Source organism: Pelecanus crispus, chromosome 3 (genome assembly GCF_030463565.1).
Source record: "Pelecanus crispus isolate bPelCri1 chromosome 3, bPelCri1.pri, whole genome shotgun sequence".
Taxonomy (NCBI): domain Eukaryota; kingdom Metazoa; phylum Chordata; class Aves; order Pelecaniformes; family Pelecanidae; genus Pelecanus; species Pelecanus crispus.
Window position 1 is genome coordinate 91,334,526 of NC_134645.1, and position 288,358 is coordinate 91,622,883.

The 288,358-nt window shown below is 42.9% G+C and overlaps 7 protein-coding genes and 1 long non-coding RNA gene across 15 annotated transcripts; 3 read left to right on the forward strand and 5 right to left on the reverse strand.

Annotated features, from left to right (window-relative positions):
- Positions 1–94,500: 94,500 nt before the first annotated feature.
- On the forward strand, positions 94,501–111,528 carry AKIRIN2 (akirin 2). Of its 3 annotated transcripts, none has more exons than XR_012830941.1 (5): positions 94,501–94,738; positions 105,790–105,933; positions 106,516–106,665; positions 109,391–109,584; positions 110,458–110,498. XR_012830941.1 is itself a non-coding variant. In XM_075707569.1 (5 exons), the coding sequence occupies exons 1-5, from the start codon at positions 94,534–94,536 to the stop codon at positions 110,853–110,855; spliced, it is 582 nt and encodes a 193-aa protein (XP_075563684.1). In that variant the 5' UTR covers positions 94,501–94,533; the 3' UTR covers positions 110,856–111,528. The 3 variants fall into 3 exon arrangements, 2 of the variants coding, with proteins under 2 accessions (XP_075563684.1, XP_075563683.1); XM_075707569.1 differs by lacking the exon at positions 109,391–109,584 and adding an exon at positions 110,845–111,528 and having other exon boundaries at positions 110,458–110,529; XM_075707568.1 differs by lacking the exon at positions 109,391–109,584 and having other exon boundaries at positions 110,458–110,814.
- Positions 111,529–117,195: 5,667 nt separating this feature from the next.
- ORC3 (origin recognition complex subunit 3) lies at positions 117,196–157,175 on the reverse strand. Of its 4 annotated transcripts, none has more exons than XM_075708223.1 (20): positions 157,131–157,175; positions 154,459–154,513; positions 151,138–151,235; positions 146,889–147,033; positions 145,499–145,603; positions 144,587–144,741; positions 143,488–143,639; positions 141,229–141,388; positions 140,301–140,414; positions 138,330–138,463; positions 137,758–137,821; positions 134,353–134,469; positions 133,365–133,444; positions 129,125–129,258; positions 127,301–127,383; positions 126,724–126,821; positions 125,682–125,823; positions 120,097–120,213; positions 118,957–119,036; positions 117,196–117,755 (listed from the first exon to the last, which is right to left on the reverse strand). In XM_075708223.1, the coding sequence occupies exons 1-20, from the start codon at positions 157,152–157,154 to the stop codon at positions 117,650–117,652; spliced, it is 2,163 nt and encodes a 720-aa protein (XP_075564338.1). In that variant the 5' UTR covers positions 157,155–157,175; the 3' UTR covers positions 117,196–117,649. The 4 variants fall into 4 exon arrangements, with proteins under 4 accessions (XP_075564338.1, XP_075564337.1, XP_009479900.1 ...); XM_075708222.1 differs by having other exon boundaries at positions 127,301–127,386; XM_009481625.2 differs by lacking the exon at positions 157,131–157,175 and adding an exon at positions 154,988–155,011 and having other exon boundaries at positions 127,301–127,380; positions 143,488–143,624.
- On the forward strand, positions 134,395–139,648 carry LOC142593323 (uncharacterized). The gene is made up of 3 exons (XR_012830957.1): positions 134,395–134,430; positions 135,004–135,113; positions 139,499–139,648. It is a non-coding gene; the product is annotated as an uncharacterized LOC142593323 (long non-coding RNA).
- Positions 157,176–157,537: 362 nt separating the features above from the next.
- RARS2 (arginyl-tRNA synthetase 2, mitochondrial) lies at positions 157,538–200,863 on the forward strand. The gene is made up of 20 exons (XM_075707496.1): positions 157,538–157,591; positions 158,493–158,566; positions 159,184–159,289; positions 162,633–162,716; positions 167,210–167,307; positions 168,398–168,453; positions 169,985–170,068; positions 173,753–173,829; positions 177,699–177,854; positions 179,766–179,872; positions 180,500–180,595; positions 183,026–183,086; positions 185,923–185,999; positions 187,269–187,393; positions 191,592–191,659; positions 191,759–191,868; positions 192,921–193,016; positions 198,356–198,430; positions 199,348–199,411; positions 200,777–200,863. Exons 1-20 carry the CDS (start codon positions 157,553–157,555, stop codon positions 200,861–200,863), a joined length of 1,740 nt encoding a protein of 579 aa, XP_075563611.1. The 5' UTR covers positions 157,538–157,552.
- Positions 200,864–202,434: 1,571 nt separating this feature from the next.
- On the reverse strand, positions 202,435–218,849 carry SLC35A1 (solute carrier family 35 member A1). 2 transcript variants are annotated; one of them, XM_075707863.1, is made up of 8 exons: positions 218,819–218,849; positions 215,655–215,832; positions 209,382–209,541; positions 208,847–208,999; positions 207,974–208,040; positions 204,623–204,799; positions 204,092–204,226; positions 202,435–202,658 (listed from the first exon to the last, which is right to left on the reverse strand). In XM_075707863.1, the coding sequence occupies exons 1-8, from the start codon at positions 218,832–218,834 to the stop codon at positions 202,528–202,530; spliced, it is 1,017 nt and encodes a 338-aa protein (XP_075563978.1). In that variant the 5' UTR covers positions 218,835–218,849; the 3' UTR covers positions 202,435–202,527. The 2 variants fall into 2 exon arrangements, with proteins under 2 accessions (XP_075563978.1, XP_075563977.1); XM_075707862.1 differs by lacking the exon at positions 204,623–204,799 and having other exon boundaries at positions 218,819–218,834.
- Positions 218,850–222,393: 3,544 nt separating this feature from the next.
- On the reverse strand, positions 222,394–238,357 carry CFAP206 (cilia and flagella associated protein 206). 2 transcript variants are annotated; one of them, XM_075708301.1, is made up of 13 exons: positions 238,263–238,357; positions 237,954–238,078; positions 236,191–236,274; positions 235,769–235,859; positions 234,391–234,579; positions 233,968–234,126; positions 232,828–233,036; positions 231,877–231,996; positions 229,167–229,365; positions 228,318–228,455; positions 226,626–226,819; positions 225,426–225,569; positions 222,394–222,624 (listed from the first exon to the last, which is right to left on the reverse strand). In XM_075708301.1, the coding sequence occupies exons 2-13, from the start codon at positions 238,059–238,061 to the stop codon at positions 222,394–222,396; spliced, it is 1,866 nt and encodes a 621-aa protein (XP_075564416.1). In that variant the 5' UTR covers positions 238,062–238,078; positions 238,263–238,357. The 2 variants fall into 2 exon arrangements, with proteins under 2 accessions (XP_075564416.1, XP_075564415.1); XM_075708300.1 differs by lacking the exon at positions 238,263–238,357 and having other exon boundaries at positions 237,954–238,061.
- Positions 238,358–262,516: 24,159 nt separating this feature from the next.
- On the reverse strand, positions 262,517–269,814 carry C3H6orf163 (chromosome 3 C6orf163 homolog). Its single transcript, XM_009487497.2, has 5 exons — positions 269,667–269,814; positions 267,415–267,509; positions 266,755–266,862; positions 264,317–264,519; positions 262,517–263,015 (listed from the first exon to the last, which is right to left on the reverse strand). The coding sequence occupies exons 1-5, from the start codon at positions 269,812–269,814 to the stop codon at positions 262,517–262,519; spliced, it is 1,053 nt and encodes a 350-aa protein (XP_009485772.2).
- Positions 269,815–273,167: 3,353 nt separating this feature from the next.
- SMIM8 (small integral membrane protein 8) lies at positions 273,168–274,430 on the reverse strand. Its single transcript, XM_009485688.2, has 2 exons — positions 274,303–274,430; positions 273,168–273,361 (listed from the first exon to the last, which is right to left on the reverse strand). The coding sequence occupies exons 1-2, from the start codon at positions 274,420–274,422 to the stop codon at positions 273,203–273,205; spliced, it is 279 nt and encodes a 92-aa protein (XP_009483963.2). The 5' UTR covers positions 274,423–274,430; the 3' UTR covers positions 273,168–273,202.
- Between the last annotated feature and the right edge of the window lie 13,928 nt (positions 274,431–288,358).

The following is a 288,358-nucleotide window of genomic DNA, read 5'->3' on the forward strand; positions in this document are numbered from 1 at the left end:
CAGCCAGAAGAGTTGATCCAAACTGACCAAAGGGCTATTCCATACCATATGACGTCATGCTCAGTATATAAACTGGGGGGGATTGGCTGGGGACCAGCGATCGCTGCTCGGGAACTGTCTGGGTATCGGTCGGCGGGTGGTGAGCAATTGCATTGTGCATCACTTGCTTTGTATATTATTATTGTTATTATCATTATTATATTGTTATTATTATCATTACTATTTTATTTTATTTCAATTATTAAACTGTTCTTATCTCAACCCAGGAGTGTTTCTCACTCTTACTCCTCTGATTCTCTCCCCCATGCCATCGGGGTAGGGGGAGTGAGCGAGCGGCTGCGTGGTGTTTAGTTGCTGGCTGGGGCTAAACCACGACACCCATCCAGGTTCAAACCTGCAGTGGGACTGAGCTTTTGCAGGCAAAGGCTGCCCCAGGTACAGCTCCTCCAGGAGAGGTCCAGCGCTGCACCCCGGGCTGCAACAGGACAGATGCTGCACCCTGGGCTGCGGTGATGCAGGACTGGGATGGATGTCATCACACAGGTGAGGTGGCAACTGAAAAGCCCTGCACAAGCAGCTTCCTCACTGAGCTCAGCACATGGACCACATGGCCCCCCAGCAAGAAAACTCTGGGATATCCACAAGGCAAATGAATTCCCAAGGTGAGCTGTGTGATGGGTTAGGGGAGGTTTTCAGCTTGGTTTTAACTTTTCAAGTGCTCCATCTTCCTGTATTTAGGCTTGAGGACAGATAAATAACAGCTCTCCTGTGTCTCCTCTCTCTCTTTTTTTCTCTCATTGTTATCTCCACTCTGAGCCACGTGGTTTTGATGTTTTCAGTCTCTTTGGCAATCTGTCCATGCTCCTTCCTTTCCACCAGCCTTCTTGAACTCTCTTCTGCTTGCTGCTACATCATCTCCAAAGTATGATGACCACATACATATGCAGCATCTAAAGGCTGATCGCACCATTTATGTACATCATCATATCAGCATTACCCAGTAACACTTTCCATCTACAGTTTAGCATCTCTCCAACTAGTTTTTGGGCCACCAGTGACCAGCCACTTTCATTTTGCTTCCCTTGATGATACTGATATTCTTTCCTCGGAGTGACTACAGTCAATTATTTCTTCTATTCTGCATTGCCTCCTAGAGTTTTTACACTCCATTTCATTTGCCATAATGTTGCCCAGTTGTCTTGCTGTGTCAAGACCCTTCTGATGTTCCTTGCAATTCTCTCTATTTTTGACATGCTGCGGTAAATGTATTTTAAAGTATGGCATTTTCCACTATTCTCTTACACTTCATCTACACTGTGTCAGAACATGATCAGGCCTGGATGCAAGGGAGGACCTAAAAAGGGGAGGAAACACCTGCTGCACAGAGCTGTGAGCCCCTTTGATACGAGCTCCCAGGCTTTTTATTTTTGGAAAAAAACTAGGAAATGATATTCCGAGGTCCGTGCGGTAGTGCCTCACGTTATCAGTGCTGAGTTCCTTCTTCCTCAGTGGGTGTCCTTTCACATCACTTCTGATCTAATCACCAGAGGTTTTGTCTGAGAGCCATTTTGGCTTTTATATCATTGCTATAATTAAATTGCTTATCTTTTACAGGGGCTGCTGGTTTAGAGCATCCTGTTTTAGGAAAAAAATGTATACCACTCTACAGGATCCGAAACAGGAGCTTACTCAGCGTAGCTTGTGGGCATCTTTTAATCTGTACAGCTTTGGTCTGTCCCAGTAATGCAGGGCAAACACAGAGGAAACCATGAGTAAGACTTGTGCGACTCATTTTCACACTCCTCTCAGTCATCCTCTAGAAAGAAGCAGCCTGGTCCTAGAGGATTAAAAAAAAAACAGGAGAGGGGTGAAAGAAATTTGGAGGAGATACTGGGTAAAGGAAAAAGGAAAATTGCAGGCAAAACAGCAGAGAAGATAGGGTAATGGTGTTCTGCAATAAATTGCTGAAAAAATTACAATCCCAACTTAATGTTATTAGGATGTGGGGTATCTTTTGACACACCTCTCACTGAAAACAGCCAAAACATGTTTAGCTGGATACCTAAATAAATAAAATCTTCCCATTCTTCCTTAATCTCAGGTTGTCTTATTAAGAGCTCAGATTCACAAAGAAGAAAATCCTATTAAGCTACATGTACACCCTAGCAGTAATGTTTGCTTTTAAAGATCTCTCTTTCTCTCCTACGCACTCCCAAATCATTAAGAGGCTTTTATTAAATTTCAGAGTTAGATAGCTTTCCTTTGCAGACAGCCCAGTAGTAGGAAATGCTGGCTAGTTAAGACTAGGCAGGCAGTATTGAATCAGGAAATAAAATGAAAAGAAAAAAACTGTAAGAAAATCATGGTAGAGTTCTCCCTCCTGAACCAGCTGACAATATATTTCAAAATTATACCAGGTGTCTGTTTCATATGACCCTGTTACAAGACAGCAGCACGTGAAAGAGCAGAAGACACCACAAAACCAGACGGCACTGTACGAAATTAGCTGGCTTTAATCACCCAGTGATTTACGGTGACGCAGCCAAGAGGACCGAGCCGTGAGAATGGCCATGCCGCTCCAATGACATGTATTTACTAAGCGGAGATGGGCAGGTTTTGCTGCTCTTATACTAAGGCTATAAGGACTAATCCTTGATGATCAGAATTTTTTTTTTCCTGGGGGACATATAGGAAAGGATTCGGCTTTGCTACATTGGGGTAAACCCCCAGTAACTCCATCGACCTTTTTAATTCATGGGTGGGCTCAATTAATTTGTTACATTATTTTCCTCATTAACAGCTTATTAAGGCAGGCTGCAAGAGCAAATGGCAGCATATGGATTTCTCACAGGTGGGCATGGCCTCCCAGACAGCGAGGCTGAAGCGGTGGCCACCGTGCTGCCCAGGCTGCGCTCCAGCCACACCTCGGGGCTTTGCATAGCATCCTTGTTTCCTTACTGATACAGACGGAGCGCGGCTGGAAAACAAGTCCCGGAGGAACCCGCTCCAACATATCTCGTGGCGTATGAGGCATTGCAGCGAGGCAGATGATGTAATATCGATAGTCTCTTAGTGAGAGAGGAGGGGAATGTCAGCCAAAGAAATTACGCCTGTGAATAGCAGATGAGGAGGAAATAATGAGAGAATTGGTGGAGTAAATGAAGACATAAAAGCATGTAATACAAAGAAAGAAGCATTTGCTCTGACCCCCGTGACCTGCTGTGGTATTAGTGTACAGTTTTAGTAGTGTAATGATCATTAAAGGCTCTGATCTCCATTACTAGGAGCACGGAGATTTCTCTCCCTCGTACAAGACTGTGCGTTTCAGTCTGGTATTAATAAAAATTGGTTTCACATATCATTACACTTCCCCGGCTTAATCATCTTTGAGCGTATTGTGTGTTCAAATGTTGCCATTTCGGGCAGAGCAGTGAGCCAGTCATCTTAACAGGTTGTTTTTTCCAGCATCTCGGTACAATCCCTGTCAGCGTATGCAAGTGCTGTCGCCGTGGCCTCTTCTGGCAGATGAGGAGTGAGGTGCGGGGCTTCAGCACAACCATGTGATAGTTTGCGTTGATGGGGTTTTTTTCCTCCCATCAGATAAATAATACTATTTTTTTAAAGTAGCAAACCTGGGAGTGACTGTGTAACATGCAAATGTATCAAGAAAGGCTCGTGAGGAATCTTCCAGCAAGACAAACTTTTGCCCAAAAACTGAGAGGGAGATAAAATTGAAACTGGGCTGCAGAAGCAGGTCTGTTGTGGCAGGGCTGGTTCCCTGCCGGCTCAAGGTGATGCTGCCGTAAGGACGGCATCTCCAGCGCCAGCTGGGCTCAGCTCTGCCGCAGGAAGCCCAAAGCCACGGGAGCTCCGGCGCAGGCAGCAGCTCACTGGGATTTGAGGCTGCTCGGCTCGTGGCTGGGGGATCCTCAGGAGACAGAGGCAGCTGTTCCTCTGTTCTGCATCAGAGGAAAAAAATAAAGAATAGGAATGGTTTGATTTTTCCAAGCAATTCTTTTTCCCATTTCTTCCCTCCCCACAGATTTTCTTTTTCGGGGGGAAAATGACTCATTTTTCTGCCGAACCAAACTTTAGCAAATGTCAGGATTTCTTGCGGAATAGAAGTCCTGCGTTTCAACCAGGTCTCAGCAGAGACATTTCAAACCAAGGCATCTGCAGCGTGTTTAGTTTCCTTAGTTACGTGCCAATGCATCCAGGTAAAAAGGGCAAGGGTCTGACATGGCTAATACAGCTTTTTAAAGTATCTGAGTCTTTCCTTGGGTTTTAGAGAAGTGAGGAGTGTATGTCTACAGCCAGGAAGACAGCAACAAGAGTACATCTGATCTTGCCTCTCCTCCACCCCCCTTGTCGTATCAGCATGTTTCCAGTTTCTGCTTTCCATTGTTTGGAGAAAAACAGTGCTGCAAGGAAGGGGAAGATTTACAGTGTACTTACTCCACTAATTCAGGCTGTACACAACACAAAGGTAAGAGCATATATCCTTTTTCCCAGATATGAATAGGGGCTGCCTAACTTCGATTTCCTCACTCTGAACAGTCAGTCTGACCTCCTTAAAGTTAGAAGGCTGTCCCCCTGACTTCCAGGTCAACAAAGCCCTGGACGATAGCCCAAACGCAATGAGGAGTCTCCTTCCTCAGATATCGCCTTTTTTCGAGGTGGTTCTTCTCTGCCTTGTGACGTTTAGGATTAGGTCACTGAAGACTGAGTTGCCCTCTCTGGAGAGTGGCTGCACATTCCCCTCAAAAAAAAGTTGTTTTCAGCAACCTCGTCCTTTTCTGTGGCACATGGACAAAGTTTCATTTTGGTGCAGATAGACGCTGTCTGAAGCAGGTGATGGAGCTTTTGCAATGTATTTGTCTGCACTTGACTGTGCATGTTATGCTCTATGCTGAAAGGGGCGGCTGGGTGGCAGAGCAGAAGGCTGCTTGGTTTGTTCTTCTGGTGGTTGTAGTTGGAGTCGGGAGGGGAAAAAGATGGACTTTTCTGAGAGCAGCCCAGCTGGGAGAATGCCTGGAGTGAAAGGTGAGGCAAGGCATATGGCAGAGGGCTGGCAGCAGGGGCTGGCAGTGACACCAGGGACCGAGTCCTGTGGAGGATGGAGAGCACAGGTGGGCTCCAGAGGTGATGGAGGTAGGTAGACAGAGACTTCACCTGTAGATGAGAGACACAGGAGGCTCCTGAAAGTTACTGGCCTTACAGCAGGCCTGCAGGGAAGGACTGGTTGGCCAGGAAGTGTGGGGTGGTGGCAGTGATTTCCACTGCTTTTCTTTTTATTTTGCCCCCCTAGGACTCTGAGATTCCCTAGTTTGGGAGTTGCCATATTCTTGTTTGGATTCCCTCAAAACCCCGCTTCAGAGATCCAGCCTCTGCTGCTGGGGTGCTTGGTGATTGCTTCAGGAAAAGGGGAAGGAGATGACCCCAAAGCTCATGTGCCTGTCACCCCAGTAAGATTTCTCTCCCTGGTATCAGGTGGGATGCCGGATGTCAGTGGACAGGACCAGGCTGGCTGCCCAGCAGCATGTCCCAGAGCTCAGCCCACCAAGCCACCCTTTCCCCGGATCCTGGGAAAAAGATATCCTTTATCCGAGCAGAAAGCAGCCCCTCTCCCTGGAGAGGGAATCCCTGCACAAATCCCTGTTTGCAAAGGCACCCTGGCCCTTCCTTGCCCCTTCAGGCTGCAGCCCCTTGGCCACCTCTGTCCTTCTGCACAGAGAAGGAAGGGGGTCCACAGAACCCCCCTCCCTTCCTCCACAGGCACAGCTTTGTACTCTGAACCCTCAAAAGCCAGCCACCAAAATGTCTCTATTTAGGAAAGAGAAACAACAACAGGAGTGCTGAAGCTGGGACATGGAGGGTGTCCTTAAAGGACTGACAGGCTTTATTTATGTCTGCAGGTACAGACGATCCCTCACTGGAAAGAGAGAGACAATGGATGAAACAAATAGTGGAGAAAAACAAAGAGAAATAATTATGTACACAGTATGCCTGTGGAGTGCATCTTAAAAAGAGTTATTTGGGACAGGCTGTACTGATGCTGGATTATAAAAAGGACTGGATAATTTTATAAGCAATATAATGCTTCTGTAATGTGTGAATGTATCTCAGGCTTCAGAAAATAAGGTACTCGGCTTACAAAAATAAAATCTCCCACTTGTATCATATGATTATACAACTTGCTGGATCAATTACAGTCCATATTTTTTTAATTTTGCATTTCCTCAGGCCTTGGGTACCACCCAGCACTGGCAGTTGAATGTGAACTATATAATGGAGCAGTGGTGAGCATCCTAATGGAAAAGATCACATTACAAAAAAAAAAAACCAACCCAACAGCATTGATTTGTTGTGTGTTCATCGATTTAGCCCCTTCCCTGGCAGAAGTGAGGCATGCTGTGATCCCACTGCTTGTCCTTCAGCCGTCCATCAGTCCTTCCCCCAGTCCCCTGGCTGCCACACACACTTCAGACCGCAGCAGCCATGAGAGCTGCAAGGGGCCACCTGCTCCATGAGGGCTGGTGTTTGGGCTGATGGAAAAGGCCATTAGCTGGCCACACCAGCCTCTGCTTCTCTCCTACTGGCAACCAAGGACCTTGGGGGCCACTGGTGGCATTTGGGAGGCTGCAAAGGAGTGAGGGGTCCTGTGGCAGAAGCAAAGAAAAGATGGAGAAGGGCTGTGTGTACTATGACAGGTTTAGAAGACATGAGCAGAAAGGGACATTTGTTTGGGGGAGGCTTGGAGGAAGCTAAAATTGGGGTATAGAAGCACACAGGATAAATTGCAGGAAAGAAGGGAAAGACAAACCTCTCAGGTATCCAACCATCCCAAAAAACAGATGTATTCTTTCATGAATTTGCCTCTTGGCTGCAATGATTGCTGATGTGTTCAGACGACCATATCCCATTTCTTCCCATAACCCTGTGGAAGGAGCATATTGCTGCTGCCCTGCTGAAGCTGGCAGCCCCTCTTTTGGGCAGCAGAACTGCAACTACCCTCACTTCAAACCCTGAAAAAGGGAAAGATGGGGGAAGATCCTTAGCGAGGAAGAGAAACCTGGGGAGGTCTTAACAAAGAGCACAGAGCCAGCATACCAACTTCCTTCAAGCCCCTTGCAAATGGGACTGTGTTGGGCCAAGGAGAAGAAAATAGGGCCAAAACATTGCTGCTCTCCCACCTCTCTCTCCAGATCCCTGGATCATGATGAGGAGCTGCAAAGTCACCCAAAGTCTTGTTCTTCCACTCAGACAAAGCCACTGCAGAGTGCCAGGAGCATGCCTGCAGAGGAGGGAAAGCTGCCTCCTGGGTCTTCAGCACTAATTTGGTATGGATTTTGGTGCTTGATGCGGAGCCATTATTGACTGAAGCTGGCAGTACTGCTGGAGCACTGGCAGCTGGGCACGTTTGTTAGCAGTCGCAATCACTACACAAGTGTTGTCATTTGGGTGACCGCAAAGGGCTTCAGCATGAGTGGCACCGTTTGGGTATTTCTGCAAATAAAGTGAGGATGCTTGCAAAGCTGCTGGAGAGGGATGGGAGGACGATGGGGGGTGAGAGAAATGCAGAGGTTTTCACCTGTAGAAGGGTGACTTGCCCAGCTTGTCTTCCTCACACACCTAAACCCACTTTTTGACTAGCTCTGATTGGACTTGCAGTTTTCCTCGGTTGTATTAAATTTGGGCATATCTTACTGCAACGTCAAAGCAGGACACAGCCCCCTGTGGCTGCTTATTTCCCAAGGTAAGTGGTATTGAGGGCTCCCCACGAACAGTGGGGCTGGGTAGCACAAACAGAAAAAAGAAACACTGCTTGCACAAAAGGTTTTTAATCAAGGAAAGCAAAGAGCATAACAGCGAAATGTGTTCAAATTACGGTCAGTCTTAAACATGTATCAGGAGTCTGGTCCGAAGCCCTGTGAAGTCAGAGTTTTTCTGTCAAATACAGCAAGTTTTTGGATCAGGCTCTAAGTGCAGTTTGTCTTCTTTTTTCCCTTGGTTGTTGTTGGTTTTTTTTTCTTTTTTCTTTTTTCTTTTTTTCTTTTTTCTTTTTTCTTTTTTCTTTTTTCTTTTTTCTTTTTTCTTTTTTCTTTTTTCTTTTTTCTTTTTTTTGTTTATTTTAAATAATGTGTAATGCCACATCAGCTATAATGGATTGTTTCTCCTCTCTCTGCTCTCAGGAGCCAGGAAGAGAATCATTGAGCCATATTCTCCTGCTCCTCTGCAGAAAGCAAATGGCTATCCTTGGATATCAATCACTGGGGTAAAAGCTAAGAAATGTTACCAAGGAAACGTTGTCAGGCCCATTGGCAGTCTCCTTTGTTTAGTAAGTTTACCCATGAGCAGCATTTTATTGTTCTGAAATCAAGAAATGTTAAAATAAAATAAATACAACATCTTTGATGGACTGACCTGCTAGGCACCCTCCCTAGTGTAACCAACATCCAAAGTATATGGCTCTACTTTGATCCATCAAGTAGTTAATTAATTCATCAGCTTTGGATTCATAATCTAAGCTGGCCTTCTGAATAAATATAAAGTACATTTATCACTAGGTAAAATGCATTATTTCTCCAAGCAGGTAAATAGTAAAAATACTTGTAATCCAAAGCAAGAAAAATGAAGGACTGCAATGTGTCACACGTTGATCCAGCTGTGAAGCATGAATAATAGCAAAGTGGATGCAAAAGAGACAGAGCTGACTTTGATCGGTGAGATGCTACTTTTACATTGTGTGGGTGCGTTTGGTACTCATGAAAGCAGGGGACTAATAGCATCGATTTCAGCCAGACCTCGTGAAACAGGTGCTATGCCACACTTCCATCATCCAGCACTTACAACGTCCTCCAGCATCGACCAGCTCCGCCTCTGCTGCCCCAGCCTGGTTTTCCTGATGCCGTGCTACCCACCGCTCAGCACCTCCCGGGAGGTGGCAAGTGCCCTCTGCTGCGAGTCACTTCAGTGCAAGCTGAGGGCACCCTGAGCCTCGTAGGAGGCATTCGTGCTTTGGCAAAATTTGCTATTTAAATAGGAGGCTGTGCTGCGTGTTTCGTGATACACGCAAATAGAAACTCTGGTGTCACCGTCATCTCCTTCTACAGTCCTAGAGCTGTAGATCTCAGTCTTCAAAGGTGGAGGGCTAGTGCTACGTGGCAGCGTAGACATATAGGTAAACGGGGATGCTGCCCAGCTCAGATGAGCCATTAAAGGTGCACACAAAGCCCCTCAGATTTCCCACCAGTTCACCTAAAATGATGCCCATTCCTGGGCCCTAGGACCTTTGGAGAGCACCTTTTCCTGAGGCCACATTCAGCATCCCTGCGTTCCCCCCAGAATGGGAGCAGGGAGACATTCAAATGTGCAGGAAAAGCAAGGCCATGTGCTCACGGTGCAAGTGAAGAGAGGACCTGGTTTATGTAGGCACCGCAGCCAGGCCAGCCCTGCTCTCCCACAAACCCAGCCGCGAGGTGCCGGGAGCCCGGGGCTGGCACTGGGTGGGAATGCATCCTCTGGGGGCACTGGGACCGTAACCAATGTTGTGCCAAAGTATGATCTGAAAAGACACCAATAAAACCCATTTTTCTGACCCAGGTGCTTCCAAGCATTATAAACTTTCCCTCAGACAGAAAAGGCATAGTCGATGCCATAATTATTGCAAAATAAAAAGATTAAAATTGACTAATGTATTCAGGCACCAGCATCAAGTCACATATCTATCTGGTTTTATCGGCACTTTCTTGGGCAGTGCAGAGGGAGGTGAAGCAGGCAGTCCTCCTCATTAGCTGTAATATTCTCTGACTTATATCATTATTTCTGCTTATTTTTTTCATTTTGTCTTTAAGGACGGAGTGTCCTGGACTCCATGGTCTTGTGTGAATAACAAAATTGGGGAGGGGAGGACTCTATTATGCTGGAAGGAATAAAGGAGAAAAAAAAAAAAAAAGCAAGAAGTAATGATCTTTTCTCCTCCTGCTGACTCAAGATCATACAGCGTGTTCAACCCTGCAGCCATGGGCAGGCTGCGGGGAAGCAGTCAATCGGCGGGGATGCTCAGCTAAACAGTGACACCCTAACGCTGGAGCAACCCTTGGAAATCACTCTGCCCTCTGCTAGCCCGGGAGGAATCAGCAGCTCACGATCCTACTTGAGACTGGAGCGACTGTCACTTTTGGGATGCTGTGCCTGGGCTTTCATTAGACTTCGCTCGTGTGCCTCCTGCAGTCTGCCGGAGCCAGCTGGCGTTTTGGGTGCCGTTCAGAGGAGAGCGTTTACACCCATGCTAAATGCTGAGGAAACCTTTACAGATAAAGACGTGCGTAAATGTCTGTCTGCTGAGGGGCCAGGCTTCGCTTTCTTCTTTCTTACTTTGCCACCATTTGTTAGTCGAAGTCTGTCGTGATGCTTCCTGATCTCTATCCAGATGAAGTGACTTTTTGCAAAACCACAGGGGTCTTCATGAGAGCCTGCAGTGAAGAGGAGACACTGAGGGCATGAACTTGAAACGCAGGCCCTGGTCTCTGTTCCACCAAGGACTTCCTCTGCAGTGGGTGAAAATCAATCCAGGTTTGTTCTTTGCCTCAGCTTCCCATCTGCAGGACAGGGAAGATGGCACCTTTGTGCCTCTGAAGGAAGGGACTACAGTGCAGATGCCCTCCTAGCCCTTTTCCCAGGGATGTACGATTTTCCCCTCACAGCAGGAGCGTTGTTCTTCCATCAGGGCTTGCATATTAGGCCATTGCTCTGGAGAGGCAGCCATCTCCCAGTAACCTGGCCCCTTCCCAAGCATCACTTTGAAAAGCAGCCACAGTATCAACCTATGGCTCCATGGAGACTCCCAAAAGTCACAGAGCACTGTCCCTTCATGGAGCTCAAACCAGTCACAGGCAGTGAGGACTTCAGCTCCTTGTGGAAACGATCTTCCTCTCGCAAAGGGGACACTGGGTCATGGAGGCAGGAAGGAAACCTCCCACGGCTGGGCAGGACACCCTTGCCATGGCTTGCTGGGGGGTGGACAAGCTGCAGAGGAGTCTTCACCTCTACTTTCCTTCTTTCCTTCAGGCTGGATGAAAAATGGTTCCCTCAGCTGGCAGAGGAGAGCCAGTGTGCTTCCAGGCAATCACAGCCCTGCACTGCTTACCCATTTCTCTCTTCCCCTGCATGCCCCTTCTTGCCCCTGCAATGGCCACAGGCAGGAGACAGCCACAGCCTGCCAGCAACTTGGTGGTGGGTACTGAGTGATGAACAACAGGTAGCTGAGAGCAGATACACCTCACGTGATGGAGGGAAGGTGGAAGACTGAGCGTGGCTAATACACAAGCAAACGCAGCCCCAGCCTGGCTGATAACTCCACTTTCCTGCCTTTTGCCACTTGTGAGATGCTTGTGCTGATGCCTGAACGCCATGAAAGCAAGCATGGTGGTGGCTCTCATATATCAAATATGGGGGCTCTCAGAGATGCTAAAGAGCGTTCATAGCGATGCTGCTGCATTCAGAACAAATGCTTTCCTGAATTAGTCAAAAGTAGTATCATTTATCTCAGTGCTTTCCTGTTCCCCCCTTTCCTGTCCCAACCCCCGTATCGTATAAATGAAACATCCTCAAAGTGAGCTTCTTGTTCATTTGTATTGACAGTTGGTAAGAGGAGATAAAACATGTCTCAGGACGCTCATCACAGCTAGGTAGTCTCTCCAATTCTCTGTTGCTCTGGGGCCTTACCCTGCCAGGGAAGAAGTAACTTCTCTGAGTGGCTCTCCATTGCAATATACAGAGGCCCAGCTGCACAAGGTTGCGAGAGCTTGCTTTCCTACAGGGGGAGGGGGAATTGTGGGCAACAAGCAAAACTGAGATGATAGAAACATTACAAATATTTTCTTAATCACATTAAAGATTCAGAGGGAAAGGAGCCCATAAAATGCAACAAGGGTTATAGATCGGGCAGGGACGAAGCAGGCAGGGGAAGGGAAATGTAAGGAGTCTGGAGGGTGCTGAGATAAAGTATTTCTGGCTCCTGACCCCTGCTGAAATCCCCTCCTGGCTTTAGCCAGCTTGCGGAGCCAACTGCTGGCGAGCCAGCTGTCCTCAGCCCCCATGGGCGAAGGCGACTGCCCAGGAGAGGCTGTCCCCGTAGGAAAGGAAAACATTGAGCAGCGGAGCTGAGCGGGGCTGTGCCCAGGGACCTGCAGCCCTTCTGCCACATCGGCACCTGGGGGGACTGCACAACCGCAATAACTGCAGCCATGGCACGACCAGTGCTCAGCTGAGTAAGGTGCAAACAAGAGAAACTCCTGACTGTTGCCAGCGTGGTATTTAAGCACCAGGAATGATTTTGTCTGCTGAGGGGCTTTGCAGCCACCGTCGCCCCTGTAGTTCCCTGTGCGTGCCCTGCATGGCGAAGGCGAGGCTGAGTTGTGATTTTTCATTAGCTGATTGCTTTCGGAGCCCCTGAACTTTACTCCGTGATACTTGATCATCTGGACTTTTATTTGTTAAAGGAGGCATGACGTATAACCACTTTCCTAATGCACGCCGAGCTGGTTTCACCTGCTCTCGCCCCAGTCCAAAGAGAGGCCACGTAATTATCTACATATATTTCTGCCTTGTTTTTTTCCACGGATCCTGCTCTTTTATGTATGTAAGGGTTCATACGCCACCCAGTGGTTCCCGAGGCGTTGGGTACTGGTCTCACCAGTGACAGTCCCTCCAGGTACCCAATCCCTCGCAGAGCATCTCCCCGGTGGCAAGGACACGCCAGCCTGGAGCCATGCTCCCTGGGGGTCGCAGGCAGCAAGGTCATTTGAAGCTCTTTCCAGACCTTGATGCACGCAACCACATCCCTCGCTCACTCACGTAACCACACCGCTCGATGCATTCTTCAGTCTCGGGGTGCTGGGTTGCGCTGTCAAGTTAGCACAAGCCGACGAGGCGCTGCATGTACACCACTTCCAGTTGCTCGCGTCCATCATGCACATGCGAATCCTTTCTGCCAGCTTGCCTGGGCATGTGGTCATGTTCTTAGTTTTCAGCCGGCCTTTAATCAAATTAAAATAAATAAAGAAAATCCCTTGGGCCAAGCTCAGGAACGTCCTTTCCCAATCATATCTAGCTGGGAGTCCTTCGGTCAAGCATAAAAATACTCTGTGCTATGGCCCCAGCTCCTTACCGGGTCTCCCTGTCCACACTGCCTCACACTGCTGCTCCTGGGCTGATCAGGCAGCTAAGGGGGGAAGCTGAGGGAAGAAAAAGAAATGCCAAAGTAGAGTTGTAGCCAGCTTCATCCCCTCTTCCAGTCCATCTCCCCCTCCTTCTCCATTAGAAACCTCCCCTTTCCTCAGCTCCAGCCCTCAGAGCTGAGGTCTGGACCACAAAGAGACCTGGGAGAACTTCAGTTTTGCCTGAGCTGCCATTCTGCCTCTCTGTTGATTTTCCTCCTTCATTATTTTCCTATAAAACAGTGTCTTACACTCATTGCCTACCCTTCCAAAAGCTAACAGCAACTACAAAGAGCTCTCCAGCAAGATTTACATACCATGCCATCCTGTGCAACAATAAATTTCCCAGCTGACCCTCTGCTTCTTGCATTCACCAGCCCCTGCTAACTTCATGCTTCAAGAGTACGCTCTTTGATTTGACACGTAGTTATTGGACATTACACATTCATCTCATTCATTTCGCCATTCCCCAAGGGCATGTTCTTCACCATTTGTTGCCATAATGCTCGAGGGCAAGAAGTAATTTTTCTTATTTAGCCTCTGCTCTATTATTTTGCCCTGCCGCTTGCTGTCAGATGCCAGAGATGAGATGCCCCTTTGGGCAGCACAGGCACACCCGACCACATTTGCAAAGCAAACTGTTTTCTTAATCACCCTGAGTGAGGCAGCAGCAGCGGCTGAATTGGGAGGGAAAACCTGACCCTTGTAAAGCGATGCCCTAATGATAGGCCAGGGACTGATCCTTACATGCACAGATCCCCTCCTCTGGAGGGAAGGATCATGAAAGCCCAAAACGTGGAGTTTCAATGGAGTCAGTTGCTTAAACTATGCCCCAGCTGTATCCCACCCTGTATGCAGGGCCAGGCAAGAGAGCCCCTTGTCTTTGCAAGCACAGAGGGATCAGGGTTTTGTCCTAGGACAGCTTTTTGCTGGTTAGCACAGCCGAGCTGGGGCTCAAACGAGTGCAGGGAGCTGGGCAGCAGCTCCTCCCTCCAGCTACTTGGTGTGCCTTTGCCCCCGTGGTGTCCTTCAGGGGAGAGGTGGAGATAATGCGATGGAGAACAACTTTCTGGCCACTGGAAGAGAGCACGTGGGAGCGGGCAGCTCCCTTCCAGGATGCCCTTTGTCAGAGATCAGACTAGCCAAGCATACTGCTTCGCTTTTATTATCCAAAACTGGGTGACGTCGCTGCTCCGTAACACTTGACCAATGGTGACCCCAGGCAGATTAGACACAGATGAGTGTCTCATGCTCTGGTGGGGCTTATGCCGCTGCGACAGCTTCCACGCTTCCTGGGGCTGGCCTCATCATGGGACTGAAACACGGAATCATGGATTTTAGCCTTGCAGCACCAGCTTCTGCAACCCCGTGCACCACACCTGAGGTGCAAGGTGGGTGAAAGGATGGCGCCCATCTAGAGAGAAGCATGTGGCAGGGCTTCATGTGAAACCCGGGCCAATTTCAGCCAAAGTCCACCCTTCTGCATAGGTACTGCATTCTCTTCCCAAGCGTTTCTGAATCACCATGTCCGTCTGCAAACACTAAACACAATAAAAGGCCATTGCAGGCTCCATCCAAGCCTGGCTATAATTAAATATATTGACTGATAAATTGAGTATAGTTATACCTCTCCATCTGGTCTCAGCAGAGGACCACTGACATTTTGTTCATATACACTCATTTTTTCATCTCTTTCAGAACGAGATTTGCATCATAGCTTTTTAATGAGCTAATAGTTAAAATAGCCCCCTATAATTACGCTAGAATAATCCAGCATTATTTCAGCTTAATTATAGGGGGATATCTTAACTATACATCATTTGCAGTTCTCAGTCACTCTAATGCACAGATGTCTGAAGAAATGACATAAAACACTAGCAAGTTATAAAATATCTAGAGTGGTGCTCATTGCGTCTGTGGAAAATGATCACATCTATTTTCCATACCTCTGCTATGCAGTCTCTCTGTTCAGATTATTTCCTGCCAACCAAGAGATAATATTGAAAGCAATGGAAATAAAATACTTCACTATCTCATGTCATGCTCTGATATTGTTGACTCTTTCATTTTCATATCTTCTTGATCCTCTCATAAATCTTCACATCAACATACTATAGTTAATTTCTCCAAACCTTTAGCAGCTCTGGAAGCAAACCAATTGCTAAACCTACTGCCTTTATAGCTGTGGCCAGACTACGGGGCTGCCTTTAACTTTGCTGTGCGTTTTGTTTATCTGCATTAAATGACCTGGAAGAATTGCCCCAGGAGCCCATGGCACTGCTATTCACGGTTAATCGCTTCTCCCCCCTTGGAGTCCGCCACATCCCAACAAGGCGGCATTGTTGGAAACATCAGCTCACTGCCCTGGGTAGACATGTCTCTGCTCTTCTGTCTGGGGTACCTCCCGCTGTGGGATGCGGGATGCCTGTGAGAAGCCAGGTGAGGACTTACTGGGAAGTAGCTGTTCTCTGGGGAGATGTAGCTGTCACCTCTGTCCCCCACGCTCAGCACCCACTATGTATTGCCACCCTTGGGCTCATCTGATGCTGTTATCAGTAGCTTGGCTGCATCTCCTCTGTCCAAGCACAGGTGCAGGGATCTCAGCCCCCAGGACTCCTTGAAGCCATCACTCCTCTCGCCTAGCTCATCCCTTCTCATCTTACAAGTCAATTCAATCTGCAAAAAACTCTTAGAGGGCACAAGGAAAATACAGGCAGCTGCCCTGGTCTTCATGGTCAGTGCTACCAATAGGCAGAGTAAATATTTCCATTCACAGCTTGAGAGGATGTGGCAGAGGGTGAATGTGGCAGAGGGGTCTGAAAACAGGCAGCGACGTGGGCAGGAGGTTGCCGCGCAGTCCTTCAGCTGTCCCTGTAGTGGTTGGCCAGCCAGCACTGACCATGGGGACAGGAGAATGCAGCAACAGCTCCTGGGTGCCCAGCAGAGGAGAAAGATCACTGCCTGAGAGGTCTGTGCAGCACTGGCCCCAAGCTGTGGGGCTGTCAGGGTGTGGAGATTCATCCCTGTCCCCACCAGCAGCTCACCGCAGGCTGCTGGCCGCACTGGGCAAGTTCTTGTAGAGATGAGTGTGCTGCCCTGGGTCAGAAAGCAGGGGGATGATGAGGTGATGCCTGAGGAACCCGCACAGCTGGGTGACAACCCCAGACACTGAGCCAGAAAGACCAACGAGGTAAAATCCTGCTGGACCCTTGAAGGCCAGGCTGTCTTTCTGCAACGAGAAGGGAAACTTTTGGCCTAAGACCGCTTTGGGCACTGGCAGCCCTTCCTCCACTCCTTCTGAGTAACTAGCTTACTCTTTGCTTCTCCCACTTCCAGGACTTTGGACTAGATGCTTACACAGAAGACAACCCCTTTTCCACCATTTCCTGAGTAGGTGTAGAGTAAAGACAGGGTATTGAGATGCAGGTAGGGATTTTATGTGTCTTAACATATTTTGAAACAACATGGCATATTTGATGCACTTTCAATTAAAAAAAAAAAAAAGGAATAAGTTAAAATTTCAGAGTACTGAATATTTTTCTAGGAGAAAACATAGCATGCTCTACAATTAGAAACCTATGCAAGGAATGCAGGGGAGAATGATATGTGTCCTCAAATACATACTTTCACGTTCACAGGTTTGCATACTCCAGAGAAGGAAAGATTCATAGGAACATTCCCCTAGGTCTGAGGACCATGGAGAGGGCCATCAGAGACAGGCTGCAACCACATGGGAACATCTGCAAGGCTGCTCTGACTTTGGAGGATGTTACTGTGAAACGGGTCCCCATAAGGCAGTGAGGAATAGTTCACATTATTAAGCAGTCTGGGGAGATGGACAGCATTGCTGCTGCCAGCGGGGTGTTAAGCACAACGGGATAGCATCAGGAGAGGACTGCTAATTCCAAAGGAGGTGCAGGCAGAGCTGCATTTCTGTACAGTCTGTGAACCAAGTACTATTTTTAGCTTCATGTCTCTTTTAACACCTGTGGATCAGCCTAACAGGCAGAGAGATAGCATATAATAAATGCCATAACCTCCCTGGAAAACACCTCACGGCTTTTAAACTAATCCCTTGGTACTTTGAGAGGACTGCTGCGTGACGGTGATTAAACCTCAGGGGCTGGTCATGCTGGGGTAACTCTTAGTGCTTGTAGAATGCTGTTCCCTTGCCAAGCTGGTCTCTGCCTCTGCTCCTCCATGCAGTAGGGGCTCCAGAGCCCCTCAAGACCATGATCCTGAGGTTGGTCCTCTGAGCTCGCACCAGAGATGTCCCTCCTTGAGGCACTAACTCATCTTCCCTTCAAAGTGGTAGTGGATGTTACAGAAGCCTTGTCCTTATCCCACCAGTCTTACAACCCCACCAGCATTCCCCTTCCTCTACAGAGGTCCTGGTCTCTGGGGGTGCCACCTCTCCTTAATTTGTTGTCCCTGTTAATTTGCTGACAGACCTGCTCACTACTGTGACTCCTTTTCAAATACACTTGGACGCTTTCTTCTGCTCGGTGGTTGACAAAGTCAAGGACCTTCACTTGGGACCATGCAGAAATATGAGACAAGTTTGCTTTACATTTGGTTTCAGGCTTTTTGATGATCTGTTTGGTATTTTTACTTTTGATAAAAATGTTTTTAAAAATTTACTTTTTAATCTCACCAGGTAGAGAACTGCACTGAAGTGCAGGCAGATGCTTACCAGGAAGATGATGCCTGGCCAAGATAAGCCCAAAGCAATAGAAGTTGTACAGGCAAATGAGCAGGTTGACCTACATAACAAGCAAAATACTGTGAGGCACCACAAAGAGGACCAACCATGAATGCGTAGTTTTAGGATAGGGAATGTATGCACTCATCCCACATCTTAGCAGATCCTTTTCCAGTATATGGCAATAGCCTCAAATAAAACACCAGAGGATTCACAGCTGGAATGTGTGTGTGTGTGTGTAGACATGCCTGCAAAAAATCTCAGCTCGTTCTCCATGGCTTGCAGGCATGAACAAGCCCTGAGTCTCTCTGACCCTGACTGTACTGTGAGATGGAGAGTGGCCTTAAGGGTGGCTTGAGCACATAGAGCACCGTGACCTGTGCCCTTTCACTCCCATCACAGAAACTCTGACTGAAGAGGAAGGAAGGATTGTCCTTTGAGCATCTCACACCCACCCAAAGGCTCCACAGTGGCCTTGGGAGAGTCACAAGCAGGATACTGACGGTGGAGGGGGCTGCAGCAGTTGGTCTTGTCCATGACCCATGCCCATAGGAGCCCTTGACAGGCAGGTGACCCAATGCTGATACACTGCATGTGGAGAGAGTTGGTGTTCCTCTCACCTGTCAGCCCTGCAGCTTGGTCTAAGAAAGGCTCTTTGCATGACTGTGTTTGCAATGTAAGGGTGGGGTTGGGCTTGCCTGAGCTGTCAGCAGAGATATCCCCCTTGTAGACAGAGTCTCCTTTAGATACAGATACTGAAGAAATATATACTCTGGAAACTTCTAGGCTTCCTATGCTTCTTTTTTGATATTGTGTAGCTATAATGATATATACCCCTACTTTTGTATATTAGGGAAAAGAAGTAGAGGGAATTGGAGTGCTTGTTCATTGTCATCTTGTAAAAATGATAGAGAGCAATCTCATTAAAGCCCTGAGTATTAGGAATCACTTTAGTATGCATTTTTTACTTATCCAGGGTTTTGGAAATATTGCCAGGGAGCACAGGATGAAGACCTAAAAGAAATCACCTTTTATGACCTATCAAACCTATTAGAATCAATAATATTGAGTAACATCAAGCTGAAAGCTGGCCCCATCACCCACTTGTGAAAATGGTAAGGATTAAATTCTCAAGAGTTACACAAGCCTCTCGTACATGGAGGTCTGTTTGCTCTGCTCACTTATTTACATATGCAGGCCTTCCTGCTACAGTTCCTCATTAACATCCTTCATCTTATATATGAATCAAAAGTATCTTTGTCATCTCCCTTGATGATGCTGAAAAGGCCTTCATACAGGTGAGCTGGAAATGTCTGTCTTTCACTAACAGCACTCAACTCCTGGAGATGTCTGTAAAACCAGTTAATGAATCATATCAGGGCAACTGACTCCTGTTCCCAGAGCCCTGTCACTTGCCTAGAGCTCAGCCAGTTCCCTCCAGACTCCTCCGAGGACTGTCCTCTACCATGTCTATAAAGACTCCTACATCGTGCATCCATAGTGGCCATCCTGGGCTGTGGGTGACCAGGATTTTCACTCCTTCACCCTGCCTTCAAAGTGCACTTCAAATAGTGACAATGCAGCTGATAATGTTTGTTTTGACCCAGATTCTTCTCAGCTAATTGCTGGCACAGGACAGGGGCTCCCAAGTGAGGAGACTGGTTATCAGGGTTCTCTACAGCAGCACAGGAGAGATTTTTCTCTCTTTTTAGAGGGCATCTCTAGTAGCAGGGAAAAGCTAGGTGTCTTCTCTGCCTCAGGGCTTAGCCAGACCGTGCTCCTAACTGAAGGCCTTCAGCTGGGTCCATTAAACTGCATGCAGTGAGTCTTTAGGTCTGTGTTATGTTGCCAAAGTTCATCTAACTGTTAAATAGTGATAAAACAAATCATCGTCACCTCCCGTCTAGTGGCTGCACTGAAAGGATTAACAAGTTTGAGAGCTAGATGAGCTCTGCCAGAATGTTCCCAGACACAGTCACTCACAGATTTTAATGAATTTGGCCAGCAACATCCCTTGGTTCTTATTTTCTTGCATATTCATATGATGGGCTTTTATCAGCACAAAGCCTTGTAAAGGTAGCCTCTCTGGGCTGCATGCATGAGCATTCCCAGGAAGCAGAGTTTGAAACCGGGCCGTGAAGGTGGTAGAGGTCAAAGTCCGTGTGTGCCCAGCTGTGCGGTGGGCACCCACAGTCTGGTCACCTCCCAACTGGGCAGTGATGCTGGGGTGAGGAGCAGCAAGTCCTCCTGCAGGGCTCTTTGAGAGGAAGCCACCAGCTTGGGAAAAAAACAAAACAGACCCGGAAATGGGTGTGCTGAACCATTCTGGGTAACTGGGAGTTGCTGCTGACAGCACTCGCTGAGGATGCAGGGGTTTGCTCCTATATTGCTTACATCTCAGTGTGTGAAGTCAGAGTGTTTTGGGGTCATCTCTGGCACATAGGCTCATGCTGGTGACTACAAGGCTGTAAAAGTTTGAATTATTTAATCCTTTAGGGGTATGTGAGGAAAGAACTAAAGGTCAGGTCGTGGTATGTGGTATGTCACAGCAAGCAAAGAGAGGGAGATTTTGATTGTCTAATGAAGGCTCCCTGATGGACTTTCACTGGATTGTGTGTTTGTTCATTAAGCCACTTTACTCCACATAACTGGTCCAAACACTAACCCAACAGAGCAAATTACCTCAGCCCTGTGACTTGCCTGGTAATGCATAATTGTGCTAATTAGATCTTTACTTAATTTAAATCCTTAAGTAAATCCTTAATTTAAGGTGAGCCTTTGAAGGTGCACTGAACAAATAAAAGTACCGAGTCTATTGAAGAAGAGTCAGGCTTCCCATGTTCAATCAATTGACCTTAGAAGCTCATAATATCCAAAGGCCATAATATCCAGGGCTCCTGCAGACTTTATGAAGCACCGTGCGCTCTCTGTAGAGCACGGTGCCGGCTGGGACCGACTGCTGCAACCCCCAGGTCCAGGTGGGACACACAAAACAGGGTCTGCTAGGGAAGAAGGACCAGCTGGCCTTGCGCAGGAGGGAAGGAAAAGATATTGGGTCTATTAATTTTCTCAGTGCCGACTGAGAAGTCAAATGTTGTTAAAATTAGTGTTTAGTTTAAAATCCCGGCAAGGCCAGATGCTCACTAAGTGGATACACTTCAGCAAGTGCCTGCATGTTAAAATACAAACTAAAAGGGAAAAAGCTAGTGCAACTGAAGCATTAAACAAATGCTGGCAGGACGTGTGTGAGCACACACAAATCGCCATGTTTACAGCACAGGACGCACAGAGCTCCCATTTGCATCCAGAGACATCTAATTGTTCAGAAGCTGCAAACCCATGGCCCCTTTCGCCTGCCTAGTCATGGTCTGATCCTGCCTTCCCTTGCTGGACAAGTAGGTACATAAATGGCCTGTTGACCTGGCTGCAGATGCCCGCATCTGGGAGTGCAGCAGCTCCCTGTCTGCCCCAGCCATGGGAGGTCACCTCCCGGGAGCATCCAGCTGGTTGTCTGAGCCGTCTGCCCATGCCGTGTCCTGGCTGCAGTGCCTGGATATTCCCAAGAGCTACAGCATCCCCTGAGCGCTGCCTGTGAAATGCCAGCACTGTTGGTGCCCCGGTGCCTGTGGATGCATTTCTCTGGCTGACACCTCCTGCCCTCCTGCAAACAGGGAGGATAAACCACAAGCAGTTCTTTTAAACCCAATAATTCAGTGTTTATGCTGCAGCTATCAGACCACAAAACTGCAGCAGATGTTACAGCAGGACTCCAAATCTGCTGGTCCAAAAAGCAATGCAGTATCTGGTCAGCTCTCACTCTGACCGCATGCAAAAGCAGATGCTAATGCCTATGTCTCCTGCTAGCTTATTAGGCAGAAATTCCATCATGATTCTGAGCAAGTCAGCAAGATGGTCCGTGAGGTCCCATAATGGTTAATGCTCCCTTACCCCGGAGAGTTTTTTAGTAGACTCGGTCCGTACAATGTGTCGTTACCCCCTCGGTTTTGATCATCGATCTGAAGAGCATATCGCCTTGGAGATTAGCAAAGAAATTCTGGCTGCAAAGCTGCTGAAAAGGCCACTTTGGTTGATTCTTTTTTTCATATTGCTTTGTGTTTCTGCTTCACAGAACAGAAGGGCAATAAAAATTAATTTCATGATGTAATAAAATGTTTGCCTCGGAGGTTTCTGGAAGCTGAAGCACTGGTATTTTATTTGCATGCAGAAATTCATTATGGATATAAAAGTGTGAAGATATGGTGTGGCTGTTAAACCTTAGGATATCGCAGGCTTAGAACAATGTAATAGACGAAATAAAATAGCGTTTTAAACCAAACCATGTTATGGACATTATCATTAAAAATGGTAGTAAATAAATGCACGATTTCCAATCCGTAATTGTTTTAATCTTCATGGAGTGGGAGTACAAAAGCATCGTTAACTGGCCCCAAATGCCTCAGGATTTGGTTCTTAATTTGGAAGGTCTGCCTTTCCTGAGGTTACCAGATGTTCAGAAATAGTTTTGTGTCATTATAGGTTATCTTTGTTTCCCAAGGTTTTGTTTCTTCTTCTCCCAAATTACTTATGCTCAGTCAAAAAACTCATCTTGTTCCCTCTCTTGCTGCCTGGCTTTACAACAAGATGGAACAGCAACTCCAGAAATAAGAAAAGTAGCACAGCCGGATGACCCTTCTCTGAGGGTCAGAGCACTTAGCTGGAGGACGGAAAGGGAAAATAGAGAGAGTGATTATTTAGTGTTGCTTGTCTTTTTCTTCATTTCCCCAGATGCCGCGTTCCTGTGTTTAGGTCAGGCTTCGGGTGTGCCATGCGAGGCTGTGACACAAGCCACTTTGTGTTCTTAGTAAGTTAGAAAGATGCTAACAAAGTGATTTTTCTGAAAGGTTGCTTTCACTGGCAATGGGGGATGCTAGGGTACAAAGCATTAAATTGCTGGCTGACACTATGCACTGTTTACTGAAGAAACTGCAGAAGATAAACAACCCATTGCAAGCGCTCTGAAGTGTGGGGAGCCATCACCCCGTAGCCTCCCTTGGAGCTTAATCAAATACACACAACTAAGGGTTATATTTGTTATCAGGAAGGCAGTAAAAATGAACTGCAAAGCAAAGATACTGTTTTGCCAGCGGCTGGGTGCAGCCCCGCTAAGCTGGTGGATGTAAGAGTTGCGCTTTGTCTGGGTGGATTGCAGAGGCTGAAAAGCTCCCATGTGAGCTGAAATAGCTGAAACTGTGGGAGTCGCTGCTAGAAACACCTGGCACGGCAAAGCGGGGACCCCAGCAGTGCAGGCAGGAGGGTTTCCGTGCAGCCAAATGCAAGCCACCAGGGTCTCCGTTCAGGTGAAGGGAGTAGGTCCAGGAGCCTGTTTCTGCACCAAGGCAGGGAAAGTGGATGGAGGAGACCGGAGAAACCTGAGCAGACACAGAGGATGGTTTGCAGCGCAGTCCCTGGGCACCTTACAAAGGCAGAGGCCGTTCTGCCCATCATCGCCAAGCAAACCCAGTCCCACCAGCCCAGAAGAGGACACGAGAAGGTCAGGAAATGTCACTGAAGCAGTCAGAGAAAGGCAAGGACCCACCAGAGAAGGGTTTAGAGAGTGGTCATGACCAAGATGTTTTTCGGATGGGGAGGGGATAAAGACCGGGAGCTGTCAGCAAAGAAACACTCTTCCACCTTCACCCCTACCAGCGGTGTTCAGAGTAATGGGGCTTTGTGCACATTTTGTAAACAATCATCCCAGGTCCAAAGCAGTGACAACATTTTGTGTTTAGCCTTCCCACCAGCCAAGCTAAAAACTTGGGGGAGCTCTCAGCCCAAAGCCGAGGTCTAATTTTACCTATATTAAACTTGTTCCTGCATCCTAGACCCATCTGCACAGGGAAGACTCATCAAGTCTGAAATGCGTTAGTATTTTGTAATAAGCATGCTTTTTATACCACAGCTAGTCAAGAGCATTTTTTAAGCGTGACTCTAAGTAGTGATTTTATAGCAATACCACTTATTTTCCCAGTGTTAGCTTTCCTTATTTGCTGAAGACAGCAGCAAGGCCACAGCATGAGTACCAGAAAAGCCATTTGCAAGCCACAGTGAGCCTATGGTATGTTGAGACCACCTGACCCCGTGTCCTGGAGGACCTCCAGCGACCTGTTGGTACCGCTGCACGTTTTGTGAAGGATTAATCAAGTTGGTTTTTTCTTCCTTTTCTAAATGCCTGCCAGAGTCAGGATGGATCTACAGGCTGGTATGACCAGCAGTCACCAAAAAATATCCCTACTTTCCTGTTTAACCATAAGCAGTCTGTACAGCCCCTTGTTTTGAGCATTCAGTCCATGAACCCCCCATGAGCTTTTAGGCTTACCATTTTGGAGAGCAGCATAGTTGTCCAGCACTGCTTTTGCCATAGCATCCAACAGTGCATTTTTTATAGCCAGGCCTCAATCACACTAACAGTTGTGGGTCTTTGGGGTTAAACATTCCTTTTCCAGGGAGCTGGAGGGTGTTTGGGAGTCATGTATGGTAAGGCACAAGCTCCTGTTCTGGAACCATTCGGCACTCTACTTCTACAGCACAATTGCCTGAAACTGCTAAGGATTGCACTCAGTGACCCACACAGTCCTTCTCAGTCCACATTCTTCACTAATCAAGAGGAACAGAGTCACAGGCAGAATGCAATTACTCAGGGAGGCTCAGTTATGCAAAATAAAAACATCCCACCAGACGGAGCAGTCCATGAAGTGGCAGCACTACCAAGAGACCAAGTAGTGACAATGCTCAGGGGATATTAACCTACAATAAAGTTTAGAGACAAATAAAGATTAGCACCATTTTGGGCTTCTTCAGCAGGGATGTTATGTTGGGAGACAAGATATTTCCTCTCTTTCACAGTAATGGGCTCACTCTCTCTCATACAACCTCTCCACACTGAAAATTACCATGTGTAATTGCTCCAGCAGAGTGATACTCTTAATGCAACCACTCTTTAGCTAAGACCACGCCTTCTCTGAAAAAAAAAAGATTTTGATAAATAGTCAGGAGTTCAAAGAAGAGCTATGAAACCAGTGAGAAATCCAATAAAACCAGGCCAATTTTATTACTTCACAAGCTTAGGTATGGTTATGACAGTCTATGCATAGCATGTACTGACTCCTCTGGGAAGGTTAGTGAAGATATATAGGCAGTTGCTAGATGACAAAGACTAAAGAGGAATAAAGTATGCAATAGATATTACCTAGGAAGGAGACATCATAACTGTCAACTACTCTACGCAGAGAAAGAGCAGACCACCACAGCCTGTGGAGTAATTTTCCTCCCAGAGGAATGTGTTGGAAACATCATCATGAAAAACTATTGAATTGACCCTGGAGAAAATACTAATGAATAGATAGTCCTGTAGCAGCAGAAAGATGGACAAAATTACTTTAAAAGGTCTGTTTTTTAATAATCCTGAGAAGCAGGAGTGATGCTAGGTATTTTTGCTTTCATTTGAAAGGCTTGCCTAAGTAAGATTTTTCAAAGGAATTTCTCCTGACAGTGTGCTGCAAATGAAGACTTTTCTTTGATAGCAGCAAAGTGCATAAATGATTCACTGGAGAGAGAGAGAAAAAAAAAATCAGAGCCAGGGTGACAAAGACACTAAGTGCATGTCAATGTGAAGAGGTATTTCAGAGAGCTGGTAAACAAGCTTCCATCCCTGGTACATGCCAGCCTGTGGATTAGGACCTCAGGGCCTGACTTTCAAGTGAGGTTTAATCAGTTCTCCATTTCTGCAAGTGCTGATGAGAAAACGTGCCTGCATTATTGCACCGCAAGTTTTGAGTTAAATGTCAGTAGCAAGATACCTGAGCATCCAGTCTGTGGGGAGGATCAGAAAGATGATTAAGTAAAGGTACAAAATGATCACTGAGTAGCTAGAGACTTTCTCTTCTAATTAAACGGGTTCTGGATTCTGGAACAGATGGCAAAGAAAACCTGTCTGATTTCAGGGTGGAGTCTGCCATCACTTAAAGGAATGTAGTTGCTTGTGATTGCAGATGACTGGATTTGGTAGTCTATGAAGCCACTTTCTGTACTGTGATTGTACGTCTCTAATTCTACTCCCTCTGAAGACAGTTATAAACGGTTCATTGAATTCCATGATGGCATAAGGATGTGAAGCCTCTAGGGAAGATATGGCATCTGCCTCCATGGTCTGTACCTCTTAGGGCACAACGGCAGCACTCAGGAAACACTAGTATTGACAGAATGGGTAAAATTCAGCGTGTCCACTATTGAGCTCTTTCCATAAGTATGCAGAAGTGAGAGCTGGCTGTACAATGGTGACTCAGCTCAACGCAGCTACACCATCACCACCACTCGCTGGAGCAGGTGCTCCTTCTGCCTTTCCCTGGAGTGACAGCAGTGAGAGGCTTCCCATTGCACAGCTGGGAGCTACATCAAGTCCTTAAGTGTCACTCCTATTGTCTGGGCTCAGCAAGGTACTCCACCAAAGTTTTGTCTGGGCTCTTTTCGAGATGTATGGATGTTTCAGGGGTGCAGCTGAAGAAGGATCCCAGGGCATGTAAAAGATGAATGACTCGCCTGGACCCTGTAGATAGGAGATACCAGTCATGTCTGCACTGGGCTTGAAAACACTTTGATGTTTCATTATTCTCTTCAGGCTTGTGCCCATTGCTGTCTGGTTCCACTAATGTTCTGGCTGTGGCCTGATTTTAACTTGGTTGCCACCCCTGATTCAAACAAGCCCCAGCTGTCCACTATGGTTGGAAGTGAAGGCCTGGCCCCCATCATTGTACCCTCCCCTTAGCCCTCTACCACTGTGCAAAATGAGTTAAAGATGCTGACAGTTCAGGATGGCTGTGTCAGCTGTCAATGGTTCTGCACAACGAGGGAATCAAGGAATCATGCCTTTGGGCATAGCTGCAACAACCTGTAAGCGTTTCAAGTTCAACCCAACCGCTCCATCCCAACTTGGCTGCACTCCCACATTTCTTCTGGAGTAGTTATTTGCAAACCTACAGAGAAGGAGAATAGTGCTCTGCTCTTTTGTTTTGGCTTTTTTTAGCCAGATCCATTTCTCTGTGTGTTCCACACATGGTCCTGCAGGCAGATGAAGGAGCAGACCTCAGGAGGCAATGAGCTCTCATGAACCCCTGGCTAGGAGTAAAGTAGGCAGGAGCTGCTAACACCAGTCCAGCCATTGGAAAACATATATCAGTTTGTATCTGTCCCATTTCCCATTACATTCATGCCAAAAGGCATTTCCTTTATCTTTTGAACTTTCAGAGAGGGGAAGAGGAGCTGAGCTCACAGCAGTTCTCCTTTCATGGACAGGATACAACTGGCTGGTTTTAGAGGCAGCAAATGAAGATGATTAATTATCACTCACTTTTTCACTCCATCAGATTAACAAGGGACATGCCTGTCATGCCGACAGTCTCCCTGCTCAACCCCATGTACACACAGCTTGAATGGTGTGATTCAGTCTCACACACCACCTTCTGAAGGGAAGAGACAGAACCATGAGTCAGTAGGACATGGCTCCAAGTATTCTTAGTGCAGTAGTGTCAGCCTTATCGAGCAGTGCTGAAATATTTATTAAACACAAACACAGGAGCAATTGTGCCTTCCTGATTTGGCAATGCTATCTGAAGAGTTAGAAGACACAGCACAGATCAGCTTAATTAAAACGTTTCATTTCAGAAGCTAATGATCCTCATCTGGCTACAAGGAACTCAATGAAGAAAACAAAAAAAAATGAATGAACTATGACATTATAATGAACTGTGGGACATATTAATAAGTGTGAATTTCCTTTTGTGATGCCCAGTTCCCCTCTGTGTATGTACCAGCCAGGAACCACATATCAGATAAAACAGATGATAGCTACACCAAGGAAATCTGGGACCCTTAGCTGGGCTAATGGCCCAGCAAGTGTTAAAGCCCCATTAGGAACTACAATGGAAATGAATAATGACTGCAATAAATAATGAACACTTGGCCCTTAGATAAGATGTATTATATTTCCCATTGTATATGCCAGTATTTAAGAGTATTTATAAGCTACAGTCACAAATGACTGGCTTGTGCTAAATGTAGCTTGGAGTAGGCAGACAAAATTTTCTTGGAAATCTCTGGGCCAAATTCAGCAGCAACGTCAGCGGTACTTTCAGCAGTACCATTTGTCCCCCATCTGCAGAAGCAATATATAATTCAGTGCTTAGAGTATTTGAAGAAAATAGCTACAAATGTGGTCATAAAGTTTTGCTTGGTGTCCCTGCTTTTGGAACACCAGGGTGCCTTGGGGCAGTCTGTAGTAAACCAGGAGGGGAACCAGGAGAGGTCCTGGGGAGGAAGCCCTTCCCAAAATCTGAACGGCCAAAGCTTCCTGGGGTGACAAAGGGTCAGGCAACCAGGGCAGGAATCAGAGGATGCAGATGCTCTTTTCCCTTGGACAGCCTAAATGTGAAGGTGTCCTCCCAGCCTCCATGCAGTGCTCCTCCTGCCTGCCCTCCCCAGGGAATGTGTGACCACCGCTGTTGTGTGGGAGAAGCCACCCTATGGAGGACTGCTGTGGGCAATGTTGGGCAGGAGTTATGGTCATTTACTCCCCCAGGTGCTCGAGGGTTTGAGCAGACCAACTCTGGAGTCACACTTAAATCACTGGTCATTCAGTGGCACTTCAGGACTTGTAAATTCAGAATAAATCAGAGTAACAGGTTCCTTAAACCAGCCAGTCAGCGACATCCCATCCTGCAAAGACAGTAAGTCGGGCAGCACTGCCAGCCCTTGGAAAGTGCCTAGCTCTTCTGTTTCCACTTGTCAGAGACCAAAATGACTCGGTGGATTTCATTTTCCCTGCTCCCAGGGTTCACTTTACACCCATACAAGGGGAAAAATATGAAAAACATGTTACTAATATACCAGAAAGCTGGAAGCATCAAAAAAAAAAAAAAAAAGGGGGGGCTGTGGAATTGCTGCCAGTTAGCTGCAGGGGAGTGGGTTTCAACCTGTGGTTTTATTAATCGCAGACCCCTATATGATTTCCAGGAAGGTGCGTAAGCCCAGAAGATAGATGTAAGCCAACCGCTAATGGTAGTTCTCTTCATTAGTTTTAATATACTCCTAGAAGTCCTCCACAGCTCCTCAGGGATCTCTGATCACGGGCTAAAAATTACTGCTCTAGCACCGTAGCTATAAGAAGGGAGATGACCTCACTTGGGTGGCGACTTTCACAGCCACTGAGGCCATGGGGAGCTGCTTCAGAGGCACGGGGCGGGGGCAGCAATGATCTGGTTTTCATTAGTATGGGACAGCGAGGCTGTCCGGTACCCTTGTGCTACACTGCTGAAGAGCTGGATGCTCGGTTAGTACAAATCAGTGCGTATTGTCGAGAGAATTTGGACCTTACAATGCATTTTTTTAGCCATTAAAGGTACTGCTGGTGCTTTCAGCAAGCAGAATGTTTTCACAAAAAAATTGGAGGCTTTCAGCAGACAGCACTGCAGCTCCTGTGAGGACTACACCTATGAAGAAACAATCTTGGTAAACAGGAAAAAGGAGAAGACCTTGTCTGATGAGTGGCTGCTACAACATCCAGTTCTAGCAAAGCCTAGATGAGGGGCTACTTCATCTCAGGCAACACTTGCTCTGTTGGCACAACCTGTTGTAAACTTGGTACAGTGAACAAAGCGTGAACAGAGACCTATTAAAATGTCAAGCTGCAAAACCCACAAGCAACGGGGGGTGTAATTACCTGGAGAAGAAGTGCCAGGCTTTCTTGAAAGCAAATTTCTTCTCTTTGTACCGCTGTTTTCCTTGCAGTTATTTGCGCTCTATCTACCAAAAATACACGGCCATCACGCTCAGCAGGGGAGACAGAGAAGTGGATGAGTTATAAGCAAAGCTGGACAAAATATGAAGATAAACAGAAGCAAGAACTTCTTAAAGCTCAATAATTTTTTTAAATGCCAACAAAGAGTTATGAAGGAAGGCAGGCATATTTCTTATGAGCAACTGTTACAGGGAGAAGAGGCAGCTGAGATGGGATATGAAAGAGTCTGAAGATGACAATGCCTAAAGGAAACAGCGTTGTGACATTTCTTCAGGCTCCCAAAGTCATTCAAAAGGTTAAACTGAATTTCTTTCATCAGACATTATACTAAGTGGAATCTCTACAAGTAAAATCACATCACTGTATGACTGACCTTTCTTCTGATAAGGATTTAAAATATGTATTTTAATCAGTCAGAAGGCATTATGTTTATGAAAGAAAAATCAGCTTTTGAGAGAAAATTATTTACATGAGCAATATGGTTTGTGGCAGGCCAGAGTCACTAGAAAGTGTACTTTCCATGACAAATTCAGCAAATACACAAGCACAGCTTTTGTTTTCCAGAACAATTCTGTTTTCTAAAGGAAAAGAAGGACAATTAAAATATAATCTATTTATCTTTGTATTCTCATTAATGCCTTTGGTTCTTTCCCTAATAAAAGAAGATATACATCAATGATCCATTTCTTCAAAAGAACTAATTTTCCAAGACAAAATAGTTGTGAGTGTATAAAGGCATCCCCCAAGAAATCCAAACCTGCCAAGCTCTGTTTTATTTTGTATTTCTCTAAGTCAAAAATGTCTGCAGTGAATATTATCAAATTCAGTCTCTGTGAGAGATCTTGTGAGTCAGGTTTCAGCTCAGAAGAAATTGTTTTTCCTCTGAGGAGAGTGAGGGAGCATGATAATGGCCCGGTCTCCTAAAGTTTAGGTATAATATTTCCAGTAGGCACCACTGTAATGCACTTTATTGAGGGATTCAGTGGACTCATTGGTAACCATGAGAACAAAGCTCAGGGGTTTTGTGTGGAAACTTGAGGTGTAGCAAGCCTAACATGAAATATACATTAGCCTTGAAATCGGGTCATTATACAGAATATCTCTGAAGGCTTTTCATGAAAATTTGTGGCCATTTTGGAGCAAGCCTGGATTTCAGAAGGACAGAGCTGCCATACATGAGCAATCCCAGCTGGAAATTCAATGACAGAGAGGCAGAATGCTAGGTGTTGTGTTTCCTCACGGACTGTCCTGGCCTCAAGGAGGACAGGGATGGAGAGTGGTCCCTCCCACTGGGGCTGCAGATGTTAGGGAGAAGCCCCAGGCAGGGCAGGCAGGTGGGCAACACTTCTCCAGCCTCCAGCTGCTGCTCACCTGCCCTGTCCCAAGGGGACATGGGATGGGCGTAGGACAGGAGATGGTAGTGGAAAAATGTTGCTGCAACAAACCTGATCACAAGGGGAAGCCTGGAGGCTGGCCGGGCCCCCCGGCATGCCACTAAGCATTATAAAAGAAAGTGTGAGATGCACAGGGCCTTACCTTTGAAAATTAAACTGCAATAGAGGTCACACCCCCTCTTGTTCTCAGTCCCTTGACTGAAGGATTTCTCCCCCAGACTAATTTTGCTCAAAGTAAAGCATGGGTGAGACTCTGTTTCAAGCAAGCAGGTGTTTTTTCTGTGAGTGCTTTGTACAAATTACTCTGTCAAGAAAATGTTCCAATGCAAGACTGAAACTCTCAATATCTGGTAGTGCCAAAATTGTAGCTAATGCACCAGCACCTGCTGAAGATGATGCAACTTTTAAGGGGGTGAGGAAAGCTAAGTTATTGCTGCTAATAATGTATTTGCATTTCTTGGACCCCTTTCATCTGCCTACAAAAATGCACTCCCCACCAGGGTAATACAATCAGCCTTTGGGTCTAAGAAGTAGGCGAGGGACCACAGGGAGAATAAAACACAGGCTCAAAATTCAGACCAGTTTGGGTCTGATTTATCTCACCTGACATCACCCATCTACAAGTCAGTGTCTCCCCCTTGGCAATGAAGAGAGGCACTTCCAATTGTCCCCTCCTAAAAGAGGTGAGTGAACCAGCTGTCAGTTGATGGGCAAGAGGTGCCCATCCCTGCTTGGCTAGAGGGAAGGCTTAGACATTTACCTCAGATGAAGTGTTTTGGTTTACATGAGAGGAAACCAGGAGATGGTGGCCTTGGAGAGCTGTCAAGGCTGTGATTTTTAAATGTCTTGTTCAAAACACTCCAGTGAAGAGTATGGGACTTAGAGTTCTTGGAGAAAATAGACTATAAACAGTCTCAGCTGGGCTCAGCCCTGTGTCACAAAGTAGCTGGTGTGGCCAAAATCTGCAAAGGTATTATGCAAGAAGTCTCTGCCCTCCAAAAGCACACAGCTAAATGAGGGACCGGAGAGATGCAAGCAACCAGCAAATATTCTCTCTGCCTCATTTAATCAAGACAGCAAGATTTTCTCTGGGCTGAAATGAAATCAGTTTTCTGATGAAAAACCATTAGAATTAAATTTCTATTAAATATTTCACCAGTGTCTGATTTCCACAGAGATTTTAATTTAGTGTTGCAAAATCTTACGAACAAGTACACTATTCTTTCAGATGATGACTAAAATATTTTGATTCAGAAATGCCGTTACGGTGTTGTACACAGCCCGGTTTCTTCATGTTCCTGTGCTTCAGTATCAGCGAAGCCACCAGCCAGAAAACCTCTTCCATGAGGTGTTGTAGCCGGGTGAGCCCCATGACACCCCTATGGAGACACGATGACCCATCCCAGCAGACCTGGTCACACCACAGAGCCAAAGCAGGAGTGCAACATGTCTAAACTACCTTGTTCACTAGCTAACACCTCAGATCTGAAGTATTTCAAGTTTTTTCTCAAAAACACAAGCGTTTTCTACTGAACAGTTTTGCCCACCTCCCCTTCACCTTCTTTGAAAAGAGTCATAGGAAAATACCTATTTGCTAGCAAGGTCTAATCTGTACCCAGGGCAGGTCTCAGTCTCATGACAAATGTGAAGTTGGGAACCTGGCCCGGTTTTTCACTGGACCCAGCCTCCAGAGCGCTTTACGCCTCCAGTTTCAATTAACGTCAGCGGGAACTGGGAATGCACCACACTAACAGAGCCCAGGTCCCTCTAGGCTGGCAAAGGTCTAGTTAATTGCATGGTTAACTAAGGATGGAGTACTGGTGGAGATGAGGAGAGCTGGAAGTTCATCCATCACACTGCCGGCGCTCTAGGAGAGCTCGATTACAAGCAAATTCACCCACAATCACCCAAAAACAGAGCTCCGTGCCTAGCATTTGTAGGCCTATCAGTTTCATCCTCGCTTTGCTAGAGCTAAAATGCAGTTTCCATTATGCAGTTGTTAGGGGATTATGGAGAAATCACATGGTTCTAGGTAAGGTGCTAAAAATACCATCCTGCAAACTCTTCATAGCAGTTTTAACGCTGTGGCTAGCAAAAGTCTATAAATATACTCCTGTGAGATCTTCTAACAAAGAAATTTTCTTTTGGACCACAGCTGGGAGAGTGAACCACTCATGAATTTTATGTCCTTTTAGTTTTCTTTCTTCCGAGAACTTAAGTTTTCTGCCCAGATAGCGTGAGCTGTTCAGCATCAAAACCAGAAATAATTTTTTGAAGAAAAACAGTTTCTTTAAAAAAACATGGACTAAAGGTACTGTTGAGGTTTAAAAACAATTTGAAGACAGAGGTAAAGATGCAAAAAAAAAAAAAAAAATCTAGTGTTCTCCATAATGCATCTGTTCCTGGCTCTGGAGTGGCATCACAGAATCATAGAATCATAGAATAACAGGTTGGAAGGGACCTCAAGGATCATCCGGTCCAACCTTTCTTGGCAAAAGTACAGTCTAGACAAGATGGTGCAGCACCCTGTCCAGCTGAATCTTAGAAGTGTCCAATGCTGGGGAATCCACCACTTCCCTGGAAAAGCTATTCACTTGCAACCTAAATAAAAGTGGGCATGAAGTTTTGAAAAGTGAAAGGAAGAAAAAAGAACAAAGAGTGTTTATGTAGTGTGAATATTATCTGTAGCCTGAAGGTAAAACTTGGAAAAATCCCCATGTCTCCATTTTAAGATCTGCAACAAGAGTGGTCATTTTCCAGCCTGTATGCACCACTTTTTCTGGCATGGGGACAAGCCCTGAGAACTCTGTGGGATAGATCAGAGCAGATGGGATGGACCTTTTCTGGTCGATGGGTGGCCTTGCAGGTCACGCAGCTCCCTGGTCCCACAGGTTTCCTGTGCCGGGGGTGACCAAGGTCATTTCATCACAGCGCTGAAACAGCAATCCGATTCCTAAAGCCTCCGAACAGCTCACATAATTTTTTTGATCCAGAACACCTTCCAAAGCCCAAACAGACACTTGGATACCTTGGAACGTATCAAGATACCTACCTCAAGGAGCTGGTGGTTTTCAAAGGCTCATGGTTCTTAACTGCTATTGACAAACAAATGGATTAAGCACATAGCTTCCATTTGCAATGATTTGCCCAACATTTGAAAACTTTGGCCCTGATCTTCTGAGCTGAACTTCCCCAGCAGCGAAAGGAGCTAACTGTACATCCATCCCAGGGGTGCTGGTAAATCTACCCATATTCAAAGAGTATACGGGGTGTGTTGAAGAACGGTTGCCCTCCAGGGGAAGGCACAGCTAAAATCTACGATCATGGGGTAACCAAACCATGCCTCGTTCGCCAGCTCTCGGGGCTGTCTCTGGATGATGCAGGTCTCAGGGTTGCTGTCTGGACACAGGAGAAGCTTGATCCAGACAGCAGCAGGAACTGAAACAGCATGAGGAGTGGTGCAAGCCCAGAGCTCTGCGCAGGCAGGGAGGCAAGTGAGGCATGTTGTGCTGAGACCATGGCCAAGCAAGCAGGACCAGTGGACTTGGAGGTAAGCCACAGAGAGCCAGAGAGGTGGTGGTGGGTATTTGGGCTCTTGTCTGCGGGTCTGTTGTATCTGCATGGAGGAGAGAGAGGTTGGGGTGAAAAGATTAGCTTTGCCAGGGCTGCTGTGGTGGAGGTACGGTGGTGAGCCCAGTCAGGGCTGTGAGGTGAGGCTGGTTAGGGTCAAGATGCTTGGCCGTGCACAGCAGGCTTGCAAACAGCAGGATGAGTGCATGCATGAGTCTGCATGCATGTCCCATGTGCACAGACATAGTGCTGTTGTCACTCAGCCCACGGCATGACTAGCAGAGCCTTTAAAAAGAAACCACACACGCACAAATATTTTATGTGCATGCCTTATACATAAAGCATGGGCCAAACGACTTGCCCACACAGTTCTGAAATGTACCCTTTTAATGCCTTTGGTGCCAAGGAAATGTTATTGACTGCAAATGGTGACAGGGAGAATTGCACAATCCAGTCCATACGTATAAAATCCATCAGGCTGAGTATAAATGTCTATTTGAAGGAATACAGATGAATCAGTAATGATATTAGAGTGATTAGCCAACTGCCTTAATTGATATGTACAAAACCATATGTGCTTATAAGCTTACAAATGCTAACTCACGCTTATCACCATCTGCACAGAAAAGCCACAGTAAATTTCCTTTTCCTAAATGCAGGTTTGTAATTTTAAAAGAGATGGGCTGGGGAGGGTAGTGAAAGGCTGTGCCATGAAATGTCCATCGCTACTGGCACGTGGGTCTCTCTCAGACCAGATTTGTTTAGTGACTACAATAGAGGTTGGTTGTTGTCCAGGTCAGTGCAAAGACATGAGAGAAATTTAATAACCAGCTTTTCAAGCAGAAAAATAAAAGCAAGTTCTTGTGACAAATTATGAGGAAGGCCAGTTGTACATTGGCTCCCCTTCCTCTGCTGCTTTCTCCTGGCTCTTTCCTAGAGTTGTATATGAACCTACAGGAGAAGGCTAAAGAAGAGTAATCCAGAAGTACCTAAATGAATTACAAGTCCACAGGCAGGTCACTGGTCACCAAAACTTCTGCTGGAAAAGCAATGATGGCAGGAAATGGTCAACTGTACTTTTTTCCCAAAGTTATTGTGAGAGCCTTTGGCTGTAGGTACAAGTCTTTACCACCACAGCCAGGTGGAGTGCTGGGTCCTGCTGTATTACTGCAGAACAGTTCGTGACCATGGCCCCTCACCAACTCCAGGCAAAATCAGCTAGCTCTGTTTAAAATCAGGTGTGACGGTAGCTAAGCAAACTGCAAGAAGTAGCCTTGAATAACAGTCCCATTGCCAGGGCAATGATTTGGCCTGACTGGAGTGCTCTTGTGTCTGTAAGCCTGCTCTGCTGTGGGACTGTCATGCCAGGAGAAGAGCAGCAAACAAGTTTAAGAAATGACCTCTTCAATCATCAGCAGTTTTTGCTAGATGAGTCCAGGGCTAAGGAGAAGCAAAGGTGCATCTCACTGAACTTCAATAGCAGCAGCGTAGTTGCAACTATGTGAGCTTTGTTCCTTCCTAGTTGCTGGAGAGCAGGCTCTTCTAAACTCTAAATCCTGTGCTCTGTTTTAGTTTTTACTTTAGGGTGAGGTGAGTCACAGTGGAGACTCCATCAGCTACATCAACCAGATCTTGTCCAGCTACAGAGGGACCCCAAAGGGACTGCGTCTGGTGCATTTAATGTGTCACACATGGTATGCTTTCACTACTAGAAGTTGTTAGGCTCTCTGAAGCAGCTTAAGCAACACTAGCAAAAGAAAAACTTTTTGCTGGCTGTCCTGGTTTCGGCTGGGATAGAGTTAATTTTCTTCCTAGCAGCAGGCATAGTGCTGTGTTTTGGATTTAGTAGGAGAAGAATGTTGATAACATGCTGATGTTTTTAGTTGTTGCTGAGTACTGCTTATGCTAGTCAAGGACTTTTTCAGCTTCCCATGCTCTGCCAGGCGCACAAGAAACTGGAAGGGGGCACAGCCAGAAGAGTTGATCCAAACTGACCAAAGGGCTATTCCATACCATATGACGTCATGCTCAGTATATAAACTGGGGGGGGGGTGGCCAGGGAGCAGCAATCGCTGCTTGGGAACTGTCTGGGTATCGGTCGGCGGGTGGTGAGCAATTGCATTGTGCATCACTTGCTTCGTGTATCATTATTGTTATTATCATTATTATACTGTTACTATTATCATTACTATTTTACTTTATTTCAATTATTAAACTGTTCTTGTCTCAACCCAGGAGTGTTTCTCACTCTTACTCCTCCGATTCTCTCCCCCATGCCATCGGGGTAGGGGGAGTGAGCGAGCGGCTGCGTGGTGCTTAGTTGCTGGCTGGGGCTAAACCATGACACTGGCTTATCTTCACTGGCCATAGGAGAAACTTGCACATGTTTATAACGGTAAAGAGTTTTATGTGTTAGCAAGGTCTATGTCCTATTTAAAAAGTGGTGGGAGCTTAAATTTGAGGTGCTATATTCATTCATGTCAAATGTGTGTGTTTTCCCATCCCTTGGCAGTACAAATATGCTCCAGATCACTCACGGTCAAGGGCAATCAGTCATATTTCCTCTCATGTAGCCAGAGCACACAGTTGCGGTGTTGATGCCAGCTCCATGACTGGCCCTGGGGAGACAGCTGACATCCAACCTGGCATAAAGCTCTCAACATCATTTGGTCCCTCTGATTCATCAGAGTGAGTTTTGCATCATGTATTGGTTTTGTCAAGTATCAGGTGCCCTGTAACGTTATGGGACAAATCTATGAAGATATTTAGGGGCTTAAATTCTGCTTAAAATCAGGAGATAAAGGAAAAAAGTGCTTATGCATCCCTGTGGCCTGAAGGCTAAGTCACTTGTTTAAGCAGCACAGCTGAAAGGTTTATGCTGGCTGTCTCTACAGAAAGATCTGTCAGGCTATCCTGTGCTGGAGCCTGCCATTTTTGACTTGGGCTTCATGGCAGAAGACTATTAAGAGAGAAAAATTGATAAGGATTCTCCTGACACTTCTGAAACACGGAGGACATGAATGTGTGACAGGGACAGGTGAGTTACTCTCGTTTTAAAAATCCTGACAGCGCTGTGCATTAATAGTGCCATAAATATTGTATCTGTGCTGCAAAGGAAGCTGAGAAGTTGTTATAATTCAGTTGTCACTATTGTGCTGGCACTGTGTTGTGTCTGAGTGACCTGCAGGCTCAGAATAATAATGAGGGCGATTCATCAGACCCCACCAGTGACAAAGTGGAGGAGGAGTATGTGATGGGTAAAGGCTTTGATCACATTAGACAACACCAGCTGAAGGAAGGATTGGATGGGAAGGTGCATGTGAAAAGTACGATTTTTAGACAGGTCCCAGTGGTTCTCAAATGACAGGGAATCCCTGGGAGCCGGCAATAAGTGTCAGTCACTGCCAATTTAACAGGCACGCCTGAAACAACTCACTCCTGAGGATCTGGCAAACATGGCAGGGGAGCAAATTAGTAAGAAACTGACCCAGGGCCCCCCAAAATGCTGCAATCCCACCTGATGCTTTGTTATTGCACCTCAGGAACAACAATGGCTGGTCAAGCACAGCTGGTACAGGAGCAAACTCTGCACCACAGTCCAGCTTGGATGTGGGCAAACTATGTCGTAGGAACAGAGATACCAGGTCATGTTTGGTGGGCATCAGCAACTTGTGCACAGGGCCAAAGCAATACAGCTTCAGTGCTTCCTGAACCAGGCATTTGCAGAGCAAATGAGGCCCTTGGGAACCAGCTGCTCTAGAAAGCCCAAGAAGCCATCTCAGGTCTGAAACTCTGTGGGCGTTTTCTTCAGCTGAGGTATCCCACTTTCCCTATCTCCCTGTGCCTGGCTGCCTCCAGTTAGGGAAATCTGTACTCAGGATTTTATAAGCCCCAGCATAACGCAGCCGGAACAAGTCAGATGCAATTGCTAGTTTGAGAAAGAAGCACACTCACAGGTGCCAAAGAGAAGTGAACTTGGCCTCTGTCCCATGAAATCCACATATCAGGGAGTTTTCCCTGACAATATACCAAATTAAGTGAAGTTAAAAAAAAAAACCAAACCCAAACCTAATACAAAGTAATTCAGGAAGTACTGGGTTTACTCAAGGTGTTTAGAGGTACAGGCATACATTAGCACCTTGCTCAGTAGAACCTTAGGGTCAATGCTAGAGCATGAGAAAAATGAAATGTATAAATCTAAAGTGTGCTGGCAGAGCTCCAAGACAGTGGTATCAAAACCAAAGGAACTTAGTGTATTTTCGCCCAACCATGGCATTCGATGTAGAGTCAAGACATATGTAAGTCAGTGTAGCACACATTAAATGTACTGATGGATTTGAAAATCAGTAGTAAATATAAAGCCAGAATCCAATGGCAATTTCTAAAGGCATTTAGCAAAGCTTGTCTGTGATTCCAAAACTCAGTTTTATAGCAAATATAGCAAATATAGCAAAATAGATCAACAATAGAACTGTATGTCAGTAGTTGCACTATAGCAAAAGAGGACCAGAAGGAACTTGAGAGGTCATCCAAATCACCCTCATCCCAAGGAAGAGTCAACAATACATTCACCAGCCCCGCAAGTGTTTGTTTAGCCTGTATTTAAAAACCTCCAGTAGCTGCAGTTTAAGCTGTGTACTTCTTGTCCTACAGACACGGCAAAGAGGTTGTCTCTTTCTCTTTAGAGATACTTTTAACAAATTTGAAGGTTGTTATCAGTCCTTCATTCTTTACACTCTGCTAACCCAGTTAGTTTAGTCCTTCCGTGGAGCCCATGTTGTTGAGATCTGTCAGTGGTGGTGTTCTCTTCTGCATTCCCTCCAGCTGATTCACATTTTCTTTGAAGTGCAGCATCCAAACCCGAGCTTAGAGCTGCAGCAGAGGCCCTTTCAGCACTGACCAGAGCAGGAGGAATATATAATTTATGTTGCAGGCTAAACAGCTGTCTGTATGCCCCACTGGAACATTCACCTCTTTTTTTTTTCATCATATAGACAGAGTTGACGCATGTTGAACCTGCAATCCATTGAAAACACCAGTCTTTTCTGCAGATTTGCTGAAAACAAAGTATTCACCATTAGATATTTCTGTAGATAGGTATTTCTACCCAAGTGTGCTACCTTGCACTTTTCCTTCTTGAAACTGACCCTCTTTATTTTCAGACCATGTGATCCATTTGGGAAAACTGTTTTGAATTTCCAGTCCTTTCTTTCAGCATGTTAGCAGTTCCTCACAGGTTCATATCAGCTACACAAGCATACATATTCTAGTCCATCATCCAAGTCATCAATGGGAACACAGAACAGAGTTATGGCATCATTATAGCATCTCTTTATAGCATAGAATAGTAGTTAATATTTTAATCTAGAAGAAAATCTAAAGCCATGACCATAACATTTACAGGTGGTACAAACAGTGACAATGAATGACAATGACAAGTCAACTATACAAAGAGATCTAGATCATTTTGTAAACTGGATTAATCTGAAGCATGAATTTTAATATGCCAAAATACAAATTACAAGGATCTTTGGAAATGAAGAATGCAGGTCACACCTGTGGGATGAGGAAGTGTGTTTTGGAAATTGTGACACTCAGACTTAACCCACTGAAGAGGGATCTTGAAGCAAAACAGCAGCAGGGCATAACAACAACCCTTGTATAAGTAAGCAGTGAATCATGGAGCAGAAAAAACATCCAAGGAAGGGATCTTTTAAAGAGTCAGAATGTCTCCTACATAAATATTCCCCAAGTTAAAATTAAATTGACAATTCATTTAAGAGGCCAGCAATGCACTTCTTTCAGATACCTTTCCACCTGCAAGATATCATATGATATCATATGCATATCAGTGCCTAAGATCTGCAGTGTCAGCATGATTGCTTACTCAATGAAAGGAGTGGAGATGTTTGTGCTGCTGTCAAACATGAGGGCAGAATTCAGATTTGTGTATTCAAGGCACCAGACGGATGTGTGGGACAAGGAACAAAATGCTGCGGTCCCCAGAGGAGTGTGCAATAATCCATTTCAAACTTTCAAAGTCAGCCTGTAGCACAGAAACTGCACAAGCCAGTGATTTCCATTTCTGAAAGTTTTAAACAAGGAAGTCTTTTTATATATTCCAGCTTGCCAGTATATCTGATCACAAATAACGCTTATGAATTAAGGACTAGTATGGCTTTACAGCTGCAGAGCTGAGGCTGAGAGCTCTGTTCTGCAATCATTAATATTGCACAGCTGAGTAGAGACCACTGAGATGGAGGCACTTGCCCAGAGACAGGTAAAAACTGAAGAACTGAATTAAGTTCTTCAGTGCCTGAACCAAGAAGATTCGGGGCAATCCTATTGCTGAAGCTTTAACACAGGCTTTATTTGTTCTGCTGTTGGAGCAGCAAGAAAAACCACTAACAGAACGTATCTTCTAAGGGTTCATCAAAGAGCAGAACTCTGTTTTTTTTAATTCCTTGCCAACAGCTTTCCACAAACAGGAAGAAAGATTGCAGGGAAGAGGTGCAATGTCAGACCCCATATGGCAGCATTCGCAACCAAAAAATGAAAGCGCAGCAGGAGTCTGGTTTCTAGCATAGCCTCACAGATAGGCAATGTCAGACCCTCACTGGATATGAAGCACCACCCATCTCATCCAGCCCGTTAGCTCCAAGGATGGCTGTCTCAGATACTTCAGAGGCTGGTGTGAGACCCTTCCTGTACCGATGGCCACGATTATGCAGGGTTATGCAAGGCTGCACTTGAAAAAACTCTTGTCTATTTTGAAGACAGCATCGCAGAGAAGGCCATCTATCTAAAGCTTGCAAGCAGTTTCATCCAAGCAGACTTCAGGATCCAGTGCCCTGGAGCACCTTGGAGAATTTCAAAAAGCTGGGAGAAGACTTCTTTTTGCTCCTCTGTGATATGGAGAAAGAACTGCTGAGCGAGTTTTCTCTAGCTGAGGAGCAGCTCTGAAATCTCCTTTATTTCCACATTTTTAATGTCTAACTGCCTGAAGTGGTCCCATACAGTACAATACAGCTCTAACTACTTTCTAATGTATTTAAATGTATGCAATAAAAGTGTGGCTACAGTGCAATTAAGGCGCCATTTCTGTTCATTTTAAATGTCAGTGTAATTAACGTGCATGGATAATAATGTTCATAAATCTGTAGAATTTCCTATGGATTTTTTCAGGCTCCCATTTAATATTTCTGGAGATTTCCATATGTGAAAACTTCAGCTTCTGTTATCATTAGTGCTTGGTTAGTTGCAGCGCTTCTCTACTATTTTTGACCTAAGGCTTGCCTACGCTGAATATCTGTTGCAGGCTGATATGTGGTCTATCATGTTAGACTTGTACTTCTTCATCATTTTTTATCAAAAATCACCTGCCATTTTACAGTTCTTTAATCTGCAAACAAATTTATTGAGATACAGGGGTAGTGCATCCCCATGCATACTGGAAACAGATGAATGTCCTTGAGAAATAGCTGCTGCACCTGCAGCAGTCTCCTTCTGCTTTCATATAGGGCTATGCCTGTGACAGGCATCATACAGCCTGATTTTCAGTGTGCTGTCCTGTTCTGGGGGGGTTTCTGGCTGCCTTCTATGCTGCCTCTGCCACAGCTAGAGCAGAGCCAGCCCCTCGCCATGGCTCCTGTCTGAGAAACCCTAGGAACCCTTGTCTTCTTGCTTGCTTCCCTGCTTCCCATCTGGAGACAGCAAAATTTCTTACATTTTTAGGATTGTTCAGGATTCGTCTGAATCCTAGCCAGGGTACAAGTGGGCCTCTTGGAAAGGGAAAGACAAAGTTCACATTTGCATGGATGAGCAAGCCACTGAAGCAGTAAGATGTTCTGGTTGGGTTGTAAGGAGATTATCACAGCTTTCTCGTGACCATCCTATGACCTACAAGTGAACGTCCCTGCCTCTGGTACTGCTGTAGCTTTGGACATATTGTTCATAAAGAAAATCCAAAGCAAGTGTTCTTGCAGACTGTGCATACCATTGGAGAATAAACATCCCCCAAAACAGAGGAAACCACATTAACTCAGCCAACAGCATACATCAGGCAAGTGCAGAGCCACTCCTGTCCCCAGAGCGAGATCTTGAAGAAGACAAGCACAGTAGGCTTTCCGTGCAAGCACAAACTTCTCTACATCACCTTAAACAGCTTTTTTAGCTTTGCCCAGCTCTGGGTTTGTCCAATATTTTTACTTCTCACATATCTTAACTTTGTGTATTTAGTTCTACAAACCAAAAAGTAACTGACGTTGTCCTTATGGTTCTGCTCATCAAACAATTAAGGATGATTAATTAAACCTACCACAATCTCCCACAAAGTATGAAGTGAGCTTCATGCTATTGCAGTTCTACACTAGTTTATGGGAATTTATGATGATTCATATCTAATATAAAACCAGCCGAGCACCTAGCTGACATATGGCTTCTGACTAGGGACACAGTGCTCTTAAACCTGGAACTGTTTCCTGGAGACATTTTTTCCACCATATGCCTTCTCCATGCTTTGGCAAAGGACCCTCACTCCTTGCTTTTAGATTGTAAAACATGCAGGAAGCTGCTGTGTTAGGCTGACAACCGTCATCAGCCTCCATCCACCTTTCCTTCTTCTGGTCATTCTCCAGCTACTCAGAGTACGGTGAAAGAGATCTGTATTCCCTCCAAATGGACACTAAAAAGCTTCAGTTAACTAGAAGAGTAACTGGGTTCCCCAAAATGAACAGAGCAATGGGAAAGCACTGAAGTCCATGAATACAGAAGTCGCATCACCCATTTCAGAAAGTAGCTGATATCCTATTGCCTGTGATTTTTCAGTAATATTCACATTAGCTAATTCACCCCAACAATCATGCAGATCACCTTGCAGCACCATTGGGAAATACTTTTTTCTTTTGAGAAAGTCCAAATCCTCCCAGGGGGCTCAAAGAAGGGGCACCCAGTTCTCCCCAGTAAGGGAGTACAACCCAACTGCACAAACCAAAGCTTTTCACAATGGTGCCTTCTGCATATTTTTTTTTAGCTTGTCCCAGCTCTGCTGGGACACAGTAATTGGGTATTACAGTATTGGGTCTCACATGTCAGGACTCAAAACCAGGCCCTAGATGGACTGCTGCAGAAACAAGTCTGGGAGAAGTGTCTGCTTGTTGTAGTCTCACCCTCCTCAGGAGTGTGGCTCTGAAGTCACTGCGTGAATATCAATGTGTTTGCAGCAGGCTGATGAGGTTCAGCATTCATGTACTTCCTCACTGAAAGCACTTGGGAAATGGCTGTCACTGACTTGCAGAAAAACAGAGGGAAATGGGATAAAACAAAGAGAAGGATGCAGATTATTTAACTGGACCACAAACCACTTAATTCTGTTGCTTCCAAGGGCATAAAAAAAAGTCCCAGAAATCTGAAGGTTTTATTCCAAAATAGCAGCGTGGTTTGCATGAAAGTAGTTTCATCACCATGGTAGGATTCATTTACCCCAAGTCTGGCTGTCTAAAAGTGGGGTGTCTCACTGTCTCTGGCCCCTCTGCAAACAGCAGACAGCTAGGTACTTCAACACAGTTGTGACAGCGGGTGATGCTCGTGAGCCTGGTGGTTTGGATCCTCCTCTGTAGATACCTGCCTCCCTCCACTGACAACCAGATAGCCCATTTTTGGGTGGCAAAAGTGAGTTATGTGGTGTAAACCCCACCCAGCTTGAATGCACTGCCACACGTTTTCCATGTTGCCCTGACATCAGTTCTCAGGCAGGAACGTGCCAGAGCCAAAAAACCTTGAGTGCGACCTTCTCCTGTCCATGCATCAACGCTCCCACCGCGATGCTGGTGGGTTGTTGCCATGCAAGGGTTATGTCGGGCGGGCAGGCAGGTGGCTCCGCTGCCTGCTCTGGGACAATGCCCTGCTCCATCCCCTGCCATCCCCCCAGGACCCCAGTACCTGCTGCAGACCAATCACGTTGCAATAGCATCTCTCTGAGCTGCAGTGTCTAGAAAACACAGCAGAGATCGGAAAAAAAATTTAGGAAGCTGGGCCAACACCACAAGGAAGGAAATGCTAGGTTTTATGGACTAAAGAGAAATCCTTCAGGGAGACAGCCCTTTGCATCATAAATAATGAATATACATCCTGCTACCAAAGCAGACACCTATGGAACAGCTTATACAGCCTTATAAAACAAAATATTTTTGTTAGCCTGCTTTGCCTTATAGTAATGCCAAAGGGAAAGGACACTTGTAGACAGACAAAATGACTTGAACACATTTTCCCTGAAGTCTGCTGGATCCCAAGAGAATTTTTCTTTCTAATTCAGTAAAGTGAATACATAACCAGCTCCTTGAACTGAAATTCCTCCTTTGCTGAACTTGCATTCAGCCTTGCTACCTATGTCTCTGATCTTGGCTTAGGATGACAGTTAATTCAGATCTGTCCAAAAAGAGATAGCTCTGTAATTGCTTATGCAAAGAAAACCTTATCTGTATCAAGCATGAAGTCTGATGGAAGAGAAAACTTACAGTTACAGAGGGCAAAATATATTTTGTCCTTATTTGGGCTGGTTTAAGCTTGGGGGAGTGAAACACAGGGGGGCTGTTTGTTTGTTTGTTTTGCTCTGGGAATGCAGTTCTTAAAACAATTAGTCATCTCAAAGAAATTAAACAGAAGAAGCAAATATGACTGTGAAAAAGGTATTATTCATGCCCACATTAACCAAAACACTCTTCTTCTTCTAAAAGTAAAAAAGGAGCTGTTATTTCATTTGAAAGCTTATTGGGGCTATGCAATGCAAACAACTCAGGGATTTTCAGCACTCATGTGCCCTTCATGGATAGGGAAGGACAGTGCACATGCCCGGTCAGGAAAGCTGCCCACTCCATGTGGAAGTAATGCAGCCAGGAAATGGAATATTTGCAGTAGAAAATGTCTCTGCCATGGCACTGAAATAGCGCTGCTTTTCAGTGTATTCATCACAAATTACAAGCAGCACACTTGCACAGCCAACAATATTCATCTTCTGACCTTAACACTCACATTAATATTCTAATATTCTAAAGCGACCCAGCCAGAATGAGTTTATAGCTTAGGTTAACCTTCCCTCTTAAACCCCCAGCCCTCTTACAACACAAAATGAGAATACTGCCAACACAGACCAAGGCAGGGATCCCCCAGCGACAACCAGGCAGGGTGGAAGAAGGAAATCGTGCTGGGATCTCCTCTGGGAAGGGTTGTGCCCCTTTCAGGCACACTTCTTGCTTTCTTTGGGATGGAGCCACAGGGGCACAGGCTGGTTCTGCAGCAGGACCAGGAGAAGCACAAGCATGCAACATACGCAACATGGAGAGCTTTGCTGGCTCAGAGCTCCAAATGCACCCTGAAATGTATCTGTGCCTCACACACAGCATTTGGTGTGGATTAGTACCAGCTTGGGCTACCAGGAAGTTGGCTGGGCTACCAGGGTCACTGAGGTTGTAAAATCCATCTCTGACATCACACTCACCCAAGCACGAGCCTGAGGTCACTCCCCTGTACACCTTGCAAATCTGTTCCTCGGACAACGAAGCAGAAAAACGTGTCTGGAGATGCGAGAGAGGGAGACGACTTTGCTGTTTCCAACACATCAGGAGCATGAAGAAGGGATAAGAGCTGGGGGTGGCCAAGCGCTGTCTCCCCTCCCCGTGTACATATGGGGCCAGTGACAGAGCCAAGGCCTGGTGGAGTCTGCCAGGGAGGACAAGTCCTCCTGTTCATCAAAAGGGGACCCCTCAGTTCCTGTCCAACGAGGAAAGGGCAGACTTTGGGACTGACCAAACAGCCTCCCTTTGCCCCTTGTGAAGCCAGCAGGAGAACTCCCATCAAACTCCACCCAAGGAGAATACCAGGCACTGCTGAAAATCTCCATGCACAGATGGAAACCACAGGAAAGGCCCCTTTTTTCTTAGATGTTTACATTTTCCAGGGTTATTTAGGGGTAGTATTGAAAAAGTACCAGTCAGAAACTAGGAAAAGTGTGACAGAGAGGAACAAGACCCTGTTGTGTTAGGGGCTGTACAAAGCCAAAGAAGAGACAGCCACTATGCTAAGAGCAGGGATTATAAAACATTAATGGCCAACTTTGGATTCCTGGGCGGTGATCTTTTGGTCTGTGGTGGCCCGTGAATCCTCATTAAATGCTGTGTGTGTCACGCAGAGCTCTTATTCAAAATGATGGTACTAAATCACACACAGGTGCTAGCCACTGCTGTGGAAAACACCACTTGTTCCCCCTCCACATCATCTTATGCTCCAGGCATGCTTGGGGAAGCCCTGGCCTGCCTGGCATACAGCAGCTTCTCTCCTTTTCTAAGTTCAATATTACAGAACTTTTCCCTGAAAAGAAATGTCTGGCTACTTTTGGTAATTTTTAACTTCAGCAATTCAGCTCTGTGTTTTTCTTAAAGTCCTGTTAAAACCTTTACAATTCTTGCTTTGGATGGCAAAGAGAAAACGTCTGTCTTTAAGACAGGTAACAAGTTCAACCTTTTCCTGCTGCATTTGAAGCTTCCAGGTGAAGAAAGGAAAGCTCTCACCCCATGACAAGGGACTCTTCAGTAGATGGCAACTTGCCTCATCTGATCCTGGCAATCCTTTGGCAATGCTGTTTGTGTCTGAGCTGCAACAGCACGGAAATATCCAAGATCCTGTTAAAGAAAGCAGCTGGGGACAGACAATGCAATGCAATTCGTTTTTATAACAGCCCTCTTCACATGCAGCTGTCCCTGGTGTCCAGCAGCAGAGCATCACACACTAGTTTGAGGCTATTGGAGCACCAACCTTGAAGATGTGGGGTTACATTTTCCTGCAAGCATGCTACAGGGAATGCTGCCTCCTTCCCCATCTGCATAGCTGCTTGGGGTAAGCAGCGAGCACAAGCTCATGCCTTGGATCACAAGGGCAAATTAAGACCAGTTGTGATCTGTCATTAGAGATCTGTTCAACAATGGCAGTGGACAATCTGAATGAGTAATGGTCAGTAAAAAAAAACGGCTTCAAAATCTGTCCCCTGCTAATGAATGGAAATAAATGTTGTAAGGTGTGATCCAGAGAGTTTAACTGGTCCTGTGGCTTCAGGAAAGGGGTGTTAGGGTCAAAAGAGTTAAAAATTGAGATGCTAGACGAGACTGGGCATAGCTGCAGACTAGACCCAAGCAGAGGCTGGGCCAATGTCTCTCCCAAATCTCCAGTGTATCCCTGCCAAATCCAACGGAGCAGCAGTGTCTAGAGGCACAGCAAGAGGATGGCAGGGCTATTGATGAAAAACAGTTAATTTCTCCAGAAACTAAATATATGGCATGCCCTGTACAGTAGTTTGCTGTATGGCGTGCTGTACGGCATGCCCTGCTGCTGTTTATGATCGAGTGCCAAGTTGAAAAGAAGAGGACTAAGAGCCCAGAAAATGTGAGGTGGGTCTGGGGTGCTGCTGACCCTCAGGGCCCACGAAGGGAGCCCAGCCCAGGGACAAGTTTGGGAGCTCTGTCCTGCAAAAGAAGCAAACCTACCGGAAAGTCTGCTGCATGCAAAGCTCAACCTAGCAACTCCCATGTGTCGTGCCTGTCCCTGCTAGCAGCCTGTGTTTCACATACAGATAAACACACCTGTGGTTGGTCCTGGAGGGAAGAGTCTTTCTTGGCCCCCTGTGGTGACGATTTTAGAAGGAAAAACCCAAGATCTGAATGCCTTATTTTAGCAAGTGAGACCGGGAGTATGTGACGGCCCACTGCAGCAGCCCCTTTTCCAATCCAGCCTGATTTGGTGTCATTTCATTGGTTTGATGTCAATCTGTGCCTCCGCTGCCTTGAGGAGGGCTGTCGTTTGCATTAGCGAGAGATTAGAGTCAGGTCTTCGGTAGTCACTGGCAAACATCGGGACTGGAGAGATAATTTTCATGCTTAATCAAGGCTACAGAATAGCAGGCAAGCGGTTACAAGATGGTCTCATCTGGGGTCAAAAGGCACTTGAATTGCAAATGGTGTTTGTTCTGCTCTCCTTTGGCAGCCCTTCCATGTGCGTGCACATCCGCACCTGGGAGCAGAAGAAGGAACCACATGCTTTATCAAAGATGAGTGAATTCAACATTCATTTTAAAACATTAAAACTTCAGATGGCTTCCCAGGGGTGGCCTTTATGTGACACAATTACAGTGTTACTGAATCTTCCTTCTTTATTCTTGCATGACTTTCACTGGGGAAAATCACGCTGAAAAGCAACAGCTATTTTACAAATATTATAATCCTGGCTCTGACTGTTTGCCAAGACTTTCCATTAAGTGCAGGCTACATTGAGCAAAAATACTGTGTCAAGGCCATTATACACCAGTTAGAGTTTCATTAAACATCTTGGCTTTTATTGCCCTGTTTGGCTAAAACCAAATAACATTACCTCTCCTTATCAGAAGATTTAACTTGCATGCAAGCCTGTTTTGATTTTTATTGCTGGTCCTTTTAGGAATCTCTGAGTAAATTTTCAAGCTATTTGTAGGCGTACACACCAACAGAAGGACCAGCAAGGTGTGCAGGCTGCCTCGCACACTGCCAGCCTGATGGGAGAAGCAGCAGAGAGAAAGCAGTTCAGCTGCGGTTGAACCCAGGACATCCACGTGCATGGATTGAAAGGTGTTAAGATTCTGGGACAGTTACAGCGGTCTTTTTTTTTTTTTTTTTTTTCCCCTACCTTTCCTCCTAGTTCTCTTTCTTTTGATTCTAACTCTTGTTTTTTGGTGAAATCCTTCAACGATGATCCCCTCATCTTGTGCACATCATGTTCTACAGGGACAGAAGTGCCACCCCTGTATGCCTTACTGTTAATGCATGGGGTCCAGGTCAGACAGTAAGGAAAGGATGTCTTGCCAGGGCTACCAGGGCATTTTTAATGGTCACATTTGGATGTGAGAACCATGGGGCACTCTGCCAAACCACTTTTCCCATTCCCATGTGGCTGAAAAATAGGCACAAGGCACCTGTGAGGGTGAGGGAGGAGGGGGGGAGGAAGGCTTGGCCTGAGACATCATTGTGCCTGGTCTTCTGCTATCACAGCAATGGCACCCCCATGTCCCTTTCAGAAATGTCACCGTCTCCTGACTGGTGCTCCACCTTACCTTACTCAGCTGCACCTAGGGGCCAGCACTGTGTTTCTATGTTATAGGAAAGTTACGTCAGCTTGAATGGGCAGGTACCACTTCTGCAAATGTCGGCCAGTGAGTGTTGTAGCCTCTTTTGGGCAGCCACAAGAGGGCAATAGGACCAAACCTAGCTTCTCCTGGCTGAGATGTCCCTTTCAGCAGAAAGTAGGTACACATGGAGCTCATCCCTGCAGGATGCTGGGAGCTCTGAGGACACGTGCACAGAGATGCCTGGCGTCAGGGAGATGCAACCCTGGACCACGAGCATCAATCTGGTCCTGCAGCCCCCAGCCAGGTCAGCCTCGCTCATGAGCCATGAGCAGGTCACAGGCAGAGAGCCTGTGCTGATCTGCTCCCCTGGCCCTGTATGGGGCCCAGCGAGGAGGGGACACCACCAGTTCTGGCACACATGGCTCGGTGGGAACTGCTCACCCACCTTGCTCCATGATAAGCAATCAGTTTCACCATGACTTTCAGGAGACAACATCTTCCAGCTCTGCAACCTACAGCCGGCAGGCATGTGGAATGATAAATGCTGTCAACATATTAAAATGATTGTGTCCTTTGCCTATATTAAAAGCTGAAGTGGTGTATTCTCACCATAGCAAACCCTAGTGGGAACCTGATAAACGTTCCTGTTGTGAAAGTACACACTGTAGCAGGGTTCAGCAATTAGCTGCGTCAGAATAACGAAGAAACCTGCTATTTGCATAGAACATCACTGGATTTTACTTCTGTGCTTTCCATTTAGCAACCTTCAAACAATTTTTAAAGAGACAAGTAGAGGCAAGAACAAGAGAGAAAGCTGTGCGTTTACATGCTAAACACAGTGTGCCTTGAAAATAGCAAAAAAAAATATATGACTGTCGAATCCAGGTTAGCTCTGTGTGAACAATCCTTCTAATAGGCCTCATTACCAAAGGGAAAATTAGTTCTTGCTGTTGGAATTGTTATAAATGAGGGTTGTTAAAAGCTGTGTTTATTACTGTGAAGCTGGACTGTATTTTAAAATGTTATTGAAGATTTTCTAGTCACCTAATAATTTTATTAGGAACCACTTAAAAGATCAGCTGAAAACGTGGTAATTTCTGCATAATACAAACAAGACTTATTCTCCAGCATGCAAAGCTACTGTGGTTTTATATTTAAGGTTTATGTAAAGCAGTCATGGAGGTTAGAGATGGTGGTGACCTCCACGCGAGAACTGACTAACTAACAGAGCTCAGCCCCACCAATATGCCAAGTTTTGAAAAGCCCCCTCTGCAAAAAGCCTGTGGGGTGAACATTAACATCCAACAGGTTAAAAAGGGACTACTAGACACTGGGGACTGGCAATTCAGCTCCAGATGACTGGCTCAAATCCAGACCTAGTCACCAGTAAATAAAAGTTGCTAGCTCCAAGTGGCCTACCTGCCAGGGCGTGATGGTCTGAGTTTCTCACAGACATGAGCCCTTACCAGCCATCTCAGCAGAAGCTGGAGGTAAAGAGCACACCTTGGCTGACCTGGCTTGAGCTCCCCATGGAGCAAATCCTGCTGATCTGATGGTCCCAGATGTTGCGTCGACAGAGGACAGTGTCCAGCTTCCCAGCTCAGAAGTTGATGCCCACTGGGCATATTTAATTCACGTTTTAAAGTCAAATCACAGGGCAAAAGGCATATTGATGCTGCAAGGTTAACTGGACTTGCCCCAGCTCGGAGACGTACCCCTCCTTGCAAAACCCTTTCCTCTGAGGTGGTCTGTGAAGAAGCACAGACTGGAGCTCACACAAGAAGCACAGACCAGAGCTCAGACTGGCACAGCATTTTGGCTGTGGTGTCTTGGGAGAGGGGATGGAGATGATCATCACACCATGGCTGCTCATTCCCCAGAAAGCCCCTCCAGAGCCAGGAGGAGTGCAATACAATTTTTTTCCACTCTGTAATGCGGGAATTCAGGACAACCTTCTCATTGCAAAAACTGGGAGCCACAGGATACGCTTCACACCGTCAAGAGCCACGTCAGCATGGGCACAGCACCGGGGTTCCTGCGTAGGGTGGACACCAGTCCCACGGACACCAGTCCAGCAGCTGGGGAGGCACTTGGCACCTGCGGCTTGGGTAAATCCGCAGCAGCGACGCACCCTGCTGTAAGGGATACGGCAGGGACAGCTGAGGAGGATTTCATTCCTTCAGCTGGATGAAGGGAGGTCAAGACAAGCCACCACCAACCTCATCAGCTGATCTCACGGGGGACAGCCCCCATGGCGCAGCCTGGCAGATACTGAGCTCCCCCTTCCATCCGCGTCCACGATTTCCTGGAGCCCAGAGTTATGCAAAAGGTTTTGCTCCATTTCCCTCCACAGCTACCACATCAGCTCATGGGTAAATTGCCGTGACAATTAGGGAGAATAATGGGAAGATGTGACATATGTTTCTTTTACTTCAGCACTGTCTGCGGAAAACTGGAACTAAAAGGTACCAGGCAGCTTTTTCCCTGCCTCTGGAATTTCATAGAGGGTGCCTCCGAAGCATTAAACAGGCAGAAATAATTACACTTGCACAGACTAAATTAAAAACAATGAAAGAAAGTGCATGATTTTCTTTGTAGCAACACTTGCTTGCAGCAGTTCTGTATGTTTCAGATGAATAGAGTAGACGCTGTGAAACCTTTTGGAGGCCAATCAAAACCTCTAACACAACAATAAAATCTTCTCACAGCTGGAGCCAGAGAGCAGCATTAATATTTACTAGCCAATGAGTGTATTTACATGAAAGACAGGATTCTAAGAGTATCTTCAATATGCAATTAAAGGCATACACATGGGCTGGCAGGAAAATAAAATAATCTTTTTATTATGTCTGTGCTAACATCTCCGGTAATGGGCTAATAATTACAAATGTACATGCAAGGTTCTTGCAATAGGGAAGGTTTTGCTGCAAACTTTATTCTCGTTTAAGCACATCTTGAAGTCAATTGTGGCTTCTAAATTGTAGGACACAGAGGAACAAAAACCAAAGGTTTAATATGGGATCAACTACTCCAACACACAGCTTGTCAACTAAGATTTAGTGTGAGAACTATGGTTATATTTCACAAATGCCCATGTAACAATAGCACTCGGTTGGTGTTCACGGCTAGAGAAAAATGGTTTGGAGAGCAAAATAGATCCCTTTTAACTAGAAAATATGAGGTTATATTCCTTTAGGTCTACCCTTGTCTTTGGTGGGGTAGCCTTGCCCAGGCTGGGATCTGCAGTGATGATGACCAAGAGCTGTGAGCGCGTATGTCTCGCAGTCCATAAGAACAATGGGGCTTGTGAGGTCCACCTGGGTTTGCAACACAGGGCACTGGGGCACACCAGTTACACCCTTGCCCTCCACAGGTGGCTTCTTTCCCCTGTGCTGTCTTTTACTGGCACAGAATGACAACTCTGTGTGAAACCAGAAGAATTAAAAGCCTTTAATACATTAATCAGGTGGTTTAACAAACAGTGGACGAAAGCATTTACGGAGGAGGAGGGAGGCCCTGTACATCTCTCCATCACAGCTCTCTCCACATCTTCTGCACCGTTGTAAGGGTTTTCCCAAGGAATGCTACATGTCAGCAGAGTCGCCCTAGGGAGCCAGTTACATTTGTATTGCATTTTTATCACCTGGTCTAACATATGTTAATAGGCTTGTTTGTACACACAGACCCTACTGATTTACCTGAAGGTGCAAGGTTGCACCAAACTGGGGATATTTTGCACACGGACATTTCTCCATAAATGTGAAATCCTAGCTTATAGATCTTGTAATTCAACCAATGACAGATCAATCCGTAAACATGTTTCCATACCAAACGGTTTAATTATAACAGTGCAGTAGTGCATGTGGCTTAGGTACAGTATCTTACAGTGAAATGCTCTGGACAATAACTCCCATATGTGCCAAGAAGCACCTAACTCTAGGGCTGTTCTGCTGAGAGCTGAGTAAGGCTTCGCTGCATTAGGACCTCAGTTTAATCCTGACATTCTAGGCATGTTGTTTTTCATTATTATGTATTTGTTATTCACTTGAATTTCTGCTACAGGAATATCAATAGAACATCCTGTATATTTCAGACCAAAACATCTGAAAGATGGGAAAAGGAAATACTGTTGGTGTTCAAAGAATGAATGATTGCCTACATCATCTTGCCTTGAAATGTTTGAGCCATAAAAAAATTGAGCATCAATCTTAACAAAAATTACTGGTTTGGGTCTATCAGTCATTAGTGGTTCCTTCTGCATCTTTCAAGGCTCTGTTATCAAAATGTTACCAAAAACATATTGCTAGTGAAGGGTTTGGGCTTTATCCCTTGGAAAGAGGTTATTAAAAGGGAAAAGGGAAAGAAATTTAAACATCAGATTTATTTACCTTTTTTTGATTGTTTCTCTCAGCTTGGCTAATGGAAAGTCACTAGCATCAGTTTCATGTTACTGGAATGAGTTTCACTTTCAGGTTGTCAGAGCTGCCATATTACGGCTACCAACGCTGCAGGAGGATATTTATTGCTTGAAAAACAACTGTTCCCACTGGATTTAGAAAACAACATAATTGCAGTATTTTATAGGGCATAAGTTTCATAAATGCCAGAGGTGATTGGCCTCTCTCCCCCACCCTCAGCGTCCGTTTCCTTCTCCCTCCTCCACTCCCCCCAGGCTAGGTCTGGGACCACTCCAAGCCAGCAATGTTCTCTGCATGACAAGCACGCTGACGCACTGAAAGGAGAACAGCATTAATTGCCAGCTTAAGCCTAAAACCGCACAAGGGAATTGCTAAGCAAGGCTTGGGGTCTGGTACAACCAGCCTTACCCCTCTGAAGCTGGAAATGACACCAAATGTCATCAGACTACCCACACGCAGAGCACCATGCTGCAGACCCCAGACTGACGTGAGCGCATCAGAAGGCAGCGTCATGTTGGATTTCGTCTCCCCAAATCAGAGATGCTAATTCTCATTCAGGGGTAAGAAACAAAGGTAAGACCTTGGAAGAGATTCCCAGGTTTGGCTGAAGGACAAATAACTGAGCGTTCCTGTTATGTGCAGAGTGAAGAAAGCAAGGCTGAGTCCAGTTTTTATTTTGTCCTATCTTTCTTCCCAGCATTAGTAAACATTCACTGCAAGCCACATTTTCCAGAAAGAAATCACAGAGAAAAAAAAAAAAAAAAGGTAAGAAATGGAAAAGGATAGAAAGGATAGCACCATAGAGCTGGTTAGAGATAAGGAAAGCAGCTGTCTAATTTTAGGCAGAGAGACAGAGAGAAAAGTTAAGAAAATCAATACATTTCTTGGGTGAAAAGAAGGAAGGAAAAAGAATTCTTTAGAGTGAACAGAAGCCAGGACTGAAATCCTGGTCCCTGAGCACAACCCAGTGCTTGGCAGAATATTTTCAACAGGATTTAGGAAGAAATTTCCTTAATTTTTCCATACAAAATGTTCCATACAAAGAATTTCCAAGCCAAAAAAGACAAGAGAAATACATAGAAGTGCTTTAGCTCTGTGCCTGGAGTAAGGAAGCCATAGTTTAAAGTCACCCAGAGAGTCCACAGGAAGATGCACTCCCTGACACAGCTTAGCAGCGTGGTCCTTCCCCTATGGTGCCAGCCAAGCATCTCCTTCCCATCCCTGCACACAGGTTCTCGCACATGGGATGCACAAAATACAGGTGCCACGGTGGTTCAGCACCAACTCGTGCTGCAGATGGGGACCTCAGCAACTGCAGCATGGTAACAGCAATGAAGTCTGTCCCAAAGGAGATAGAGAAAATACAAGCAGATACTCAAAAGCAGAGAGCATTTTTTAAAACAGGCACTTATGAGGGGCATTTAGAAAAGTTGCCAGGGGAAAGTGTGCAAGGCATCCCATTCAGAGTTCATGGGATCTAATTTCAGAAGCATGAATGTTTGCAGAAAATAGGTTTTCAGTCACAAAATAAAAATCATCAAGACTGTATTTTTTAAAAAGAGACAGAGATCCTTGGCCCTATATGGAAGGTGCACAAAGCACCCTTAAATGTACCCTAATGAACCTCCTGATGTACCTACTAATGAAGTAGGTGCTGATTGCCTAAACAGTCCCTATCCAGAAGCCTCTTCTGGAGAAAGTTCAAGGTGCTGTTTTTGCTCCTGCTTGTGGCCAATGTTTACAGCCAAAGAGGAGAGACAGCACTACTTAAGCAGATGATCAGCTTTTGCCTATGACACAGTTTTAACAGCTAGCTGGGCAGGTAAGAGCGTATGAGAGGTTTGAACGTGCCCAGGGCTGACTTTATGCTGACACTAGACTGGGCTGTCATGCACAGAGCAAAGACATGAGCTAGGCAGCTGCTGCCAGTGAGCCCTAGGAGCTGTTTATTTTGCCCAGTGGCTGTTTTTTATCTAAGCACACACCAGCTAAGAGCTTCTCCAGTGAAGTGAGCTTGCCTAAAGCCACACTTCACAAAGGGTTATCAGTCATTCTCAGAGGAGACCAAAGCAGGCATTAGTAGAGGGTCAGAGATGTCACACCCACTCTGACCACTGCTCAGCCAGGTCAATACCCAACCCTTTGTGGTGGTCTGGATGGCTGGTGGAGTGGGACACGCCAATCCTCTTTATGTCCTCACTTCTCAGGGTTTGTACTTCTGCGATCTCTGTGACCTTACAGTGAAGTCGTTCATATCCAAGCCCCTAAAGGCATGGCTCTTTGAGGTCATATCCATAGCTAAGTTGCATCAAAAAGGGAGATGGTGGGACCCCATTTTCCAAACTGACTCATCAACTCCCCAACACCTTGATGTTCCCAAGACAGAAGAAAAAAGATTTTATTACCTGCTGCCTGCATTTGTACAGCACTTGCCCAAGCAGTATTTGGCCTCAAGATCAGTGGCCTCACAGCAAAATATAAAAACTTACATTGCAACAGATTAACGTGGTGAGATTTGCCAATCGTGACTTTCATAGCTGCTCTGAGTCCCAAATCCTAAGGTCCCTCTTTGCTGGCAAAACATCTGGCTTGCAGAGTCTGTCACAGCATGCTGTAGGGGTGCAACTAATTCATTTCATAGCCACTTCATCATGCCTAATGCAGCACAAAGATAATAAAGCAGTTTCACTCTAAAACACTAGCTCCCAGGTTGGTACAACAGATTAAACTGATTAAATCTGGGCCATATCACCCATGGGACAACTTATAATGTCAATGGGACATTAAATGATAGGACTTGTCCTCTTAGCAGTCAAATCACATACCACCCCCAGGCCATTGGGGTGCCCTTCTGTAAAGGTCCATGTCAAGCCATGGGCCCTAATATCATGCCTGTGAGTCACCACAAAAGACCAGCTTATTGAACATTAGGCAACACACGTGTATCTACAGCTGGTCCTTTGGCCAATTCACAAAAAAAGGCAGTGAGATAACCCACTGTGTACACAACACTGACAGCACTAAGTATTTCACAAAATCCCTTTTCATTTTCCTGGGAAGAGCTGCTTTTGATCAGGTGCTGATGGGGGTTTCCAGATCTTGACTGACCCAGCATTTGCTTCACTTGTGCTCTGGGCCATCTGGAGGTAGTTTCCAGGAAGGTCAGTCCCCTGTTGCTGCTGCTACCTGGGCTGGCAAGCCCAGAACATGCAGCACAGTCCCAGCCCATACCTGGGACTTGTCTCCTGTTAAACCACAGTTCTCCCTGCCTGTCCCCACCACCTCTGAACTGTCTCTGCCACCACTATCATGTTAGGAAGCCTCTTTGTGCACTTCAGCACCTCTGCAGGGTTTATTGTTATTAGAATTGGCTTAAAGGAAGATTGCAGGCAGCCATGACAGGAGCCATTACCTCATCAAGGACATATGGTTGTAGCACAGCAATTACAGGACTCTGCAGAGCCTGGGCCCACAGTCCCTTGTAGCCCAGAAGCACCTTGCATGGCTTTTTCTGAAGCAATGAAGTAAGTTAGTAAAATGCCATTGCCCTTTTATTATTGCTTTTAGATTCTTCACAATTATTCCTATCCACTCATACAACCTTTGCTCACCAAAAGTACAGGTGAGAAGAGCTCTTCTTCCCAACCTATAACATTGAAAGGGTCTCCTCCCCCCACCTCTGACCCTGCTCCCCCAGCACAGCTGCATGGGAACCGTCAGAGCAGGGCACCTCCGAGCTGTGGGGCAAAGAGGGGCAAAGAGGGGCAAAGGAAAGCCCATGGCTGAAGGCTGCTCTCTGGAAAGATCTGACTTCTCCAACCTGTTTGTGTTAAAATCTCCAGGGCATTTAAACCACGTGGTCTAAGGATCCCAGCTGCTGCAGTGCTACTCCAGAAAGAGGCACTCTCCAATACTAATGGGTATAATCCTGCTGGTTTGCAGATCTCCTCCTCTCTAACTCTTGCACAATCACATGCACAGCGGTTTAGTGCCTATTGCTATCCAAGGCCTCCTTTTGAGATGCTCCTCACTCAGCCTGCCAAATGTCAGGATGGACAATTACCTCTGGTGATTGACATGAAGGAAGAGAGCTTCAGCAGTCATTAGCAGAGGCCTTCACTACAACAAAACACACTCATCTATTCTTCTCCCTTCCTAAAACACAGCTTGTGAAGAGAGAATGAGAGAAAGAAGGGGGGGGGGGGGGGGGAGGGAGGGACGGAGGCAGAAAGAAAGAAATAAAGAAAGAAAGAAAGAAAGAAAGAAAGAAAGAAAGAGAAAGAAAGAAAGAAAGAAAGAGAGAGAAAGAAAGAAAGAAAGAAAGAAAGAAAGAAAGAAAGAAAGAAAGAAAGAAAGAAAGAAAGAAAGAAAGAAAGAAAGAAAGAAAGAAAGAAGAAGAAAGAGAAAGAAAGAAAGAAAGAAAGAAAGAAAGAAGGAAAGAAAGAAAGAAAGAAAGAAAGAAAGAAAGAAAGAAAGAAAGAAAGAAAGAAAGAAAGAAAGAAGAAAGAAAGAAGAAGAAAGAAAGAAAGAAAGGAAGGAAGAAAGGAAGAAAGGAAGAAAGGAGGAAAGGAGGAAAGGAGGAAAGAAGGAAAGAAGGAAAGAAGGAAAGAAAGAAAGAAAGAAAGAAAGAAAGAAAGAAAGAAAGAAAGAAAGAAAGAAAGGAAGAAAGAAAGAAAGAAAGAAAGAAATAAAAAGAGAGCAAGCAAGCAAGCTTCTTTTCCCTTCTGTAAACTAAAAGTTCTGTTTTCAATTTTTATGGATTTTAGCCTGAAGAACTGTACAATTCTTTTTTAAAGAAATATATAAACTGCCATTTGATAAAAAGAAGAAGTTTGCTCTCTAGTGGCTGAATTTAAATAGCTCAAAAAAACACAGGCTGCTGAAGAGAGTTTCATCCAAAACATGCTCAATTCCTAATCTTTGAGCCATTAAATATTTGCTCTTTGCCAATATTTACTATTGAACAACTACCTATGACGGGTGTGATTGTACCAAAGTGAAATGAAAACCGAAGTGCATGGTATTAAGATCTAATCCCATGGAGTTTCTAGTTGGAAAAGGAAATTACTTCTGTCTCTACATGCTTCCTGATGTGGGAAGGGGCTAGGATGGGGTCTGAAGGGTCAGCTGGCATGGGAGAGCACAACCCAGATGTCACTGGCCATAGAAAGCTTACGGGGAGATGGCTGTGGCAGTGGGTGACTCCTGCTGATGGCATGTGGCCTTTGACCACACCAGGCCAACCCTGAGTTACGGCACTTCCATCCATCACGGTATTTTTGAGCTGGGACTGGCTTGTGCCACCAGCCAGAATGTCATGGGATGGGGGAGCGCAGGACTGGGGCAGCTGAGGTCAGGAGGGGGCAGCAGCTTCCCCCAGGCCAGGAGGAGGACCACAGATGGTGCCCAGGCTCCTACACTCATCCCCGACCCCAGGGCACCTTGCAAAGCTGTGCAGTCCATGTCAGGGTATAGAAGACACTTCCACATTTCTGCACGTTTGCATTTCTGTCCCTGGTCTTTAGCCTCAGGGATTTCAGAGTAAAAAGATCCAGTCTGCTCCCTGCACCCAGTCCCTGCACCCCTGTTTGCCATTGCAGAGACCTCCATCGCAACCCCTCAGACCCAGTGTCTGGGATCAGGTGTGTGTTTCTGAGAAGTGCTTTTCCCAGGGTAGTCCCACTGCCTTTAGGAGAAGAAGGTCAGCGGCAGGTTGTCTGTGTGCCACCACTATCTCATTTCTCTGCTTACAGCATGTCTGGCAGGAGAAGCCGGGTGCCACAGTGTGATGGGATTAACCCAGCAACGGTAATGAATCAGACGTTTCCTATTAACACCTAAGAGGAAAAGGGAAAAAACAAAGAAACAAACCAAAGCTACAGCTTCAGTGAAGGCCAGCCCCATCCACTTCTTAATTTTTTTGGTGCTATTATTTCATGGAAAAGCCTGCAAGACCTTATGCTTCGTCAGCCAGATGGAGAAGGGGATGAGGCAGATGAAAGCGACAGACAGGTCTCGAAGACCCACTTGCTTGCAAGACCCATTTCCAGGCAGAGTAATTGCCAATCAGAAGCAAACTACTTCATAATTAAAACATTGTATGAGCAAGGGGATGTCTGGGGCTTTTGCTTAATTGCTAGATGTGGCACGGAAGCACAGAAGCATGGAGATAGGGGCTCAGGCAATACTTGCTGAAATCAGGGAAGGTTTTGCCATGGAGCTAATCCAGGGCAGGAGCAGAGCTAGGGGAGGCATGGAGGCACTAGCGATCCTCCAGCCAGACCATGCTCTATGTTAGCCCAGGAGAGCATCTACGCCACCTCCTCCTTCAACACAGCTGGGGCAGGCAGGGGCACAGCCAGGCCCTTAGGGATCTCATTCCCAAAAGAGGAACCCCACGCATTTTGTCCCTATGGATCATGCAAGTTCGGGCCATGCCCCATCGCTTCTGCTGCTTTTGCTCCTGGCTCGCTGCCCAGCTCTCACGCTGCATTGAGGAGCCCTTTGCGCAACACAGGCCCTGCAAAGTCCTCCACTGGGGAGTCCTTCTCTTTTCTTCCCATTGTTCCTTCCCAGAAGATGGATTGAGGTGTTTGGCCATGATGCCGGACTACCTCTCTTAGCTGCCCTGCTCCTTGTGCTCATAAAATCCTCTTTTGCAGCTTAAAACCAGAAAGAGAGTGCTGTGGTTATCCAATCTGGTCTCCATAACCTGGTTCATTGGACCTCCCCGGATGGAGCCCTGCTTGAACAAACGTATATCTTTGAGAAATGGGTTTTGTGTGAGAAGAAGAGTAGGGTGATAAGGAAAGCCCATCCCTGAGACTGAGCGCTGTGTGTGGGAGAATCTCACCCCACAGAGCAGAAATTCTGTTATTGGATACGATTGTTGAATTTTGATCTTGAAACAAATAATGCATACTCATTTACAGAACAAAACCATCAGTCATATTTCATCATTACGGAATTGCAGCATTTTGGAAATTTTTTTTTTTTTAAGTTTGAGGTTAGCAATACTGTAGAGGGAAAATGCAGAACCAGCTTGAGAAACCATTTCTGAGTTTAATCAGACCCCTGGAGATAAGGAAGTGACTACGTTTGTTTCTAGGGCTGTCTTTGGCTACAGCATCATTTCCTATTATGAGCTAGTCCAGAGTGACACAACATCAGACCCAGGTTTTGGGGCTCTTTGCAAATCCCTAACCTCCCCAGTAACCACCATCCTCTTCCAAGTTCCTCCAGCACCAGATGCCATGGTGTGCTCTCTGCACACCCTCAGCTGGACCACACAGAGCTACTTCAGAGAAAGACACTATTAATCTGTCCCAGAAGGGACCATCAACCCATTCCTCTGATACAAGGCAGCAATAATATTACTGAGCATGGAGTTAGGTTGATGTTAAGACCAAATAAACCAGAGCTATGCCAGTGGGACTGGTAAAATAAGACATTCTCCTTCTTGGGGGTCTTCACTTCAAACGGGCCTGAGGAAAAAGAAAATGTGTATCAGCACTCTCCTGCAAATATCAGAGCCCTTCCAGGATGTGGAAGCACCATATATTCCCCTTTCTTCCCATCAGTCCTTCCAAGAGGCTAAACCTACTAGCTTGGCCATGATATTGGCCTACCTTCTCCAGCTGCTCTGCTCCTCATGCAATAGAGTCTAACCCCAGAAGGGTACCACTGTGACTATCTTTTCTGATCTCCTACATAACCTGGCTCAGTGGATCTCCTGCAAGTGATCAAAGGTCCACTTTTAAGAAAAACACCATTAATGTTAAGTTTCCTGTGAGGGAGAAACCACTTCAACTGTGGCTGAAGTCATTGCAGTCCAATGACTATTACACTCACAATAAGAAAATGCATCTTATTTTTGCCTGAGTTTGCTTACTTTCAGCTTCCACCCACTGTTTTTTCTGTTCATCTGCTAGAATGAAGAACGTGCTGCAATCAAGTATCTGTCCTCATCCAGGCAATGGTAAGCAGTGACCGGCCCTCTTCTCAGCCTGCTTTCCAATAAGTGAGACAGTGAGGCCCTGGAGACTTTCTAATATACTGCCACTTCTGTTCCCAGATCCGTGACTTCACATTAGACATGTGTTTAAGCACACATTGTTTGTTTGCATCCAGCTGAACAGCCGATCCTCCTATGACGTTACCTTAAACATTCTCTGTTATCATCTGCAGATGTCATCAGCAATGGGTCCTCCTTCCACAGCATCAATAACATGTTCAGTAGAAACACAGCTTTTGGATAATGATTTGTATCTGTGCTTATGGATTGATCCCCAGCAGTCGCTGAAGACAAATCTAACGCTGTTTAGGCAGATCAAAACCAAGAAAGTAGGTCTTACATACAGGACAGAGGATCTTGTCTGGGAAGCAGTGACCCTAGAAAGGACATGAGAAAAGGAAGCAGGTTGAACACCAGGTCCTTGGGATGCCATGACCTTTGCTGACCAAGCTGATCCCCTCTTTAATGAGGAGAAAGGGCAGATCTTGCCTGCCCTGGAGGTAGAAATCTGGCAGGGCTAAGCCTGAAACCCTGCTTCCCAAATGGCTTCCCCGCAGGAACAACCCTTCCTGCCTACAGACCGTAGACCAACCTGGGTGAGGAGGATGTGCCCAGTAAGGTCTCCCCTGGCTTTGAGGCTGGACACACTGCTCCAGATGGAAGGTGAAGTCATCCAAGTTGTTGAAATGTCTCTCCTGCACATTACAGCATGTGGGGAGGCTGGCAGGAATGGCAAGCAGATCGGGAAGTGGGGGGATGTGTTAGTGCAACGTGACAGGAGTAGAAATCACATCGCACCAAGCTTTGATGTCTCCCCTAATAACCTCTCAGAAACAGGGTTTTTTTAATTTCCTTTCTGGCACTGTCACACAACTAGATTAGATTTTGCTTATGGACAATCCGACCCAGGCTTCACCAAAACCTAAGGGTCTCTGAACAGGACAGGCTGGAAGTTCGTTAGTGTAAGTCACACTTCAGCAAAGCTGAATGTTGCATAAAGCGGCTTTTTTTTGACCAGCGTTGAATCTGAATGAACTCCTTTTTTGACTCAGCTTTCATTCCCTGGAATCTAAGACTTTACGTCCCTGTTTTTTAAAGGGACTTGGTTCCCATCTCACTGAAAGTGAAATCAGGGCTGATTAATTCTGTTGACTCGGGTGCTGTGCTGTGAACAGGAGATGTCTTTTAATGTAGCTCAAACTTCTTTTAAAAGTGTATCTAAGGAATAAAAGTGAATGATGAGGTTGTTCTTATGTATTCTTAGTGTTGCCAGGGAAACCATTTCCTGCCTGTATTTATCCCAATTAATCTCTGCTTTTTCAGGGAGGGGAGGTAAACCTTCCAAAATAAACAGACAATACTCTGAAATGAAGGTACTTATTAATGAGACGGGGTACCCCCAAGATGCACAGCATGGGATCTGGTACTTTTCCAGTCAAGGTCACTAGTTGAAATACATCCCAAATTAATAGCTTCTGAAAAAAAAATTGATATAACGAATGGACAGTCTGTATTGCTGGTGGTCTGTGTCCAGTTCATCTTGGACGGGGCTGTATCTGGGGGAAAAAAAAAAGGTATTAATCAGTATTGTTGTGTGCAGCTGGCCCTTGAAGTGTATTCCCACCTAGAGCTGGTTCTTCCAGACCAAACTTGACACACATCTGGAAAGCATCGCAGGGACTTGGCAATCCTGTGAGTAAGGAGGGGCACTTGTGGTGGGCCCACAGAAGCACTTGTGGAGCTCACAGAGCACCTTGCAGAGGATCTGAACCCCATACAGGACCCACAACACAACTGCCTGCCATGGACTGGCATAATGTGGCCAGGATCCTTGTTCCTCAGGAGTGAACTGAGTCTATCCTTAGAAAAACAAGAGGGGAAAGAAACACGTGCAGCTGCCACTGGCTTGGTGGGATTGACTGCACTTGAGAAAGGGTGCCCATCTCCTTCCCTCTTCCCAAGAAGGAGTTCAGTACTGCAGGGGGATGGTCAGACCCATGTTTATGCCATTAACCTAGAGCTCAGTTTCTCACTTTTCAATTGCTCTACGACCTCACCCCATGAGAAGTGGGCAACAGCACTTCTCTATCGCACACAGGGGTAAATACATAAAAGACTGAGACATGGAAATACCACCTTCTTGAGGACTAAAACCATACTTTCAGTGGCATATTGCCCTGTGCTACCAAAAATGACAGCACTGTAATTATCCTCCTGCCTTCTGTCCCCAACAGACAACACATCAGTCCCCTTGCACTTTGTAAGTCCCTGGCAGCAAGCAGCTCTCTCAAATGGGATTCCTCTTTCTGGAGATCTGGAGATCCACCTTGTCCTGGAGAAAAAATACAGCCCTGGGGTCCCCAGCCATGGATTTTGCACACAAGTTCCGTGTAGACCTGATGGGCTGGTGTCTGACATGTGGCACATCACAATGTACAACAAGAAAGCACAAGCATGAGGACCAGGATGCTGCCACACACTTACCACAGGTGTTCACTTTGGGACCACAGTGGAGTAACTCTGGAAGCCAAAACCCATGGTGATGGGGCCCACAGGAGGGAAAGCAGGGTGAAGAAAAAGGTAACCATGCTTGTCCTCCTCGTCTCTGTTCAGGTGTTCATATCTCCCTGCCATGTTCTCCATTTTGCTGTCTTAAACATTTCTCATCATGTCAAAGCAAGAGTTTAGTGGGAAAACCCTCACTGAGAAGATTGTATGCAAATACATTAAAATCAGAGCATATTGCTGGAGACCTATGTTGTGGATCCCGTGGGTGTGTTTGGCCTGTAGCTTTTCAACTACAGAGCTCTGGGTAGGCTGAAACCCTAACCCTGTGAAAGCCAAGGGTGTTCTTCCAGTGACTCCAGTGGGTTGGGGATGCAGCTCCTCACGTTCGGTGGCTGAGTGTTTCCGCTGACATGTGAAGGAGCTGACTGGCCTGGCCGGCACTGTGCCTGGCCATCTGGCTTTGTAGGACCCCAGGATGGGAAATAATGAGGGGGAGTGATGGAAGTTTGGGGAGGAACAGGGCCCTCACATGAGCACCCAGAACATCCTGCCATTTCTTCTCCTTTCCTGAAAGCGTGACGCAGTGTGCAACCAGATCCCTCCTGGGAAGACAACTGAAGTGGTGTTTTGAAAGCCAGGCTCTCAAAACGGTGCAAACTTCTGCAGGGGCTTTTTCTGTTTCTGAGACGGTTTACTTCCCTTAGTCTTAACTGCCAGAAAACTTAGACTACATCTCATTAAGTCAAAAGAAGAGTGGCGACAAAGGATTTAAATGATCAGCTTTTAAACCAACCTAAATGAAAAAGATAAAACAGCTTTATGGAAACAGGCCATCCGTCTGCAGATGTCACAGGCTGGGTTAAATTAGGCAGTCTCACCACACCCCTGCATTTGAGATAGCTCTGAGAGATAGCTAAGCGCATATTTAAACCCAAAACAAAAGGAAACACACGAAGCTGCTCTAAATTCTGGGCAAAGAAGATGGGCCGAGGGTGGAGCTGCCTACGCATTTTCTGGGAGGGTGAGACTCCCTTCCCATGCCTTCGGCTGTTGATGGTCATCCCTGGGGCATCGGCCCGGGGCTCCGTGCGGGGAATGAGCTGCCAGGGGTAGGGGTGGCAGCGGAATTTCTGGTCCTGGCTTCCTGTGAAAAGGAACACGCAGGGCACTGTACCCGGCACATTGCCTTGAGCACAGGGCGTGCGTAAGGGGAAGGAGCAGGGAGGCAACACATGGAAGCAGACCTGTTGGATTCAGATCAGAAAATGTAACTGCCTGTATAGCTGTGCTGGCTCAGGGTTAGAAAAAACATTGTGCTTTCCAGCCCATGGAGCTGTCCCGGGCAAACTGGGGTGTGCACACAGCAACTCCATCAGCAGAGACCTTTTGTCAGCTTATTTTTAAGGAGACCATAGTTGATAGCTGCACCACAGACACCGCTTTTGGAGCCCTCAGCTGCACTGCCACCATGCCAGGCTTGCTTAATGCTGGTACTCGAGGGCAGACCAGGTGTACTCGGCTCCTGGGATGTGGGTTACATCTCGGTCTTACATCCTGAGATATAAGGGGGGAGCGAGGCACAGAGCTCTGCCAGACCTGTGCTGCCCCTGCGCAGAACCAGGCTGGGCTGCCTCAGCACCGCCTTGCTGGAGCCTGGGGAGCACCTCCACGGATGCCCAAGGGCTTAGGGACAGGCTGGGCTCCTGAGCCTGGCCCAGCATCAAGCCAGCATGGGGACATACACCGGGAGAGAGCAGCAAGGATCCTGGGGCAGCAAAAAGGAGGCAGGAGGAGGGCTGGGGATGGGGCAAGGAGCTGGACCCAGGCACGTACCAAGCATTGCCAGACAGAAAAAAGCTGAGAATCATCATGTGGGCAATCCCTGGAGAGGAAGCCTGACACATCCTGAACCCTCACTGAAAAAACAGGTATGTTCTTGTAAGTAAACATGATTGACCTAACGTTATCATACTTTGCACCTCCTACCTATAACAACCTGCATGACGCTCAAGGCTCGTAGCTATCTGGATCCAAAAAATTGTTCGGAAAGCTATGTTTGACCCAGCTATAGCACTGATTTTGGTCCCAACTGTTTATAACTAAGGAACTCTTACACATACAGCATAAGTATTTTGAGTATATAATATTGAACTATTAAAAAGGCTTTTGTTTTGTGGTATTTAGAGTAGTTCTTAAATCAAGACCTAGTCTGTCTCTTGACAGTATTATCCCTGCAACTTACTGCTGTTCGGTCGATGGAAGGATGAAGTATCATTACAGCTTCTTGCCAACATGCAGTATGATGCAGTTAATTAAAGAAACATAAAGTTCATGTGTGATGCTAAAGATCACCTCTGTGCCTCTGAATGCACACTGGCATTAAATCAGCTGGGTAATGATGGGATAATTTTGTTTGCCATTTTAAGCTGAGGTTTATACAGTCCATTATAGGAAGGAAATGTCATCTTATGATTTAGCTGAAGGTGATGTCAGACTGTATGGTCTATAATTTAGGCCAGATTTCCAATAATATTTTGATTTGATGACTCTGAAGTATGAACTTGAATGGTCAGACTTCTGAGCACCCTTAAGCATAGGGTGATTAAATAGCTGGAGATGCCAGAGGAGAGGGCTCACAGCCCCACTGCCCCTCTGCTGCCCCGTGCACCTCCTCTAGCTGGCAAAACAGCTCTCTGGGGTGGCATTCACTGTATTTGCACGGGTAACGGCTGTGTACACGTGACGGCCTCACCTGGGCAAGAACTGAGCAATAGATGATAGGAAGCCTGAGAATAGGTGTGTCTCCTTCTTGCACCCGCATTGATGAGGAAAAGCCACCAGGAAAACTGTGGCTTTGAAATGAGCAGAAGGCAGTATGCAGAGAGACAGGAGACTATATCCAGAGCATCAGTGGTTTAACACAAAATGCTGTAAGAAACAAAACGTTTGCTTTGCTTCAATACTGCAAATTTAAAGTTCTCTTTGAATAAAAAAAGACAACAAAACTCTTTAGATTTCACATTCCCCAGGCTGTGCATAATATTAGCACACAGCAGAGGCAATAATTATTTTTTAAAGAATAAAGATACATAAACTATGTGCCAGCCACAAAATCTCAGGGGACAGTATGTCACTTGCCCTCGGTCTTCACAGCCTCTGCTTGGAAGCCCAGTTTACCAGTGTCCAGAACTCAACTGGCCCACGCTGCAAGTCAGGCAGAGCATTTCTAGGCTCATACTCCAGCCCCGTCATCCTCGGGGAAACACATGCCTTAGGACTTTGCCAGGTCGAGAGCCCAGCTCTCAGCAGGGTTAATGATTTCAGGCTTCAGTTCCCATTTACTGTTCCCATTTATCTGCCCCACCAGCCTTGTACATTCCAAGTCGCCCGTCTCAGGCTGTGAAGCCCGAAGTGTTAGCAAAACTCTGAAGCGATGACGTGCTTGCACAAGGTTGAGGGAACGGCAAAGACAAAAACCGGGGCAAGCCGAGCTGTGACTGGCTGCTGCATTGGAGCAAGAATCACCGAAAATGGGAGTGTTTCCAGAAAGGGCACCAGCCACATCATTCATTCCTGACACAGTTATGCAGCTGTTACTTAAGCCAGTCCTTGTCATGCCACAGTTCCCTGACAGTATCAGGAACTACAGGGACATTTGTCAAAACAGGATGACATCTAAAGATAGCATTGAACCTAAGGGAAAGGAATTTAAAAGAAAACAAATCACCATGGTTACAGTGTAGGGTGAGAAAAGTGTTCCCTGTGTGTGGAAAGCTGACTTGGGTGACCTTTGCTGAGACAGACTCCTGAGGCGGCACTAAGCCGCCCAGAGCCTGCAAAATGAAAACAAGGGAGTCTGAGCAAGAAGCAAGGACATTTTAATGTTCAAGGTTGCACAGCACAGCTGCTGCAAGTCAGACACCCCTGCGGAGCCCAAGGGCTCAGCCCGGGGAGCTTGGTGACTTGTAGCCACAGCAGCAGGAGCCCACATGCTGCTGCAGCATTGGCAGAGAACATGAACATGCCAAAACATCCACCGCACAGCCAAGCACCTCTACCAACCCGTCCAAACACACTGGCCAAGCCATAGCTCAGAGCTGTGATCCAGCAACGCACTGAAGCCAGCATTAGTGTGCCTAGCACCAAGCCAAACGCCACACGGTGCAAAGCTAAAATAAATTAGCTCTGGCAACTCACACTTGTTTAAAATCGTTGTTGGGTTTACCTTGTACAAGTGTGCTGGGTGCTGGATGAGGCGTCACTCGCCTGTGCCACTCTGCGTCTCTGCTGCATCACGTCCTCCCACGGGCAGCATAAAGTCAGCGGCTAATCTCATAGCAGTGTGGTCGTGCGCCTGCTCTTGCCCAGCACCTGCAGAGTTGCAGCATGGGTTTATAAAAGTGCTCACTGCTTCCCGTGGCTTGGTATGAGAAGCTGGCAAAGGCCAGAGCTTGCTTACCTGTGCACCTGGCCAGTGTATGAGGAAACACTTGGTAAATTGCCACCCCCCCATGCCGCCTGAAGCAGCAGCTGGGGTACCATCTCGACTCTTGTCAAACCCCATGCATTAGCTGGTCTCTACGCACGAGTGCCAAGGCTTCTGCTACAGCTCCGCAGCAGCTTCTCACTCAGCCCCTGCCCCCGGCCGGGAGAGGGGACAAAGGCAGAAGTGGATCACACCTTTCACAGTCGCTCCGTTTCCTCCTGCTGCCCCCAGCACCACAGCACTGCTCTGGTTCCTGGCTTCCCTGGCCTTTTGGTGATCCCAGGTCTGACCTGGAGGAGGGTTCCCGCTCTGATGCTCAGCTTGAGAAGAGATGTTACATCTCGCTACGACCCTTTGACCATCACAGCTACCGCTAGGCAAACAGCCCACGCATAAGGCTTCTGGCACAGATGCAAACTAGCTGTGCTATCAGAGTAGTAAGAACATAATAGAAACATTTGTCTACCCAGGCAAATCCAAAGGAAATTCTTGGTCTTCTCTTCCCTGCCTCCTGCATACCTGTATTTCAAACCTCACAAGCACTCAGGTACCTAGGTATCCATCTTTCACCACCATGTGAAATGATGAGACCCGAATCAGAAGGATGTTGATGTGGGAACTACTGGTACTATATGTTCCTGAAACTCTTCTGAGCAACATGGCCAAGAAAGTCCTGCTTGGTGACTTCAAAGAGAAAGTCCGCACAAATCCTCTAGCTCCTGAATTTTTCATTTGATATTTTTGGGTGGTGTGGCCTCTCCCAAGACACCTTGTGGTAAGCTATGGCTGGATGGAGTTTCTGACAGTGTTTGCAATATTCTGGAGGGGACAAATTTGCATAAAAGCATCGCTTCCATGCTGAGCTCAAAATAGTGTCACATAACCAAACTGTGATGAACTGATGAAAGTTTGTTCTGATGATGTAATCTCAACCACGTTAGGTAACATTGAAGGGTGGCATTGCCATGGACACAAATTTTGCAATCCTCCCTTTTCTAGCTTACTCACACACTTTAAGTTAAATGCGGCTGAACTGGTTCTTTTATTTTCAGTAAAGCCCATCTTTGTGTTTCTGACTGGTCTCTATCCTCTTACTACCAAGCAACACTGTGTCTGTAAAATCTTATTTTTACTGTATGCGGGTAACAGACACAAGCAACAGGATCAACATACAGCAGCAGTGATAAAATTACTACGCAGAATAGCACATTTACAATTGCACCTTGCACTCCAGCCAGTGGTGGGTTTCTCTGTGGTGTGAAGGACAATAGTAAAGGTGCTTTAGCCCTCTAAAAAGTATCTCCGTTAACAACAGCCAATGCTGTGACTGCTCTGGTGTCCCACATCCTTTCTCCCAAATGCTAAATCAGCATTTCAGCTATGTAGACATTAACCAATTTTTTTTTTAAAAATCAACAGTTCAAAGCATCTGACTAAAATTCCCTTCAGCTTTCACTCCACTCTTCTGACATCATCCTTCCAGCATCTCTCCAACCATCACAGAGTCCAGCCAGAGAGGATGACTGAACAAATACAGAAGCAGACAACGAACTGTCCCAGAATTTCTTATCTGTTGCAAATAAGTCAGCCAGTAAAATGCAGTGGGAAAGGACAAACTCTTTGCTATGTGTTCAATTTGCTACATACCTTCAAGACATGAGTTAAAACTACAAATGGTTATACTGTATAGCAGAACCAAATGCATGACTAAGGTTACAAACAGATTTTATTGTTTCCATGTGGCCACTGTGTAACCTAAACCACCCGACCATTTATTTCCCCAAACCAGTTATATCAATACATCAGAAGCACTGGGTATTTTGCAGTTGGCTTTCATTTTGTTTTTCAGAACTATGTTGCAATGTATTTTTTAGCACGGAAATTTATCAAAAGTATTTACAGTTGGTTGAAAGTTCAAAGGGGCAAGATAGGAATTCAGATTAACTGGAAATCTAAACACATGTAAAGGAAAATGAGGATCAGATTCCAAAAACCTTCTAGTTTACATCGCAAGCCTAACAAATGTTCTTGATTTGTGTCGGTTATTAAAGAAGTGTAAATTCCATGATAAATTGATGTAGCTCCTGGGATGAATAAAATCAATAATATAATAACATTGAGTTAATACCAAACTGAAGTTGATCGAGAATGAGTGCATAGAATTTGAGGTCTCCTTCCATGCACAAGGAGATATTAGTACATCAGAGCCAGGTTGGCAATTAAACCTTGTTATTTCAGGGCAGATGAATAAAATAATGTGCGATGAAGAGAGCAGGCTGAGAGTAAAGCTATTCACGTGGAAACTGAGCGTTCAGGGAGTCTACGATTCCTGAATGGGGGTATGTGAAGAAGTCAGTAATGCCCTCAGAAGGCTTGCAGAACCTGATTGTTTGTGATACCTTTTCCCATACTTATTTCTATACAGGCAAAGCCAGTGGGGATAGTTTCAAAGCAAAAGACCTTTATCCCAAGGAATGGGGCCCCAGCTCACAAATTAGTCTTTGCAATTTGTCTCCAATTTAGATGTATATTATTGCATTCCCTTAGCATACAGTGAAACTGGTTGATGAATGGACCTGCTCCAGCTCATAGCAGACCTGTTCCCTGGGCATGTTCAGTATCCTTGCTGCTTATACTCTACCCCTGCCAGGTGAGCTCTAGTCCTCTCTGGATGCCCTGCTGAGAGCAACCAAGGGCTAATGGTAGGAATTTTTGATTGCTAGTATACTAACTTAAACTTCAAATCCGAAGTAAAGTTTAGATAACTAGGAGTTAAAAGAAAACAAACAGAAAACCCAAAATAAAATGAGTGTGTGCAACAGAATGAGCAAATGAAGCCTCATTTCTTATGTCTTTCTCTCTGTCCCTCTTTCCCCTTCCCCAGTGGGATCCTCTGACATCTGGCAAGACTTCTCTCTCAGCAGAGGTGATATTTTAATTATTCACTCTCCCAGTTTTATGGAAATTTAATGTAACTTCAATATCGCTGAGGCCTCTACACTTAGTTTGAGCTGGGCATCAGTGTAGAAGTCACTAAGAGGGATGAAGAGGCAGATACACATACACAGGGCATGAACTGTAATCTAGGTTTAAAAAAATGTTCCCTTTATTATGATAAATTAAGTGGATTTGTTTTGAAGCAGGGAAGGAAGAATGGCTGTGAAAGCTCGGGGCGCTGCCAGGTCTCAGCAATTGCCTTTCAGAGCAGACGTGGGGAGACTGCAGGGGCAGCACGATGGCAGGAGTGACTTGCCCGCAGGTATGCAGAAGGCCATCACAGAGTCAGACCTTGGGTTTCTCACTTCCAGCCCTCTGCCTTGAGAACACAAATAAAAGTCTCTCTTTTCCTACCACTCTGAGACTTACACATCAGCTGGATGACTCCTCTGATAAAATATTTAGACATCTGTTCAGACCCATCACAATCTCACTGTCTAAAGAAAACCTCTCCCAGACAAAGACCCTATCGCTGCCACAATGAGCGATTCTTTCATGCCTGGGGTTTGCGGCAGCCTCGGATCCTCCATGATGGCTGTGCTGGGATCCGTGCTGCATGCACCACTGGTGATGAATAATCACTTGACCAGTTACCAAACTCTTCAGACTGACTCCTATGCGTGTACACCCTCCCCAGACATATTGGACCGGAGGATTTCACAGGATGACCACCTGACCTTGCTTCCACTTGATCCCCTGCAAGTTTGGTCACCAGCTTCAGTGGAAAGGGGAGATGAACCTACATGCTCCCCAGGGTTTCCTGACAGATACCAGTGCTTTCTAATTGCAAGTCACTGCTGAGTATAACTATAGAGGCTGATAAGTAACGAGGAAGGGAAGATGTCAGACACGAATGCCCTTGAAATAAGCTATTCTAATGATATCATGTCAGGATCAAGAGAAGCACATTATCCTCAAATTTGTGTGAATGAACTGGGGCTATTTGGCAGCTCTGTAACTCATTCAGCTTTTTTTCCTCTGAGTAAAACACCAAAGTCATTCATTATAGTTGGCTTCAGGGCTCTTGGGAGCCACCCTGAAAGCTCTCCATCTTCAACATGGACAGCTAATCTGGACAAATAATTTCAAACAGTTTAAGAAACAGTTTGACCCCCTAGGTAAAATAACCAAAGGTTAAAGGGACATCTTGGTGTGTATCTGTGGAGAATATAAATTGAGCTGTTTATTCCTTCTCTCTGGAGCCTGTGCAAGGTTCAAATTCAGTTTATAAGCTTATCACCAAAATTCATTTTATAGAGTACCTTAAACATAAACTCCCACTCAGTCCGATCAAAGCTTTTCCAGCATGAAGCAGCTGAGCTACAATCGGTTCCCTTGTTCAGTCAGCCAAGTCAATGTTCTTAATCAGTATAAAAACATTAGAAGTCAAATGGTGTTTTTTAATAAAACAGATTTGATCAGCTTCCAAGGAGGTGCCAGAGGTCTATGGAAGGAAATATTCCTGCCTGCTCCTAGAAAATGCATGTGAGCCCTGTAAAGTGCTGGGCTCCGAGAGAACCCTGTGGCTCACTGATGACTGACCTCGTTATCCTGGAAGGAGGGCACACACCCCCACCCTTCACTCTCATCCACCTCGAGCCTGAACTCTTTGAATTCCCTACTCCTGAAAACTCATTTATCTCAGCTCCTTCCACTGGATAATAATCAAGCCCCTGGGCTTTGCCAGAGATCAAAGTATGATTGCTCCAGTTGTCTCAAAATCTATTGCTTCTTTAGATGCCGTTGTTGCTTATTCAGACAAAGCGACCTTATGCTGAAAGGAAAGTCCACAGCAGCTGTGGATTAGAGACAGGGCAATGTTTAGGAATTGATGTACACAGTACAGCATCCGTCTGTCCTTCTGGGTGCTCGCTCAGTTGCTTAAGAGAGAGTGGACATACACCCAAGAGCACCGCATGGACATGGCTGTCCCCAACAGCTGCTTGTTGGTAGCACTCCTACAACTCTTTTCCAAACACAGGCCCATAGATGACAGCCTCTGCCCAGTGGTCATGCCACATACACCCAGACGTGCCCCACAGATCAGCACATCTGGCTGGAAGCTAAGGTCCTCTTTCGAACTTATTGAACATAAAGTCAATTCTTCCAGCAGTACAGAAGGAGTTCCCTGAAGCCCACACCCCTACAAACTGCAGACAGGGAGAAAAGCCACATCCTGGGCTGTCTGGTCCAGGGCACTGATCACCCTGAGCACACTGGGAAATCAGTTATATTGCCCAAGGCTTCACTGTGATTTGGGGTTGTCAAACAGCTGAACCTCCTTACATTACAGAATGGAAGAATCATAGAATCATAGAATCGTTAAGGTTGGAAAAGACCTTTAAGATTATCCAGTCCAACCATTAGCCTAACATTACCAAGTCCACCACTAAAGCAATTAAGGGGAGAGTAGCAATTTCATGTTTCCTGGCTTGGGGGCTGGATTATTTTTAATGAAAGTAAAAACTAGGAATCATTAAGATTGGAAAGGATCTCTAAGATCATCAGTCCAGTCATCAACCCAGCACCACCATGCCTACTAAACCATGTCCCAAAGTGCCACATCTACCCATTTTTTGAACACTTCCAGGGATGGTGACTCCACCACCTCTCTGGGCAGCCTGTTCCAATGCTTGACTACCCTTTCCGTGAAGAAATTTTTCCTAATATCCTGATCAGGACAACACTGTCTTGCAATCAGGTCCCCAATGGGCTCCCAACCTTCTTGATGTTTCTGTGCTAGAAATGATCTTATTCCAAAAGTCTGCAAGCACCAACTGCCAGAAACCATTTTACTACCCTAAGAATAGCTCAGATATGTGCCTCTACATGGCTGAAATAGAGATGATCAAGAAACATTCGTGGTACTAAGAGTAAGGCTGTAATGAAATAAAATTATTCTCTGGAATAGCTCTATACTTCAAACATTTAGGGCCAGAAAATTAATGTGAATTAAATTCTGATCCATGCAATTAAGTTACAGCAACAAGGCAGCAGGGCCATTTTAGATTCATGTGCTGGGAAAAAGAAAAAGACCTAACTCATGAAGATGCACTTCTGCATTCATGATGTCCTCTCCTCCCTCCAAAAGGCTGTCAACAGAAGTGGGCAATAAGACCAATGTAACTGAGATCGTTTGAGGAAGATAGCTTACCGACAAGACCTATTTACACAGGCAAGTCATCAACAAACATTTCAACTGGGAAAACTAACCAAATTTGGCAGGAGGAGCCTTTTTTGCCCTTGAAATTATGCTTGAAACTAAGCATTACTTGCAGTCATCAGCTTTGTTGGACACATCACTACCCCAAGGAGTTTAATCAGTGAAGCCGTAATCTCTCTTTAGGATAATTTGGGCAGATTCTTCTCTACCCAAGGAGCCATTGGGAGGCAGGAGGGATGTGTCCACACACTGGTTGGTGCAAGGAGCTGACTGATACGAAGGAACCTTCAACCAGGAGGCTGGAGTGGGGATGAAGGAGGCATTTAACAAAATTTTCATTTCCATTTATTTATATTTTGATGGCTTATGCATCTGCAGAGATTTTATCATTTTAAAGAACTTCAAATAAAAGACAGAAAAAGTAGCTGACCCATCCTACCAGTTTGTTATGCATACTACCAATTCAGGCAAGTAGAACAACTCCCACAAAGCCTGAACGACTGAGCCTTACTCCATTCACAAAATAAGAGCAGAAAGAGGAGAGCAGCTGAAGTTGTCAGTGATTCCACACTTTTGAAAATAGGAGCAGTTCCTTGGGTTCCTAAAGACAGACTTGTGATGAAATTTTTACACCCACTTGTTAAAATCTTTATCTGATGCCCTAGCAATATCCTGTGAGTAATCCCTAGCTTCAGGAACTATGCAGATCATGCATTTTTGTCCTGATGTCACTATTGCTTTCACAAATAGAGCACAGTCCTGTTTTTTTTTCCAAATCGCCAGCAGACCAGGTGGAGTTGAGGAGATGCACATGGAAGCACACAAATCTCAAGAACGTCTCCCCAGGCTGTTGACTACCTGCTGATAATCGATCTTCTCTCCAAACATGTCACACAACATCTGTAAATCTACAGAAGTCTACACCCTATGTCTAAGTGCTGCAGCCAGTGCTTTCTTATACAAAGTATTCAATCTAAAGGACAAGGTAAGCAAATTACTAGTTAAAGAAATAGAATGAAGTACTGTTATCTCTCATTTTTGCCTTGTTAAGTGCCCATCAAGCTTATCAGCTTTGCCTTGTTAAATGCCCATCAAGCTTCTCCTCCTCCTTTCTTATCACCACACAGTGACAGGCAACTCAGATTTTCCCTCTGCAAGCCTGACCACCATATCACCCATATCACCGACCTCACAGCCCTGACCAGGTGTGACCACGCACCTTGGCACCCACACAGCCCATTTCCATCTTGGTGTTTCTGCCCAGCTTCTTCCTGTTTGCTAACAGAAATACATTTGTGCTCAATTATAACTGCTGTGCTATTGAATCACTGACAGATACAGGACAGGAGTTGAGTCACAGATTTCTAGGAATAGTACATCTTTCTTGAACTGCTGAACTGTCTTTCTCTGATATGCTTGTGAATTAGGGATCTGAAGAACCCATTTGCTATTGTATTCACCAAGCAAGATGCATCCCGATTCTGGGTAATGGGACCTCCTCATTCAAATTCCTAAAAGTGAAAAATAAATGCCTTGCTCTTGCAGTTCTTTGTAATGCAATCAGTTACATATCTGTGTGTGTAAAATATTGTTCACCTGCATTTTTCACGTGTAATATACAGTGACAGAAAATGATTATACAGAGTAGTTGCTGCATTGTCATTGAAGAAGGCAGCTGACAACCTGGGTCACTTCACATAAAGCCTGCCAACAAGACTTAGAGATGATCATTTTTGATGCACTATTAACTCTTAGCCACGATATTTATTGCACTCTGTATGAGATAATGACAGGTTTGATCCTGCACCTTTGATAACAATACAGGGTTTGTCATATATTTCAGAAGGAACAGGATGAGGAGGATATCGCTCTTTCTTCATTTTTGTTTCAGCCAAGTGAGAGGAATCATGTAGGACATCAGCTGGGATAGTTCAGTGTAAAGCTTTCATCCTTCCCACCTCGTGCTGGTCACTAGTTGTTGACATGGTTAACTAGTGATCTAGATATCAGTAGGATGATGAGAAATGTCCACGTTGAGTGATTTTATCTTTGTTTTACTACAGCATTTCTTGCATCTCCTCTAGCAGCCAGTGTTCATCGTTGTCTGAAGCAGGATACCAGACTTAATCAGTTTGGCCTAGCATAGCAACCTCCATCTTCCTATAAATAAGGAGGGTCCATTTCTTCTTCTGCCTAGCAGACCGGATGCAGTGTCTGTGCAAATACTCACCAGACTGCTCCCTTCTTGAAGCCTCCACAAAACTAAGTCCATGCTTCCCAAACTTGCAGCACAGTGCCACAGTCTGTCTCCCGCTCTATGACCCCAGGCTTCTGGCAGAGCTGACCGGGCAGTCTTCAGCTGGTAAAGCAAGTGGATCTAGGAAGACAGAGTGACAGAAAGGCAAAAAGGAATCAAGGAGGTGTAGGGGTTGTCTCACCCACCCACAGGCACAGCTTCAGGATTGCTGCCTATTCATGCTCTGTCATCTGCAGGGCTGAGTGCGGTGTCCCTCCCACCCTGCATGAAGAATGAGTTCTCTAATGCATCACAGCCAAAGAAACTTCGGGTGCCTGCATTTAACATGAACAAAGAGCGACAGTGTCATTTCTGATTGCAGGCTGAGGAATTTGAACACAGCAGCTTTCACGCAAGCCCAAATAATTATGCAAGGAGTAAGGGTCACAAGACCTCTGATGAAAAAAGGAAAAGGAAACATAGTCTGAGAATATATAAGGCTCAGATCCTAAGAGGAGGATCAGGTTGTGTTTATGTAGCTAGGTAGGTAATGTGAAACGTGATTCAGATTGTTTTATGAGCCAGATCCATCTAACTACAAACTGGATAAAGCTGCCAGATTTCTGTGTGATTCCGTTGTGCTTTAGGGAATTGTCACACCCCTGATGCTGTGCTGGAGAGGAAGAAGGTGACTTCCCCCCCAGGGGAAGCCTAGCTTGTCATGCAACAGCACCCATATTTTCCCAACCAAAGGCTGCAACAGCCACTTTGCCAGGAATGGGAGAGCCACACCCCATCTGCAGAAAATAGAGGGGATTGCAACAAACATCCCTTAAAAAAATGTGCAGCTCATAATGGCTGCAGGCCACAGCAGGCCATTTTCTATCCTTCAATTAGTGATCTTCCAAATGACTCACCAGTGAGCATTGCATCAAGGGACCTGCAATCTGCAAGGGCCATATCTAAGTATTCATTGACAGGACTGGTAGCACCACTTTTTTGAAGATTGCCCAACTTCTCTTTATAAGGTCCCATTTTCAGTTTGCTTACAGTTCTGCCAACCCTCTATCAGTTCCAGCTCACATGTTTCAAGCTTAGTGCCTGCCTGCAGCTCATTGCCTGTTTGTTAGGCTGGAGACTTTGGTTTGGTTGAGTTTGGGACAGCTATCTTCCTTTCTGTTTAACAAGTTCAGCTGTTTCCAAGAGAGATTTGTCAAGACAACAACAAAAAAAAGTTGTGGCTTTCTTTCTGTAATTGCTCCCTGTGGCAGAGAACTGAAATTTGTCAGGCTGATGGTCCTCAGGTCATGAATCTGCCATGAAAGTCCATGCCAAATGGGCTTCTGGTGGTAATCAGATTGCAAACGAGCAACTCGTGTTTCAGCCCACACAGTAGGTAAAGCTGGTCCTTCCTTACAACAGTTACTCCCAGCTGCACTGACAGCATGGAAGCAGTGTCATCTGCCTACAATTCAGAAAGCCCAGCAACTACAATGGCCAAAAAGAGCCTAATGAGAGAAAGCTGAGGAATCTGAGCCAAGTGCTAGAGCAGAAGAGAAGGGCTCAGATGCTTGGGGTTTCATGTAGAGACAAAGCAGGCTGGGGACCAACAGGGACTGCTTAGTCTCAGCCCCTCTAAACTGATCCCTGTTACCGCATGGCACCTACTGCCTGCTTGTGCAGCACTACAACAACATCATCATGACCAGCGTTTGACCCTCTCAGGAAGGAAACGCTAAACTGAACAGGGCACAGGCATCAGGTGTGGGGAAGCAGGCTCACAGGCAAGAACCTACCATCAGTGTGCAATCTGTGGTCACCGAGTGATCCACTCATTCCCTGTGAGGGTGAAATCTACCTGGAGCAAAACCACGAGAACAACCTGTGAGCCTGTCATTGCTACCTGCCTCTGTCATCAGTTTTCTTTTAGTCCAGAGAAATGATCCCTGCCAATTTGTACAAACTAATTTAGAAGAGGCTCTAACTAATTTCTGGAGGTTAATACGTTCCGTATGCTCCAGGTAGATACATGAGAATGATAGGCATGTGGCTGCTTCTCAGACTTGGGAGATTGTTGTGCCAGAGAGCCACCATCAATCAATCAATTAGCATTGATTAATTAGAGGGGAGATGAAGGACCGCGAAGATACTGTAATCCTGTTTTCTGAACAATGGATCTGAACACGTGTAAGCTCCAAGCGTTCCTGAGCCATGAGCCCTGCAATATAAGGTGTCTGGAGTGGGATCAGAGACTGTGTGTTGTGGGAATAGTGTCCTAGGGGAAGAGGAGCTGTATCTTGGAGGAGAAAGAAAGGCTTTCTGCAGTGAGACCAGGCAACTGTGTGAAGGTAACAGTAATAAAAGAGTACAGATGATAGAAGTTAGGGGGCTAAAGCTGGAGAAGGGGAGGGAGTAAAGCAAGGGAGATATACTTGGAGGGAGGACCAGTGAGAGCCTGTCTGCTTCTCACTCTCCCCCTTTAAGGACTGAAACAGGGCTAGAGAAGCTAGGACTAGCTCTTCCTACCTCCCAGGCCAGTCCCACCTGCTCCACGGTGTATCAGAGGGCCCTTGCCACAGCCAGGGTGCAACAGGGAAAAAGCAGATACCAGTTCATGAGTCCCCCATTGGGGTACAAGCTGGTTCCCACAACAGCATTAAGGGTGTGATGTGATGTAGCCCGCACAGGTATTTGCAGCACCAGAGGGCACCAGACAGCAAGAAGCAGGTGTTAACTGGGTCCTTGGGCCTACAGAGCTAAGGGGGTAGGAACAGGGGGCTGAGCTGGAAGAGTAGACAGGAAGAGCTATATATCATGAGGGTCCGGGTGCCGATGTCAAGAAGCATACCTATTTTTTTCATTTGCTCTTTGTAACTGACTTGGAATAAATCTCAAGATACATGGCTTCTGGGATTTCTCTCTTTGCCCTGTCAAATCAAGAAAATGAGGCTACAATGTAAATTTAACCTACCTTCTCTACTACTTCTACCTCCTCTGAACTGGGCATGCCCATTCCACACATACCCCAAACGTGGCTTTGCAGAAAGTGTAAAACACTTTGAAGAAAAGGGAACCACCAGAACTATTTCACTTTGCAAGTGTAGTGAAACTTGTGGTGTTGGTCTGTATGTTCAGCACTCATTTACAGCCCTAGAAGCAATGAGACGCTGTGGAAACCTTTCAGCCCTTGCACTGTCTCTTGCAGCCCCCTCAGGCTAATGCCAAAGATACCATCTGTACTCCCCAGGTGTCTGTCACTGAAGCCATTGGCCTCAGCCATTTTCCTGCCCTCTGTTAACAAACCCAGTAGCAAGAAGGCCCAGAGGTGCTCCATATGACACAAATCTCTGCACTGATATGATCATTTGAACACTGGAAAAATCAGGCTTCCTTTTTCCCTCTGTGTCCTTGTGCTCTGAAATTAGATTTCCTTAAATGTAGGGTAATTAATATGAGTCCTCTCCTCAAAAAAGGCACATCAGTCAGGCTACAGACCTAACTCTTCAGCTGCATGACAGAGACAAGTATTACATCTTTCCTCCACAGCCTGCTCAAAACCCAGTCTCGGGGGTCTAATGGACTCTTGAAGGGAAGCAGCTGTGGCCAAAGCAGACTCCTAGCCTGGGAAACACTTGGAGGAAGAGAAAATACCCTACCTGGCATGATGATTTATGGATGTGTTCAGAGCAAGACTTTCAACTGTTCCCTAGCTACACACCCATCTTCCCCTTTCTCCCCTACAAACTAGATCCTCTAAATCCCCCATTTAGCCTCTTTCCCACTAAACTCTTTAGTCAGGTCACTTCATTTTTAGCCTTGAGTTTTGTCACAATAACTGCTCAGAGCAATGGAGGCCGCCTTTGCAGAGGTCATTGCAGGGCCTTTCAGCTAAATTAGCTGCTTTAGCTCTGACAGCCCCTCATTTAAAATCACTTTCTTATTGCTCTGCTTGAGTTTCACAGCAAGCTGGGCCACCAAGAGTGAAAGGATGTGGTCTACCAATCACATTGGAGATTAGAAACACCTTGCTTTGGAATGAAAACTAAGAAAAATATGAGGATGCAGCTGAATAGGAATAAGTATTCAAAAAACCTTGATGTGTCATCTTAATCATCTTCCTATTCATGAACGCACTTGAAACCTCTCACAAGGTTATGATAAGGAGTCGCTCACCAGTGTTACAAGAAGACAAAGCGTTCTGGTTTTTTCCGAGCAGCAAGTTACAACACGCAAGCAAACGCTGCGTGCAGAACACTTTCCACCTCCATGTTCCCATCCAGAACTGTATTTACCCTTGATAAATGATGAACTATGTCCTACAGCTGTGCTACATATTTCAGACTAACAAGGGCAGGAGTAAGGTCATACCGATTCTAGAGCACTGTCTATCGAGACTCACGCTGTGTCATGTGCTCTGTATTTCATGCAGCCTAGCCTTACACTATTTCCTGAATCCCTTGTTCTCTTGGGGACATGGCAACAGTTTATGCACACTGCTCTGAAGTTAAAGACCTGGCCAGCTTATGTGTTTTTCCCTTCCTCTGCCAAAAATTATCTTGTTCCTTTAAACCCTGCTTAACCTTACTTTGGTTCCTGTTTCTCTGCAGGGCCCATACACCAAGAGAAGTGAAAGCAGCTATTTCTGTTTCTTTCCACTGCTCTGAACAGTGCCTGAATGCCTGAAAGTGAGTAAGGGCTAGAGACGTGTCCAAGAGGCTGAGTGAACCTCCAGTTCCAGCTCAGAACAAAAGGGATCCTTGAACTTACCCTCTGGTGCAAAATTTCTAGCCCTCATCTCATAATTGGAGTTTGCTCTGCTGCCAGCAACACATGGTCAGGCTGCACAGGAGCTGAACACTAAGATTGGGATTCCTCTCACTGAACATTAGCTGTCTAAAAAATTCAGATGATCATCTAGGCCTCCACAGCTCACAACACAGACAGACAGAAAAAGAGGGGTTCATCACACCCATTTCATACCTATTTTGGGCTGGAACAAATTGTTCCTGGAAGGTGCCTCTTTGTCTACATAGGGAGTAAAGACTGGTGTGGGCTAGATGCTGAGCTATCAGATGGCTGGGGTAAGGTGAGAGGCACCGAAACCATCTTAAACAACTGTGTTTATCCAGGTCTTTTGCCAGTCTGTGCATTTGTATCTAGGTTCTCCCAATGCTTTTACTTCCAAGGCATCCAGAAGACTGTTAGGCGGTGCCTCCAGTGACCCCATGTCTCTGTTGCTTTCTGGCTGGTTTTGTTTTCAGGAAGTTACTTCCCTTCAACTAGGAACACAATTCTAGAAGTCCAAAGATGACGGGCTATATGAAGGAAAAAAAGGGGAGGTTACATCTCCCCCGCTCTTAATGGTGTCTGAAAACTGCCCAAAAGCTGCCCTTAAAGAAGTAGTTCTGTGAGCAGTGTAACTGGTGACTCCTGATTTCCTATGGATTTCTGTTCACAGTTAAATTCTCTGATGCTTAATAATGTACAATTGCCAATTACAGCTTCTCCTGCACTTGGGGAGGTCATAATGATCCACTCCCACGTAAAGTGTGTGGTGTCAGCCATGAATTCTGCCTGGGCCTTTCCTCCAGTGAAGGCATATACAGGGTATGTATATTCTAGAGACCTAGCTACTTTCCTGATTGGAATTGGCCTACGAGTTCAAAGATCTGGGTGGGATGGCAGAAATACATAGTTAGTCTTCCAGCAAATACAGCAAGCCTCTTAAAAACACAAAAAGAACCTATTTATACTGTGAAGAAGTAAACTAAGAATGGAAATACTTTTTCCTCTGCACAACTTTCAATGAAAAGTTTTCTTCACCTCTGCCTTTTTTCCCCCATTACAACACACCTTTGAAGGCACAGGCCTGGCAGATCATAGGAAGACAGCAGTTGTTTTTGTTATTATTTAGATATAGAACACCTTAAAGTATGCTAGGAAATGCTGAGTCGTGTGGAGAAGGCTTCCTGATGGAAAATTGTGCCTCCCTTTTTAAAAAAAAAAAAAAAAAAAAAAAAAAAGGAGGTACTTGGAAAGATAAAGGGCAATTCTGTCCTTTGAATGCTCATATCATAAAACTGAATATGAAATAATTACCATAATGAGGCAACTAGTTCCTACACCCTCTGCAACCTGGATGACATCCTTCTGTGTCATCAAAATAAAAGTTACTTGCAGAAAACATTTCTTACTACATTATCTCAGTCACCTGAGCTCACACATACAAAAGAAGACCAAAGTGTTCTAAATCATCTCTCTCTGCAAAGAAATGAACTAAAAAGATTTTAACTCCATTTCCTTCTCCAAAACTACTGGCACTAGGACAGGCATGTGATTTTATCCCTAAACAGGGTGTTCCTTAGGCTCTTGGCCAATTTAATTGGCTTATTCATATCCTTCCCTTCCAGATTACCTCAGGGTGATTTACATGTTGGAGGCCTATAAACACTGATGATTCAGTGCATGAAAACCAAAAACATTGTTCAGTGTCTGACAGGGTCCTCACTGGCTTTTGCCCCCAAATTAATTGTTCTTATTGGAACAACCTAACATATAAACAACCTCTGACATCATCCTAATGTTATACAGACAAAAGAACTTCTAAAATACAATGGGACTAATTCCATTTGTTTTTTACCGGTGTTTCCAAGTACTTTGCAGGAGCAAGGCGAAGTTTTCAAATGGGAAGATACAGATGCTCCCAGCCCAGCTTCTTCAGTCTACTGGCCATTTTGAAGACTGTTGTCTTCTGATTTTCCATGAATAAACCATTCAGACTGAGCCCTAAAGAAATGCAAATACAAAGACAATTTCATTTCCTGTCTCTGCAAAATACAACTTTTCTTACAGCAGTTCAACAGCTACTTAATATGGTGTTATTTAGAATGAGGAGGTGGACTTCCAGTGAATTCAGAAAAAATTTCCTTCACTTGTTGAATCTGAACTCTCTAGCTAGGAAATATTTTGCAGGCCAATTAAGGACAGCTTCACCTCCACCAAATACAGAAACAAGCAAAGATTTGTATTCATGAGTAATGAAAAGGCTGAAAGAGGTTCATTTTGCATTTTTGTTGATTAAAGTCTTGGACTTGCATGTATCTCTTTTTGTGACATGAACAGTTTTGATAAAATGCACCAGAAAACTTTACAGAACACACTTCTTCTGTACATCTTTGTTAACAATTTAATATATTCTTGTCTCAGTAATCTCACAAAAAGCAGTCACTCTGTCTCCCTTCAGGGGAAGATTACTGCATTCCGTATTCAAACAGATTCTGTGTTCTCCTTGCGTTGTATGCCCCTGCAGTGTCTTTCCTAAGGAAGCTCCCTGCTTCTAGACCAAACCTATGACACTGATGCAAATCCAGCACCCTCCTGGTACATTCCCATCTTGTCTTCCAAAAAAATTCTCCATGCTTAACATCCATCTCCCTGAGACCATCAGCCAGCGCTTTTTAATCCATTTCACAGTAAGATTTCCATAATGTCTTTAAAAGCCACAGGTTGCTTCGTAAGGCAGTCCTCACCATTCTGGCACTTGTTTTCATATGGACTTGGGCATATCAGCTGCTAATTAAGTTTGTATTCTTTAATAACAGAGTATATGTACTTAAATACCTGCCGGAGGATGAACACATCTCCACCATTACAGCTGAAGTATTTCAAAGTCCAGCACTTTTAAATCAGCGCAAATGCCTTAAAACTAGTTTCCCTGTTTGCACTGACAGTTGTGGTTACAGGTGTTAACGCACTTATAAGCTCTGCTTAGATATTAAAACTTGCACACAGATTCACTCATATTTGCATTCACTGTGTTTATCTACAAAAAATCTGCAATACATTTGTCATGCCCACATTGACTCTATATAACATGTTCATACAGAAGTTCCAAGCAACATCACAGCATTGCTACAGTCCACATATGTAAATGCAAGTGAGCCACTGCATGAAGCTTTTAATATATAATACAGGAGAGCAAACATGTAATGAAATGGTGGAAAGAATGAGGGGTGAACTCCCTAGAATTAAAGCATATATGTACATAATTTTTATAAATGGCAAGAATGTTTCACTCCTACTGAATACTTCAAAAATATTTATACCACACACAAACCAGTAAATAAGATTCAGATCTCACAAGAAGTGCATTATAGGACCTGATCATTTAGAGTATTAGAGAGGCATTGCCTAACCAAGAGAAATAAACCCAGCCCACACTCCAGACTCACTGCAGGAAAGTGGAGAGCTGGCAGCCCCAAGAATTCCTCCTCTTTGATCCACAATGAAAAAGGATAATAAGGGTGTGCGTACTCACCCTTGTCTAGTTTTCACTTTCTTCAAGGAAAAGAGTTATGCTGATTCAGGGCTCTGGTCGTGGCCCGGGAGAATTTTGTTCTTATACTCCCCACACATCAAATCTCTACTTTTTAAAAAGTTCTCAAGATTTTCTCTCCCTTTCCTTAATTGAATCAATTCTAGTAACAGACACTTCTTTGTTGCTTGTCACCAAAGTATTTTAAGCATTTTGAATCCTGTCTCATTTTACACTTGTTTCTAAAGGAGTCAGTTCTGGCCTTCAGCTCTTTGTTTTCTTTCAAAACCTTATTGAACGAGTTGTGCTCCTCTGCATTCACTTCAAGGACACCACGTTTCCTTTTGTCATGATAACTCTCACTCTGAAATGTCTCAAACTTACAATCAAATGCAAAACTAAAACTCTCTCTTCCATTTATTCTTCTTAATAGCATCCTGATGGCTGCGCGTTTCAGATAACCACTCAAAAGGACATGCTGGGGGTAACAATGCAGAAAATGATGCTGAATCCTTGCTCGGCATAGCTCAGGCAAGAAAAGCAGTTAGTGCATTTTATTTGGGAATGTCCAGGTTATGACTCTATATTTACAGTTTATGTTGCAACAGGGATTGACAGCTGCGGTATGTCTGGCCCTCTCACCCGCTCTGGGCCCATGTTAGCAGTGCCTTTCCTACAACATTAAAGGTAAGCATGCATTGTGCAAGTGTTGGTATTGTATAGAAAACCTGCTCCTGCTTCCACCCAAGTCAACAGGAAAACAAAAGTCTAGGAGTCAGAGCTTTCCTTTCTTTACTCTTATTTAAATGTCAACCAGTGTTTTATGTGGTTGTTTATTAAATAATAATAATACAATAATGCCCAGAGGCTCCAATTAGGACTGGGAAGTCACTGCAGTGGGATTGTGCAGAGGCGGAGGAAGGGACAGCGGGCTGGGAATTGGACGGCTCCCCAGCAGCGGGGAGCACGGGCTGGAAGCCGGCTCCTCTCCGCAGGCGGGAAGGGCTGCTCCCAGCACTCCCCGCCACCGGCAGCAGCTAAGCCTTTTGTTTGCGTGGGAGTTGGATGTTCCTTTGGTTTTTGGTTTTTATTCGTTTGGGGTTTTTTAATGTCAAGATATAGAATAACCAGGAAGACATACAAAGAGGTTTTCTTCAAAGTAGCTGAGCCCGCAAAGGGAAAAAAAGAGTGTATGTAGATGTATATGCTAATTCTTATTAATTAAAACCAGAGTGCTGTGCTGGAACTGTGCACAGGCTTTATTAGCTAATATTAAAACAAAGGGCTGATTCGCCTTCCACAGAAATTTCCAAAAGCCTTGGCAAAGCTCTGTTCGCTGCAGCAGAGTTACTTCTTGATTCACACCAATGTGAGCACAGGATCAGGGCAGGAGCCCTCAGGAAGGTCTTGAAAGCCGATAACAAAACAAAAGGACAAACAGGAGGCACATGGGGAGGACAATCCTAAGGAGCGGGATAAGAACAAGCATGTTGCTCTTGGCAGAAAGCAACTGGCAAAAATTAATTGCGTAGTCAGTCTCTTGCTCAGTTCTTTTTGTTTTGTTATGAAACAGGATTTGTTTTTATTATAGAGGAATGGGATATATTTCAACAGAGGAATCCGAGCTGGATAGGCTTTATGGCAGAAGTATGTTTTATGGGGAGATCTGAATGAAGACAGAGTGGATTTGGTTCACGAGATGGGCGCAGTTGTTCTAGGCTTAAACAAAAAGGGCAGCATGAATGAAAGCCCTCGGAGGAAAGCGGGAGGAGGGAAGGAAGGAAGCGATTAGAGGAAAGCTAGGCTGGACCAGAACGTGTGGTAGCAAAGACACAAATCCCAAATTAAGGCAGCAGCAGAACAATGCTGGGCCCTGAAGGTGAGGCCTGAAACCGAAGGGATGAACAACCCAAGAAGGGGCACAACAGTGGCAAGATGCTGCCGCTCAGTGAGGAAAAAGGGGGAGGAGGGTAGTGAAAACTTTAGCTGCCGGAATGGGGAACAGAGAGACCCTGAACTGAGTGGAAAGAGGCTAAAGATTGCGTGGGAGAAAATTCTAGAAAGCTGGCAATTTAGATGAGCATCTTCAGGCTAGAGGTAACCCAAGCCTGGGAAGAATTGCGGAAACAAGGTCTGAGGTAGGGAAATGGGTCATTGCAAACATTTAACAGGAGAACAAGTACAGCCTAAAACCAGCATTCATATTGGGGAGAAAAGGGAGCAAATGAGCTTGGAGGATGACAGAATTACCCATGGTGGTGGAGAAAGGACAAGGAAGGAATCTGCCAGCAGAAGATGGTCATTGTCTCGTGTTTTATGAACAGAAAAGGTACGCTAAGTGAGAGGTACTGCATGGGATTGGCAGAGAGGGGCAGAGATGGGGGGGCAGAGAGGGGGAGGCAGAGGGGTGGATCGATCAGAAGTGGAGAAGCAGGTTAAGCAGTAGGTATAGATGGTACAGTGCACATACATACCACCTGTGAAACTGGGGAGCATCCCAGAGGTCAGCTGCAGAGGGAGGGAGGAGGTTTTTGAGAACAAAATGTAGCCAGATACTATCTGAAAAAAAGAGAAGGATGGAAAAGACAGGTAAGACAGTGACAGAGAGGTTGAACCCTTAGTAAATGATCTGGGAAAACAAGAGTTTTAATTCAAGTCCTCAGTTCTTCGTTGTTCTTTGTAGAAAACTGAGTTTAATAAAAGCAAAATTTTCAGCTGGCTTCCACTGAGTTTCCATGCAAAATTTCCAAAGAAGCAACAGGTCTGCAATGAAAAGTACGTGCCCATTTCTTCAATGTGCGTACCAAACTACAGGGCTAGGTCTTGCGAGTAAACAGAATGGACGGTGTCTCAAGCCTCCTTCTAGACCTGAGGAAATTAGTAGGAAATAGTTACTATGTCTCAGTTGTCACTGTGTCCTATGCTGGTTTGTTCACTAACATACTGGCACAGAAGAAAGCCTGACCTTCAATACACCTCAGCCTGACACAGTTGTGTAAGCTCGTGGAGGATTCAGGCTCCAGTCCATCGCAACAGTGGAGAGACGTTCACAACTCTAAGCGTGGTTGACTTCAACGGCTCTTAATTCACACGTTCAATATTACTCACATGATTAATATTTGGCCTGTAATATTTTTCACCATTCCAGTTCAATGTATTTTTAGTTGACTTGATTCTACTCTCCAGTTAATGTGTAATACCATGCTGCTCCTTTACCTGTATAATCACTTAGGAAAAATTAATTGTCCTACAAAGATATAAGAGAACATTTTGGAAAAAAAATCTTTGTATAAGAAGTGTAGTTCTCCTTTCTGCTAAAGCACTGTGGCAGTTTTTTAAGATCAAGTGCAAAGCAGAGTTTAGTTTGGTGCAGCGTTTCTCCAAAACTCAGGCAGGGAACGTTATACATGAAGTTCAAAAATGTGAATTCTTTACAATAGAAAAAGGAAGGAAGGTAACAGACACAATGGAGATGTTTGTGTATTAAAATGTTTGACAGTGGAGGGTAAGGGTGTGCAGGACATGGGGATGTAAGGCATTCTTTCTTTAGGTTGCAGTAACATTTCCAGTACCTCACGACACTGCCCTCCCTATACCCCATTACTTTTTTTGGTGAACCTACACAAGATTGCAATTGACAACGGATGGAAAAGTGCACTGATCCGCACTTCACTAGTGCTGATGCTCTCCTGAAATTGTCAAGGTAATTGCAGTAGCCCGATCTGCAAAATTTTACTCACTGCTTCCTAATTATTCTATATCCAGGTCCGTTAGCACAATTCATGCGTATACACCAGTGAGTTTTGTAATTTTCCTCTTATAGCCTTGATGTATTATTCTGAATATAGGTGAGCTGACTCAAATGGGTTATTACTGCTTCACCTCCTTGCAAGTAAAAAGTTTAGTTCCACTGTGACTTCATTGTTGCCACCTTATATTACAAAATGACTGCAAGGACTTCCTGGGTCATTCACAATAGTCTCATGCCACTGAAAACAACCACAGCATACAATCCCTTTCCTTAAAATATTAAGCCTTATCTAAAGACCACCTAAGCCTCATCCAAAGATTTGGGGTTGATTTTGTTTATTTTCACCCACACTACTGCTACTGGAAGAGTGCTCTGGAAACTCATTCCTCTGGCAGTTATAAATCTTCCTGTTATTTCCAGTTTGGGTGAGGTAACTGACAGTTCTTGTATGAACAGTCTGCATCACTAAAATAGATCTTAAAAATCTGCTGAACTTATCTCCATCTTGTGCTTTGAGAGAAAAATCATAAACTTCAACAGTTATTTGGTTGGGCCAATAACCTTTAACTAACGATCCTTTGACTTCTTTCAATAAATTCTATTTTCCTAATCAGCTCAGTCACCTTTGTCTTGACAAGTTCTGGTTTTAATTAATCTTTCCTGAATACATATGAGTGGAAGTACATACAGTATTTTAGAGGAAATAAGTGTTTTGAATATCTCTTATATTGGCAAATATAATTCTGTACTTCTGCTGGAAATATGTTAGTACCTTAGGCATAAGAAACATATTTGTCCTATTGAAGGTCACTGCATGTTGCAGGTTCAGATCACAATTTTTGGTACAGTTTACCAGCATAAGTCAGCACCTAGAGAAGCAGAGCTGACCTTCACTGACCTCTGGCTTTCATTCCTGTTCCTGTGTATCCTTTCCCTTTTGCCAGCACTATCTGTGTGACTGTATAGCAAAGCAGACTGTAAAATTTATTCCACTTTTCTTTTGTCTATTTTTCGCACCTTACAATTCCTGCATTAATCCCCATTTTTTCATCTTAACTAATCCTTTTTCACTCGGCACCACGCAAACACTTCACTGAACTCCTGACAGATAACCTCCACTGTATTTTCTCTACAAAATCTGCAGCCACAGTGTGTGCCTGATGCATCAGTAAGAAACCTTCAGTATGCATGGCTGAATTCAAATGGAATGACAGTGCTTGAAGTGACTTTTGCTCACTCGGGGTGAGATGGAACAAGCCCTAGAAAACAGCTCAGCTAACTGGGGGTCACCGCGTTTGCGAGCATGACCAGTTGATGAGAAACGAGCCACTGTGTGAAGTGGGAGGAATACGGTTAGAGGGCATAAAAGAAAAGATAAGGACTGTGATGTGGACCCTGCATCAAATGAATAGGATGTCTCAAGGAAAAGGAAAAGGAAGCAGAGTCAACATAGTATACAGAGAGAATGAGAGGAAGACAGCAAAAAAGGAAAATTAAAAACAATGGGGGAATGGAGCAATAGCAGAGGAAGGGGAAGAAAAGAGAATGCATGAAGACTAACATTTGGTCAGCTACGACATTTCCATCACAGTCCCAAAGCAATACACTGAAAGGGTTATTTTCCCACCCTATTCAGAGCTGTACAAAGGTCAAAATGTTGTCCTGTGCCTGGACTTGTCTTTTTAACAGGTGTCATGCTTGAAGTGCAGATCCAATAAAATCTAGCACACCACCAGCTATAAGCCCTCCCATTCCCAGTATTAATAAAATTTGTGGGTACTATTTATTTTAAAAATATGCTTATAATGTATAATTTTAAAGGCACCCCATGTAGCACATAATGGGACACTGCAAATTGGTTATATAATAAGTAAGTAGAAGAAAGAACAATATAAACAGTGGTTTGCAGCCTTGACCCTATGGTGTTTCCTGCCACAATGAAAGTAAAAACACATGTTCCCTGACAACTATCAAGAACTTTGTCACTGCTGTTGGACATTTTGCTGCCTTAGGGCTTGTCTACATGCAAAGCTACATTGGTTTAGCTGGGTTTAATTTGCTGCAAAGGGCTGTGTGAATTCTTATTTTGACTTAAATCAGACTTACTTCAGCTTAGCTCAACAAATTAAAGGTCAGATAAAGCCTGAGTAACTCTGTTGATTAGGACAATCACAGTTCTAATCAATTGCTTGCAATTACAGTGCTGCCTGCACTGGCAAAAGCTTGGTTTCTAGTAGTTTATCATGATGAAGTTTTGCCTGATTCCTCAGACTGTTTTAATTAACTTAAATTGTGCCTGAATGGTCCTTAGGATCTGGTGTCACATGAGTTAATGTAACCAAATCTTTTCTGCTGCTGAATGCAGTATATATATATGCAATATTAAGTTCAGTGTGAAAGTGCTGGTTATTCTAAAATTTAATTTTTTTTTCAATATTGCACCCAAACATGGGCACATCTCAGCATACAGATGAAAGCAGAATTGGCTGTCTCAGTCCTGCATGGGCACAGGGCATTCCAAACTAAACAAGCACATGATGCACATGCTGAAAAACATGCAAGGTTTCCTTAATTCAAAGCCTGCAAGAACAACTCTGCCTCAGTCTTCCTGGGTGAAGCACTTGGTGAGAATACTTGACTGTTGCACAAACACAGGGAAACTTATCCGCTTAGGGAAATGTAATGGAAATGAAGAACTAAATGAATGGAAAGCCAGCCATCATTATTCCAAAGAACAGTGTCCACAGAAGGAGTTACACCAGTATAGTAACAGTAGGACAATTATAACACTGTAATAACATCACTACATTTCCTGAGCCTTGTTATGGACAACCAGAACTTGTCTCTGTTTTCGAAAGGCTTGTCAGCATCCTCCTTACCAAGGAAATACTCTAAGTACTTCCTCTGCAGAGGGAAAGGTAACAGCAGAGGAATCATTTTGCTATTTTCTGTAAGTAGTTTTAGGCCAAGGCAAGTCAGGTAAACCTAGGGAGAATTTCACCTAATTGTTCCAACATCATCATGAGCTATCTGTTACAGAAAGCAAATTATTAATTACTATTTCTATTTTTGCTGGGCAGAAAAGCTCTGCCAGGTCACCCCATCACTTGAAACGCTAGTTACACAACTGCACAACCACATCGCCAGCACAGACATTAGATTTGTGTTTAGGCTGACTGAGTGCTGTTATGGCTTAATTAACAATATATGCCACACATGGAGCACATAAAGCAAAAACTTGCTTCAAACTGATGGTAAGGTTTGTTTTGTTTTTTTAAATGCCATTAAAGAAAGTCTAGCTCATAGTTCATAAGACAATAAAAAAAACCCAAAGTGTTAAAATTTTATGAAGGCATACTCCTTTTTATCTTCCAAAGACAACCTGTCTTTATGTTCATAGCTAAGTTATCAGGATTAGACACAGGAAAGCTAAAGGTTACATACATTTTGGGGCCTATCAACCCCTGTTAGCTTTTCCACCGGGATGAACTGCGACACAGTTTATTTCAATTAGGAAGCTGGACAGGAAAGCGCTCTGCTCTTCCCACAAGCAGCTATAGCTCTTTGAACCTCGTGTCTCACCACCCTCCTTAAGCAAGAAAGCCCTTTATGCAACTGCAAGGAAATCAGTTGGTTATGCCGAGATGCAACTCTGGGTATCGCGGGGCCTTTTCTGGCGTGCCCTTAGCTGTCACCTCTGCCCGCTTCCTACCTCCGACTCCTGCATGCTCCCTGCTCTCGTACCTTTTGACCCCTGCATGCTCCCTGCTCTGCCCTCACCGTGGGGGCCACTAAACGCGCCTCGCCCTTACTTCACGTACAGACAAGCGGCCTGCGGACACACAGCCGCCGGCGGACGCAGCAGGCCGGCGGACGCAGCAGGCCCCCGGCCGCAGGGCTCTCGCCCCCTTTGTGTCTCCGGGACCTGACGGGAGACACCCCCCTCCCCTTCCCCAGAGCCGCGCCGCTGCTCGGGGCCCTGAAGGCGCCCGGCAGCCGCCCCCGAGGCCGAGGCCTGAGCCCCGCTGCCCGCGGGGGCCGGCGCCGCCCCATCCCCGCAGCCTCGTCCTTTAACCCGCACCCCACACGGCGGCCTCTGAGGGGGGATTTAAATCAGAACCCGGAAGCCGGGGCTGCCGGCGCGGTGCACGGCGGGATTTGTAGTCCCGCCGCCCCCGCGGGCGCCCCGCCGCCGAGCCGCGGGGCCGGGGCGGGGAAACCACAAGTCCCCTGAGCCTTTGCGGCCGCCACCGCCCCAGGAACGCAGGCGCAGTGCGGGGGGCTGGTTTTTGAATCCGCGGCGTTGTTATTGACGCCATATTGCTGGTGTGGGAGTCACAGAGGGAAGCGCCGCCGCCGTCGCCGCCCGGGCCCCGCCGCCATCGCTCGTCATCGGCGGCCCCGGACCGGGTAGCCGGGCCCGGCCCCGCGCCCCTCGGCCCAGCTCCCGCCCCGCCACCGGCCGCGGGCGGAATTGGCCCGGCCAGGGCAGGGCGGGCGGCGAGAGCGGGGATCCAGCCGGCCGAGCCGGAGCCGCTGGGGGGGCCGGGGCCGCTCCCCAGAGAGAGGCCGACGGGGAGGCGGCGGAGGCCCTGACGCAGCTGCCCCCTCCTTTCCCTGCCGCCCTCCCTTCCCTCCCCACCAGCCCGCCCCAGACAGCGGGGAAGGCGCTTCTAGGCAGGGCCGGCTGCTGCTACCACCACCGCCGCCGCCGCCTCCCCTGCCCCTCGCTCCGAGCCCGCTTCCTCCGCCCCGCCGCCGCCCCGCGCCATGGCTTGCGGCGCCACTTTGAAAAGGACTCTGGATTTCGACCCGCTGCTGAGCCCGGCGTCCCCGAAGCGGAGGCGATGTGCGCCATTGTCAGCCCCGGCCTCGGCCGCCGCCTCCTCCTCCTCCTTCGCCGCCGCCTCCCCGCAGAAATACCTGCGCATGGAGCCCTCGCCCTTCGGAGAGGTGTCGTCCCGGCTCACCACAGGTGAGGGAGGCGGCCCCGCCGTGCCCGGCAGCCCCCCGGGGCGGGTGGGGGTGCGGGGCGGCGGCGGGGGGGGGGACCTCGGAGGGGAGGGGGGCGGCGGCGGGTGCGCAGGGCAGGGGGCCGGGAAGGCGACCGGGGAGGAGGATGAGGAGGGGAGGGTGGGGTGCGTCTCGCGTCCCCCTCCAGCCATTTTCTGTCGGGCTGTGCGGCTGGCAGCGGCGGGGGCCGGGGCGATCCCCGCTCGGCTTGGCACCGCCGCGGCGGAGACACAATAGAAATGGCCGTTTGCAGCAGGAGAGGGGGAGGAGGGACGGGGAGGAAGGGGGGGGCGGGTTGAGCCGATGCGGGCGGGTGGCCATAGGAAAGGGACGGGAGAAAGAGACCCGAGCGGGGGAAGGGGGGGGGGGGGGGGCGTTGGTGGGGGAGGCTTGATCCGGTGCCGAGGAAAGGGGGGAGGCCGGCTTTCCCCGCGTCGGGGACGAGCACGGAGGATTCCGCCCCCACCCCCCCCCCACCCCCGCTTCCACGGGTGCCTGGATGTGGCAAGGAGAGCCGCAGGGGCGAGTCAAGCTGCGGAAACGCTGGGGGCGGCGGGGGGTGACCGCGGGGCCGGGGATGGGGCCGGGGCCCGCTCGCAGCCCGCGCCCGGCGCCCCTCTCGCTGGGGCCCCCATCGATCCCTTGCAGCCATTATCGGTGGGTCGAGTGTTGCCCGAGCCGAGGCGGCGGCACCTCCTCCCGTTGCTCAGACATCGGGGGGGCGGGAGGGAGGGAGGGAGGGAAGGAGGGAGGGAGGGCGGGGAGCGCGGCCTGTCATCAATCACCCGCAAAACGCCAGTGGGAAAAGGCAAAAGCAGATAAAACAAAGAGGTAATTCCGCTTCCAGGCCCTCAATGCGTGCCGCCGTCCCGGATGACCCATCCTGTGGCATCCTTAAAGTTTCGTAGGAAAACCGAGCGATGAAAGCGATTGTGTGCGAGGGTGAGAGTTGCCTTTAGGGCAGATAAAATGGAATCGGGCAGTCTTCTCGCCTCGGAGACGTTGGGCGAGAACGAAACCATTTCCCATTCCTAACGTGTGAGAGAGGAGTCTGCCGGTGGCCCTAAAAGCTCCACGTCTGCTTGTGTGATTGTTGTCAATGAAAAATCAACCGAGTTCGTTTTACCAGCGAGCAGGGAGAGAAGAAAGGAATGAATCTTGGCTGGGCACGCAGGATTGATTGGCCCTTGCTACGGTTAGTCTAGTGGGTAGCTTCCAGTAATGCACTTAAGAACGGTTAAGCTCGCAGCCATGAGTGGCTGTGGCGCTGAGGTATGGATCTGTGTCCTTTGTGTGCGGGGGAAAAAAAGCCCTCTGCCGTTGTTGCAGCTGAATTCCTTCTGCTGTTGCGTTCGGTACTCACTTCTACGCAAAAGTTGGCCCCGGATTACTGCTAGCGTTACCGAGCAGTAAGTTAGAATGTGTTTTCAAATTGCCATCTCCTCCCTGTAGGACAGTGCCTTGTTTCAATATTCTTAGTTCTGAAAACTGTACAGTAGAATATATATTTTTTCACAGGTTTGAATCAAATAAAAAAAACCTGCTGTGAAGGAAATATATAGACGGCATACGAAGTACTTACACTTGGCATCAGTGCCTTGATTTTTTTTGCACCTCTAGGAAAAGATCTTGAATGAGTCAGCGGTCTGCGATGAGAGTTGTGATGGATGGCACTCCCTGGTACAGTGAGGCATTACATATGCTTTGAGATAGATGTTTAAAATCAGAATTCATCTGATTCTTTTTAGAAGATAAGTGTTGCTTCATTGCAAGGGTTTCTTTTGGCTTGTTTCTTTGGGATTTGGAGAGCTTAGGTTATGAATATTTAATATAAATATTGTCTGGCCAGTAAATGTGTGTTGCTGAAAGGAGGCAAATCAATAAAATTTTCAGCAGAGATAACCTACAGCAGTATTTGAGGTAATACCTGAACTGTCTTAATGATTCTGAAGCTCTTAAAAACTAAAATGTTACTGAACTTGAGCAAATACAGGCCTTGTCGTCTCTTGAGAAAATCAGAAGTGCAGGTAGTAATCCATGTGAAAAGGTGATTCCGTACTGACAATTCTGTAAGTCATTTGTATACTATAATGAAAAGTGAAGGACAGTAAATGAAAATGTCTCTTGCAGCACTTGAATGCTCTTGAGCAATACTTGAAGCATTTATAATTGTGCACATTTACATGGGTTTTGCTTAAAAGCTCCCTCTATGGTTTCTGATACAAGAAAAAAAAAAATCTTTGCACGGTGCTAGTGCAAATGTGACTGTTAAGCAGCTTGCTTAGTTTTTACTTTCAGTGGAATTTAGGGGTATTATGACGTTGTGTATATTTCATTTCAACCATCAGCAAACAAAATGGAGCTTATCATTTTAAGGGGGCCACTTGAAAGGTTGTGTGGGATTCATCTCATCTAATTTTGTCAATGTACATCTGACCTAATAATTTGCGGTTTTCTTGATAGTCAGTTGGAAGAAACAGATGGTTTATTCTAGAGCTCTGACTTGGGATGAGGCAAAGTGTGCTGTAGAAATATGTATTGCTTTCTGTTGACTGTAAAATGAATTTATGTGACCATTTCTGATGTAGATGTCTACATTTGGGTCAGATAAATCTTGCTCTGTGTGTGAAAAGAATTCCAGTCTGATTTTAAAAGTGTTCCCAACTGAGTCACTGTTTTGTTCGGTTTTCGTATTGGGAAATTTAGTAACAATAGCCAGAATCCAGTTGACTTCACTTACGGTTTTCACAGCGTGTTACTGTAATGCTTAGGTTCCCAGCACTTAAAAAGTGTCTGTCTGAATTTTGTTTAATGAAAATTAATGGTTGTACAAAATCAGAGCTCTGGATATAAAATCTGATGCTGATACTTTATTTTAAGTTCACGCTTAAGCGTTTTTCTTTTGTCTGATACTCTGGTCCTGGTAGCGTTTAACTTCACCCACTGGAGGACTATATCAGCACCAGAACTTCTTACCACATGGTTAATCATTTCAATAATGAGTGATCTGGAAGCAGAATACGGATTGATAGAGGGGGGTGCTGAGAACTAAGAATACAGTGTGGTAGTCAGATGAGAAAACAGCTGTCTATAAGAGTGGTCGTAGACAAATAAACGATATGTCTGTCAGAGAGGGTAGGCTTATTCAAGATGAAATTTATCTCTCACAAGAGTGTTTTAATATTTTGTGGTTATTTGAACAGCTGTTAGGTCACTTCCAGTTTCTCAATGAATTTGGCAGCCAAACTGTAATTGTGGCTTTACCGTCTAGTTTCTGTGGAATTGTGCTTACTGGCTTGAGCATACTGTGAATATGTTTGCTGATTTTTGGATACCATTGTTTGCATCTAGAATTATGTTTTAAAACTGTGTTTACTGTAAGTGGTGCAGAATATACCTGCCTGGCGTAAGATGGGTTCAGTTTTGAAAGAGTGGCTCCTCTAAGAAGTTCTCTACTGCTTGAATAGTACAGATAAATTTTACTTTCATGTAAGTTCTAGCTATAAATGAGACACTTCTGTATGACCAGAATAACTGCGCTTGGGTCTGGATGCCTGTGTGTAATGCATTGTACGTGTTTGGTTTCCTCTGAAGTCCTAAGGGTGCTGTCCTGTTTCGAAGCTGTTAAATGAATTCTAGAGGGTGAAAGGAGAAAGCAGTGGCAGTATTTTTTTTCTGTTCTCTGCTGGATGTTTTAGAAGCATTATTTGCAGTTTACCCTGATGAAAGATTATGTTGGGGGTGGGGAAGAATAAACTAAAGTTTTTTTTTTTAAATTCAAAGGCAGGTCGGCCTTAGAAAGCCTGCATGTCTGGATATTTCTCAGACTGAAGCTACAGTGGGAAATACAGTCCGAAGAAATGGAGGAGGGAGGAAGGAGAGATAATGTTGACCTTAGGGATTTAAATTGCCTTGTTCATGATACATAGTAACTGAAAAGACAAACCGAGATAGCTTTCTTCCATACTTCTCACCCAAAATCAGAGCTTAACTTGCAATTAGAACTTTGTAGAATAAAAAAGAATGCTGTATTTAAAAAACAATTTGTAAAATCGCTTAAATCCACAAACTTTTGCATCTGCACATGCAGTTTTTCCTCCATCTGAAACATTCATCTGCCTCAACACTTCCCCAGCAACTAACTGATGTTGCAAACCAAAAATTGGAGTGGGTGGGGTTATTGAGAACAGTCCTTCAACTCAGGTCACTGGTTGAAATCCAAGCAGAGATAATGTCAGGCATTTGACGGAATATGGAAACTATTGAATTTATGCAGTATTTAGTAATGCATATGCATAATTGGTATTGGCTGCTCTAATGGCAGTTGTATGGCAGATGTCTCTAGTTAAAGATGGCAAATGGAGTTGGTTGTACGAGTCCCTCTCATGAAGGACTCTTGACAAACAGAAGCTAGATAAATTTATTTTTAATGTATACCTTTTTCTTTCACAGAATAATCTGGAAAAAAAATGGATCTAATACAGATTTTGGAAGTTAATGCAAGGAAATGACTTTGACCTTTTTGAATAGGAAGAACTGTTAGTCTTCCCTGTAGGCTGTCCTCCTGTGACCTTTCAGTTGCCCTCTTGAGCAAACTGAACTACTTCTGTCTGAAACTTGGTCAGACAGTGGCCAGATACAGGTTTGGCTTTTAAATGAGCAGATCTAATGGCTTTGGAATGTGACATACTAGTAATGCTGCATCTCTCTCTGCTTAATTTCGTGTTTGTTAACATTTATCTGCATGTGTACTATTGCTAAATTATCTTGGCGAGATGCCAGGTTTCTCATTGTGCTCCAGTATTGCAGAAATCATTAGGATTTTAAAACCCAAAACATTCCCACCTCTTAAAAAAAAGAAAGAAAAAGCACATAATGGCTGCATCTGGATTTGATAATTTAATTTATATGAGAAATTTCTATATAGATGCCTGTGGTGACTATAAATGTTAAATACCCTTGGTCGTAGATGTCATAAACCGTTGAAGCAGTTTTTTGTTTCAGTGGCAAGTCTGATAAATGCAATGTGACATTTTTTTATGTGAAGAGAAAGATCTAATTGCTGTGTCTAATACATTTTGCATTGCTTGATTTATTTTTCATTCCTCAACCCCTTGATCAGGAGAACTGGGATTTCACGAAATAACACATTTGCAGAATGAGCTAATGCATATGTGAGCATCTGACTTTTTGTGGGAGAAACAGAACCTTCGTCAGCCTGAGACCTTGAGTAATTGGATCTCATGAGGTGGCCAGCTCTGTGCTACAGAGTCCATTGCAAGCTGTTTCTGTCTGTTCTGTAGCTATAGACACTGGCTGTGAAGTGTCAGCGTGTACCCGTTATCAGTGTTCTGTCTGGTGCTTAGAGCATGCTCCTCTGAGGTGAGCATGATTTCCAAAAGTATATGTTCTATTACTGAAGTCTCGCAGACCATGCCTAATTAAGAAACGTAACTGGAGTGATTGATGTCTATGACCAAAGCAAGAGAGTAAGAGGAATATCTGGATGGCTTGAATTTCTGTCTGTGCCTGTGGATTCCCTGGTTAAGTAGATACAAAAAGTGAAGAATACTGTTACCCATTGCTCTGCTGCAGTGCTCCCCTTAGAGGAAGCTAGCTTCTTAAAATTAATGTTGTGTGTCAGTAGTCTGGTGGGAACACCAAAAGTAGGAATGTGGTAGCATCAACTAAATGCTGAATAAGGGTGATGGCCTAATGGAAATGGTATAAATTCGAACTAGGACAGTGAAGCAGTTTTGCTCTAACAGGAGCTGAAATCCCTGAAGATGTGTGCTGTTGACATCAGGATAGCATTTGATTGATTCACTTAGAAGAAATCTCAGGCATGGTTCAGGTTTGAATGCATATGTTGAATGGTGACATTGCAAACTGAAACCTGAGCTTTAGGCTCCATTTCGGGCCAGGAAAACTGCTACTCTGATTTCAGCCTATTGAGTCACCTTCCTACATGTTTTGCCAAAGTTTCCTTCAGCTAAATGTGAGAAGCCAGGAACTGAGATGAGAGATTGCTAGTTTAAAAATCAACCCCCACCCCCCCCCAAAAAAAAAGAAGGAAAAAAAAATCCTTCTGGGGAAACAACCATCACCTTCACAGTTGATAAGTGGTTATTAAAATGGAGAAAATAATTGTTTGCCTTGTTACATTTTCAAATTGAACTGCTGTTTCCCTTGTACATAATTTCTAGGTAATTACAGGTCAGGATGATGTAATTAGATGACAGAACTTCGAAAAATAATAACTTGCCTTTTTATCACAAACTAAAGGAAGTAAGAAGACGACATCACTCCTTGGAAATGAATATTTGACTTTGTAATCCATTAGTGCGACATATCATATTTCGGATGTCAGACTTGAATTCTGAATTTGCCCCCTTCATGTTTCATCCACTGGTCACTGGGTGTGAAAGCAGCTGAAGTGTGAAATTTTGGTTCCCCAAATCATATCTCAAATTGCGAAAGATGACTAGTGCGCATGCTGTCCTTCATCTTAATGCAATATTTCATGAACATATGTACTCAACTTTATGCTCTTAGTACACAGAACTCTAGATTAAAAAAAAGAGTATCTGTGCATTTCATTATGTTCAGGTATATTTAACTGAATCTCCTATGCCTTTAGTGGTTGTGGTGAGACAGTAGCAATCTTCGTTTGTCATTCTTTATCTTAGCCTTGAACCTGAAGGAGGAGAAAGGGGCATATAATACAGTCTTGCGTAACTGGCCAGGATTCGTAGTCATCTTGAATTTGAAATGTCATTTATGAAGTACTAATTCATTTCAGTGTGTTAGCAGTGTGGCTTTTTCTTGCTACTACCCTAGATTCAGCAGGCCTAATTTCCACTTTCAGCACCTCTGCCTGATGTTTCCTGTTAGCTAGCTCTGTGCTTTCAGTGGTACCATTAACCAGTAGGAAACACTGGGCACAGGGGTTAAAGTGAAATGAAAAAGAAACTGAGGGTAGGCCACAGTGATGTATGTTTGATCATATTAAATGTATTCCTTTTGTCATCTCATAAATTAAATTGTTGCCTGACATACAATGTCTGAGTTGAACTTCAGCACTTACAAGATGGATGCAGGTCTTTATTTAAGATATCTAATGTGTTCTAATATATGTGATTCAAGACCTCACTTCAGTTTTATAGTCTCAGAGAAGCTCACTTAGATTAGCTTTTCTTTAATGAGTGCACTTTCAGATTCTAAATTTTTATATATAAAATGATTTGTTAATTAAAATGCATGTCATTGTTGAAAAAGGCAATTTAGGCCTCCATATTGAGGAACACATAAAAAAACCTGTCCTGTGTTTGACACCAGTTAAACACACATTTTAATTCCCGTGTCAACTGCAGAGAGACTAGTCAGAGCTAATTGGAAGTAAAGGAAGTTAAGAAACTGAACTTGAAAAGGCAGGAAGGTTTTCTGGAATCAAAATTAGGTTGGAGAACAAGATCTGCTAACTCTAAGCTTTGTTTAACTGGGCCAGAGTTTTAAAGGGCTTTACAGTTAGATGTCTGCAGTATAGGTGTTGTTCAAAAATTGTCTGGTTTGCACTGCCTTAGTATTTCATGGCTTCTTTCAAGTGCTGAGATGCTATAAAAACTGTTTTGAACAGAATATGCTTGTTCATCAGACATATTTTTGTGGATTTATTAAGTAAAACTGTAAATGCCAGAAGTAACTTGGTGCATTTAAACAACTTTTCTTACTCTCTTAGATTGTTTAAAAAAACCCCAAAATAATTCAATTTGGCATTCCGATTCTGATGTAAAATCAGTCATAAATATTTGCAAGCTTACATTTCACTTCACGGTGAAGTAGTTTAGTTTAAAAGGCATAGATTTTATGCCACTGTGTGTTAGTAAAAATGTCTACTCAGTCCTTGCTGCTGCAAATATGTGCCTGCTTAATTTAAGCATTGCTAATCTGGTCATTCATGTGAGAAGTCATTGAACAGTTTGATGCTATGTTAAACTTGTGTTTCTTGACTATTAATCTCCATTTTATAAAAGGTGGAGATTGGGAAGTATGACATGAGTCATTCTAAGTTATCTTTTCTGCTAGCAGCACGGTACTGAGTAGAGCTTGTGGTCCAGTTCTGTGTGCTGAGCAGTAGTGCCTTAAATCTGGTAAGTTAGACTAAATAGAGGAATACTGTTTACCAAACCAGGTTATGTACATGCTCAGCAAGCATTCAGTCAGGACTTCAGATTTCAGGCTTTTTTCTCCTGGTGGCTGTAGACAGTGTATTCTCATGTTCAAATAGTCCCCTCCTCCATCCCACTTTGCTTAGTTTTATACCTTTACTTGGAGTTACAGTAATGCAAACTGTCAAAGTGGTTTTGTCAGGATGGGGATCTCCCAATGTATCCATCAGTGGCATTTCTTGAGATTTTTGATTTTCAGAGTAAGATTTGAAGATGGCAAGTTAAAAAGTGTTGCCAGATTAGAAGTAGGTGAAATTAGTATCGAGACTTCCGTGTCTACAATTCAATATAATTTGGAATAGAATTATGTGTTCTTGGTGCACAGATCTTGATTTTCTATCCCAGTTGTTACTCTTTTCCCAAAGTCAGTACCTGATTTGTCTGCCTCCCCCTGCCCCCCATGTTGCTTTTGCTCCTTCTATTCTGGCTGGTATTTTAACATTTTCTCTGAATTATTCTCTATTTAATTTGCAGGTGTTGGTAGGGCTGGAAGAAACCTGGCTGATGATTGTTGTTGTGACTCTTGGGAGTTTTATCTATTGACCGGAGTCTGTTTAGGTTTTTTTTGTCTTAATGATTTTGGTGGTTAATGTGGTTTGAGAATGTTTCTGCAAAAGGATAATATAAAGGAGAGCTGTAGAGAAGATTTTTATCAAAGTTGTTACAACCGAAATTTAGCTGGTGTTTTTGCAGCTCATATGGAATTTGGAAAGTATGCCCAAGACAAAGCAGTTGTAGTGAAGGATGCGCGTGATCTGTTAACATTCTTTAGTTAATGTAAATACAGTGTGAATGTTTGCAGTCACGTTTCTCATAGTGTAGATATGCTTTAGGACAGATGTTATCTTATGAGCTAATTTGGTTCCCACTCAAAATTACGCAGTATTGCTTTAGCTAGAACAGCATTTGATTCTGAGAAAAAGTACTGGTTTACCACTATAGTGCTGTTGAGTGAAAATGTTGCAGGGCCATTCTCTGACTGATGCAGTGTGTATGCACATGACAAATTCTACATGGGATTCTGTTTAATTTTGGAAGCCTGACTGCATCTTGGTTTAACCTGATTTATGTATTTCTGTACCATGCTGGAGTGTAGTATGTATCTTGTCCTACAAAAAGTATGAATTCTCCAGCCATCCTTGAGTACTTTTCCCCACTTTCTCATAGTTTCCTTCTCTTCATTTCCCTGCTGTGCTTCCTCATTATGTCTTCTGCATTTGCTGCTTCTTTGAACCAAGTTATTGATCTCCCTTTAGGAAGCTGAAAATTGTACAAGCACTGTAGGCATGGGACTGAAAAGGTATAAACTGCAAGGCCTTCATCAATGGACAAAATCTAAACAAGGAGCTCCTTTGCTGAAAATGCTGGTATTCCTGTTGACTGGAAAGAGTTTCCTCTCTTTTTATGAGTTGGAAGCCCCCAGACTAACTTATGGAATTGAAGAACCACTGCAATAGTTCTGAACCTCTGAACTAGGAGTTGGCAAGTGCTTGCTTCTGCTTGATCTAGCGTAGACTTCAGCCACTGACTGAATAAGCTGGTAGCTGATGTTACTTGCTTCAAATGGTTGCTTACTGGAAAATGTTCAAATAAGGAACCTCAAGAGCATACTGTTTACAAACCTGAAAATTAGTTGAGAAGTTTTCATGGTATTGTATTGGCAAAATGCCGAACAGAAGTAGGAACGTACTGAGTGGAGTCCTTTGCAACTGATATGATCACATTGATTTGTATGTATCTGAGTTTTGGAAAGCTCTTTGCCAAAAGTCTAGAAGTCTGTGGCAGATGATACTGTAGGGAAATTTTTTAAAATGCATTTGAAAGTAAGAATTCTCATAAAGAGGGAGTCTTTGGAAGTCTCTTTCGGTGAAAGTCTCCTGTAAAAAATAGAAAATGCCTTTTTTTTTAATAGTGTACATTGCCAGAGGGTATGCAGTTAGGGCACTGATGTACCTGAGAGCCTTTCGGTACATGGAATTTCAGAGAGAAGGATTGATAGTTTTATTGCAAGGGTTACTTTTTTCCTTGTAGTTCTACAGTGGGGATGAGCTTATTAGAAGCACTTGCTGTATTTTATTCAGCGCAATCAAATTTTGAACTACATATTGCCATACTCCTCTTTAAAAGAGACTACTGATCCATCCATTGTGTTTATTTGGCTAAATCTGAGGCTGTCAAAAATGTTATGGAAGGCTTTTGTATTTTGTCTGTCGGTTTCCAATTCTTTGAGATTTTAAGCAGTAGTTGCTTTATGCATATTCTGTGTTTTCCTCTCTGCTTTGCTGCCTCCTATGACAGTAACTGTACAGAGAGGAATGGTATTTCATGTACACGTTTTATTCTGGAGTCTTTTGTTACCCTTAACTGTATGAATGATAAATGCTGTCTGGGGGAGAAAGATGATTGCAAATTAAATGTATGAAGGGAAGATGACGAATACCAGTAGAAGTTCTGTAGGCTAATTTTTATACATGTATAGTTGATAGTTCCTAAATTTTAACCTTGCTCTGTTTACTTTTGTTAGCAGTACTCTGGCAGCAATACGTGACCTTACCAATATTTTTGCTAGTGTTCTCCTGGTGAAAACAGTCTGGAGTTAGCTTTCTTTTAGTTTCATTGTATGTGTCTTAGGTAAAACTACTGGTTTTTGCAGGCCATGTTTTAAGAGTCTAGCTTTTACCATCTGTTAATTATCTACAGCGTTTGGTGTTTGTTTGGAAATAAAGTTAAGTGAAATACTGAAATGTAATTATTTAGGCTTAATTTTCTTACTGTTTTCTTTTAGAACAAATTCTGTACAACATAAAACAGGAGTACAAACGCATGCAGAAGAGGAGACACTTAGAAAATAGCTTCCAGCAGACAGATCCTTGTTGTTCTACTGATGCACAGCCACATGCATTTCTCCTTACTGGACCAGCTTTGCCAGGTACCCAGAAAATTCTGTGTGATTCTGCTATGTGTTCTTAGACTCTGTTTGCGTAAATAATTTTCCCTAGTTATCTGGTGGTTTGTGGCACCTTCTCACCAGTTACTGTTGCTTTTTTTGGCAATACTAGCATTGATCTGGAAGATTGTAGCTTCTCATTTTAAGAATCAGTAGGACACAAAGCTTGCATTGTTTTCAAGAGACCATCCTGTATACCCTGCTGCTGATACTGTAATAGGCTTTTGCAAAGCAGCTGTCTGAAAAAGTACACTGTACTGTAATTTCTACATAAATAGAAACTTAAATTTGTAAATGGGAACTGCAGTGTAAATGGTGTTTGCAGTGTTTGTGTAACGCCTCTGGTGTTTTGATACCCATGCGTGTTGTCCATTGTAGATGTCTTCCTTTTGAGTGTCCAGTTTTACTTTAGTAGTAATTAGGAATGTTCAAATGGCAGAGAAAGACTTCTCCAAATGTTCTGTAAAGTTCCTTTAATGTAAAAGACTTGAAGAAAACTGATTATAAAAATGGTTCCGAACTACTTCTAAGTGTAAATTGATATGTCCAAATATTTAATCTTAGGTACTTCATCTGCAGCATCATCACCATTGAAAAAAGAACAGCCCCTGTTTACTCTCAGACAAGTTGGAATGATCTGTGAACGTTTGCTGAAAGAACGTGAAGAGAAAATCCGTGAAGAGTATGAAGAAATTTTGACCACAAAACTTGCAGGTATATTATAGTTCAAAATCATGCGTTAGGATGAGTTTGAAAGCTTAAAACCTTTTCTCATTTTCGTGTTACGCTGTTTTTTCTGACCTAATCTGATTAAGGAACGAGATTGCGTACAGGACAGACAAAAACCATGTGTAGTCTCTGATGTTTTTTTTTCTTCTATGCTGCCTTGGATAGAAACTATGACTCCTGGGTATTACTAATCAATGGAAACAGTGGTTTTATTTCAGATAGAACTTTCTCTTGCTATCATGTTTGAATTGATCATTTCCTCCTCATTTTTTTGCCAGAAAGACTTTCTATTCTACTGGCTTAAGAGCTCTTTGTGAAGGACTTTTTATTTTTTCCTGCTTGGGAACTGACTTCCTTTTTTTGGAATTTGGCAAGAAGACAGTACCTAAGATTTTCCTTTCTCTTCCCAGTACTTATTACCATTATACTGCTGCCAGCGGTGTTTGGTATCTGCCTGAGCATCAGTAGTGTAGCTGTGTTTCTGATGCTGTGTTGAATTGTTGTATTTCACATCATTCAGCTGATATTTTTGGTGCCTGATGCCAACTTACCTTTTCATAAGGATCATGTTAATGTCAGCATTGTAAATATGTCCTTTCTTTAGTTGTTGAAGTTCTCTACTAAGCATCTTGCTAGCATTTGAGCACCTAAATTCTTTTGCATTCAGAGGTAGGTGCCTTCACAGCATGATTCAGTGTCTAATTTAATATTTAGTGTGATGATAAAGAACATCCGAGTACACTCTCTGGCGGCAAACCTGCTTTTGAATACCGATGGCTGTTCTGCTTCCCACCTGAAAACACATCAGACTTAAAGTTTGCAAATCTCTTCAGGTGCAGGAATAAAACCTTCTACAGGCATGCCCATGCCGAAAGTCACCAGACTTGTGTCAGGCTTGCGGGTCGCCTGTGACAGTATTGTCTCTGCCCCTGAGCCTCTCTGTTCATGTTCTGTGCTTGCTGATCTGCCATTGCTATGTAAGAAATGACTGTAGTTCTGAGTCCCTCTTAAATCTACATCTATTTACAACTATAACTAGAGCCCTAAATACTTCTGCTGCTTTGGGCCTAATGTTCCATTTCTGCATTTTTCTTTTTAACCTGCTTCAGACTGGTGAATTAGGACTCTCTAGAGTTTTTTTCTTCTAATTTATGTATGTTAGGAATTGGGTCATTTCTTGCATTCTCTTAAATGCATTTCAGTTAGCAGTGACCATAATAACCATTTGAAGACCAGATATATTTACATTTGTTCCAGACAGTTTCTGAGTACAAACTTGTAGTTCTTTACAGCAGGAACCCCTCTGTCAAGTTCCTTACATGTCCTCCATTTGTCAGTCCCAAAGGAAACGTTTTTGGGAAGGGAGGGGGGGGTGGTTTGTGTTTGGAGGGTTGTGGTTTACAGTGAGATGAGTTAGGTTTACTGGTTCTTATGATGATGGTCACCAAAAGACCTATTAGATCATGTTAGTGCCTCCCATGTATCAAGCCAAAAATAAATTTTCAGCATTATATGGGAATTTAGAAAGAGAGACTGCCAAAAGAATTTAGAAATTCCTTACACAGAAGTTAATGTTTTTCTGCTGGCAGAATGATTACATCTTTTTTCTAAATTTTGTACAGTAAGGTGATATTCTTAGAAACTAGTGAAGTCAATGAAAATGTAACTGGAAATTCTGTAATAAATCTCAATTGAATAGCTTGTTTCAATTGACTTAACTGAATGTTTGGATCTCAGATATTTTCCTCCTTCCTTTCTGAATCACAGTTTTCTTGTAGGTAGTTAGTCAGATACTGCCTTTTTTGTCCTCTTCCGTGTTCTTTGTGAGCAGAGTTGCCTTTCATGCAGAGCGAGTCTTTGATAAATGGAAAACTTAGATCACGGTAATGCCCTGATTTCCCTTCCTGCCCCTGTTACCTGAAACCTCTGTGTTAGCATAAACATGGCTTTGCAAGATCCTTTGCAGATTTTAAAACCAGAGGACGAGTGTAAGGGGCTAAGGGAAACTTTAGCTTGAAAGGTTTTCTAGAATCTGTCTGTGAAAAACAGCTTTTTATACTAAAGGTCAAGTCATAGAGTACAGTAGTCATATTTGTATTTGTGGCATTTAGCCGCCTTTTGACTTAAAATAGATACTTAGAACACATATGATATGGGATGCCAGCGGTATAAGTATCTTTACAAGCATTTACTTAAATTTTCAAACAGTTCACTGTAGGTTGCTCTTACCTTTGTATTGCTTAACTTTCCCAATCTGAATACCACAAGAAAGGGGATTTTTAGTAACCGTGGATTCTCTAAATTTCCGAAGCCATAATTTTAACAAAGACGATGCTACAAAGCAGCTGTGTATGTTGACTTAAACCTTTAAAGAAGAAAGCTTGCAAGTTGGTTTCTGGCCTTTAATACATACTTTTAGGAAAAGTTCTGCTTGCTGTTATTTTTGGAAATGGTTTCTGGGCAACAGATCCTTCAATCTGCTCTTTGTGTTATTTTGTTGTTTGGCTGAGATCCTCGCATGGCTGCTGAAAAGCCATCAGTCAGAACTGCAGTGAAACAGAGGTCCTGCTTGTGGGCAGAGGGGAACTGGCTGCCGTGACCCTGGGCCCCATCAGTCAGGGATGAATGTCCTTAGATCATTGGGTCAGGTCCGTACTTTGGGCTGCTGCTGCACTACTTACTGATTACTGATACCCTGTTTACTTCAAAGGTGAAGCTCATCCCTGCAAGAGGATGGGGACTTTAATGGGGCAAACCTGTGGGACTAGGAACCACTACAAATCTAACTGCATTTTTGGTTGAAGATTGCCTTCTTTGACCTTGCCCTTTTCTCAGAACACCCCACATTGCTGCACATGTATTTTTCCACAAGGGAGGAAGGGGAATGGAGAGGAGCGGCATCTGGTAGATATTACTCTCCTTGTTCAATTTCCTAATTCTGAAAGGTGATATCCTGCTGATGAGTGCAATATTAAAACTGAATAAAATATTGCGAATGTATTTGTATGTATGTGTGTATAGAAAGAATAATCTTTCTGGGAAACAACAGTGCTTAGTTCAAAGCCAAATTAATACAATTGATCTAAATTTCATTTCAGATTACACAGTAGCTGTTTTCATGAAGTCCCCAGTCAAGTATATGTCTCCTATTGTGGCTACTTTTGTGATTGGAATTAGTCAAGTGTTAGTCACTCAGCATTTCACCCTTTCAGTTTGTCATTTGCTTTTGATTTTCTGGTGGTCACCAAAAAGAATTTCTAACTCTGTAGCAAGTCCCTTTCCTGTACTTCTGTGTTTCCATTTCATTAAATTAATTTTCTTACATCTGGTAGTGATAGGAGCAGAGAGAAGTTATGTTTCTAACTGTAGTGCTGACCTTAATGCCATGTTTGCTTAACTATTCTGCCCCCATTATGGATCTGTGAAATGGGCACCCTTGATGACTTCAAAATACAGTGTCTGATGCTTAGCCAGGTGTTAGGTATGTTGAGGTCTTCGTGTATGTGCAGCATAATTCTCTTTGAGCATACTACTGTCTTTCCCATTATGGAAGTTTGTAAGGGAAAGTCTTTTAATTAAGGGAACATGTGCTGCATTGTTGTTCTTGGGGATGAAAAGGAAATGGCAGCTATGAACTGTGTAAAGTCACTTAAAACTACTGTTAGTGGATGCGTGTTTAATAGATATGATTTGTATGTATAAAAAAAGTAACCTTGAATATTTTTCAGCTCAAGTTAAACTTAATATACTCACACTTCTAATGCTTCATCCTTGCAGAACAATACGACGCATTTGTGAAGTTCACGCATGATCAAATCATGCGACGATATGGAGAACAGCCTGCCAGTTGTGAGTATCTGTATCTTCTGGTTCCTACAGCAGCATTAAATTACTGAACGTTCAATAATTTAAGCGGCCATTGTTTGTTGTTAAGTTTCGTCTAGGCCCTAAGTTAAAATACTTAAATTGGTAATACGGAAGACCGAGGTTGAAAGGAAGATGTGAGATAAAATGCAGCTTTTGTTTAAAACATCTAGAAGTGAGTCCTGTAACACGCTGCTTTTTTTTTTTTGAGGCAGGTTTTGATATTGCCATAACAGGTTTGTGATAGAGCTGGCATTTGTTAACTCCATCTTTAACTCTTGGTTTTTTTTCTCTTTCCAGACGTTTCATGAATCACACTTTCTGCATATGTGGGCTGCCCTATACACCCTGTTTTATTGTTGCAAGCTGTCCCAGTAAAGACTTGCAGCAATGCCATATTTTTTCCCCCCCGTGAACACAGGTTATTTCAAGCTTTTGTCAGTGGCAACCACTCTTATGCAGCAACTGGTTTTGGAGTGCTCCCTGATGTCAGTACCACCTGGATGTGGACCTTTGCTACCTGTAATAATACCAGTGGCCTCATTTGCTGTATCATTACAATTTGGCTTCTTATGTTAATAAGTTTGAAAAAGTAAAGGATTAAAGCTGGTGTTCTAGAAGTTGCCCTTCACTGGTTGTGTAAATAAAAATGTAGAATGACACTTCTGACTGAAGTTAGTGTGGTTTTCATAACTGTGCACTACAACAAAGCTGTAATCACAGTTAAGTTAGAATGTAATCCCAGGACAATTTTAAGCAAATAGCCCACAGTACTGCCTGTGAAATAGTGAAGGAGGGCATTTCTGTATTCCATACCTTTTTTGGGGGTTAAGAATGGGTTTATATGATTTCTCATTTTTGTAGTTTTTATTTATTCTATCAGTCTTTAACAAATGTTTATTGCTGCAATTTTTCAGTGTATCATTGTTTTACTGCCCTTGTAGTACTGGAATTTAGTTGAAAGAATAAAACATTTACTTCTAATCTGTTTGTTTTTAATATGCAGGTGGAACTTTTGCTGTGTATGAATAAACTTAAATCTGAGTGTTTAAATGAAAACGTTATTTACTAGCAACAGTGGATGGGTCAGAATTTTAGATGAGGAAAAGGAGGTGGATGAAAATCTGAGGTAGTTCTTCGGAGGCAAAGAAATCTTTCTTAGATCGGGTGTATTTCCTGTTGTGGAAGTGCGTTTGTTACAGAACTGACAAGAAGCTGTTGATTCAACTTGCTGCAGCTGACTCAAACAGCTGTGCTCGCCTTCCTTCAGATTTAAATGACACATCAAAGGAAATTTGTTCATAAGATAGAGCAGGCGCTTGCACCACAAGCTGGAACTACGTAGGTGTTGGAAGAGCTAAAGGTGTGTAATCTTTGCGTTCAGGGTCGAGGAGTTTGTTGTCGGATGCATTCAGCTGTTTCCAGACTGCTGTATCGGTGCTGGCTGCTGCTGGCTGTGCAACTCGGAGTCTCAGTGTGGATTACTGAGAAGTTACTACATGGCAAGTCCAGATCTGTGTGCTGTGGGGTAGAAGTATTGCTTACCAAATGACTTGGGTTATCTGCTTTGGGGACTTTAAAGGAGTTTCAAAGTAATCCTTTGATTATAAATTGTTGTCTTCTCTCACCTTACTGTCAGCTTCTGGTTAAGTAGAAGTCTATTGTGTAATAGATCTTCATACCATTTCAAATTAAGGAAAAGAGCATTAGTTGTAATGGAATTGAAACCTCAGCAGGTAGATACACGCATTAATTGGCTCATGCTTGATGCTTATGATTTCAGAGAAGCCATGTGAAGAGCTCTAGTTCTTTGTGAACTTTATTCACTTAGTAGTGAGATTACAGGTTCAGAATTAGGCACATCACCAGTGTCAGAGTATTTTCTGCTCACTTTCCTGAAACCTGTCTTACCCAAATATTTTGATCTTTTTACTTTATTTTCAGAATCTCAGAAATGGGAAATCTCTGCTAGACCCCCTCTCGGGTCTTCTGTTACTGAAGATAGAAACAAAACTAACAAGGGCTGCAATTTCTGTTGTCTACCTCAGGGTCCTCAGTCCCTTTCCTTCCTGCTCCTCATTTTTTGACCTCCTTTTATTGTTAACTTGCCCAGGGTAGGAAAACCACTGCTTCTAGGTGGACCACTACCCAGATTTCAGTATCCTGATAACATTTCCTGCATCTCCCGTGTTCTAGAAGATCCTTGTTCTGACCTGATAGAAATGTGTGTATGCCTAACTGGTAATTTGAGATAGGAGTAGAATTAAGATACCAGCCATTGTGATCGTCTCTGCGCCTCAGCTTATCTTCTCTTTTGGGATATTAAGAGTTGTTGCAAAAAGTGATGTCATGTTAGCACCCAACCACTCCTGCGCTGCTCCAAATTAATGCATAATAAGCAGTCTTCTTGCAGATTAAATATAATGCCACCATGGGTGCTTATGCATCACAGCTGTGGTATGCTGAAATTTGTGCCCGTTTTGAAAACAGGGTTGCATTCTGCAAAATTTTTCATTTTTTAACCTGCTGCTTGTGCTGTCTTAGACTTCAGACAGGCTCCTTTTCCTAATCTTAGTGCCAATATCTGATGTGATGAAGTTCACATGAAAGGCTTGTTCCAACAGGTAATGTATTCTTTAGCAGGAAGATCATTGGCTGCTTGATTACTGTTGAAAAAAATGAGGAAAACTGGGGTGCTCTGAGGAGCAGGCTGGTGCTTAAAAACAAACCTGCTTTGGAGAGCCTTTTCCAAGGCTTTCAAATCAAGTACAAAATGGGTAAGATTCAATAATTACTGAATTCTTGGCAGTGCATTTTATGGTGGCCACATTTAGAATACTTTTGCAGTTTGTATGTAACTGCAGTCTATGCAAAATCAAAGCATGCTGAGGACAGTTAATTGCAACTTAACAGAGTGAAACCAAAGACCTTGGTTAACCTGTTTTTAAGGTAGTGATGTGTAAATTTTTTCCAAGCAGATCTCAGTTACTGTATACTTAAAAAGCAGCATGTACACATCCTGACTGTGTGTTGATTTTTGTGTCTAGATGTGAAAGCATATAACCAGAAGATTATTAAGCATTTTTCAAGGTTGGAAAGGAAGGAGATTCAAGCAATCTTGTGTGCTGATGCTTGAGATCTGCCTGTGTACTCTTGAACAGCAAGACCATTAGCTGGTTCTGGTTAGAAACTGTTTTGTAGGTTCTGGTTAGAAACTGTTTTGTGAAAGCTCTCGTCATTCCCGAGTTGGGAATTGCGAAGGATTTAGCTGTTATGATTCCACAGTGGGGAGGAAAAAAACAAGGCTGGTAAAGTATTAAGAGTTTATGCTCTTGTTGTGAACCAGTGCTCGTGACCTTTGTATTGGAAGCAGTTCTCTGAGATGAAAAACGTGAGGATGAATGTTTGGCTTTTACAGGCACCTGGCATATTCTTACATTCTTACTACTGTTGTAGGCTCCGAGATAAAAGAAAAATTACCAAGTTTGTGTTTGGAACCAGTAGTGCAGTAGCGTAAAGAGGTGTCAAAGAACAGCATCTGTAACAGTAGAGAAAAATGGTAAACTAGTCAAACAAGAGTTAACTTACTTTCAGGTCTGATTTTTGGCAATAGTTTTGTTGAAAGCTGTGGCTACTAAAGAATACAATACAGTTACCAGTTCAGAGATGAGGCTTTACATTGTTATGGTTTCAGAGCTAGTACCACAATACAAACACTGGCGCTTTTTTTGTTTGTTTGTTTGTTTTTTTTGTCCTGTTTGCTTTCAATGAACATTGTGGACAGAGAAGGCTTCCTGGAGTATCTGCAGAATGTGTTATTACTATGCAGACAGTTGTAGAAACTAACATTTTAAAATTACATATGTATTTGCAGTTGAAATCTCCTGTGTATGTACTTCAGCCAAAGTGTGTGAGGGCAAGTTTGGAATATTTACAACAGAAAGTAGTAAAATAAATGATATGAGAGAGGAGTCAAATGTCAAATTCACACTATATAGCCAGGTTATCTGCAAACAGAAAGCCTGGTGTTATTAGACCCCTAGCACCAGAATTTCATTAAGGGAGGAAAAGCACAAGGTGCTTTTTCATAGCCGTACTGTCTCTACTGCTACTGCTGTTGGTTCGGAATTTAGCAGTGTTAAGCTCTTTCCAGGCAGCTAGGACTCTGACTACAAGGTCCAGCTGCTGAAGAAAGGCAAACTAAATTCAATTGATGACCAGTTTTGTTCAGTTTGTGTTTTTGACTGTCCAACCTTCTTACCCTCCTTGCTGAAGAAAATTAAATTACACAGTACTTCCTACATAATTTTAGTCAAGTATTTCCCCTTGATACACCTAACAGTCTGAAGTGCCAAGTCCTGAGTTAAAGATTTGATCCTGAGAAACTGTATACAGCATAGCAAACATGTGACTTCAAGGTTCAAAATTTATGTTATTGGTTAAAGGGAAGAAACGGCCATTAACTATTAATTTTTCTGTTTTAATGTCAATGTTGCCTGCACATTTGGGGATTAAAAGCCACACGCTATTGAGGCTTGCTTCTCTTTATTTCCAAATATTTTACCCTCAAAAGGTGTGGAAGTGAGATGGTGCGGGCATATCTTGCACTGGGTGAGGTTAGGGGAGGGGAGGCTGCGGGCAGGTGGCAGAGGACAGCTGGGCAGAGCACTTGGCTCCCTGTCCTCTGGCAGATCAGGGAGACATTTGGCTGTTCTGCTGCTCCCCTCCACTTGTCAAGTGTATTTGCAAGATGAATAGGTGAGGTTTAGGACAGAGGAGGGCTATTCAGCACCCCCCTCCTGCTGGCATGTCTCACTTCCCTCTCTGCTGCTTGAAAGCCTTGCGTATAAAGACTGCTGTGATACAGGTTGCCCTGGCTTGGTCTCTGGAGTAAAGAACAGCGGAATTTGTTTACCCCCGTGTCTTAGTGGAAGAGAGGAACTTTTGCAACGGCTCCACTGAGATTGTAAAAATTCTTGCTCCCAGTTTTCATCATTACATTTCCCAAATCGTATGTTTAGGCGGTATAAAGGCCAATAAACTACTTGTCCTCCTCACCCTGTTGATTTGCCTGGCAACATTTAGAACCGGGCCCTCCCTTAAGTAGAGCAGGAAGCGTTACTGTGTCTCTGCAATTAAAGCAGTTGGGAAATAGATGACTCCTACCCTCTCTGAGGGTATTTAAAACAAGCCTAACCTATCTTACATACATTCCTGAGTAAACAGCCTGGTAAGTTATAGGTTCTGGTAACAGGACTTCCCCCCTCCTAGTACAGATCTGGTTTATGCAAGTGATTCAATCTTCAGTGCTCCAGGCTATCGTTTTCAGTTGTTTTGAGTAGGCTGAAGTGCTGGTGCAGCTCAGTGGGAGCATCTGGATTCTAGTGACAGCAGAACACATGCACCAAGAGCAGCACTTAAATGCCTCAAATAGAAGGAAAGGGAAGTCTGTAGTCCTCTCACACTCAGCTGAGGAAGTCGGGGGCGGGGGGCGTTTGGAGGTAGTAATCACCATTCAATTTTTAAGTAGGCTGGGAGGGACAAAGTCTAAACACTTCAGCTGTACAGCCCTTTCCTAGGTGATAAGTCTGACCTGAAGTCTCCACCCATGCTGCTGAAATGCACGTGTCGCAGCCCTGGGGCCGGTTTATCGGTGTATGGCAGGCATGCACGCTGTTCGGGAGGGAAACACAGCTCTGGTTTCTAAGGCTGCTTCCCTGGTTGGAAAACATGGGATGCTGACATCAGCATAAACACATTTGCTCCCCAGACTGTCTGAAGGAAGTTGAAGCTTAATGCAGCAAGATCTGCAGTGTAGCTTTCGAGTGCCAAAGAAAAAAGATGGGGCAGGTTAGGACATACCCACGTTGCTCTGATACCTGGAAGCAGGTGTAGGTTTTTCTTAACAACCTCAGCTCCCTTGGGGACCAGAACCCCAGCAATGACCGTGTTTTTCCCAGCTTTTTGGCATAGTATCGTATTTGTGGCTTCTTTTGTTACGGTATCGGGCACTGATCTGTGACTGACTCTAGGCAGAGAGTAGCAGCTCTTTGGTGTGTCCTGACCAAATGAGCAGCAGCTGTGAGCCATTCCAGTCCTGTTCCCACAAACAGCACAGCGCTGGTAACCTGTACTTAGGTGTAGGCCCTGCTCCGTGCTGGCAGAAGCTCGGAGAGCGCATCCTGGGCTTGCCTACTGTGCAGGGCCAAGTGGCCGAGAAGGTTCGTAGAAGATCTGTCAGAGAAGCGGTGGTTTAACACTCTCGGCCAACAGTTGTTATTTTCACACAGCTGTTTCCTTTGCTTGTGTACAGTACAAATCCTCAGCAAAGACAAAAGTTACAGTGTGTACTTCAGCTGTGGATTTTACTACCTTCCTTCAGGGTGCATGAGTGCCATGTTCTCATTTAGTCTACGCTGACGCAAGTTCTCCTGACAGCAAAAGTCAGCTAGTACTAACCAACTTCACTAGAAAAAGGGAATGAATGATTCAAACAGTTGGCTTTTGCTTTTCCCAAAGAGAAAAAATTTGTATCTTCAAAGTTATTCTGTCCCTTTCCCCTCCTCATGAAGGAGTTTTTGGGGAGTTATGACCAGTTTTGGTTTGAAGAACATGCAGCAGAGGCTGAACATGGAAGCTTACTGTCTTTTTTAGCATACTGGTTTTATTTATTTTTAAATCTGTAGTTCAAGGATCTGGAAGGCATTTTATAATGATGACTCAAATCCTATCATCTTCTAAGCAAGTTAATAATGCTGTTTCACCACTTCTGTGGCTTACACAGCCAGTGTTGTCCTTTTGGCTTGCTAGCCTGAACTGTATCAGTATAGTGTTAAATATCACACATCAAAGAAGATTAAAACTGGCACAACAATACAGTATTTGGAACATGAGCATTAATAGAGCAGTACGTTACACAGGGAGGCCGAGTATTAAAAAACAACACTGCTATTCAAGTCTATCCAGGCGCTCAGAATGTATCTCACAGCCTTCAGTCAGTGTTGACTTTGACTCAGTATGCAAAGTTAGCGAGGCCTAGTTCGGTGGGAACACAGCCATGGCAAAACATTAGAAAGAACAGGTTTATTAAGATCTCAGTGGCACATTAACAGCCTCCCCATGTCAGCCTTGCCACGTGGTCAGTTTTCTGCTTGCTAGGCTTTATGAAGCCTAGGAGTTCCAGTTCAGAAACAGCTCGAATAAAACGAGCACTGGACATTTCAGTAAAGGAAATTGAGTACACTTTTTATGACAGATATTGATGGGAGACACCATTCTCTCTAGGAGGGGAAGATTTCTAAGTCATGGTAAGCACAGATTACAGAAAATATGCTGCACACTAATACTGTTGGAAATAAAGGCAGAGTATGATTTGCCTACAGAAGCACAAATTTTCAATCCAATCAGTATTTCTTTTGCTACATGCATACAGTGTGGCAACGAAAGAAGAGTTCCTTTCCCACTGCTAAGAAGAGCTTAAAGCCTACAAAGATACTAATTTTGTAGTCTCTCAGAAGAAGAAAGAATTTATGTCCCTTGACCAAAAAATGGGAAGATACACAGATTTTTTTTGAGTTTTCATAAAATAGCATCACCTTTTCTTTACTCGCTGTTCACTATACCTTTCTTGCTGCATTCCTGACACACGGCTATATATCCTTGAGCTAAACAGAGAATTTAGTGTTGTGTTAATTACCAGCGGAGCTTGTAAAAAAGGAAAGACCTTATACTAAAGGAAAGCTAGGTGTAGTATCAGAGCATATAAGTATTCTTCCTCCTTTTGTACAACTACTCATCTCTTCTCTGTGGCACTAGTGGTGTAGCCATGGGTTTTGGTTCTAATGCTCATCCTTTAAATATTTTGCAGACCTCAGTTAATAATCAGGACGAAGTGAGAAGCAGAATTGATGTTTTATGGGAACTAAAATTCTCAATTCTAAGGTACTAGAACTCATGGCTTTTACAGAGACACTACTTTTGTAAGCATTTCCTCTGCTAATGCTTCCGTCTTCCTCATAATAAACCATCTCTGTTTCTCCATCTGCTCTCGGTCACAGCTATCCTATCATCTGCTCCCCAGTAATGCTCTCCCGCTATAGAGCAGCTGTACCAATTCTCAGATGATTTAACAGAGTAGAATAGTTCAATTTGTTTTAAGGACTGTTGGATCTGTTTCAGACCCAAACAGCTCCTATGGACAAAAGCCGCTCTCCTACCTTGCCACCCCCAGCCCAACTATTTCAGCTGATCTATTTCTGTGACATTTTCAGTATATGAAGGCTGTTTAAATGAGTCGTCTTGTTTTTGTGGAATTAGTTATCAGTGCACGTGAAGCTGTATATTTAAAAATCCTGGTTCATTAATCCTCTTAAGCATTTGAATATCAAACTTGAGAGAAATGAGAAAGGATACTGGATAGTATCATCCACCTGGTCTGAGGAAGCTGCATCTGCTTTTGATCCCTCAGCTGCCATCACCACAGTTGAGAAAGCCTAGAAAGGGAAGAGCAGCACAGATTTAACACATTTCATAGACAGACAGAGCTGCATATAAAATAATGAGCTCTGAGCTGATGACTGTCGCTCAGGAGGAATGAGATCTTGGAATGGTAACTCCATGAAAATGTCAGTTCAGCAGCAACCAAATTAAATCCCAAAACAGTTCTTGTCCCCGACCCATTCTCAGAAAAAAACAGAACTGAAAAATGTTCTCAAAGTAAGACTGCTTAAACCTTCTGGAAAAGTGAAGGAGATAAGTTGGCTGTGAAGAAATCTATAAAACTGACAGACAGCAAGAGGCTGGGTAGGAATCTTCTGTCCACTTCTATTTCCAATGCACACACAAGGCAGCAGCAAACACAACATGCTCGGAACAAGTGAAAGGAGTGTCCTCTGCACTGCATGTAGTTAAGCTACAGAATTTCTTGCCAGAGGATGCTGTGGTTGCTAAGAAGTTATATCGGTAATATTACCCAGGTAGGCTTTCAAAATGCAGAGAAGCCATTCCAGTTTAGGAAATTTTAGAGCTAAACCATAATTGTTAGCTAGGGAGTATTTGGATAATGTATCATATTAATGTATGTTCTCTTGTTCTACTCTCTCTGCTTGTGGTCGCAGTATGAGACAGGATATCAGGCAAGAAGGACCTCTGCTCATCCCTAGCACGAGCATTCTCTTCAAGAGCCCCACACTTGCCAAGCAGCAGCACTTGCCTGTTTCCATAAAAGTGTCACAGAATACTTAAGAACAAAGGTGTGTGTGGGGGGGGGAGGTAGCTTTGTGAAGCATAAAATCTGATCTGTGCTGACCGTAAAATAGAAGCAGAAGCAAAATATTTTCACCACAGAGTAACACTGCAAATAAATGATTCACAGTAGCCAGAGGAAGACTGTGGGCTGGTGATTGGAGTTACTGTGTGTTCTTGCACAGGAGGGACTGAGGTATGCAATGATTTAAGCTGTCAAAAGGGGCACTAAATAAAAGAAGGCATGCAGAAAAAAGATAAATCAGAATACTAAAAGCAGGTAAAGGCACTGTTTGCATTGTTGCATACCTCTAACCAGTCGACGAGATTAATCAATCTGCCACACTCCAAATGAAGCTTATACACTATGCATATGTCAGGGGCTTTATTAGAAATGCTTCCTCCATCACTTTTCAAAGCTTGATTCTGATGAAAAAAAAAAGAAGGCAGTAATAACTTTGATCAGTTTTTGATGTTGAACAATTTTAAGGGCTAGATACAATGCTATTTCAGGAAATTCACATGGTAGGTATTTTAATCAAATGTTTACTGTTTGTGTGTTTAATGGCAAGTTGATGGTACAAAGAAAAAAAACAAAAACCCAAACCACAGGAAAATAAGAAAACATACTATTAAAAAAACCCCAACAAAACCCCACCCAGCTACTTCAGTCCTGGTGTTCCTTCCACAATTTTGTACACTTACGCAAGTCTCATCTCTAATAAGTGATTATCTGGTTAGGCTTTTCCCCAATTCTTTTGCTAGTTCTATTTATATACAGAGAGAAATACTCTGTTCTGTGGATTCAGGAAAAGAAACTAGTCATGATTTACCTCAGACTGTACTATGTAGAAAATAGAAATGTGTCCCTTCCCCCCTGAAAGCAAAGAGGAAGTCTTAGTATAGATCTATCAGATGTACTAAAAAGCAAAATTGCTTCTCTCATCTCAGAGTTTTATCTTTGAAATGTAACAATCATTTCTCTCTGGCTTGAAACTCAGCACCTATAAAGGCCAAAGTCTGATTTCTCACAAACTATTCTATACATCAGGAAATTCAGGTCATCAGCACTGAACCATTTACTTGAGAAGTAAAAAAGCCACTTTAGCCAGAAGCAAAAGTCTCTGTAGAGCTGCAGAAATTTACAACATTTCATACCAGTTCATGATTTTTTTTTCCAGTTTCATGCACTATAAGAAGCCAGCTCTCTTAACATGAAAACAACCACTGATCATTCCTTTCAGTTCATAGAAATTTTTGCTAAAATGCTTTTGTATGCTAGTAAAATATGCAAGTTACTTTTGGGAAGTCTATAAAGCACTAGCAAGGATACCTTCATAAATAAATGCTTTTCAAGATAGGAAAGAAGGTTAGGCAAAGAATGTAACTTTGCCTAAGAATCTCTAGCTTACCTTTCACAGATCTCAGTCCCTGCAATTTGTGATACTCAGATTCAGTTTGGACTCTAGCACTTACGAGACATTTCACAATTTCCAGAAAGCCTAACAATTTTCAAGTTTATTCACTCTGTACAAGGAACACAAAAGCTGCAGACATTAGGTTAATGTCTGTCAGTTCAGTCCAGATGGTCTCCAGATAAATTCAGAGTAACATGGTTAAACCCTCGAAATGTTACAATCCAGACATCAGTTTACCAGACTATAATTCAGGAGCGTACCATAATAGTTTCAAATACTACTGTGTTACTAACCGGCACAGGTGAAGTTATACCTTCTGGCTGATCTAGTGGCTCACCACTACCCAGAGCGATAACCCTATGCCTTTCTCTTTTCCCATCTGCTACTTCTCCTAACTCTGCGGCTTCCTACGCTTTGCATTGATTTTCTAATCTTAAAGCCAGAACCATTATCACAACCAAGAGAGGATGCAACTCCTACAGCAACTGCACTCTCCTGGAGCAGGTTCATCTGTAGAAATTAGTATCTAGCTGGACCACACGCAAATGCCAAGCATGATTCAGGGAAGATATTACTGATTGGCCCTGCAGGGTCTCTGCCAGCACCTGAAAAAATTCAGCCTCGCTTGTGATAAGTAGGCCAAGTCTTTATAGCATAGCAGGAGGGAGCTGCAGCTGCGTGCAGGGAAACCTCAGCTTCCTGAGGTGACAGCACACGTGTTCTCCCTGAGAGGAAATAACTAGACTGAGAAGCAGGAAGCTGCCCTAGAGCAAGCAGCCAGTTGTGAAACCACCTGTACAGCAGAGAGGTGCTGCTTCAGAAAGAGTATGGGAGTGGGAACAACCCAGAACACTGTTGAGGGCTTTACTCTTGCTTAATCCTGCCCTGAGAGGCTAGACAGAGGACAGACTCCTACCTTGCCCTGGAATCAATGTTACTATCTTTCCCAATGACCAAATGCTAGTATCCCCTTTCCCTGATACAGGAGCTTAACTGCAACTCATAGAATCACAGAATGCTTTGGGTTGGAAGGGACCTTTAGAGATCATCTAGCCCAACCCCCCTGCAGTGAGCAGGGACAGCTTTAACCAGATCAGGTTGCTCAGAGCCCCGTCCAACCTGACCTTGAATGTTGCCAGGGATGGGGCCTCCACTACCTCTCTGGGCAACCTGTTCCAGTGCTTCACCACCCTCATTGTAAAAAATTTCTTCCTTATATCCAGTCTAAATCTACCCTCCTTTATTTTAAAACCATTACCCCTTGTCCTGTCACAACGGGCCTTGCTAAAAAGATTGTCTGCACCCTTCCTATAGGCCCCCTTTAAGTACTGAAAGGCAGCAATAAGGTCTCCTCGCAGCCTTGCCTTCTCCAGGCTGAACAACCCCAACTCTCTCAGCCTGGCCTCATAGGAGAGGTGCTCCAGCCCTCAGATCATTTTTGTGGCCCTCCTCTGGACCTGCTCCAACAGGTCCATGTCCTTCTTGTGCTGAGGGCTCCAGAGCTGGACGCAGTACTCCAGGTGAGGTCTCACCAGAGCAGAGCAGGAAGACAGAATCCCCTCCCCTGGTTGGCTTTCTGGGTTGCAAGCGCACATAGGTTAATGGTTGGACTGGATGATCTTAAAGGTCTTTTCCAACCTAAACGATTCTATGATTGTTGGCTCATGTCCAGGTGTTCATCCACCAGTACCCCAAGTCCTTCTCTGCAGGGCTGCTCTCAATCCCTTCATCCCCCAGCCTGTACTGATACCGGGGGTTGCCCTGACCCGGGTGCAGGACCTTGCACTTGGCCTTGTTGAACCTCATGAGGTTCACACAGGCCCACCTCTCCAGCTTGTCCAGGTCCCTTTGGATGACATCTCGTCCTTCTGGCATGTCAACCACACCACTCAGCTTGGTGTCATCTGCAAACTTGCTGAGGGGTGCACTCAATCCCACTGTCTATGTCATTGATGAAGGCATTACTACTGGTCCCGGTACGGACCCCTGAGGGACACTTGTCACTGGTCTCCGTGTGGACATCGAGCCATTGACCACGACCCTCTGGATGCGACCATCCAGCCAATTCCTTATCCACCGAACAGTCCACCCATCAAATCCATATCTTCCCAATTTAGAGAGAAGGATGTTGTGGGGGACTGGGTTGAAGGCTTTACAGAATTCCAGATAGATGACGTCTGTTGCTTTTCCCTTGTCCACTGATGCAGTCACTCCATCACAGAAAGCCACTAGGTTGGTCAGGCAGGACTTGCCCTTGGTGAAGCTGTGCTGGCTGTCTCGAATCACCTCCCTGTCCTCCATGTGCTTTAGCATAGCTTCTAGTAGGATCTGTTCCATGATCTTCCCGGGCACAGAGATGAGGTTGACAGGTCGGTAGTTCCCAGGGTCCTCCTTTCTACCCTTTTTAAAAATGGGCACAATGTTTCCCTTTTTCCAGTCATCAGGGACTTCACCTGACTGCCATGACTTTTCAAGTATCATGCAGAGTGGTTTGGCAACTACATCAGCCAATTCCCTCAGGACTCTGGGACGCATCTCATCAGGTCCCATAGACTTGTGTACATTCAGGTTCCTCAGATGGTCTTGAACGTGATCTTCCCTTACAGTGGGAGGGGCTTCACCCCCCTGGTCCCCATCTTGCAGTCCATTGACTCGGGAGGGGTGAGGAGAGAGGCTGCCAGTGAAGACTGAGGCAAAGTATCTTCATAGGTAACGGGGCTCATTCCTCGAGATCAATGTGAAAAATCGCCCTTCTTACCCAAGGTCAAGAACAAAACTTGCATGACCATCTAAACGCCAAGAAGATCCAAGATCAGATTTCCTTGTGCTGACAGAATATTAAGCAGTGCCTTGCTGGTATTCCAAGTTACAACTTGTTGAATTTTCAAGGGATCGGTGAAAACAGAATTACACTTTTTTGTGGGTTTTTTTTTTTTTTTCAGGGTAAGTATGATCCTTGGATCACATTTTGCTAAATAAATAAGTGGACTGAATTCTTGTAAGAAATCCATCACATATTAATCATTTGCTGGTACTCCAGTGAAGCAGATCCTTTTCTGTTCTAGCCTTCTGGAAGGAACAGCTCTAGAGAACTTTGCTCTGGTCATGGCCCAGGAAAAGTACAAGGCATGCAGAAGTCATGGATACAATTAAGAAAAAATATTTGACTCACACGGATTAAAATGCTAAGCAAGGTACTCAGCCAATACTGCTGCTGTTAGAAACTATGCCAAACCTTCACAATCTACTCAGAAAACATCAGAAATATGTTAACTATGTTGAAAAACAAAGTGTAGGATGACAGAGGGCTTTAAATCCTGTCATCAAAGAGAATACATATTAAACACATCAGTAGCTAGATTTTGCTTGCTCTCCTAATCTATATTTTTACAGGTTTTCTCAAAATATAAATTACTGAGGTTCATATTAGGTCTTTTTAATGGTAGCCCACTTGCTAACTACTGTTTTCACAAATAAGCTCTTTAAGTGGTTTTAGAAATAACTCCTGCACACAGCAAAACCGACAAACCTAATTCAAATAGAGGCACAGTGCCAACAAACCCACTACAAATCAGGTTGTAGATTTCAAAGACTGATTTTTATCAAGTCTGGTTCCTGATAAGTGTTGGCTTTGACTCAAGTAACATATAGTCACTCAGATAAAGCTACAACCAATGTTTTCTTCAAAACTGCAATCCAATTTTTTAAGGAAAATGTTAGGGCACGAGGATAACTCCAAGTAGCATCTATAATGAAGGACAAAACAAAGAAATGCATGTTCACTCCTTTTCCAAATCCTGCTCTATTCCTTTCTTTCGGTCATCCTGTGAATTGGATTTATGAAAGAAGTGGAAAAGGGGCTGCTTTTCTTCTCTACAAAAGAGCAGCGCTAACAAATAGAATCAATGGCAATCCTTTTCGTGGACTCGGAAAAGATAGGATGTCAATACACAACAGATATTAAAATAAATGTAAAAAGAGAAACAAAGGACTCCTTTAAATATGCTGTATTTAAGCTATTGTTAATGTCATCACTCCACCTGAACAGAGCCTTCACCTTACAGCAAGTCTACACAGTGAGGACTAAGCATCAACCCTGCAAAGAAAATCCCTGGAAAGAGCCATAGACACTGTATTTTTCCCCATGGACAGTCATCCCATTCGTAATGGAGGACGAAATTACTTTCCTGCTACATCTGCAGGAGAAAGAAAAGATCATGACTAGAACAGGCTCTGGAAAATGGATTCCCCATATAAAACTCTTTCTATAATTAGCTGCTTTATTTCAGCCAGACAGATTCCCTAGCTCTTTGCAAAGTCCCCAGTTGCTTATCAACACTAACTTGCAGGTTCTCTGCAAAACAGATGAATGTGTGCCAAGCTTCATGAAACAGCAAAACTAAGCCTCACACATCATCCTCACGTGCAGTCTTCAGAAACTACTCTAGCACCACAAACAACTCACATGTTTCTTACCTTTAGGTAGCAGTATGGGTTATTTAAAGCTGTATGAAGTGCAATCCTCGGGGCAGCATTCAAGTGCGCACGGAGAATACTGGCTGAGTTGAAATATACTATCTCATGCAGAGTCTTATGGTCTGCAGGAACAAGGTAATTTCTGAAAAAGCAACATGAGGTATGGGGGAAGGAGGGGAGATAGAAGCTTTAGCTTAAGGGAAACAACAGAAGTCTACTGCAGTCAGAGCCTGTAAGAATATATGTTTCCCAACCAGTACTGACAAATCTCTGAAAAAATGAGATGAACAGCGCTGAAATCGACTTTTAAACAGGGAAGTCCATTATTATCAACTCTACATCTAATGGATTTAGCACAGAACTCTAGCTGGGCCACTGACAAATTCAAAAATAAGGGCAGCAGCTGAAATGCAAACACGAGTCGTACTCCACAGATCTTGCTCATCTGTCTCGAGGCCTCCCGATGAGTCTCTGCTCATCTTTGTCTTCATATTTGAAGTTTTTTCTTGGCACAGTCATACTGTTAGCTCCTCTGCCTCCCCCCCCCCCCCAAAGACTCTATAATTAACAAGTGCCTTCATCTCTCACCCCACCCCAAGCCTTTCACATTTTCTGCTACAGAGCTGCCTCCAAAGTTCTATCTGCTATGCCTTGCTCACCAAAACAGTTCCCAAAATGGGTATCACACCTGACATCTATACAGTTTCATAAGTAGAACAGATCAGCAAAGATTAGAGTAAAAGCTCTTGACTTTATTTTGCCACATATACCCAGTCCTCCCTCAACTTTTTTCTGTAGCCAAAATAAGTTGGTCAATTCATGTGCCAATTACTTCTACTAATCTAATGGAAAAGAGATTTTTTTTTTTTTCTAGTTATTATTTTTACAGCCCTCATCAAAGAAAGAACAGGAAGGAAAAAAAAAAGTGTGCTTCACACCGCAGGGACCAAGACACAATCTTGACAAGATTAACATGTTAGCAAAATTTCTGTTGCAACTTATGGTGCAAAATAATGCAGGAATATAAAGTGGGAAAGCTCACCTTACAAGACTGTCTATATAGTCAACAACTTCAAAACGAAGCATTTCAAACTTTGTCAGTTTCTTAGACCGCCTTGATTCCTTCAACTCCAACAAAGTCTTTAAAAAAAAAGTGGTGCATAAAACTACATGGGAGGTAGTTATTCTCTGGAGAACACAATCTATACGTTTAATGTGTAATTAATTTTTGCTGGCATGTCTTCACTGATGATGTCTGAAAATGTGATCGTGCAGTTATTTTTATTTAGGTCAATGTATTCAGTTCTCAAACTGGTAGGAGTTTGGGAAATTCAAAGAAATATGTGTTAGGCAGAATGTGTAATTTGCAAGTTAAATAAGAAGAAAACCCCTAATTTGCATTTTAAAATCCTCGTTTATGACAGATATTTTCTATAATTTTCTGTGTGTCAGGTGGGCCTGACATACATAGTTGGTATTTATTCATTCATTTTAAGGAGAGTTACTTATACACAACCTTTACTCAGAGCTCCAGCAAGCTGGGAAGAACTAACCATGGACAATTACATCTTAAAAGATTCAGTTAAGGAACTAGTCAGTAAAGCCTATGCAGGCCTAACCTTCTGAAGATGATAAAGGTCTGTCGTCTTCTGGAGCTCCTTTTGTGACGATACGGACACATCTCGTTCTTGGAAAGCTTCTGCTACTAGAACAAAACTAATGTTTGATATGTGGGGTAAACTCTTCCTGACTACCTATATAAAGCCCCTAACCCAAGCAATCTGAGAAGTGTTTGGTTACTTGTTCACATAGACCCAAACACAGGCAGCTTGGAGTCTTGCACCTTGTAAAAGATTGTTAAAAAAAGGAGTCTGCAGTGCAGCTTAACCAACAGTAATTAAGTAACCGAAACAATTCACCCCTGAGCAAAGATCCAGCACAAGCCTTGCACATCACTTGAATTGCACTTACGTCATCCTAGGTCATACTCTTAACATTTGTCAGTTGGACAGATTAGTACTAGATACTACTGATGTTTTAGGAGTGTTCAAAAAGCCACATACTGCATATTTTTTTCCTTCTCGGGTGCAAAAAAAACCACTAAGAAAGAAATGAGTTCTCCCTACTTAACCCAGAAACTGCAACCAGAGCAGCAAACCAGAAGTGTGCTAAGGTATTTCATTGTCCAGTTTTAGTCTCATCTTAATTTATAACAAAATTTTGTTTTCATAGCCATATAGTTTGTTGATCAATTGCACCAATAATTAGTAATTTTTAGGTAAAAACAAAGAAGCAAAAACTCCCAAAGCACAACCAATGCCAGGATGAGCGATAATCCAAATAAAAACAAAAGGTAACTAGATTTCTTGCCTTACTTATGAAGATTGTAATAAGACAGAGATTACACCTACAGATCACAGGTAAAAGCTCCAATCAGCAGTGACAATCATGATATGGAAAACCTTTTTGGTGACCTACATAAAATGAGTTGGTATTTTCCAGTGCCCTGTCATTTGTATTTGTGTTGAAGACTTCAAAACAGAGAACTTCCTCTCTACACTGGCAGGAGCCAATTCTTCTAAACAAGCCTCAGTTAACCCTAGAGCGTTACTTGACTACTTTAATTAATATTAGACTGCATTTGGTGGCTCATTGCCTACTTGTCCAAATACTGGGTAGCAACCACGCTGAAAATGAACTTAATTTAATATGCATAAAACAGACCAGATGATAACCACTTCATCTGCAAAAGGGAATTACAGGGGAGCACTTATCCATAGTTCAGGGTAAGCAATGAAATTCTTATTCCAGAAGAATGCTGGAATATGTCATATTCCTATTTTAGAAGGAATATAGCAATTTCTGTTAACTGCCTCTGAAAGACAGAAGGCTGCTACTTATTTGCCTTTCTAAACTTTCAAATATGTCCTCTACCATGAAGAATCAAATATATGGGCCTGACAAGTTACAGTGCATCACCAGAGCCCTGACAACTGATGCCAGTGTCCTAGCTCTTATATTAATTTAATTGAAGGTGCAGGTGAAAGAACTTTATATACATTTGCATTAAATACCATGTCATACAGAAGTCTGCTCCTGTTTATCTTTCAATATCTGCTTTTATTTATTAAATGTTTTTTTAATGATTGCAACATCTGGTAAAATGCTCAAAATACACGTATAACAGATTTAGTGAGTAATGTTTGCTGATCCGTCCGATTTCTTATCTTACATCACTCTTCCGTATTATAAAAAGCATGAACCACATTCCAATAAAGAATACAAACACTTCCTAATTTTGTGCATGTATTTAAAACAATCTTGAAAAATCTGATGGTTTGATACAATGACAGGATATTACCAGGGAAAATGATACCCATTGGTCAGATTATAAAACAACTTTAATGTAATCTGCAATGGTATGTATGATGGTACACACCCACCTTCTAGTGTCTGAAACTGCGTCAAGAACTCCTTCAACTTCTCTACTGTCTTACCAAACTCCTTTCCAGAAGATGACACAAAAATTTCCACACATTGTTGAAGCAGGGTTACCAAATCAGACTTATTCAACATCCTAAAAGACACAATTCTTGGCTGAAGTTGAAATGGAGAATGATGAAACAGCTCTCAATGTTCATAATTGAAAAAAAGTTAAAAAATAAATTGAAAGACTCCTTTTAAAAGAGGAAACTCCAAGATTTCAAGCATTCAGTCTTGCAGTAAATTTTTTCCTTGCTGTCATTAACAGAAAGAAACAAATCAACTTGGATAGATGTCCTTCACATTTTCCTGCAGAACTGACAATGAAAGCTTTTCTGATATTCTACCTAAAAACACTTGCTGGATACAGAGTTATAATTTTTGAAACTGTGAGTCAGAATTAAAAAAAAAAAAAAAAAAGGTATGGTAAAGTTCATAACTCATTCCCAAGAATGGTAAATGACATGCTAAAGAAAAAAAATCAGATTAGTATGTATTCACACATCCACAAAATCCATTACTCTCTGTGATTCAGAATGATTCTCAAACAAAATCCAAATTGCTGTTTTCTGTATTTAATTGCTATAAACCTAATCACCACTAGAATCCCAGAATCATTTAAGTTGGAAGGAACCTCTTGAGATCATCTAGCCCGATCTCCAGCCTAGCATTTACTTACTTTTAATTATGTATTAGGGCATTTTTTAAAATGTCATCAAGCACTGCTCAGTCTCAGAATCTTCATTTAAAAGATATCAAAGCAAGTCCTTGCAAATATCCATAAATGAAATCCAGAATTACAGTCATTGCATCAAGCCAGTACCATTACACATGCATACAACTTTTTTTCATGCAGTGCAAGAAGTTCCCATTGCTAAACACTCTGGTTCTGAACAATCATGCATTTGTAATAACCGCTGCTACTAGGAGCCCTTCCCAGCCTATTCTTGTGTTTTATACAAAACAAAGGTACTAATAGTTTAAGGATTTTAGAAGACACAAAAAACACAGCAACACAAAAAAGGGAGCATGAAAAAAGAATGAAGTTATGGTGATCAGTGTGTCAGGCAGTGGGTCTCCATACCAGCTACCTAAACATTCACTAAGACAGATTTAAGGAAGAATTTAGAAGAGGCTGGGGAAACTTTATGGATGTCTGAAGGGGCAATTGCAATTTGAGCTCTAGTTCCTAACTGCCAGTTGACGCTAAATGCTTGTAAAGGCTAGAATTTGAAACTTCAGTTTATCTGATTCAGGGTTATGGATTTTTGCAAGTCAGGCGTTGCCTTCAGATACACTTGTTTTGTATAGAAAAGCATCAGGAGTTAACAACAGAGAGGGTGACCTTGACCACACAAAAGGCTAGAAAACATTTTGAAACTGTCTGGTAGAATATAATGGGTAAACAAGATAGCCTTCTTCCAGGCCAGAGAAAACACTGCAATAATTAAACACCTAAGATGGAGAGAGGATAACCAGATTTGGAGGTCTGTGAATGGGAAAGAACACATTTATTTTAGTAATATTATTCAAAAAGAAGCTGCAAGTTCTAGAAAACCTTATTTATGATAACAATGGGATTACAGGGCCCAAAGAACAGGCAAGAGGATGCTTATCACAGATCGGGGAACAGTAAAGGATCCTCTTCAACCTTTTGGGCTTGAGGTTTACTGCAAGGTAGGCCAGGTATCAGACAGCGGGGTTAAGATTTTAATTTGGTTAGGAGACAGGCTTAAAGCAGAAAGGAAGATCTCAAATCATCCAAAGACAGTAAATAAATCTGTCTCAGATTATTCAGAGACAAGTTATGAAAAAGAAGAAAGGAAGCTAGGATGAAGTCCATAGAAACTCCTTCTGAATGCTGAAGTGGGGAATCATCTGAAGAAGTGATATCAGAGATTGGTCAACAACAAAATGACAAGAGTCATGGAAGGGCAGGACTGTGATAAGCAGTATGTGACAAATGACATCAATGATTAGTAGACAAAAGAGAGTACAGTGTCTGGACAGAAGACAATAGGTCAGACAGTCCTCAAAGTTTTGCCACCTAAAATCTTGACCAGGTGTCCCAGCCAGTTAGCTCCCCATAACCAATCGAGACACTCTCCAACACCTCTTCATTTTATCTCTCTTCTGACTGGATTAAACCAATGTGAACTAAAGCTCTCACACTCTCCCTGTCTCCTCATGGTATTTTTAGACTCTATACAACTAGCTTAAAGCAGAGTAACTATTGTCTAGATTGCTGAAGTTAGATCACCTGAAACACCGTCTTTGGGGAGAGCACTTCTAGCAGAAGGGATAAAAGCCAGTCCAAGGAAAGGCTGAAGTAGAGAACCAACCACCCACCCACCCACCCACAAAAGGAACTCAATGCAACAACTGAAAACCCACATTCAAACATAATTCATGAAGGGCAAAAGAGAGACTTGTTACAAATCAAGAAATAAGCTAATCAAAAGCTTCTCTATTTTTTACTTTCTAAATAGAAGGAAAAAAGATGGACTCCAGAAAAACACTGAAAAGAAGAATAAGGAATGGGAAAGGGTGAACATAAGGATATCAACAGGTGATGTGGCCCCTGGGAAGGCAGATATTAAGGAACAGTGAATAACTTCCATATGTGAGCATAAGGGGAAAAAAAAAAAGATTGTGAGTAGAAGGGGAAAGATCATGTTTTATCATTTTCTTCTAAAAGATAGCAGCAAGATTCTACGCAGAAAAAGCAGAGACAAGAGGAAGTATGTGTAAAATGGAAAAGGGAGTTAAAGAAAAAGTCAAAAGCTGAAAAATAATAATCACAGCTAGAATCCCAAGTATTTGAAGGAATCGTGTTGAAGGAGTTTTGTTAGAAAAAAGACAGAATTCCTGGATTTAAAAAAAAAAAGAAGAACCATTTATGAAAGGAATGACCGTGATCACCGTATTCCTATTGGAAGTTCCCACAGTGGGAGCCAGGACCAGAGGAAAAACAGGACAGAGATGAACAGATAAGAATAAAGAGGGAGCAAGCCAGAATCTGATGGCAGCATCAACTCTGACAGAGGAGAAGAGGAAGATTAATTCAGAGCAGAAGAAAGCAAATTAAACATAGGAGGAGAAAAAGGAGAGGAAAAAATGGCCAAGAGTTATTAGAGATTACAGAACAGGCAGTACAGGAAAGCAAAATGACACATTTGTGGGCAAGGGTTGATAGGTGATCGAGTGCTGTCAGGATTCAGGAGAGTCAGAGAAGGATTAAGAAGGAAAGACTGTGGAAATGACAAATCATGCATGTAATCCTTTCAAAGGGATAAGGGTAAAGCATAGCGCGGTGGCAGTGCATAAGAACCACTGGAGTATGGCAAAGGTACAGTTTGAAGAGTATGTTTCCTTGTGTATATGAGCCCAGAAAGTTATCCTCCTCCCACCAATTGCATGATTTTTCTATTCAATTTTACTGTCAGACACATCAAACCTCATAAACTCAGAGACTCCTGAAGAGGCAGTTATGGTAACGGTGTTGCATCAGCTCCTTGTCCAACAGAACCGATGTATTATTTGAATGAATGCAGCTATCAGGAAACAGCCACTTGCCATGATAAAACATGTTTTAAAAGTCTGTAGCTGCAACATTGCAATTGAAGGGTTTTCTATTAAGCAAATCGGCTTAGATGACTTTTCCATTTTAACCACCGACAGACAACACCAGTGTAGGCTCTCCTGAAGTCCTAAGCTCACAGTAACACAAAACATTAACTCAGTCCCTGTACAAACTGTTAGACAAAGGAGGCAGGGGGAAAGCAGTAAAATAAAAAAATAAAAAATGCCTCAGCTACTCATTTGGAACAGATTCTAATTTTCAAAACAGATTAAAATTTAGGCCAACTAAAACTAATAATTTGGTTGATAATATCTAACACAATCATACTTGAAAAGACAAAGCCCAACTGATGTTCTCATTCACACACAGTAATCTTGGTGGTTTCAGCATAATTGCTCAGGGCATAAGAGATATTAGAACCTGGTTCAGTTTCATGGAAACCAGTAGAAAGACAAAATGAGAACAGCAGTCAATTATACTTGCAAACAATTCTACAACTAGCTGCAAACAGGTAATATCCTCAGCTTTAAGTTCCAGAATAACAGATGACTGCTATTCTCCCATGTGTACAGTGGTATTAAAACAAAATGAAGGGGGGGGGGGGGGGGGGGAATCACCTTGCTAGCTGTAGAGATGACTCATACTCCTCTGTCTCCCACACTCGATTTTCCAAACATGCACAGTGCAGCTCCCTGATCTGTTATGCAGAAAGTGAAGAAAGGATAGATAGAGTGTTTTACAAACAAAGCAATGCAGAATTCTTACAACAAGCTTTTCAAAGTAATATGCAATTCCTTTGGAGCTTGCTTCCCAGAGATGCAGAATGATTGCAAAAGAAATGAGAGCATTTAGTATCTTACAGAACTAAGCTCCTAGCGTTGCTGGAGTCTATGTGTTGCTCTGCATCAGATTTCAAACAACTAGCATTCAGATGAAGGTAACTGCAGAGAACAGAAAAGAACTCCAATCGAACGCCCCAGCTAAAACATCTTTTTATTCTCAAATACTGACACAGTTTATGATGATTTTGTAGTTAGGGACAGATTCTAATAACAGTGTGGAATACACTGAGAACCAACAGACAAGTGTACATGCACAGAATATATTGCTAGAAGAAATTGCTTAGGATGAAAAGGTGGATATAATGGCGGATTTAATGGCATTAGAGCAATATGGCAATTAAAAGCAATTATCACTGTTCCCTTACTATCATTTTATTCTGTATAGAAGGTTGCTACAACTCAGTCTCTTCATCCAAATTTGACTAGTGAGCTAATAGGTGGTAGAACAGCATACATTGTCTGCAATGCATACAGACAACCACAGATGTAGGAAAGTCAATGTGCGGATTCTTTTGCAGACCTGGGCATCTGCCTCCTCCTGGAAACTCTTTCCTGTTGACTGACAAGGTATCATCCCTGCCACTAAAGAAACCACATGCTCTTGCCCTCTACCCACAGCAAGAAAGCAGCTGCCTCCATTTTAAGAAGTAGGGGGCAAAGCAGCCGTATAGTAAACAAAGAGAAAGAATAAATACTTACTCAGATGTCATACTTTGAAACAACCCCCCCCATCTTTCACTAAAATGGAATAACAGTACATCACCTGCTTGCCCAAAGGATACTTTGGAAGAGAAGATGTGAAAACATGAAGACATCTCAGAACTGAAACATAATTTTCATGGTAAACATGCAAGTCTTCCAGCAACTTCTGTATTGTTTCCTACAGTGACAGAGTAATTGTTTTATAAGTCATTTTGACATCCATTTATTTAAAACTCTCATGAAGTACCTAAAATGACTCTGAAGTTTTCACATTGTGGTGTGCTATGATTTAAATTACCAGTGTTAAATTAAGACCACTATGCAAAAAAGCTGTATTTCAACAGTTCACTGCAATCACATTCCATGTTGTTAACTTTACTTTGTTCCTCCATCTCACTGGAGAATTGTTATTGGTTAGCATTATTATTTTACCATATTCAGCTGTACTTATCCTTTAGATGTGGCATGTCATCTTGCAAAAACGAGACTATACACTATACCTTTAATAGGCAATGAGGAATTATATAGCTACTTTTACTCATATCCTTAGCATTTGCATTTTTGTATTACAAATGGATTTAAAAATTTATTTCTTGTATTGTGGGTGGCTGCTGTTTTTATTAGTTAGGCATATGTAAAAAGATCAGTTCACAGAAGAAATATGTAGTTGCTGCTCCTATGTGCTCTTAATTTGACTTCTGTTTATTCATAGATTGAGAACTGCAGAAAAAAAATAATCATGTATTAGGAAAAAGAAATTATTAACTGCTGCCACTGAGTTTACTGGATGGCATCTCATTATCACTGGCCTCCCATGGAAGGGTATGTAACACTTCTGGAAAACCACACTCAAAATTTCTGGTAGCTGTATTAAAAGCATTTTGGGCTCATTACATTCAAGTTTGTGTATCAGAAAATCTTCTTTCACCTGTCTTCAGTCAAAGATAAAGAGGAAAAAACCACAGGATTCTCTACATATTTTATTGCCATTCTGCTCAACTCTGAGCAAACTATTCCAAATGGAAAAAGAAAAATAAAACAAGCCACTGAAGTTCTCTAAAGTTAAACTGAAACAGAGTATCAAAGATTAAAAATAAAGCAAAACCTTATCTGCAGGCAATATAAGGAAGTACTGACATATGGAAAGATTAAGTATCATACTGCAGAGACTGAAAGTAACAAAGCAACTTAGTGCTGCAGAGAGCTTTCTGATGACAAAAAAAGTTCAAGATGATTAAAAACATTAAAGACATTTCTCCCCATTGACTTTTTATCTATTAAAATTTAAGGGTCACTGATATAACAATTGTTTCAATGACTTCCGAGACCTTAGGGTAACAAACACCCACAAGTTTGTATTTTAGTTCTAAGCAGGATCATTAAAAAAGAATATCCCCACCACAGAAAAAGCTGAAAAGAAAACAAGTTCTCTTTAATGCTGCTACATCAATCTTATTCCCTCAAACTCAGAGCATTAGAGCATCTATATTTCCCTCATCTTGTTTCCCAGCTCAAGACTGGTGTAGTTAATATCATGAATCGCAATGCAGTAGTACTATGTATTTTGCCAAATAATGGAGTGAAAAGGCATATTCTGTTTTAGAAGAGTTTGAATACATTATTAGAAGACTATGCAATGTTATGTCCATAAATATAGGTCACCACATTTATATAGTTTCGCATGAAATTTGTCATGAAAACTCTCGGACAGAGTTGTAAGTAATTAGGATGTAAAATTGCTTTTAAAACTGATTATTCTAAATAGGTGGAACTCCTCCCATAGTTATTAAAAAAAGTGGTAACAACATGGAATATAAATTGCAGCTGACAAAGGGTATTTCAGGTTTAGGTGCTAAGCCTGAACAGCAAGTTTACCTGGTCCTGAACATGAACAGTAAGTTTATATGAAGTAGTACCAATGACTTTGAAAATGTTTCCAAAGTTCAGAGTGATATTGTAGATTAGCACAACACGCAGAATAAAAAGCACCTTATTAATGCAGCAGTAGGGCCTCTTTTCCCCAAGCAGACTACACTGCCAGCTTGGCAATGCAATAATAGTCCTACCCGTATTGTAGAGGTTAGAACAAGTGTCTTCAATTAAAATTTGTCGGAAGCATGATATGCACATAAGCACAAGAATTCTGGCTTCTTTCCCAAACTTACAGGGTGAGGCTTGTGAAATAAGGGGCATATTATTAAACATAAAATTTAAAACATATAAAGTTTAAAGTCAATGAGTATTCAACTTTCAACTATTCAACTTCCAAGTAGCAGCCCATTACATAGTCTTTAAACAAAGAAATAGAGTCTCAGCTGCTCATTCCCACTTCTTCCCTCCTCCTGTTGTTTCAACAGAAGCATTTATGCACCTGCAGAGTGAACTGCGTTGGGGAAATCATTCTGCAGAAACAACCCAGGAAAAAAAGTCCCATGTCTTGTCTTTTTTTTTGGTCAGGTTACTTTAATTGGATTGTTTCTCTAACTACATTCATTGCACAGCCACACAAGCAGTTGTGCTGGCACATCTGCTGAGGTGTGTATAAAGAACAGCAGTAGCTTAAGCTATTTTGCCACTGAAGGCTATGGATCATAAAATCATTTATAAATCATGTCTCGCCTTGACTATTGTAATTGCACTGCACTTGCAAACTTGCCTGCTACCAACCTCTCTTCCAGCCATTACTATTGTTCTTCACACTTGCAAAGTCTTTCCAGACCAGGAAGCTCTGCTAGGATAAATTGCTTTATCTCTAGTAGTACCATTTGCCTGACAGGTTAGCTATATTTGAGATATATATTTGAGATGAAGAATTAGGAGAAACCCTTTACCCTGAGCAATGCTTCTACTGGGAGTGGTTCAGCTGGTGAAAATAACCAACACATCTTTGTTGGTGAATTCCTAAAGGGCTCACAATAGTAGTAGCCTGACTTTAATAACTTAAATCTTCAGATAAACATGTAACATAAATTAAAGTTTTAATCCTGTACGACATCAGGTGTGAATATGTGCCTCGGGACCCAGACTGCCCTACTGAGTTCAATCAGAAACTACACAGAGGGTATGGAGGATTAAGAGCTTATGAAATAACCTCCAAGATTACTTACTCATTCTTCAAAGACTTCACTGACTTTCCAAGAAAATCAGTCCCAGTAAGCATTAAAAGACCAGGCCATAAATAAACCTTGTAACCTTCTGTTTAAGCGGTTATATTTCTAGACATAGCTAAAAGTTGATGTAAGAAAACTTGTGCAGCTTTGTATAAAGGTATACCTGGCAACCCTAGAGATTTGGAATTTTGACCTGCCGATCCTAATTCTCCATTACTGGACATGAAGCACAGTATGCACTGTATGAAAGATGTCATACAGAACTATACATCTTAGTCTTGTATTTTATTATGCTCCACAAATTAATATATTGGGAAAGTTATTTTTGCTCTCCAAAGACATTCTTAAAATTTTACCTTTAAGAAGTTGTCTGCTGTCAGCAGCGCAATCTGTTTCTCTGATGCTTGACTTTCAACATACCTGATGGCAAGAAAAATCAAGAACATAAAAATTATAATGTAAAGTATGATTAAAGATTATAGGGTTAAAAAATTCAAAAAGTTTATGCTGCTATAAGATTTCTTTGGAAAGAATCAAAAAGGGACAGTCAAATCCAGCAAGTTAAAAGGCCACTCCAAAACCCTAGAGATTATGCTCCAAGTCAGCTTAACAAGTTCAAAAGTGATTTATGGTTATTTGTCATAATAGCTTGTTACTGTATTAAGAACAAGACAAAAAAAAAAGTTCAGGTGATTACGCAGCACAGTACACAGTGATTACACAGTACACAGCTGTACTCTCTAGACCAGAAGATTAAGGCTTCCTGAAATCATTTAGAACTGTCCTCCTTTTGATCGATTTACCTTTGCTACAGAAACACACGCACAAGCGATCTACAGTTTTCACAGACCTACATTTACAGGTGCCTTTTACCTTTTTTAAAGCTGACTAAATACAAGACTGTCCAAAAATTTATTTCCCCTTTTACCTTCTAAAAGAGGGCAGTCTTCGAATGTTTTCACACTGATCATGTGATAAAGAATCTACTCTCTTCTTGGCATCTACCAGTTGGCAACAGAGTACACTAAGAGGCTGGGAATAGAAGTGCTCCACAACAGAGAGCTGAAAAACAAAGTAAGAACCAGTGATGTTAATAAAATTCATCCTCCCTGCTAGATCTACCTTTTAATGCTTTCTTATTACCACAGTGCATATACTACAATGGCAGTAATGGTATTCCTTTTAAAAACAAAATTAATTAAATTTCATAAATATTCCATAAGTCACTACAGGACACTGATTATTCAGTTTTAAACAGAGTCACATAATTACCTTTCTTGCTGTATGCACTATTCATTTTCAGTACCTCATCTTTCCCCTCTCTTACATAATGATAACTATAGCTTGTCGAATATTTTCTATTCACGTACGTGAATTACTGCATTCTTTAGGTTACATATTCAGCTCCAATGCTCACTAATAACAGAGTATATTTAAAGATATGAAAAGCAACTGCTGTACACAAGCAAACTTATCACATGTCCTAATTTCAATTTCTGTTTCATGTACACGAAAATACACTGCTAAGCTCCTACTATGCATATGCACAAACACGCTTTATCACTGATTTCAGCTGCACTAAATGTTTGTAGCATCAGGACCTTGCAGAACAGTACCATATACTCATCTTTTCTTAAAAACAAAACAAAAACCCAATCAGACTAAAGTCTGAAAAAAGTGCTAAAAACTTTTAAAACATAAAAAGTGTCAAAGAGGAAAGACACTTCCTGTCAGAAAAGTTAACATCACTCCTAGACATAATGAGATGGTGATGATCCCTTGTATCTATTACTTAGGAAATCTGATCTGAAATTGCTTCATCCTCGAATACTTTTAACGCACAAGGACACAGCCATATGCTGTCAGGGCTGGGACTAGTATTTTCATATCAGGCCAATGGGGAATCATTAAATCCTGGTGACTCTTTCAAGTAACAGGAGTTGAAACCTATGAAAGCCAGCACAGGTCTGCCTGCAGGAAGAAGTACTACAGCCAGGATATTTCTCCTGATCATGTGTAATCATTGAATCTTAGATATCAAAGAATCTGAGACACTCTAAAGGTAAATGACCCTAAAAGATCATGTTTTACTAACAGGTTCACGCATGGAACCAGGCAAGAAAGAAACAATTTCACAGTCCTGCATTAAAACAAATTACAGGGAGAACTCTTGTCCGCAATGCACATAAGCTACAAGGAGGCTCAGACACAGAAATACATCTAGATATGAGGATCTATATAAGCCAATAAAAGTATAATTATCATGCTCTGTGTAGACTACTTTTGGAAACCTTGAAGTCTTCCACTTTGCCTCCTGAGAGGGTAAATGTAACTCCCGCATTGCTGCACAGTTGCTTGGAGCACAAGCACCCTGTACTCTGAGGCACAAAGTGAGTGAACCTACAGCTCGTATTTCCCTGAAAAGGTAAGAAGTTGCATCCAGAAACTGCCAGAAGAGTTCAAGTGGGGAAGAGACACTGCTGTAGCCTACTCACACCATAACAAACCAAAGTACAAGGACCTGATACAGATGATCAGAGACGGAGAATTCTGCCAGGGGTGTTAGAAGCTACAAGTTAATCTGTAGCAAAACATAGGTCTTTCTACCCACTAAGGCAGGTTACCCTTTTAAATATAACTTTTCAATATAGGTTTTTTGTGGCAGTGTAAGCTTTTACATGCTTCTTCATACCTGTCCTACAAGCTTTCCCTTAAAATCTCAGCAGTTAAGGTTTTAACTTTAGAACACCCACCTGTTCACAGATCCAAACTGTTTCCAAAGGAGATTTTTTCATCCAGTTCAGTGACAGCAAGATTAGGACCTAGTAAATCTTTCAGTGCCTAGTAATTACCATTTGTTTTCAAAACCGTAATTTGAGTTCTTGTTAGCATTGCCTACCTGAAATCCTTTGATAAAATTCTGGACAGAAAAATCATGGTACAAGAATATGTTGATGAGAACCTGCAGAACTTTCTCACCCAGTTTAAAAGGAAACTGGGTTGTCAGAAGCAGCTAAGGGAGACAAAAAGGAAAAGTAGCAGAAACTCTTTCCTGTATTCAACTCAGCAAAATTTATACACACCATTTGATACAACTCTCAGTATGTGTTAGCATTCAACTAAATAAGATACTAAATACACTCCCAGCTTCTAAAAACAATATTTCTACTAAAATATCCATGCAAAGATTGATTTTCAGTTTATTATTTCACCATGTTTTTGTAAGTACCTTTCACTAATATGCAACATTTGAAGTTAGTTTTGTTTAACACTATTGTTGTATTTATTTTTAAAATGACAAACAACAGAACAGAGATTGCTGTAATAACCAGGGAGACCACTACTTTCAACATGTGTAACAGTGCTTTTGGAAACTCTACACAAAGTGATGCACGAAGAATCGCACAGGCACAGCATCTACATGGCCTGATCATTTGGATAACTCTGCTAATTTTTGACAGGTAGCAAAATTCAGGCTGAACTGACTTTTTCTACGTTTAAAGCTATCTTTTTCTGGAACAAAGTAAAACTCAAATCAAAGCACTGCTTTAATGAAGAGGTGGGAATGTCAAAGTGTAATTGCCCAAGTATCTATGCACAGAGATCAGTGAAAATGAAGGATGAAAGCAGATGTGTGTGTGTGTCAATGTGACAAGGAAGCTCTCTGTGTTAAGCTACTCTGCAGCTATGAGTAGATATACTCAAAAGCCACAGCTCTCAGGAACAGATTGCATTTCAAAAGCTTCAGACAAACCCACTTTTAAAGGCCACACATGTACACTGTGCTTGAATACACACACACTCCTCCTATTTAGAAAGGGAATTACCTTGTCAATTATAGTAGACAGGTGCTCCTTACAGGAAAGGGACTGGAAAAGCTCTATGCACAGCAGAGAGGAAACAGAGTGAGGAAGTAAGCTGTGGATAATCATTGGAGATGTAGCGATTCCAAAAATCAGTACTAGAGGTAATTCACGGATATGCTGACTAGATCATGGGGGAAGGGAGAAAATAAACATAATAGTTACATTATAGAAAATCATGAAACAAATGCATTATGTTCCTGCTACAGCACTGAGCTTAGATGCAGAAAGGGGTAAATTAAAAGACTCGTTGCCAGCAAACCAAAAGAGTTTTGATGTGGAGTAAAATGAAAAAGAAAAGAAGCTATTTAAAACCCTAAAGTAGAAAAGCAAATTAAAGTGGTTTAGGATTCAAATTTCAGGAAGTGGCATAAAAAGCATTTTTTCAGTTAGAGTATTGTACTGGTCCTATCTTCCCCAAAAGTTATATTCAGAGAATTGAATCTTATGATTTTTTTTTCCCCAAAGAAATAGAGAAAAAATAAGAAGAGACATTAAACAGCTAACAGTCTCAAGAAAATTTACAAGTTTTACACCACTTAATAAATTTTAAATAAATATGAAACTCCTCTAACATTCTATGTTCCCATTATACTTAAAAAAAGAATTCCAACTTCTCTAGATTCAATCTTCCTCTTCAGATAATTTTTTAGTATATGCTTTGAGAACTGATAACCAGGACTGAATGCTGTATTCCTTGTGAACAACATACACATTATACAAAATACAGTGTTTTCAGTATTATTTCATCATTATTTTCCACTTTTATTAGTTTCAAGGAGATGCAAATTCTGCTATCTTAAATATCTTCTAGGTTAAAATTGACAATTTATTCCTTTCCTCTGTTTTCACCATAGCAACTTTTTGACCTTTGTGTTTTAACTGTTATCCCACAATTATTTCAGTTCTCTAACTCCTCAAAAAGTCATTGCTAGAGACTTAAACATGAAAACCATAAACTTCATATATTACTGTCCACTGTTGATTACCTAAAGGAATATCAGAGAGAAATTGAATCTTGTGATTAACAAATCAGAAGAACCTCTCACATTTACTCACTTCACCCTTATTATTAATAAACCCAATCTCTACAATTAACCCAAAGATCTTTTTCACAGTATTATGCAACTCCGCCAAGCTTCTATTTTACCCATCTTCTACTTGACTTTAATCAAGACAATCTTTAGTTGTAAGATCATCTGAATCCTCTAAACCTTTTTTCTAAAGAGACACACAGTCTATGAAAAAAAGTGTATTTGCAAATAGTAGACTGACAGACCTGAACTGCACTTCATCTACATTCCACATGCTCATAATTAGGTATTTATCCTTGCCACAAAAAGCAAAATAAAACACAATACTTAAAAAACAATTAAAACCTCATCTTCCCCTGCCTTACACCCTAATTATTTCCAGATAATTGTGGATTTCTTATTTTACTTCTTAAAATGTTCCCCAGAGAACCCATCTGCCAGATCTGAAGTAGAAAAATATTTTTATAGTGGGGGTCTCAGCAAGTAAAATTGCCTAGCCTTGTTTAGAGGTAACATCAGGTGTGCATGCTGCAGCTGAATTAATTGTACAACTGCAGTCCCAATTCTGCTGCAACTGTAGTTTCAACCTGGGGATTCAAAGTGTAAGATGCTCTTTTTGGAGAACAGCATGGGGTTTTGATTAAAATGCATGAGATGATATTAAGGAAGACAGTTTAAGGAAGGACAGAAGCACAGCAGTATGTGAAGTAGTCAGCTACTCATTACAGATGCTGGCCAACACTGAGAAATTCTCTGGATAAGTTTTATATACCCCTATTAGTAAGCTAGCGACCTTTAAGCAGCATTTCATCAGTAGTCATACCAAAAATATGCTCTGAAAACAATTTTAAAAGTCTACAGAAGAAAGATCTAGGCATCTTAAAAAATTAGTTTCACAACCACAAATTCTGTAACAACTAGCACCAATAAATCCTCTTATGTAAAGAATTGAGTTGGCCACCCAATATCTCAACCCAGCCCTTAGGCACTCTGGTTCAGAGTCCCAGGTTAGCTTTAGGATAATTTATCCCCAAAACCTAGCAAACAGGTTTTTGCTCAATCACTCCTGCAAAGAAGCAGCATCAATATTTGATTCCAACTCTCCACTGGCCTCATTGTTACGCTTCAAAACAGCTGCAAACAGAAAATGGGTAAAGGAGTGGAAGAACTAAACTTCAGGTCACATTACCTGCTGATGACTATGAAGTCTTGAAGTACTTTTGTGGTGAAACTTTCCATGTCTTTGAATATAACGACAACTGGAGGAGATTGCCAGTGTCTAGAAGAGGAGGTTCTTTTTTTGCTCAGAGTTTCAGAATCTGTTTTCTTTAAAGCCACTCGCTATGCATTAATAAACAGAAGACAGGAAAATAAAAAGATTGAATCACATCTACAATATTATAATGCTCCAAAGTGACATGACTGACTTTTTGCTAGAGTTGTATTTATTATTAGCATCTAGAATTGCAATTTTTCTTCCTTCTGTTTGGCACAGCAGGAAGTACAAAGAATAAACAAATTTTATAAACCTGCATTCCAACAAAGACAAGAATAGCTCTGTGGGACAGAACTGGTGACATTCTGCTGGGATTGAGGGCAAAGATTTGAGCTGTGTACATGGACGTTGCCCATTTCCTCTATCTTTACCCAGTAATAAGAAAAGTTTAATGAGCACACGCTCTTATTTAACACACTGCTCTGATGAAGTCATCATAAAATCAGTTCTAACTTTTATTCACGACACAAACAAAACTTAAAACTCCATTAGCTTTATTAAATACAAAGATACAAAAACATTTTGAAAGTTATTTTCTCACTGCTTGTCAATGTAGTGTGGGCTGCAGATGACATAATGGCACATCAGCACTAATACAGCGCCTCTCCCCTGGATGGCTGTTCTTTCTTAAAGTTTTGTTTTAATAAACGAAACATCTCAGCACTCCTGGGAGAAAAGCATCTGGCATGAAGTTGATAGTGCATTTTAAGCTTCTAGTTCCCAAGTAAACATATAATAAACTAGTACTTTTCGCTTGTATTTCAGGATTCTGACATTCATACCTCATCAGAAGCTAACTCCGCATTTGTTATATATGTTACAGATTTATATTCAAATCACCTCAATCTCAGTTATTTCTTAGTATTAAATGAAAAACTAACCTTTGGCATTTTTTCACTATGGCATAGAAATTCAAATCATCCAATTTCTTTTTTAAAAGCATCTAAAGGTCAGGCATTTTTATAAACTGGTGATTAAAAAAAAAAAAACAAACCAAAAATTCCACACATACCTTTGTTACACTCTCATACCAGTTGATAAGAGAAGTCATTGAGCAACGTATTCTATTCTGGGAAACCTGCACATAGTCCTCATCTTCCAATGACTCCACATCTATATAGCAGTTCATCAGCTGCCCCATCAGCTTCTGCATCAGATTTTTTATGCCTTTACAACACATTTTTAGACACACAGTAAAGACATTTGGTTATTCCAACTCACACTCCAAAAAATTACCCCAAGTTATCACTTATTATTTTTCACTTTTCTAATTATTCTCCTTCTCTCTCCCAAATGCACATCTCATGCTCCGGAAAGCTTGGAAGTATTAATGATATGCATGTTGTTAATGCAATAAAAATTATCCTATTAATTTGCCTAGATAGCAACAATTCAGGTGAAGATGTTGGCCCTCCACCTTTCCTGATCTCCAGCCACATGCTATTAGAGTGACCTAAAAATAAATAAGGCAGCCAATCCATAGATCTGGGGATGCTGCCGTAAATTATTTTAATCTTTTTACTTAAAAAATAAAAAAGGAGCAAGGAGAGTGGGACAAAATTTTATTCTACCCATTCCCTCACTGTAATAATGTGACTGTAAGCATTTAAAAAGTAGAATGCATACATACACTGTACAAGAGGAAAGCCAACCTACAATATCAACATGCAATACACTAAGCAGCATGCTCTTGACATTTATGCTACAACTAAATAGTATTTCAATCTTCATTGTTTTAAAAAGAACTGTATACCTCTTAAAATACAGTACGCATTACTGCTACGTTAACATGGGATTGAACAAATCTTTAGAAAGTCTTCAAGATCCCTCCATCCATTATTCTTAAATTTAGGGGCAAAAGCTAGAATTTCTAGTTAATTGACAGCTTATTCAGATGAAGAAGCAAAGCTATTGCACTATTTACCTGGGCAATCTTTGGCTTCCAGCAAGGCTATATAAGGAGTAACGTTATTCTGAAGGACTTCTGAGAGACTTCTAAAAGTCAAGTCATGATCTGTAACATTTACACCTAGAAGAAAGACAAATTTTTAAGCGTATTTTTCCTGTGATTTGTGACCACAATGAATAAATAATAAACTGAACAGCAGACAAAAAACAGATAATACCTCAAAAATTCAAGGAGGGAATGAAAAGCATCACATCACCTATGAAGAAAGATGAAAAACTAGTACAAGATTAGACGTACACGTTAATACTAGCTAATTAAAGGAACGGGGAATCACTGCAAAGACCCCTTATATAGTTCGGGCTGTTTTTTTTACAGAAAGATTTCTCAAGGGTGCAAACCTGCAAGGAGTAGGATTGGTTTTCTAACTTCCCTGCTCCTCATACCCTCGGAAGCCATCCACAGTAATCTAAGGCCTGCAGACAAGAAGATGAATTCACCTTCTCTACAAGAAGAGCAGTGCATACACCTGAGACCTGGATCCTCACATGGCTTAGATAAGGAGGAAAATTACTATGAGTTAGTATGAACTACAGTCTGAATTTACTATGAACTATCAATATTTACTGCCTTTGTTAACATCCTTAGTCAACCAAAAAAAGAACAAGCCCCTCTAGAAAGCAATTCACAGCTTCTTCCACAGAAATATTCAGAGCAGGAACTTCTTATTTTCTACTACCTACAAAAGCAGACTACCTTCTAGGCTTTGTTAGTGCTCACGTGGTAAATTTGAAGCACAGGCCTGATTTTAGGTTCCCAAAAATGATCCACTGAAAATGCAATCAGTTTGCCTTGAACTAGGTTTAGGTTTACAGTTACAACCCTTTGAAAGAAAGGAGGGGGAAAATCAAAAAAAAGAAAGAAAGACTTCAGAATGTCACTAACTTCAGTAATAAGATCTTCAGCTATTTTCTTCACCCTCTGCTCCTTTTCCAAGATAAAGACAATGCTTTCCTACATGTAAAGATGCACTGCAAGAACATATATCAGAAATACAGAAGCTGTGTAATTCCATGGTTAGTAATAGAAACCACCAAGCATATTGGTGGCAGAAACAGGGACAGAATCAAAGCACCTCCAGTGCATCAGGAAAAAAAAACCCAGATCACTACCAGCTGCCTAAGACAGACCTTTAGAGAAGGTGTTACCTTACTGCACTATTATGTGTACAGATGAAGGGGAAGGAGTTCTTATCCTGCTTCCTTCTCCCAGACCAATCTCTTCTGTTAACATTTCTGAAGCTGATATTGCTCACAGTAATTGCTAGAAGTCAGCAATATATTTTTCATTGATCTCTGTGTCAGTTTTAAGCAGATGTACATAACAAAATAGATCTTTAAAAAATTACCTAAGACAAGAGCTGCAGTAGGGATTTCTCTGGACTTCATCTGACAAGTCCATTTTGTTGTCTTCTCTTGGAACTCCGAGTGAGACCGCCTCAAAAAACTTACTAGGTTATCAAATAACTGCTTATTCAAGTCTTCCTGTATTTGCTGTAAACAAACAGAGAGATTTTATTTATAAAAATGTGGAAACACCAGAATATCTTCCTTTTCCTACCCCTTTCCTGCATGATTTTTAATCCTTAAAACTCCAGGGTAACATTTTAAGTAACACTAAGCTTTCCTGTGAACTATAAACATGATAATTTATTCACTGTCTGGCAAACACAGACATTTCCCATCTTGGAACTTCTAGTTAAATGCCTCAGCAATAACTTGGAAAGCAAATGAGCTTAACTGTGTTCTAACACCACAGGCTTTAAAGAAGAAGACGAAAAAGAAAAAAAAAACCATTCTGACAAAGTGTAATTGACATAGAAGGAATAAAACAATAGAATTAGTTCATGGAAGAATGTTCATGAAAATTCCTATTATTTCCTCTTGGATTACAAAGCACCTGTAAACATTTTTCTGAGAAATCTATATGAGAGCCAACATTCAGCTCCTCCAGATCTAATTCAGGATAAAAGGAAAAAAAAAAAAATAAAGGAAAGCATTAATTACGTTTTATAGGAAAAAATACTAAACCACGTGACTTCCACATTTGCTACACTGTCTTTTGCCCTTCAGGATGATTTTCATACAAGAATATGTTTATGCAGGAACATATGGAAAGGTAAGAGAAAGCAGGAGGAGATAAAACTTTTAAAGGCAGATATACATAGTGGCAACATTTTGTATCTCTTTTATTATGTATGTGCCTTTGAAAATCTGTCTCTAATCTAAGATATGCCTTCTGCTAGAACAGACAAAAAAACCCTGTACTCTGAAGTTCAGGATATCAATATATATTCTAGAACATAGACGTTAGAAACAAGATTAAACCCCTGCCCCCAATAAAATCATCATCAAGATTTATTAGCAACAAGAAGTGACACACACAGCAGTGAACTTGATTTTAAACGAAGTGGCAAAGGCCGCCTTTGGCAGCATTGATGAGGCAGCTATCAAAGGAGTTAGGGTCACATCTCCAGGAGACTGCACATGATACCTGCTCAAAAACCTGAGCTCCGCTTTTATTATACAGAAGAGTTCCTGTTGCTTTCCTAAACAACTGATAAAACTGTACATAAAGTAATCTCTTTTCATCCTCTACTTATTAAAAAATAGCCTTCTGGCCTTTCTGATGTTGGTTGTGCACCTCTAAGCTCCCACCTGATAAATTCTATGGCAACTCAGAAGAAACTGTAACATGGCATATTAAAAAGAAGAGTTTACACCATTGGCTTTATAACAGCACTGTAACAGCTCCTGTATTACCATACGTCCTGTAACAATCCTCCGAGCTTCTGCTTCAGAATCCATCAGACCCTGAGCTTCTTCTGATCGTTATTGTACATGTTTTCACTGAGCTGCCCTAACAAGAACCTAAATCCTTACTTTGCATGGTTATAGTATATATTATTTCTTCCAATGCACACTTGTGAAGATGGAATTCAGTCTGCCATAGCACTACACATTTACTTAGCTTTCTTAAAATCCATCAGTCTTTTCTTGTCAGAACAACTTTGTTACTGGTACTATTTTGGTAGTGTTTCAGAAAGTACACTAGGCTGCTCTGCATGTCAAGTGACCAGCTTGTTTACTTCCATGACACTGCTTACTCTGGAAAAGTCACATGAACTGGAAGTTCAGTCCCTGCTATGCTATTAGGTTTGGTCATGATTATCTGTTGTGTGGTCTGAAAACCGTTATCTGCACATTAGAGCTAAAATTACCATATTACAGACCTACGCTTAGGCTTTTTGTTTCTAAGCTGGATGCTGGTAGTGCAGCTGGAATTCCTCACCTTATAAGAAGGGAATGTTTCTGAAAGCCCTTGATGAGATGTATCATAATAAGAACATGTGCAAGGCCACTGCTGACAGCAGGGGTCAAAACTGGAATACCTTGCAATACTGAAACAAAACAGGTCCAAAATTCACCTTCCAAAAATGAAGGACAGTTCCTGCAGTACTTTTGCCAGCTTTTCATGTTGTGAGAAGCCTGAAAGGATGTCATCACCAGATGACAGATGGTGCTGCCACAATCACAGCACAGTTTATGACGGACATACCAAGGCCAAGAGTGCTCTGCAACAAAGTATTCGGAGGTCAAATTCTCTTCACTCTTCCAATACCTCAGGTAGATACCAGAGAACTGGGAAAACACCAGCACAAGCATATGGCCTGCCAACAAATTGTCAGGTAGCAGTGCCCCGGAAAAAACTTTGGAGAACATCCTGCTAGGCTCCCTTAGGACACTACCAGAACCTCTGGAATAAAAGTCCAAACAAGCAAGCCATGCACTTCCCAGGTATTCTGCCATGGATCAGGTTTACTGTACCAGGGTTTGAAAGTATATAAGAAATAAAATCCTGACTGGATAAAGCCCGCATCTACCTGGTCTGACATCACAGATGATGCCGCTTTGAGCAGGAGTCCGGACTAGAGACTTTCTAAGGTCCCTTCCAACCTAAATTATCACACAATTTTATATGTAAGAACAATTCTCAGGTCCGAGTTTGCCAACAGTGGGATAAAAGGATGGTAATTCAAAAGTCAGTAGAAGAGATACCCCAGAAGCTGGATAAAGAAAATCCTATATATAGCAGCAAAAGTAACTGCAGGTAATCTGCCCTTCATCAAATCAAACTCTAAGGCAAGGCCCATATCAATTTGTCAATGTAGCATTAACTGTCTTCCATCAGGAGGAGGAAGAACAGAAGAAAGTATTGGGCAAGCTCCTAGCAGCCTCAAAGAACACAAGGCTAGGAGATTTAGAACAGGAAAGAATGATGATTTTGCAAATGGCAATGGCTCTGTGCTTCTGAGCAGTTAAGGGAGGCTTTCACTATGATGGGTTGTGCCTGCTGCTCTGGGAGAAATCCTTGCAGAGCACTAGGGAAAAGAAAAAAAAACCCACCACGTCTTCAACCTGAAGATCCTGCAGCCACTGTTGGCGATGTAGAAGCATTGTCTCAAAAGCCTTGACAACACTGTGCCAAAGAAAGAAGATCCAACAAAAGGTCTTCCAGAAGTAGGTACAGAATGTTATCTTCCCAATGTAGCTGACAAGGCAGTTTCTGATGCAGCTGCCAACATTACTACCAGTGCTGGTAGCTAACCTGTCAAACCGAAGCAGTTGGCAGAAAGATACCAAATATACCTCCACGAACTTGTACGTGTTCTCTATAATCAGCACTGCTGATGTAGTGCACTGCTTTGCTCAGCCTGGCTAGTTATGGTTTGAAAAGGGTGCTGACTAGTCAAAGTGAGCTGGATCATGGAACAGCATGAACAGAATTAGAGGAATTTATGAGTTTAACCCAAGGGTCCAGATTATAAGCTACATCCAGCTGGCTCCTACTGTACATCCCAAAACAAACTTTGGAAAAAAAATTCTCATAATGTCTAGAGCCCAACAGCAGGCAGAGGAATATGGAATACTGGCCCAGAATCCTTGACACTGAATAGGAGGAAATCCCTGCCGTACGGAAGCAATTATTCATACTATAATATAGCCAGCTGGCTATAGGAACACACCAACAGCATGCCTTCTAGCACACAACAATTAGGAGGCCACAGTTCAGTATGAAATTAACTCCGATCCCCACCAGACAACTCCATTGACACTGTCCGTACTAATTCAACAGACTATACTTGCAGCTGTGTCATTCAGTATTTGACTTCCATGCAGTTGTATTCACATAAATCCACGATGAATCCTGGGCTGCTATGAACTCCGTAACATTGAGGTCAAGAGCAGCCTAAAATCCTCAGAGGGCTGGCAAACACGTAACTGAATTGAAGGTAGAAAACAGCAGTATACCAGGAATTAATAAAACGGACAATTAGTAAGAGAAGCCTAGAAGCAGCAGCTTGAAGCATCAAAAGCATGTAGTTGTGTGGTTAGAAGTAACGTGTAATTGATGGATTTATTATTACTCTTTTATATTCTGGACAGGGATTTCAGTCTCAGTCAATACTTCTGGCACTTTTATTGCTTTAACTGATTGACCTTTTAAGAGTGTAAAAAAAGATCTCCAGAAACAAAGAAGCAAGCAATGATGTTATAAATGCAAAACACTGCTTTAGTATTAAGCGCAAGACTCACCTCTGTTTCGGATTTGATCTCATGCCATAAAGACTGACAAGTAACAAACCGCAACTCAGTATCCTCTGAATCATCCTTTCTTTCTCCAAAATCATTAACTAGAAAGACAGAAAGCAAAGGCAAGCATAAATCAGATTATTAAAACAAAACATTTTTTGTTGAGAAGAAAATGAAGCGCCCGACTGAAACAAGAACATCTTAATATACGTATACATCTGAGGGAGATTACTTTTGTCTTAACCAATTAATTAACTGCTGGTATCTGGCAGAACAAGTGAGGGAACAAGCAGAATCTATTACCTAAGTATGCAGGCAAAAGGTAAAGAACTGGCTTCCACCTCAAGTCCCATATGAGCTAAAGGCTAAATCAGAGCAAACAGCCTTTATTATTAAAATAAATTTAAAAAAACACCTTTCACTTGCTTCAGAAAGTTTTGTGGGTCTCTTTCACCTATATTCAAATCCAAATATTCAATCCTCCTTCACTATTACAGTCAGATATGAACCATAAAGGCTTGCAAGAATAGATACGTGAAAATCTTTTCTGCTCCCCAGGGAAGATGCAGCTAACACCAATTTCCTGAAAATAATAAGGTATACTGGGAAAGAACTGTCAGGTTACATGAAATACAGATTTATTTATTTTTTAAAATACATTTAACCAACACAACTATGCCAGCAAAACTTTTAAGCACAAACCAGGCCTACATTTCTGGCTCACCTCTAAATTGCCTCTCACTTCTATACATGCTCTTTATGAAAAAGAAAAGGAGAATCCGATCCTTTTTGGTAAAACAGTGTCTTGGCACATTTTCTGAATACATTTGGCTTCCCAGGTGCTGCTCTGCCTCACAAATGTGAGTACAGAAACTCGCCACCAGCTCCCAACTAAGAAGGAAAGACAAAGCTGGGAGTAAAATAGGAAACTGAACAGAAACTAGAACAACTGAGTGAGATTTTTTTCATTGTTTTTCCTCCTACATTCACACAGTCTGCACTTCCCTTAGAAAAAAAACACAGGCTTGGAACCATCTTTCTACTCCCAGCACACACTTATCAGGCCTGGTGTACCTTTAATGCTTCACTAACACCACCTGGAAGAACACAAAGACTGAAGGTTAAGTAAACAGCCTGTTAACTGTTGCTACATGGTGACATTAAATGTAACAATTGATTTTTTTTCTAAAGGTATGCATATAAAAAATTTAATTTGCTAGCCATTAATATCCATTTGGTGGCCATTCAATGGAGCATCAGCAGTGGTCTGATCTCTAGAAAAGAACCATTTGATGAGCACACTCAATCTCCCAAAGCATTAAAAACACCCAAAACAGCTCTGTAACAATGACAAACAAGAGGCATCCCTCATCCTCCCCTAAACTAACACCCCATTTGTATCCCCCTAAGAAAAATCACTTAACATACATAACCCACTCTGACTACACAGGTCTTTCTTTTAGTTAAAGAAAATCGAGCTACCACATTATTGGTAGTATACCAAGGCATAATATTCTTTTTATACTACCAAAACTCAAACTATAAGTGCAAATGTGCACAGAAGGCCTTTTGTGGGGTACAACAGTATTATCAACTATCACAGCTGAAACTTCACACTTGACAGGTTTGGGCTTCCAAACAGGAGAGATGCACATCAAAGTACTGTTTATTTAGAACACCATTCTAACCAACTCCTGTCAGCAGCCAAACTAGCTCACCTCTGCCTCTCTTTTAGGGGTACTTCAGCCAAATTTATTTTCTGTCTCAAAGCCATTTGCTAACTAGAACAACATGTTTAGTAGGATTTATCCAAGTATTACTAATCTTGCAAAAATGAAAACATAATATCCAGTAAAGGGTAAAACTTCAATGTGGTTTAAGTGCATAGGTCTTGGTTATCGGTTTATTTATCTTGCAATGACTTGGAATGACAGACTGGATTCTGTTTCCCTGCCTCTCATTCCCTGAGCTACAGATGTGGCAACTCTCACGGAAAAAATAATTTGGGATTAATTTTAAAGCAGGTGTTACAGTATGTCTCTCTGGTAATGAATGATCCTGTGGTGATTTCCACAAAAGTCTGGCCTTATTACTTTCCCCTCCACTTTTTTTTATACAAATTGTCACACCTTTTGACAGCTCTGGTGCTGCCCAAAAGTTTAACCTGGGAATAGGAACAGTAAGCTTCCTAACTGAGACTCAAACAGAAACTATTTAAGCAGCATTATTTGTGGCTCCAATAAGTCAGTGCTGTTCAGTCTTCCTCAAATGACAAGAGACCTGTATATGCAGCAGATAGGCTGGAGAAAAGAAAATACATATAACAAACACTAGTGGACAGAAGCCATGGAATCTTCACAAATGGCTTTTCTTTCTTCTTTCCCCCAAGAAACTTAGGCAAGCTACCAAAAATATTATTAGACTAATGTATGGGATATCATTTCTGACTCCAACAGCTTAGAAGTGGCTCATTCAGACTCTTCAGATAAATAGTTTGTGTCCTGGTTTCAGCTGGGATAGAGTTAATTTTCTTTCTAGTAGCTGGCATAGTGCTGCGTTTTGGATTTAGTATGAGAATAATGTTGAGAACACACTGATGTTTTAGTTGTTGCTAAGTACTGCTTACACTAATCAAGGACTTTTCAGCTTCTCATGCCCTGCCAGCGAGAAGCTGGGAGGGGGCACAGGCAGGACAGGTGACCCAAAGTGGCCAAAGGGCTATTCCATACCATATGATGTCATGCTCAGTACAGAAACTGGGGGGAAGTTGGCTGGGGCGCAGCAGTCACTGCTTGGGGACTGGGTGGGCATTGGTTGGCGAGTGGTGAGCAATTGCATTGTGCATCACTTATTTCATACATTCTTTAATCATCATTATTATTTTCCCTTCCTTTTGTCCTATTAAACCATCTTTACCTCAACCCATGAATTTTACTTTTTTTTTTCCCCCCAATTCTCTCCCCTATCCCACTGGGTGGGGGGGAGTGAGCAATGGGCTGTGTGGTGTTTGGCTGCCTGCCCAGTTAAACCACAACAGTTTGTCAGTCACTAAACAATTTATGGTAGCATAGAAAGGAGTTCTCCTGTAAAAAAAACAAAATTGCAAAGACAAAGATAGCTATATGATCTTGATTGCTGGAGATGAAAAAAAATATTTACACTATCCAACAGTTTGCTGGGGTTCCTCAGAAGAAATGAGTTTTCAGCAATATCAACATCAAGGAGCAACAGAAATCCTCACGCAGCTATGACAGAATTCAGTCGGATGTGGTGAACCTTCCAGAATTAACCCAAGCACAGCAACATATATCAAAATGCACTAACCTGTTTTCTGAGACACCCTTCTCTTCTTGGGACTTGGTTTAAAAACAAAGCAGCCCTAGAGAATAGCAAAAAAATATAAACTTCAACATGAGCGTCAATCTGACAGGCTCCTGAGGCCACTTTATTCTCCTTTCATTTCAGTGCTCCATTAAACCAACAATTTGAACTGAATTGCCAGCATCTTAAGGATATCAGTTTGCATGTTGTCCCTTTATATTCCTGTCTCAAGCTGGAAGCAGTGTCCCAGCATATTTGGGAGGAACTTTTTCACCCTTCCATTATGTTTCTGAATTCAACCATCAACTGGAACAGCAGCAGATTCTTTTAACTTCTCATAACCTCTAACAGGTTTAGAATTAAGAGGAAATGATTCCCTGAGGACACATCAATGGAGTTTTCTCAGTACAGTTGCAGTTAAAAACAAAATAAAAGGCAAAAAAAAAAAAAAAGAGGCTGAGATGCACAGAAAAGGTGACCCAGAATAATGCAATGAGTATTACTAAGTCACTTACAAAAGCCAACAACACGCCCTAGCTACAGAGGACAAGTACATCGCAACTCAAAAAAGTAAAGGTGGTCAGAAGCAGAACGACAAATGGTTTGGAAAAGGTTCAGATAAATAAAACCCCTGGCTCCAAGGAAGTCCTGCAGACTAAAGTCATCTCCCAGTTGGATCAGTTTCATCACAAAGGAGGAGGAAATAAAACACAAGTATTAAGCTTTGAATTCTGGACAATTGTTTTCTTTTTCCTCTAGAAAATGTGAAATCTCTTCCCTCATCCTCTCAAATAAAAACTCCTCTCTTTTGAAGACTTACAATAATTTCCTATATATCAGAAACCACACGCATTCCTCAACTCTCACTGTGAGGTTCTTGTGCTATAGCAAGGGGGAAGGAAACACACAAGTGTTCAAGACAGATAGACTGATTCCATCCTGTATTTCTCAATGGAGATACTTATATAAGCAAAGATTACTGAACTCAACCTAGGATAGTTCAGTCACTAGCTTAAGAATGATTTAGTGAAAATAAAACTCCAGAGGTGTGTTCAATTTTGATCACAGGCATGGGTCTGCTGGGTGACTTTGGACATGTTATTTCCCTTCTGATACAAATAAGAAATTGCAGTAAAACACTGATAACAATATCGGCCTCCTCTGAAAAACAGCCTTATGAATTGGAGATGCCTTGCGATACTTACCATTTTACAACGTGTATTAGCAACCATCTAAAACCAGTTGGACAAAAGCTGTGGTTATTCTACAGATCCTAAACACTCTAGAACAATTCCACTACAAAAAGCGATGCTACAGCCTTATTTATGCTGCAGTACACACAACATGTCAGAACACTAATTCACAAGAGCACAATAGGAATTGGCCAAAATAACTATAAATCATATATATAAAAGAAGAAGCCACGTATGCTTAAGTTAAATGAAACGTAAATATTATTTAATGCTTTACAAGCATTGGATTTCCCTACACCACTGAATGTAGCAGAGACCGGAATATAAAATGGCAAAGAAGTATTACCTATAAGACACAGGAGGCAAGGGGGTGGACACCTTTCACTACCTAACCACTTAATGGCAACAGCCATTTTTGAAAGGGAAATCCACTTGTTTTGGATTAAGTTTTAACTTTGTTTGGAAGTACCTCCGTTTACTCCTAAAAGGAATAACCTGCACAGCAAAGGATCCAGCTGCACGTCACAATTCAGTGAAAAACAACATAAGGGAGAGGAGTCTCCCGATGATAAAACACATCCCTTCTTGCTGTGAACCACTGCTATTGTTCACTGTACAATCAAGCAAGACAGAAAATAAGTTAAACATTCCAATACAACATTTTAAGTCTCGCTACATATTAACACTCTAATGAATGTGCTGTCCCTGCTGCCCACCCTGATGACAGGCCAGACAGAAGCTTTCACCTCAGAAGCATCGAGATGGTAATAGATATTTAACATTATGTGTGAGTGACAGCACTTTTGTTTCTCCATTATATTAGCTTTGGGGGAAGACGCAATGAATGCTTCAAAGTGACAGCAAGCAATGCCAACAGACTTCAGCTGGAAGTGACAGAACCTACAGCCACCAGGCTATGGCTCGGTTGCGGGTGAGATTTACTTCAAGCACCAGCGCTCTCCGTGTGCCAAGGGGACCGGGGAGCAAGGCAGGAGGGCTGACTTGTTTGCTGCGAGAAGAAAAAGTGCCTTGGGTAAAGCGGGACAGAGCGGGCGCCAGGGCACGGACGAAGAGCCACCGAGACTCGACGCAGCGAGGGAAGGGGACAGCGGGACATGGCACCCGAGAGCCCGGGCACAGGGGCTGAGGGAAACGGCAGACGATGGGAGGAGGAGCAGACGATGGGAGGAGGAGCAGACGATGGGAGGAGGAGCAGACGCAGGAGAGGGAGGCAGGGCAGTTCTGCAGCTCCCTTCCTTCAGCACCCGCACGCCCGCGCCGCCCTCCTCACGCAGCCCGCCGCCGCCCGCTCCGCTCGGACGAAGCGCCCGCCCCGCCGAGGCGGGGGAAGCAGCCAGCGCTCTGCGCATTCCCGCCCGCCCTCCCGCCGCGGTACGAGGCCCCGAGCTGCCCCCCCGCCGCCTCGGCAGGGCGGGGGCTGCCCTCCGACAGCCGGCGGGCTTCGCTCCCGCCCCCCCTCACCTTGGAGACGGAGCACGTGCTCATGTCGCCCCTCTCAGGCCCCGGGCCCGGGCCGCCCGCCCCGCACACGCCGCCGCCGCTGCCGGAGCCGCAGGGGGAGGTGCCGCGCAGGCCGGCGCCGAGCCGCAGCGCAGGCGCACCCCGGGACCGGGCCGCCCGCCCCGCCGCTCGCCGGGGAAGCGCTGCGGAGCGACACGCTCGCTTCGCCGCTCTCCGTCCCCCCCCCCGTCCCCGTCCCCGTCCCCTGCGCAGCGGGACAGCCCTCTGACTCCGCGCCCCTCCTCCGCGCAAAGGGCGACCAATGGGCTCTTCCCCCACCCCTGTCCTGAGAATGGTACTGCCCAGCCCGCCCCTGGGCGGGCGGAAAGGAGAGGTGGAGGGGGGGAAGGGGCGGCTGCGACCTTCCGCCTGGCAGCGCAGCTATGGCAGCCTGTTCCTTTCGGAGGAGCATCGCTTCCCAGGTACGCCGGTCCCTCCCGCTTTTGCCCGGAGGAGGGACGCGCCATAACCGAGACCTCCCCTTCGCGCCTTCACCCAGACTCCCCCCCCCCCACCACCACCCCCGAGCGTCTCCCAGTGGGTCCGACCCATTGCCAAGAGGCTCGGCGCGGGCTTCTCTTGCCCCGCCCCTCTCTGGCGGCTGGGCGCGGGGCGCGCTCGAGCGTCCGCCGCGTGCCCGCCCACCCACTCCCCTGCGGGCGGGGGCGGCGGGGGGGCTGGCGCGTGCCGCTCCCCCGCCCAGCCCTTGGCGGGAAACCTGAGGGCACCGGGGTCCCCGCCGACCCCTGCGGTCCCGCACCCCCACCCCCTGCCCCGCAGCGGGCCCACAGCTGTGCCGAAACCCGTGTGGCTCGGTTCCCCCTCCCCGTGGGCTTCAGCCCGGGGGGGTGGGCAGTTAAATCGGGGGGGGAGGGGGGGGGGCTCTTCATCTTGGCGAGAATCCATCCGTTCGTGGCGTATTCGTGAGGCCCTGGCCTGGCGTGGGCCTCCCTGTCCCCCGCGTACTAGGTGCGGGCTGAGCTAAGTGAGGTGTAGCGGCTGGGTAAAGGTGTGGGAGGGACTGGATGAGATCCTGCACGGAGGAACAGAAGAAAAAAAGAAAAAAAAAAAACCCACAAGGCAGCTATACGTGGTGTTTTGTCTTGCTTTTTCCAAGTTTCCTTGAACATTTCTTGGGTTTGTATTGTGTATTGTTATTGTATTGCTTATAGTAGTTGTTTCTTTTCAATCTTTTTGTATCTGGCTTGAAATTTGCTTTCAAATACAAATGATGCATCCCCGCCCCCCCCGGGTATTTAAACAGGGAGCAGTACTTCTGGTTCTTTTTTGCTTAAGCTGCTTTGTTCTTTATTTCAAATTTAGCTTTCAAAGGTTTTGAATCTGCCACCAGAAAATTTAATAAAGTCCATATCTGCCGTTCCTGTCTCCAAAAAAAGGTAGTGTTTACGTTTTATCTTGCAATGTTATGTCATGTTTTATTATTTTCTGTTGTGCTTATTGCTGCAAGAGCTTGACAGGACTTTAGGGAAAAAGACACACAGAAAAAACAAACCTAAGCTAATATACCAATGCAATTCTAAGAAGATACATAATCTAATTAAATTGCTGGGTATTTTTAAGCAAGCTCAAAACAAATATAATTGCTTAAAAAGCTGTACAGATTATAGGCGGTGATTGAATGGCAGGTGTTTCAGCGTTAATGATCTGAATGTGAAACTGCTTAGAACCAGTGGGAAGTTACAATGGATTTTTCTTCAGTGTCCTGCTCAAGAGTTTTAATGATGTTAGAAAGTAAATTACATTTATTCTTGAGCATAATTTTTGTTTATTCTGACATGGTGTTCTCACCATGTCTGCTGTATTAGAGCAAAGGTGATATTTGGCCTTCTATTGCAGCTTTCTAAACATAGTGAACTTTCAGGTGTCTGTGACTGGGTTATTCTTGGCAATTAGACTTGTCATATGCAGAGTCAACTTGGATGTGCCAAATTTACCCATCATCTCAGGAGGTTGTTTTTTTTTTTCTCTGATTTTTGTATGTTCTTTTTTTCAGGCATGTTGCTGATTTCCAGCTTTCCATTGCTTCTGTAACAGAAGGTGGTTCTAGTGATTGCTTAGCACAAGACCTTAATCTTCAAGCTCAGAAGCTAGCCGAAAGGGTATGCTAATGCATTAATTATATATTTATGCAGTAACAAACTTGCAAACTAGAGGTGTAACAGGCATCATAAGGCAAATAGTATTTTTTTGTCCAAGCATCTGTTTGGGTCAAAATAGTTTAATGACTGCACCTAGTGTAATTGTACACAGAATCTTCACAGGGAATTGGAGAAGCGGTTTTAGTTAAGGTTCTTGTTAAATTATTGTTTTCAAATAGTTTGAGAGTAAATAATATTTGTGAAGTTAGGAGGGTATCTAAAGGGTATGCTATGGTCTGTACGGTTGCCCAAAATGTGAGGAAGAAATTGAGTATGCGGTTTGGCTTGGAAAACCAAAGACTGTAAAATCCAGCACTAGAATGGCAATGGGTAAATTTAGCCTGTGGGACAAACAGACCAGACTTTCAAATCCCTAACTGCTTGAAGTTGAGGTTTCTTAGAAAGCAATTTTTTCAGGTGTGTTAGTCTGCGAAATGGCAGTAGCTAAGGTGTTAAGACTAACTATACCATAAAAAAGAAGCAGCATGCAAAACAAGGTCTACAGAAGTACACAAACCTTGAAGGAAGGAAAGGAAATAAAAATTTGGAGAAGTTGGCATGCATAAAGTTGAACAAAAGTGGGATTGGAAAGGTGATGCTGAGGTTTGAGGGATCATTTGAGCTGAAAAAAAAAAATTTACAATCTAAAAATATGTTGCTGATGCCAATGCAGAGGAGTATAAACTAGGAAATTGTGGCAAAGGTAGTTGCAAAGAGGAGCTAGATCAAATAATGCAAGTGCAAACGATTCTTCATCTGCATCAGAAAGAGCAAGCTTGCGAAGGAATCAGTCGCGTTGCTATATGATCAGACTTAAAAAGGACAAAACCAGTTGTAATACTGTTGAGAAGCTAGACTATTTCTCCATGTCATTGTTCACTGCTGAGGTATTGAAGAGATCTGTATCTTGGACCCATTCTTGTAACAGATGAATATTCTGACTCAGGTGAAAGAAGAACTGATGGTGCGCAGATGTACGACCAAAGTTCTGAAGCAACTTAAAGATGAACAGTAAAATAATTCAGGTTAGAAAGGACCTCAGGAAGTTATCCATTCCCATCTCCTCCTCAGTGCAGGTTGTTGAAGGTGTTTGGATAAGGTTGCTGAGGACTTCTGAAATCCTGTCAGGTTTTGAAAGCCTCCAAGGATTTGACAACCTCCCTGGGCAATCTGTTCCAATGACTGTAATGTCACAGTAACAATTTTTTTTCCTTGTGTCTGGTCTGTCACTTTAAAAACAGCTGCTGTTCCCAGTGTTTAGAAAGCTGCAAATTGTCTCTCTCCTTTGGGCTAGATGATCTCTAAAGGTCCCTTCCAGCCCAAAGCATTCTATGATTCCTTTACTGTTTGTGGCTCATTAAATAAACCAGGGACACTTAGCCCTACATCTTTACATGGAAGAGCAGTTGTAACAGTAAAGAACACCACACCATCAATATAAGCCCCGAAACTTAAATAGACCAGGCTGGTTAGACAAAGGAAAAAAAAAAAAATTCATTAGTTTCTTAGGAATGTTTTTTGTTGGGTAGTGGATAAAGGAGATGCATTTAGTATAATTTGTTTAGACTGGTCATGTCATCCACAAAGAAGGTAAGCCATGCAGAAATTAGCAAAATATGACCACATATCAAAAACTAGGAGAGAGACAGAAAACTGTAGGCAGTTATCAGGTTTTGTCATGATAAAACAGTTGGTGGAGTGCCTCAAGGTTCAACAGTATGTTCTTAGTCACTTCTGAGGAAATAGGTTGCAGTATTTGAAATAGAGATATTTAGGTTAGGCAGAAGAGATGGAAATTTTTCTCATTGGCTAAAATAGCCTAAATAATAAGACAACGTGACACTAAATGAAACATAATCTGCTCTGATGGGCTGAGAATTGTCTGTCAGAAAGGTCAGAGTTCTTGTTTCCATGGGGTTTTGATTTCATCTGGCTGGTTGGTTCTTGTCTCATCTTTGGACTGTTAGTTCCTTGCGGAGGGGACATTGTGTTGTGGGGGCTTTATGCCCCTCTACCACATAGTGACATTCTGGTCCAAGCCATAGGCATGAGGAGATCTGGTTACTAAAGAATCACAGGGCACTTGGAGGAGAGGTTGTTAAAGCTATGGAGAGGCCAGCTGAGCACTCATATTAAAGAGCAAAAAAACCCACAGAGATGAGAACTGATGGATTGTGTAGAAAATGTTTATCAGAACAAATGGTATGGAGAAAGTCCAGTTGGAATTTCTGTTTTCTCTCTGCCCCATAAGTAAAAACAACCTTTCGTAAAATGAAAAGGAGAGAAATTTGGAGTCAATACAAGAAATGTTTGTTCATATAGCTTGTGAATAAACATTGGAATTTGTTGTTACTGCAGGTTGTGGAGGTTAAAGAACTTCAAGGCTAAACTTTCATCTCTTTGTTAAGTTACTGTCTAAGCTGGAGACATAGCACAGGGGTAGAATTTCTTCTTCATGCTGTTGAGCTTCAGTAGGAGTGTATAGCTTGCCTCTCTTGAAGGCATTAACCAAGTGATAAAGCAACTGTGTTGCGTTTTAATAGGCTTTCCATCCTTCCATCCTTTTTTTTTTTTAAGACAATTTCTTGGCTGTGAAAGACAGCTAGTTTAATAAGGAACTCTCAGATCTGACAGGTTGAGATCCAAAACTCTCAGCCTGTGAAGAGACCAAAATTTGTGTAAAGAGAAGGTTGGCATTAGGGGTTGTGTGCCCAAATATTCCTTATGGGTTCAGAATTTTCAAAACGTGCCTTATGGAAATTGTAAATGAATTTATTAAAAAAATTGGCCTTTAACATCTTTATTTTGTATCACTGGTATCACTGGATACAGCAGAATATTGTCATTAAAGACAGAAACTTCAAGAAACAGCAGTCCAAAACTTCCATCTTGGGTTTTCTTTAAGACATTGATCTTGGTTTTTTGTGGGTTTTGGAGTTTTTTTAAGTGCTGTGAGGTAGTGTGTAAGCTGTCAAATGTGTCTCAGCTTTTGTGTGTACAAAGAGATCAGAATAAAAAGAGGTCAGAATAAAACACAGACCATGCACATGCAGGGACTGAAGTAAAATGTATGCGTGTCATTTCAGGCTGAGTTACATTCAGAGCTATTATGCATGGATTGGAAATAATAAAATCATCCCTTTTCCAACAGGACTGATTAAATGATCCATCTGTGATTGCTTCAAACCAGTAAACAACATTTAATGTTTATAGTGAATTAAATTAATATTTATAGTGGATTAAATTACAATTTTCCAATTTACCTGTTTTGATGTAGAGTTTCTGTTTTGTTTTGTTCTTTTAGCTAAAATGTGATGCTGTAGTGAGTGAAATCAGCACTGGTCCAGGAACAGTGAACTTTACAATAAACAGGGAATTATTAGCAAAGGTGAGTAATATTTCAGGTGCATTAAGGTAAAAATAAATTTGTCAATTTAAAACTATAGAATACTTACTGGTGTCTTAAAAAGGTATTTTCTATGTAAAACTGCGTTTTGTAAGTTCTCCTTGAGGATCCCTGTTGCTGATTTGTTATGTAGGCCTAACATTTGGAATGAGGCTCACAAAAATTTATTGTTATGAGGAAACAATGTATCTACCATTTACGGATAATCATAACTCCTCTTTTTCCTCTCCCGCTTTAAAAGGCAGGCTTGGCATCTAGCTTTGAGTTTCTACAGTATACAATTCAAAAGTGTTTGATCTTGCATGTAAAGACTCTTGTTTAAAATAGAAAACGGTGATGAAAATATAACTGAAATAAAAGTATTTGATAGCAGATCTATGGTTACATACTTTGCTTAAAAAAACAAAACAAAACAAAAACCCCAAACCCAAAAACCAGGGAAGATGTATTCTTCAAAGTCCAATGCCTGACTGAAATTGAAAGCTTCATTTGTTAAACCAGTAACTTAATGAAAGGAAGATACCGCTCAGTCTATAAGAGTAGTGCCACCGTTGTACTCTGTCTGGATTATTTGCAAGAGCTTCATAAAGATAAGTGGATGGCTGAATGGGGACTGAATGAAAGCTTTGCTAACCCAGTTCAACTAACTTGTGGAGCAAGCTACATTGTGTTGCTGTTCATGGCCTTAATCTATAGGCTTAGCAACTCTTGTGGAAAATGATATTCTGGTCTTAGAAAATTAACCGCATGTGAATTAGGGGCAAGAAATTGGGTCTTACCTAATACTGGTGAAGACGTCTTCCTGTCAGGACTTTCACTGAGTTACTTAGGCTTGTAGTCCTCTTTTCCTGAATGGTAAGACCCTTTCTTCTTGTGAATTGCTAGTGCTTTGACACCGTCTCGCATAATATCCTCCTCGGGAAGCTGGCAGCTCACGGCTTAGACAGGCATACTCTTCGCTGGGTAAAGAACTGGTTGGGTGGCCGAGCCCAGAGAGTAGTGATAAATGGTGTTAAGTCCAGTTGGCGGCCGGTCACGAGCGGTGTTCCCCAGGGCTCTGTTTTAGGGCCAGTCTTGTTCAATATCTTTATCAATGATCTGGATGAGGGGATCGAGTGCACCCTCAGTAAGTTTGCAGACGACACCAAACTGGGTGGGAGTGTTGATCTGCTGGAGGGTAGGATGGCCCTGCAGAGGGACCTGGACAGGCTGGATCGATGGGCCGTGGCCAACTGTATGAGGTTCAACAAGGCCAAGTGCCGGGTCCTGCACTTCGGTCACAACAACCCCATGCAACGCTACAGGCTTGGGGAGGAGTGGCTGGAAAGCTGCCTGGCCGAAAAGGACCTGGGGGTGTTAGTAGATAGCCGGCTGAACATGAGCCAGCAGTGTGCCCAGGTGGCCAAGAAGGCCAACAGCATCCTGGCTTGTATCAGGAATGCTGTGGCCAGCAGGAGCAGGGAGGTGATTGTCCCCCTGTACTCGGCGCTGGTGAGGCCGCACCTGGAATACTGTGTCCAGTTTTGGGCCCCTCACTACAAGAAAGACATTGAGGTGCTGGAGCGTGTTCAGAGGCGGGCAACGAAGCTGGTGAAGGGTCTGGAGAACAAGTCTTATGAGGAGCGGCTGAGGGAACTGGGGTTGTTTAGCCTGGAAAAGAGGAGGCTGAGGGGAGACCTTATCGCTCTCTACAACTACCTGAAAGGAGGTTGTAGTGAGGTGGGTGTTGGTCTCTTCTCCCAAGTAGCTAGCGATAGGACAAGAGGAAATGGGCTTAAGCTGTGCCAGGGGAGGTTTAGACTGGAAATTAGGAAAAATTTCTTTACGGAAAGGGTGGTCAGGCATTGGAACAGGCTGCCCAGAGAGGTGGTGGAGTCACCATCCCTGGAGGCGTTTAAAAAACGGGTAGATGTGGCACTTCGGGATATGGTTTAGTCTGGTCTACCCTTGATTAGTCTAGAGTGGGCTTGGTAGTGTAGGTTAATGGTTGGACTGGATGATCTTAAAGGTCTTTTCCAACCTAGATGATTCTATGATTCTATGATTCTATGCTTAGGCATGCCTATCAATCAGTTGCTTTATTCCTTTAATTTTTCATTAGCTGCTTATAATCAATCCATCTTGATAAGAACATAGCAGCTGACTATTCACTGAAAGAGTAGTTTCAGTGGGAAATTTTATTCATGGACAGGATTTTACAAGGTACTTTATCTGTAGGGATTTTGGTCAGTTTAATGATTCAAGCAAAAATATGTGTCTGGCCTAGTAGAATTTTGCTGGAAAAAAGTGGAATTAGGATACGTAATTTTGCATTATGTCACTGAGAAGAGAGGAGGAGATAAAACCTAGCTGTGACTTTCACTGATATGGAGAATTGGTCTATGGGTAAATTTGATGATTTCTGTGTAATCTTACTTTCTTAGGTGCTGTAATAAGAACAGAATTAAAGGTTTTTCTACATGCACAGTTCCTTCTTCTTTTTTTAATTTATTCCATATCTATTGCAGAAGAATTTTAAGGTGATTTTTGGAGGATAAAAAAATAAAAGCTTCCACTGAATGGAATGAGATATCCACTTCAGTTCACACTGTTAAAGGCGTCTGTTATCTTCAGGAAGTTTGTCCAATACATACAGCTTCACATATTAGGTTTTGTAGTGTTTTGGCATCTGTGTGACAAACTGAAGTATGTAGGGTATGTACAGGGACTTGCTGTATGAATGCAGTACTGATAATATAGTCAGCATAGGATTCCTTTTCCCACAAGCTGTGCTCAAGCTATTGAGGAGATATTTTAAGGCATTTTACACAATCTCCATACTTCAAAGTAGACACACTTTTGTAGGGGCCGTTCACAGTGTCCTTACAGACTTGCAGGTGGGAGAAGGGAAGAAGGGGTGTTTGGGCACATGAGGACTGAATAGTTGGATTTTTTGGCACTAAAGGAGTAGAAAGTAGGCTGGCTTTTGGGGTAGAAAAGCCTAGTGGTTTTAGCAGAACATGAATGTGTTATTTTTTCCTCTTCCTGTTACAGACTTAAGTAACTTGGTAGTACTGAGGAGGCTTAAATTCTTGCAAGTCTCCTGTTTTTCTGCTTCCCTTTTGCATACACATGCTCTCTTCCAATGGGAAAGGGAAAGAATATTAGGCAGATGCTATTCCTAAAAAGCAGTAATGAAGAAATGCAGTGGACAGTGATGTAAAGTAGCTGGAAAAAGGTAGAAACATTAATCTGCCTTGTGTTCTAGGATGACCAATGAAGCAGTTTAAATTTATACTACCAAAATTAGAAACAGCTAAGCCTCTTTTGTCTGTGTCACTTAAACCACTGGTTGATGTTTAAATATGCTGTTAGAGTTACGAATGACCAAACATTCCATGAGCTGTTGTTGCAGCCTACCTGCAGTGAACTGATGGAGGGGATTCTGTAGTAGTTGTTTTGTCTCTTAAATTTGCTTTAGTGATAATCATGAAGACTAGAACTCCCATACTTTGGTGTGAGATTTCCTGAAGCAAAAGAAATGTGTTCATCTCCTGTTCAGGTGACCTGCATATGTGTGGTAATGCTCATGCAGTCAGAGCTCATGGGATTTCTTGCAGGCCCTGTCACAAGGATTGTGTGGGATGTGGGTCTGATGTGTCCCAAAGGGTTGGACCTACATGATCTGGCTGTGCTGTGCACAGCGGGTGTCCCTGTATTCAGACCTTGACAAAAACCTTGTACATAGGACAGGACTCCTAGGAATTTCAGAGAAATGGCCAAACACCTCAAAGTGTGCCTAGATAAGATGTATTCGTGGGAAGAGGACACTTTTGAGGAAGCCCAGAGGTATGGTATGTAGCTTTTTTTATTAATTTAAAAAAAAAAAGCCTGTTGAGAACATTTGGCTGCACAGTGAGGTAAATTATCTCGTCAAGTTTACTGCTTCATAAGCCCTCCTACTTTTTCATCCAAATCTATGGTCTAGTTCTACAATGTACTCTTTTTTTATTTTAAAATATGTTACCTGAATTAGGAGAGGGTAAGGGTCCTGGTTAGAACCCTATTTACGTGAGAACTCTCTCATTTTACATGAGGTCACTGTTCTACCTGCATTCTTGGACTTAGTTTCCTTTCCTGCCCACCAATTACCCCAGGGTTACTCTCTTGCCCTTTCATATTATGTAACTAAAAAATGACGAAAACTAGGCTTTCCACTTCCTTTTAAGTTTCCACCAAAATCAGCCTTGATTTTCACCAAAATCTCTGCCTATAATTTCTCATTGAACTTTTTCATTGATCAGATGCAACTTTGAAAAGTTAATGGCATTTTCATCTGTTTGCTTGGCAGACCAGCCACCTAATTGCTCATGTCAATTAAGGCTGTGGGATCAGACTCTTCTGTGATTGGTAAACAGTTTTCCTGATCACGCTTTCTGTTATTGAAACATATTTTCCTCTTTCTTTTTTTTTTTTTAATCTTCCTTGTGGTTTAGACTGTGTTGCAGCAGGTGTTGAAAGATGGCTCAGAGTATGGAGTAAAAAGTGAACTTTTCTCAACAGTGCCTAGACAAAAGGCACTGATTGAGTTCAGGTAAGCACATGTGATGAGTCCTTTGAGAAAATTGCCTTCTCTGCTGATTGATATTTTGCTGATTGATACTTGTTGCTGCAGTGTATGATGCCTGTGAAGTTCAGCCATATTTATGGTATTATATTCAGCTGTATTTGATACTCAGATGTATTTGCCAAGTATGTAAGTTTTATTTAGGGAATTGAGGCTTTTTCCCAGAACATATTTTTGGTATTTCAAGAGTTCACACCTCACACTGCCCTCCACTAAGAATACTCTCATTTAGTGCATAATAGCATTCAGTTTTTAAGTCAGCCTCTTTTATTTTGTTATGAAGAAACATGATCTGAATTTTCAGCCACTAACCAGTTTCTTTTTTCACCTGAATACCTTCCTCATTCACTTGCTAAAGCAGCCAAGCATTTGTCGTGCTAAATCTTCTCAGTTGCTGGCCCCAAAATTTCTGTCCATGGCAACTTTGTTTACAGTCACCTGCTCATGGAATGAAAAGTGGCTGACTCAGATCTCTTTATGTATAAATATTTTTCTTCACTTATACTCTCTCTGTAGGCTTCTGTAGTCATGGAGAGTAAGCACTTGGCTTTAATTTGGAGGGTGAATTTTCCATTTTATTATCAGGGGCAAAGAATTGTGGTTACAGGAGTGTTTTGGGGGGGGCCGTTGTTGGTAGATGATGTGATCTCAATTACTGATTCTTGTACACAAGGTGCCCTGTCCTGGTATCAGATTTATCTCTAATAAAGGTATGAGGAGAATGATCCATGTGTCCGAAACATGTAAAAAGTGAGAAGGTAGTGCAAGTCCTTTGTCACTAGTATAATTGGGTTTGGGGGTGTTCTTTGTTGTGGGGTTGGTTGTGGTTTCTTTTTCCCTGTTACACTGGCTGTTAGCTGATACTGGAGGAAAAGCTGGTTGGATAGGAAAATTTGCTGTCTAAACCAGAAGCTAATCAGGGAATTCTAAGGGAAAATTGAAAATGGTGGTTTTATTTCAGTTCTTCTGCTATATGCATGAGTTGAAGTCTTTTGACTTGATGATCTGGCAGTCTTGTATATTGAACAAACATTTTTTTTGTGAAAATCTGTTACAGCTCCCCTAATATTGCCAAAAAGTTTCACATAGGACATTTGCGTTCCACAGTAGTAGGTAAGTAGGCATTTAATTATGTGCTAAAAGGGCCTCTTTGTCTTCCTGCTTCACTTGACAGGGGAACACTGCTAACCTTTCACTCTTCTAGTGGAGTGGCCTTGTCAGGCTTGACTTGCTAATTAAAACCCTTTTGCTCATTATGCAGTGAAGAAAAGAGCATGGTGTGTTGCTGGCAGATTTATTAAGTCACACGTAGTATAGTTTTATGACTGTGAACATTAAATGAAGTAGTTTAAAGTTGTTCTACAAAGACACCTAGGGCAGTTTTCATTGAGGTGTTATGAGAGTCCTTTGAATTTTAAATTTCCAATTTGCACTGGACTGCAGAGCAGTTGGATAGTTATGTCTTGGTGGCTTTCTTGCAAAAGGCTCGCTTTTATATGTTAATTACTTTATGCCAGTGTTATGAACACAGTTGCTGTAATTTGTAATGGAATAATTAATAAGTTTATTCTGCAGTACTGTAATGACATATGGAAAACATTATTTCTCCCTGCTTTCCCTCTCTCACAATAAAAACTAGTAGGTTATTAGCAGAAGATCCTACAGCATCTTTGCAGCTAAGAATGTATTAGTTTTTAATGATATTTAATTTATCATGTATAATTGTTAATTACATAAAGTTAATAATTCAGTCTATGAAAAGGCAGCCAGTTGAATGAAATTACATATTTCTGGACCCTTTGCTATAGAAAAAAAAAAACACTTTCAAAAATATTTCTATAGATTAATGTTTGTCCAATAGTAAGAGAATGAATTGACTACAGAAAATGGCATTGAAAGTAATTGCAAGCTGTAATGTGGAGTTATAATGACAGAAGAAGAGAAAGCTTTCTGCATCCTTTTACATCAGTATTGTAACGAAAAGTTACCCTTGAAGCACAGGAAAATAGAGGAAAGAATGCAGGTATTTCTCCTTTGTAATTCTGTAGTTGTAGCTAAGCACAGGGGAAAGATGAGGGGTTTTTGTTGTAATAAGTTAGAACCAAGATGTGATTATGTGATACAGTAAGCTTGGAGTGCATCAGACACATAGCGTGTTAAGTGCAGAGCTCAGTACTGCTCCAGCAGTATACAGAGATTTAGGACTTGATGTTCTCTGTTTAACGTCACAGTTAACTGCAGTTTCTGAGTTTCGAGTACTTGCTTAACCTCCTGGTATGAGGTTGCCTGACTGTGATGGTAATTATGTATGCTGCCACATATTTGTGAGAATACAAGAAGGCTTCAAGAAGTGTTTTTCATGTTCATATACTTTGCAATATGTGCATGCACATATACGTGTATGTTTTTATCAGTGTTGTATAAGACACTTTATGGCACCTTTCAGATGCACAGCCTTTCTTTTCCTGCTCAGAACACTATTGCTTTTAGTTGTGAGGTATTTTAACAAATTCTGTGGAGTAGTTCATCTGATTGCTTTTCCTCTTCATTTTGAATACAGATCATATGAAATCAGAAAACCATTTTGTTGGGATGAGAGACTACCTACAACTGAATAATAATGCCAATTTTGTTTCCTTACCAGGGAATTTTATAGCAAATCTTAAAGTTGCACTGGGACATGAAGTAATAAGAATAAATTATCTCGGTGACTGGGGCATGCAGTTTGGTATGTTCTAATATTTGTTCCCCCTTTTCCCTTTTCTAGTGTATAATATGGTCTAGGTTTCCAGCTTAAGTTTTTGCAGGCCCACTAGATTCACTCTGGGCTCATAAAGAGTAGTATTGTGTTTCTATGCATGTAATGTATACTTACTCTCCTTAAAATATGAACAAAACAATCCAGACCGATTCATCAGTAGTATGACCTGTACTACTGTACAGGAAATAACAGGAAGAAATTTACCCAACAGTCCCTCTATCCCTCAGTAGCTCCTCTCTGATTCTGTATGTGTAATTTGGGGTTTATTTTTAAGGGGCAGTATAAATATTTTCCGAGTGTGCTAGTTATACCTTTGGAGCTCTCCTAGTTGAACAGACTTCTGTTGCTGCCTCCAGACAAAATGTGTACATATTACCATAGCTGTTGCATGTCTACTGTGGTACTGTCTTCCTTATTCAGATTTTGCATGGCATGTGTAACACTTGTGGGAGAGTAAGCTTGCTGACTTACCTATGCCACACCGGTACACACAACAATAGAATAATTGTAACAAAATGTATATTTTATATTTGGCTGTCTCTGTGTGTGTTGTGGTGTTGTCTTTATCTGTTTTTTTGTTCCCTCTGGAAACTAGTTCATTATTCATAGAGCATAATTAGCTTCCACAGCAACTGTATTTTGGCAGGTTGAGGCCTGAAGAGTTTGTATCTTTAAAGATATCCCAATGCTTCCCCCACAATATTCAGTTTCCCTTTAAAATGTAGCAAAAGAGAGGTGTGTAGGTGAAGGATGGGCAAGTGAATAGGCCCTAGAAGACTATCAATCTTGCATGTGTGTGTGTGTTTGCATGCACACACATACATGCTCCTACCTCTTCTGAAATGTCCATCAGATAAGTGACAACTGAAAAATCCTCTCGTGCAGCCTAGCATCTTGATACTTATTTCCTGACCAGAGATGGTTTATGTCCAATTGCTGGATCTGTAAATATCCCTCTTACATGGCAGTTGTGTCATCCATAGGATTCACAACTTTGTCGATTTCTGTTGTTTGTTTATCTTGCATTTTAAATTGATCCATATTCTCCTCTCCTTTTCTAATTTCACCCAAAAAGCTGTTTTTGACATTTTTTTAGGCGTTTTAAAAAAGGCAGTCATGGCCTCTTCCTCGTTCTTGAACACTGGTACCCCTGTGAAAACTATAAAACTCCCCTACATTTTTTGCAGTATGTTCTGAAAACAGTGTCCATATATTTATTTTTAAATGGCAAATGCAAAGTGCGATGTCTATTAAGCGGTTACTTTTGCTCATTCCAGCCCTTATGCTGCCCCCTCCAGTTTTGCTGGTACTGCATTTATGGGGACATCAATAAATCAATGTTATGAACAGAGCTGGGTTAAAAACTTAGCATAAATACCCTACTTCTACTCCATTTATGTATTCAGATTCAGCAGTGTAGATAACATAACTAAAATATATTCAGTTCTATCTATTCTCCTTCCAGAGTAAATTCCTGGGTTTTAGACAGCTGAATAAAACATTCTTATGACTGTGAGAGCAGTAATAGAATATTTTTTCCTTTGTTAAATTATTTCCTCTGCAGCTTGTCTTTCCTGATCCTGTTTCTGATCAAACAGTAGTTTATAGCAGAGCTTTGCTTCACTTAGGATTTGTTTCATAGGAATTGAATACAGAATGGGTTCACCTAAAATTCAATAAATTTCATCATTGCATATTTCATTTGTTTTTGCCCCTTAGACATAATTTTATCGCTATGCTATTGTATAATGAATGTGGCAATGACCATTAAGCAATGAAATGCAATGTGGTTAAAGGGCTTCTCAACTGATCTCATTCACTCTGTCTTTGAAGATACTAAATTGTACTCCTAAGTCTGAATATCAGGAATTTTATGTATTTTAATACACAGTTTCCTGAAGGTATGAAGATCACAATGCTTGTTACTTATATGTGTATCTGTTGTATCAATCATGCTTTTGACCTAGTAGTTCAAACTGTTTCTTTCAAAATGGGTGTTCCCCTCTTATTTGGGCTGGCTCAGCTCAAATACATAACAGGTTTTATAACAAATAATATAGTCATGCTTCACAAAATTATGGCATAGGGATATTACAATAATGGTCCTTTCCCAGAAGCAGTGCTATAATTAACGATCTGTCAGCATTTCTATTACAACTGATTGTCAGAGGCTTTAAAACATAGTAACTGAAAACATATTTTGCTGAAACATGGCAGAGGAGTCCTCAACCTCTAGGCAGTTTTGGGGCAGGTTTCTTAAGGTAACAAAGCTTATGCAGTCACACTGTCTCTCCATCTGTCTTCCTGTCACTCTGCTCTTAATAAATTTTGAACCCATTGGCCAGATTTGACAAAGAAAAATGTCTCCAAGAGAACAAATTTCTTCAGGTGTTGTGACAGTTGGCAGCCAAGTAGGGATAGAAATACAATGTAGTGCCCTCTGGGAGAGAAAGTTAAATAATTCTGTCTTTAGCCTGTGGGGTAACCAGTCAGCACATCTAAGTCAGAATCAGTCCCATCACATGTTGCATCTGGCCAATAATTGGTGAGTACAACAAGGGCTGGGGATAGTTTGGGGAAGACAGAAATGTGTGGAAGGATGTGTTTGGGTTGAAGAAAAACTGTCGGTCTTGCTGGGGGCTGGAGTGTGAAGCCAGCATTGAAAAGTGGAATGTGTAGGTACGCTAATGTCTAAGAGAGATCATTAGGAAATCAAGCTCTGATTGCTCATAGAACAAGCTGTCCTTAAAGAAACTCCTTTTCAATAGAATTAGGCTAATTTTATTTCCTAAACCCTAACTTGTTTTTCTTACCTAAATCTGCCACAGCTTCTGTTGCACTCAGTGTTTCCAAGGGGGAACTTCTTGAGACAGTGCTATTTGTTTAGTTGCAGAGGGCTTTTCAAAGGAATACCTGCATACCTATTCCTCAGATGCTGTCTTCACATCAGTCATGGTCCTTGTCAGCTCAGAGGAATGAGATGGCCTTAAGAGCAGCCTCAGAAAATCTAAGAGGCTTCAGAGTTACTATTGCTAGGTTACTGAATGAGTTAATGGGTTCTTTTGATTTAGACAATAAGATTGGGATTTGGCTCTTGCCCTTTCAGATGACTTTGGAGAGTGCAGAAGCCAAGTTGGATATGTGAAAAAAAACTGCATATTCTTAGCATGCAGCAAAAAGTTCCCTTGAAAATATGCATGACTGATATGTGGAATACCATATTGTGTCCCAGTTTCTATTGTCCTTGAAATGATACTACTGTTAAGGGAGGAAGCAAAACAAGGAGTTTTGAGCATGTTCTGTTGCTGGACAGTTTCCACTGTGTGGCTTCTCATTTACAGCTGGTTGCTGTGTAAAAGATAATTTTCTCTACAAGTCCAGAAACACAAATTCCATTTATGAGGAATTGAAAAGTCAACAGAGTATGTCTTACTAGTTTGTAGTTATTATGGTTTGGGGTTTTTTCATGCAGTGGAATAATAGGTTATGCTTTCGGTTTGTTTTTGTAGCATACACCATTATATTGCTTAAAAATGTAAGGCATTTCTTTTATTACATACAATATTAAGACTAGACTTGCTTATGAAAACAAGTTAAGAAAACAATATACTCTGGGCTGTTGTCTAACTCTGTATTTAATTGTTATTCAAGGTTTATTGGGTGTTGGTTTCCAACGCTTTGGCAACAAAGACAAGCTAAAATCTAGTCCTTTACAACACCTTTTTGAGGTAAGTTCAGAGAAGACCAACTAGGGACTTCAGAGGACAGTCCTTTTAACTTAGCTGTTGATTTTGTGCATAGTGGTATGTCTGCAGGGTCATGATGACACTCATGTTGGATTTAAACTACCTTGCCTGAAAGACCAGTGCTAGCCTGGGCCACGGCAGCAGAGATAGTTTTCTCTAAGCAATGGCAGCAGAAACAGGTTTCGTTAGGCTGAAAAATATGCCCCATACGGGAGGTAATCATGGATATTTAGGTTGCATTGATTGCTGCTACCACCACAGCTGGCTTGACCGATACCAACTGTCTTAACTGGGCATAGATGACCACTGAGCTCACTGTGTAACTGCAGTGGACATGGTGTCTTGCATCTAATGCTGTAGTATGTTGGTTACCAAAGCTGTGAAAAGAAGGGGCATGTATGGTGTAAAAATCCTCTTGTTGCTAGTATTTTTAGAATAAGTAATATTTAATCTGCATTGCTCAATACACAATTCACTGTGGTTGGGGATAAGGATCTTTAAAGTGTTTTGTATCTAATATGGAGCCCTAGCATATATAGGTAAGGAGTGACCATCACTTTCCAAAATACTGTTCTGGCTCTGCAGAAAGCTCTTCTGTCTTCCATGAGTGTGAAAGAGCCAGGAGCATTAGAAGGTGCAGCTTCTGCTGACAGGCATTCAGGAAATGCCTTTCAGCAGTAGAGGAGGCCATTTCATTGCAGGAGGTTGCCCTCTTGGTTGCCCACCATATCCACCAGCATGGTGCAAGTGCTGTAGATTGCATTTCCGTGTGTCAGGGACAAAACTGACTCAGTGGACTGTCCAGGTTAGCAATAAAGATCAAGGTAGTTTAACAAGCCTTGTTTCTCCAGGACTAATATGGTGTTGGTTGTTGGTTTGCTCCATTCAAATATGCCTAGTAACACCTGAGTTAGTATTTATTTCTTCCTCTTTACCAGTTCTATGTCACTTCTTGTTTCATACAGTGCAATGAGCAAAAAAGGTTTTCATCAATCTTTTAGATACTTGTAAGCGATCTTTGGTTGACAACCATGCTGGGTGTAACATGTGTACGATACGTGAGAGAATGTGACTTACATACTTACCAGCACAAATCCAACAGCCACAAGGACAGGTGGACAAAATTATCTGAATGGCTAATGTTCATGCCCTCATCCTTTAAAAGAAAGATCTCATGTGTTAATGGGGCTTTGTCAAGGTTCTTGTGTGGCACTGTCAAGTGTTATTTCTTATTACAAAGCTGAGCTGTGCTTCACCATCTGAGCTGGGTATGGAAAGTATTGCTGATGCTGGTGTTTGGGCAGTATGTCACAGGATAACTGTTCGCATAAATCTGTTTACTGGCAAAGGAACAAACTGTGTTTGAATACTTGGATCCTCTACAGCTGAATACGTATTAGGCAGATTGTTTATGTGGCAGAGTAGCTCCTTCTGAGCTTGCCAGCTTCTTTGACACAGATAAATTTTGTTCACTTGTTCCCTCATGTCTGAGGCCTGCTCAGTAAAATTGATAGATTCTTGACATGGAGGTGTTTTAGAGCTGTAGGACTGATTTAAAGAGATGACAAGAAGTAGTTGTATTCTTGTGGTTGTGCATTGCTGCGTATTATTTAATTTTTATTTGTAATTTCAATCCATTCTTAGGATTTAAATTTTGAATACTTGAATTAGCACTAAAGCTTGAAAATAGCATCTATTGCAGTAGCATGTAGGCTTTATGACCTTAAAAAAATTACCTTCAAGTGCAGAGATCAGTATTCAGTCACACTGCAAAAGGTTCTACACCAGTAGTTGTTTGAGACCAAATTAGTTTCTCAACTATTTCCAGTTTTTAACTGTTTGTTCAGCTGTATTCCTGGTTTATACCAAAAACTGAGATGTGTTTCAAAGTAGTGTTTTTTTCTGCTGTTGTGTGAAACTAATCTTTCCTATAGTTCATTTAAAAAGAAAATTTCCATAGCAGAATTTCTATATAAATAAATGTATAGACAAATGTACCTTTCCAAACCTCTTTGTACCCTCCATTTTGGTCAAGAATCAGATGCAAATATGCCTCTCTCATTATTTTTGCTTTATAATGTCAAAGATTGGGGGCGGGGGGTGTTAGAATGTGTGACACTACTGATGGGGGAGGGGGAACATTGTTCTTGGAAAGGGTTTAATTTTTCCTCTACTTTAAATTTCTTTTTTGTGGCAGAACTAAGCAAACATTAATCTTTGAGGCTTGTCAGCAGTACTGACTGTTAAAATCTCTAAAAATCTTGGGACATAAAAGGAAGGGGAAAAGTTCAAGAGTTTTGCTGTGGAAGCTTTTGTTTTTTTCTTTTTTTTAAATAGGCAGAATGCATTCAAGCAAGGTATTGTTGGCAGAACATTGCAGGAGTGAAATTTTAATATTTTTTTTTTTTTAATCAAGATCACAATGATTTGGGGAATAAAACTCCCTTACAAAGACCTAAAAGTTAAACAGTGTTGAACTATTTGGATCTAAATACATAGTGTAACCACTAGTTAATTTAATTATTTTTACATAGTACTTCGACTTTTTAAAAGCTTTTCCATGGGCTTTCAAAATGTTACATGTGGAAAGCAAGGAATCATTGTCTGGGCAAATATTTGGCCTTTAGATAAAAAAGAATATGTTGCTATAGAATAGAATCATAGAATATCTCAAGTTGGAAGGGACCCGTCAGGATCATCGAGTCCAGCTCCCTGCTCCTTGCAGGACTACCTAAAACTAAACCGTATGAGTAAGAGCATCATCCAGACACTCCTTGAACTCTGGCAGGCTTGCTGCTGTGACCACTTCCCTGGGGAGCCGGTTCCAGTGACCGACCACCCTCTTGGTGAAGAACCTTTTCCTAACGTCCAACCTGAACTTCCCCTGATGCAGCTTCATTCCATTTGCTCGTGCCCTGTCACTGGTCACCAGAGAGAGGAGATCAGCGCCCCGTCTCGGCTACCCGCAATGAGATCACCCCTCAGCCTTCTCTTCTCCAGGCTGGAGAGACAAATTTGTTGTACATAGATAAAGTTGGCTAATACAGGAGTTTGTAATGCTTTTAGCAAACTGACAGTGTATCTGTATGTGTCTAGTCAGATGCTGGCATTCATAATCATAGAATCATAGAATCGTCTAGGTTGGAAAAGACCTTTAAGATCATCCAGTCAACCATTAACCTACACTACCAAGCCCACCTAAACCAATCAAGGGTAGACTAGACTAAACCATATCCTGAAGTGCCACATCTACCCGTTTTTTGAACACTTCCAGGGATGGTGACTCCACCACCTCTCTGGGCAGCCTGTTCCAATGCTTGAATGTTTGACTTCAGCCACAGAGAGATAGCATGTATTAGTATGGGTGCATAGCACTGTAAGTAAGTGACTTTTGGATGAGAACTGGTTTGGGTTTTTTGGGGGGTTGGTTTGTTGGGGTGTTTTTTTTTTTTTTTTTGAGCTTGTAAAACATTGAGTCTTACCAACTTTGTGGTCCTCTGTAGAAAAGTCTCTGGTTTAAAAATCTGTGATGGTTTCCCTTTCATGCATAAATTAGTTCTTCCATATTCTGCTGCTGCAGTTTGTTTCAAGGTTATGAAGAGGACAATAGCGACAGCAGTAAGGAATTATGGCCTTAGTCTTGTTTCAAGATAAGCTGCACATTTTTCTATTGGAGTTTGGACTACTCATTCATCCTTTAAATAGGAAATGTGTTCCTTTAACACAGCTTTAAAATTTTTATGTTACAAATGTCATCTTTAAAGGTATTTGTATTGTTCTTGTAGAACTCTGCTTATTTTTATTGAAGGAGAGGATTGTACTTCAACATTTTCAGTGCCGTTATATTTTAGGTGTATGTACAGATTAACAAAGCAGCAGAAGATGAAAACACAAAACAGCTGGCTAAGGATTTCTTTAGAAAACTGGAGGAACATGATGAACAGACATTGTCACTTTGGAAACAATTTAGAGACTTCAGTATTGAGGAATACATCCGAATTTATAAGGTACAAATCATCCACTGCTTCTTCTGTGTTGTGGGTAAAATGGTCTCTTTTCATCTGTTGCTCTATCAGTCTAATTGACAGTGCACAGCATCCTTTCATCCAAGAGGCTGCCAAGCAGTGAACTGACTTAAGAACAGAGGTTGCTGTAATGTTGTCTATTCATTGCCTTTCCAGTGTTGTGGGGAAGATGTTTCTAAATATGCCAGGTTATACCTCATTTTGTTTGGAAAAAGCACAGTAGTTGATTTAACATCCAAGCAGACCGTCACTTTAGTTGCTGACAGCCTATATACATTTTATTTAATGGAGTCCATGTAATTGACCCTTTGACTAATTCTCCCTTCTCAGAAGCCCTGAAGCTAGGAGTATGGTGCTAGGCAACAAAGCAAATCAGTGTTAGATAAATACTGTTCAGTTTTACTTCATCTTTGAAGTCAGCAACAACCCACTAAATTTAATGGTTTCCATGTAATAAATTTTATTAGAAGATAACTCTGTTTTCACACTTCCGATCTAATGTTATAATGCAGAGCTGTGTATGTTGCGTATTAAATTGAGTGTAAGTAATTATAGCAGCAGGAGTTCACAACAGTAATCAGTGCATAAGTTACCTGCAGGTTGAGTTGAGCTAATACACAGCCATCTGTTGCATGCTGTAATCTCAAGAATGGAGCTGGTGTCCATTGTTTCATGGGAGATGTTTGTGCCACTGACCACAAAATTAATCTTATGAATTTGGGAAACAGGAGTGAGATACACCTTCTGTCACTGAATCCAGTCCCTTGGTATTAACACTATGTAATCTTACTCAAGAGTCCATCTGAAAACAAGCTAGTGTTTTCCTTTCCCACATTCTTGCAATGAAATTCTGGAATGGGTGCCCAGTTTTGATGGGCTTAGACATTTTTTTCTAACTCTCAGCTCCAAAGAATTTGTGACTTGTTTTATGCCACTTCCTTCTTCTAGTATTATTCTTTACTTAAAATTGCACTTTTCCATCTCCTTCCTTTTGATGTATTTGTAGAAATTGGTCATGCCTTCTTCCATCCTTAATTGCAAAGTTAAAAGGGAAGTGGCCTGCCCCTTCCTCAGTAATCTAGATAACCTAGCTGTGCTTTAATTTCTTCCCTGAAACATCACTGAATTCATGCTAAGTACTGGTTAAGTTAAGATTTCCTATGTGAGACGCAGCCTTGATAATTCTAGTGGAAAGCTGACCTGTTAGGGTAAGTGGGTATTAGGCTGTGTATGCAGCTGCATCATGATGGTCACTCATCATCGGTCACGTGATGACTGGTACAGCTAGATCTTTCTCTCCCAATTCCTTTTCAATCTAGTAAGTGTCGAGCTGATGGACTGACAGCTTTGCTGCCCCCAGTTAAAAACCTTGTCTTTTGTACTGTTACATTTTACCCAGTTTTGACAGTTAAGGTCATCCTATCTGTCCTAGGTGTACCCTCAGCCTTCCTAGTAATGGTGATTTCTGTGTGCTCAGTGTTTGTGAGCAGTTCCTGCTTTTTTTTAATTGTTTTTTAAAGATCCTTTAAAATAGGATTGGTTTCAAGTCCAAGTAACTTCTCTGCAGTCCACTGGTTTCGCCTCCAGCACAGCAAGTTAGAGACCTACCCCAGATTTTTTTGTACTCATTGCTTTTTCCAGTTTACTCCTAACTTCTCATGAACGTTACATCCAATATTGTATTAAACTCAAGGAGATTAATTCTACTGCAGAAATCGATTAAATCAAAATCCAAACATCATTTTCTTCTAACAATGAAGTGACATTTCCTGGAATAAAATTAATCTTTGCACTCTATCTGACATATGACATAGACCTATCATCTGACTTGAAGAAATGGTTAGTGTCAATCTAACAATGTTTCCCTTCTTTGATATTCTTGAACCTTTTCAGCGTCTAGGAGTGCACTTTGATGAATATTCTGGAGAATCATTTTACCAAGAGAAGTCCCAGGAAGTTCTAAAGTTGTTGGAGGATAAAGGACTCCTTCAGAAAACAATGTATGAATTACTCAATCTGTTGGTGTAGTTTACTTAAACTCAGTTGCATTTCAAATGAAATATGATGAGTGAGGTGTGTATGTCATCTAAAGGGAAACCATCTTTAGATGGTTTTGGTAGCTGTTCTAGTCGAAGGCCAACAGGATTTGTGCAATTGCAGCTAAAAATTAAGTTTGCCTTTTCCTGGGGCTAGCAGAGAAGCCTGCCTGTGACAAATTAGGTACAATGACAGTGTTCAACTCCTAATGGCCTTTCAGGCTGTTAATTAGTTTGGTAGCTGCACGTGCCATTTAATGAGCAGAGTTAGATGAGATCCTTGCCTTGATGTGCTGCCTGGCTGAACTAGGACAGAAGCTGTAGTCATGGAGTGCACCAGAATGTGGGCAGGCGGCTCCCTGGCATCAGCAGTGGTGACAACAAATTGGATGGCTGTCACCTCAAAAGAGGAATGGTCTTCAAAAAGACTTAAAGGATACAGTCATTCACATTAAAGAATGAGATTGTCTAGAGTGAGGGGGGTTCTACGCAAGAGGCCTTCATTTTGGTTCTGACCTCTGTCTTAACTGAACTTTACCTGTATTTTGGATCTGGCTTGCAGTTACTTCAGTGTTTTCTCTCAACTTATAGAAAGGGGACAGGAATTGTGGACCTTTCAGAAAAGAAAGACCTCTCATCATTTTCCACCGTCATGCGTAGTGATGGGACATCACTTTATATAACAAGGTGAGTAAGCCCATCTGTGTTTCTTGTCATTTATTTTGCCAGTAAACTTTTGTACTTGATTACGTTTGTAACTGATAGAACATATTTTGAAGCTTTTTATTTCTGGGATGGAACACCTTGACAAATGAGTAATTGTAACTGGAACTAGCAGTGTAACTGATGGGGTGAAAATGGCTCAGGAAAAACAACTGCTTTTAAATACTTTTCCTCCCCTTAAGCAGTCTGTTAGTAAATCTCCTATTTCTGTAAATTACAGTATTTTCTCCAGCTAATGACTTTGAAAACAAAGCTGGGATCTCTTCATCTAATAAACACTTGCCAAATAATGAAGGTTTTAGAAAGACCATTGCTTAAAATGTTTATTGGCAGTGTGATGCAGAAAAAAATGGCTGCTTCAGCCATGTTTTCATTGACTCAGTGGACCACCAGCACTATACCATCAATTTTATCGCTGTTTTCCTGCCTTCTCATCAGTATACTAAAATTCCTCTTGGGTATTTTAATATGGAAGCCTTAACAGTTTCTTTGTGCCAGTAATGTAAATAAATCAGATGTCTAGCCCTCAGGGTAAACTGTGTACAGCTTTTCAGGACAAGGATATTAGAGAGATGCTGCAGTCAATCCTGCACAGTAGGGAGCTGCTGAATCCTGTAGCCAGATAGAGGCACAGCTGCCACAGCTCCATGCCCACAGGTCCCACCAGTAGAGAGGCTGAGCAGCTGTTCCCAGCAGGCACACAAACACACACATACATACACAGAGCCAACTGAACAGGGCAGCCCAGACAAAACCACTCAGCACTCAGACAGCACAAATGGCTTCATTTTGTTGCCCTCTGGCTGATTCAGGTGAAGGTCTGATAGTGTGAAGCATGTATGCAGGTGTGTATGTACATACACACGTATGTATGTGTGTATATCTATACACGTATGTATGTGATATATAATATCTACATAAGTATTATGTATATATGTGTGTGTCTATATATGTATGTATGCGTATATTACATATATATATATTATATGTATAGAGTATGTATACACAACGTGGATCTCTCCAGTAGCAGAGCTTCAACACTCAGTCTGCCCATTAGCTGGCCCCCTGGATCTCCAGGTCTGCCCGCTTGCTGGCACCCGGGCATGCAAGCCCCCAGGGCCCATAGCCCCGTTCCAGTCGCTGGTACAGACACAGCAGATCCCTCCAGTAACTGGGCTTAGACATGCGGTCCATCCAGCAGCTGGCCCGGGATCCTCACTCTCCCCTGTTGCCTCCTACACAGACACACAGGTGGGTCTCTCGGTTAATCCCCAGGCCCCATGGTCTCTCTGACAGTTGGCCTGGACCCCCTGATACCGACAGTATGGACTCCTCTGGGTGCCTCTTCTTTGAAGACACACATGTACCTGGCTCCCAGGGCACTTCCCCTACTTGCTGGCTAGTTCAGCTTGGTATTTGGTGTCAATCACATATGGACACGTGTTCCCTCATGCCAGTTGTTGGCAGCAGAGACACCTTGGCCCCCATAACCCATGGTCAGACTCCAGTTGCTATCACTTAATTTGACTTGCCTCCAGTCCCTTCAGTTGCTGGCATCACAGATACATGGCCTGTATGACCTGTAGTCCACAACTCCAGTTGCTGATACTTAGACCTCCAAATATACATGTACACAGAAGAGAGACCCCCCTCACCCAGGAGAAGTTTGAAATGGATTTTAATGAGAAGACAGGTCAGACTGTGCTGATCAGGTGCAGGGCACAACCAGACAAACATGCTAACCAGCAATCGGTCTACAAGCCGCCTGCCCCTTTTATCATCTTCTCCCTCTCTTTTCCCATCTTTGGTTCTTCCCCTAAGCATCCCATAATAAGTCTTGTGCAATTGTAAAATGCTTCTCCCTTGCACCCTGTGTCCCTTAGGCAGTAACCTCCCTCAGTCAGAAGGTGGTCCGGAGAGCTGCTCCTGGTGACCCCTGAGCTGGGTTTCAGACTGGAACATGGGCCTGATGGCTCTCCTGTGACAGCCCTGGGAGGGGCTTGTGCAAGTTGTTTCTCTGTACTACTTTCTGTGCATGAGCATGAGCTTTTTATCATGTAACCTAATGCTGAGCACTGGGTTTGTTTTCCGGGAGAGGGTTGTTTCTCTCAAGTCTCCCAGTTGATTGATTGTCCCAGTAGGCAGACAGAGACCAGACTTACTCTGTGCATAAGAAGTGTTTCCTCAGTAATTTTCATAACTGGTGGTTTAAAAAAACATTTCAGACACGTCGTGAACAAAATATACATGTCCTCTTCTTTGTGTAAGGCATACATGGATCCCTTTAATCTGGCAGTCCTCTTCCCTCCATAAGAGTAGATTCTTTTCCCAAGAGGCGAGTAATGAGGTATGTTTGAGTGAAAATCCCAAATAGTTTCTCGTTATCTCTTTCAGAGATCTTGCTGCTGCTATAGACCGAATGAATAAGCATAGCTGGGATACTATGATTTATGTGGTAAGTCATTCTAGATTCACCAAACACTTCTGAGCCTGACTCTCATCAATAATCCAGGGGGCCTTTTGCTCCCAGTATGACTTTGTCACATGGTATTTTTGGCAGTAAAATAGATACCCTTACTGTGCAGCAACTGTGCCTCAAATGTGGCAGTGTTTCTTGGTTCTGTTTCAGTTCATGACCCACTGAACAGCTGAAAAATCAGCTCTGGAGTTACTCTCTGTTTTAAAAATTCATTGCAATTCATTTTAAAGGAACTTTTACTCAGTTGACATTGTATTTTCTTTATAAATGTTGTAATTAATATTTAAACAAATCAGGAAAAGCTGTTAGCGTTATAAGGGGTTGTAAAATGTTAATTTAGAAATTAATGTTCTAAAATGAATCTAAGTCTATGGTCCTGATCTCTTATCTGAAATGTAAATTTTTATGGCTTTGAACAGTGCCTCGGTTTCATTATGTAGAAATGACATATAAAGTACTGCTTAATCAATCTGGAGCAGTCATAGACAGGGAGTCTTTTTATGTTTCTTGGTTTGATTATTTTGCTCTTAGACAATTCCAGCAGTATCAGTAATGAATAGCAGGATTATCTCCTCACTTGTGTGAAACTTTTCTTGCTTTAGTATTACCAAGGACATACCACATGATGCTTTTAAATTTTCTTTTTTCCTAGATTTAGGAAAAAAAAAAAAATTAAAAACCATGTTCTGTTATGAGAAGTCAATTAATGACCCGTGGAAAAAATCTGCACGTTTCTGTCATGTTCTTTGTGATGTTTTTGGTAATCTTCTCCGGTGCAACTCTTTCAAAAGCCAATATGATGTTGCAAATACCATGATTCAGGGGAGAGGGAGAGATCAGTAAGCATAAAATTAAATACCCAGATAGTTTAAAGTGCAACTTTTAGTGAAGTCACATTCCTCCTTTTATTTTCAGTCTTCAGGAAGTTTCCACTAACTTGTCATTCCCACAGGTGGTGATAGAACAGGGGGGTTTTGTTGGGTTTTTTGGCGGGGAGGCTACCTCTACTGACTGCAACATAGTAGATTCACTGGCATCAAAGAGCAGTGTGGCTGTGACAGTGCAATGCATTAGGAGTTAAGGAAGCATCCTCCCTAGTTCATGTGGGTAGGTAATTATTTGTATTTTTTTTATACCACAAGGTAGTAAGGACCAAGGGAGAAGGAACAATTAGAAAGAAAGAAAATAACTGGGTGGGTATTTTGCACAAATTAGGCTAGGGGCTGAATGTTAAGCTAATGGAGTGAGCAAGTACAGAAGCAATAGTCTTGAGCTGACTGGCAGCTCATAGCTGAACTCCAGTAACCATTCACTTCCTTACCTGGGCCTCTTTGATCTACGCCTAGCCCAAACAGACAGTCAGCAAAACTGGTCTGTGGCATCATCAATGTGACCATTATAATCTATGTCTCATTCAAGTTGGAAATCACGGATGAGCCTGTCTAGTTCTGTTCTCTCAACCTTACTAAGGTTGCATTGGTTTTGGATAACATGGTTAGTATTTCTATCATTTCTGACTTTCTGAGGGCTGAGAAAGTGGGTCATAAAATGAGAGGGTGATAACATGAACTGTTACAAGAGTCTGTGGGACAGACGAGGGAACTGCCAGCCTTGCTGAGTTTAGCTGCGGTTTTGTGGCAGTCCTTTGTAGTGGGTTAGGACTTTACTCAGTGTTACCAGAGGTGGGAGAACTTAATGGGTTTAAGTGAGAACACCGATCATTTTAGTCTTTAACTATTATAAAGTTTATTGTGAGATCTTTTAGTGAGAGGGATCTGACTTTGTAACAGGTAGAGAGAGCTTCTCTCGTATGTAAGGTGTGTGGAAAAGAGCTTGGAAGGCCTTGTTTGAAATGATGACCACCACTGTCCATTTATCAGCCTTGCTTGTGAATTGGCAAGAGAGAGGTGATGCATAGGGGCAGAGCAGGTTATGAGGAACTGTGAAAGAGGAGGCGGGTGCTTGAAGCTTGGTACAATGGTACAGTTGAGAAAAAAATGCAGATAGCACTTCACTTACTGCTCACTCCCTGTCTTGGAACACCAAACAAATTAGGAAAAAGTGGTTATTTGGTTATCACTTCAGTGTTTTTTAAGGAGGGATAAAGGAGCCTTTGAGTGATGTAATCAAAGCAACTAGGTAGGCAAGTAAATTTCATAGCAACAGCTGTACCTAGAAACACAAAGATCATTGTTAGACATAAAGAAACTTCCATCAGAAACTATCTTAGTCATAGGAGAGAGCAACTGGAAGTGGAAGAGAGCACAAGATGCATCATTAATATGAAAATGTGATCATGTATATTTTTTTTTTTAATTATGCACGTGACTTACAATGTAAAGCTCCACAAATCATGCTGGAGGAAAAAGAAACTAGTGGGTTCTGGAGACAGAGAGCTTGAAGAGGTGTTCTATTTCTAAGCCGAAGGAACCTTAAAGTTTGATGTAAAACATGGGTATATAATAAAAGCAGCAAGGTTCTGAAGTGAAAATGGAGGCATTTTGTTTGATGGGCAGCTAACAGATTATGTGAAACTAAAGATCATCAAGGTTTCATTTCAGTTCGTGGCTTTGCCTTCATGACCTAGGAATAATAATTTTTGAAAAGGTAGATTACTTCTTCTGACAAGATGCAAAATCCCATTTCCATAGGTTCCAGCTGTTACATTTTTCAAGTCTTGCCTGTCTTCATAGGTCTTAATTCTGCTTGCACTGACTTACTGGCACAGTATCTCTGCTGTTCTGTGTTTGTTAAAAGCTAATCCTTATCAGACTTGGAGTGTTTTCTAATATGCACCAATTCTATTCCTTAGACAGATAAAAGTCAAAGCAATCACTTCCAACATTTGTTCCAAATACTGAAGCTCATGGGTTATGACTGGGCAGAAAGGTATGTATTTATGAATTTTATTATATAACTTTTTTTTTTTTTTTTTTTAAGAATGGGTACTATGTATGTCAGCATTTCAGTGGAGTGCTCTTTTGAAGAGAATAGCACATCATGTAGGCATTTTGGATGAAACTAAGTTACAAGATGTGCTGCTGATGTGCAGCTAATGAACTCCAGAATGCAAGTAGACGTTTGGCCTGTAGGACCCAACTAATGCTAGTCCAGTAAGGAGGGAAAAATAAGAAAACGAAACCCTCAGAATTGTGTGCAATGTGGGCCTCAAGTCCTCGGCACCAACCTTTTCGCTCTATGTGCCTGCTTCTGTCGGTCTGCTCTGTTTGCAAAGGGAGACACTGCCCTGTGTTCAGGGTGTGAAAAGCAGGCCTGTCTCGCATTTAACAGGTCTTGCATAAATGCTTGGCGTGAAAAAGGGAAACAATCTTTCAGAGACTTTATGGCATAGCTTCTGGGATATTGTGTGATCACATATTAAACGGTTACTTCTTGAAGTATGATATTTTAGCAGAGATCTGAATCTGAGTATGAGTGATGCTTCAGGCCTGAAATATCTATTGCGGGGAAATGTATTCCTGCTGTTATTCATTTTAATTACGAATCTTGTTAGCAATCTGAGCAAAGGTCAGTAGTGGATCTGCAGACTAAATCACATTCCTCTCTGACAGACTGCTTGTCTTTTGTGGTTAAATATAGGATTTTAGCCTTCAGGAGTATTAGTCTGCCTGCTTTCACAGTGCTTAAAGTTGCACTAAAATTACCTTAGGTTATGGATCGAGAATAATGCTTGGGATTATTGCAAGCAGAAGCAATGAATGTTTTATTATTAGCAGTGATTAATTACACTTTTAGTTTAATGTGGCCACAATAGAATTATTATAACTCCCTTTCTAATGTTATTAACAGATCTGTGTTGCCACAGTAATTTGATCTGTCTACATCCTGCCTCTCCTCACTCTATTGCAATTTATTGCATTGAGTCCTCTGTACTAAAGCTAGTAGCAAGAGAGGTTCCCAAGAGCACACAAATGACCAGGTTATCATAATTCTGATCATAATTTTCCCATTATATAAGTATGGAGCTTTGCTTGCTGAAATGAGAGTTACTGATTATATCACCAAGCTTCCCACGTTGGAGCGCTATTTATTCAGCTGTTATTGCTGTTTCCTGGAAAGAATCCAGCTCTGAACAAACACTGTAAACATTTCTCTTGATTAAAAAGTAATTTTAGGTCCTGCTGCTTTTCAACACAGGTGCCAGCATGTCTCTTTTGGTCTAGTTCAAGGGATGAAGACTCGGAGAGGAGAAGTAATTTTCCTGGAAGATGTTTTAAATGAAGTTCGCTCAAGGATGTTGCAAAACATGGCTTCCTCAAAAAGTTAGCTATTTCAGGTCTTATTAATTTCTTTTGATGTTCTGTGTTGATCGAAAATGTGTTGTCTTTTCTACCCTTCACTCTTCCCTGCATTGGGCTAATCGCAGTGATATGCCCTGGTCTGTGCACTTTTTGTATCTCCCATAATATAAACAATGTTAAAATAATCCTTTGCAACTCTGTGAACTTCCCTAAATTACAGATTTGCAAATGTTAACATTCACTGAAATTATTTCTTCGTGCTTCTGCACTGGGAAGGAAGTACCTGCCTTTGGGTGACAACAGTTGCTTTTTTCTGGAGGGGTAAAGTAGTCGATAGTGGGATTGGGGCTGGAACTCGGGGAACAGTCAGATTTCATCCAAAGGATTTGTAGCTCTGACAGTTTTCTCTGGCAAGATTGACTGTAGCTTGTCTGCAACTACTGCCTTGTCATCCTCCCAGCCTCATGACTGCTTCCGGAGTCCCTGGGAGGTCACTGCTCCGCAGCAGAATCTGCTGAAGGGGATGTTTGCCTGCACCTCAGGCTGTGGTTCTGTTTCTTCTCGACGCAGTAAAGATTCAAGCAGTTCCCAGTGAAATGCTGCCCCCTTTTGTGCTTTCTGGAGCAAGGTGCTGAATTGAATCAATTAACTGATCAGGTTAAGTAGTGTGTATCTTCCTTGCTCTGCCTCCTCAGCTTTTCTAAATCCAGATAATTTTGATTGTAGAGTGGACAAGAAGAAGAGGGGGCAGGCAGAATGATAGAAGGGTGACCCTCGATTCAAACCAGTTTTACTGCAGAGAAGAATGGAGCTTAGGGCTTTGATTTAAAGGGTCAGTATCATAGCTGAGTGCAGAGCACACTTATTTTTGTGCTGGACTGAACCAGCATGGCAGAGGTGCAGACCCGTGTTCCATTGCACAAGCAGTAGGCAGAACAACAGCTACAAGAAGCAATGTGTTCAGATGGCACTGCAGCATTCCCCAGAGCTTATCCGTTAGATCCTAAATCCTACCTGTGCTTGCAGAAATTTTCCCCCTTACGTTTGAATTCCTGCCTTACTTTTCCCCTTTCTTAAATTAGAAATCTTAAATCCCTGACTCATAGCAATGTTTTCAATGTTTGAAAAGTGTTTGGATACACAGTGGAAGATATTACAGACTTCTGTGTGGCATGATAATGCCTCGCTGTCATTGAAAAGATTTTGGGAGCTGGGCATCTAACAGCCAATGCTAGCTTTAAAAATCATGCCCGTGTGGAACTGGAGCTGGTTAGTTAAATACCATTCTATAAACTCTTTCTTTGCTATTAACTGTACACAGTTCTTCTGCTATTTATGTTTCCATTATTGGCATCCTTTTTCTTTCTGCTCATCTCACTGAATCCTGCAGTCCACGTAAATCCTCTCTATAATGCCTGTTATTTCCTTTGCTGCTTTACTTTCTCTTAGATAGCTTTGTCTGTGTCTCATCAAGCATCTAAACAAAAGCCTGAATTCTGAGACAGGCGTTCTGTTTTGAAACAAGTCTGAATTATAAAATGTAATCATGTAATCTAATATATTTGTCTTTGTGAATGAGTAGCCAGTCTGAGACTTTTCAGGACTATGAACTATCCCCACACTTTTCAAGCTTAATCCTTTCTGAATTTTGTAAATAGCAAAGGTATGAGTAGTGTGAACTACTCAAGGTTGTCTCAGTTGGCTTTGATGACCTGGCACGAAGGAATAGCAAAACAAAAGACAGAAATCTAAGTGTACTAAAACTGTACTGCAAAACTGTTTCAGCTTAAGTGGTGCCTTAAGAGAACATCTGAATTCTCCATATTCTGCTGTTAGTGGGAAACCAGCTGGGACAGGGAAATGTAAGCTGAACTCTGCAAATTTAATAGATTACATATACCACAATAAAAGCATGCACTTGGCGCTTGCTAAAGTGGAACAGATTTGTCTTGTAAAACACTATGATAAGAATCCTCCTTTCTCTTCAGTAGCGACAAAACAGGAAGAGGAGACCCTGGTAGAGCGCACTGTGATCCGAGTTTAAAAATAGAAAGCGTTATGTATGTCAAAAGCATCATCTTTTTACCGGGCAAGGTTGTGGGTCCAAATGCAAGTAATTGATTTCCCAGAAAATCCAGCATCTAAAGTGCTGTTATGTAGGCAAGTTTACTGTACTTCTGATGAACTGGAGCACCAGCTTGGCCCTGTGAACTCCCCTGTGAGACAGGGAATGAAACAGGCCCTTTGGTGAATTTCTGTACACAACAGCATGCTGCTTATCTGCTGAAGAATATCACTTGAGTTGTGAAAAAGCTGGAAATAGCTTTGCAGACATGTCTCTGAAGCTGTTGTGAGGACATTCTCTCTTAGGCTCTTCCAGATTAATTAGGTTTTGTAATGATAGACTTAAGTTCAGTCTATTTAGATAGAGGAGCTTTGGAGAGGTTCTTGTCATGTCTGTCCAGGGAGAAGGACAAATCGTGTCTGCCTAATCTAGTGGCTTTCTATGATGGAATGACTGCATCAGTGGACAAGGAAAGAGCTACGGATGTTATCTACCTGGACTTCTGTAAGGCCTTTGACATGGTCCGCCACAACATCCTTACCTCTAAACTGGAGAGATACGGTTTTAATGGATGGACTGTTAGATGGATAAGGAAATGGCTGGATGGCTGTGTCCAAAGAGTTATATGCCAGTGGCTCAATGTCCAAGGTGGAAACCAGTAACAAGTGGTGTCCCTCAAGGGTCCACACTGGAACCAATACTACTTAATATCTTCATCAGTGACATGGACAGTGAGATGGAGTGTACCCTCAGCAAGCTTGCAGATGACACCAAGCTGAGTGGTGTGGTCGATTCGCTTTAGGGATGGGATGCCATCCCGAGGGACCTGGACAGGCTTGAGGAGCGGGCCTGTGTGAACCTTATGAAGTTCAACAAGGACAAATGCAAGGTCCTGCACCTGGGTCGGGGCATCCCCTGGTATTGATACAGACTGGAGGATGAATGGATTGAGAGCAGCCCTGCAGAGAGGGACTTGGGGGTACTGGTGGATGAAAAATTTGACATGAGCCAGCAATGTGCACTTGCAGCCCAGAAAGCCAACCATATCCTGGGCTGCATCAAAAGAAGCATGGCCAGCAGGTCGAGGGAGGTGATTCTCCCCTTCTATTCCACTCTGGTGAGACCCCACCTGGAGTACTGTGTTCAGTTCTGGGGTCCCCAGAACAAGAAAGACATGGACCTGTTGGAGCGGGTCCAGAGGAGGGCCATGAAAATGCTCAGAGGGCTGAAACACCTCTCCTGTGAAGAAAGGCTGAGAGAGCTGAGGTTGTTCAGCCTGGAGAAGAGACGGCTCTGGGGAGATGCTGTTATTACGGCCTTTCATTATATAAAGGGAGCTTATAAGAAAGATGGAGAAAGACTTTTTTTACCACGGCCTGTAGTGACAGGACAAGGGACAACAGTTTTAAACTGAAAGGGAGTAGGTTTAGATTGGAAGGAAGAAATTTTTTACGATGAGGGTGGTGAGGCACTGGAACAGGTTGCCCAGAGAAGTTGTGGATGCCTCATCCCTGGAAGTGTTCAAGGCCAGGCTGGATGGGACTTTGAGTAACCTGGTCTAGTGGAAGATGTCCCAACCCATGGCAGTGGGTTTGGACTGGATGATCTTTAAAGGTCTTTTCCAACCCAAACCATTCCATGATTCTCTCAGTTCAGATTCCCTGAGTATAGTCAGTTTAGGTATCTACAGTGGATGGTGTGAATACTCCCTAAATGTACATGTGAATGCTCCACTAGCCATTGGAACAATTTTTCCTTGATTATTTATGCCTCCGTATCACTTGGAGTTTTTTATCAGTTTTTAAACAAAATCTGAATTGCCCTGTCATTCTCTTCCTGATCTTAGAGACTGGCTGTCTGAATTGTGAAGAGGAATTCAGTGTAGTCTATCTAGTCTGTTGTAGTGAACCCTTCTGACCCTAAAATCTGCGTTACACATACTAGGGGAAGTAGGAAAAAGCACATCTGAAACAGCTGTATCTCAGCTTTTAAGAAAGATTTATATCCTGGACTTCCTGCTGCATGCATCCTGACAATTTCCATATTGCTAGTTCACAGTTTTAGAAGATGCTGTTTTATTGGCATCTCCAAGTCTGAGCAAGGGAGTCGTTATGCTACTACAGACTTACTATTTCTTTTTCTGTTTCTTTTCAGCAACTAAAGAGATAGAAGACCCTATGGAGACAGCAGAGAAAGTTGGTCTTGCAGCACTAATAATTCAGGTGAGTCTGAGCTGCCTCCCGAGGTGTTTGCATCTTCTGTGAAAAGTTAAAAATTGAGATGGAGAGCCATATCTAGGTGACATAAATTTATTGTTCCAGGACTTCCGGGGCCTTCTGTCATCTGATTATCAGTTTAGCTGGGATCGAGCTCTTCAAAGTCGTGGAGATACAGGTGTGTTCTTGCAGTACACCCATGCCAGACTCCATAGGTAAGAGCAGCGTTTGTATGCAGAAGTACAGTCTGCCATATATTTTAACCTTATTAACTTACTGTTTTGTTAAGTAGTAGTGTTAACTCCTTCCCTAAATATGACACATGTTCACTTTTTCAGCAGAGATGTGGGTTTACAATAGGAATCACTGAGACTTTGCAGAAGAGCAAGCCAATTAAAATGAAATTTCCACCTCATTTCCACAGGGCTGAGCTAACTGTCCGTGTACTTTCTCAGTTCTAGGAACAGCCTTTCTGTGTGGTTGGTGTCAGTGATGAAGAATGATGGCCCTAGGATTAAGGAAACTGATGTAAAAAACAAAATGCCCATACTTGTAAAATATACCAAATCACAGAACGTAGATGTTTTTGGCTACCACTGTAGCTAGTGGGTTTTTTTTTTTTAACATTCTGTTATTTCCCACTGTTGGTAACCAAGGTTAAAAGCAGACCCCTTCCTGCTGACTCGGGTCAAACACCTGCCATGTTTAATTATTTTTTAAAAAGAATTTCAGAAGAGTCCAATTTGAACAGTTTTATCAATTATAGTGATCTGTCAGAGCATTTTAATGCAGACATCGATATGTATTTTCATAAAAGCATGTAACATACCTTCTTGGATCAGGCTGAAGGTCTGTACCAACCTGGTATTCTGTCTCAGGCAATGGTAATAGGAGATGATATTCAGGGAGAGCATGCAAGCCTGATCCCTTTCTGTAGTCTATTCCTCTTGTACTCCCTTATCATCTAGGTATTGATGGTTCTAGGGTACCACTGCTAGAGTATTGACTACCTCCCTAGTCCTTTTAGCATCAGCTTCTGGACCTGCTGTCCATGTGTATCTAATCCTGTTGATACTGAATGGCTAGCACAAATTTTAATTTTTTTTTATATTGGGCTGAAGTCAGCTAGTCTGTCTCAGTGTTCCATTCAGCTTGAGTGGAAGATGCCTACCCTTTTTTCTTAAAAACACAAATTACTGTTTCTCTTGTTCAGCTTTGCTAACAAGAGTTTTTCATCCAACATTTGTTTCTTATTCTTACATTTTAGTTTAGAACAGATGCATGGGAATGCACAGCTAACTGATGTTAATGTGGCGTGCTTGCAAGAGCCAGATGCCATCTCTGTTCTTCAGCATCTTCTCAGGTTTGTCTAGTTTTCTTTCCAAATACCAGTTTCCTTAAAATTAACTTCTGGATTTGCCACCAGCCTGATGAGCAGGTACAGACTGCACGATCATAAGAGGAAAAATGGCTGTTTATTTCAGGCAGTGGCTTGTCTATCGTGTCATACTGATTGCAACAGTAGTCCTCACTTGAAATCTTTGTGGGCTTTAGAAGACATGAGGGAAAACAATATTTGGAACATACTCTGTGTATGTGAGCCTCTTAATTTTTTCCTCTTTTCACAGAAATACGGTAAGCTCTATATAAACATCGGCTGCAGATTTGCTTGGCCTCTCTTGTTCTGTTTTTGTCATGTGGGAAAGGGGAGAGGAAGTGTCTCCTGGGTGAGGTGGAATGGAGTATGTGCATGCGCATTCAGTAGCTCAACAACCTTCAGAGCTACTGAACGTGCACAGCTAATACCTGCTAATAGCAGTAATGTTCTTCATTAATTAAGTCTTAAAGTTTCTGTTTTCATTGTTTCATAGGTGTGTAATTAAAATACGGAGACAAGGGAGTTGTCCATGTTGCACAGCCTGTGATGGAGTTGGAAGTATTTGAGGCTTTCAGAATTCCTAGTGCGAGGTCCTACATACCGCATTGCACAGTGCCAGAGAGTTAACTCCTTTGGCCACACTAAGGCCTTCTTGAGGGCATCTGTTTAAAATTTGGACTTCCAAAAGTCGCACCAGAGTCCCAGGTGGCTCCTTTCAGCCTGCAACTGTAGGTTGCAGAGTCCTGCCATTAACGGTAATTGCCTCAAGAGGTCTGCAGTTTATCGCATGCTATATGCTCTCTTGAGCAACAGCAAGACCAGCCAGCACTCTAAATAAGACCAGTAGTGTCTTATTTATCCAGTGCAATTGTATTTCACAGAAAACTTGTGGGTTGTTTCTTGCGTTTTATCGGATTAGTGTATAGCTGCCTGTCTTATGTGTGAAAACTGATGGGGTTAATGTATTTTGGGTTGATTTGCAGGGATCGCTGCATCCCAGACATGTCCATTTTCAAACAGATGTTGTTGCTCCACTGCAAGGCTCTTGTTTTTATAAAGCTTCAGGTCTGCTTATTGCAAAGGCCATTGAGCCTGGCCAGGCATCATATGGAATCTGTATGAAACATCTCCTGGGGGCCTTTACTTCCAGCAGAAAGCAGTATTTAGGTTATCCACTAGACCAGGTACTCAGTGGCTAACAAACTCACATTTAAATATCCCATGAGTTCAGGAGTAACAATTACTGTTCAGTCCTCCTTTTGAGTTGCCATGGGTAGCCTCTTCTTGAAAAGTTTCCACGATAAACACTCCTGAGTTGTCAGAAGCCCCCTTCCCGTGGCTCTGCTTCTGCTGTTTGAAAAGCTGCCAAACACTTGCCCTTAAAATTAGCTGACCAGTTCTGAATACCATTAACTTTGCAGACTAATGAATAGTAGATTGAAGGTAGCGTGTTGTTGTGGTTTAACCCGGTAGGCAGCTAAACACCACACAGCTGTTCACTCACTCTCCCTCATCCCACTGGGGATTAATCAGGAAAAAAAAAAGTAAAATTCATGGGTTGAGATAAAGACAGTTTAATAGGACAGAAAGGAAGGGAAAATAATAATAATAATATACAAAATAAGTGATGCACAATGCGGTTGCTCACCACTCACTGACCGATACAGAGCCAGTTCCCAAGCAGTGCGCAGCCTCCTGGCCCACTCCCCCCAGTTTATATACTGAGCATGATGTCATATGGTATGGAATACCCCTACTCTGATTGTTTTTCCTTGCAACTCACGTACCCGTGCCTTTAGAGTCAAGGCAGATTTTCCATCCCACTTCCTCATGTCTTCTCCATGGTCATGCAGGTAAAACCACAGGGTACCCCGTGGTGTGTATCCACTATATCCTCTCTCTTGCGTAGAGGGACACTTACACCTAACGGCTGAGATACTGGTCCGTACAGGTGGGGAGTAGGACATATCCTCTTTGAGTTGCTGCAACTCTCAGGACAGGTTTTTTGGACAGTCTTTCCACAGCTGAGACACAGGCACGTAGCGAGGAAGAGAGACTTTCTTCATATTGCCGGAGTTGGCCAGCCAATTCATCCAGTGTTGGCTCCTCTCTGTCCTTCCTGATCATTACTGCCAGTGAGTTGGCATGTGGCGATGATGCACTCCAAACAAACTTCCACCACATGGTTTGTGTTTACCTGACTTTATCTGGATCTTTGGATAACTGCTCATTGTTCAGGTCCCTATAAGTCACCTCCAGCACAGCTAATTCCCTCGGGTACTGGATACCTCTCCCCATGGTGGTCCACTTGCCTGGGTAACATGTAACATCTTCCTTGAAGGGATACCTTTCCTTCACCTGACAGGAGTCATCTCCAGAGGCTGAGGGCTTGTGCCCCTTTTCCAGTCACTTTGTCAATGCCCCCTTCCCTAGAAAGGGATCCCAGCTGTTTGGCTTCCCTGCCCTCTAATTCCGGGCTACTGGCCCCATTATCCCAGCATTGGAGCAGCCAGGTGATGATGTGCTCGTCTGGACACTGACTGAAATCTTTTCACGTATCTCGCAGTTCACTTGGGGATAGGGATCAGGTGTTACTGTCTCATTTATGGGTTCTGCCTCTTCCTCCTCTTCTCATGATGGCCCTGGTTCATCTTCATCCCTTACTAAATGAGCCAATCTTCTTGTGTATAGGGGCGACTGATACCGGCACAGGTTGGTTCTCTAGTTCAGCCGCAGTGCCTGTCGCTGGAGTTTGAGTAGCTGCAGTGTTTGTCACTGGGGTTTGAGTGGCCGCGGTGCCCATCGCTGGGGTTGGAGTGGCCACAGTGCCCATCGCAGGGGTTCATCTCTGGATGATATTCTTAAATAGTTGTTTAACCCTAGACAAGACCTGAACCGTATTCAGGAGACGTAGCAGTAGGAGGATGCTGGTTTGAATATCCCAAGGATATTCAAAATTTCTCAAGAGTTGTTGTAACTAGCCTGAAGGAGAAGGGAATGGTGAAGGAGCGAGGGAGTGTCCCCATCTGTCTCCCCCATAGATCAGTTCTCCAAGGAGAAGAGGCAAAAAGTGTAATTATTAATAGTTTCCGAGAAGTGGCTCCTGAAGTACAGGAATGACAGCAGTGCTGAGTACAGTCTCATGACCAATAATTTTATCATACCATAAACCAGGGTTATACAGTACAGCAAAGCGGTAACTTTAATCCAGCTCCTAGAGGTGATAAACAGCACCACAGGGAATGCATACAGCAAGTAAGGTGTTACACAGCAAAACCTGGAGAACAAGCACAACAACTCTGAGAGCAAATGAATCAACAGCGTGACCAGTGACTATTAAACTAATATAACGAATGCTTATCACAAATTTGTTTTAATTTGCTCTGGTCAGATCTGTCATTATCTCAAACCCTTTGTGCCCCACATTGGGCACCAAAAAGGGCTGCCGTGGCTTAATGCCAGCTGGCAGTTAAGCCCCACACAGCCGCTTGCTCGCTCACTCCTCCCTGGTGGGATGGGAGAGAGAATCAGAAGAGTGAAAGTGAGAAAACTCATGTGTTGAGATAAAGACAGTTTAATAGGTAAAGCAAAAGCCATGCACACAAGCAAAGCAATACAAGGAATTCATTCACTACTTCCCATCAGCAGGCAGGTGTTCAGCCATCTCCAGGAAAGCAGGGCTCCATCATGTGTAGCGGTTACTTGGGAAGACAAACGCCATCACTCTGAGTGTCCCACCCTTCCTTCTTTTTCCCCCAGCTTCATATGCTGAGCATGATGTCACATGGTGTGGAATATCCCTTTGGTCAGCTGGGGTCAGCTGTCCCAGCTGTGTCCCCTCCCAGCTTCTCGTGCACCCCCAGCCTGCTCGCGGGTGGGGTGGGGTGGGATGAGAAGCAGAAAAGGCCTTGACTCTGTGTAAGTACTGCTCAGCAGTAATGAATACATCCCTGTGTTACCAACACTGTTTTCAGCACAAATCCAAACCATAGCACTATACCAGCTACTATGAAGAAAATTAACTCTATCCCAGCCAAAACCAGTGCACATGTATATCCCTGCAAAAGTGGAGTTATTTAACTGATAACCTAACAAGTTGTCATAGGCCAACACTGAAACAGCAGCTTCACAAAGCAACAAAGTTGGTATCAAATGAAGGACCCCTTCATTTGATACCAACTTTGTTGCTTCATGAAGCTTTATTAATGGCTGTTTGATGGTGCTTGTTAAGTTAACAGTAATTTTTCTATACCTACGTCCCTGTCTCTGAGGGGCCAACAGCTGCTGCTGTCTGAGCTGTCCCTGAGACAATGCAGAGGTTCCCATGATTTTGTGTGTCTCACATCTGTTGCACAGTGGTATAAGGGTGGCAACCTTCCCTGTTTGAACAGTGGCCACCTGGGGGATGCTGGCTGAGATGAGTGGCTGAATGCACCTGTAAGAGATGTTTTTGTAGCTTACCTGCCAAGGGAATGGGGAGCAGCACTCCCTCCCTGGTGCTGTAGCCCTTATGTGACCACTGAGCCCTCATGATCAGAGCTCACTCCCAGTTCTGCAGCTTGCCTTTAAAGGAGGAAGATCCCAGGGCAGTTCAGCTGGGGCATGCTGGCGGGGACGGGCCTGGGAGCTGAGCAAAGACTAGTAAGTCCACTCCCCACTGAATTTGAAATTTGTTCAACCCCAGAGGTGCTGGTAACTTCTTGCAGGCTGTGAAAAAGAGGGTGTGCACAAGTGGACAGCAGAACACATGAAGAAAAACCACAGATTTCCATGACTCTGCCTGTATTATCCGGTTTAATACTGTCTTACATAAGTCAATTTTATTCCAGGATTATGTAAACCCACTTTGTTTTTGTCTTTTCTAATGTTACAAGATTCCCTTTAGCTACTTAAAATTCTAAGCTGCATTTATTAAAGGCAACATCCTCGAACGGACCATTTTGACTGCCTCGGTTATTTAATACATGTTTTTTGCTCCTAGAAACTTACAATTAGTGTTGAAATGTAAAACCAGACATAATGTTCCAGGAGCAAATATAGCTCTTGTGTTCTCTTTGCTATAGTCTGCCTCTCCGAGTTCTGCCATCTACAGTGTGTGCATGACGAGGAGCAGAAGCAATCTCCTTCAATAATAAGCGAATGAGGAAGAAATAATCAATTGTGTGCTAATTAACATGGCTTAGGTCTGGTTCAGAAGATTATTTTTGTTAATTCTGCAGTTGTGGTTGTGTGTTTGTTCTGACTTAAGCAAGTCTGATGAGCCTTATATCTGAGTACACCTTCCTACCACTTTAACACCAAACAATCCTCTTCTTTCTTCATAGGTATGATGAGGTCCTATATAGATCTTCTCAGGATCTGCAACCCAAGCACATTGTCAGCTACCTCCTTACACTTAGGTAAGGCGATCGCTGATACTGGCGTCCGTCTCTAGTAAGGACAGGTCTTCCTGAGCTGGCTCTGCAACCCTCACATCTGCACTGCTTTGAAGAGTAAAAATAGTGGGAAGATGTAAATTTGTTGGACTGTTTCTCTGGAGCAGGAAAAGTATAAAGTAGGATAGCAAGTAATAAATAGTAGAGCTCGAGGTTGGAACCAGGAAGAAAGGAGCCAGGAGCCTCCTCAGCAACTAATTGCTTTCAAGAAAAAATAATCACTTGGCCGTAACCCAGTGTACAAACCTTAAATCATGCTGGACTAATCATATCTTAAGGAGCAGATTTGAGCTGATAATATGCTCTCAAATCTCAAAATTTCAGCTAGGAAATTTTGTCCAAACCCCTTTTAACCACTGATCTCAGCCTATGTGTTGAGGTGGACAAAGCATATTATTACTGTAAGCAATACTGCGTATGTGACCTCCACAGGGAGGGTCCCCATAGGGACCTGTCTGACTTAACAGCACAGTGAAACACTGGAGTAGACTTGCTGGAAGAAGCGGTAGAGCCTGTGCGTGGGGAAGGCTTTAACAAGTTAAGGAATATTGTATAAGGAATCGTGCACCTTGGGAATGACAGGGCAAGCTCTCAAGGATCTTTCCAGACCAGTTTGGGGATTTTTTTGGTGGGGGCATGGAGAGATTGTTTTGGGGTTATTTTATGAGCATTAAGTTGTTGATGGCATGCCCTGACAACATGCAGGCAGGCTACAGAAAACCATGCTCTCCCTCAGCCAGGTGAAAGAGGCTGCCGGAAAGAAGTCTCTGGCACGCTGCAGTTGCGGCTCTTCCAGTTCTGCTGCTTTCTGTAGCCCGTAGCACTGCTCTTGTCAAGAGACTTGCTCATTCTCACCATTCTCACCGTGTTTTCCGTTTCAGCCATCTTGCAGCCGTGGCACATAAAACTCTTCCTGTGAAAGGCAGCGCCCCTGAACTGGCCCAGGTATGGCACAGCGTTGTTACGTGGCTGGAGTCTGTGTAGAGTGTCCCCGAGGAACGATCTCGTAGGGCTTTGCCAACCCAGCTGTGTCACCACTTGGGTGAATACGGACCTGCAGGCCAAGGTGCCAACAGGCAGGCTGGCTGCTTTGAGAGGGCAGGGGTTGCTTTTCAGGGCTGTGCCTTCTGGAATGGGCTGCTCTGCCTGATCTTCCCAAAAAAGAATGCTCCTTAAGGACAGCTGCTCTGAACCCAGTCAAACCCATTTCCTTCTCATTGCCTTTCCTTCTGAACTTTTTAAAAGTAAACATTGGAGCATTTAACTTGCTGGTTAATTTCTGCTGGTTTCCATTAGTGGTTATGTGGGAAGTCAGAGAATTAGGAAATAACTGAATCCGTCTCCGCCCTCTCGCCACCTACATATCCCAAGCTGTCTGCATTGCCTTTCTAGATAAAGCGTGGAGGCTGACAACTGTTAGTGTGCAGTTCCAAATAGCTGCAAATTCTTTTCTGCTGATCTCCCAGGCAATGTGTGACCTCTTAACTGCTCAGTAAATGATATACTAATTACACTGCCTTTCTTATTTTCTCTGTCATCTATTTCAAAAGCAATTACCTATCTGATTTTGGTAGGAAATCACATTTAAGTGTTGAGCTGTGTTGTGGGGGGAAAAAAAATTCAGTGGAATTGATGGAGCTGCACTCTGTATTTGAGCTTAGATGCTGCAGGTATTCCTGCCTTTGAAGATGGACTAAGTCCAAGCTACTAAGAAAATTTCAGTTCCTTATACTGTAAAAAAAAATACTTCTAAATATCTTAAAATGTGACAGCTTTCAAGAACAATTTTTTTTGGAGCAAGGTTGATAGAACCCTTCCCAAACAGCTGTGTAACAGCTAAGGCAATGATAAGGAAGTGACATTTTCAAAGCAGCCCACAGTTGCTTGACACAGCCTCTAACCCAGGCACAGTGAGAGGAGGGGTGCCAGCAGTGTCCTCAGGCTGTAACAGCCTGGGGTGCAGGAAAGATTTTCACTTTTTAGTCGTCGCTAGCTCTTGTGCGGGCATCTCCTCTGGTTGCTCTGCCCTGAGGGTGTGAGACTGGGCTGGACGCCCCTTTCCAGCTTCCCTTCCTTGACAAAAGCATCCCTCTGTTGACACTGCAATGGGCTAGCAACAGCTGGCATGACTTCTGCCAGCGCTGGTGTGTTACTCTGTACTCGGATTATGTGCATGTCCGAATCCCAGCACGGGGACAGAGGATGCGTGCAGTGTTCTCACCGCTGACAGGCTGCTCCTCACTGCTGTCGTGAGAGCCACGCATTACTCTGTAGCAATACCGTAAGCTGACGGCTAATCCTCTTTTCCAGGCGAGGCTCTGTCTCTTTCAGGCTGCACGCTCGGTTCTAGCCAACGGAATGAAACTTCTTGGCATTACACCTGTAACTCAAATGTAACGAGGCTGTATGCAATGTAAAGTTACATCTGTTAGTAAAAGAATTTTTTAATGTCAATACTCTCCTGTGTGTCATTCCTAATGCAGTCTGGAAACTGTCTGCTCTTGGAGGTTTGATTGTGGAAGAATGTGCATGGCACAGCCATTTTGGGGAGGCCAGGGCTTTCACAGTCGCTTTCTCCCAGGCACCTGGTAGGAGCAGTGTACTTGACACTACCTGGTATTTCCCATAAAAGAGAACTGCTCTGTATTTGCTGTGTAAATATAACATCCTTTTGGGAGAGGAAGTGGTAATAACTGTGCTGCCCTAAGCAAATAAAGTCCTCCCCTTCTGTGGTTGCCGTTGCGTATTTAGGCCTAATGGTGCTACAGGTACTCAGTATACTGTAACAAACAGCGTTAGTCAGGCCATGCCTGAGAAATTTTTTGCCTGTGTGTTGTACTGCACTCCCCCTTCGGTAATGTCAGCCAAGACCGACTGCCAACACCGTCACATCCTCTTCCTCGCCCATTCCTCCGTCACGCCGACGTGATGACCAGGGAGAAGTGGGTTTGCTGCCCAGCTGGTGGAACAGGAACCACGGTGCTCCCTCAGCACCGTACACGCAGTCAGACCTGGCTGGTGCGGCTTGGCACCCCCGAGCCATCGTGCTGCTAAGAGAGGCGGAGCGTCACCGCGTAAGGCAGTGCACGTGGCTCTTCCAGCCTCCGAAGTGCCTGGCAGTGCCCACCACCACCCAAGCCCTGCCTCACCAGAGCAGCACTTTGGTGGCACACTGTTCCAGATGCACGGAGAAGTTGGCGAAAGGCAGAGAGGAGCATTGTCTCCCACTGGAACAGAATTTAAGCATGTTTGTTACTGTTGTGTTTAACGTGCCCCACTCTCAAGTAAAACCCAGCTGGCTCACTCATGTCTGAAGGGATCTAACCAGCATATAAACTTGGTCACATTTTTGACAAAACACATTAGAAAATTAGAAAAGAAAAGAAAAGAAAACCTCTCTACCAGCTACAGCAGGTATTAAAAAAAAACATTTGCAAAGTGAAAGAAAATCTGCAGCTTGAGAGAAACACCAGTCTTTCTGGTGTTCCTGACTTTTTCAACCAAACAGCAAGTGCTGCTTTAATCACTTCTAGGTAAGTGATGCTTGCAGCATGGTTATTCCTGGTGGAGTTGTGTCGTCTTGTGTGTATCACCTAGAAGAGAAACTTCTCCTGTCATTAATCAAACTGCAACTGCCAACTACTTTAAGAGAAAATCCTGGCAGTAATTGCTCTTTTTAATAGGTTTTTATGAAGCTTTTGGGCATTTCTGCCCTCAAAGGGCAAGACAGTTTATCAAATACAGAAAGAACCAATTTCGCTCCATTATGTACATTATATACAATTGAGTGCTCAGTTCCTTCCTTCCCAGGACTCTTCATTGTTCGATGTGAATGAAGAATACCTTCAATAAAATACTCATCCAGCTCCTCAGCTGTCATGTAGGCTCAGCGTCAGCCATTGGGAACTTCACACCTAAGGCAGAACTAACTTCTGCTTTTAGTCTATCATCCCACTTAAACCATTTCATGACTACCTTAAGGCTAATTTTAAAAAAATGCAGGGTTTTTTTTCAAAGTCCATTTTTTTCTCTTGTCTGTCTGTCCACCTTTATGGACAATGTCACACAGTAGCAAGTCTCTCTTTTGAGTTCTTAGTCTCCGATGGCTGGATTTTTGTGGTGTCTTGTCGAGGTAATCCATAGAGGTAAATAGAAATACACACCAGGAGAGCACCCAGGGAGAAGGTAACAGCTGAAAGCAGACAAAATAGTTTAAATAAACACTTCTGTATAAGAAGCAGCCTTCAGAAGACTGAGCTATGTAAGTTATGATGATATCCAAGTGACAGTATTAAAGTTACTCAAAACTAAACAGGACAACAAGCTGTTAATAATTCACAGCACCTAGACTCATCCTCTGTCACTGAGAACCCTTGAGTGTTTACAATCCCCACACCAATTAGTCTCGTATCAGAACCTGGTGATGGTCAGAAAAGCAAGTGCGAAACATCTCCTGCAGTTCCGGATGCCATCCGACAGGCTTCCGTTACAATAAGCTTAATGACAAAGACACAGTGGGTGTGATAAAGTAGCCTGTGATAACACACTTCATTTGCCTTTCCACATCCAGACAGGGTTGAGAAACACTGTTAATGAGGCTTTCACAGAAAGGCCACCAGTCCAGGTTTGATTTGTGTCAACTGTCCAGAAAACGTTCTGCCCAAGTGAGTTTTTAAAACTAGCTGTGTTTTTCATTGCTTGGTTTGAGGTGCTCTTTGTCAGCCAGACAGTGATGATTTTCTCCTTATGCAAACTTTCCTTAAGTTTCATCTCGCTAACACCACATCAGAAAGCTAGTTTTTCCACTGTTACACCAGACCGTCTTTGGATTATGGTAGGAAAGTAAAAAAATACCCAGAACTAAACAGGGAATGACTGAGCTGGAGCTACCAGATACAGTATCAGACACAGACTCCATTAGGGAGAAAAATCCTTTGTAGCTGCAGGACAGCCCAAAGCAATCTGCTGTTTCCTCTCAAAAATATTCACCACATCAGTCATGACTGCAGCTGCTCTTTGACTCGCTCTTACGTAGTGTTGGCCACAGCAAATAGGGAAGGTAAAAGTTAACGCAGTAGCAGGTATAACTTAACGGGGATGTGGCACAGCCCTTGCAGAAATAGCTGAGGAATTAATTCGGCACAGGCTGTACTAAAACCAACAAGAAGTGATAACTTATCAGCAGCAATCTCAGGTAAACGGCTTTATCACATACTAAACCACATCAGAAAGTGATTCACGAATAAAGCTGTATAAACTCGTAAGCTGTTTAAATGGGAAAGAACCTTTCCATTTGAGGCTGTAGGATGCCTCCGAAAGAGCAAACCATGAACACCTGTGAAAGCACAGGATCATCAGGCACCTTACATGACACAAAGGGACGATACATTAGCGCATAGGAGTCCTGGAGAATCATAGAATCATAGAATCGTTTAGGTTGGAAAAGACCTTTAAGATCATCCAGTCCAACCATTAACCTACACTACCGACTAAGTTAAACCCAGAAAAATTCAAAGGAGGCACAAAGGATTGCTTTGGTATGAACGGCGTACAGCCTGCTGGCAGCCTGCTAGCCAGGAAAGAAACCTGCATGTATGGTCAAATCAAAGGCACGAAGGCACTTACTTATCTGGAGGCCAAAGAGGATGACTGATGCTACAGTAGAAAGAACAATGGCTGCCGCTGCAGAAAAGCCTTTCATGATGTTGTCTGTGTACTTAACGACGACCGAAGTGTAAAGGCCACCTACGCTGGCGAGAACTGCAAAGCAGGTAACATGTTTCTGTTAGTAAAGGTGCAGTAGGTTACTCTTGAAATGATGCATTTTACTCCACTGGTGTACTCCTTGTTTGGGCTACGTCACGCTAAGTGGTGATTTAATGCAATATTCAGCAAAATGGGATGTCTGCACAGCATCTAGTAGATCAGATACGACTCATTTAAAGATGATCGGTCATTTCAACTGCTGTTTCAGCACAATTTTAAATTGAACAAGTGAATAATTTCCAAGATAATGATACTTAAAACCCCACCACCACCTCAAAACACAGTAAAGAACAGTGGGTGAGACTGAATTTGTAGCTTCGTGCAATCAGTTTTATCATAGTTAAAAAAGCAAAACATTGTAACAAGACCCTAAAACCACAAGATACTTACAGATGACAAACCAGACGTAGTACGTATAACCATAGAAAAACCCTTTCTCAAGAACTTGGGCTCCATCTGACATGTACACACCGAATAAAGTCACCACAATCCCAGACAAGTACATCTGAATATTCCTCACCCACAAGGAAGTATCTGAACTCTTTAAGACCTTCTCAAAATACACTCCTAAAAAAAAAGAAAAGAAAGTTTCAGTAAGACGAGTGAAGTTTCATCCTTAATGATTCACGGTTCATAGTGTTTTAAAGCCAGACAAGGCTACTGGAATCACGTTGTCCTGCAGACTGTTACATTTCACAGAAGTTCCCAATGCAGAAGGCCCCAAAACACATCCTGCTAACGTGCGTCGTCCACAACAGGATCATTTTAATGGGTATATAACATCAAAATTAGATTCTATTTCTGTTTACGGTTGTTTTAACAATGAGCCTCATCGACAGTTCAAACTACTCCTCATTTCTGTTTTGATTTGCCAGGCTTCTGATTCCAACAGTTTCTCCTGTACAATTCTATACCAGAAAAAAATCGTTTCACCTTGGCACCTGGTATTTTATCCCCAGGACAGCATTTATGTATTTCAGTATGATGGAGAATGATTTTTCCTCCGACAAGATATTTAGCAGTACAAAATAATAAATAAGAAAAAAAAAAAAAGGAGCGGGTGGGACTGTATTCCCTCAGTACTGAGACTGAAAATTCCTCGGAAGCCTCGTGCTTGCAGAGTACTTGGCAGAGTGGCGACATTCTGAAACCACAGCTTCAGGGGATTATAAGAGCAAATCAAACCCGATGCCTTCTGCTAATTGGAACTACAGAATGGTTTTGAGGAAATGCAATTCATTTTAATCTAAAGCTTTTGTTCACAGTGCCACGCTGATAAGCATTACTTTTACGCTCTGCATTACTGAAATTCCCCAAATACTTTTTCTTTATTCTGCTTGGGAGGTGTATGTCAGACTAAAAGGCCGACATCTGACAAGGCCGTCACTAGCTGCCTTTTTAACCATTGCTCCCACACCAGGGCTCTGCTAATCTCTGGAATTTCCTCTGCAGTTCAAAACATAGACAGCAGTTCGCAGGACTTGGATTTTCTCAAGCCACTTCCATGACCTTCTGGTGTGAGTCCTACTGACTAAAAGTTTATTGCTGACTAATGTCACCCGAGATCCTTCATACGATACAAGAAAAGTATATGGAACTGACAAAGGTGGCACAGAGAAAGACCTGTGGGTTAGAAGCGCCAGGCGCACACTCCTCCTGAAATCCCTGAGTTAGCTTCGAGGAAGATCTTGCTACTCATTTATTCATGAAAAATGCAATTTATAGTTTAATACAGTATAGTGAATATTTATGGTGAATAAATTAGAGAACAGATTTATATTTCAGGGGTTCAAAAAATTTAAAAAACCAAGGAAATATTATCTCATATGAATATACATTTTTGAAGCCTACACAATATCAACAAAAAACTAGTATTGTTAATGACTGCAGTGCTTAAACAAACCCACAGTAATCTACCTTGACACTGCTGCCTGCTGAGAAGACCCACAGAGCACAACCAGATGTAATCAATGTACCAGAAATTTGGCTTGAGTATGAACCATACTTGTAAATTTTATAAACTAAGAAAACAGTAAGCAAACCAATGAAATCATGCTTTCAGATTTCTGAAAATGCATAAAAATCACTCCACTAGGCAAGATGAAGGAAAGAATGGGTGCCGTTTAGAAGAAATTACTCTTCAGTACTGTTTCAAGTCACAAAGGATCTGCCATTATATGTTTGTCCAGTGCTTTTATAAGCATTGTTGGGCCCCCGGATACTTGGAAGTTATCACAGGATCAGCAGTTTGAAGAAAAAACTTCTTTTCCATCTCTGAGAGACATAAACACATATTTTTTTTACTTTGCTGGAATAATATAAAACACTTAACATGGTCAGTTCAGAAACTGAAGGTTTAATGCCAAAATAACTTCTCCGTGTGGGTAGGGGAAGAAAGAAGAGGAAAGGAGTTTGAATAGGATTTATGTTTTCAACATGTAAAGCCGCAAGGGCACAAGGAGCTCCACAGATGAAATACTCTGTCCTCCCAGCTGCCTCAAAGTAACAGCTGGTAGTGAGAAAACACCCAAGCTGCAATCCTTTCGTGGGAGAAGAAAGCCATATGTGTCTAAATCCTCCAGAGCTGCCTGCATCAGCCCTTTCAATGGTCTGAATTTGCAGACCTTTAGAAGCCCAGCTGTCTACCGGCATTATCAGAGAAAGCTAGAGAGCTTGAGGAGACTCTGAAGGCTTCACCGTGAATGCTGTATTTTGTCTCATGGCTTCGGAGCATCTGTTGAAATGAGTAAATTTATTAACTTCCAGGAAAAGCTGACTGAGCTCTACACAGCCTTATTTAGTATTTCTGTTTCAAAGTACCCATTTCACTGAAAAGACACCAAACAAGAGTGACACCCTCCTCCTTTCCTCCCCTGCCAACCAGAACGTTTTCCACAAGCCTGTATGCACAGCATAAGATTTTTCTTGCAGGATTGTATGGTACTAGAGGTGGGTGATAATACCTTGTTTTCTTACAGAGGGAGGGGGAAGAATCCACTTTACAACCAGGGAAATATGCCCCTGTGAGCCAAATTTCAAATTAAGTAGTAATTTGCATTTCCTTATTTCTCAGCACCAGCTCACTTGTCCTCAAGTTCTGGTCTCATTCTGCAGAAGCCAGAGAAAAACTAGGCTGAGGGGAAACGCTGGTTGTAGAGCAAACCAAACCAAATATCCTTCAGGCAGTTAATCTAGGCCTCCTGCTACTCGTCTTCCTCTCTGCCTTACTCATGCTCCCTCTGCATCTCAGGCAGATTTGCCACCGACAGGACTACGCCAATGTGTATTTGGGGGCTGAGCTAGCGCAAGAACTGAGCAAGGAGCTCAGTTCCCCTTATAAAAAAATGCAAATATTTCATGTGCTCACCATAAGGAAGCTATTCATTGTAAAGCCAACTTGATAAAACTGATGTACAGTAATTAATTGTACTGAGTGAGTCATTATGGATGTTCCCTAGAGTATTACTCTAAGCATTTGAAAGATGCTTCCACTTGCAAACCAGCCTTCTAAGTTTCATCACGTAAACCCAACAGTATGCCCTCCTAGTCATTTGCTTGACAACTACAGTAATCATGTCATGAATCTGTCAATTACTGCAAGTGAAAGGTAATTATGGGCAGAGGGGATAAAGTCCTTTTTTATCTTCTAATCAATGAAGACAGTTAACTAATATAGAATGTTCTACATCATGAGTTCTACAGTCCTTTTGATGCGACCTGCGTACGGAAATAATACTATACCTGCAAATCCTGAACACAATACAGCAACAGCAATCGCTCCAAACCCTAGCCATGGATTCTGCTCCACCTGCAACATCAACCGTTATTTTAAAAAGGATGCAACACTTCAGTATTTTACAATAATCAATTCCAGAGCTACTTCGTTAAGTACAGCAAAATTATTAACATTTCATTACAGTGTAAAATGTACTTGCTTAGCTAGAGCTGTCCTTCAGATTAGCTTGGTGTAGCTGTGTGGTGTTTCACTTTCCCGTGTACTCCTACCAACCCTTGCCGTGCCCAGAGGCACTGTCTGTTTGGCTGCAGCCAGTCTCCCCAGCTGCAAGACGCGCCTTTCCCACTAATGCCGCGGACCAGCAGCTAAGACCTAAGAAACAGAAGATACTTGTTTCTTCCTAGGACAGGATTAGGTCAGTGCCTCTGAAGGGTATGTTTAAATGACATACCCACACCCACGAGGCACTGGAGTTTCACTCCTAATTCCACCAAGTGCTTCGATTCCAAGTTCTCTGCTCCAACAATTACAATGATACCAGGGCCAACTGCTGGAAACAATACATTTTTCAGATAGGTACTAATGATGGTGCATTACACTGATTATGACGACTGAGGTAATTTATACTAATTGTAGCAATCGGCTGCCTTTCCAACAAGTGAGACTGGAGCAATACCGCAAGCCTGCCTGAACTGGTATACAATAAACGTGAAAGTGAGTGATCAAACCAGTGTTTGTGTTGTAGATGAAGTGGCTGGAAACAGGAAACAGGTATTGCTGTGTGAAATGTAAGAGGCCTTACCTTAATCCCAGCTGCTGTGAAGTGAAATACAAAGCATAAGGCAGTTTGTTCTTCATTGCAAAATGTAAACTCTTACCTGTACTTTTGTAGCCTGAGCAGGCTTCCACTGAACAAGGGTAACACCACCACACAGCATGAAGACAGAGAACCACTGCAACTTACTAAGGGTACGGTTTAGCATTAGCACTGTACATAAAGCTGTACAAGGGATCTTCAGCTGGTATGTCACCTAAAGAAGATGGGAATATAGCATAGAGGACATGGTTTTATAAACTCTTCCAAAACCAGAAAATAAAATGGAGAATTCAACTACAGAATGACAAAGTTTTATATTCATTGATTTCCTACAGATCCCTGGGGTTTTGTACCATCGCCAATTACAACAAAGTGAATTTGAAGCGACTCTAGCAGTGAGTGGGTTAGCTCAGAAAACCAGAACACTGCAACAACAGAATGTATGCTCTGAATATAACAAAGCATCATTTGGCTTTTAACACTGAGGCTAAAGAGGGTACTGTGTCCTAGGCAGACAGATACCTAGCACACATGCCTCACGAAACAGTAGAGAGAAACGTATTTACAGATCAGTTCCTGACAAAAATGTGTATTACCTGGTAGACTGCCGCATCCAAGTTGCTAAGAGCCACAAACGCCATATTGTTTTGGAGAGCATACACCAAAGATGGAACACTTAATTTTAGCAATTCCGTAGGACTTCCGAATACATTTTCTTTTAAAGATGTTATCAACCTTGCCAGACTTCCAGTTTCTCTGCCAAATAAAATATTAATATAACTGAGGGCTCTCTTAAACTGATATTTGAAAACAGAAATCAAATCAATGAATCCTTTGGGAAGGCTGAAAATTTGTCCTCAACAATCAGTTGTACCTTCTGCTCATTAAAGAAAAGTTAACTGGGAAAAACCAGCGAGGTTATCGACAAGTAGAAACCCCTGAAGGTGAAGAAGACATTCTGAAATCAGGAGGTCAGATGCATGAATGTGTAATAAAGTAAACAAAAACCATGAACACTGTAAACAGTGGAGTAAGACGCTAAGTATACAGGCAGTGGGACAAAAGGCTGTTGTTTTCCCCCACTCCCCCTTTTATTGGGGGGTATTAATATTTGTGTGTGATGTCAAATGCCCATGATTTCCCAGATCCCCTTTAAACTGGGCCTCACAGTACAGCCAAAAAAGATTGTACCCTTGCACACTACGGAGCTGGAAACACCTCCCATTCCTCAGCCAGCCCTGGCTTCCTCTTCTCGCTTGCGCTGCAGGAGACGCTGGACCGGCACCAGCACACGTGCAAAGAGGTCTGCTGGGGCGTACGGCGGCTCCCTATCACCCTGCATCTTCACACGTCTCCTTCATGTAATTACAGTGTGCGAAAGAGCAGGCAATGTCCCCTTTTGCGGCTTGCTCCTCAGCTTATTAAAGCTGACCTCTGCATTGTTAGTTCTGTCTTATTATTTGTACATCAGTCTGACAGTTCTTGCTTAGTTGTCACTGTTACTAAAGTCCTCCAGTTCCCTTCCCAGCCCTCCCCAAGTTCCATGTTCCCCCTTTCCATTCTTCTCTCGCTTGGCCACTGACAAACACCAACATCCAAAATCACTCCTGTTCCCTTCCACAGGCTTCTCAACTTGCAACCTGTATTGCTTTTGAATTTAACACTCCTTTTGCTTCCATTACATATGCATATGAACAAATGGCGCACATCCTCCTCAGTGCTCCAGGAGCCCAATTCCCCACATTTCACCCACATCCCAACTTCTTTCTTTTTCACAAATGCACATCATCTACCTGCCCCAAACTCTTATAGGCAATTACCAAAATTAGCAATCTCTCTATGTCCCAGGCTCCTTCATTAACCACCTTGTTCCTGCGTATTTTCCACTCCTGATCAACCCCTGACTCTGTGCTCCAGGTTCTTAAACTTTTCCTCTCCAAAGATTTATGGACTCTATCCTGTCATGATCATTCCATCCAAGTTTCTCTCCTCCCTTGCCTTCCTCCCTGCCTGCCACCAAGCATATACTTCCTCTTCTCCCTGCGCCCCCCGCCCCCCCTTTTTTTTTTTTAATTGTAGTGAAAGCAGTCTTTATACAGGTGGCTGCAAGGGATTCTTTTTGTCATTTTCCCGTAACAGAGAGTGCACACAAAAAAAACAGAGTTGGGGCAGTACAGCTACCAAATAGAGAGGAGTCTGGTTTCCCACACTCTTGTTGTACGAGCGAGGTCACATGCAAAGCTCTTTCCTAACTTGAGGGGACACTTTGCTTGGGACAGACTTGGTGACACCAAGCATGTCACATAGGTGTCTTCTGCAAGACGTGTCTGGCCACAAGGGACAACCATTGATACGAAAATCTATAGACAAGTAGCACTTAAAGCGAAGTTTGCAATACAAGGAAGGGGAAGGGTTCATGCTACAGCTCACCATGGTTAACTGCACTAGATACAGAACTGCATAAAATGGTATGAATCATTGACATTATAGGCAAAATTGTTGGTTTACTTGTTCCTTAATGTATTTATCATATTGCCCGGCAGCGGGAGATAAGATTTACAAGAAAACCTGGAGTTCCTGGTAATATCCAAGTACAACTGGACTAAAGTGCTTCTACCTCAAACATCTAACTGCAAATAAAATGTAATTAGCACAGATACAGTTCTACTCTGTGATAATAAGAAGTCAAAAAATACCACACAGTAATGGCTTCTTCTATTTGTCGATATTGAGGTGGGCTATTGAACAAGAAAATAGTATTTAAACCATACCTGCTTCTGTTCCAGACCATGCTCGGTGAATTAGCTGATCACATTTTTAAAGTCAAATCACAGCAGTAATAGTAGTTTCTGTCTACTTTGACTTCTAGGATGGAATTTCAGCAACAAAGAATAACAGGTGTCCAGGAAGCACCATTTTCACTTCAGTTTTTGAGAACAAGAAGATGAACTATCTAATAGTTCATCTTTGCAGTGGGTGTGCTTTCTGGAGCATCTAGATGTATCAAGAATCTCTAACTGTAAGTCAAATTCAGTACAAAGGTCATGTGGAGACAGATTTAAATCCACACAAAAAAGAATTTAAAACACCCCTCTGTGTACAAGCTGATAATGCAAACTAAGGTGCCCAGAGATGTACACTGCAAAATCAAATAAGAAAATAAAAAATTATCTAGCTCGAATTCAGTGTTCTTGATGTTGATCTAGACGTGACTTAAAAAACATATTCAGACCTATGAAGAAGACAGAATAAGTGAGAGATACTAATAACAATCAGTTCTGCAACAGAAACATGCATTTGTTAGAAAAGCTGAAGTTAAAGCTAGAGTTTGCAAATCAGTGTCCTGGTTTTGGCTGGGATAGAGTTAATTTTCTTCCTAGTAGCTGGCATAGTGCTGTGGTTTGGATTTAGTATGAGAATAATGCTGGTAACACACCAATGTTTTAGTTGTTGATACGTAGTGCTTACACTAGTCAAGGATTTTTCAGCTTCCCATGCTCTGCCAGGTGCACAAGAAACTGGGAAGGGGCACAGCCAGAATAGTTGATCCAAACTGACCAAAGGGCTATTCCATACCATATGATGTCATGCACAGTATATAAACTGGGGGGGGTTGGCTGGGGGACAGCGATCGCTGCTTGGGGACTGGCTGGGCACCGGTCAGCAGGTGGTGAGCAGTTGCATCACTTTTTTTTTTTTTTCCTGGGTTTTGTTTCTCTCTCTCATTGTTCTCCTTTTCATTCCAATTTTTTTTTTTTCAATTATTAAACTGTTCTTATCTCAACCCATGAGTTTTCTTACTTTTGCCCTTCCGATTCTCTCCCCCATCCCACCGGGAGGTAGGGTGAGCAAGCGGCTGTGTGGTGCTTGGTTGCCAACAGGGGCTAAACCACGACAATCAGCTCTACTTTTCTTTATCCATTGCTAAGCAATAATGTACCATCTAAGAATGTAGACAATGTAATTACCAGATGGTGAATTGGACATTAAATAAATATGAGAAGTTGAAAGTACAGTTGAGTAAACAATTAACACAGCTTAAACTATGATAAACTTTTCTTTTGAAAGACAGTCTTTTGGCATTTATCCATTTAATGTGCCTTCCCTTGAAAGTAAACACAGTGAAGACATAGTGTAAGAATGTGGAAGAAAACAAATTCTGCAGCCAGAACAATGCAAGAGTCATATTCCAGTATCTTGTATATTGCAGTAATCAATGCTGGCTGTTTCAAAAAGAAAAAGGTACCCACCCAAATGTATCCTGCTGTACAGAAAAAACAGATTGTATTCTTTCTTCTAACTGTTTATTAAACTACAAAGGCACCTTGCCTTGGCTGAGACAAATTGGTTAGGACTTTAAAACCGGAGGAAGCTGTAAAGGAGACACTAAAGGAAACTATGCTGGAATTTATGGTGTTCAGCACATTCGTAAGTGATCTAAAATGGGAGATTACTAGGAAATTGGCAAATTTTGCTGATTATACTCAATTATATGCAATATCCAAAAGGAAACTTTCAACAGTTGCCAAAGGGTCTCTTCCTACACCGAGCAGACTTTACCAGATCTTTTGCCATCTGAGAAACAGCTCAGTTACCTGGTCAACAAAGGCAGGCATCCGGACCCACCAGCAAGTGAGACATCCTACCAAGAAGAGGTGAGCACGGCCTGATGAATAGTGTCTGCTGGTGCCCGTCTCTCTCTCAGCTATGGAGAAAAAAATCCCACTAGCTGACCAGATCAGAATATATATTCTAACCTTTAAACAGCTCAGTGAATCAGATTCATCCCAATTTAATTGGCAAATAAAGCTCAGTTGTCAACAAATGAGAAAGAATCATAGGAAATGACAACCCCAAAATACAGCAACCATCTCAAAGCCAGTTATGGGCATTTGGGAAAAAGATTTGTGTAGCTCTCCGACAGTGCCAGCTCAAGGCTCAGCTGTGTTCAGAGAAATGAGCAGAATGTTACGAATCCTTAGGAGAGGAACCAGGACCAAGACAGAAAGCACCTTCACCCCTCTGCCTAATGCCACAGGACATTCACCTCCTGAATGCTGCAACGCAGCTCTGGATCCTGTTTCAAAAGGGATGTAACAATACTGGAAATGCTGCGGAGGTGGGTACTAGGATGATCGCGGAAAAATTAAGACCAGGCTCCCAGCTTAGAAAATAAATGAGTGATGAAAACACAATACAGATCTGTAGAGATATGAAAATAAAAATGAAGGGGGAAAGATTATTCATGATGTCTGCCAGCACAAGCAGACAGAATCCAGTGAAGCTGCTAGATAAAGTGTTTATTAAGAAGTACTTTTTCATATACCGTGTAATTATATTGCAGAAGTCATTTTGCAGATGCAGTAGGGACTAACAGTTCAACAAGAAACTGGACAATCTCACAGAGGACAGGATCGTTAGGTGCTACAGCCACAGTGTGCACACAGCATCCAGGCTGGGAAATCCATAAGCTTCCGCCACCAGCTAAGGGAAGTTCAGCCTGTGCTTGCCCTATTGCTTATACTTCTGTTCTAAGCATCCTCTGTCAAAGGGAGGACGATGGGCTACGTGGATTTTTGGCTGTGCAGGGCTGTTCTAAAAACATAACAGACTTCTGCATTAAAAGTAATCACTTTTTTAATTATTTCAAGCAAAAAGAGTATTTGTATGTTTAATGAACACATTATTACTGACCCTTAACAAAAGGCAGATTGCTTACCCTGCTGAACTAGGCCTCTCTGGTATACTGTAAACAGCCTGGGTCCCAGGTGCACAAGAACAGATTTGAGAAATTACACACACAGGTGAGGCTACCAAATGCCACCCACAGGTCCCTCACTATTGAGAAACATGGGCTGCTGCAGCCTCCAGAAAGCAGGCTGGAGCAGGATCCACACTGGCCACAACACTGTGAGAACCACAGCGCAACTGCTCGTCAGCAGAGACGCTTCTGCCAACATTTTGTGCTGGCAGAGTGAGAAGCCCAGGGTGTATAAAAAGAAAACCAGAAATTTGCCACTGGTCACACTTGCCTTTTCCAAGGCATTGCATTTAATGAAAGGTTAAACAAAAGGCAGTTTGCCGCAGCTGCCTCACCAGATTCAAACATTGTCTCATTTCTAGAGCAAGTAAAATGATTTTGATGTTACATAGAAAGATCTGATAAAAATCTGAAGTACACCATATGACTTCATGATCCTCTAGCACAAAACAGCCAGCCTTCTGATGTACCAAAAGCCACAAAGAGATAGGCAGAGACCCTAAAAGAACAAATTCTACCACAACAGCAAGAACTGGGCTTTGGAAAAGTCCAGAATATAAAGATTCTTGCAAGGAAGGATGTAGCACAGTGAAGCTGAGAGGAAAGACAGCAGGCTGATGGCCTCCCTACTTCAGATGCTCACGTGTGGACTGAAGCTTAGCAGCATTCTGGAATTACAGAACCTCTAATATTTTCTGACCACAGCCTTTCAGCATTGATTCCCCAGGTTAACAGAGACAGCAAAATGTCTGTCTGTAACACTGTTTGGGAAAATTTATGAGTAGGAACATTACAATTCTATATAATTCAGCAGACGATGGCTCACAGGCCAGCTTTCACCCCAAAACATTGCATGCTGACACTTGAACCTATTCAAAAGCATACAAAAATAGAAAATATGCAGAAAGGACACACCTGAATATTGTGCTGTTTACAACGCAGTTTCAGCTGAGGAGGACTCACAAGCTCTAACCTGCTCTAAAATGACTCTTCCACAGCGTGACTATCCAGCCACGTTCTCAAATGTATCGGTACTCTGGTATCTGAGAACCTGAGGTTAGAAGCAAGGATTTGTTTTCAAAATACTGATCAGCATTCCCATACTTACTTAGCCAAGATGCCCACACTCAAGAACAACTTGATAACTTCAGCGATGCACACAGCTGTCGTTGAAAAGTAGAGTTCTGTTGCCACTGTCCTTGTGTACCGCAATGCGACCGTGTATGTTGCCGCAACCAGGGTCATCACTGTGAGGCAGTACAACTTGAACAGCAAGCTGACACTTTCTGAAAGAAAACGAAGGTGACGACTCAGCACGACCTTCATTTTAATTTAAGAACTGAAATAGAGCGTTCTCCAGCTGGAGGACTGTATCAACTACTACTGTGGCAGCATACAATAATTACAGTGTTGTGAAACACTTCCTATAAAAAATTTAAGTTAAATTTTAAAGTCTCTTCTCAAAGAAGCTTGTATAGGAACTCCAGGTGTTTGCAAATAAGATGTCCTCTTGCCCTCAATCATCCTTCTTTCTAGAAAAACTAATCATAGACTAATATTTATCTAATAGTAATCAAAAAGTCATTCTGTGCTTTCCTGCCCTTTAGCTGACAGTAAGCTCTCACTCTGAAATGGCAGCCGATCCTCTCCACGTAGTATACTGAAGTCTGACACAAGGAGCATTGGCAAACTAGTAAAAGCAAAGAGAGGAGAAAAGTTCAGTTTCAGCAAAGAAGGGAATCAATCTAGCAAATCTTAACAAATAAGGCAGCATTTCCTTTAGCCTTATTTTCCACCTAAGTGAGTAAAGGAAGAGAGTTTTGCTCCGAACGCTGACAGGACTTCACACAAAGGGCTTTTTTGAAAAATTATTCACTGTAGAAAACACAAAGGTTATGGCTGTTCAAGTAAATTAAATCCAAGGACTCAAATCATCTGTGTTATCCCCTCTATCTTCCCCACTGCTATACTCCTACAACAGTAGCAATTCTTGTAACAGTTTTGCCCTGGACCAGCTACTATCCTGCATAATTTGGCAGTCAGCCTGTTCCAGGTCTACTGGCAAAAGGCAGTTTTTCATACAGCCGCCCTCCCCTAAGGCCTGAGAGTTTCATCGGGCGGCCGTGGCCAGGCCACGCCAGTTGATTCCCGTGTCAGAGAATGGCTAAGACTGTGTCTGTACCAGTAAAGAGGACAGCGCATGGCTCCAAACAGGACTTCTCCACGTGAAGGCATGACCTACAGCATGAGACATCAGCAAACGTGTGGTGTCCGCAAAACCATTTTTCAAACTGGGAAATTATTCTTTGTTATGTACGGCATCTGACAGGTGGATGTTGGTCATTCAGCAGCATCTTTCGGGCCATTACCTATCGTGTTCTGAATATCCTAAAGAAATGTACTTTAATTGGTGTAAGTTTATGTTCCTCTGCTGATTAGGGAATGAGCTAACAAATAAGCTCCAGGCAGATTTGTAATAACTTTGTTCATTTAATATGGGAATGAATTGCTGAATCCAGTGCAACCCATGTTTTGGTTCATTTTTCTTTCAAGCCAGTGAAGTCTTCTACCGCATAACATTTCTGCAAGGTACAGTTAATACCTCCTGCTGCTGCAATAATTTAAATTAGCTACTTCCTTACAGATAAAAATCTTACCCATGTCAGTAACCACTTTTAAAAGGTAGAGCCAATTAGTTTTTGGACTAACAATGCTTAAAAGAGACTTACAAGCCGTAATCCATTTTTAAATTAAGTTTGGATTGTGGGGAGGGGCAGTGGGAATCCAAGGGCATAACAACCAGGAAATAAAATTAACCCATTCCAGTTTTACAAAAATGTATTTTCTAATGATATTTTAGTGCGGACAGAAATGATATTAACAATGTGTTTTGACACATTAAGATTTGAAGTCCATGCACCACCAAACTAAAACTAAATTCAATCCTTGCCTATATCAACTACTCTTTAAAAAAATAAACAAATGCCCCAGTTTGGCAACGGTTTGCAAACTTGGGTAAACCAAATGCAGCAGGACATAATGAATCTAGTAACAATACTAGACAGTTCTAGTGTTGTGTAAAAAGCTATTTGTAGTTAGTTTTCAGCCTGAACATTTCTCCAGCCTGGCTCACGTGTCTGCAACAGTACCAGTGCACCGCTGGGGGCAGAAGGAAAGCATAGTTGGGGTGCCCATATCTTCTGCTGATAAATCTGGACTTATACCAGCTTAAAAAGAAAAAAAAAAGAGCTGAAAGCTGAAAGAAGCTGGTGTTTCTTTCCTGGAGTTTCTCTCCCGGAGTTTCTCTCACTGGCTTCAGTAAATCCCACTCGAATGAAATGATTTCCAGCAAAAGGGACCAGACAGGCCGAAAGCCTCAGGCTGTAAACGTGGGCCTCCCACACATCCCCACAGCTCATCTAACCGCTCTGCCAGGACCCTTTTTAATGGCAGCCCAAGGCCAAGCCTGGCACCTGAAGCACAGCCTGCGGCCGGCCGAAGGCAGCCGGGGCGGGGGGGCGCCTCAGAGCCAGCGGGAAACCCTCCTGCTCCTGGCCCTTCTCCTCCCGGGCTTCCCCCCTTCTCGTCCCCCCGGGCCTGCTGCCCTGCCCTGAGCTGAGCGGCCCTGTGCGCGGCCCGGGGCAGCCGGCGGAGGAACCGGCGTCGCCTTCCCGAAGGGTGTAAGCCCACCTGGCTTGCCCAAGCGCTCCGGCTGCGGGACCGCCGGGGCTCTGGCACGGTCGCACACACGCCAACAGCAACCCGGGGTCCGGCGGTGTTTTTGGGGGACACCTGCGGCACCCGCAGGGTGGGTGCCGAGGAGCAAGGGGGGTGCCCCTGAGCACTGGCGACAGGGGCATCGCGGCCTCGGGCTAAGCCCCAAAAGCGCTGCGCCAGGTTCAAACCCGGCAGAGGTTCCCAGAGCGGGAACGGGCGACAGAAGCGGCGCGGCTCCGGAGCCGGCCACCGGCGGGCCGGGCCGCTGACAGGCAGCGGGAGGAGAGCGGGAAGGCGGGGCGGGGGGGGAGCGCCCCTCCCCGGCGCGGCCCCTCACGGCCCCTTCCCCCGCGCCCGCGGTGGTGGCGCCCGGCGCCGCGGCCCCCGGCGGGGAGGGCGGTTCCACTCCCTCTGGGGCGGGGGAGGCGGGGGGGGAACCGCCGGCGTGCGGGTCGCGCTTCGCCTCGGCGGGGGCGGGATTGACCCCCTTCTCCGGCCGTACTTCCCTCCGAGAGCCACCGGGCCCCTCTAACTAGCCCGCGCCGCCGCCCTCACCTTTCGGAGGCGACATCGTGCCCGCAGAAAGCGCCCAGACGGCCGGGCCGGAGCCGTCCGCCCTGCCCCGCCGCTCCTCCCATTACACCATAGAGCGCAGCGCGGCGCGGCTGCCTAGAGCGCCCCGCCTCCCTCGCTTCACCATCGAGACGGCGGCGCCTCCCGCCGCGGGAGCCCGGGGGGCGGCGGGGCGCGGGGGTCGCTGCCGCCGGTCGGTCGGAGCTGGTCACTCTCAGCCTTTACCGGTTCTTTTACCCTGAAGTAATGGGGCGGGGGTGTTGGAAAAAGGGAGGCTGTTCGCAACGCGCTCGTCAAAAGGGTGCGAAGCGCCCCTGCGGGCACTGTCCGAAGGCAGCGTCACCCCCAAAATACCGTCAGAGCCGCGGCGGGCTGGAGGTGAGGCGGGCGGGGCGGCAGGGCCGCCTTCCTGCCCGAAATGGCGGCGGCGGCGGGGGGGGCGCGGCCGGGGAGGGAGCCGCCGGCGGGCGGAGGGCGCGCGTTTCTGCTATGCGCTCACTGAACAGCTGCGCTGCTGCTTGCCTGCGTCCTCCCCCTCGTCACCTTTCCCCGGCTGACGTGTTTCTCTGCCGCGAGTGGGCAAGGGAAGGCGTTTGGGAAGGCGCGGGCCGAGCCGTGCCCGGAGCTCGGCGGCGTGTCGGGGCGGGCCCGGGCCAGCCGGCCCCCTCGCTCCCGGCCGGGCTGGGCTCCCCGGGCCGCGGAGGCGGCGGTGGAGCAGGGGCCGTGTAAAACGCCTCGCTCCGGGGGCTGAGGGGACGTTAAGGGTTTAAAATGGAGCGGTACGTCACTCTGCAGCAACACAGGCAGTCATAAACCCGCCAGGAGAGCTGGGTGACCGTGTTGATGTGTGCAGATTGCTGAGTAAAGCGTACGGAATTCAACTCAAATATGCTGCGTCTGTAGAATCATAGAATCGTTTAGGTTGGAAAAGACCTTTAAGATCATCCAGTCCAACCATTAACCTACACTACCAAGTCCACACTAAACCAATCAAGGGTAGACTAGACTAAACCATGTCCCGAAGTGCCACATCTACCCGTTTTTTGAACGCTTCCAGGGATGGGGACTCCACCACCTCTCTGGGCAGCCTGTTCCAATTCTTGACCACCCTTTCCGTAAAGAAATTTTTCCTAATATCCAACCTAAACCTCCCCTGGCGCAGCTTGAGCTCATTTCCTCTCATCCTATCGCTAACTACATGGGAGAAGAGACCAACACCCACCTCACTACGACCTCCTTTCAGGTAGCTGTAGAGAGCGATAAGGTCTCCCCTCAGCCTCCTCTTCTCCAGGCTAAACAACCCCAGTTCCCCCAGCCGCTCCTCATTAGGCCTGTGCTCCAGACCCTTCACCAGCTTCGCTGCCCTTCTATGTATCTCTATGTGTCTGCGTATCTCTATGTCTATGTACCTGTCTTGTGCTCCCCAAGCAGCAAAAGCTAAAAAGGAAAAAGCCCCCAAGCCAGCTGTAAACGCAAAGGATGCCGGTGTGCTACGATGAGCCACCCTTCAGATAACCTCGAAGCCCGACACTCGTGAGTGTTGCGCTTTGTTACCCAACCTCTGACCGTGACGCCGTCCCAGTATTGCACGGTCTTGCCATCACGGGTATGCACACCAGCAAAACAGAAGAACCAGATTTAAATAAAGAAAAACTCAGGCCCAAATGGGCATCAGCTGAACATTCTCTCCCCTTTCACATAAATAAAGCCATTTTGAAAAGTAACCTCTCCTTTTTTTCTGAACTGTTTTATTTGTAGTAAACACCCAGGAATCTCGCACGCGTATTTCTCATTGCCAGTAGCAAGCTCTTATGTGCTGGCATGTTCCTGCCATGCCAAACCCGAAATGATTACAATTGTATTCCCCAATATTTTGCAGTACTGCAGTAGCTTCTCCAAAGGGAAAAGAGTGAGTGGGATAAAAGGGATTTTCACTTACCAGTTTTCTTTTAAATAAATGTAATTTTGTATTCTTAAATTACGAGCTGGTTGGTTAAAAGTAGTAACTTCAATGTAAAAGGTTCAAAGGAATGATGATCAAAATACATGGAGATGACGACAACAAAAAGTATTCAGTGAAGCAGCAACAGGGTATTTTCTCTGAATTTAAAAAAAAAAAAAAGCTGCAGCTTGTAATAGCATTCATGTTTTTATTAATAAATCTAAAAATCAGTGCCAGCTCATCACTGAAAAACATGGAGGAGCAGCACATCTGGCTGCTACTCATGAGTTTCTTTTCACAAAAGAGAAAATCACCTAGTGGAAACCATTTACTTAAGTTTTTTCCTGTGCTCCCCTCCTGCTCTTTTTTTAATAATACCTTGCAGATCTGTCCAGCTGTATAACTTTAAAAAGCGAAGCCAGATAACGTGGAGACAGTTAAAACAAAAAGAGAATGCTACCCTGCACAATGCCACCGAAAAATCACCCAGCAGCTTGAATCTTGAGTTTTGTTGTCACAAGCTTGTGCAACAATGACCCAGGAAACCATGCTGCACCTGACCAAAAAAGACTTGGAAACATTAGTACACCCTACGGCAATCACAGTTGCACACCTGGACTTTCTGCCGATAATAGTTCATGGAGCAATTTGTTGTTGTGAAAAGTATCTCTGTTTTCAAGTACCCCCTACTTCCCTTTGAGAAGACGTTTCATCTTACAGCTCAAATGATTCAGGTTTTCACAAACAGAAACACTGGCTGCAGCTGCGTCGATCGGAGCCAGCACATACTTCACTGCCCCGACGAAATAAAGCTAAAAACCTTTTCCTGTTGTGGTTTAGTTTTTCAAACACAAGTGAAACAGAGCTTTCAAAAAGGTGCCCCGAAGTCAAGTTCCTATGGTTTCCAGTGTGCTCACCAGCACACTGTTTAGCCAAGGAATATGGAAATTACCAGAGACCTGAAAGGCTGCCAGAGCCATCCAAGCGAGGTTCCCTCCTCTTGACCTCCCCACCTCGGCCTACACTCATAACGCTGATCACCCTGCAGAGACACTTGGGATAACGAGAGCACAAGTGGACAGGCCCAGCGACCTAAATCGATCACATTTTGCTGTTTTTACCTTCTTGATGATTCTGCTTAAAGGGTGGAGCTGTGACATTCGGGTGACTCTCCTGGGATCAGTTTTGTTTCACATCAATGGGAATTATGCCTCCATAGGAGCTGCAGCATTGGCCCTGTATCTCATAAAAGCTATTTGTCTTACACGGCCCTTTTCATGTACCAAAGCCATGGCTCTTAAACACAGTGTTTCAGCATGCAATCATTGTATTAAAACCTCAAGAAAATCCCAGAACACACACTATACATTTAAATGTTAGTTTAGGTCTTTGGGAACATCTTGATTCTAAATTGCTGTTTAAAATCTGGGTGTTTCAGGCTTATCATTTCTATCACTTAATGCCAGTCAGCAGCCCCAACGGATAAGGTAAACAAAATAAATAAACTGCTCCTGGAATCAAGAGACACAGTGAAATCTTTTGTATCTTAGTTCAGATATATGCAGGGATTTTTATACATCCATTCAATATATATTTTTAGGTTTCTCATTTTCACTTAGGTTTCATCTACCGCTCTTGTTAAGTCTACTTTGACCATATGAGTAGTAGTAGATGATCCTCCTCGGAGACCTTCCAAGAAAATCTGTGGTCTGGGTACACTGCTCGAGTTGTCACGCTTGGTCTGGGTGCTAACATATTTTGGCAAGTACACTTGGGTGGAGTTCTCTCTTCTCATATGGCTGAGATCAGTCTGCATGGCATGAGTTAATTTGCGGCGCAAATTGGCCTAAAGACACAAAAAGAATCAGATTAAGCAAAATTTTGTTTCAACATTTTGGCACTAGTGTATACTTAGGTGGTTTTGTATGTTTTACATCTATGGGCTTCACAAACCTGGAACACAGCCCACTTCACCCTACTGTCAACGCACAGTTGCAACTGTGATTTGGTAACTCCTGAACTAACAGGATGTGCCAAGAGCACTGTATGTAGCCCACACAATTTTAAGTCAGCCTCTTACTGCTTTCGTGTTTTCCTTTCTGTCACAGTGCGTCAAATTTTGTTAAATGCTGGAGCCTTTGTTTTGTTAGAACAGAATGTTGTTTTCATGTTAAGCTCTTCCAGCGCTTCAGACTAATTTCAATGAGTCTGAAAGCACACTGAATAAGATGGCAGGCAGATAAATCCCTTTGGGCATCTGAAACCTAAAACAAGCTTGAGGATCCCAAATATTGTGGATAACCAAACTACAGGATCATGCCTTTGTCTGGTTTCAAACCAAACGTGACAAGGTTTAGGTGTTGGTGTCACAAAGTACCAGATAAAAAGGAAAAATGCCTTCTTTCAAGACCCTGCTTATTAACACCTTGGCAAGGGGCAAAAGGTAAGGTAATTTATGATTAAAGCTCTGTTTAATCACAGAAACTGCTGTAGATACAACAACAAAACCACTTCTCAAAAAGTGTTAATATTACAAAGTCAGCACTTCAAACAACAACGTTCCTTCTTCCAGTGAGCCTAGAAGGCTCACTTGTCAGCAATGATGTAAGACACTGTAAATATATGAAATAATGTTGTCATCAAAATACACAAAATCCAGTCAGCAGAGACTGGAGTCAGTGGAAGCTGGAGAGTGATTAAGTTGGCCAAATTCAGTGTTCATGTCAGCGTGAGTCAAAATATTCTCCTGACTCCACTAGCCAGGTCTCTAGCAACTGGAATGGAAGTTGAAGCACCTATATGTAGACTCATTTTGATATCTTAATCTACAACTGAATCTTATGCACAGTGTCATCAAGGAAAATACAGAAAAGAACAATAAGGAATTTACGGAAGAGGTGGCATGGAAAGAAAGACAATGTTTTAGTCTTTTTTTCTGAGGGTTTTAATGACAATTAAAACAAGAGCAGGCATGAGATACATGAGATACTTAGAGAAGTTTATCCCTCTTGAAAACTGAATGTATGCTATTGCCAGGAACTATGCTTGCAGAGAGAAACAAATGTGAGCTGAAAATTTTACTTCTAACATCAGATATGTGTTCTAACAAACTCCTATTTTAACACTTCCTATCACTGCAAATTTTCTGGCTAAGTATGAACAACAGGAAAAACCCCAAAGCATCTGAGGTCACCCTCTAACAAAACCTGCAAATATGTCCGATGCTCCCCTAAAACTATCAAATTCACAGATGCTTTGGTAAGCTATTTCTGTTATTTTAGCACTTCAATTCTAATTATTGTATCATCTACAAATTCAGCATTAGTCACTGTAGACAAAACACTTTTGCATGCACCTGGGATTTTTTGTTTCAACTCAGCATCACTAATCTCCCATATGGACAGTTGAAGCTAAAACACCCTTAGTACTTTAAAGTACTAAGTATTTCAAACTAACAAGCTACAAATTTGCTTGTGAACAGTCTTCACGCTCAGCTATTGGAAAACATCCGCCTTTGCTTGTGCTAAAGATAAACCACTGACCACATCTTACATTTATTTATGTACTTTTGTCCATTACAGAAGCAAAGGAGGCTTTTAGCCAGGCCTCTTGTAAACCCAATCGGCTTCTTTATATCCCTCAGTAACAACTATTACTTGGAAACCTTTATAAGCCAGTTAACACTGGCAAGACTTCTCAGTCCAAAATTTTGGAACTGTGAAAATCAAGTGCTATACCTTGACAACTGCATGTGCTGGCAAACGACAGAAAGAGCTTCTTAAATGTACACTGTTACTTTAAAACTTTTTATCTATGTGGCTAACCTTCTGTGGACAGACTGTGATTTCCAATCCATCAGAAAATCATCATGATAGCATAACAAACATTTCCTCTGGATTATATGTACAACACAAAACCTACTTGCTCTGTTTCTTACTGCTCTGAATTGGTCCTACATGAAAGAGGAAAATTTGTTTTTCAAAAAGGGCAGAATTGTTTTTAGCAAACATGAAGAATGACGATAAAATGAAAAATATTTCATTATGCAAAAAAAAAAAAGGAAAAAAAAAAAGCCTCATGCTTTGATACCTTTCAAGGATGGATCAGTTAGCTCAAAGAAAGCTTCTGCAGGGTCAAACACATCCAAAGGGACTCCTAACCATTCTGTCTGCCAGTTACTACATTTTTCCTCTTCTTACTTGATGGTGATAAATATTAATATAAATTGCTGAAGTTGCAAAAACGTTTTGCCTGACCCAAACCTTTCTGCAACTTTTTTTTACAAGGAAAGTATATAGCAATTTCTTCAAACTATTAAATTCATTTGAGTGTAGAGAAAGAACTTAAAAATTCAATGCTAATCAACAAGCTCTTATTACTTAAAGCAGGCAAATGAAAAATTTCGAATTAATAGACATGACAGTGGAAGCACTGCTCAAAAAATTGGGGAAAATATGGAAAAAGTGTGGGAATAAGAAAGTCTAGAAATACACAGAAAAAATATCTGGAAAAAATATTGAGCCAGTTGTAATGGAAGTGTACATCTTTGAATAAGGTTAGATTTATGTTGTAAGGAACAAAAGTTTACAGTAATTTATTCTGTACTTTGTTATCCAACAATGAAAATCTGGTAATAACAATACAAACCAATTTTATAGCTTTTCTTCTCAGTTCCCATTCATTCCATTCATAGGACGTCACAATAGTTGGAGGCAAGATATGAGTATCAGTTTGAGTACTACTGTCACATTTTGCGGTTGGTTTCGTCAAACATTTGTCTGCATTTCTGGCCTGGATGAAAAAGAAATCAAAACCAAGCAAGACATTAATGAGAAGAATACAGACATCTAAGCAAAACAGCATATGGATATGCTACTTTTAAAAAGCAAATAAAAATCTGCAAACCACAAGTGGATAATGATTTTTACAGTAAAAACATTTTTGTTCCACCCTGCCCCTACTAAAAAAGAAGAAACCATTAAGTATTTGATGGATTTAAATTCTGACAGAAATCCCTTTAGGCAGAGGCCACAGCTGAATTTCAGACTCCCACATCCCAGCTGCGTGAGTGCTTTAATCATTGGATTTTGATAAAAAGGGATCCCACCACCACCAGTATTTTATGATGCAGGCACCTCAGTTTATCTTTATGAATGGACTAAAAATCACAAATCATAATTAGGAGAAGTGCTTATATCCCTGCCAGAGCCAGGATATAAACCATATCTTTCTCATCAAGAGCCAGTTCAAGACTACACACTTTGCATGGCTAGGGACCTAGAATTCACAGTGTATCACAGAGAATGTCTATCAGTCCAAATCAAGTCTTTGGATTTCACATCATAGCACTGTTGCATTCATTATTAATGAGTGCCCTTTCATTTTGTAATATGTTCCATAATTCCTGTCCCCAGATATCACTACACCCTCATCCAGCACATACTGATGAACTGCTGGGCGAAAGCTCCAGTTAATATGGTATCTGGATTATCTTCTGTTGCATTTATTTACTGTCCCTTTAAGCTACTTTTGCAAAAATGAGAAAAAGAAACATCAGACACAGGGTCTTCCTAGGCTAAGGACGAACAGCTTTTATCGCTGCCACAATCCTTTGGCTCTACATATTCTCCTGTGAAGAGAGAAGGTGAGAACAACATGAAGGGAAAACGTTTCTTATCAACACCCTGAAAACCTGGAAAAGATGGACCTTCAGACATTCTGTATGATAGGCAGATGATTATACTTCTTTTCTAAAGATGGGTATCATCTGTTCTCTTTATGTTCTAGAAAGGACAGACCAACCAGTGACCCAACAGCTATTCAGCAAGAGGCATGGGCAATGTATACCTGTGCATACGGAGCAAGGTATTCAAACTGATGACGAAGCTCGAGCAGATGAATTAGCTCTGCATGTTCTTTTGCTTTTTCTATGTTCAGCTGAATGAACTTATCTGGATCTTGAGCAAAGATGTATGCAGCTTCTTTGGAACTGAAAACATAACATCTTTCCTTGTGCTTCAAAATTCCAATAGCAGGATTTCCTAAAAAAAAAAGCCCAAAACAAGCCCCACAAAATAAACAGCGAACAGTATGATATCCAATACAAAAGACATTTGTAATCAAGATTCTGTGTTTCCTTCAAGACAGTTTCACTTCCTTTTTTTCTGTAATCAGAATCAATCCCTAAAAGTAAGCTTTTTAAATATAGAAAAGTCTATTTCCTTAAGTCAGTACAACTGCTTTTGGTCAGTTCACATCCAGCATGCCTGAGTGCATATCTGTCAGAAAGAGGCCTCTTCAGCATTAAAAGCAAACAACTGAAGAGAAATAATATGATACGGGATTATAAAACCATGAATTGCGTGCAATATAAAATTACTATTTGCTAATTTTCCTAATAGAACGACTGTCAGGTCTTTGATGAAATTATCAAGCCAGAGCTTAAAACCACCTGAAGAAGAGGTACCTTTTCATAGTATATATAATTATAATTGCGGGACTCTCTGACAATAAGAATATCCCATGGCAAACTCTAAATGGAATCAAAAAGCAATTAGATAAATGGAAAACATCTATCAAGGATTATTCAACAGAAAGGTACAGGCACAACATTTGCCCGAGGAAATCCCATAACCACTGACTGCTACAACGGGAAAGGATCTAATTAAGAAAGGATCATTCCTACTTGATTTCTCATAATCTTCAAGTGTTCATGACTGACCACATCCAGAAATTGGATACAGGGCTAGAGAGACCTTCAGCCTAATCCAGGACAGCTGTTCTCTCATGCAATACTACATAACTGTAAGTAATTTACATTGCCGTTAAAACATCTATTTTTCAATACTGCCAAGAAACAGCAGTATTTTCATCCCAACCTCCTGTAGGTTTAAAAAAGTTCTATATGGATAGGTTCTATAAAAAATAGGGAGACAGAAGGCATGAACTGATGGGGTAGCTGAAATAAGGCTTGCTTTCAAGACAAATGACCCTAGAAGATAAAAAAAAAAAATCCTATGATTAGTTGACTTAATCAAGTGCACTTTTGCATTCTTTTCAGAGAAGATTTTTGGTACTTTATATCCACTGTTTAAAAATACATATGATGTAGGCACAAATGGGTCCATCTGCAACAGACAGATACACAAAATAGAAGGAATGACCATTTATTTTCCTATGCCTGTATTAAAACACATTAACAACAATAAAAAGCCCTGCATTCAGCTGCAGTGTAGGTTATACAGATGCACATATAGCAGGAGGAAACATTTATCCATCCCATGTTGTTTCCACCTCTGCTTGCTTCTGCCTACTTTCTCTCAAAGCCCTCCTACCTTCTCTTTAGGGCAGTTTATTTGTGTTTTTTTAAAACAAAAATACTTTAACAGGGGAAGTAAGTTATCTGGTGTGAAAATTACAAACGTGAAAATACAGTATGTCAGCTTTGACATAAGAGGATGCATTCAGAACATGTCTTTACATTTTCACTAGTACTTGTGTATGTATAAAGTATGGAAAAGACCTAACTACAAAGCATACCTGGGAGGATGAGGCCTTTCACACCAATTGCATGTGCACAGAAACCATGGTACTGGATTAGCAACTGGTCAAAATTATCCGTAGTCTCTGGAAAAAGCCATTCTTGGTTCTTGAAATCAGAAACATTCACTCTGGTTCCTAAGAAAAGGTTTAACAAAGGAAAGATTTCAGTAACAAAACATCAGATGTTTAAAATACAATAATGTTACAGGGTGACAGGATTACTGCTGTCTTCACAGGGTGGCCTGCAGTGCCAAGATCCCAACAGCAGAAATTTTGGCCCTGCCTTAAGAGAGATCCTACTGAAAAGTCAGTCCTGCAGGAGCCTTCTTCAGCAGCATTAGTTTTCTTTGGAAACAGGGGATGAGAACAGGAAGGTAATATCTTATTCTTCTATTTCGTTTTCACCCCCTCATGCATTACAGATCCCCTGGAGTACAACTTGGTTACTAGGGATACCATCTTACAAACAAATACTACTGGTAACCAAAGCCCCATTAAATTAGCTTTTTTATCGCCCCCTCCATTTCAGAATTTCTGAAAGGTATAAGAAGACATAAACAAACTTAAGAAATGTCAAAAAAATGTAGAAATATTATTCTCTGATCATTCTGCCATTTTTACAAGGTATATTTGTATCTAGTAGCTATATTTTAATTTTATATGCAGAAATAAAAGCCCAAACTACACTACATGAAAAATAAATCCACACACTACAAGACTCATTTTAATTTGCTGTGCAAAATTCTGATTATTAAAAAATCAATGTGTAGCACCTTCTGTAAATAAAATTCAAGCCACAAAATCTTGGAAAATGAAGGAAAACAAAAAAGTAATAACTTTCAGTACCCATGGTTTCTCTTATCCTTTCCTCATCACTTTTCACAGTCACTCCTTCCAGAAGAGATGTTAGCACTTCCTCAGGAAAAAGCTGTGATTGGATTTCCGAGAACTGTTGGAGGTTGTTAGTCATATTTGTGAGGAAGCTTAGCAGTCGTATCTCATCCTGAAAGCCGGTCCAGAGGTTAGAAAGTGCAACAAAGAGAGGCTAGAAAATAAAGAAAATTATCTGAAATGCAGATTTGGTTTGTCTGCAGCATAACCCAAGTGCTGTAGACAACAATCCCTGCTATAAACAAAGCGGGGCTGATCTCCAAGGCCTTCAGCATTCAGATATTCCAGGGGAACTCCTGGGCACTGTAAGAGGAGCTCCCATCATGTATGCCCAAAGCACGTATGTCCAGCATGTATGCCCATAGGCTGGAATGGTACTTTTCTACATTTTACTCCAAAGCCTTTCCCAAATAAGTTACTCTGAGACCATGCTTGGAATTGAGTGCTTCACTGACAATACAGTTTTATAACTGAAAATAAGGCATACAGGAATAAGAAGGACCAGAAGAAATGCACCTGGTTAACTACCAAATGGAGTAAAACCACACCTATAGGTACAAGCTATTAGGCTTTGTTATTTTTTCTGCCCTGCTTCCAGAGTGACTTAGTACCACAGCCCCCAAGCCATCATGTGTGTCAAATTAACGGTGTGCAAGCCTCTTCTGAGTGGTACAGGGTTCAGGACAAAACTGGACGCTGCCATTCCCAGCAGCGATGCTGACATACAGGTGTACATACATTCAGAAGAAGCCTACAGGCTTTAAGTATAAACGCTGCTTTCAATGGCAGTGATATAAAACGTGCCCTGTAATGTCTAAACACACAGAACATTTACGGGAAGACATTCAACAAATCTGAAATGCACGCTAACAACATTATATTTCATGCATGTTAACAACATTATTGTAAGAACAGCCAACAGAGCCAGCTCTGGAATTCATCTGCATCACTAACGCTGTGGAAATGTTATGGTTACAAAAATGGAAGAAACTTAAGGAAGGGCAGCAAGATCAAAATCATTCTTACTAGAATAAACAAAGAATATTAATGAAAGCTACTATGTTTCCTAAAACAAATGTTTACTACAAATATAGGCCTTATTCTACGGTTTTTAAAAGACAGAATGCCCTGCTTCTCTACATTTGTAGAGGATCCAGCTTCTCAGCAACTAGATGAAGACAAGAACTATTTAAATGATGTGTTAATAGAGAAATCTCTACCTGCAAAAGACCTGAAATCAAAAGACATTACATATTCTGTCTTCAGCAGAGAAGAAAATACAACTAACCAGCCTGAAGAGAGAAGAAAATCTAGGAAGGAAGCAGACAACAGCAGACAGCTTCTAGGGAAAAGTGTGTACCAGTCACCTAAGCCCCACAAAGATACAGAAGAAGAGAAAACAACTGCTTTGAGCAGCTGGACGAGAGGGGAAAATGTTCTCCAAATGTGAACATCTGGCTTATAATATCACAAGCAGACATAAACTGAAGCATCAGATCACATCTGCGATGTACCTCAGTTAAAGTACCACTCCCATGAGTTTCCAGCTCAGATGCCCTTACAGCAAGTGTAAAAAATATTCCGAGTAGGTCGTGGGGGCATGATCTTCCTCCCTCCTCCACAGTAGACTTTATTTTGCTTTCTAATTATTTGTTTAGAAGGATGAAATATAACCTAACATATGTATGAACTGCATGCTAGCTCAACAGCTAACTACAAGGAATTAAAATGATAGGCATATCACACAAAATAATGCGCTCTTCCATGAAAAGCAAATTAAACGAAGCTGGTTTCTGACACATTTCTCTCCCATTTCCTTTACACCATGCCATCACAATAATCCCAGGTTCTCACAGGGCCATCGAGCACCCTCCTTCACAATACCTGCAGTTTGCATCACTCATTCCCTCTTCCTCCAACACCTCCCTCCCATGTCCTGTAGCTCCCAACCAAGGGTGAAAGTACAGAACATCGATCGCGCAGAGCTACGTGGCTGCTCACTGGCCAGACAGCACACAAACCAGCACGTAATTGTGGCATTCCCATTTCAGACTTGATCTTAGGACAGCTCTAATTGTGTCTCTTTAGTTGCTTGTTTTTCACAAAACTGGCACAAAATGACATATTTTGGGATCTCTGGACTCTGACAAATTTGACTGAAACTGGCTAACAGGTTCAGAAGCTATTGGGAGGTGCAAAGAGGCTGAAACCCCCATCACAGAAACCTGATTTCTTTAGGAAAAGGATATCAAGGACTCATACTGTAATTACAGGAATTGCTATCTGAAAGGACTTTAAGAAAATTACACTCTGATGCGCTGTTATTGTGTTCTTACTATTTCTGCAAGGAACAGGAGAATATATACGCAAACCAGGAAAATATCACTGTACTACAAATACTGACAAATTACTCAAGACACTTACAGTAAAACACCATTTAATCCTTTCTCTCCCTCTTTGTACATTGCTTTTCTTTTAATTTGAGATCAAGTCTTTTAGTTTAGTTGCCACTTCAAAAATCACAGATGCTGTTATAATAAAGAGAAAATAATGTGGCCTTTTTCTTAACACAAACTATGCAAAAATACACTGGTAAAGTATTTTGTAATACTTTAGTAATTTTTTATAATTAAGAAAAAATAGGTTTTCCATTCAAAATACTTACAAAAACTTCTTTGGTATCTACGGAAATCTTATTCTGCACCGTGTTTTTCAGCTGCTCCATTGTTGCTGCAAACTGCACATTCATCTTTTCAACTTCTTGAGCACTTGTAATGGCATCACACTGGAAAAAGAACTTACTTCAGGTAAGAAGTATGACAGTCAAAATTCAAGTATTTAGTAAGCAGTGTGTATTCGTATCTCTTCATTGAACGATTTTCAGACAACTGTTTTAAGGAACGAAATGCACCCTAACTTTCCACAAAATGCATTTTTCCTTAAGTGTTCAGGTATAAAACCAGGTGCTTCTCTCAAACATATACTAGTAATTTTTATAGAAAACCTCTACATTTTTATAGTGAAGAGAACTGGAAAAAATTTAAAAGAGAAATATTTTTCCAAGCTTTATGACATACAGGAAGAACTAATTAAACCCTGCAGTTTCTCAAAAGACAAATTAAAAGGTCTTCATAAACAAAACAAGTTTCAAGAATTTAAATTGTATTCTTCAAAGACTTCCGATGACTCCATATGTGTTGGGGATGTCTGCAGACTAAAACTGAGGTGCTTTATGGATTGAACAAGGAGATTTTTTCTCTCATGCCTTTTGGGGCAGAGTGACTATCAATATACAAACAAGAAATAAGTCCTACTTTTTTAGTCCTTTGTTAATGAAATTAAACCAAAAAAGGAAACCTCCAGAAATTAAATGGAAGCACAGTCGCACTGCAGCAAACAATTAATTCATTATGTTTTACCTGACAGTAGCCAAACCCAGCAAGTTAGGTACAAAGTTCAGTATGACAGATGATGTAGATGCTCATATAGTGAGATAAATTTGATTTCATTTATTTCTGAATCGTTTTTCTGATATTTTTGTCCTGTATAAGTAGGTAACTTGAATACATTCCATCTGCAATAAAACCCCACAGGATATAACATGATGGTATCTCACCAGAAGGATGCAAAGGAAGGCCTCATATTGTCTCACGTTGAACAGCGCTTCTTTTAGTTTAAAAGAACTAAGCTGTGTATATCTGCGTTGGTCTTCCTGCATGGATTCCAACAGAGCTGTGTACTGGTGGGCTAGTGTATGGCAAGTATTAAGACCTTCATCGACAGTCCGTGTAGCTGACGGAATGGCTTCATTCAGAATGGCTGGCACTGTTTATATAGAATAAATATGAGATACATATAAAAAGGATTGTTTAAATCATTAGCAAAAGATTACAGTGAAGATTACAGTGCAGTATTTGAGCAAAGTAGGCTTCCAATAAAATCGCTAAATTTTGTCCTTAATTCATGCATTTCCAAATGCTTGCATACTAGTTTCAACCACTGTACCTTACTAGTCAAGTGGTTCCAAATAGTGAGAATTACAGGTGTGGAAATATCACAGTCAAGTCAATGACTGTGAGAAAACTTGCTTTATGATGCAGTTCAGCTGATACTACTGACATGGGTTTCCTGAGAGACTTTAGGCAATCTGCACAATTTTCAGTTCTCAGTTTCCTCTAAAACTGGGCTGCAGACCAGTTACAAAGAAGTCTCCACACTGAGCTACAATACTACATGCATATTCACAAAAACATTTCCACTGACAAGGTTTCAAAATGCGAAAGATTTTTGAGAACATGTTAAGACTCTGAAGAGGTTACTCCAAATTATCAGAATACAGATAATGCCCCAGCAACTTTTATCACTTCTCATTACGCATATGCAACAGAAAATTGTAACTGGATTGACAGTGCCCTTTCCAGATTTTAATTACATGCTTTTAAAGGCAAACATTACCTGTTTAATTCACTTAATGGCAAGGGATCAGGGAAAAGTTATCATGAGGTAAATAAGTGCATGAAGTTAATACATATAATCCTTCCACATTAACCACATAGGGCTCCTTCTTAGCTAAAAAGTAGTAGCCTACGCGGAAACCTATAACTAAATACCAAATATGTACTTTTCCATCAGGTTTACAGACCCTCAGTCAAAGCTATTTATCTAGAGAGATGGGATATTATTGGAGCTGCTCCAGTGAAGAAGGCCAGGAAGAATTAACTGGGAATACACAGCCCAAATGCAGTTGTTTACTTACAGTCATCAATGCCGCTTCCTCCTTTCCTGCATTCCTTGTTGTACAACCGAATTCCTGTGACTAGCATGGCGAGCTTTTTCAGCTGTTGCTCTTTGTTCTTCTTACTGAGTGAGAGGAAAGTAATCATCTCTGTCTGGGGGAATACACTCTGCAGGGCAGCTAGAAGCATTACAAAGGGTGAGAAAACCCTCAATATGAGAGAACAGAAAAGAATCATTAAACAAGCAAAAACACCCTCTCCTGAACAACTGCAAAAAGTAGGAAATCCATGGCAAATTTAGACTTCACGGTTGAGCAGTGACAGTTTGGGTAGCAAGCCGTCATCACAGTTTACCACATCTGTATCTAAAGATCAGCAAAGAGAAGGTGAAATTTTAATTTTCAAGAAGAAAAGCCCAGTTTCACAGCTGGGAGTTTACTGACCTGTCACCTCCCTGACAACCTCAATATCTGTTGGGGATCCCAGGCCAGAGCTCAGCAGCATGTAGCTAATGATCTTTCGATACACATTCTCCATTTCTTCTTGCACACGAGGATGACTATCTGTGATATCTCTGACCACAGGAGCCAGCCGTCTCTCCAGAACATGATGCTGCTCACTGAGTAATTCAGCTAGGAAAGAAGGACTGTTAGAAAGTGCTATCTAAATTATTTGGAATTTGGGTTACACAGAGGGTGCAATTCATTGCCACAGTCAGAGCACCAACTTAAGGTTTCTGAAGCACAGATGTGTGAAAGAGATGTTCAAGGTACCATACCATTATAATTAACAACAGTGGAGTTAAACATTAATATAATTAGCACGATTAACATCAGTCAGTAGAGTCCAGAGAACTATTCAGGCCAAATTAAGCAGCAAGTCTCTGGCTCTCTGGACTCCTCTGACTGCAGCAGGATCTAACACACACACACAGACACACACACAGACACACACCACACACACACACACCCCCCCACCCCCCCCCCCCACACACACCCCCCAAACACTCCCCCCCCCCCCCCCCCCCCCCATCTGAAGTTACACGCCCAGATCTGAACATTACTCAGGATCTCAGAATCTTACTGGACTTATTGAGCTTACTGAGCCTGGAAGACTTCGGAGCAGCTTTCTAGTTTTGCTAATTTTTGGTTTTAATCCATGCTAAAAAGAAAACATTTTCATGACCAACCCACACTGAAATGTTTATTTTTTGTCTACTCTTGTTCTGTGTCTTCTGTGTCCCAGCCAGCCCTCACTATCCCATTGAGATCTGAAGTTACAGTTACAGCAGAGACATTCTCCCCACCTCATTTTTCTTCCGCATTCCCATTCTCAGACCATATGTAGTTGCCACTGATGAGACCAAAACATACTGGGTTAAAACTGTAACTGATTGTTCAAGATTGCTCATCTCAATTAGGGATATTGATGAAACATCAAGTTCTCTTTCAGATACATGAGAGCAGTTCTGAGTACTGGTCCTCTTTTGGATACACAGGTGCAGCGCAAGTTTTTCTTGCTGAAGGCAGCTAGCCACTGCACGTGAAAGCATAATTGTCCTCAAGTGATCTAATACATTACATTCAGTAAATCTCTCAGAAAGGATGAGTGTAGTCTCAAATCTAATGTGCATTTTTTCCCTACTACATCCACACTGAACCACCATAGCCCTATATAGTACATTTCTCCAGGGTTTTTTGTTTTGCTTTACTGCCAGCAGTCATTTAACAGGAATCATTATTAGCCCTACAGAGAGAGATATTAAATCCTAAACTCAGAATCAACTTACTCTATGAAAAAATTTGTTTATCTTGAAATTACCTCGGTTTGCATAGTTCATATCAAAGTAAACTTGCATCTTAATTGTGCTCAGGGATGGGTTTGTTGTGTCAAGCAGCCTGGTAACACAGAGCTAAGAAGAGAGACAGAGAAGTGCGTTCTTTCTCATCACAGGGGAAACATCTGAACTGACAGTGACTATGCTACAGGTTTCACAACAGCAGTAAAGCCCCCTCCCTACCATTCTCTCGACATACTATGAACGCTAATGAAGTATAAGGCTTTTTTTTACATGAGGAAACTCATAGTCCAGTCTTTAGCTACAGAACCATGAGAATAAAGTGTCATTAAAATTTTGAAAGTGTTCATATGAAAATAAAATGGCATTTTAGTTACAGGAACAGGTAGCAAATAACACTAAAGTCTTAGCTAAGTACTGACTCTCAAGATCATGTCAGAATTACCTGGATAAGATTTTCCACATTGTTTTTTGTAAGGATTCGATCCACATTGAAGTCATTTCTTGGATCTAAACCAACAGCTTTCACCTAGAGATCGCCAAAAGAAAGCTATTAATTTACATCTCAATATATACTCTTTGCAACTAAACTTTTGTTTTCTGAAAAATCTGAGATGCAGTCAGTACTTCTTTACTATTCTTTTTTTCCATTTCAATCTTTGATAATGAAAAAGTTACTTCATTTCACATGTGTTGCCAGTTTCAATCTCAGTTCTCAGACATAAGTGGAAAGAAGTCTATTTGTGATGCAAACTTTGCAGAGAAATATTTAAATACAGCTCCTTCAAAAATTCCCTGGGAAAATATTTTTCTAATATAAAAATCTGTCATGGTTGTTTATACACTTCTCAGTTGGTGTTGTATGCATCAATACAAACATTTACCATCTGGATAAAAAATTCATAGTGTTCTACACACAGAGAAATATGTGCATGTTTGCAACTGGTATGCATGCTGGGTATCGTGCCAGCCACATGGGAATGTTTTTTACCCATGGAAATTTTTATGCTGACAATTAATATTGCTTTTGATCCCAATGTATTTTTTAAAGGCTTGGTGTCACCTTTAGGAAAAAAAGAATGGCAGACTAACAGTACTGCTGTGAACCACTTACATTCATATACAGGTTTATGAAGAGCTGATTCTGTTCTTATGCCATCAATAAAGAAAGAACCTAGCTCCATCTTTCTGCACACACAGCTTTGCAGATACATTCAGACTATATTCTGCAGCGGTGCTGTGTCTCCTAAAGTGAGATGCCAAAGTGTGTAATGTTTTTTAGGATACTTATAATTGTCTACCAAGGACAACACTGAGATTGATTCAATTTAATTTTTAGCTTAAGTGGGATCCAAGCCCACTTGTTCAAATATTCAGCCCATTTATACTACCTGGCCCAGCCTACACAGAGAAACAAACAAAGAATCCATCACAATAGAGGGAAGAGGTAAGCGTCAAAGAATAAAAATAGCTGCTGCAATAAACATTCACCTATGCGTCATGCCTTTTTATTCATTTACGAAAGAGTGGGAAGAAATGTTATTAAAACTTGGGAACACTTCTCATTTTCACTTTAGAAAGAAAAAAAATGGTCTATCTGCCTGCAGAAGAAAACTAAGGGGGACCTCTCATTTGGAGTTCAAAGAGTTCCCAGTACCTGCAGCCTTTTCAGGGCCTTATACTCACATAGATAGCAATTCTGAGGAATGAAATACTTTCGCATGTTTTTAGGACCCGATACCCAGTATCACTGAACGCCCCTTTAAAACTTCCCAATGCGGGCTATCAGTAACCAAGATGTTTCGAAGTTCAAGTCACCCCTGAAAGCCTCGGCTGTCGCCATCCCAGCCTGGGCAGGCTGCTGCGGAGCTGCCATTTGAAGTTTGTTGGCTTTTAAGACCAAAGGAACGATTTATGTCCACGCTTCACGTCGTTCAGTCCAAGCAGTGTCAGTCAGCGACTTCGGGGGAACTATTCATCGTATGTAAAATTAAGCCCCTGCCTCACGAAAGCCTTAAAACTGGTTTGAACTGCCAAGCTACGGGCACCCAGGTTTGAAAGTTCTATATGCTATATCTATATGCTATCAATACATATGTGTCTTAATATTTTACGGATCACGTAAGAATTTGAACGTGATTAGAAAAACACCCAGATGAAATAATAATAATTAAAAAAAACCACCCTAAACATTTAATTTGCTCTTACCATGAACGCCACCAAGGTTTCAGAAACAGTTTGTCCCTGGGCGGCGCATTCTTGCCCGATTTCGCGAATGATTCTCTTGATGACACTCTCGGTCTGGTCACAAGACATACTGGGCAAGCACACACCTTAACGGGATTAACGCTTATTTAAGATTTCGGGCGCGCCTTTCAACGTTTCTCCTCAAGCGCCTGAGGGCCGCCCTCTCCCCCACACCGCCGGCCGGGGGCCGCCCGCCGCCCACCAGCCCCTCGGCCCCGCCGCTCCCACCGCCCCGGGTGCCCCCAAAACATCCCGCTCTCACCGGCCGACCCCCCCGGCCCTGCCCTGCCCGGCCCGGCCCGGCGCGGCGCGGGCGGCGGCAGACGGCGGGAGCGGGGCGCAGGCGGGCGCCGTTGCCATGGGGACGCGGCCTGGGCCAAGGCCGCCGCGGGGCGGGCGGGCAGAGCGGGGCCGGGCAGAGCGGGGGCGGGCGGGGATGCGGGCGGGACCCTGCCCAGGCTGCCGTCTGCGTGCGCAACGCGGAGGTGCACGTAGAGAAATACCTGCCTGTACGGAATATATATGTGTCTGTACGTGCGGAGGGTATGGGCGCACGTGCCTGCATATGTACCGAACATACGTGTACGGACGCATGGGAATAGATGCGCACGCGTACATAAACATCGGTATGTGCATGCAAACCGTGTACGTGGACGCCTATAGCTGTATGTAGGTATGCATAAATATACATACATATAAATTACATGCATATATGTTTATACATATGTATAGGCAGGCATACATACGATATGTAGCTGTATGTACCTAAATATGGACTCATATATACGTATGTATAAACATATATACAGGTGTGCATAAATATATGTACATATAAATCACATACCTATATGTTTATACATATGTATAAACAGGCATACATACAATATGTAGGTATATGTACCTAAATAGGTACTCATATATACGTATGTATAAACATATATGTAGGTACGCATAAATATTCATGTAGGTATGCGTAAATATACGTACATATAAATTACGTACATACATGTTCATACATATAAACAGGCATGCATACCATATGTAGGTATATGTACCAAAATAGGTACTCATGTGTACGTATGTATAAACATATATGTAGGTATGCATAAATATTCATGTAGGTATGTGTAAATATACATACATATAAATTACGTACATATATGTTTATACATACATATAAACAGGCATGCATACCATATGTAGGTATATGTACCTAAATAGGTACTTATATATACGTATGCATAAATATACATGTAGGTATGCATAAACATACGTACATGTAAATTAAATACATAGATGTTTATACATACGTATAAACAGGCACACATACCATATACATACCATATGTAGGTATATGTACCTAAATAGCTACTCATATATGTATGTGTACATGAATAGGCAAAATGTGTATATGGATGTACATGTATATGCAAAACATATATACAGGGATACACATATGTATATATACAGATAAACATGTATGTGTATATACAAAACAAAGTGTGTATATATACACACACATGCATATATGTGTGTATATATACACACACATGCATATATATGTGTGTATATATGGATATGTATGTGTGTATATATGCGTATGTATGTGTATATATATGCGTATGTATGTGTATATACATGCATACGCAAAACATCCACAGATACCTTCCAAAGGAGCTTACGCGGGTAGGAGGCGGCAGAGAAAGAGCAGCAGGCACAGCTTTATGATTTATTTCTTTGTATATTCTCTGGTTTATTTACAGCTCCTGGGGCCCGAGCTGCGGGCGGTGGCGGGCAGCCCGGCGGAGGCGGTGCGGCAGGCAGCGAGGCTCTCCTGGGCGCGGAGGAGCTGGCAGGACGGCTCCTCCATGGCGGGCACCTGGCCCATCCATCGGTGCCAGGGCGCAGGCGGAGGCCGGCATCGCGCCCCGCGCCAGCTGCTGCCACACGGCCCGCGAGCACGGACATCGTCCGGGTCTTCGGAGACCTGGTCGTTGCCCAGGTCGCTGTAGACCGGCTTGCTCCATGGTGGTCGGCTTCCCCAGTAGATCCTCCTTGGAGGGAGGATCCTCCTTCACGCCCCACCGGAGCCGCCTCCAGAGGCTGCGGCCGGCAGCCCCCATCCTGATCTCCCTGTCTATGGGATGGTCCCTCCCGAGGGACCGGAGCTGCTGCACAGCCAGGCCGCCGGCCCCCATGTCCCGGCACCGGCGCAGCCAGGCGTGGGTGAAATCTTTCCGCACCGCTCACCCCTCACAGGGGAAGAGGCGACGGGCGGTTTCCGCCTCCCGCCCACCTCCTGTGGCACCCCGGGGCTGCCCTCCTCCTCCTCCCTCACCAACGGGGTGGACCTCTGCTTCCGCTGCTTCTCCTCGGAGGTAGCCGACAGCCGGGTCTCTGTGGTAGCCGACAGCCATGTCTCTGTGGTAGCTGACGAGAGCCAGGTCTCTGCTTCAGCCGCCATGTCTGTTTGCACGTGCTCGGCCGCAGGGGCCGGCTTGCCCCGGCGAGGCTGCTGGAGCAAGGCCCGGTAGGCGGAGGCCAGGCCCCAGCACAGCGCCAGGAGCTGCTGTCTCTTCTCGGCATAGATGAGACAACCGGCCTTCAGGTGGTCGGCCACCTCGGCAACCCTCCGCGCCTCTTCGGGCGTGAACTGCCACACCGTCGGGGGCGAAAACCACTGCAGGCCCCTGCCCAAGCCCTCCCACACCCCTTCCCACCCAAGAATCGGCTGCCCCGGGGCGCATCCCTCAGCCTCACCCCCCACTGGGGGGTCCCCGGAGGCACCGCCGAGGCCCGAGCTGGGACCGCTGGGTTGGGGGTCCGAGGTGGTGGCAGCGGGCGGTGGGCAGTGGGGGGCTGCGGGGACGCTCTCGTTACCCCCAGCAGAGGTGGCCAGCTTCAAAACCAGGCCGAGGGCACACAGCGGTATGAGCGGTCCCATTGCATGGAGACGCTTGAGAAGCCGAGGGTCCATTGCAGCACGGCCGGGAAGACCTGTCCCCTGGGGAGAAGAGGAGGAAGGGGTGCAATCGACGATTGCCGCCATGAGATGGTCCCCAGAACAGTGGAACGGCAGCGCTGCAGGGGCCAAACGCCAGCCTCAAGGCCACTTTTATCACAGGTCCGCCTGGGCAAAACACAGCAAAGGCTGAAAGCAGCCATGAGCAATCTCTGCCGAGTAACCGCCACACAGCTCTAAATTCAGTCTAACACGCTCCGATCAAATCCGTCGTTAGCTCAACCCCTTCCTCAAGCCCCATGTTGGGCGCCAAAAAAGATGGAGGTGGGTTGACCCCAGCTACCGCCAAAGCACCCACACAGCTGCTTGCTCAATCCCAACCCCTGCAGTGGGGCTGGGGAGAAGATAGGACGAGCAAAAGCGAGAAAAGTTGTGAGTTGAGATATATACAGGTTAAAAAGCAAAGAAAAGAGAGAACCCCCCCTGAAATTCAAAGGCAATCGCTCACCAGCTCCCACAAGCAGATGGATGCCCAGTCTCTGAGCAATGGCCACCTTGGAAGACAAAACCCCCGAAGCCGAAGCCCTGTCTCTTCTTCCTCTACCTTAGCTTTTGTAGCTGAGCGTGATGTTAAATGGCATGGAATATCTCTGTGGCCAGCTCGGGCCAGGTGTCCCGGCTCTGTCCCCTCCCAGCTTCTTGCCTGCCCCCAGCCTAGTTGCTGGGGGGGCAGAGTGGGAAAAAGAAAACCTTGAGGCTGTGCAAGCAGATAGCCAAAACACCCCTGTGTTATCAACAGTGTTTTAGCCACAAATCCAAAACACAGGATCACAGGGGTTGCTGTGAAGAAAGTTCACACCATCCCAGGGGTTGCTGTGAAGAAAGTTAACTCCATCCCAGCTGGACCCAGTACAGATAAATAGACGTACACCTAAAAATGCATACAATACGTAGCTATAGGCACCTACATATGCATACACAGAACGCGTGTGTGTGGTACACAGTGAGTGCTGGAGGCAGAGGTGGCACAGGCGAGGCAAATTTCCTCTGCAACACGAGCAAGAGAGCCAAGCTTGCTTTCAGGTCTCATGCTTGCTGCTGGAGGTGGCAGCTCCCCCCGGTGCAGCGGGGTTACAGCCCGCAAGCAGCAGCCCAGTGAGCCCCAAGTTCATCCTCAGCTCTTGCAAACACCAGTGCGCACACCGCTGGATGATAGCAATGCCTTGCTGTAACTAGTTCAGTTAGTCAATACTGAATTAATTCAAGCTTTTCCATGTCGGATAGAGGAAAGAGTAAAAGCACGTTAATTAAATTTAAAAGCCATGTCCCTAAAAGGCAATCAAGTAAGCTCAAAGGCACAGGGAATGCAGGGATAAGAGCTGACAAGCTACACCAGTTTTCAACTGATTTAATTTTTTCCCTTTGGTTTAAGGTGTCAGAGAGAAGAGTACTCTGCTGAGAATCGTGATGAGATCGAGATCATCATTTTTTTCCTCCGTGACCTCAGACAAGTCACTCTTATCAGTAAAATCAAGATGATACTATGCTACCTGGCAAGTAGCTGCAGGATTACATCCATGTTCTCAGTGTCTGTACAAAGGTACGGTGCAATGAGTCCCAGCATCACCCATGGGAAACACTTTGGGAAGGTCTGTGGAGCAGGCATCAAAATAATCCTGCAAAGGGTGTTGTGAAGTCTTAGGTTTCATTCTAGTAGCACAGCTAATGGGGCTTCTTAATATGTCTTCTGCATTCCCATTTTAAAAAAATCAATACCTTTAAGCTCAGTAATTATAGCAAGACATTTATCAAGAGAACAAAAATCTACAGGACCGTTTTTTTCCACAAATTGCAGGGTGAGAAGCTTTCAGGGCCCTTCCTGGAGCAGAAACGTGCTGCTGTTAGTGAGCTTAGGGTCACAGAGATTCCCCTCTGCACTTCCTGATAAATCACACAAGAACCAGCTCTTCTGCAGCGGCAGGCAAGGAGGAGCGAGGGGACAAGAAGAATATAGTTCTGGGGATTAAAAGAAAAAAGAGAAGGTGCCACTGCCAGGTTTCTCTCTACAAAAGCAAATTTCAAAAGTCAGTGATAAAACTTGGTGCTCAAAGCAGCGACAGTAATTCCTTCTCCTGAAAAGATTATCAGCTAAAAGTGGACGGGTTTACAGAGTTTAACCAAACACTATCTGCAGTAGAGATGGTGGTGGAATTTGCACTTTTGCAGCTGCAGAAAGCCAGTCCCCATCCCGTAACAGTCAGAGGCTATGGCTAACACATTCACAGGCTTACACAAATACTTTCAGAGAGAGCAGGAAGCCATAGGTAGGATTTGTCCAGGTTTTTAGTACGTATGCAGAGCCTGTATAATTGTGCAGGTTTGGCTTGACAGTTTAAAGACTTTTTAAAGACAATTTAAAGACTATTTCAATAAATTTACTTTTCTTCTGGTACCTGTGTCTGTGTCTACATCTATAAGTAGCACAACCTCTGCACAGCAAAGCAGTTGGTGCTGAGGACCGGATGGCCACACCATACGTGCTTTAGCGGTTGTTACTTCAGTCTAGCTTTTGTCTGGTCCCAGCGGCTGGTGGTATGTTTGTGGCTGGAGTGCATTAGGGGCACTCCCAGAGCACACCTTCAAGTTTAATTTCGCCCAAAAGGTTCACATGCTCAAATCCCACTCCACTATGCAAACCAAAGCACGGCAGGTGAGGATTATCAAGAGCTTCTCTCCATAAACACATGCTTGATCCTAAATTAAAAAAACACACCCCCTAATGCCCTCCCCCAATCTGAGTTACCAATATTCACAGTCATGTTAGTGTACTTGACTATTTCCTGGAGGAATAATAAGATAGAAGAACATCTTCCTTCAGTTGAAATAACTGACATTCTGTGATAAACCCAATATTGTTGTTGTCAGTAGGACACCTGCAAGCCAAAGAGCACTTGATTCAGAAGACAAAACATTGGGAAAAAATATGAGTGACCATATCGCAGTGTTACTGCATTCCTTTTGCAAAAGCTTACATTATATGGAACTTCTGAAAAGCCACCAGTGGCAGCTCACACCCATAAATCCGAGTAGGCTACATGCAACTTCCTATACAATTTTAGGCTGCAGGCTGGAAAGAAAGAACAATATATTTGCAGCTTAGCTTACTGAGAATTTAAATTCTTCTATTGTTTTAGCATTTCAGCAGTATTAACCTGTATTGCATATAGTACTAGAATTGAAAAGTTACAAACTCCCAGCAACATTCTTACTACAGAATGAAAAAAGGAAGGAAGGAAAGGAAGGAAGGAAGGAAGGAAGGAAGGAAGGAAGGAAGGAAGGAAGGAAGGAAGGAAGGAAGGAAGGAAGGAAGGAAGGAAGGAAGGAAGGAAGGAAGGAAGGAAGGAAGGAAGGAAGGAAGGAAGGAAGGAAAAAGGGAAGAAAGAAAGAGCAGGACAGCCAATTATATATTTTCCAAAGAAAACCATGGTTTCAGGGAAGGTTTGCAGTCTAGATCAGACCACAAAAATTAATTTAACTTGTTGGCAAGCTACTGAAGACTTTAGGTTGCACAACACTGTTTCATGATCACAGCAGTTGGATTTCTCCCCTAGAATTAGTATTAACTTTAACTTTTAAACGTAGTTCCTGGAAATGGAGGTCTGTTTTATCCAGTGTTCTAGAATTAAAGACCTTTCTTACTCCCTTCTCAAAAATTCTCAGTATACAGCTGCTCAGAGACTGCCTCATCGTAACCTGAAAGACAGATAAAGTCTTCCCTCTAGCGGGGTGTCTGAGCCATTGACTGACCGTGATACACAGTAAAAGCATTCTTGGCTTTGTGATAGAGGGATTTTACATACTGGTTTGAAGCGTCATTAAAAACAATACAGTATTTTTTAAATTGCTATGAAGGTTGGCACCCTGGTGCTTTCTTCAAGGGAAAGCATGTCACCTGTTTGATGAGTCTGCTATCACATTAGACTGGCTGTCACATTTAGGAAGTCACCTCTTTCTCCAGCTATATCCAGAAGAGAGGATTTACTCGGTAGGTTGCTCAAGCCTGCGCACATCCCCTCATTTTGCCAGTGTGAGGACAAAGTTGTAGCTGGGTGCTCTTACACCGCAGAGCTGAAGGGGAAACAACCTAGAACCAGCTACGTGACTCAGCAGGCGAATTTGGGGTGCAGCCTGAGCACTTGGCAGTCACATTAGGTGAACAGAGAGGTTGCACCCCAGAAGACATGACTGCCAGGACAGCAAAAAGCATTGCCTTATGAAGCTTCACCCATTGCCCTGTGCCCAGTGGAGAGGCTGGGCTGGGGAAAAGTCTGTCTGAGCTCCGCTAATGCAGTCGCATTCCCCAAGGGATTCTGCAATGACTAATCCTCCAGTCATTCTCACTCATAGCTCATCTGAAAGAGACGCTAAGCAAGTTGACCTTCTGTCTCAGTTAGCCTCCCTCTGTACCCAGGCCTCCTCTGACTGGGTGGCCGGCTAGTGAGTGAGCACCAGCCCTCTGGCCCGAAGGTCTCCTGCTGTCATAAACAATGCAAGCCACCAGTTAAAGCTCTTTGAAGACGATAAACATAAGTGCAGGGATTTACAGCTGACAATGCGCCATCCAAGCAGAAGCTGAGTTACTGTCCCTTTCTTCATCTCTGAAGTTAAAACATAAGCTGTGCGATGCAGGTTTTTGTTTGCTACATTTCAGAGTTGCACCTTGATGCAGAAACTAATGTACACTTGATTACACTCGGTTCTTCCAAAGGAGCAATGCAAGGAAAGCCTGTATTCACACAAGAATGAAAAGCCTATCTCTTTCAAGAGGAAAATACAATCAATCTATCTGGCTTTTATTATTTCCAAAGAGTCACACAGAAGTCTCACAGTCAGAAATCTCTATTGTGAGTGCAGACGTGTCGTGCCACCTTCTTCAGTTTGTCTGTTAGTTCACAGTAAAACTGAGTTTTGAAAGTGAGACTGGTTTGGTGCAAGAATTTTTATTATAGCCTGCACAGCAACAATTGGAGGCCTCTGTCCTTGTGCTGCCTTGCTTGGAGCACCACATGGTGCCGGCCGACAGTGCTGACCAGCTCAGCTTCAAGGACACATTCACACAAGAGTGCGCAGTGCTATTTTAAGTTTCCAGGACTCTCCTGGAAAGCTATAGAAGTGGTAGGTATATATCCATTTCAGGCTTATTGAGGCACAGTGCAGACTAATGGATCACATGTAAGGGAATCCCAGATGATATCTATAGCAATTATTTAAGGTATCGTTAAGGGTTTGAGCCTCCTTTTTAGAATATAGTAAAGGATCATTAGACTGCTCTTCTGTTCTCTTCTCCTAGCTCCATCCTTTTGCTGCAGTAAAGAAGGGATATCTGGGTATGGTAGCTCTGTGCCTCCCTCTAATTCCCACTATATCAGACTTTCACTACAATATGAGGGTACCTAGCAGGGAGCTTAGACTTACTCATTGTACGGGGAACTCAGATCAGGGGAGCTGACAGTTGTCCCCAGGATGAAAGTGTCACCAAGGGAGGAAGATTTTGCTGGACAAAGAAGTCCAATTTGGCTTTTAATGTAGAAATAGAAAAATTAATTCACAGATAACAAGGCACAAAAGGTTTACCCTTCATTTGAGCATTTCTGAAAAAAAAAAAAAAAACAAACCAAAAAACCCAGACGTGTAGAAATCCAGTTAATAAATGCACTATTGTTAGCCTGGATCCCTTAGCAAGCACAATGGATGCACTGTATTTGCCAGGTTACAGAAAAGGGTGCGGAGCAAAATTATTTGTCCTTCAAACCTTGAGAACTCTGGTATTCACTGTGCAGAGGGAGCGGAGAGATTCCAGGCATACCATCACCGAGTGCCTCAACTGGAAACTCCTGCAAAAGATGCATTATTCAGCTGTATTCAGATGAATCACTACCTAAGGCTCCTAAACAATATTAACATTACATTAACATTTCAGTCAAAGGCATCAATAAAAATGACACAGATCAAGAGCTTTTTCCATTAATCATCCCTCTTATAAATCCACTGAAAATTAGACCCAGGACTTATCATATACTACTTGACGTACATCGAGTAGTTGCCATATATTCCTGCTGAGTTATGTTTCAAAAGAGCTGCAGTTTGGCCAGAAGCACACACTGCTATTTCATGCGTTAGCTAGATATTAACTAGACAGACATTAACTAGATATTAACAGATAACTGTACAGATGATAATAATTCAGAAACATTAATATTCTTTTTACAGGACACCACCTTCTTGTGCAATGCTAAGATGAGTCATTGCAACAGCCCCAAATCCCACCAGTATGCAAAAACAAAAAGAGAAAAAAAAGTGATGCAGTAATTTTCCCAAGAGCTGAACAAGTGTATGAAACAGCTACTGGGCAGCACCCCTCACTGGGGTGGGGGATCCATCAGGAGATCCAGGACTGAGGACTTTCTTCTCAGTTCAGGTTATAGGAACTTCTTGCAAAGTTACGGAAACACAGCCATCCAGTACGTGGCTAAAGAAAAGAATCTCATAGGAAATATGCTGCTATGGCTCTGACTCCATTAGTGGAGAAATAAAAATGGACTAACAATGGGAATGTGATTATTCCAGAGTTTGTAAATTAACTTCTCACTCAGCTCACTTTTATCCAGCTACAGACTTCTCACTGATGTACAAAGATACTCTTCATTCATCTGTCAGAAAGGAAGGGAATGATCAGTGAATCAGACAGGGAGGACAAGAGGATTATTATCCACATTACTCCAGAGCCCTCCCTGCAGTGTTTTCCCCATGTCAGGAAATGAGCTGGGAACCAAATGGATACCGTTGCAGTTATGTACAAATTTGCAAATCCTTCTCCAAAATTCTGAATTTTGTTGCCCAAAAGCAATTCTATTCCCAGTGCAGCTTCTCTCCCCTAGAGCAGCTATTAAGGCTTAAGATCCTTTCAATTTGTGCTGAATACTTGGCAGAATAATTCTTTAGAGAGCTGTGCCGGTTTGTAGCGATTTTCAAAAGCAGCCCTAAGGACTGGAAAAAAGTGGTATTTTAACATCATGGGATGCCTGGTAACTCTTAGAAAACCAGAAGGATTGCTGAATTATCATTTCTTGCCTTTTAGTTTAGAAATGAATTCTATGACTTTTCTACAGATATGCAGCACTGGCCAGCTGTGACTGTTTTTTCAATCTGGCATGTCAGCTATCTTGATAATAGAAATGAAAACAATATTTAGATAGAAAATATCCTGAGGAGATAGAAAACCAATTTGTGAAATTACAAGTACAGAAAACATGTGATGTAGAAGTAATCATTTAACCATAGACATAAAATGTGACAGAAGAGGACTTAGAGATGGTTATTAAGTCCATCTTGCTGAAACAAGGACAGGAGTACTGTTCCTTGGCATGCACAAACATTTGAGAAAGACAGTAGTTTTGCTTTGAATCAAAGGCATGTCTTGTAAGAAATTTTGAAAGTCCTTTGCTAGGACAGTTTACCATGCTGACTTCCTCTGGCCTCCCGTTTAGCTCCTTCCCATGACAAGGAGACAACCGAAGTGAAACTGGAGTTTTCTTCAAGTCTTTATCAAGGTGTAAGCTGGAGGCCATACAGACGTGCAGACTGACTCCAGTGTACAGCCATGGCACAGAGCTCAGGAGGGACTTGAGAAGAGAATACTTATCCTTTACAGTTTTGGGGCAGTTAGAAACGGGTCTGCTGGCAGGTTATTTTGAGCACAGGAGGTCTTAGTGGCAGATTAGAAGAGTTTTAAATATTTATAGATATATAAGAAAAATGCTCTTATGTGCCACAGGAAGACATTACTTTACTGAGAAATACAATGTGAAGCAAGAGCTTCCAAAAAGCCCTTGTTCTGGACAGTTCTTTCCAGTTGGTCATTTGCAACATCTAGAACTACCTGGAAAAAGCAAAAAGAAAATCCTTACATTCGCACTGAGTTCTTGCTGCCGAAGCGGTCCCCATTGCTTCCTCTGGCATTTCCTTAGTCACAGCTCCATGTGGAGATATTAGGATGCAAAAGACATGACCATCAGCCATGAGCATGATCTGCTCCCTTGTAGTGTCAGGCGTAGTCATCATTTCACGAGAATCACCAGGCAATGCCACAGCCCCCTCATCCTGAAGCAGACCACACTTCTACACAACCACCCTGTTTCTTTGTCAACACTAAGTCTCATTTTAATCAGAATTTCTTCTAGAGATAACTGTGGTGGTGCCTAGGAGGAAGATTATTAATAAGTTACACACATCTTGACATGCACATATGGATACCTGCACACGAGGGAGGTAGCATGCTAATAGCTGTCTTGGTCTGAAGCATCAACCAAGAAGAGTGGAGAGCAGTAAGAAATATATTTAAGCCCAGAGCAGCCTAACTGACAGCTCCCAGAGTTCCTGGTAAGTATTTAAATGTCTTTTAACAAGATAACTGGTTATAGTTGGCTGCATTAGAAACAAAGACTTCATATACCTGACTTGGGCCTCTACTGCTGCAGCCTTCCTTATATCTTTGCAGAACTCGCTGGTGGGGAAATCACCTGTCCTGATTTCCATACCTGGTTTTGCCTTTCAGACTCTAGGTCTTACCTTGTAGCCCAAATCTTCAATCCAAGCCCAAGCAACAATTGGCTCCTCTGCCCACACAGACATGGACCAAGAGAAGGTCTAGCCAGTATTTGGCCTCTCAGAAGTGTCCTTGCTGTGTTCTAACCTAGGGGGAGGTCAAGAGGGAAGTGAATCTCATTTTCATTTCTGCTGGAGCCAAGCAATCCTTTCAAGGTTGAACAGTTTATTCACTTTTCAAAATTCTTAGCTTTTGCAAGTCTTGTGACTCCTGAAACAGCTACTTACATCCCACTCTGAGAGTGGCATAAGGGCTTTCACCTACCTAGATGAGTATCCCACACCAGTGTTGGAAATTGTGGGCTTTCTGCACATCAGAGAAGAGGTATTATAGATAATCCACTAAAATCTCTGAAGATCTGAGTTTGATTTTTCCTCTACTATGGAATATTAGGCTCTGCTTTAGAAGACAATTTAGATTTGTTGTCAGATGATCTTTTGAGTTAAAACACCCTTAAACACAATATTGATGTACCAAAAAAAAGCCTCACAATAGTTTCTGTTACAACCTGGTTTTCTTTGACTATCTGAACCCTTGTGTTGTTCCATTTGAAAACTGCACAGAATTATCTCACTGAAATAAATTTTGAACCAGCTAACCATAAAGCATAATGCTCTCTGTTGAACCAGGTTTCTTTATACTGTTCTTCGTGGTTAGTTCTAGCTTAATACATGTGCAACTTCATGCTATTTCAATCTTAAGACCCCCAATAATGGACAAAGGATACTTGTTCTTAGAAATAGTCAAGCTGGATCATCTGCGTGATCATCTGGGTATGATCAGCTTTGAGGGACAGACAAGGAAGTTCTTGTTGTGCTTTTCTTCTGTGGCTTTAGTTCGTTTTCTGTGGGCTTTATCTCTAGTCTGGCTTTGTTAATCTTTTTTAACTTCATTTAATTCTCTCCACTTGCGTGTCACCATATTGCTGATGTTTAAGCAGTGGTGACCTTGAAATGCTGCTCCTAGCTCAATTTCATGTAGTTTCTCTATTCTTGAGTATAGTTCCTTTAGTCTCTCAATTATCAACTTAATCTGATTGTAAAATTCTTGTTTTATAGTGTTTGAAGGACTGAGTCATTTGTGTTAATAAAAGACACATCACATTAGCCGTCTTTAAGCTTACACACACCAGGATGAGAAGTTCCAGAGATTTTACCTGGAGCTTCACTGGAAGCTATAATCTAAAGACAATTTAGGACTTAAACATAACTGTGAAAATTCAGGTTTCACAACCTCTTTTCAAAGTCTAATTAGGGATAGAATTAATTTAAAATGTAAGTGGCCTCTAGGCTGAGGTTTAAAAGACAACACACGTTAAGTATTGACATGAATGTATTTCACAAAGACAGAACTCAGGATTGAGGTTTGACCTACACTATCAAAGCAGTAACTTACAGATTTGTAAAAATGGACACTTTGAGCAAAGCAAGGATTTTCATGCCAGTTCCAAGCCTGGTGGCTGCACTTGATGCAGTTCTTTACTTCAGAAGACCTTCAACCCCTCCAGCCAGCTCTACTGCTCTGCAAAAGGACATCCCCTTTTACTTCACACTGAATAATATCGTCTTTCTCCTAGAGTAAGAGTTTTTGAAGGAAGCCCACACTGGCATTAAAGCTTATTTCTAAGCTTTGTGGATGACCCTGAATGCACAAACTGCTCTCAAAGTAGCTGTGAAACTCTGGAAGGATATTTTGCTGAAAGACCACTGGTCATTTCTTTGACCTCTTGCTTACGCTGGAGGCTTCACAGCATTCTAGATAATAGACATCTAAATGAGTAAATAAATATAGAATATAAAAAGAAAGTATATAAGTTTACAACTTGCTAAGATCTGTATCCTCTCTATATCAGAATTCTAGAAGTGCCTGAAAACCACCCACAATGTCAAACTTCCCAAAAAACTTGAGTTAGTAACTACATATCAACAAGCATATCTAGCAGTAAACCTGTTTATGTCCCAATCAAGTAGAACCTACCAAAGCCACACCTTAAAACATGAACAGCAGATCAAACATTTACACAATACCAGACTGGAATGTTAAGGTGGTCAGGGCAGGCATGAAATAGCCTCTTGCTTTGTTCCTGCATTGCATCCCCTACTTCTAATGAAGACAGATGTTCCTAGCACCCACATCTGTGGTTATCTGTGGGATGATGCAGTCATCAGAATACTTTGCTTGTAAAAAATTCCCTACCCTGGTAACACAGAGCAGCCTTGCAATGAGCTGCAGAAGGGGCTTCTGACCAGCATGTTAAGGAAGAAGCTGTTTCTATGTCCCGTGGAAGAGTTGGGGCTAACTAGAGGCCTGCAGCTAAAGGAAAGGTGTTTCCCTCTTATCTGCACTGACAGTAGCAGAGTGAACATTTCCACCATCTGGAGCCAAGAAGAGAAGAAGAAAATACAACAGGTAAGAAAAATGGGCGTGGGGGGGTGGGGTGTGAGGGTGAAATAAAGCTAAGAGATGACTGTATATGTGTATAGTAATTCCTCAAAGATGCTCGTTTGCCAGCTTTCACACGTTTCTGTCCTGGTTCTGGTTTCCTTGACTCTGACTCCAGTAGATGAGTCAAAATCATTGAAATACTTAAAAAAAAAAGTTGTGGTGCCTCCCCTCTGCACACATACCATGTGCGCACATACTATGACACCACACGACAGTCACTTCCGGGGGAGAGAGAAAGAAACTGCTGTGAAATATTCTTCAAGAAGTTCCTGCCTCAAGCATACATTCAAGGAGATGGCTCTTAAACTGTTGTCTGTCCTTTTGACAGACTCAGCAGACTCAACACTCAACACTTCTCTGGTCCACACACATCAGATTCATTAAGGTAGCTTGCAAGGAAAGGGGAAAGGTGAAGAGTTTTGCCAGCCTCAGTAAAAAGTCACACTGATACCAGCTGACATGCAGCTTTTCCTGCACCTTATGGTTAGTATCGTGCCTGCAAGACTTTTTTACAGGGAGAACAATTCCAACTTTTAAAAGATAATTCACTAGAAGGTGCTGTAAGAGCATTAGTGCCAGGAGTTGTAGAAGGAGATCTGCAGCAGTGCTGGGAGTCTTGCTCACAGTGACAAATCCACACAGCATGTTGGAACTCAGACACTCCTTAATGCCAGAAATTGGATTTACCAAAACACTTCATGTCCAAGAGGACATATTGAGACAGGAACATATTGAGAACTGAGAAAAAGCCACCACCTAACACCAGCTGCCATTCTCCCTGTGGGGTCGTAATGGTTCTTGCTGTTCCCCTGGGCTTTAGACAATAACGTACCTCTCAGGTTTTCCAGTCTGCTTCCCATGCCAGCATTTGGGTGAGAACAGATCAGTAAATTGCAGAAGCACAGATCTTTTTGTCCTAAGTAAGGCTTCAAGGCAATTAAAATAGGATGTATTCTGATTTTATGCTCAGGATTACAGTACCCAAAAGCTATTTTCTTAACTAGAAGAAAAGAAAGATATGCAGTTTTAGTATTCTCAAAGGAAAAATAATTTTAGTAAAGGCGGGGGGGGAAAGCAAGCAGCAGGGACTTTAGAAACTTATAGGGCTTATAGAGTTGAACCCATATTATCCACTTCCAAATGGGCTCAGTTCTTTCAAGCAGTCTTTCAACGCCATGAATGTCCTCTTCCACTGCCAGACTTTCAAGACCCGCTCCAAGTCACTCAACATATTGCTGCTTAGAACCAAGGACAGGAACGGACGAAGCTAAGGCTTTCAGGTTTTTACAGTATTAGAAGCTTTTTGTTCAGGAGGATCTTTGAACAGTGCATGTTCCAACATCTTAACCTTGGATTTAAAGCTACAAAGACTGGGGGCACGTACTGAAAGAGCTCTGCTGGTGTGCGTAGAGAATCCCAGGTTATTTTCCTTCTGAATGGAATAAAAGAAAATTTTGCTGCCTTTTTGGCAGCTTCCCAAGAATCCTCTGGTGAGATCATAGTGGTTCCGTGTCATCCTATGAAAGAAATCCAACTCCTCATTGTCCTCGGTGAAAGAAAGTCCTGCAGAGGATGGTCTCTACAGAGCTCGGTTCAGAAGTGGCAAGCCTCAAAAGCATGTGTCAGCTCACACAGCACAGACACAGATCAAGGTCTCAGTCACATGGGTGCATCTCTAATTGACCAGTAATAATGACAGTGAATTACAGTTCATGTCCCGTATGCAGCAGACTGGGTGGCTGGTGGTTTCTGTAACATTGCAAGGTTTCCAGCAAAGTCAGCCAGCATCTCTCCAGTACCCTGCCAATACAGCCCCTTTTGGCAGCAGAACTAGAAGCATAAGAACTTTTCCTTGGCAGTAAAGTTAGTAATTCCAAGCTTTTGCTTACTGAAGCGAGTATTACAGCCTTATCCGAGTCATGCTTTGAAACAGTTTCTTTCACATGGTTTGTGAGATGGCATGGGAAGTTTCTGCTTTTGACTACAGCAATCAGTTTCATCTAACGTGGTTTGTAACAAAAGAAAGGATCAGTCCAGTTTGTGATGGAGATCAGATTTCTCTCATTAACAAATAGAGTATTCCAAACCATTTAGGAGTCTTTATCTAGAAGTAGTCAGCAAATCTTGTATAGAGCAATATCTGTTTAATAACCAAGAGATGGATATTATTGAATGTATATATATTCTTCAATGTTACCCAGGTTCTATTCTCAATTATCCATACACAAATTACTATTTATATTTAATCAGTCCCTAAATAGAATGGGTAACTAATCTAAGCTGGTTACAGGAATAATGGTTTAACAGCTATTTTCTGGTACTGATTAAACACATTAAGAAATGGGAGATGCAGCTATTTTTTATTTCCTTGAACTGCCTCCTCTTCCTCATCACAGTGATGGCGTCTGTTGTCTTTGCTTTCTGGTTCTTCTTCATTAGCACAAGGATGCAATGTTTGGGTTAAATGTATTTCTAGATGAAAGTCGGAAGTCAAACACATTTACAGTTTGTTTTATTTTCTGTTGTGGAATTCAAGAGTTGCCCCGTAAAGAAACACACCTCAGGTAGTTAACTTTAAACCTAGACTTGTCCAAGCTATTACTCACAAGTAATCACTAATGTGACTTTTAGTTTCTAATGGAGAAAAAAGTTTTGTAAAAACAAACAGAAAAACCCCAACACAAAACAAAACAGAGTCAATCTCAGAGGTGAAAGAGTTTAGGAAAAGCTTAACACAAACATTACAGCAGCGGCCAGCTCCTCCTCTGCATTCCCCACATGACTGATGATAATGCATTGAACATGCCAGCAAGCATTTACCTTGTTTTCTGTTGAATCAAGAGCAAAGGTCCTGTTATATAACAAAAGATCTACATATATCTGTGTTACCTAGACTCTCAACTCTCCCCTTTTAAAGAGGAATCAGGTCCCTGATCCGGTTCACAGCACCACAGCAAACAGTTGGGCCAGAATAAAAGAAGAGGGTGGGGAGCATAATTCTTTAATCCAATTTTACTACGGGACACTTCATTCTGTAAAAATGTGGCCTTACTTGATGGTAATGCTAATGTCTGTTTAGCAAGGCGAGGGCACTTTTATTACCTCATTCAGAAAGTGAAGGGGCGCAGTCTGTTTTCAACATGTAGCTCCAACTCCAGAGTAACTTTCCAGTTTTAATGAGGAACCCCCCCCCCTTTTGTACAACTGGGGAGAGTCTGTACTAAATGTTACCCCCACAGGATCCTATCTTTTATGCTGCCCTGTGGTTCTGCAGTACCTTGAGGAACACTGACACCCGAGCTTCAGTGCTGACCCAGCTGGTGTTGAGATACTAGCCTTGCCAATGCTGGAAATATTTCAAGCCTAGTTTAATGCTTTGACATACCTGAGACACATGTACCCTGGCTCTTCTGGGTTAGTGATTTTGTAGGCCTCAGATATTTTCTGACATTTTCCTGTAGTGTTTGCCAGCAACTCTTCATAAAGGTCCTCTTCATAAGTGCCATAAGCTACACTTCCCTTTTTCTAAGACTGCCCATCTTCTGATGACTTGCATGCATGTTCAACCATGGCAGCTCCTACTATAAGTTGGCAAGAGCCTCCACAAGTTTCTACTATGGATTTTTCATACTTTTTCTGCTGAAGTAGCAGGTGGGCTGTATAAATAATTCATTTATAACTCATTCTCTTGTACCAATGTGTGTCACTGTAAAGACTGTAAAGCAACCTTAGCCAAAAGTGCCTTAGATACTGTGAGCCGGCGCTCAAAAGAAAAAGTGCTCCTTTTTTTATCTAGCTAAACAAGAACTGAGAGAACATTAGCTTTGGGAATGCAGTTACTCAAAACCTTCTGTGTTGGTTCTACTTAACCACAAGCTAAGGAAAAGACTTGAAGAAGCATTATGATTTCCGTTTGTGGTACCTTTTCAGTGTTACACCTTCCTTTCCTTCAAACACAAAGGGCTCTTTTCTTGTATATTACATTTCATGGGCAAATTTGCTTTAAAACAAAATTTGTTTCACTCACATTCTCATAACCATGCACTCAAAAGCAAGAATATGCTTGTATCCAGGTGGTCTACCCAGGATTCACTGTGGTGACACAGCGGACAAACAAACATACCTACCATGTCCTCACCATATCTCCTAGGTTAGAAGTTAGGTTAAAGGGAATGGGACACGAGCACAGTAGTAATGCTTTTACTCGCACACCCATTACTTGCACCGCCTAAGAACACTTCTGTTTGAATTTGTGTTTTATGAAAACCTGTTTAACACCCCTGAATTAAGCTTTGAATCTAGAAAATATGGTTAGGGAGACCTTCTAGCTAACTTACTTTAGTTAACAAGTGCTGGCATCTTGATTCCTCCATCCTTGCAGCCAGTGAAAGTCACAAGCCAGAAAGAGCAAGCATTTGGTGGTCAGAAGACAGATGTTAGACCTCAAAGGAAGTGGTTTGGGACCTTCAAGAGACACTTTCCAAGGCTATTTAAAGTTATATCTGTAAACGACAGCTTATGTAGATCATTTATCAAGTCAGGCTGGGAATGTAAGAGAATGTGTATCCCGCTGAACAGTATTTTGAGAGTCAAATACCCAGTCATCTTCTCACAACAGTCAGCTCTAAAGGTTTAATGCAATTAAATGTTCTACTCCAAGTAACCGTTCTAAGAACTCATCTCCTGTTATTACAATGACCTTTATTTCAAAAGTCTCCAAATTTCATTCCTATGTACAAAGGAGGTGTTTATAATACAACAGTATACAGAAAACCAGTTTCCTTAAAATATAATAAATGGTACATTCAAGTAGAGATTATTATTGCTATTAGAAATGTCCTTTGTAACTGAGAAATGAGATGCAACACCTGAAAATTCACCAAATGTGAACGGTGAGGTTGTTCAGCTAGAAGCAGGAGAACAGAAAACAGGTCTTATGGATGAGATGGAACCATTTAGTCAGTTGACCCAGAAATAAGCATTTCTTGCAGACAGACTTAGTATTTTAAAGAGAATGTCACAGAAGGGCTTCAGGTGCTCACTAGAATACCTAAGTGTCTTGGCATCAGATTCCTACCAGTATAATGAAATTATAAGGTTCTTCAAGGTGAAGTTTAAGGCCAAAGGTCCAGGTCACTGACTTCTAAGTCCACGTTGAAAATCAGAATGGGGTATAAATCAGGATTATGAACCTCATACTAAAGAGGGACTATCAGAAACATATCAAAGGTGGTTAACACCTTAGGTATAGAGTCAAAGTAGCTCAGATGCTAGCCTCAGAGTTAAACTACTCTTTTCCAAAACCTAATACTTGCAGTACTTGGCAGGTAAGGAAAAAAAAGAAAACCCACAACAATCAGGAATCATTGTGGGATGCCATAGGCAGCAGAGGGAAGGGACTGCATCTTTTGTGGCTATCAGCAATAGTAGAGCCCTGCAATTAATCTGGCATCAGCAGCATAAGTTTCAAGAAGCTGTGAGAGAAGACAGAATGAAGTGGAGCTCAACTTTGGCTAGCAATATTCCATTTATAGTGTGGCTTTTCAAATAAGCAAGTTTTCAAATAAGCAAACTGAAAGTTCCTGTGCCTTTTGGAAAGTTTATTAGAGGAAGGAAGAATGTAATCTTATGAGAAAAATAATGGAAAAATATGGTGCTCATGGGTAGGATTTTTCTCTAGTCACTCAAGTTTTAGGACAAGCATAACAGAGGACTGCAGCTGTATATTGGAAAAGTCCAAGCATGCCAAAGAAAGCAAAGACCCAGTAATAAGAACGAGACAGCCATGCTATCAGAAGAAGCCAAAACAAAGTGGTAGAGACTGTTTTAATAAAAAACAAGACAAACTGTTGATGATAGCTAGAAGAAGACCCAAGCTTTGGGCAGGACATGTCACAGCTGGGGTACAGCAGTTTTATTTATCCTTCTACTTGGAGTTTGCTTACTAGCTGTTGTTAGTCAAGCTGTTTATCTAACTCTTGGTTTGCTGACTGGCCCAAAGAAAGCTAAGGTGACGTGTTAACTGCTAGTCCCAATAAACTGCAGTGGAGGAGGCACAGATTTCCTCACTCCCCAGGATGTTTCTATCATTGTTGTTAGCCCATTCTTCCTTCTAGGATTTGTCTTTCCCTCTGGTCACTGCCGACACATCCCCAGGAAGAATCCTCTCCTAGAGATCCCCAGAACACCCATGTACTGTACCTACTAGCCAATATTAACACCAGTTGTTCCAGCATCTGCATCTCCCACCAGTCACTTGATGCGTTTTGTGATTAGTCACTCATATTCCATTAGTCAATCTGTATTATAACTAGCAGCAAACGTAACGCTGAACTGTTGTTAATTAAGCCCAGCAAAGGAAATCACATCAGTAACTTAAATCACAATTACTCAGTTTATGTCTGTGTGGGTACACTACACCCATGCACAGGCAGAGTGTATTTGTTCTGCGGTCCGTTGCCTGTGAGGCGCTGTGGTTCCTTAATTGCCTCACAAGCACAGACAGCCTGCGCTCACACTCCAAATGCTACCGGCATCATTAGTTCCTTTCACACTTCATTTCTCCATGCCAGGTATTCAAAGATTTCACAATCTGCATATCCTCCTTTTAAGACATCACAGATCTCTTCTGCAGACCTTTGAGGGACTAACGAGCAAGATGTCTCTAGTTTATTAATTAGCTGCTTATCAGCTGTACACCACAGCTCCCCACTAGTTCAGCTGCTCAGCTACAGTAATTAGACAACCCACTTTTCACTCTTTTATAGCATTGCCTTAGACAGAAAGTTTCACTGTTCCTGAGATTATGGTACTTTCTGGCAATTTTAGACATCTCCCGAATGACTAATAGAGAAATCCTGCTTTCTGTATTATTCATTGCAGCGTTACAGCTCCCCATTCTAGGTTTTGTCTCATGCACTCCGCCATCAATATGTGCCATCACCGGCACCCTAGCATGCAGAGGTTGTCTGAAAGCTGCTTTATTTGCATCATTCAGATGAACGGTTAAAAAGCATGTATTCATGCTCTCTCTGATTCAGAGTGCAAGTAAAGTGAGTAGCATTACTTTTCATGCTGCAATCCTTCTCAAACAGGAACAAAATCAAGCCAACAAACATATGCTGTGTCTGCTTCATGCAATGAAAGGCTTGCTTGTATGTCTGAACTCCTGATTTTTATTAGCTACCAATAGCTCATGTACTCACAGATTTCATAAGTATCTGACATGCAGAAATTCATAGAATATGAAAAATGGCCTTCTTTTTCAGCTTGCCAGTCAACCATAACTAATATTTTGCAGTGAGTACAACTAGAAGGGAAAAAATAATCTCTTAAATCAGGCTTAGTTAGATACTTTACTTTCTAAAATATTTCCTTGAAATACCTAACGGTGTCCATGGCAAATAGCTCTCCAGGTCCCATAGCGATTCTACTGCTTACTATCTTGTTTATCCATCTATACTGCAGAGTTACTCGCTCAGGCCAAGCTGTGGTTCCTTTCATCTCTACACAACCAAGCACACAGACTTAAGAGGACATTCTGTTTCTAAGCAGAGCCAACACAACTTCACCTTGACATTTGAAAGCAGTAAACCAAAATGTTTTTCCTTTCCCAAAAGGCAATGAGAAGCAATGCCAGTGTCTGACAGTCTGTTATATGCTGTATATGCTGTGCATACACTGGGGAGTAAGTCCACCCCAGAGCATGCCCACAGCATATATATGTATAGACACAGCTGACCAGATCTTGAGCCCCTGCCGCCTGTCTCCAAATGTGCCCCCAAGGCTGTAGGTCAGGAGGGGCCCTCACAGGGGCCCTTGGTCTTGTCTGGATGACTGAGGTACCTAGGACTAAGGTCCACCACAGAGAACACTTATCCCTGTATACAGCCATGGTCTGTATCAGTCACTGCCACTGTATCCCAAATAAAAAGTAGGCTAACCCTGTACAACAGGGTGACTTCTTTTTTTCTGAAACAAATCCTAACAGTAAGGCATTGAAGAAGTATATGCTGATTATATTATATCCTTCCTAGTAGAGAAGAACAAAAAAAAAATCTACTTATCTATCACTGTAAGAGAACTTGAACTGTTTGTTCAAGGGGAGCTGAAGCACTTCATCATCATCTCGGTTTTCTGACATGCAAGATGCAGAATTGCCCCTCATGTTGCCTCATGTACAGACACACGCATGCAAACAGCATGTCTGGTAGCTGGTCCAGACTTATGACCTTACCAGCCGCCAACCCTCAGACCTCACAGCCTCTTCAGTCACTGGCTTTGACCACCTGGTCCCTCAAGTAGCCAAATCTCAGATGCTTTGCTGCCTCCAGTATCTTAGATTTATGGCCACTCCGTCACCTGGCTCCCATGCCTCTTACCCTATTTGTCAGCTATCCTGTCTTGATATTTGCTAGTGATTACACGCTGACGTATGTACCCACATAATATGCACTCCAGTCTCTCCAGTTGCTGGGACCCTAAGCCCACAGCCCCTGTCTTCTGTGGTCCAACTCCAGTTGCTGGCTGGTAGACCTCCATGCATACATATGCACGCAGAGAAAGCCCTGCAGCCAGGAAAAGTTACAAATGGAGTTCAATGAGAAGACAGGACAGACTGCACTGATCAGGAGCAGGGCATGGTCAGCTATGACCAGGCCCTGTTTACATGTAACCAGCCTCTTTTATCCCCTTATCCATCTCTTTTCCCATTCTTTTTCTTCCCTGAACCACCTTTATCCCCCTTTCCCCACCTTTGGTTCTCTCCCTAAACATCCCAAAATAAGCCTTTGTACAATCCCCGTACAATCCCAAGATGCTCTTCCCTGCATCCCGTAAGGAGTCACATACCTCCAGGCTGTACCCACCCTCAGTCTGCAAGGTGCTCCAGAACACTTCTCCCATTGACTCACGGTGACGGGTCTCACTCCAGGTCCGGGGGGTTGATGGTCTCCTGGGATGCCCCGGAAGGGGCTGGATTGGAGGCTCATTCCTCTGACCGGGTTGCTGGGGTTCCCCCAGCTGCCGTTGTGCTTCTGGGCTCCGTGGTGTGTGCTGAAGTGAGCCTTTGATCAGCTAACCCAACAGGGAGCATTCATCAGCTTTAGGTATTTCATGATGCAGCTGCTAGTACTTTAGTTCCAGTATTTACTTGTGTAGTTTCAAAAGACTTATGATTAATGCAGATGTAAATGCTTTCTTTAACAAATAGTTTATAGAGCTTATGGAGTATTTCAGACTGCTGAAGAACTTTTAATATTTAAACAGAAGTTTTATCTCGGGCTCTGTGCAGTTTATGCACAACTGTGAACATGAAGTTTGGATTCTTTTCACTGGGAGCGTAAGAGGGGAAATGAACAGGGAGCATCAGCCCTCCACAGAAAGAGCTTCCACAATTCAGTGAGGTAAGGTTTTACAGGCATTTAGGTCAGAAATAGTGTCAGGGCGTGCCAAATATCTGTTTCAAGTATCTTATATGAATTGAACTGTTCCATGAGAAACCAGTGACTTCACTTGTCTTCACTTCTTAGGTTGGTAGAGTCATGGGTATCTGTGAGATTATTCTGCTTTTTTATTTTCTGGCGTTGTTTTTAAGCATGAGGAAAAGAAGGCTACACAGATTGCTCTCTTAAAAATTCCCTTAAACAAGATGCCTACAGAGAGTTTCCTTCACCATATCATACTTCCTGTCACCTAAAGACCAGCTTCTTTATATTCCTCAGCTCATACTCAAGATGCTATACAGTGTTTTCAGATTAACAGGTAACAAATGAGAAAATATTCACTAAAGCTTTGTGTCTAAGCAAATGCTGTGAGAAGTCTTATTACACAGTGAAGACAAATCAGACGTTTAGGCAGGCTGAATTTCAGACCCAATCCATGTATTGAGGCTGGCCTGAAGCCACACGGGCTTCAAGCACGTGTGAATAGATAAACTTGAGTTCTCCCACAGGAAAGTTATTTTGCGTGCCTGCTGGCACACACTTTTTGCCCAGAAGCTGTCTCTCAAGCCAGGTGAGTTTTCAGATCATGTAACCACTCACTTGCAAGTACTCTACATAGACATACACACTGTTACATAGAATAACTGCCCTGCAAACCTCAGAACCCAAGCTGCAGGTGTTCAAACCTTGTGTGTTTTGCTCCACACCTGAGTATTCAGGGGCAGAGCCAACAGCCCTCACAGCTCAAGCACTGATGCTTAACTAAGCGACAGATTGTCTGATCAGATTTTCAGATTTCTTTCTTCTCAAGAAGGACTCGGTGGCAAGCTCTTCAAGTGCTACTTGTTCCAACCTCTGCCCTAGCATTTGCAAAACCAAAAATTAATGCATAATTTCTAAGCATGGCTCATCACTTTATTATTTAATATGGTGGTTACTTTTCTCTGTATTGTTCTAACCACACTCATATAATTCAGTGGACAGAAATTAATTTATTTTTCAGCATCACCTATTTGTAGTTCTGTTCACCCATGGCTGTGAATCTCACACTTCTGGTACTAGATCTCTTATATTCTTTCTCACTGTCTTCTGCTTCTTCTGGGGTGTCCTTCTGTCCAAATGCTTTTCTGAATGGCAGAATAAAATCTGCTTGTCCAGGGGACAGATTAGGAAACGTGGCATCAATATACTTTTGAAAAGCTTGTCTTGTTGCTTGTATTTCAGTTTCCAGGCTGTTCTTCCAATCTGTCATCTTTTCCAGTTTTTGCATGAGAGTCTTTACCTGTTGTTCTGCTGCTTTCAGCATAACCATCACTTTTTCCAGCTCATCATGATGTAGGGTCTCTGCTTCTTTGAGCTGTTTTTCAGTCTCAGTCTGATTCTCTTTGCCCTGAATACTCAGGGCAATATTAAGCTCATGACATTTTTCTTTGTTTAATTGCTCTATACTCTTGCGATATAGTTCCTCAGCTAACATACTTTCTTCTTTGAGTTGCTCTAAGTGCTTTCTATTTAAAAAAGAAAAAGAAGAAAAGATTTGTAGAGAACACCTGTTATTAAAGATTATTTAAAAAAAATTAAGTCTATTCAGGTTGTTGTAAAACCTCTCTTATTCAACTATAAATATACATGAAATCAGAACTTGATGTAGGACCTCTGAAACAAAACAGGGTAAAAGAAGGCCACTGATGACGCAGAGAAAGGCAGCTGCAGAAGATTTTATTTCTGCATGCGTTGCATCCAGCAGTAATTTAATGATGCTTGCTTCCAAATGAAAAACATAAAGGATTACTATTTCACTCTTCACTCAGGTCTCTCTTTGAGCTAGCACTTAAGTAAACACTGATTTTCAAATAGACTTTGAACAATTCTGCCCTCAAGTAAAAATGCTGTCTTGAAGTGAAATCTAAGAGCTGACTTCTAGAATACTGATTCATCTGTAATTTTGTTTAAGTGGTACTGAGAACATCTTTGTGCTAGCATGTCAGTAATCAAACATATAATTTATATTATGTAGTCAAAACATTATGGGTGCTATTCACCAGAGTTGGCTCAGGGACATGTAAACAGTGGTGCATCAGGCATCCATTAAGGTTACTGAGCCAAATACTTCAGTGTAGAGAAAACAATTTCTGCCCTCTGTTATTGCTCCCTCCACTTTGCTGGAGTATATTCTCACAGAACTCTGCTAACATGAGAAGTTAAAGAGATTAGCTAAGTTTATGCGGAATGTGATTTATCTTTGTCAGAAAGGGCATGTTTTAATAGTGAAAATGAAGGTATTAAATGATGGATCAAAACTTAAGTGTGGCTCTGTTCAGAAAAAAAAAAAAGCATCTTACAAAGGAACACACCTGAACTGATCTTTTCATTGTGAGAATATAGCGTTATTTGGTTGTTTGTACTGTTAAAAAATTAAATTTATTCTACTTTTAAGGGAGAAGGGGGTGTTATTATTTTGACATCAAAGCTGTTTAATTCTCAATGCTTAATCTACATGGCTAGAATCTCCTGCACCCTGCGGATCTCCATATGAACCCATCTTTTTCAGTTTTGCATACATGTCATGAATGGCACAATAGGCCCCTGAGATCTTTCTTTCTGATGACTCTAAATCAGCCATAAAAAGCAAAACTTCTGGATCCTTGGTTGGCTTTGTGATACTTGCTTTTAGGAAGAAAATATGTTTTAAGGGTCTATTGATTTTTTTTCCTAGAAGACCTGCATCTGAGCAACGCTGATGCAATTCCGGTCATTTTCTTTAGCACAGCATGTTTGCCAGCCAAGTCAGGGGAAATGCTGAGAGCACCTGTGTTGCCTGGCTGCTTCCTTCAGGGCTGCCTCCCTCTCCTGTCTCCTGGCTTCAGCCACCGCTTGCATCTTCTCCTGGGCACACTCCATGAGGGCGCGCTGAAGTCTGTGAGCCATGCGCTGCTCTGCAGCTTCAGCCTCTCTCTTCCGCTCTTCCTCCATGTACTGCTGCATCTCTGCCTTTGCCTTCCTCACCTCTTCCTTAAGCAAAGTTAAAAGTAGATGTAAGCAGTGACAACAGCTTATTGCTCAGTTGTCTTTAAACAATGCCCAGCAAAAGCCAGCAGAACAGACTTCAGGAAAATATTACAGGGCAATTACAGTGACTTACTGTAGCATCATTCCACATCATCCATGTTTTCTACATAAGGCACAAAAAGTTCCCTGATGTATTTTCTTTACAAGCTCACATGGCCGGTGGCATGGTTTTAGAGTGAGATGGAGAAGCAGCCCGGTCCTTGGTATGCTTGTCAGCAAGATATTGCTTGGGCTGATACATAAAGGTATGACAACACTAATCTTAGGTTGTCTAGATGGACATACCTACCTCCGGAATCTCAGACAACTCAATATATACCAATATACCTCTGTTGCCATTAGAGGCCATGCCACACCTGACCATCAAGTAAAGCAATCCAACTCACTTAACTCACTGCCCAGTCACCTATGCTGCTTTGCCACCACTCACAGTTCTCTCAAAGACCCCTGACAAGAGCATCCTCTATAGAAGTGGCAAGACGTTGGGAAAGATCTGGTTGCTCAGATCTTGGTGAGTTTTCTAATACAGGATGAGCAGAGTTACATGAGGTCTGCTGTAAATCTCTTGCACACCCATGTACAAGCTCTGTATTCTGTGTATTTTCATGGATACTGGTTGGTTGTCTACTGCTGGCAAGTGGAGTGACAAATAATAGGACCTGCCTACAAGAAGCCTAACTAAAACGATTTGATTATTAGTGGTGGTGGAACTGCCATATCATCACTGCTGCAAAAAGCCATTCCTGACACTATCAGCTGAAAGCAGTTGTCTTTGACCTATCCTACACGTAAAAACCCACTTCAAACACTCATTCAGTGATATCTTTTGTTGGCTGCCGCTGTTTGCCTGGACAGGTGCTGAGTAAATTTTCTGCCACCACCTCCCGAAGCTAGCTGCTAGCGAGCAGGTAGCTCACTGTTAACACACCTCTTAAAATGAACTGCAAGAAACACAAACCACCAAATCTAAACCATCTTGCCATTACTTCAGTTGTATCTGCCTCTTCTTTTGTTTCAGCTGTAGAATTCTGTATCTGCTCCCTAGTTCTTAGTCACTAGAGTCAATGTTATCAGGACAAATGGTACGTGTTCAAATCCTGAGCTCTCAGGTCTACGAAGATATATAATAGGCAAGCAATTGAATGGTTAAACAAGAGGAACTGAGCTTCTGCCAACTACTGTCAGCAGATGCTATGACTGCAAAAGACAGAGCTCTCTTGGAAAACAGCTCCATAAAATGGAATGAACTCTGCCAGAAACTTACGACCGCTGTAAACCTCTCTGCTTTTCCTCTTGAGATGCCAAGCACATTGCTTTGACTGCCTGCAGTATAAACAGATACCTATTTAGAAACTTGTATAAAAATACAATTCCAAAGCAAAACACTCCAGCAATTCTCTGTACACCCTTCATCCGCTGGTGGGAGGCTGCAAGACTAAGGATGACAGGTGTTAGCCGGACTGCGTAATGCCTGACTGAGGAGCGCTCGGATGCTCTAGCAGTAAAAAGCCTTTTGAAGCAGTGCAGGAAGCAGGAAGGCTCAGGTCCAGAAGGCAGTTGCCTTCCTTTCTCTTTGTGTGTCTCTGAGTCTTTTCTCAGATATCCAAACAGCCATATAAAGCATGTGCTAAGCATATATAGAAATGCAAAGCTATAGTTGGTGTGCTTCATTTACCAATATACATATGCTGGCAGTTCTCCTTCTCCTCCACCCCACTTAGGGTCCAGGTTCAGCAAATTAGTTAAACACCTTCTAGCTTCAATGGACATGAAACTTTAGGACAGATTTAAAATTAAGCCTGTATTTAACTACCCTTAAGAAATGCACCTAATCAGGTTCAGCGGCTGGCTGAATCAAGGCCTGACAAGGAATTTTCAACAAAGTCCCTAAACTTCATTCAATTAAAAAAAAAGTGAAACATGCTGAAAGTGAATTAAAAATCCAGCTAGCACAAACTCACATCTCATCTAGCACAAAGACAAAGCCAGGCATCTTTCAGGCCAAGTACTTCTCCTGGCACTAGAGTTCAAGTCTCAGATGAATGAAGGTCCTGGTTATGGCAAGCATTAAAAAAAACCCTTTTTTTTTTTTTACGTAGAATGACATTCTTGGTTGTCACACACATGGTTCTGTCATGCTGGCTATTGCCACAGTAATGAAAGCAAACAGGTTCATACCCTTAATTCCTTTCCAAGTTTTTGTTTAAGGTCTTGTACAAATGCACTGTGGTTAGCGGCTGCTTCTTTGAGAGCTTTACCCACTGCATCTTCCTTGTGCATCTCAGCCTTTAAAACAAGTTATTATTTAAGTATAGCTGCTCACATTCTATTAACATCCTATTAAGATGAAGCAGAGGTTACATAATCAATAGTTCTGTATTTTCTATTTAAGAAATCAGAACAACTTAAATTTAAAACCAGATGGCAAAATACACTTTGGCCCATTTGGCAATTTTATTGCAGTGATTCCTGTTAAAATGTGGCCACATAATAGCATTGAGATGCCACAGTTGTAACCACTATACATACATATAACATAAAGGGCAGTCAGAATCTTACATAGCACTATGGGGAACAGCTGGAACAACTGATAACTTCTGTGTGCTTTAGAGGCTATTTTCAGACCAGATGTAAAATTTGTTAATTCAGAGTATGCTTTGTTGTGATCAGAAACTGGAGAAATACGTGCACACAGAAATCTGTGAACAAAGGAGGTGCTAAAATTGATGACAGCTCTATAGCAGTGACCTCAAAGTTCTTTATTAACTGTCTTTACGCTACAGCAATTATTGCAAAGAATAATCATCATTTAAATGACAGGAGCGTAATTTAATTTACCTGAGACCAAAGTTCAGCTTTCATTTTTTCAATGCACTCCTGTGTGTCTGCCTCCTTCTTTTCATGTTGTTCTTTTTGAATGTCTGCCCCGATCTCTGCACAATCAACACAAGCAGATCATGCACAGCAAACAACCAGAGTGGAGAAACCCGTGCCTCTCTCCCGACCCCTTTGCTTGGCTCTGCAGCCGAATTAAAAATCAAAAGGCTAAAAACCATGCACCTTCATTTCACATATAGGAAAATACAATTATTATTGCTTGTGCAGTGCCATAAATGAAATAGGAAGGTGCTGAACCCAATTCTCACCTTCTAGGCAAGGCTGCACAGCAGGAGAGCATCACGAGTGTCCCTCCTGACTCCTTGTTCTGATGGCCATCCACACAGCACAAGCAATAGGTCGGTCCTCAGCTTGCTTGGGAATGATTCATCCATTTCTGTCTGCGACCGAACTTCGCAGCATCTTGGGGGATGGCTTTGCTCCCTTTAGATGCTACGGATGAGACAGTGCCCTCTGTGGCTCCCTGTGCCCTCAGAGTCCTCCAAGGCTTTCAGTGAGGTCTCTTGCCCCGAGATGCCCTCAGATTCCTACACGCCACTCTTGGGGCACACAATAAATATTCTCAGGGGGATATGACAGAGTATTTCAGGTGTTCAGAACACAGCATGCACATACAAAGCAATCCCTCTCGCTCTAGGGCTGCTGTGTCTGTCCAGGGCCCAAGCAGCTCCAGTGCTGCAGGAGCACAGCTAATCCCTTCCAGAAAGGGGGAGCGAAGCAGCGTGGGGGTGAGCCACACTGCTTCACAGGGCCTAGGCCAGGGATGCTCCCTTTAGCAACATGGATGGGGTCTGAGTAAGATGTCAGCATCACCACCTCCTCCCGTGGACATGCTGTGAAAGCAAACAGGTAGCCCTGCTAACTCATTTGAAAGGCTGGTATTCAGCACCAAGGGTTGCCCAGAAGAGAAGCCACTGCAGAGGGAGGTGGATAAAGATGCCTTTCTGCAGCCCAAAACTCCCCCCGCAACAGTGGGATTTCAGATCCTCCCCCTCCGCCTTTCCTACTCAGTGCCAAGCTTGGGCATTGCTTTGGATCCCATTCTCTGTGCTTGACAGGGCCAAAGATTCATATTTTCCTGGGTTATTCTAATAGGAAAATGAAACAGGAATAGAGCCACGGGAGATCTAGCTTTCACACAGCCACTGGAGGATTAAGTCTCCCTCTTTCACTCCAGTCTTCTTCCCCACTCCACACGGGTGGGCAGAGTCCTCTCATGGAGCTAACATGAAGTACAAGGAAAACAGTAACAGGATGAGACAAAGGGGTCAACTTATTTAAATCAGCAAAATAGAAGTCCAACAGCGCATAAATCTTAGCAACAAGCATGTTGGGCTCTGACTGCACAGTTTTTCTCCAGTCCATTATATTAAGCAGTAAAGAGAAAATAATTTAAAAAGAGACTGTCTCTGGCCTTCTGGGCGTGTTTTACACTGTGCGTGTCGATGCAGGGCTGAAGCCTCGTGTTCTGAGACATGCACGGCACTCGCCCTGCTGCCGGTGCTCTCAGTACACTGATAATCTCTTGATATTGTTTAAAATGGAAACCAAGCACACTCCTCTTCACAACGCACGTTAATTAAAATGCACAGCATGATTTCTACAAAACTTTACACTGTTGATCAGAAACCTCTATAACAATTAGGTGTAGTATATAAAGATACTCCAGATTCTTGCTAGATCCTCAAACGTATGAGTGCTACCATATGCTTTCCTTCATCATTGAGATTATGCTTGCGGTATGCCAGAAAAAAATCAAACCTCAAGAGGCTCTACAGAGCCTCGATCTAAGGTCAGCAGCCAGAATAAAAGGTATAAAAAGGTAGGATTCAGGATAAAACATCCCAGCTGTGTCCTGTTGAAGGATGAGGGGATGATCTCTGCGAATGTTAAGTCAAGCATAGTTCTTCCCAAACTCCTTGAGCCTTAGAAAACATTTGCTAACCGTCTTACAGCTAATGCTCTTCTGCACTTCATTATGCCCAAATCCGAATGCCTTCATGCACAACAGGACGGCTGACCCTGTCCCCACTCTGAATATGCAGGATTTATTAATATTCAGAAGGTAAGCGCAGTTCTTTCTTACCAGGATGTGAATGCCTTCGTGACTGTCAAGAACAGATGGATACAACAGCTCTTGGAGTTTTCCTAAATCTCAGATTGTGAGGAAAGGATTTGGGAAACAAACTTACCCAGTATATCACGATGAGTATAATACCGTGTTCTGAAAGGCTTATACTCCCGAATCCGATCAAAAGTAGCATTGGAAGGTGGTGGTGGTATTATTTTTGAACATACAGCACAACAAACAAAGGAGTCCAGATCGGGACTTCTAATCATCGTGGGATTCTAGTATTTCTCTGTAATACAGTTACTAAAATGGCAGAACTCTATTCCTGATAGATCTCTTGCTTGCAGGCATAAACGCTTATTGTTGCTACAGAAAACATGCAAGCCGATAAAGAGAGAAAAATCATTGATCGTTACTTTTTACCAAGTTAGCTGCAACATTCACCTTCAGATAAGGATTCACACATGCTGACAACTCAGTAACATGCTGTAGGCAGATGATGAGGGAGGGTTGTATGAAGTGACCCCTTCCAGCCTTAATACAGCTCCTACATAGCAACTGTCACTAGGCAGGGCTGGTTTTGCTCACAAAGAACTAACTTTCCCTGGTAATAGTTAAGCAGCGTCACAGCAGGCTTTGGCTTTTTAATGCATTTTTTTGCTGTTGAATGTCAACAATTCCTATTCAAACCACGTAGTCTAAGGAGATTTTAGGAGCAGTACAATAGCTACTGTTTCAGATATTTGAATCATTGCATTTTGCTGCGGTTCTTGGTAAAGATGTGAAAGCCAGCACAGACAATAAGGAATTGGCAAAAACCTGAAAGAGCTTCTGCCGGAGAAAACATTTTGACTCACAGTTCCTGTCAAGCCAGCTATCATCCATTGTAGATAATTATTACTGTATTGAAGATGAAATTGAGAAAAGCAGAACAAAAGAAATTGTATTGGTGCTGTTTGCTTTTTCTCCAGATGAGTAAGGGGAGCAGTGCTTTCAGAGTTGAGTGAACAAATTTTGTTATCGATGTAGTTTTGTTTGGGTGGGTTTTTTCCCCCTTTAATCCCTATACACGCATAGTTTCTATTATATAAATCAGGTACTTAAAACAGCAAATACCAGTATGGATACTATAACACTCATTAATTTATTACATCCTTCTCTGTATTTGCACTGCTTTATCTCCTTTTTACATATAATTTTTGTAGCATTAAGAGAGTTACCTGTATGGCAGCTGCCACAAATAAATATGGAGAAGCTCCTTAATAATAAGGACAAGTCTAAATACTCACTCTTCCTTCAGCGTAGGCACTTCTAAATTAACCTGGTTAGCAGGACTTTACTCCATCCAACAGGTCCCATCTCAGACAGCTTTTCTAAGAAGTGCCGTTGGCATGCACATCGCCTAGACCCTGCCCAGGTTGGTCCCACACCTCTCTCTTTCACACCCTGCCCCCTCCTTTTCCCTCAGTAACTTCCAGATCCATATTCACTTCACAAAACATAATTCAAAATGTTGACAACCCACATCCTGCATTATTCCCAAATATGTGAAAACAAGAGACTGGGCTTTCTCACTTCGAATCATCTGCAGATATAAGGATCAGAGTGTGTATTTTAAAAGCCTGCAGAAATACAGGTTAAAATGCTTACTGTAGCACTGGTTTTGGAATAATTTAGTTAAATTCATGCCAACATACAAGACATGCATTTTAATGAACTGAAGAGAGCTAAAATCCTGTGTGACCCTTTTTAAAAGAACAGATTAATTGTAAAGATCCACCACATCCTATCAAACAAAACATATTCTACAGGACATGCATAGCATGTGATAGTTCTGAATATTTGATCGATTCACCTAGAAATTCCTTTACCAATCAAAAGGCAAGTAGTTTCCTCACCGTCAAGCTTTTGGATTTGCCCAAGATCTTGCTCCTGTGAGGCAGCTAGGCTCACAGAGGAGAATATGCTTTTAAAGGCTGTAAAAATGCTTTTTTTCATAGCTTCATCAAAGGTAGAGCTCACTTCCCTTCTTAGGAAGGAGGTAGCGAAACCAAGGCCCACCTGAATTTAGGATACAGGCAACTATAAAACATGAATAAGAGGAAAATCACAGGTTCAAAGTGAAGGATTTAGAGGGAGATACAGAGAAATCCCATAGAGCAACTGCTGTCCCTCAAGGCGGTCTTGCACCATTTTTATCTTCAATAACAAAATCTTTCAGTAAGAAAACCCAAAGCAATTCCCAGAGTGGCAAAGCAGATGTCCCTGCATGTTCTTTCTTCTGTGGCCTGACAGAAGCCACCTTGGCCAGAAGAGGGTTAACAAAGAGGTCGCTCAGCTTCTTGGGAGCCCTTGATGGGGCTGTAAGTACGAGGAGCTGAATGGAAAAACGCAACCAGAACATTAATAAGGGTCCATGGTGGAAAAAGGGCACGGCCTGGTAGGCGCCCTCCCACCACGTGTTCTGGAGTGTGGTTAACGGGATACCGTCCAGGAAATGTCAGGCACACAGAAGCAGCTGGAGCAGCTCACGGGAGAAGGCCGCAGTGCTGGACCAGGAAGGAACCCACCTGTACGGTTTGCTCCAGGTGAAGGCTCACAGGGGACCACCTCACGCGCCGAGGAAGCACCACAACGCCCACCCGCCCCCCAGCCACGCTCAGAGCGGCACCAGCCAGCACACCGCCGAGGGTCAGCTCCAGCCCCGCGCGGGGCCGCTCGGCAAGACTGGGCTTGTTCAGGCTGATACGCTCTTTTCTCTGTGTCTGTAAGAACCTGTTGATTTTAGACTTTCCATTCCTTACTCTGAGTTCAGTATCCTAGAATAAATTAATGTTATATAATGTACTTTGCAATATAGAGAAATTAAATCTTTGAATGCGGCTTAAATAAACTAGTCCTGCTGACGAGTCAAGAGCACCCCACAAGCTCTGGCTAACCTGGAGTCATACATATTGATTGGCAGCTGATACTGGTATGTCCACTCATCTGCTGTCTGATGCCAAACAGGAGCGGTAACGGCTGAGTTCTTCCTGCCTTTCTCTTGGCAGAAGCACTAATTTAACTTTTTCCTCCTCTATTTAGCTACTGATTTTTTTTTTTTTTCATTTGTAAGGAAGAGTATATTAGCATCCAAGGATTATTTTGGCCAGTATTTTTACAAATTCCTTTATTAAATAAAACCCTTCAATGACTGCTTTATCATATCTTTCTTGCCTTAAAATTATTTTATTTGCACCACTGTTAATTATCAACTCTCAACAGATCAGCTTTTTCTTTTCACACACAATACATAATGCCTTCTGTTTAAAAAATAAAAGATAAATCCGTTTTCACTTAATCGAAGCAAAGAGAGAAGTGAGCTGAACTAGCACGTAGATTTCTAAGGTATTTACCAGTCTTGACTGCACGTCCAAGTTAATTGCATGTCTTCTGACATACTGTGGAGATCACAGACAACAATTCTTAAAATCACTTTTATGTTTGCATAGTATCTTAACTGCAATTTATTTGGACAGACACGGCATTTTATAAAGGAACTTAAATTGGTTTAAATAGCAAGAGAGACATTTACCCATTCTTTCAATGGATAGAGAAAAAAAAGTAGTTGTCTTGAAAAGTTCTGTGACTGATTTCCTTATTTCCTTCCTTATGCTGTCAGTCCCACTTGGAAGTTTTCCTCCTCATATACCTGGACCCCTCACTGTCAACTGCTTCATAAAGGTCCTTTTTATTCTCTACTGTTGCATGCAAATAACCAAGGTAGGCCACACAGAGGGTAACTGCTATGAGTCCAAATGCCATCACAGGTTTGTTCTGACAAAAAAAAAAAAACAAACCAAAAACATTAGTACATTTTTAGTCAAAACATTTTTCATTCATCACAAACATTACATTCTTCAATCTTAGCTTAGAAAGTGAACAGTAAACTATTGTGACATCTGCAAAAATTATCACTGCTGCCTTGTAGACTGATCCAAATAACTTCAATAAACAGCAAGAAGGGCGACCTGATTTTCTAGTAGCAAAAGGAATTCCCTAGGAAAAAGACGACTCTCATCGCAGTGCTCTGTCTGGTCACAAATGCTGCTTGAGCATGAATGAACAGGCCAAAACCAATCAGTAAAGGTCACTATTACAAACTTCTAACAGAATTCATGTGGATATACTACTGGGACAACGTACCCTGTTCCTGCCAAGCAACCTTGATTATATTCCTCTAAAATAGATCACGTATTATCACCATAACACCTACTTTTATTATATGCACAAAATTTCATCCAGTCTTACTGGGTTCTGCTAATATAAATAAAACCTGAGTATTGTCAACTTAATTATAAAAGCAAGAAAAAGAAAAATCCAAAATATTGAAAAGCTACCAAAAATCCCCTCCTTTCATATCAAAAAGCTTGCATTTTATGATTTGTTCCCTTTTAAATATTAAAGAGGACTCCTATTACTTAACCTGTCAAATTACACGGGTAATATGCCTCTAAACAGTCTTTCTGAAAGCATCTTGGCTAGGTGCAAAAGAATCAGAAAATGTAACAGTCAAATAAAAGCTGAAATAAACAATGCAACGTTCTAGGCTCTTGACAATCAGAGTGGAAAAAAAGTAAAAAATACTTTTAGTTAAATTACTGAGTAGTTTGCATAACAAGAGATGGTTATATAATGTACAGAGAACTGTGATGATTATTTTAAAGCAACCGTGTCTCTCCAAGCATATTTAACTTCTCTCAGAATGAGCCTCTTACAGGTTTAATGAAAAGCTCTGGGTTCACAGCTCGGAAGAGCATAGTTGTTTGAACACGACTCAGTCCTGGTTTTCTCTCTTTGGGTGCTTCATTTTCATTTCGAGGTTTAGTAGAAGACATTTTAATGAATGTTGAATACTTCCTAAAAACAGAATGAAAAATAGATGTAATTTGCATGAAAAACCTAAAAGAACTACATTCACTGAATACAACTTCATACTCAGCTTGTCTTATAGCATGAATTTTTGTTTGTGAATATATAAAATGATTGCCTTTGGTGTTATCTAACATTCCCAGCTTAAGCTCACTGATTTTCAATCTTGTCAATTTTCTGCATCCTAAAATTAACTTTTGGAGATGCACAACTTCATACAGCAAATGTAAGTCTCCCGATAACGGGCTTGGGGTTTTTCACTTGCCTTTGGCTAATGCTTTAGCTACCTGTGGACCGAACAGCAGTCTTCAGACTAAAAAAGACAGTATCAGGGCACTTTTTTTTTTTTTTTTTAAATAACCTTATGTGTGACAGGACAGCCTGTTGTAGTGTGGTCACTCTATCCACCCACCACAGCAGCCCTAAGACTCGAGTCTCATTTTCACATACAAGGGGCAGGTCACCTGCAAGATGCCACCTTAGCAAAAGCGAACAAAACACGCCCTTGGTTAACCCCGCTTACTGGGGGGCAGGGGAGACACGGCGCTAAAGACACCCCTGCCCCGTAGTTTACATTAGTGGAGCACAGCGGGGGGCTCCGGGGCAGGATCCGCAAACCCAAACCCAGCAACCGCCCCGGGCCTCCTCCGGCAAGGCCCCAGACACAGCAGGGAGGCCAGGTCAGCGTGGAGGTCAGCTAAAAGCGACCACACGGGCACAAGGCACTGCCAAGCACGGGGGGGGAGCACACCGGCAGTCCATACGTGAGGCGCAACCGCCCAGCAGCTCAGCCTGGCTCCCCCGTGCCGGCCCCCGAGCAGCACAAACCGCGAGGGCGGCGAGGGAAAGGGCAGAAACCTCCCCCCGGGCGGTGAGGGGGCTCCTGACGCCACTACCGGCTTTAGGCCGGGGAGGAAAGGGGCAGTTTCCTAGGGGAAAAACCCGGCGGGGACGCCCGGGACATAACAAGCAAGGCCAGGCCAGGCCAGGCCAGGCCAGGCCAGGCCCCGCCGCCGCCGCCGCCGCGCTCGAACGGCGCCTCAGGGGCCGTCGGGCGACGGTTGGCGCCTCGCGGCCCCCCGGGCCCCGCCGCTACTCACCGCGCGCCGCCAACCGCCCCTCCCGCCCAGGGGGCGGGGCCGGGCGGCGCGCTTGCGCCCCCTGCTGGGCGGAGGCCGGCGGCGCGGGCGGCGGGGGGCGGGAGAGCGGCCGGGCCCCGCCCGTCCCCTGAGGCGGGCGGCGGAGCGAGGCGGGGGGTGGGCGTCCTCCTCGGCCGGGGCTGTGGGGCTTCCTCCCCAAGCACAGCTCCAGATGCTAAGCGGGAGGTGGGGGAAGAAGCTGGCTCGGTCGGAAGAGGCGCAGGTCACCGTTGAGCCGCTCCTCGGTGCCCGGGCAGGCGCCATCCCCCGCGACCCCCCGGCCCGGGAGCGGGCGTTGGCCGGCCGGCGTTGACTGTTGGCCCCGGTAACGGCCAGTGCCTGGTAACCCTCTGTAAACTCCCCCAGAGCTGTACAGCATGCCTCCAGTTGGTGCAAGTCTTGGTACTCAGGCTAGCAGCAATGATATTTTAAATGTGGGAAATGGAAAAAGAGAAGCCGTGAGATTCCCCCGTCTGTTGATCCCAAGTGCCGGGATTGGGAAGGGGTGTTTCATGCAGAGATGGGTCTCTGGAAGTGCAGTTTGAGCAGAAAAGCACACTGCGATTTAGTACCCAATTTCTGGTATTTAGATCTGAACTCAAGATTTCAGGCGTCTGGAAATGCCTGGTTACGTAAATGCCAGGAAATTAAACAAAAATCGGACGGCTTTGCAGCCATCTTTTGTTTTCTATTATTTGTAAACAGTAAAATTAATAAAATCACCTGGAGTCCAGAGGAAACGAAGCCCCTGCGATTGCATCTGCCTGCTCATGCCTCCCTTTCTGTCTCTTCTGATTTGGATGCCATTGGGCAGTTTCAGCTGCATTAGAAAGAAGGGTAGAAACTTCAAACTTTGGAAAAACCAATACCTGGGGGCTAGGCAGAGGCCCAGGCTAGTGATCCCCTAGGTAGCAGGTGGGCAGAACTGAGATGTGGTGGATAATATTACAGAGATTTAGCTGCAGCCAGGTGGTGGATTAGTACGTGTATAGTTCTCGACTCGCCAACCCCAGCTCACACTTTTCTGCATCTGGAGGGTATGTGAGAGGACTTTGGCAGAGCGTCTGGTTATTGCAGCCATGGAGGCAGAGAGGGACAAACATAGATGTAGAGGTATCCAGGCTCTCAGAACCACTTGCTCCATATTTTCTTTTGGAGTACTCAAACTGCTTTTTTTTTTTTTTTTTTTTTGAAAGATGGCAGAGTAATAGGATATTGCAGGTTAACTTGTCCCTTCTAAATCCAGATGGAGTATCTAAAGAATTTCTTTGCTGTGTATAAATATCACGAGGTGAGAAAAATAGTAGGGAAGTGAGTTTTGGTGTCAAGAGAGGATTGAGTGGTATGTCTGGGGTTTGTGTCAACATTTAATTCACAACATACCATCTGCTAATCTGGTAGCTATTGTTTTGGCAGCATATGCCACACAGCTGATTTTGTTTGGAAACCATTGAGTAGAAAGAAAGTCACTTCTGAGCGAAGGTTCCTGCTCTCGTTTTGATGTTTCAGTAATTGAAAGAAGCCGATACAAGGTTTTTGCATGAGCCTTTGTTTTTGGGAAGGTAGCTTGGTTTTCTTGTGGGAAGGGGGAGTTTTTACAGTACTGTAGGAGACGTTCTGCGTACAGCTACCAAGGAATTGACACATTGTATATGGGAATGCAAAACATTTCCATCACTGCACTGAGAAGTACACTCGCTTATCAGCACATGCACCTCTTCCCAGCACTCACTGTCACAAACTGGCCCCATCCACGCAGATAAAACTTCTGACCCAAAATCGGCCAGGGTCATAACAATATTTTCCAGGTCATGGTAGGATGGGTTTATGCCAGAACACATTTGCCTGATAATGGTGGCAAGGTTTGTTAGACTGCTGCTAGTTCTCTAGTGCTTCCCAACTTTCTTATAAAGGACAGGTTAAGTCCCAGGCATCATTGACAGGGGAAGAAATCACCCACAGCACAAAGAGCACCATCAGCTAGAGAGAAAATATTCACTATATGAAGAGTTGTGGGATAAGGCTTTATGCATAGAAAGAGAAGCAGCAGAGAGGGACCTGGAAATGAGATTGGTTGTTGACGTGAGTGCTGGTACTTGGCATACATTGAACCGGTGCTGACTAACCAGATGAGATCTGCAGTGAAGAAAAGCTTGGACTGCTTACTGCTACTAGTTTTGCTTTATGACTGTGGGAACGCGTCTTATTTTATCGTTAATGTGAATATTATGTTGCTGTCATCTGACCCAACAGGAAGTTGAAATGCTCGATCCATCAAGGCTTATAAAGTTGTCTGGCATCTTTTTACAGAAGAGACTCTATAAAGGGTAGAACTGTAAACATCTGTGGTATTTCTGAGTCACCCATCCTCTTAATATCTGAGTATCTCTCCTGAAAAGTAACCACACAAAACCCCCTTCCTTTTCCAAACCGAAGGCTGTTACTGAGATTTATTTTCCCTTTAAATAAATTCCTTTGGGATTCCACACTTGGTATTGTGCTGTATGCCATGGCCATTCAGAACTTAATAGCAGTCTCTGCTTTTCTTGAGACTCGCATCCCCTTATCGTTTGAGCTGCAGAAGAGCCTCTGCAGGGAACAGAGCAAATCTGACGCTGTGCCCCGCAGACATCGTTAAGATGTGATAGGCAGCCTAATGCAGTCCGGGGAGCGGCAGCGTGCCTCTGCGTCTTCGCTGATTCACCTCACAGCTCCTGCTTATTTCAAGTACGACACGGGAACGGAGTTTCACGTTGTCTTCAAAATAAAGATAGGATGCCTCGAGCTACCGATAAACTTACCCCTGCTTTAGAGACACACACTCACAGAGCTGTTGGGGACACAAAAAATTCTTTTTGCATCAACACTGGGACTTCAGCACTGGTATGATTTGTAGTGAGACGAGCAACGTCCATCACATATTTGTTAGGGTTTTCATACATGAATATCTAGTGTGTATTTGCATTCCTGTTTTGCCTGATTTTTACAATTTTTTATACACTGTGAGTTTCATGATATTTTAATTAGAGTTGACAGTTGGGACTCTTTTTGTCCTGAGCAAGTCTGGAGGAGAAGGGAAAGCAAAAATTAGGAATTACAAGTACTTCCTTCACCTTACTTGCAGCTAATGACAAGGGGGACGATTATTGCATTGAGGCATGTGAAACTGTTGCCATATTAAGGACTTAAATGCAGAAGAAGAAACAAACAGATCTCCAGCTAGACAGAGGTGGCATTGAGAGCTTTCTGTGTGGTTGTTGCTCAGCTCATGCCAGCCTCAAGAGCCCTTATGCTGCTTTTCAGCTGCTATCGCTCATTTGTATCGTTCCCATTGGAAGAAAGCAGAGTTTTCAGACAGCAGCATGCAGTGGTTGGGACCCTACCACTGACAATGCAAAACAGTTTTAAGGCAACACACATTTTAAAAAGAATCTGTTAGAATGAATCTTCTATTCTTCTATGTGTCATAACATTATGTGTATGTCTTCTGTAACGCTTGTTAGTCAGCTGTGTCGCTGAGAGACAAACAAATCACCCAAAGATTAAAGCAATTATTATTCTTCAAATACTGATCAAGCTTATAAATCTTTTTAACTGAATTCAATATGGGAGGGAAAAGGTGCTTTGTTTGGTTCTACTTTCATTAATGAGTGGGCAAATTGTTTACGACTGGGAACAGAATAACATCGAAACCCAAAGCATCCCCTCTGGAAAGAAAAAGCTAATTTCTACTGAAAAGGAAGAGCAGAGAAACAAGCGCAGCACTGAATTTGCTCACTACAATACACAGCCAGATACCTTAGAGTGGGATTTACAGACAAACACGAGCTAATCTGAGACTGCACCTCCAAAACGGAAGGGGCAAGGGAAGACCTGTTTTCACTTGCAGTTGCTGTGGCCTTCCTTGCATGAAGACTCGGAACTGCTCAGCCTTGGAGTACGCTGATTTTGCTCCCTGGTCCAGCTGAAAACTAACATTGCCAGAAAAGAAAAAAGAACAAAGTTTATTTTTCAATTGGATGGGTGAGACAGTCACAGGACTGTGCAGTTGAGAAACCAGTTGGAAGTGGGGGGGGGCTTGGACCAGGACTAACCTCTGCCTGCACCACCCGGGGTTCCCAATCAGCTTAAGCTGTGATACGGTCATAGCCTTCAGCTACTGCCCTCTGATCTAGGCACCCTTCAGATGTCAGGCAGGGAACGCAGCTCCCAGGAAGACTCCGGAGGGTAGGAAATTTCACAGGTTCAACAGAGTAAACTCTGTAGTAAGGGACTCTGACACTCTGTAATCTAGAGCTCTTCTGATTTTCTGCACTTTACGGTTGTCTTTTAATATATAAATACCACCACTTAACGAAATACGGTAGAGAGTGGCAGTCCGTAACATTTATACACTAGATACGATGGGGATGTAACTGTGGGTGTCATGAAGATGCTTAAACAGCTTTGACATTTAAGCGATGGGATTGTAACCACACAGTTCCAATTACTAGAAAATGAATTGTTGGGGCTTTTTTCAGTTTTCTTTTCTGTAACTGTAGGAGAGTTACAATTGCTCAGATGCCTTTAATGCCGTAATAAAGTTTAGATTTAAAGGTAAATTTTAGCTTTCTCAATACTCCAAGTAATCACAATATTCCTACAGTGATTTCAGCCTTTGAATTACTGATGTGAACTGAACCTTATTCGGCTGGCCTTATGTGGCTTTTGTTGGGCGTTCAGGAGCGGTACCGGGAGGAAGGGGCTGGCCTGGCAGGCAGCTCCCTCCGGCAGCCAGCTGGGAGGCTCTGCATTACTGCACTCCGGCTCCAAGCTCTGGCACCTTCAGTCACCCTCCGGAGGCACCAGCTTCTCTGGGGACAGTACCAAGGTCCTGATTCAGGCACATGTGTTAGGCTATGTGATACCTTCTTCTCCATCAAACTACTGAACATTCACCTATAATTCCCAGATAAAAGCCACAGTAAGTTTAAGCTAAATAAATTATACTGTGAAGAATCCATTTAACAGGCAAGGAGTTCACGCTTTCTGCTTTTTTTGTGATGTTACTCAGTGGTATAGCCACAACCCAGGTAAAAATGACCATTAAAGCATTGATGCTTGTTATGATGCATTAGACAGGACATAAACACTTATTCCATTGCTTAGTTATTAAAAATAAAGTGATGGGCTTTCTCACGGGGAGTGGCTCAGCTGCCTAGTCCAATGTGGGAATTGATTAGCATGTACAGTAACCAGAATAGATTTTAATAACAAAAACCAGACTTCAGTTACTTGGGAAAACCACTGTAATTTAAAATTTTAATAGAAATGCCTGTCTGAACATTTGTGTATTGTTCAGAGTAACATGTGCCTAAAATAATATTTGTCTTTAGTGGCCTATTCACTTGCCCAATAGAACCTGAAATACAAACCTGACATAAAATGTGGAAGTGCACACAGGGTGGGAGTTAAGGCTCTTAGGTCAGCTATATGATTTCAGAAGGTTACTGTAACCCCATACAGAGGTTTCAAGTTTTTCACATGGACAGAGTTCTTCCAAAAAAATTCATAAGCTATGCTACAAAGGGGTGCTAAGAGTCAAGAATTATTTCACGAAGGCCTTTCTTTCTATTTTGATATTGCAGTGAAGTTAATATTGGAGAGAGAGCATAAGTTGGATGAGATGAAAGTTAGTAATGAAGCAGCATCTGAAATGGGGACCTAGCTGGATCCTCCAGGTCATTCCTGTAGGTACCATATGAAAGGCCGGCATTTCGCAGAGAGCTTTCTGCGCATGTTCATGCAGGATTGACGTGCTCAAGTGACTTCGTGGCTTGCAAGTGCACAGGCTACACGTGTCTCACAGACTGCCACCGATCATTGCCACTGCTCTGGACACCCCAGTGTGATTGTCTTCAGGTTGTGCCATCGCTAACGTGAAAGCACAAAGTGTGCAGCATTAGACCTGACACCAGCAAGCACTCAAAAGGTGCAGATAAAGTCTGTGACTAAACAAATGCCGTAGTTTCCTTGTATCTTTCTGATGACAGCAGACCATTATGTTTCTCATTTGAACAGTGTGCAGGGAGAGATGATCAGGTTTCACTTGTTTAGTTTGTATTACCTGGGAGACGAGCAGTTTCCATTTTCAAGGCTTAAAGCAGTAACTCCCTTTCTCGGAAATGAATCGTTGATTGTTAATGCCACTAGAAAGCTGGGGTCCAGCTGTAATCATTCACTGAGATGCAGGTAAGTAGGAGCTTCTTGTTATAAAATATAGTTATAAGATATAGTTTTACCAAATCAAACAGGCTTGATAATAGCCTCATGAAAGTGTCCCATCAGCCAGCATAAGCCACAGATATAATCCTCTTTTCATTGCACTGTTGCAGTACCTTGTAACTTCTAAAGAGTTACAAACTGTAGTGTAGCCATTGACCATCACTTGTTCAAGTAGGAATCTTTTGACTTTGTCAATTCTTTTTTTTTTTTTTTTACAAGTTGGCAAAAGCATTACAACAGTAGAATTGCAACAGTAGCATGAATGAAGCGGTAATACTTATTAATGCTGAAGATCATTTGCTGCAAAGGGAGTTTTTGTTTACAGCAGGAGAGCATGGGAGAGGTGGGCTATCTGGCACAAAGGTGATGAGAAATGCAGTAGTAGTTGTGTGGATGAAATATAGACATCACAACTTCAAAAAAAAAAAAATTAAGTCATTTTGGCTACTTATGAGTTTCATTTTTTTTAATTACACAGTTTACCAAAGTAACAAAGAAAACAGTGAACTGTGTCTGCCCTCTCTCAAAACCCATTCATTGATGTAGAGGGGAGACCACAGCAATTAGCAGCTGGCAAAGCATCACACTCAGCAGCTGCTGGGTTATTAAGTGGTGTTTGCGGTTTCCCTAAATACAAAATGAGACGGGATTTTGCCACCACTGGCTGTAAAAAAGAATGCCAAGCGTGCTTAAGGTTATGAAGCCTACTGAAGATGTAGTTTGTAAGCGGTATATTCAGAGAAGTGAATGTTGGGCAGCTAATGTCCTGAAGCCCCGGGGGGAAGGAGATTTGTCCCAAGTCACTCAGGAAGCCAATATGAAAGTCTGGTGTAAAAGCCAAACCAACCAGCTCTGGTCTGGTGCTAAATGATCACATGAGCCCTCTTCCATCTAGTCTTTTCCTTCCTGTTGCCGGTGGCAAATAAATATCTAGGCTGATGTTTTTACACACCATTTGTGTATTTTAAGCACTACTTAATTGTTTGTGGAATTCTACTTTTAGTAGCACTTATCACAATACCCAGAGGTTTATCTCCCAATATACAAAAGGGCGTATTCCTTGCTCTGAGGTGTTAAAGTTAATAATAGGCATGAAGTAGTGAGAGGTTAGAATCAGTAAGCTAAGGAAGAAGAAAGCAAGGGACTGGGCCATGAGGAACCATGGCTCTTTTCTTAGCTCTGCCTCTGATGTGCTGGGTCATGCTGGATAAACCATATCACCTCTCCGGTAGATATCTCCTCCTCCACAGCATGTGTTTTCTCTGTCTAGATTGTCAATATTTTAAGGAGAGGAATCCATTTCTTATTACATATTAGTGAAGAGTTTATACCAATGAAGTTCAATCTAAATTCTATAGATTACTTTTTGATGATCTGTGAGAGAAGAACAAGCTATTGCCAGTACGTTTACATCTGCCATTAAGGGGCCTCCAACTTCCACTGGAAGCATCTGAAGGATGAAATAGGTGGGAAACCTTTGGCTCACATCAGCCTGAGAACCACAGACTCTGCTGCACTATCGCTAGCAGCGGCTGTGGCAGAAGTGAACAACTTGGCCAGAACGCAGACCAGGAGGGCTGTGTTTGCTCATGGGTTGTCAAGCCTTACGTGGTCTGTTTCTGAAGAGCCTTAAAAAGACATGAGTATCAATACGATGTAAATGTTACAGCTTTACTTATTTGATGATAAGCAACAGGTTGTCTGGACAAGGAAAGGTTCATTTTTATGACCTCTCTGTTTTCTCTTGCTTGGCTTTTTCATAAGGAGCTGGAAATCACCTTACATTGGCACTCTCACCGCTGAACAAGAAACAAAGGCATTGCAAGGTTAGTGACTTGTAGCAATAGTTTTTCAGCTCCTATCACAGATGTGCAACAGTTTGAATAGCTGGCACACGCGCAGCCTGGCAGGGTGACTTTGAATGGAGTTACACGGTTACCTTGGTGTTCCCAGAAGGCTTCCTGCTCCCTCTTCTTCTGTAGCAGAGCACTGGAATAGATGCACCATGCTGGGGTGGGGTGGGGTGGGAGGACTCGTGGAGCTTCCATCAATTTAAGAGCAGACTGAACAAACATCTGTCAGGAACAGTATATGCACAATAAAGTCTTCTTAGGGCCAGAGAATGAAGCAAATCAGTGTTTCTCAGCCTGTGGACCTTACAATTCTGGCAGTCAGTAAGGAAGCAGTGGGTAGTCCATGAAACAAGCACAAAGACTCAGAAACCATAAAACGGATGTGCACTTCCTTATATCAGCAAACAGAAAATAAGGGGAAAATGCAGTTACTAAATGAATATCTGAAGTTAAGCTTCATTATTTGTTTGGTCATTTATGGAAACCATTGTGCCAATGCTTTTTTTTCCTTTTCCTCATAACACTGACATGATCCTTGCTGTTTTAAACAAAAAAAAAGCGCTGTGGTGATGTTTTGATAAATTATAAAAAAAATGGAGAGGATGAACTCTCAAGATTGTTACCAACTCTGCTGTTTTATGATCATATATCCTCCTCTGTGATTCTCTACTTCTGCTCTCTGCTTTATTATCTTTGCTGCTATTTATGGTCCTCTTTCTTCCTATCAAAAAAAAAAAAAAAAAGGAAGTTGTAGGTGCAGCAGAATACTCCCATTAGCAATGTTTGTATCAGAAAAAGAAAGTGTTTTTCCATCTCTCAGCCTGTGAGGATAATTCAGCTTGCTTGTACAGAGTTCATAGATCCACCCTTCTCAGGCTCGTGTTCTTTCTGTTATTTCTCATCATTCCATCTCAATTTCCCGTAATACTGCACCTTCTTCCTGTAATTTGCCTTTTCTCCCTCTCCGAGCTGCCTGCCCTCTTTGTGCCCCTAACACTTTGGATGCTTTCCCCACTTCCTCTCTACTTAGTCAGTTTGTTCTTACATTTTTTACCTTTTTTTCCCCCCATTTTCCTCTGCACAAAGATACCCTTTCTGCTTTTAAAGTAATTAAATTAGCAGAGCTGATTGAAATCTAGGTGAACTAATTCTCTGAGCAACTATGCTTTTCGAGGGATACATTACTCAATGCACATTAGCCAACCTTCTGTAGACCTCACTGAACGACAGAAATTATTATTTTATGAATATATTCAACAACAATAGTGTTATTCAAACGTTTTACTCAATAAATTATACTCAGCACCCTCAGAAGTTAATGGTGCATTCAGGTTGCTCTGTTTGCTCAGCAGAGCATGTGTGCAGCCTTAAGGGGGGGATCCAAGCCACTGGTATGTCTGAAGGAAGCAGGCTCTGTGGAGGGTCTTCTGGTCACTTGTGTCTCTAGTGAACAGGAGAAGGTGTGTGGGTGGTGGTGTTGGGGGGTGTTTAAGTCACATCTAGGGAATAAATGATGTATGTGAGGAGGAAGAGAAATTACCTGCTCCATTTCCTGGCTGGTAACAGAAGCAGGAGCCCCAGCACTTGTTTTCATGCTCATCCCTAGAAATGAGTACGACAAATCAATGTATCCCTAAGCTTCAGCTTTTGTCCAAGTTGGGGTGTGCGTGCATGTATTTGTATGGAGCAGGGGGTTAAAGTAAACTTAACTGCAAATTCCTGCTCTTCACTCCATTCAACTTTTTCTTGAGCACTTGGAGCAAATCATCTTTCTTTCACTGTTTAAGACTTTCTAGTGCCTCCTTTGTACGTTCCAATAGAGGCTAAGTCTTTTTGTGGTCTTTATTTCCACAGTGCCACATAGAACCCCCTTTGACCCTTTTGTTGTTTTTTTAAACCTTTGAGTCACTTCATTGTTGGCCTCAACACTGGACATTACCTTGATGCAAATTGATGTCATCTACTTTTTCCACAATCTACTCAATTTCTTTAGCCAGTTCCCTTCTTGACTCCCTTTGATTCATTCTGCACAAAATGAACCTTCTCTGAATGCTAAAATTGAAATTTCTCTTTGGCTACAAGGATTTGGATCACATTTTTGCCTCTCTTGTCCTTATGTTAGTCAGAATATAATTTTGCTGAAGTGTCATGCCCTGACACTACTCTTGGCAACTGCTTCCACATGTACTGCCACTTTGAGAAGTGTTACAAAACCTCATACCACTGTCATCTTTTTCCTACTGCTCAGTTGCATGCTTACTTGAAGATTTCTCTCTTTTTTTTTTGTTGTCTGAATCCTCACCTTTCTCTGAATTTCATACAGCCCATTCAGCCCATATAATGTCTTTGTCTTCTCTAGCCTCAGCTATCTTGACCTCTCATCAGTCTGTGCCTGTGCTGTTTCACGAACTCAATGATCTCTTGTTAACCTGTTGAGTAACTCCTTGTCTTTGAAGTCCATTTTATTTTTTCCATTCCGTATGTTCTTTGCAATGCCTCAGTGAATTAATTGTGTTTTCAAAGTATACAAAAGCATCAGTTAACATCCACAATCTTCTATAGCAACAGTGGTGCAAAAAGCAAACATAACTTTTTAAAGACACATTTGCAGCTCCTTTGAACAGAGGAGCTGTGCTGGTTACGACCCAAACAATATGTATTGAGTTTGTGTGGCAAGGTTTTGGTAGCAGGAGGGCTACAGGGGTGGCTTCTGGGAAAAGCTGCTAGAAGCTTCCCCTGTGTCTGACAGAGCCAATGCCAGCCGGCTGCAAGATGGACCCACTGCTGGCCAAGGCTGAGCCCATCAGCAACAGTGGTAGCGCCTCTGGGATAACGTATTTAAGAAGGGGGTGGGGGAGGGGGAACCTGTGTGCATCACCGAGAAGAGAGGAGTGAGAATATGTGAGAGGAACGACTCTGCAGACACCAAGGGCAGTGAAGAAGGAGGGGAGGAGGTGCTCCAAGCACCAGAGCAGAGATTCCCCTGCAGCCCCTGGTGCAGCCCATGGTGAGGCAGCTGTGCCCCTGCAGCCCAGGGAGGTCCATGGGGGAGCAGATATCCACCTGCAGCCCGGGGAGGGCCCCACGCCGGAGCAGGTGGATGTGCCCAAGGGAGGCTGTGACCCCATGGGAAGCCCATGCTGGAGCAGGCTCCTGGCAGGACCTGTGGACCCATGGAGAGAGAGGAGCCCACGCTGGAGCAGGTTTGCTGGCAGGACTTGTGACCACTTGGGGAACACATGCTGGAGCAGTCTGCTCCTGAAGGGCTGCACCCCATGGAGGGGACCCACACTGGAGCAGTTCATGAAGAACTGCAGCCTGTGGGAAGGACCCAGGTTGGAGAAGTTCATGGAGGACTGTCTGCCGTGGGAGGGTCCCCACACTGGAGCAGGGGAAGAGTGTGAGGAGGAAGGAGCTGCAGAGAAAACGTGTGATGAACTGACTGCAACCCCCATTGCCCATCCCCCTATGCCAAGGAAGAGGAGGAGAATTCAGGAGTGAAGTTGAGCCTAGGAAGAATGGAGGGGTGGGGAAAAGGTATTTTAAGATTTAGTTTTTATTTCTCATTATTCTACTCTGATTTGATTGGTAATAAATTAAATTAATTTTCCCCAAGTCAGGTCTGTCTTGCCAGTGACAGTAACTGGTGAATGATCTCTCCCTGCCCTTATCTCAACCCACAAGCCTGTTGTTATATTTTCTCTCCCCTGTCCAGCTGAGGAGGGGAGCAAGAGCGGCTTTGGTGGTGGGCACCTGGCATCCAGCCAGGGTCAACCCACCAGACAATACCACGAAACAGGCTCTGTGGCCCTTTAGGGTTGTGGTTGAAGGTTGTCCTATACAACCATTTCTCAACATCAAGTGGAGGCTGCAAGTGGAAAAATATAACCAAAGCCCTGCAGACTTCTGGCTGCAGAAGCACTGCTGGCCACAAGAACTGCTCTGCAGTTCTTTAATAAATTTCAGTTCAACAGAGCACATAGACCAGGAGCCATCTTTAGTCCTGTGAAATCCCTGCTGCTTCACTGCCAGACTTCTAGGTACCAGAATGTGTTGCTGTCTTTCAAAATAGCTTTGCAGGAATTTCATCCATCCGATCTTCTGGCTGGCTAGAATTTGCCCATTGCTCAGGATCTGCTGGAGATTTTAGTCAAATCCTTGATCCCCATTTTCTTTGGGCAGGACTTTCTTTTCCCCTTCACATCCTTCTCCTCAATGTGGGATTGGCAGAAGCAGGTGTAAAGTTGTTCATTACTAATCCCTCTTGCTGCTCAGGTAAGGAAGTAGCAGCTCAGCTTTGGAAAAAGAGAACTCAAGGTAAACTTCTCAATCTGTATTTAGGTACCTCCATGGCCTGATTTCTACCAGTGTTGGTTCCCACTGATTTTTGTGCCTTGCTGGTATCCCAGCATATCTTTTCATTTCTGTCCCGACTTGCTCAGCTGAAGGCTCAGAACTGGTGTAACTCCAGTCATGGATTGATAGGTGACATTAGGCTTTTTACATTAGAAAGGGATGGTGCAGTTCTTACGGCCATTAGCAAAAGCCATATTTGTTTTCCATGGAATAACAAAATTCAGTCTGCACTTCTATAGTGCTTGTGCACATCTTAAAATCCTAGGAAAGGCTTTTTGAGGTTTTCCTTC

Excerpts from the sequence above, each read along its gene's own strand:
- SLC35A1 (XM_075707863.1), bottom strand. Across the intron at positions 209,542-215,654 it reads AGTGTGGGCATCTTGGCTAA|AGAAACTGGAAGTCTGGCAA; the intron begins GTAAGTATGGGA and ends TTTATTTGGCAG. Across the intron at positions 202,659-204,091 it reads CCTCTTTGGCCTCCAGATAA|CTGTTACCTTCTCCCTGGGT; the intron begins GTAAGTGCCTTC and ends GTCTGCTTTCAG.
- SMIM8 (XM_009485688.2), bottom strand. The coding sequence starts at position 274,422 with ATGTCTTCTACTAAACCTCGAAATGAAAATGAAGCACCCAAAGAGAGA. Across the intron at positions 273,362-274,302 it reads CAGAGCTTTTCATTAAACCT|AACAAACCTGTGATGGCATT; the intron begins GTAAGAGGCTCA and ends TTTTTTTGTCAG.
- CFAP206 (XM_075708301.1), bottom strand. The coding sequence starts at position 238,061 with ATGTCTTGTGACCAGACCGAGAGTGTCATCAAGAGAATCATTCGCGAA. Across the intron at positions 235,860-236,190 it reads ATGTGGAAAATCTTATCCAG|CTCTGTGTTACCAGGCTGCT; the intron begins GTAATTCTGACA and ends CTCTCTTCTTAG. Across the intron at positions 226,820-228,317 it reads GAAAGGCCTCATCCTCCCAG|GAAATCCTGCTATTGGAATT; the intron begins GTATGCTTTGTA and ends TTTTTTTTTTAG.
- AKIRIN2 (XM_075707568.1), top strand. The coding sequence starts at position 94,534 with ATGGCTTGCGGCGCCACTTTGAAAAGGACTCTGGATTTCGACCCGCTG. Across the intron at positions 105,934-106,515 it reads TACTGGACCAGCTTTGCCAG|GTACTTCATCTGCAGCATCA; the intron begins GTACCCAGAAAA and ends ATTTAATCTTAG. Across the intron at positions 106,666-110,457 it reads TTTGACCACAAAACTTGCAG|AACAATACGACGCATTTGTG; the intron begins GTATATTATAGT and ends TCATCCTTGCAG.
- C3H6orf163 (XM_009487497.2), bottom strand. The coding sequence starts at position 269,814 with ATGATTAGAAGTCCCGATCTGGACTCCTTTGTTTGTTGTGCTGTATGT. Across the intron at positions 266,863-267,414 it reads AAGCTGAACTTTGGTCTCAG|GCTGAGATGCACAAGGAAGA; the intron begins GTAAATTAAATT and ends CTTGTTTTAAAG. Across the intron at positions 263,016-264,316 it reads GAAGCAGCCAGGCAACACAG|AAAGCACTTAGAGCAACTCA; the intron begins GTGCTCTCAGCA and ends TTTTTTAAATAG.
- RARS2 (XM_075707496.1), top strand. The coding sequence starts at position 157,553 with ATGGCAGCCTGTTCCTTTCGGAGGAGCATCGCTTCCCAG. Across the intron at positions 191,869-192,920 it reads ACCCATGCCAGACTCCATAG|TTTAGAACAGATGCATGGGA; the intron begins GTAAGAGCAGCG and ends CTTACATTTTAG. Across the intron at positions 199,412-200,776 it reads GCGCCCCTGAACTGGCCCAG|GCGAGGCTCTGTCTCTTTCA; the intron begins GTATGGCACAGC and ends CCTCTTTTCCAG.
- ORC3 (XM_075708222.1), bottom strand. The coding sequence starts at position 157,154 with ATGAGCACGTGCTCCGTCTCCAAG. Across the intron at positions 154,514-157,130 it reads GCACGTGCTCCGTCTCCAAG|GGCTGCTTTGTTTTTAAACC; the intron begins GTGAGGGGGGGC and ends GCTATTCTCTAG. Across the intron at positions 141,389-143,487 it reads GACTTCATAGTCATCAGCAG|TCAGCATATCCGTGAATTAC; the intron begins GTAATGTGACCT and ends CCCATGATCTAG.